General features: G+C 41.7%; 1 protein-coding gene across 1 annotated transcript; it reads left to right on the top strand.

The window, feature by feature from the left end:
• The first annotated feature begins 66,509 nt into the window (after nucleotides 1-66,509).
• Nucleotides 66,510-270,980, top strand: XYLT1 (xylosyltransferase 1). Its single transcript, XM_074885941.1, has 11 exons — nucleotides 66,510-66,740; nucleotides 167,466-167,997; nucleotides 201,950-202,122; nucleotides 202,771-202,973; nucleotides 228,246-228,326; nucleotides 240,725-240,941; nucleotides 243,643-243,819; nucleotides 245,807-246,069; nucleotides 249,536-249,731; nucleotides 255,705-256,038; nucleotides 264,432-270,980. The coding sequence occupies exons 1-11, from the start codon at nucleotides 66,510-66,512 to the stop codon at nucleotides 264,752-264,754; spliced, it is 2,730 nt and encodes a 909-aa protein (XP_074742042.1). The 3' UTR covers nucleotides 264,755-270,980.
• Nucleotides 270,981-288,358: the final 17,378 nt, after the last annotated feature.

Below are 288,358 nucleotides of genomic sequence, written 5' to 3'. Positions count from 1 at the left end.
GTGTCCATGAGTCAGTTAGCTTATTCCTTTGTAATGGAATAGATGTCGAATCAAAACATATTTAATGATAATAGAAATAGTAGTACAGCTGTATCGTAGCCATGGTTTATAATTGAAGGTTAAGATATGCTCCCTACTCATCCTTCCTTCCCACAGCACACAATTTTGAAAGGCAAACTTGAAGGGGAGAGCACTCTATTAGCACTCTACAGCACTCTAACGGCTATGAAATGCCTGCCACTGAGAGGGCTGGTGCATCCCAGGGCACATTCAGAGGAGGAGGAGGCAAAGGAGGGCACAAGGTTAGTGGGACTTGTTGGATTGAGGATGGTTGTGTTGCTTTGCCTTGTTCCTCTGGACAAAGCAGTTTCATTCCCAAATTCAAAGATTGGGAGATCTTTGTGTTTATCATTACCTTTATCAGTTTATCAGACAGATGACTTTTTTTTCACAAAGAGTTTTCTGTGAAAAAAACCTGCATGAAGAGGAAAAAAATACAGTCTCTCTCTTCCCCTTTTCACTTCTTTTTTCTCTTAACTTGTCCTCAAATGAAGAAAACTGACAATTCTCATGGGGGGAGAGAAGAAAAGTAAGGGCCCAGATTTACAAAGCGGTGGGAAGTTTATCAGGGAGCCTGGAGTTGAGGAAAGGTTATTTAATTCTAATGCAAGAAATGCCAAGGAATTCAGTGAAGTGGTACATGGTTGGGAATATTTGCTCTATAGATATGCAACTTGTGGAAGACCAGCGTAGATCTGGCAGTGGAAATCACTGGCACAGTTGAGGCTGGCAAGAAAAAGTAGAAGCAGCAGCGACTAAGCAGTGAGCTGCTGAGCTGTGGAGTTCATTTTCTGCAGCAGTGTGAGCTGCAAGAGGCATACCACTGTGATCCATGGTGGAAACGCTGGTTTTCAAAAGTGCTCAGCATCAGGCTGCAACAATCATTAATTACAGTGACTGCACAAGTTAATAATACTAATAATTATATTAATAATGTTACTAACTGCTTGTACTACAGTAGTATTCAGAGATAATTTTCCTGGATGGAGTGTAAGTCATTAGGAGAGACTTAGCTGAGGCTGTGGGTGCTGTGCTGGTAGCAGATAGCTTGTCTTTCTGAATGCCTGCTCACGTGCGATATCAACTGCATGTCATGGCTGGTGCGGAGTGTTGGGGAGGACGTGGCAGAGCTGTTATATTGAGAGATGACAGTTGCTGTATCACTCTTCATTATACCTTCCAAATAATTGGAAGATGAAACACGTTCCCTCTTGGTCCATCTCTTTCCTGAAAAGATCTCATTGAAATCTGAAACCCCTGGGCAACACAAATCACTCACTTGTTACATCCAGCAATTCTCTCAAGCAGTGAATTTTAAATAAATTAGAAACAAGATCTTTCTGTATTGGATTAAATTAGGTTTTATCTGAAAGCACTGATCTAAGCTCATAGCCTCACCCCTCCCCAGGTGTACCCGCCGGAGGCAGCATAGCCCTGTGCGTCTCTGATCACCACAGCCTTCATGTGTCTCCTCATGGGTGTGCCTGGGCTGGGTGTCAGCCCTGCTGTGGGTGATGTTTGCTCCTATGCTGGAGAACACAAAATGAGAGGGCACATTTCACGCCGTGGCCAGCAGCAGGTGAGGTGGTGTGCCTCACCCTCTGACTGTCTGCTGCGGGGTCTGCCTTTGGGCCCTGAAGGCAGCCGTACTTCACCAACAGAGCCTAACCCATACTGTCTAGTCACCTTGAGAATGAACTCAGTGTTTGCCAGAGTATGAAGCTAATTTGTTTTTGCGCCATGCAGTCATTTCATGAGAGTGACAGCAGCCATCCTAAGCGATGAATCTTTGTGCCAGAGGCTGAGAGAGTGAGACTCCCTAGCTAGAAGCAACAGCAGACTTGTGTGGCTTCAAACAGGAGTAATTGGGGGTCACACAAGCTGATGGTGTCCTGCTTCTTGTGCAGCTGCGTCGCTGCCCTTGTCAGTCCTTCCACTAGCAGCAGTGCTGATATTGCAGCTGGGGGGTTTCCTGACGCTGCGCTTTGTCATGAGTCATCTCTGAAACCCAGGCCAGGATAAAATTTGTAGATGGCTTTTGCCCACAGTAGTCACTGCGAGGTGAAGGGTGGTAACCTACTGCAGTGGGCTACCACGCACCCCATGTCTGTGTTGCTGGAGGATTGTGCCAATAGCATTGTTCTAATGAGGGCTTAAGCTCATAGAGAAGTTGAACAAGACAACCTAGCTTTGCTCAGTGAAAGAAATGAACTTAGCATGTTATTTTGTGATAATGATGCTGAATTCTGATATGAACAGACTGTGCCTTGCATTTTGCATCTTTCGCTCAACTTTGCTGTCTAGGTTTGCTCAGGGAAAGAAATGAACTTAGCACTTTAATTTGTGATAATGATGTTCAATTCTGATATGAACAGACTGTGCCTTGCATTTTACATCTTTCACTCAACTTTGCTGTAAAAGCTGCTATAAAAATGAATTAAAATACTTGCTTCACTTGGGTTAGCTCAGTGTAACTCTTCCTCTGGGTCATTTACTAATTCCAGGTGAATTGTGAATCCAAATGCAAGTAAAGTGTAGGCATTGAAGCAGATGTCAGGGACCCTTAGAGGGTTCAGGACACAGACCTGCACAAACCCAGCATGCCAAGTTGCTATGAGCAGTGGTCTGCCTCAGCACATAACTGTTAACCCAGCCTTTTGGCAAAACCAGCCTTTGCAGCGTGCAGACATGAGAGCCTCTCTGTGCAATAGCTAACAGCCGTGTCCACTCCCAAACTACTGTTTCTCCATAGATCTGACTTTCCAGCATCACGCTATTTAGCTAGTAACTACACAAATGTCATAGACCCCTTTGAAGCACAGTTCTTGGCTCTAAATCATTCCCAAAGCCGGTCAAAACCACCTTGTTCCCAAGCTGCTACCTGCAGTGGCTGCTAGAGACCCTTTATCAGATTTAGTTGGAGTTTTCTCTTATTGCTTACATTACTGAGCACTCTGCATTACGATAACCCAGCACAGGCCACCTGCTGCTGGATGTTACTAGGAATCAGCCTTGATTGCTTGAGGATCCATGTCCCTAACAACCCTATCTGCTCAGAGTAGTGCCCATAAGGCTGTCCAGGATCCTCCACTGCACCCTGCTGCTCTTCCAGTCTCACTCTCTGCCTTTTGCATTACTGTTCACGTGGTGTTTACCCCCTACTCCATCATGGTCCACAGATGATTCACTGTCCTGTTGCTTGGTTTTTAAGTACATTTTCTGCCTTCCTATCTAAATTATTACCTGTCTGGAAGCCACAGGTTTTTTTTACCTCAGCTTGTGCCCTCTTTCACACCCAGTCCCACCTTGACTCCAGAGACCCACAGCTTCAGCTAGGAGAGCAAGTCCTTCATCCCTGTGCACAAGATGACTGCTGTAGCATATAGTACTTTCTTTGGATAGGAAGGAGCTATCTCAGGTATGACCTGGTTTTCTTAAGCAACAACCAGTTTTATTCTGTTTGCTCCCAAGTCTGATGTATAGAATTCTTTAGAAGTTTAGCTGTGGGGTAACCATTTGATTCCTGCCAAAAACAGAAAGGAGAAACTGGTTGCAGTCACTCTTTGCGCTTGATCTTGGCAATCTCAACTGAGGTTAATTTGTCAGCAATACAATTAGGGGAAATGCAGTGCACCTGATCTGCATGAATGGAGCAAGAGAAAATACACAGCATTCTGTTTTAAATTAATATTGATCCCCCTAATAGGAATCAGAGGACCAAAATAAATTACATAAATGGAGTTAATCAAGACGAAAAATTTCCAAAGAGTAACCTTGTGTTAATGGAGCTGATTTTGTTGATGTCAAATAAAGACACAGAGAAGGATAACACACCATTTGTTGGGAAAGACACTGCTGCCTCCTGCTCTGACTGCCCAGGAGTGCTGGGGTAGGAAATGATTTCTGAGGACCTAATATATGACTTTAAGAAAACTCATTTTTTTCCTGTTTCACCTGGTTCTCTGTGAAAATACCCAAAAGCCTGAGGCTGCCAACGTGTTTGCTGTGTCTGATTGATAGCCCACCTTCCCTTTGTTTGGGGAGTCTCCCCAGCTTGGAGGTGGAGGTAACCTTTGCTGGCAGGGAGCTGTGGTATTGCTGCGGGTAGTGCCTGTGAGCTCTGTGCTCCCACAGAAGGGCAGAGCAGCAACGTGTGTGGCAGACAAACAGGTAAGGTTGAACAGGAGCTGGGGGCAAGGGGATCCATTTGAGCTTCTTGGCAACTGACAGAAAGCACATAATTTTTAAAATGGTTCTACTCCTACAGTCAGTCCTTGCTGCATGTGACGTCGCTAAACAGACGTTGTTTAATCTGAAACTCCAGCTGCTGAGCACTGAACTTCCCTGGGGAGGAGGAAGGAAGGAAATGACTGCAGGAGGAGCGCATTCTGGGCACACTGGCCTGGTGGCTGGTGCAGGGTCTTCTCCCAGGGACCTCAGAGTATACGTTTTGCAGCATTGTGTTCTGTAGGTAGCAGAGAACAGCCATGGCACTCACAGGACTTGTGCAGTACAGCTTGTGAGCATCTTTGCTTTCTGAGCAGCCTTTTATGGAAACAGAGCACTGCCACCACTGTCCTGGAAGGCAGGGCAGAGGAGACAGAGCTGGGTATTTCTCTGTTTGCCAGGTGGTATCTGCTGTGCGTTGGAAGGAGAAGCTCAGGGGATTTCCTTTGATCAGGAATTGATATGCAGAGTGGAAGTGGGACTCAGGCAAACCTTGTCTGCTGTGGGAAAATCTGTCGTGGTAGAAACATTCAATCCTACCCATGCTCACTTCTGAGTCCTAACAAAGCCAGGCACCAGAAGTACTTCAGATACTGTATCTCATGGCGTTCAGAGTAGGTCCTCTAAGCCTGTGTTTCAAAATGACGATGGTGGCTAATGGGCTGCTTATTTCAAACTGCTTGAAACATGTCTGGAGACTGCCTGTTGCTGCTCCAGCTCAGCAGATCGAGAATTTATTTCCAATCCTTGCATAGCTCTGTTGTCTGAAGCTCAGATGTTCACCTGAGTATATTCAGAGAGATCTAGCATATGTCACTGAGGTTTCCCCCAGTGAAAATCAGGAATATGGCATCTCCAGTTTCACCAGTTTGGTCCATGCCCTCCCTTACTGAAGCATTATGTCACTTTCTCCCACCACTTCTACCCCTGACAGCAACCATGGTGGAAAAATTGCAGAAAGAGAGTGTGGTGAAAAAAAAGACTTTAAACAAAGTTTGACATTCACTGAAGCTGCTTCTGGATATTTTGAAACAGTTCAAAGAATTTGGACGTGTCATTTTCATTCTTTCTAGTTCAGTTCAATTTTTATTATATAGACTTTATTTAAATGTCTCAGGTGGCATCAAACATTGCTAATACTTGATGTGGAGCTGTACTGGATTGTTGTTTGTTAAATGTATTAGACTGTTGCTTGTTCTTCAAATCTAACAGTTTTTCATGACTTTTTCTGACATTATAACTTTATATTGCATATTTAATACATTTCAGTTTTGTCTTCTGCAGCAGTTGCCAAAATCTTCAGACAAAACTTTCAAAAATACAGAAAGTGTAAATCTTAATTAAAAAGTTATAAGAAGATTATTCCAGGTATTTTGCCATGGTAGTCATTTCTGTGTGTTTGGGAGAGAGCTTGTGTGCTGTTGTGCTCTACGACACTGCACACAAATTCAAGGGACATAAAAGAAAGCCTGAGATAGTGAGTCTATAAAATAATATGGCTTCATAATAACTGAGAAGCTACATTATCCTGAATACTCAGAAACAAATATTTCCTATCCATTAACTGTATTGTTACGAGCAGAACATTTGCTATCAAAAAGGAACAAAAACAGTCAATATGGACATTTTAAAAATATTAGCTGGAGGAAAGCCAGAAAGTGAAGAGCAAAGCCTGCACATATGCAGCGTGCAGATGTTCTCCACTGCGTTATGTGGCCAACAGAAGTGTGCAAAGACAGTTCTGTTTATTGTCGTATCAAGTCAGTAATTTGCATTTAACATTCACAAGATCTTCTATCATCCCTCTATTCCTTCATTCATTTTCATAGAAAATCCTTCCAACATTAAAATAATTTCCTCCAGCTTTGAAGTAATATATGCCCAAAGTCATCTTCTGACTACTTGAGATAAATTCAAAATGCCACCATGTAATAAAGAAATAAAGTTTTCAGCAGAAGAAAGTTACTTTGCCTACCTTGAGGGTGCTCTTTGCCTATGTGTGCTAGAAAAACATCTCTCAATCAGTTCTCTTTCATTGCAACGGCCCTGGCTCTGCTGTCCCTCTGTCTTCTTTTGGTACATGGATAATTGATCTCTGGGGAACTGCAGTAGTGTAGTCGCCCCCAGTTACTGAGCTCACTGGAGGGGTAAATACATAGTATTTAATGGTTTGTGCTTTACAGAGGAGAGGAGGAGAAGGAGGACAGTCAGATTTGATAAGCAAATGATGTCTTATGAATTTTAAGTTCTGCGAAATCATTTGGGCTGTCACTAGGGCTCAGACACTTGAGAAACTCCTGTGGTGAAAGCGGAGGAATGGAGATCTGATAATTCCCCTTCCCAGTAAATCAAAACCTACCAGCTGGAAAAAGACAACCAGGGTAACCTTTTAGAACTTAAAGACAAGAAAGGAGAAGTGTCTTGGGTATTTCTTGGCTTTGCAATTACAGAAAAAATCTTTCTGTTCCAGCACTTAGGCTGTCGTCCCTCCAGATGAGACCATCACATTAATCCAGGTTCAGGAGATCCCGTTGCATGAGAGGAAGGAGTGTAGAAATTGCAAAGTGAAAGGGAATAGGAACACGTTAGGCTTTGATTTAACACCAGTGGACCTCACTCTTCACTGCTGCAGCTTGTGCTGTCTTTTTTCCCAGTATAAAGAAAGGGCAAAATACATTTCTCCTTTGACATGCAACCTCTTCTGATGCAGCAGCAGAAGGTACAGGTGAGTGAGAATCAGGGTCATCAGAAAAACACACAAAAATCAGGAAAACACACTTGAAATTCTGGCTGTGTCTTATATCCCTCTTGTACCAGACCAGCAAAAAAATCCTCCATTATCATAACACCATGAAGTCTGGAGCCTCTGTTCTTTAGCTGGGACCTGTGACAGAGCTTTGCCTCCAGTCCTGCAGGCACCAGGTAGCTGCAACAGGACTGGGACCCCAATTCCCTGAACTCTGGGGCCCGTTTACTGTCAGACCAGTCTCTTCTCATCGGTTCTTGATTGATAGAAGACAGCAGAATAGCTTGGCTGGAAGGATGATGTATGAACGTGGGGAGTATTGACACACTGCATGAAAAAATAATGTTTCCTAAACTGGTAAATTGACTTAAATTAAAGCCATGCCTGTAGAACCCCCAGAATATGAAATATTGTAATTAATTGCAATTAATTATTAATGGTAGGCAGTTAATTAATTGAGTGCCATTTGTACTGAAGCACAGAATGATGATTTACAATAGCGGAGGCTTGTTAGTTTGGCCATCTGCTTTTTAGCTGACTGTGTTACCATCACAAGGTGTCTGGCACACGACAGGCAGGATTGGTGCATGTCGGGTACCTGGCAGAGGGTGTGGGGGAGACCTCTGACGGAGAAAATTACCTTCAGCCCACCTCCACCTTCCTCTTCATGTGGAAAAAACAAATTAACCCAAATCCAATATGGCAAGTATTTGAAATGCTAATGCCTAATCATTTGGAATTATGAAGGAGGAAGGAATCATAGAAGCAGAAATTTCTTCAAGCCTGACATGTTCATGGGTATGGACTTGGCTGGTCTAAATTGTCACACTAAATATCTCATAGAAAACTTGACTACAGAAAGGCAAGAAAAAATTCATACTCAAAGGATTTTAAAACCTTTCCCTAACCCATAAGTAGGAAAGAACAGTACCCAGTGACCTGAGTGCTCACAGCTGAAATGTCCTTAATTGCATTCATACTCCTCTCTCTTTTTGGTATAATTTCTTTGAGCAGAGAATTTTTGCTGAAGTGAAGATTAGGCTGCTTTTAATTTTATCCCTTTATTGTGCATTCAGACAGCTGCTTGCGTTTTGTTTACATGAGCATGTCCAGGGGATGCTGCACTGCTGATGCTAATTGACACCCCAAATGCCACTTTCTTCCTGGTTCTTGTCACTCATTGTGTGATGCTGCTAATTGGAAAACCAGAATTCAGGGGAGAATCTCCTGCCTGAATTTTGAGCTGTAGCAAAGATGTAGCCTGCAATCTGAGGCAGAATTTTTCAGGTATCTGAATTTTGCTTGATTGAGTGTGTGGGACCAGCCTGAGCCTCCTTAGGCACTCACAGCTCTGGCTAAAGGAAACACCGGTCTGCACTCTCTTACTTGTAAGTGTGTATTTGTTGACCATTGTGTATTTGCTGGGATACTGTGACTGCAGGGCCAAATCAGAGGCAAAAGGTGTAAGCAGGAAAGTGGGAGGTTAGCACAAAGCCACAGGAAGATTTTGCAGAAAGCAAGTGTGAATGTGGGACCAAGGGAAGGAGGTGTGAAGGAGACTGGGATGCCGTGGTGGGAGGCAGGAATACAGGGATGGAGGAGCTGGAAGGAACTGGAGAGTGGCCGATGTTGGGAAACAGTGATGGGGCATCCAGTTGTGGGCTGAGAACTTTGCAAAGGTATGAACAGGCCTGAGGGATATTGAGGGGAATGGAGAAACTGTAAAGCGTGAGAAGCAATAATTCCTATGAAAATCTTTATAGAAATATTTGAACGTCTTATGTATGAATCTTTGTGAAAGTCTGTATCAGCTATAAATATAACATATTCATCCTGGGGCCAATAATAATGTTTTATGGAAAATAAGCTAGCACTTCTTTTATTTCTTCTTCATGCTTCTGCAGGGCAAGTATTCTTTGGTAAATTTTCCTAACAGTTCTTAGAGCTGAAATACAATTGCCCAGTAATTTGTATTAAAGCTATTGCTAAAATTCAGAATCAATTAATGAGAATGGTGTTAAGTCACTGAACTTTAGAAAAGTAAAAAGGGAACACAGAAAGAAATCTGCCTTGCTGTGGTTTTCACTGAGTTTGTGTCTTTTACATCATGATGCTGAAAGGCCAAAGCAGCACTGGGGAAATACACTGTTGAAAGAAGAAGTCGTTCTTCCCTCCTTAATTAAAGAAAATGAATGATTTAAACTCACAGTTGATGGTTAGAGAACCAAAGCCAGACTCATGAACTTTTCAAACATACTTAAGTTCCCCAAAGTCTGCATCAGGGAACTGGCAAGGGCTTTATCTGTGATTGCTCAGTTGAGTTACTTGGTCTGTTTTTCTCTCCTCTTTCGTGTCTGACTCTGGCGAATAACCTCCAGCAGAAGGACCTACTTTTGCTGTCTTGTGGGCAGGGTCCTATACTCAGCAACAATTTCAGTGCCACATCCAGCCCATGTAGTCTGTGCTGGGGCTGAGGTGGCACTGGGGCAGGTACACCACTGCCTTGTTGGCAGAGTCAGCGTGACCCTCCAGACATCTGTCCCTGGGTAGAAAAAAACCTCATGGCTACAGTGTAAGAGTAGTTGCGGCATTTTTCTCCCTACCTCCGCACAGAGAGGGTGGAAGACTTTTGCAGCTATTAGTCTTGCTTTCAGCCAGCCTGCTTCACAGCTCTCTTGCCCAGCTGTTTACAAGGAGAGCACCATTAAACTATCATCTGTGGACAGTCATTCACACCGACTGCTAGAGGTGAATTAGGCATTCTGCCTGGGGTTTATTTCTGTACTGATAATAGGGATTGAGATGTTTGGGGTTTTTTCTCAATGAGCATTAGTTGTGGTTTTGTTCATACCTACTGCTACCCTTTACTGATAACATTTACATACCAAATTTCTTGGGGCATGCTTTGCTGGCAGTATCCTCTCTTAGATGGCCAGCTCTTGTGCAGTTAGGGAAACCAGGCTGGACTTGGAACTGACTGCAGATCTTGGCTGCCCGAATTCTCACTCAGAAGTAACCTTGGTGTAAGACTCTCATAGTCTGCTGCTGCCTACCATTGGCTTACCTGAAAAAACAATAGTAAAAAAAAAATAAATCCATTTTTGTGTGTGACCCATTCATTATGGTTTGCAGCAAACATAGGATGGAGGTGATCAGAGGCTCCATGGTTGTGTTTTAAAGTTAGATGCACTGATGGAGGAGTGCACTATAACTACCTATTAACATGGAGAACCAAGAGCAACCTTGCGTAGGTACAGCAGGGCTTACAGACGACGCTTTGGATCAGGGTGGGCCTGTTCAGCCAAGAGCTCCCCATCTCCGTCCCCCATGTCCCATGGCTGCTGTGCCACCGCCCCCTCAGTGGGGTGTGAGAGCAAAGCTGCTGTGCTGGTGGAAAGAGTTGGGCAGGTGGAAGAGAAAAGGTGTGGAGAGATGGGCACCTCCCTTGCTCACATCCAGCCATAGTTTCAGGAGAGTGAGCAAACACTATGACAGCCCTTGTGACAGCAGGGGAAACCCTTCGTGGTCTTCTGACCCCCAAGTTCCGTGTTAAGGGGTACTAGAGACATTTCAGGTCTTTCTAATGGGACTATAACAAGGCTTTGGAAAACTAGGTAAAAGTGTTCCCTTATATATTTTTTATTTTAGATTTATTTAACATATGTCTATATATAAAAAACCTAAACGTGTGTATGTCAACTGTGAAGAAATCAATCCTGAAGTTCACAGTCAACTATTCCTTGGTGCACACACAAGGCTCGCAGCAAGGTATATAAGTGAAATCAAACTAAAAGGCAGGAGCAAATATATGGACTTCTAAACTTGTCATTGTTTTCGATATTCATTACAAGTAACAGAAAGAGGGATGCTGTAAATCAGGATTTGGCTTTTCTCCCTTCCCTGTATCATAAAACATAATGAGTCTCCATGGGCATGAAGCAAGGCCCCATCTCCTTCCTTGAGATTGAGTGGTGCTATAAAATGCAGCAGTAGAAAGGTGGCTCTGTCAGGTTTACTGGGCAAGACCTTGGTGGAATTTTTTAGGGCATAGCTGCGGAAGCAGACATGAGGGCAAGCTCAGCCCAGGCTAAATGTGAATCTGTGGGGCAGGGGAGCCAGGCTGGGCTGTGGGCACCTGCTGCTCTGCGCCAGGCAGGTTCGGCAGAGGCAGTTTCAGCAGTGCCAGGTTCCCTGCGTGAAGGCATGCCATCGCTTTCCAGAGTAGGGAAACTAAAAGGAGATCTAATTGCCGCCTTCTCAAGAGCATTGTGAGAATAAATATGTGTTGGTCTGAAAGTAATGTAAAGAAACACTATCAGTGGTTTGATCAAAAATCAGTTAGATAAGACTCACGTGATTTACTGTGCTTAAAATTACTAAGAATTGACAAGCTGGCTTTGTCTTCCAGTTAAAATTTACATCTGCTGTAAAAACAAACAAAATAAAAATGTCCCAAACCCAATGAACTCTCTTGTTCTTCTGAGCCATCCTTTAGCTCATATGAGTTCTCCTTTAAAAAAAAAAAATCTTTTGTCAAGTCCCCTGACACACAACGGAGCTGGATTCAGCAGGTTCAGATTTATTGACTTGAATTCACTGTGCCAGCTTTTGCTAGAGAGCAATGCGGCCTGATAAGTTGTATGTTATTGAGTGAAGTTCTTGTGCAAATGCAGTTTAGAAGACCTTTAAATAAACAATAAAAATATTCTATTTCATACATGCATATATATTTAGATAATATGCAGCTAAGTTAACAAATGCATTTTTTGCCTTAAATACCGAGTTTGATGAAAACAGTATTTTGTGCCAAGCTGGTTATAATGATCATGTAATTCAGAAAATATGAGAGATATTAAAACTCTGTGACATCTCCTTCCCATGCTAAAGACTGTAAGACGGATTGATGGGACCAATAAATCCATTCCCACAGGGAAGACTGTAGAAAAACCGGGAAGCAGTACGAAATATAGCCCACCTGGTAGTTTTATGGCCCTATCTGAATGCTGTAATCATTTTAAAGAGATGCTGATTAGTATCAGCAACAGGAGTTGAATTGGCAGCATCAGTAGCATCAATTTCAACAACAGCACTGGAGGTCCTTAAGTTCCCATTTTGTGACTCGGATGCAAATGATTCATCCAGTCAGCAGATGCTGTTCAATCTGTACTAAATATATATAACTAACAGATGAAGGAATGCAGAATTTGCACTTAAAGAAATAATTGACTGCCTTAACTGTCACCAAAATTCAATGATTTGAAAGGACATTTTAGAGCACAGACAGAAAGTAGACAGAAAGTAGACAGTAAAGATACAGGCCCAGCTCTTTGGTGAAGTGAACATGGCCGTGCCAGTTTATCCTAACTGGGAGTCTGGCATGGAGATGGTTCTTTCACTTTTGTCATGAGTTTCTGCAGGTTTCCGCAGCCAAACCTCTTTCTGCTAAAACCCAGTCAAGCAGCAGCAGTTGGCTCCAGTCAGATCATCAGGATTCATCTGGCTGAACCTGAAGGAGGAAAAGCAAAGCATTGTAATTCAGAAAAGCAAAAACACCTTTCCACAGCCAAAGATGGTTTTAGGTTTGGAAGCTGCATAAATGCATTTCATGAACCTGAAAACCAGCATGACTGCATGATGCCATCAGCAAGAAGCATCAATGATTATGCTTTGCAAGCTATTTGTGTCTTTCCATTCAGATCCTGTCATTGGGGTTTATGTGTTTTCAGTGTCTTCCTGGATGTGGTATCTGAGGCATACAAATACATGCGTACATACATTTCTTATGAAGGGAGGAATTGTCCACAAGCTTGCTGCGAAAGGTCTGTGAGTGGTACTTGACGTTCAGCTGCAGATGAAAATCACATCCTCTTAATTCAGTTTGCTTTGGAAAAATTATTTTTAAATTTTGGATATAATAAAAAATACCTTAGTATAAACCTGACACGTTCTCCAGACATTTCAGGTCTGGGAGGAAGGGCTTTCTCCAGCAGACTGCTCCCATCTGGTGTTGTCCCTTGTGCTGCACAGAAACACTTGGCTGTCTCGCAAGCAAACTCACTGCTGCCCCACTAGTCAGGAACACAGACAATACCTCACCGTGCCCACTCTGCCAGGGATGACAAGCCGAAGTGAGGCGTCTTGGAGCTGCTCCTGCTTAAGGGGAGGAAGAGATTATGGAAGTATGTGTCTCTGGTATGCTCCTGCTTCTGTGAAAAATTCTGGTCTGTGGATTGGAGAAGGAATTGGGCACAAAGCAGCCCTAATTTCACCCTCTCTGATCTTAGATAGGTAGCTGAGATGCAAGGTTTGGTGTCAAGTGTCCCCATACTCAGTCATGCAGGCAGTGATGCTGATCTCCATGCGATGTGCCAGTGCTTGTTCAAGGCACAGCTTCTCTGGAGTCCTGTCTTGTTTGCACTTTATTCATTTTTGCCTCTTTTGCACAAATGGACAAAAATTCTTTGAAGAGCTGCTCGTGGAAACTTGCATGTGTGCCCTTATTTTTGTCTGGAGCTGCTGTTTTAAGGGGAAGCTTAATAGTTTTTTATAAGTATTCTCAGTGAAAGGTGGCTGTTACACCATTTCTCTAACAGCCACCAGTGACAGCTGTTTGTGGTACAACTGTAACATGTTGCTACTGACCTGGTAGGGTTTTATTCTAAAGAAAAAAAGAATTGGAAGTACACAAGCAGTAGATAGCGGTGTCTTGTTTATCCCAAATACCATATAGACTCTGAAACGGGCCATTGGTGTTTCACCTTCCTGCTGATAAAGGGCCAGGAGACATGCTGCATTGAGACTGTTTGTTTCCAGCACACTTACATTCAAGCATTTTTAATGTGTCAGTTCTATAATATATCAAAAGTAAGTTGAGTTTGTAAGAGTTGTGTAGGGCCATCTCTGAATACCAGATTTGGAGTTCATAGGGCTCAGCAGGATTTGCAACAACCCGCATCTGGGACAGGCAGAGAACCTGCGGCCCTTGGACTAAACCGGTCACATTTCCACCTGCAGGAGGTGAAGCAAGAGAACTGCCAGTGTGCACATAGTCCTAGCACAGTGAACCCCACTTATCTGTAGGGTGTGAAACATATTTTTCTCCTCACAACCTTTTGGGGCTTCAGCTACGTTGTATCTTAAATACAACTTTTGCTGTACCTATTAGCCTGGCACTTCCTTTCTTGTACTCTTTTCCATGGAACCAGTTTATACAGAATTCAATGACAAATTGGACTTCAGCAAAGCCTTGAGCATGCTGGCCATTGATCTTGTGGCAGAATATATTGGCTCTGTTATTCATGGTGACTCAGTTCCTATCACCATTTCTTTTTTTCATTTCTTTGTCATTAATAAAAGGAGAGTGGGAAATACCTACTGTTCTCATCTTTTCTATTCCCTGATTTTTCTGCTAATTTCCTGATATTTTAATTTATTTCTTTCTCATTTTGGTTCATTTTCCTTTAAAGCTTTGTAATTAATGGACTGTTCTAATTTCCTTTGAGACAACATTCTTAATTGCTGTAATTCTCACTTATGTCTTTTAGGCATCCCTGCTGGCATTGATTCATTTCAATTTGCATTCCTGAATGCTCCAACTATAAATACTCAGTCAATACATGTAGCAAGCTAGTCTCTTGTCCTTTTGAATGCTATACAGGTTTTTGTTTGCTTTTTTTTTAGCAAAACTAAATGGTGACTTACGGTTGTAGCATCATCTTAAAAGCTGGCATATGTATGCCTTTATCTTGTTCAGTAGGTTGTGATTTGGGTTGGTTGTAAAGTGACAGGGAGTTTTGTGTGAGGTATTCCACTGTGCGTGCCTGCCATTTTTTAATTATTTTGAGAATAATAACCTTGAGGTTCTTTTTAAACCAAATTGTCCAAACAAATGAGTTTTCCAGGGATAGAAATTACAAGTTTTGAATAGGACTTGCAGATCTGGAAAAAAATAATATGTGCTGGTGACACGAAATTTCTTTTGCAAAGAAAAGGTGTGAATGAGATCATATGAAGCTGAAGGTCTCCAGCTTGGGTGCTTAATGAAGGCAGCAGGATCAGCATGGCAAATTCCATTATGTAGAAATGTTTTTCTGCCTCTTTTGTCCTGGTGCTAGCAATGACCCATGCCCCAGGGATCGGCCTCTCACAGTGTGACAGGAGAGAGCAAGTCGAGGGTCTTCTGCCACTGGCCTCTTGACCTCATCTTATGTTAGCTTTCATAGAATCTTAGAATCTCAGGTTGGAAGGGACCTGAAGGATCACCTGGTCCAACCTTTCTGGCAAGAGCATGGTCTCAACAAGATGGCTCAGCACCTTGTCCAGCTGAATCTTAACAGTTGGGGAATCTTAACGTTGGGGAATTCACCACTTCCCTGGGGAGATTATTCCAGTGGCTGGTTGTTCCCATTGTGAAAAATTTTCTTCTTCTGTCCAACTGGAATCTCCCCAGGAGTAACACTACCTTTCATCTTTTCCATGTGACTCCTTGTAAAAAGAGAGTCTCCATCTTCTTTGTAGTCACCCATTAAATACTGGAACATGGTGACAAGGTCTCCCCTAAGCCTTCTCTTCTCAAGGCTGAACAGACCCAGTTCTCTCAGCCTTTCCTCACATGGCAGGCTTCCCAGTCCCTTGATCATCTTTGTGGCCCTCCTCTGGACCCTCTCCAGCCTGGCCACAGCTTTTTTGCATAGCGGTGACCAAAACTGAACATGGTGTTCCAGGTGTGGCCTGACAAGTGCTGAGCAGAGTGGGATAATGACTTCTTTATCTCTGCTGGTGATGCCCTTGTTGATGCAACCCAGTATCCTGTTGGCTTTCTTTGCTGCTGCATCACTCTGGTCACTCCTATCGAGCTCCTTGTCCACCAGGACCCCCAGGTCCCTTTCCACAGATCCCAGCCTGTGCTGCACTCCCAGATGATGTTTTCCCAGGTGCAAGACTTTACACTTGTCCTTGTTGACCTTCATAAGGTTCTTATTAGCCCCCTCTTCCAGCCCAGCCAGGTCTTCCTGCAGGGTGGCTCTCCCTTCTGAAGTGTCCACTTCCCCACTCAGTTTGGTATCATCAGCAAACTTCATCAGGGTACACCTGATCCCATCACCCAGATCACTTACGAAGATACTAAACAGCATTGGGCTTTGGACTGAACAGCTTTGAGTAGAGGTTTTTCCGCTGTCAACTCATTTCCTTCAGGCCACCAGAAAAGCCACAAGGGAAATAAGTATTAGTCACAGCTGTAAATAAAATGAGACAAAGTGAAGCAGCTCTGTGTTCTTTTACCAAACCCTGGGTCACTTGGTCCTCATGGTTTTTTGTTCAACCTTTCGCTCTGGTACAATTACTTCTTGCAGGCACAGAACTTTAAAATGAAATGAAAATTACTTGGTTATGCTTTAGAATAAGTGCATTCAGATTGCTCCAAATGCAATAAAAATATCCCCTACAGAGCAGTCCTATTTATAGATCAAAGAAATACAACAAATAATCCACTATTTTTTGTTAGTATCCATACAAATGCATTCCCATGGAAGGAAACATGAAATGTGGTTCTGTGATCAGCACTTGAAGCAGTTGCATTTTCTGTATTGATGACAGAGTTGAAACAGGGAAAGATTGCTGCGTTGCAGTAAGATGGAAAAGGATTGACCAATTGTCTTCTCACCAATTAAGATGATTAATCCATGAATTAGGACAGGAATTAAAAGAAGCCTAGTGCATTAAAATGATATTTATACCGGTGATTTAAATGGCTTTCACAGATTACCTCCATTCGAATTTGTGTTCACTGCACATCATTTACAAATAACAAGTGGTGGGCGGCACACAGAACAGACAGGAGGCAGAAAGCAGATAGATCCATGCTAACAAGTACAGTCACAGGGCAGCCACTGGCAAGCCTTCACTGCACTCTTTCCTACTTCTACATGTGCTTATTTGGAATTGTTTCATCGTTTCTGAGTATTCTGATTATTTTTTTTAATGGAAAGCATTTGTGAACTATCATCATGTTCGATGAAGATTCCCATTTTCCCCTGCCGCATTTTTTGTTGTTGTAAATTTTCCATTCATTGACAAAAATTGATTCTGATTACCTTCTTCCTTATGAAATATATATAAAGAGGTTTCATTGTAACCAACTTAAATGCCAATTGGAATGAAATGTGACATCGGCTGGCAGGAAAGCTCACCGGCCAGGCAGCGTTAGAGTCTAGATAAGGCGGTAATGTGCTCTGAGAACAAGCTGTACTGCCCTTACACCTTTTGTTCCCACCTTTGCTCTTATGTGATGTGCTTTTACACTGCCCTGGGTGCTTGGCCGTGAGCACACTCACTGCCAGCCCAGGGCAGACAGGTCTTGCGACTCTCCCCAAGAAAGCAGAAGCAGGGAAGCAGTGGGGCAAGCTACAGGTCCCATTTCCACCTCTTGCATAGTATGTCTTCTCCAAGGTGAGATCAGTTGATGCCAGCCAGCAGTCTTTGAAATCCTACTGAACACATGGTGCCTTCCAGGAGGAGTTTGCTGACGGTGGGGTCTCTCTGAGAAATCAGTTTGGTTACTCAGAGCTGCAGGTCTGGGTGCTCTAAATGGCACCACGGGGCTCGGGGGGTGTTTGAGGCTTTCCCTGTCCTTTTGCAGTAGGCTGTGGGGCCTGATCGCCTGCCTAGGTCCATACCACAGGTCTGTGAGGGACTGAAATCACCAGTGCTGGCCCCTTTGTGGCCCTACTGCCACAGCTGGCTCCAGCGTGGTGCCCACCTCTTTGGTCCCAGCAATGCTGAGGGGCTCAGGGGTGCTGCCTGCTGGAACAAGTGCTAATTGCCAAGTCCTGAGGGCAGCTTAATTAGACAGGTTTTCTATCTTACTTCTTATCTCAGTAATTTGTGCTGGGTGAGCATGAGGAGAGCAAAGGAGAAACCTGTCATGTGCTTTTACACTCATTCACTTTCACACTTTCTTCATTCTTATTAGCTTGGCAGGTTGTCAGTGGGATGGAGAAAAGCACCTAATAAGAGTTCTGGAAAATAGAATACAAGCATCACTGAGAAGTGCACAGGCTGTGAAAGAGGAGATTCAGGGAAGAGATGAAAGCAGTTGTATGAAAGGGTAAAAGTAACTTAATTATTACTTGGCAAAAAGTATATACAGCCAGCCACAGTGTTCAGCAAAATCTCTGTTCATTTTCAGTCCAGATGCAGTACTCTGGTGACTGCCCTAGAAAATTCTTGATGGTCATAAGAGGTTGTGATCAGGGGCACAATGTCCTGCTGGAGGCCAGGCATGAGTTGTGTACCCTTGGTGTCGATACTGGGACCAAGGAGGTTTAACATCTCTGTTCACAGTCATCACTGACAGTGTTGTTCTGGGGTAACTCAGAAGCACAGCCCATGAAAACTAAAGTAACTGTAGTTACAGGGGTGGCTGAAGCAATGTAAGGCCTGAGAAAAAAGATGCATGAGAGAGAGGAAAGGCTGGGCTGAGAGACTTCATTGACTAGATCCCATGTCGTGGTGGGCTGCAGAGCTCTGCAGATCCGATCCTGCCCCAGCAGTTTCACACCAGCTCCAGCCTCAGTTCACTTCTCAGTGGATCCTGCTTAACCCAGGTCTCACTTTGCTTGATGATGCATGCTGCTCCCAGGGTGGAGGGAGTGATCCCAAGCCAGAGGAGTAGACAGTTTTGCAGCAGATGTATGGTCACTCCATGGTGACAGACAGGGAACATTCCCACTCGAGTTTTTGGGGGAACTGCCTTTCAGACCTGCTCTTCACCAGCTGTAACTAATTTTTTTTGCAGCTGTCTTGAGTTCAAGGGTACGTGATACGCCAGTGGTGGCCAGCCAGAAGGCTATTTAGTATTTCACTGACCTGCAGGTGTAATTGATGTATTCACTGGGTCATCTATTTGACCATTGATGTATTCAATATTTGTAGCATCTTTCCAAAGCGGGATATTGCTGTACAGCGAGTTTTGTGCCCCCAGTTCACTTACCTGCACCCCTCCAAGCCAATATTCCCACCAAGCTGCACATGCTGTGATGTGCTGAGAGTGGACAGACCAGGCTTTCTCTGCAGATTTGTTTTGGTTTATGTTAATTATAAATTGGCTCATTCTCCTTGTGACTTGGTTTAAAAGAGAAATAGATGACTTAAAATGAGAGTGAATTAAAATTCAAGATGTGTTAGGAGCTTGAACAAGCTGGGCTGGATTCCAGCGTGCTTCACGAAGAGACAAAGACAGGAGGGGAGGCAGCAGAAGTGGTGCGAGGGGACAAGCAAAGGTAAAGTGGTAGTTGGCAAGGGGCAGGGGAGCAGTGATTTCCCCCTTGCTGATGGGGAAGGTGATAGGAAAGAGGTGCTGCTGTGCCTGAGCTGACCTGTATTTTAAATTGCTTTTAAGTTAATCAATCTAGGAGGGAAATGCTTGAAAAACAATGCCCTTTTTTACTCCTTCCTCCTACAACCAATGCTACTTTTGTCTTTGGATTTTTCAGTTCCCATGGTCTGCCAGCAGGCAGGGGCACAGGAAGCTGGGAGGGAGCATGACCAGGAGAGCTGACCCGAGCTAGCCAAAGGGCTATTCCATACCATAGGGCATCATGCTCAGTACAGAAACTGGGGGAGTTGGCTGGGAGAGGCATCAGTCAGTGGGTAGCGAGCAATTGCATTGTGCATCACTTGACTTTCTTGGGTTTTATTTCTCTCTCTCTTTTTTTTTTTTTATTATACTCCTTTTCATTACAATTATTATTTCATTACTGTTATTAATATATTTTATTTATTAAACCGTTCTTATCTCAACCCACAAGTTTTACTTTTTTCTTCCCAATTCTCCTCCCCATCCCACTGGGAGAGGGGAGGAGTGAGAGAGCAGCTGTGTGGTGCTTAGTTGCTGACTGGGGTTAAACCACAAGAATTGGTATTTTCTTACAAAGAAAATGATGAATGGGTCTTAAGTTAACACTGCTTTTCTTGTAAATGAACTTAAAATAAGTCCATTTAATGATAAAAAAATTGCAATACAGCTGAAGGGAGGGCTAAGTAATTTATTGATTTTTTTTTCCAAATGAATATGTAAAAGAAATTTGAGCAATATAATTTTCAGCTGGCTTCATAAAAATAAATAAGCATTTTCTGCAAAGCACAATTAAAGTAGGAAGGGATGTACATAAGATGACCAACTCATTGTGCTATGGCTGGGATTCCATTTTTGCAAAAGAATAGCATACTTAAGCAAATCAAATTATTAATGAATGCTTTTATCCTCTGAAATATCAAAGGAGATGTGAAAGATTTTTTGTTATTATACAAAATTTTCAGTCAGGAAAGCGTATGCAAAAGGTAGCCAACCTGCGCTGTAAAAATTGCTCCTCCAGCACTTTTTCTTGTCTATAAAGTCACAGAATTAATTGTATTCCTCTCTGCTCTTTTCGTGAAGTTAATGCATGCACATATGACTAAGCTTGCCACCTGTACGCTTACCAGCCTGGAGCCCTGTGAATGTGCATGTTGTTGTTTAGATGGCCACACTGAACAGACCAGAAGCTAGTCTCACCCAAATGTTAAGGGTGGTTTGGTTATTGTCCTAAAGGGGCACAAAGCATTAAACCAAATGGCTGAATATCGGTGGCTGCATCCTGTGCTGTGAACTTGGACTGCATCTCTAGCAAGAGTAACCCAACTTTTCTTCCTTCCCTGAATTTAGCATCTGCCTCATAAATTCTCCTTCCTGGAACTGCCTGACATAGGAGCACACTTATTTAAGGTCAGAGCTAGCTTTTTGATAGCTTCCATAATGGTGACTGCCATTCTTAAGAATATATACTGGAAGAAATATAAATCGACTGGCCTTTGCTGCCTGCCGTTGTTTATCAAAGTTCTCAGCTGTTAAAAATGAATATCATCATGCTCTTCCATTTGCTGCTAACGCCACTGAAGCCAGGTGCTGTGGGGCTGACGACTGGAGTGGCTAATGCGTCTGTTTTAACACCCTGGCTGCTGCCGGGGTGTTACTAAAGCCATTTGTTTGGGAAGGGAGCTGTTGTGACTTGCGTCTCAACAAGCACTAACTTTCCTAAGAAAGTGCAGGAAATCTGTGTTTAAATTACATAACAGTTTGCACCAGTGTAACACCATGGAGGTTTACTGTGCTCTAGAATCCTGCTCCTTCCCCAGCCTCTGCTTCTGCCTGGGTAGTCTCTGCACATTAAGATGCACACATGGGAGAAGTTAAGTAGGGCTTTCAAGATTGCACTTCCCCAAATAAACATGGAAGCCAGAACAAATAGCTTCAGAACCTTTTGAGAGCAGCCAAGTGTCTGAGAGAGTGATGTAATGTGTAAGAAACAATAGAAGTTCACCATGGAAAAAATAAGCTGATGTGCTGGCAAGGAGATTTGTCTGTTCCTGTGCTAAAGCACATCATAGATTCATAAAGGTTGACTTCAGTATTTGTGTGATTTACAGAATTCAACTCTCTGTGGGGATATGCCTGCCTTGGCCTTTATGAGTGGCAGCAAAGGCAGTGGCTGAGACTTGCTCAGGTTACCTGTGTGGCTTTCTCCATTGGCACAGTAGATCTCTTTGGACATGCTGCTGCTTCAGCACTTTTGTTTTGGTCCTTTGTGTCCAGGCTCTTCTCCTGAAAGAAGACAAAGGTTATAGTAAAGAATGCTGATGCTACAGAATAAGTGTTTTCCTGGGCTGTACAAAGTTACTTCTCTTTGGAAGACTTAGTTCTGCTGGCATAACAAAGTTGTGGTATCTGTGCCTGTCCCTGTTGTTCCAGCCAAGTGTAAAGAGCCAAACCTGAGATGTGCTGTTGATCCTTAAAGGCTGCTAAAAATGCTTACGTGACTCATGGAATCTTGGTTCAGTTGTTCAAAGAAGAAAGAATTGTTATAGCAAAGGTTGAGGTGTGCAGTTGTGTCTTAAATGTAGATGCAGTATTGTAGTTAGACATAGCCTATATCATTTAAGATTTACACATTATATGTAGAGAGGCTCAGTAACTCATCTCAAACTCTCTTTTTCACCCAAGGAAGAGTGTAAGTAAGTGTGGAAACATCTTTGGGGAAAGAGCAAAAAATCTGCACCTCTGATCCAAAATTCAAAGTGAATTGAAACTAAAACATCTGGGGCATTTTGGAAAGGTTATTTAACTCTTGTAAAAATGTAAATATGTACCTAGACTCCTGATTTTCAGGTTTGAAGTTATCTTACCTGTAGCTCTTGACAGCAATCTGCTATAAGTTATTGGCTGGATCACTTTGGTCTTATTGCATTCATTCATCCCTGCCTACATGACACCACTTTCAGATTTGTTAAAGCCCCTGTGACTGGACCACTGGTTGCACATGTAGGTTTTTTTCAAAGTTTTTAGAAGAGCTCCCATGCAGTGAGCTCAGGTTGTAAAATTCACGGTGCCTGAAAGGTGAACTGAGAAGAATGCAAATGTAAGGAACACTTTACTACTTTCTGCTGGTTGCTTTTTATGGTATGCACCTTATATTCAGATCCTTAGTATAGAAAATCATATGAGGATAAAACTGTGTCTTTTTTATCGCAGCTATTTAGCGTAACAAGGCCCTTACTTTCTTAAAAGCTTCTGAGTGCAACCTGACATAAATAAGTTACACCAATAGTATTCCTGTGTGTCCACTTAGAGATATTACATCATCCTGCATTTCACTTGTGAATTTTCCCCCAGTTGAACATAGCGTTTGGCTCGGTGGTGAGCGCTGGAGACGATGCTGTATGCAAACTTCTCGGCTCCACTCCTATGGCAGAGGGTGGCTTCAATATAGATTTTCGTTCCAAAAATGGTAAGTGTTGTAACGGCACCCTTGCTTTTTATTAACACAACCTTATCTAAGCTTGAGTGAAAGCTTTTGTGAGCTGTTGGTGAATGCTTCTGTGGCGTAGGTGTTTTGCTAATGACCTCTAATGAGTGGCAGCAGTTAACGTGGAGCAAGCTGAGCAGCTAACGGACTCGCACCCGTGTGCGAGGGTGATGCTGCACGCTGTGCACAAACAGACCAAGCGAGGATGGCGTTTGTCATGAGAAGTGAATAACCGTGAAGTGTACAAAGTTGAAAGCCTGCTGGCTCCTGTCCCAGCTCTTGGATGGAAAGAAGAAATTGGAGGAGGGAAGAGGCTGCGGCTAGCAAAGGCATTTCTGTGCAGCACGGTAGGGTGTGAATCAGAAATAGCGAGGATGGCTCTCAGCAAGCTGTTCTGTAGCTGTTTTACTTTCTACATCAAAGCTCCCTTGTCTAGCACCAGAGCAACTTTCCCTGAGTGGCACCACATTACAGCTTACAGACACCAGCAGCTTCAGCTGTTCCTTCATGGGATCAGATTTCTGACCTACCACTGTCATCTACCATCTCTCCTAGCTGGTGACATCTTGTGCCCTTCTTGACTTCTCCATCCCATCATCAAGGAAAATGCATGATGAACGTGTTTGTGGCCTGGCAGAGGCTGTGCTGTTTCTCGCCATGCAGTGGCCGTGCAGAGCCGTGGGTTTGGGTTGCAGTGCGCCTGCTTGCTCAGTGCTGTGTGAGGGTACTGACCCCCCACCTTATGTGCCCCTGGCTGTGGGTCTGACAGGACTGCTGGCCTGCCATGGCATGCTTTGGATGAAATCTTTGAAAATGAGAGGCTGTTGGACTGAAATATCCTTTTCATCCCCCACATCTTCATTGCTGCACTCCTTCCTTTGCTTACATTCAAGAAGTCCTGAGATGCAGCTGAAAATCTTGACTGAAGTCTATTTGCCTGTGACCTCGGCTGTTTGCTGGGGTGAGGATGTGCGCAGTGCAGCTTCCCGAGCTCCATGCCTCTTGGAGGCTGAGCTCTGCAGCTGCCAGAGCCTTCAGTGGGAATGAGGAGGGGCTTTGCTCTTTACTGGGGTACATGGCAGTTGCAGGAATCAATTCCTAATGTGGAAGGAAGTGGTTTGTTTCCTGAAATGAAGAATACGGCGAAGTCTCAGATACCAAGGTCAGACCTCTGCAATGACAAGAGGAGCTGTCTGTCAAACTCCTAGCATCAATACAATGTCCTCTTGTAGAGACTCACAGATGTGTGTAAACTCTGCACATTACAAACCACTGAGGAACTATTCTTTCCTAATTCATTGAAAATGAGGAAAGATTTCAGCCCTTGCCTCCATTGCACTGTTTTATTCATGCAACGCACATTGCATTTAAATCACATGCAAAACACTTAAATCCAAGTAAGAGAGGGAGGAAGAAAGAAAAATCATGGTAAAGGCTGAAACAGATTTTGCTGTATCGTGTCCCTCATTACCCAGTCACCGAGGGGTGCTATTTGACAGCTTTTTCCTGCACCCATTTGTGCCAAGATACTTGAGGAAATATGCCTTATTCTGTCCTCGCCTGTGAATTTCTTTGCCTTTATGGTTTCTCATTATCACCTTAATGTTTTCTTACTGTAGTTTTTAGAGCGTGAATAAAACCAGTGGCAGGACACATGGCGCTTAGAAAATGATATCTTGTGTGTCTGGAGTTCCAGCTTATGGCTTTTTGTTGTTGCTTCTACAGTCTAACGCATGGCTAGAGGAAGCATTTTAATCTGGTTCAGATGTTGTCTGCAATAAGGGGGAGGAGAGAAACCTTCAAACAAGCACGGAGGCTAGCAAACGAGAGATGGCTGAGTGCTGCAACACATCGTTATTCAGGGCGTGCCTTCTGAAATGCACTGGCTGGTCAGCAGCTTTCATGTGTGCCAGATCTGAGGCTATGAATCACTTGATATTGGACCAGCACTGAATTACTTAACCCAGGCATTGGGCCTGATTCTGGGCTTCTTGAGCAGAACTTGTCATGATGCAGAGTTGGCATGGGCGGCAGATCAGACTGCGGTGTTGGGCCTCTCTCTACAGCATGTTACCACTGTTGGGAGATTTAAGTGTTTGTGGTTTTTTTAATTAAATGCTTATTTAATTTATTGGCAATCACATTTAGTTTTCTTTTAGCCCTGGCAGTGTGATGCTGCAGGGCACTCTGGTGGGGTGAGGGTTTGCAGGGTGACTGGTTAAAGGACTGACCGTCAGAAGCCAGGCTTTGCAGGGAGACCTGTAGGGCAGCAAGGAAGCTAGGTGCTGCAGAAAACTTTAAACCTCTTTTTTTTTAGAACCAAACTGTCCATGAAACTTCACACTTGTCGTTATCCCTGCTAAGTGCCACTGCTTCTAGCAGTGTGTAGATGTCACTAGAACAGAATTCAGACAGATTTTTCTACCTGTGGTATTTTGCAGCTGATTGTCAAGGAAACATAACTCCCACTCTGTTCAGGAAGTATATTTTATAATCTTAACAAAGGTAAAGCAGTGTTTTTGTTACATAGCAGATGGAGAGACCCCAAACCTTTTGAATGTTTGTGAAACTTTCCAACCACTTATACATTTTCTTTGAGAAACTAAAGCTTATTTCTGGAGTTATCCTCCATACTTTGATGTCTTTATAAATGCTGCAAAAACGTCTCCCTGTCTGCTGTGGCTCTACATTTATAGCATGCTTACAGCAAAATCCTATTTCTGTTTGTAGTTGTAAAAACTCCCAAGCTGATCCTTAAATAGATCTGATTGCTCTGTAGTCCTTACTGCCTCAATTTGTCTTAAAAATATTGGTCTATCCTTTCTAGTCATTAAACATATGCCCCTTCTGTCTGCCACCAAGGATTTCTGTGGTGTGAGTACTCTGTGGAGATTATTTCATATTTTCCACGTGGGGATTAGAACAGGCTTAATGGAGTGTAAATCTTTATATGATTTGAATAAACAGGTTTCTGCCTTTTTTCTGATAGTTAATATTGTTCATTAATTTTGAGCAGGTCTGGCAGACCTGCCATTGAGATCAATGAGACCTGAGGTCAAGAATTGCTGGAAGTGAAGGGATGGAGACAAGCTGCAGTTACAGCAGGTTTTCCAGATCTGACTGGGAATGCTGAAGGGCAGCGCTGTCCTCTTATGTAAGGAAGGCTCTGTGTGTGGAGCTGGTCCACCTCTCCCAGCTCTTGTTTTCATTACCTTATGTATTATTTACCACTAGCTTGAAATACCATAGGAAATGAGTGTCTCATTTTGTTAAATGTTTTAAATTCTGAACGTAAGCAAAGAAGTCAAACATGCAGGGAAAAAACAAATTAAAAAAAAAAAAAGAGCAGGGTTTTGAAAAAAGCCATTTGTGGCTTCTTATCTGCCCAGTTTAAGGACAGCCTGCCATGTGCAAGCTCTGGCCCAGGAGTGGACTGTGCAGGAGCCCTGAGCGGTTCCTCTGTAGCTGGTCTACCAGCCCTCTCCACTGCGTCCACGCCAGTCCTGGGAGTAGTGCTGCTGGACCAGAGCCTTTCTGAGGTGACCCAGCTTCACCAGCCAGGGTCCTCACCAGCCCCTGGCTCAGGAGAGCAGCTTGTGGGTGGCCAGCTCTTCCACGGCTGATATTTGCACTTGTTCAGCGGTAAACAGCCATCATTTAAATGGAACCGTAAGGTAATTTTTGTAATTGATTTTGAGGATAGAAAGATGCTTTTGTTGTGTTCTGCTTGCTGCTCTTACAGTTTCTCCTGACATCATCCATGGTGCTGTCTTGGCATCCAAGATTGGCTTTCCCTGCTGGAAGGATTAATGTCACATCTGTGTCAGTCCTGTAGGCACACACCGTTACTGTAATCACTCTGGTGCTATTATAAGCTAAATGTAGCATATTTTCTCCTTCTTTGGTGTTGCAAATTGACATTAATAGGCATGGTTTGGAAAATGTTATTTATACTAAAGAAATTATTAGAACTATTCTGCTACTTAAAGCTTTCTTGGTTATTTTCCTTGTGCTCTTTATACTTAGCTCTTTAATCCACATTTAGGGCTGGGTGGTTGGGAAAAGGGTCTGTGGCAGAGTGAACTGAGATCTTTGGGATTAGTGGGGAGCTTTGTGTCAGTAAGTTATTGAAAATATGCCTTAAAACAGAACAAGTTTAGGGGAAGGAGGACATCTGTCAATGATTTGAAGAAATTTGAATGAGTGGAAGATGCTGGTGAGAAATTAGGTGCTGTTGCTGAAAAAAATGACAAATAACCAGATGTTGAGATCTGTTTTTATAAAGTATTGGGTTGTCCATCTCAAAAAGAAGAGGCATAGATTTGAGGCAGGCTTTACAGATTTTGCAAGGGAAAGCGTTTTTTTAAAGAGCTGTCATTGTAGAGCACGTGGCTTTTTCAGAGATGTCCTCGTGACAAGAGCTCTCCTTCCTGAGCAAGCCTCGTGCAGTGGCAGCCATTGAGAGTACGCGTCGTCTTTTACATGTCTGTTTATGTTACAACTTCCCACTGGTTTTTAATAGAAATACTGTGTGGAATAAAACTCATTAGTTTCTTCTTTTTCAGCTTTTTAATCAGAAATTCTGGGAACAATGCTTCTGTTCCATCCTTGCAGGGTCTCTAGTTGAGGTCTGTAGAGACATCCTAGGGATGTCTACAAGGTTCCAGGCATGTTCCAATACAAGCACTCTCAGATTACCTACCCTTGTTCACACTGGCCAGCTGCCTTGTTTATAACCTTCACCTCTCCCTGCTAAAGAAACAGCTGAAAATATCTCTTTTGATTTCAGAGCAACTTGCGCTTATGTTTTGTCCCTCTGAGATATTTAAAGCTCAAGCGCTGTGCAGTGTTTTAACATAATTGTTGTGTACAGTTCTCCCTGTGTACTTGCTCACCTCAGCAAACAAAGAATCACACATCATTGATGTTTAGAGTCTGCAAAATTTAGTCCCTAAGGTTGTTTATACACTATGCTTGTTTTATTTTTCTTTCCCAGTGCTCATATCTGTCAGATGACAGCTGGGAAATTCAAGATACTAGTGTCTGTATGAAATGAGAAACCATTTTCTGTTGGTTTAATAGACAAGGCAGCAGTTCTAGGAGGGAGGCACCACAGTTTTTTTCTTCCCCAATTTAAGGCCTGAAAATAACCACCTCTGGGTATTTCTTGCTCTGCTGTGAAGTGAGTTTCCTGTGCAGACAGCAGCAGGATCAAGCCTGGGAGCCCAGGCTGGAGCAAGAACAGTCCCCAGGTTTTATGTGACGAGCAGGGTAGTTGTGACACTGTCAGCTGAATGTTGGCTCTGGATCTTGCTCTGAAGCAATGATCACGTGGAAGATACTTCGCGTTCATGTAGGTGATAATTATACATGTGAAGGTTAATACTGTTTTCTAGCAGTCAAGTCAGGTATGAAGCACTCGGATGTGCTTCCATGCTGTGGATGTTTGGGGTCTTTAATGCTACAGTTGCAGGGATTGGGTTGTTCTTTATGTCTAGAGAAGTTGTGTTACATGGTGTCACATCATATTCTTCAGGTAAACACATACCACGTACAGATACAAAGTGTACTCTAATTTTTGGGGGGGTTTGCATCATATCCATGAACAAATGGAGAGGCAGGAAGGCCCATGAAGTGGTCTACAGACTGGGAATCTGGTAGTGCTCTTCTAAAATGCGAGGCTGACCCCTTGCTGAGGAAAGCCACCCGGTGTGGCCAGAGCTGTCCCTGAGCATGAGGTGTCCCCTTGCCAGCCTGCTCTTGCCTCTTGCTTTGTGATCTTGGGCAAGACACAGAGATGTGGCACTGAAATGGCCCCATTTGTAGAGGAAAGATAACAATGCTCGTCTTCCAAACAGAGATTTTGCTAGGATTAGACAGTTAATGTTTCTGTGGGTCTTTAAAATGTAAAGTGTTACATAAACGATGAGCGTCCCTGTTAAACGCCAGGGACATCTGTGTTGTTGTATAAATAGCAAACAATAATAAAAATATTAAATTGGGTAGACTTCTTAAATACTTATTTCTCCAAGCTGCCAGTAACATCTTTTTTAAATCATTCACAAGCAAATTAGCATGCAAATGCTTCTGCCTCCATTAACAGATGATTTTGCCAGTTTTTAGTTTAAAAGATGAACAATGCAAGATGAGAAGTTAGAGCCTGTTATTCTCTGGGTGACAATGGAAATCAGCTGTCAAGAAGAATTCAAGAGATTTCTGCTTCTAGTTAAAAAAACCCACAATTGCTTAAAGGAAGTCTAAAGGGGAAATACCATCTAAGATCTGGTGACCTCAAAGGAGCAAATAACTAAATACAGAAGCATTTTAAAAACTCACCTACACCCATCAGGGGAAGGCAGCGTATCTTTGCACATGATCTGCCTTTTGAATTTTGCAAGGTCTATGACTTGTTTGGTCTCACCCAAGCACACAAATCAGTGAAACCCAGCAGTGGGACATGACTGGCAGCCCAGTTTTCAGGTAGGCTGTGGGATTTTGAACAAATCCTAAATGAGTTCAGAGTTAGTCTGAAGCAATGTGGGTGAAGCAGATGGGTTTTGCTCCATATGAGAGAAAGGAGAATCAGATCTGTTGCCTGGAATCCGAGTGTATTAATGGATCTCTCTGCTATTTTGCATGCCTCTTCCTGCTTATCTCCAGTTTTCACTCTCTTCCTCAGTGTTGTTTCTGGCTTTCAGATTATATAAACATCCTTCGTCCCTTTAAGGTATAGTCTCATGTTACACCTAAACCTATTTAGTGGCAGCTGCTGTCAGAAGCTCTCCGAGCTCCACTCTTGGCTTTGCATTCCTGCTGTTCCTTTTGCGTTGGACCTTGCAGAGGTGGTTGGCCAAATATGATGCAAAACTAACTCACTAAAAAAACCCCACAAAACCCCAAACCCTACCTTTTCCCTTTTACCAGCCCAGTCATCAAATTTAACACAAGCAAGGGGACAGGAACCTGGAGCAGGGACAGACTGCTGGAAGGAATGCAAACTGCTGATTTTGACAGAAACCTACAGTTGCACCAGATTAAATGTAATGTGAAATTCCTGTGGTAGCACTCCCTGAGTGGGAAAGGTGTGATATGAGCATGTGTTCAGGCAGATAAACTTGCTATTAAGGGAATGTGCTGCTCACACACACTGTAGGTCTCGGGAGACTCATATATGCATATGGACTCACCTTCTCACAGGGTGAGCATACTCTGGAGCTGCTCTCCAGAGTGACACATAATCTCAGGGACTGGGGGCAGCCTTGCCATGGCAATACAAGTATTGATGGTGGCAGCCCTCTCCTGCCTGGGAGTCTGTTAGGAGGACCAGCCTGCTGCCTGTGCCGAATCTGGCTGCTTTAACATCAGTGCCACTCCTGGACGTCACCCTCAGGCATAGCAGGGTTGACATGCCCCTGGTTTGCTGCTGTCAGATGTGTTACAGCAAAGCCAGGGAGCAGTCAGTTCAGACATCAAGATTGACATCGAGATTCACATGCAGACAGAGTTCAGATTAAGTGTGTGATCTACCCGGAGTCATAAATGTTAGTGCAAACAGATGTCTATGATAATTAATTAAATACTGCTGATGAATTTGTAATAACTGAGACAGACACAAAGTGCCTTTATTCAACGTGCAAAACAGCACCTCTAGCAGCTGAGGGAGGGTTGTTGCATTACTGTTCGGCTGTGCCCATCGCAGTTCAAAAGCTGCTGGTGTTATGTACGGGAGCAGAAAGTCTCCCTGCACCCAGGGAATACAGGATAGTTCAGTACATGGTTTTATCTTCAGTCATTTTAACAGCAGCACATGTGTTAACAGGAAAGAAAGATCATCAGCTGAAGATGCTGTTGAACCAGTGTTAGTGTTAACCCTGTATATGGTGTAACACAAACAGCCTATAGCATTTCTTTTTCTCTATATGTAGTACACAAAGACAGGAGCTACCTGCAGGAATGTATCTCTGTATAAACAAGGCACCTTAACTTGGAAGCCAACAGGAGGAGTCAGTAAACACAGGTCCTTTGTCTATCTTGTGGGTCTGCCCAACACTGCTGAGCCAAGGACGGGGCAGAGTATTATTTTTATCTAAGGGCCCCGGGGTCTGTCCTGGTGCCAAGCAGCAGGAAGGGAAAGCAGAGCCATATTAAATCCTGGATACGGTACAGGTTGGTCTGGATGGCTCGATACCAGACACAGGCACACAGCCTGGTAACATGCGGCAAGTTCTCAAGTGTGTGGTGGCTGCTGGAGGAGAGGACCTAGGTTAACGAGGGATGCACTGGTGAAGCATGATTCAGCTTGGCCCACAACCTGCTCAGAGCAACAGCATGAGTCACAGTTCTTCCATAGAATTGCCAAGAGCCCCAGAAAATGGAGATGTTTATTGCCAAGCAGTGGGCCCAAGGACCTCCAGTGTTCATTGCGTTCAGAGCATCACATCACTGAATCATTTTTGACATTGTAGCCAGCAAAGACTAACAAGACCAAGGCCTGAAGGCACTTTTCACTGCAGCAAATAGCACCAGCTGGCACTGCAGGAGATGTTATACTCCCCATGGAATTATTTCTGAGCTCTGTAAACCTTATGTGTTCCTGTGACTTGATGCTCAGGCAGCAAAAATTGGCAAAGGCCCTCCACCTCCATGGGGGCGATGCTCTGGAACTGGAACAGGATGGGATTACAGGAGGAAGACTGGATAAACTTGGAAGCAAGAAGGAAAGAAGACAGCAGGAAGAGTTGTATATCAATCTAGGATATATATATAAGTGTACATTACAGCTGAAACCAAAACAGCTGCCCTAACAAATCCTTGCCTCCTCTGGTAAAAAAAAAAAAAAAAAAAGGAGAGGGAGAATATGTGGGGCCAGACAGGCAATGGCTGCTATGTTTCTAATCACTCTTGCATATTTCTGATAAAGGTACTATAAGTCTAAAAGATGAACCATCCTGTGTTAGCAAGCAGATAAACAGAGGATGATTAGAGAAGTCCAGACCTGCCAAGTCCTGTGTGTTCAGCACAAGATATGCACGTCTGGCCACTGTCTCCGTGTCTGCCTCTGCAGCACAGCTTGCTTATTTCCCAAACAGCTCCAAAGGGTTCCTGGACCTCAGGTACCAGATGTAGATGGGATGGCTGCTCAGAGATGTCAACTTATTTTGCAGAATGAATGACAAGAGCAGCAGTCTCCAGGAAAGGTGCACATTCCCCTCTATCTGTCCTGGGAGTGAAGGAACTTTAGCTCCATGCAGTGGCACCTTGAGTAAAGGTTCAGCTGCTGATTTATGCACCTCTGCCAGCTTTCCTCAAGGGGCTGCAGCACATAGCAAGGCACATGGTTTCAGCGTACGGGCACACAATCAAGTGATAGTTCCTCTTGTTTAAGCCAAGCTTCAGTAACTCAGGGGAGGTGTGCTCACAGCTGGTGCTAAGTGCAAATCCCAGCATGCCAGAGCATGGCCGTTGCTGCAGAGGAGCTGCAGTAACATGTTACAGTGGTACTTTCATTACTGGTTTTGTTTTGTTCATTTGCTTTAACTACGATACAGAGGAGATTGGTTTATTTATAGATGGCAAAACTGAGAGAGGCTCAGAATAAGCCCCACAGTCTGGGAGTCCCATCCCTCCACATCTGATACACACCTTTGGCTGAGAGAAGTTGTTGTGCTGCTCTGAGATGTCAGGACAAGGGGTACAGCACACATGCTCCATGTTGGCTGCGGCCAGTACGGCTCCCTCAGACAGCGCTTGCTCACATGAACTTGAGGCTCTGGGTTTCCAAACAAGTAGCTCATCCTAAACTGAAGTAAAGGTGCCTCAATCCCTGCATGCAGCTTCAAGGCACTCCATGGTGGGTGACACAAGCAGCCAGACAGCAGCTCTCTGCTTTCTGCTGAGGCTGGGACATTCACAAGGGGACACTCTAACGGTAAATTGTTCAACACAACAGCACCTTGGCTTTCAGGAGGGAAAAGGGAAATCCTTTGTTCCCTGTATTATCAAAATAAGGGGAAGCAGCATACTTGAGAGTTGTAGGTAGCTTGTGGTCTTTCTGAAAGGTAGGCTGTGAGTGGGTGTATATATGTACCTCTACCAGAATATAAATGTATCCTTCATCAGGAACACAGTCCCTACCTCCTCACAATTGAAAGAGATCACATAAGATGTTTTCATTTGCAACATCTTAAAAATCTGTTCTGCCTTAACCATCAGTCTTTAAAAAAAAAAAAAATCTGTGGATGTGAGTTGTTAGTTTTGTTAATGTTGGGAATTGAGCTCTTGTGTAATATGATTCATGAAGTTTTCTAAGGTGTAAAAATGCTACCGCTCATCTAGTAATTACAGCTTGACTGATGGAAGAAGAGATGTGTAACTTTGTCTCGCAGCAAAATAAGACCCCATTTTTGTTTGGGACTCTGTACCGTGTGGTTTTTGTAAGTGGCATGAGAGGAAGGGATCGGTTAATCTTTTCCAGTTGAAACCTCTTTGATGCCTGCAAACTGAATGGAGTTTGATGTATTTTTAATTAATAGCTCCACACAGAGACAGTTTGGAATGGTCAGTGGGTGAGGAGGGATACTACTTCTGAGCTTAGCATAAATCATTGTTTGCCTTTTTTTCCTGCCAGACTTAACTATTTTCTGCATGGTTTTCATGTCATTTCCTCCACCAGGATGAAATAAAATAATTGCATGAATGATAAAGAAATCCCTGGTCAGTTCTGTTCTGAGAGACCAGCGTTGGAAGCTTTAGAGTGAGATAAGTGAAAAGACGACGTAACTTTTCAATACCTATTTCAAAGACTTTTTTTCCCTGCTTAATCTTCAAAGACTTTTATTTTGTCACAGCTGACAGTTTTGATCACTGATGTATCCACAATGCTCTCTGTACAGATTGTGGGCATTCAGAGACGATGGGGGATGGTGTCTACCCTTACTGACTTGGAGGCACTGGTCTCCTGCAAGGAAAACCGTAGTCTCCAGTATTTGCGATATCCTCTTATGCACAGGTAAAATCAACAGGAGCTTGTCATTCAGTGTAAGCCTGACAGCAATCAAAAAAAAAATTCCAAACAAATAACCCCCCTCCAAACCCTCAGGAGGCATTAGATTGAAAGCAAATGGTTTGGAGATTAATTTCTTAGAAATTTCTAAATGCAGAAAAAGCTTCGTGCCTTTGAGTACTAATTAGATGCAAAGCTTGTGATTTATGTGTGTATTTGTGCCAGGAAGTGATTGCTGGAGTGATGTGCCTTGATGCTGTGTGCCCAGTGGACTGGCGCTGCCCTCACAAGATGGATTTTGGGTCTGATGTTGCCTCATCTCTCTTGGGCAAATGCTGCAGACTCTGACTGCAGGCCACTGGTAGCTTTACCATACCATCCTGCTCTGTCTGGTGTTTTAGGAACTCCTATTTACACCTGAGAGCAAGGAATTTCAGTGCTTCCTTGGACTATATCTAAAACAGTTTCCCCATCCCATGAAATCGGGCACTGGGGGATTTCTCAGTGCTCAAACCCCGCACGCCCCCAGGCCCCCTGTGCGGCCAGGCGGCTGCGGGAACGCACATGCTGCTGCAGGATGCCCTGGGCATCACGGGAGCACCATGATGGACAAAATAACTGCTCTCTCACAGCAAGCAGAGGTCGATCGTGCTCTGTCATAAGTGAGCTCAGATTCAATCTCTGTCTTTGAAAGTGAGCAAAGCCTACTCAGCCTTTCTTACAGCTATTCATCAAAACTTCAAAGAGGTAACATTTTTCCTGCAAGGTAGGGGCACAGCCTGGCATCCCTTTTTACTTAAAGCAGTAAATCTTCATTTTCTTAGAGCTCTAGGAGCAATTTCATATCTCCATATATCCCTGTTTATAAAGACGTTACTTATGCAGACATCTCTTCTGCAAAATCTTTTCTGCCTCAAAGGATTCAGTAGCTTTCAAGCACTATATTGCCCTTTTAATGCACATCTTGTTTCCAGCCCAGCACCCTGCCTAGCCACAGGACTCTGCCTTCTGCTGTGGCTTCAGCCTTCTACTGACAGCAGGTAATTTGCAGCTTGTTCCCTTCCATGCAAAAGCAAAGCTGATCATCAGCTTCTTCTAACCCATTGCCTCTTACTTCAGATAAAAGGCTGTCCTTCTTCACTAGGCAGCATGGAAACGTGAAAGGCAGCGTATCACACGGCCAGACTTGTCGCGTTAGAGGAGAGTCTGATCCTCTCCTTTGGGACCTGTCATTCTGTGTTGCAGACCAGCCCGAGCAGCTACAGGGCTCTCTCATTAGCATTCGCTGTATTTAATGCGGAATTGTAAAACACTGAACTCAGATGAAAACAGTCTGACTTAAGTTATGTGGTCAACTGCAAGCTATCAGAGCAAGACGTGCTCTTCCTGTGATAGTGGAGCAGCATCAGGCCACATCTGAATGCTTGTGGCAATCCCATCTGGGTTTTATTCAGAAATAATTTAGTAATACTCGTGGGACTGAAGAAATTAATATCCACTTACCCACTGGCGTTTGATGGGGGTATTTTCAGGGTGCGCTCTGAAGAGGTTGTTGAAAGACACAGTGGGACAAAGGAGAGAGCTTGGGGTGCTGAGTGCTCCTGGGGGCTGAGTGCCCTCAGCCCAGCAGCTCTGCCGGGCATTTGCTGACCTGGTTTGATTCCACATTTACCTTGCACTAGTCCGAGTTCAGTGACTTCCCCAGTAGGCTTCCAAAATTACAAATATAAGAAAGAGGAAAATTTGACCCTAGCCATGATGACAGTAGAAATACCAGCACTTGCTGCTTACTGGGGGAGGGGAAGAAAGAAGGGTAAAAAAAGAGCAAAGACTGAGCAGACGTGCTGTCTCTAGACTACCTCTAATAGCGCCAGTGCTGGCAAAGCAAGGCATGAAGAGGTAATAGTGATTAGACCTCTACGAGCCAAAGCCCTGGTGGCTGTAGCCCTCGCCATGACAGGCGAGCACCATCTGCTGCGCTGGACTTCACTTAGCTAATCTCTCCCCACTTGGTACTTTCTTAATTCTAGTCCAGGCACTGCATTTGTCCAGTTCATAGTCAGTCTTACACCATGTTTGCCACCATACTGTCATTCCAGTCTTCACAACTGAGAAGCTGGAAAGGAAGCAGACGAGAGCCGTCAGCCCCGTCCCTAGCTCAGTGCAGGCCTCAGGCAGGTGCTGCACAGGGAGGAGCTTTGCTTTCCCCGTTCCATTATTGTTTTGGTACCTCCAGCTGTGTGCGCCCTCCTAGCACGGGCTAATTCTTGGACACATTAAATGCCACCATACTGCAAACACACTGACTGGTTCCGCAGGGCTCAGCTACATCAGTGAATGGCACAACTTGTAATTCATTGTGTCAATAAGTGGGTGTGTTAATCCAGGGGAAAATCTGTGCAATTGGCTGATCTTGATTCCAATTAATTTCCCATTAACAGATTTCCTAAATCATTAACAGAATGCCTAGTTACAGATGATGCCAATAACTCTTTGGCACATACGGCCTTCCTGCCATCATGGGAGGGAGTGGGCTGGCTCAGTCTGAAGGAAGAACTTTGAGGATCCTGGTGCCTTTCTTAAAATAAGGACTTTTTTACCTGAGTGTTTTTATAGAGGAGACTGCTTGCTGGAAGACCTGTGTCTTGGTTAAGATTGATCTCTTTGTAAAGGGAAATTAGGTTTTGTGTGATAAGAAGCAAAGTTTACAGTAGCATGTGTATTGTGAAGTTTGATAATTTTGATTTCTATCTGAAATTATTGTGGCTCTACATAAATCTGAAGAATATCGTGTTCCATTTGTATCCCTTGCTTTTTTTCCTAAATGATGAGGGCTTTTCACAGCATAAATACTGGAAAAAAATAATCATATGAGTGAAGCATATCTATCCTTTTCTACCCATCCCAAAAAACTCTCAGGGCTATGGAAAAGCACTTTGGAGCTGCTAATAATTGGGGGTATTGATTGGGTAGCAGGGAGTCAAGATTCTGGCTTATGATTCAGAAAACTTGCTACAGGATCAGACCTCTAAAACATGCGAAGGGAGAAAGTTTCAGCATACCTAGGTATTTTAAAAGTTTCGTAAGTGCTTCAGGTTCCTGCTGTTTTGCACCACTCCACTATTGAAGAGTTGCCTTAAATTCAACCTACCAACTGGGCTCCTTCAGTGGAGAGGAAGTTTTGGGAGCTGAGACTTCCTGGGTAGGAACTGTGGATTTAGACCATGAGCAGGATGACATAGCAAAGAAAGTTAATTTTCATGGAATCTTTTTATAGTTCTGGATATTTTTAAAAAATCCCTTCTTCAGTGTATTAGATTTCAGTTGGTAGAAACAAGGCCTCTGTTTTTTCATGGGTGAGTTCCTGGTGCCTCTAAAGTCAGTGGGAGTTCTGCTGTGGGCTACAGCTGCTGACCCATGGTTTTATCCTTCAGCTTCACGGTCTGCAGTGAGTGCCCAGGGTTCACTTCTGTTCCTGGACAGACTGATTTGGGCTGCTTGTGGCTTCTAGCTGTGCCATAGACTGTCGAGTGAGGACTCTCTTAGTGAAAAAAGAAAACCCTTAGGACTAACCCTAGTGGAGTTAAGAATGGTATATTCAGTTGCGGGTGCTTTATTCAGAGCATCCATCTCAAAGGAGCTTGATGTCATTCCTGTCATTGAAGGTTGGTTCTGGCAAGAGTTACTACACCTCTATTTTCTGCAGGTTTGTTGTCTCTTTCAACTTGGAAATCATGCTTGAGGTCTCTTGGTTTCTGGGTATGTGGCAGCCCCTGCTGTGCTGTAGAGTGACTGGGTATACAGAGAACGTCACAAGTCTCAACATGCAATAACTTAAACAGTCCTATGACTTTATTATAAATGGCAGACTCTAAACGTGAATCTCTTTCAGCATAGCTCAGACTCAAATGCTTACACATGCAGTTTAGGACCCTTGCAGTGTATGCAGCTTTACAAACGAACACCATGTTAACCACCAGCCCTGGGAGCAGCCACTGAAGTAGGACCTAATGGATCAGTTACACAACCCTGGAATTTAAAACAGCAGCACGAGGAATTAAAAAAAACAGAGCAAATAGTCTGACTGGGGGGAAGGAAAATAATTTTATTTTATAATTAAGCTACAGAGCAGGATGACAGACTTCATAAACTGAGTCCTGTTTCCCTAGACAAGCCAATTAATGTACATGGTTGGAATGATACATGTTTTAACAAGCAGCATGAAAAATAGTGTGTTTCAAGTTAGCAAAGTCACACTCAAAGCCTTTAACATGCACAGTCAGCTAGATACAAAACGCCAACAAATCTATCTTAACAAGCTTTTAAAATGTGTTTGGAGTAATGAGGAGAAAATATAGGAAGACTTATAAACACACATGAAAGTAATTTCAGCAGTTATAGATTGCATAGCACAGTGGAAGCATTTTAGTTACTGAGCAGCAGTAAAATGTGTTGACTGTTTAATTTGTACACAGTTTTATTTTATAGCATTTTAAAAGTTGCCTTTTGGCAGAGAGAATACATAAGGACATAGACTTATTGTAAGGCAGATGACTGACAAGAGAGCTCAAGTTATCTTCAAGGTTAGAACTATTGTGGGAGAATAATCCTCCTGAGGATCTGGGATGTATGTGGTTGTGTCTGTAATCAATTCCAGTTACAGATCCCACCAGCAAAGGCATACTTGGATTCTTGCAGTTCATTAACAGCCGTGTTGCACATACTTTGCCAGGGCCTGATCCCAGTGTCGTGCTGGACAGCCTGCTCTTCATTCAATGGACTTCACATGGGTCCTTTAATGAGAAATTGTCTTTTTACAAATGTGCTGTAATAGAACAGGTTCCTTGTTGCTGTAAGTGAAATGACTGTGACTTCCTGAATATTCTAACAACCACACAGGAGTCCCAGAGTCCTTGTGAGGTCTAGAAACTTCATTACAGATTATTTTACCATTGGTATCTTCAGGCATAGCTCAGTTTAAAAATAATGCACTTTGAATAGTATATAATAGTTCTTCACCTTGGCCAAGGAGTTTGGGTTCCACCCTTCCATCTGAGAGGCAAGTGCTTTTGAGTTGTAAAAGCAGTAACTAGCAAGACAGTAACAAAATTGTATAGAACTACTTGATTGTGTATGAAGTCCGTGCAGCAGGGTGCGCAGTAGTTATGTCTACTGTGTACTGGAAAAGGGAAAGATTATGGTGATGCTTAACTAGTTTTAAGCCTCAAGAGAGGAGGCATCGGTCAGTAATAACTAAATGGCAATATAAATGGGTGAGAGCAGAACTTGCACTTTAATAGCTGAGCATGGTGCTCTCTCTGCATGCTGCAAGGCTTATTTATGATGAATTTTCTCCTCCCCTACCCTGGCAGTGCCTGAGAACATCTGATCTGAAGGTGGATGAAAGGGGCAGCCTGACTCAGGCCGAGGGCAGAGCTGAGCTCCTCCGAATCCACAGCCCTGGGAGCGCTTTGCTGTGCGAGTGCTGCAGCCGCTGTTTCTGTAAGGAACGGTTGGCCGGTTGGACTTGGTATCAGCTGAGACAGAGCCATCAGTGTTTCAACTTGGAAAGTGTTGTATCAGGGGTCAAAAATCTCATACTCTCATTTGTTGTGTTAAGCGGTTGTTTCCTGACTGCTTGAAGCTAAATGCACACGATCAGCAGCGTTGATACACAGTATTGATTTTTATGCTGTTCTTGGATGGGGTTCACATGTGGCTCCCAGATACTGTAGGCACAAGCCAAGGAGTCCTGGGCGAGCTCTGTACTATCAAACCCATGAAAGACTCTATTCAGTTGTGTCGTTACTGCTGAGCTAATGGCTGGGGAAAAGCTCTGCTGTACTGAAGATTAATAAGAGCTCTCAAAATAGCAGCCCAAAATTTACCTCTCTTTGTGGTTTTGTGCAATATCCTATGAATCAGTGGTGGTTAAGGCTGTTTCCTTCTATTTTTTTTCCCCCCCCTCTCTGAGATGAAAGGTCGGGGCCCCACCCTCCTTAAGTAATAAAGTTTCACCAGCAGTTCCTCTCTGCATGTGGATGGACCAACTGCCTTCCTTGAGCAGCCAGACAGCTTCCAGCCATCTCTAGGCCAAGTTACACTGTAGCATCTGCTTGTCATTATATAAAAGCAAATAGGCCTGTTTTTCCATCTCTCTTACATATGTTAATATAGCATGGCTGAACTCAAAAGGTGGAGAAAAGCTCTTTGCAGAAGTGTGAGACCAGAAACCCTCCACTTCCTGTTGCATGCAGTCTGCTGCAGTGGTGGGCAGGCATCCGTGCTCCTGTTCCTCCCAGGGGTTAACCTGCTGCTGCAGCTGTGAGACTGCCTTGGACCCCACAGAAAGCACTATTGTTGTTGATGCTGAGAATCACTGTTTGGACAGAGCAGAAAGCAGCCTTTCGTGAAAATTAGTGAGGAGGAGTGCTGTTTCCATGTGGTTGCTCGCCCCCATCACCTGGTATCTGGGGGTGTGGTGCTGGGAACCACCTGTAGAACAGCTTGGAGAGGCTTCCTAGGAGCACAGGTACTTTCCTTGTCAATGCTATGCCTTGTTAGTTTGGTATTTCTTTTACATATCAGTTAGGCAGCAGAGAAAGCAAAACTACTACAGCCTCCATCTGTTCTCCTTTAAGCTCTAATCCCATAAAACAGCTCTGCATGTGTTTAATGCTCAGCGTGGTCTGGTCATCTTGCTGAAGTTAAAGATCTGGATGTTCAGCCATGTGCAGGGCTTGTATGGGAATACCAGCATGAAGAGAGTGGTGCAGCCACAACTTCCACCTTTAAAGCCAGATTCAGTAAATATCCTTGCTGTGCTTTGGTCTGTTCCTCTTCCCAGCACTTAACATCTATTGGCATCTCTTGCTTACATTCCTTTTTGAGCCACACTGCACCAAGCGTGTGCCTTTTGTTAGGTAAAGGGAAGGTAACACGGAGGTGAGCTCGACTTCCAGGATACATAGAAACCTTAAATGTAACTTGACATCCCTTGATGACAGTCCCTTAAATGTAACCTGAAAAAAGGAAAACAGATCAGTATTTCAGTTTTTGGTAGCTTAATTTCTCTTACTTTTTATGTGCTTAATTTCTCTCTACATTTGGAATTCCTCATGCAAATTACCACTCTTTTTAACTCTGCTTAACTAATTGGTACTTGTATATGCAAGATCAGTGATCAACTATATTTATATTATTGACCCCTGTTTGCCTCTCAGTGCTATCTATCTTTCCCAGGTGAATGCGATTAGAGTGTGATTAATTATCAAATAGCTATGTTCCTTTTATTCCAAACACTGTAACTATTACACACTGAGATCAGCACAAAATCCTGAATACATAATTCATTGTTTTGTGCTTTCCCCATAGAATCCATGGGAGATTTGCTAGAAAACAGACACAAGTAGTTGATACATAATGTATTTAAAGACCTATGAAAGTTTCATCCTTGAGGGCCCACTGGGAATAGAATGGTTTGAATTTAACTTTTAATTGTATAGCTGAGGAATGAAATACAGATAAAGGGATGGTTACTGTAACTGGCACCAGACCAAAATAAATGTCAGACCCAGCTGTCCATAGCCTTGAATACATGAATAACTTTATGCTCTTGGATTGTTTAATTGGATTCTGTGGGACTCTGAATTTGAGTAAACTTATTCATACGCGGGTATTTTTCAGGATCAGGCTATGGCAAGTACTTTCATTGTTGAACAGGAGAAAAAAATCACAGTGACTGTAGAAGAGGCCACACGTTTGACTCTGGGGCCGTCAGGTCTGCTCTCGCCCAGTGAGTGTTCTCGTCCATCCTGCGCTGGTGCGCGGGAATCCCATGTACCGGGGCAGCAGCTGACTCTGCAGGTGCTGAGTGCTGTGGCCACAGCACCTATTGAAATGGCAATGTTAGAAGAAGAAATGATTTCTGACCTTTTCAAGGCCAAATCTAAATGTAAACTGGCTTCTTCAGTTGAAGCAAAACCAGCGATGGGATAGGGAGAGTCTGTACAGGATGAAGATACTCACCTCACTGGCCGTGCAAGCCACCACAGGCCAGGCACTGCATCAGCTTTACATCCCTTGTCCAGTCCAAACCTGGACACTCACCCTGGTGCAGGGTGCCCTGTTCCTCGCCTGCGGCTGAGCACCGAGCCTCAGCCCCACAGGGACAGGCTGTGGCCACTTCAGCTGGTCAGAGCAGGAGCCAGGCCCTTCCTGTGCTTGCTCCAAGCCTTCGGCTTTCCCACCTCCCAGTTAGGGGTGTGATGTACTCGGGGGTGCAGGGGGATGGATATTAAGTGTGAATATGGCCCTTTTACTTCGGGTAAAAAACTTTTTGACATATTGGGATTAAAAATTAGATGCATGCTGCAACAGTTGCAGGTTTCACTTTCCTCTTTAAAAAAGCAAAGAGAAGCAGACAAAGAGAAAAGCACAGTTAGCGAGCGAGATTGGCAGGAGTGAGGAGAGGTTGGGTGGGATGCGCTCCCAGAGCAGACTCCCGCTTCACTTAGGCCCTTATAGCCGTGCAACTAGATAATCAGTTCCCTTGGGGGGTTTCTCCACCTTTCCCATTTACAAAGGACCACTGGAGCACACTGGACAGGAACGCAAAACATCTTGATTTTTTTTGTCTGGGGTAATTTGGATAAATTGGATGCACAGGGGTAAAGCAAGCTTTTCTGTTAGTAAAACAGGGACAGTCACATAAATGTTCTTTCTATAAAGTGCTTTGAGATTATTTTTTGTTTATTACTGTGACAGTCTGGGATCTGAGTGCACAAAAATATGAAGTCTTGTACAGTGTTTCCCTAAATTTAAATTACTGTTCTGAAATGTGGGTTTAAATTACAAAAGAGGGAAAAAGTGTCTGTTTATGAGATTTGGCCTGTTCTCTCCCCACCCCGCCCCAAATCAGTTCACTAAATCCTAAACTCAGTGACTCAGGCCAGGCTGCAGTGAACAACAGCAGGCGCTTTCTGCAGGTTTAACTGTGCGGGTCTGGATTGGATTTTCCCCTCGGTTCTCCTTTTCGCTTCCTTTGCTCTTTCGGCTTTGGGAGCAAAACGGGCACGGACCGGCGGGCGGCGCCTCTTGCTGGCTGCAGCGCCGGCGGCGGGTGCGTTCCCTGGCCGGCGGCCGGCCCGCAGCGGCCCCTTACCAGCCCCAGCGGCTCCCGCTGGCCGGCCGGTCGGACGGACAGACGGATGGACCGACCCACCCCAGTCTCTGGGGGGGGGGGGCTCTGCGCCGCCCCCGAAGCCGGTGCTGCGGCGCCACCTGGCGGCGCGCGGGGCCGAGGCCGCCCCCCCGCCCCCCTCCTTCCCTCCCCTCCTCCTCCCGGCGGGATTTCCTGACCTCGGGCGCTTCCCTCGCGTTTCCAGACCGTCCCGCTTCCCCGGGCTGCCTGGGAGCTGGGTAAATCCGCGGCGGTAGCGTTACCGGTTCCCGAGGGTTTCCCCACCCCGCGTTCGCTGGCCGTGCCGTAGGGCTCCATCGGGTCATGCCCTCGTGATGTTCCTAACAGCCAGGAATCGGTGTTCGAGGGAAAAGTGTCTCGTTAACTGTTCTAATAGTTTTCCAAGAGATTTTCCAAGAGTGGTGCTTTGCTAATGCTGAGCTCAGCTTTCCATGGCAGGTTTTACTGGTTTGGGATGGAAAATAGCTGTTAAAAATGAGAAGGTGGAGAGGGAGGAAAAAGTAAAGAAAAGACCCCAAACTCTGGGGATGACTGTTTGGAATACAATTAGCTGAACTCCTGGCTGCAAAGCCCTGAAGTACTAAGGGCTGCTGGAGACTTGGAATGGTATTGCAAGAAGTTTGAAAAATATATCCATATTGCCCCTGAGTTTTAATTGGCGGGGAAGAATAAGCCAAATTTTATTGGTAGAAACGCATCAGAGAGTTCTGCATTTAATTCTCCTCTCTTGTTATGGTACTTTTATATCTGCTTTCTAGCACAAACGTTTATTTGAAGATGCACTGGACAGTTCTAAAATATCTCCACGAATCTGTGATGGATGCCTGATGCAAATTAGGCCAGAGGATTTCAAGGTTTCATTAAGTTACTGCTCTTCTTGCCAGTTTATACAACTGAGAAACTGTGAACCATACAGGCCAGCTTTCTGATCTCCATGAACATATCCTGGGGCAGAGAGGGTGGTTCCAGGCTATCAACTGTGCGTGTGGCCTTAATGATTCTAACTTCAGTTTTCTCTTTGTCAGAATCTGAATCAAGTAGAGCAATGAACCAGTCTGTCTTTAATTCCTCCTTCTGATTATCAAAAATATCAGTGCATGAAGGTGAAGTTTCTTCCCCTAAATCAAGAAGATTTGCTATCTGGCTGTCCTGTAAAAATAACTCCAGAACAATATCTGGAGATATCAGACCTTTCCTCTTTCAGCTGTGTCACTTTGAAATTGCTCATTTGCTAAATTAAGGTTGTTCAAGTCTTAGCTTGACCCAAGGCTCTGGATTACGTAGGGTTGCTTCTACTGATTTTCAGTGGGATTTACATGAAAAAAGATGATGTTCACCACCCTCACCTACTTTCATTTCTGCTTCTCATTCAGAGCTTTTCTTGGCCTTTTACAGTTCTAAGAATTGCTTTTTCTCTTCACTGAGGGAAGGCTGTTGTCTTTGACAACTGCCAAGGTATACATAGTCTGTCACAACAGCAAGTCACAACTACTAAAATTCTGGCTGCATCTCTCAATAGGTTAGGTAGTTAGCAGAATCATTAACAGAGCCATTCCTTATAAATTATGATTAATTGAGCATGAATTATGAATTGTAGTTCACATTTGGTGCTCAGCATGCTGCTTAGGAACACTTGTCACATGTGGTCCTCTTCCATTTTGCAGAAAGAATTAAAGGATGTTATAGAGAAGGAAGTATTTTGATGATACTGTGGCATAAATTGGAACAGCTCCAGTGTTCAGTGATTTTAGTCTGGATTTCATCCAGCATTACTCAAGGGATAATTTTACCCAATTTTTATTGCATCTCTTCCTTCAGTTTGGGGTTTTTTTTGTCATTCTTGTTGGTTTGTGGGTTGTTTGTTGTCCCTTTGCTCCCACTTCATGTGAGTTCCTGGTACTCAGGTTTATGACTTCACCTTTGTTCCTAGTCCGTATGTTGTAGGGCAGGCCAACGATATTCTGTTTTTGGGGGAGAAATAAGATTGTAGGCTTTTCATCTACTTTTTTTTGAACCAGACAGAAAACGAGAGCTTTAAAATCAATGTTATTTCACTGTATCATTAACATAATGATAGTGGGGATGAAAGAACTGTAGTGAGCACAGAAGAAAAATTAAAAACATAGTACACTGCATTAGATGTAAATCAGGACAGGCATTTATTCCACAGTTGTTTTTAAAAAAAATTCTTAGTAGGCAAACATAACTACATACTGGGACTGAAGATGTTGTTGTTTTGCTAACATAAGATTTTTCAGTTGAGTTCTAAACAGAAGACACAAAAAAAGATGTGGTCATTTAACCAAACTCACCTCAGCTTCTGAATCTTCTTATCTGTCTCCCACCCTGCCTGTGCCTCTTGCATCTCTTTCCAGGATACCTCTGTTCTCTCTGCCCCAGCTGTGACCTTCTGCAAAATCCTGGTGGCAGAAACTAGATTGGTTGTGCTGGAGACAAAAGCTGATTTAAGTCCAGTGACCTTTAACGGCCACATTCTGGGTAGGACTTTTAGACCAACACAAATGCTTTAACTGTGACATAACAGTATCAGTTTATTCCAGCCTGAAGAGCTGGTCCAAACCCTTTTTTCAGTTGCACAGGTTTACACTTCATCACACATTACAAATCACTTAAATCTTCTTTGGGGTTTGTACTTTCTTCATTTTTGTTATTATTAAAATAATCATCAACACTTATAGGTCCACAGTGGTATGAAGTGGGGGAAGGAAAGTTCTTCAAGTCACTGATTTCTTTTAGAAATAATGCTGCCCTACACTTATTTGTACAGATAGATGCATTGTCCTAATTAAAACTGCTATAACTGCATGTGCAAATGTAAATGAACATTTGCTTACATCCTGGAGGTGCTGACACACAGGTCTTGAAACTTCTTTGTGACACTCACGGCTCTCCCATGGGATGTTCCCCCCTAGGATGATCATGACTCGGGTAGTCAATTGCAAAGCACAAATTCTGGCAGTGAATCGAGTTGCAATAATCCATTTGTTAAGTATTTGTGATGAGCAAATTCAGAAGAAAATGTAGTTTGCTTGTAGAAAACTCCTGATCAGAGGAAGTGATTGTGTTCTGGAATTGGGGATTTGCTGAAAATGGCTCACCCAGTTTTAGAAACCTTACTTTCACAGACTCTGAAACTGTTGATTTTTAGGAAGATTTTGTGAAATAAGATGTTACTCCTCATACTGAGTAAAGCTGTGCTAACTTCCTGGTTTCAGGAGGATGACTCATATCTGTGTAACCTAGCAGAATTTTACACTAAATTCTAGAAAACTGGATTGCATTTCTTTTAACTTATTTATTTTTTAGTATATCATATTTCCGATGCATCTGATTTGTACTACCTTCTTTTTTTTTGGTTGAAGAATTACTTGGTGTACGAACCAGTACTTTCAGTGATGCAAGAATACAGAGGAAATACTAAAAATGCAATCAAATAAGATCCACTGTGTCCTTGTTTAAAAAAAGTTACGGGTAATTGATCCCATATTTGTCCCTGGGCTGTCGGATTGAGTCTCTGGGTTGGGTCAGTACAGGTCTGTGACGCTGAAGGCTCTGATGGCAGTGGCATGGCTGACAGTTCTCTAATTAGCCCATGGGAATTACAGGTGACATGACTGTTATAATGAATATTTTGAGCTGTAACTACGTTTGTGAGCACTCTGACATTTTTGGCACCTTTATGCCCTGTCAGTATCTACTTTTGACAGCTATTCCTCTAGATAATCTTTCTGGCACAAAAAGGGAGGGAAGGTCTTGCATTGGAAATGGCTGTGGAGAATGCTGGAAAACAACTGGGATAGATGGAGAAAAAACCCTGGAGACTGTCTTTTTTTTTTTTTTTTTTTTTTTTTCTGGCAGTCTAAGTGAGCTAGATAGCCACATCCTACTGACATTAGCTTTCCTTTGAGATTGCTGTGAATAAGTCACTGCACTGGTGTGACAGGGTGGTTTGTGGGACCAAAACTAGTATCTTCATACCATACCCTGTGTACTGCGTAGACAGACACATCATCGAGATACATCAAGTATGATGGCTGCTTTTACCTTCTTCACGGTATCCTTGGATTCACCTAAATTAAATTCCACCAGAGGAGGTAAAAATTAAATATTACTTTCTGCTTAATACATACTTTTTGATTGAGAATATTGCTAAAGTTTACATAAAAGTTTCCTACAGTAATCTAAATAAACAATTTCAAGGATAAGAGCTTAGTTTATTCACAATGTGGACTTCTGCGTTGATGCTTCATTTCCTCTAGACAATGTAACGTGTTGCTGAGTGCTCTTTGCCCCCCCACGCCCCACCATCCCCTGCCCCCGGTTAGCTCACTAAATTGCCCCCAGTTCCTGTAGATAGGACTGTAACCAGAATACAAGGTCTCATCGCAATGTACCAGCCTCAATAGATTGATTCCCATTTCAAACACATTGATTTTTGCGGTGCTTGCTACAGTAACAGCATTCTGCTCTCTGTGTTTTGTACCCTTGACTGATCAATGTTAGTCTTCAGATGGAAGCCTGGATGTATCTCTGGTATGAACTTCAGCTTTATGTTCATTTAGAGCTTACAAGCCTGAGGAATTTCAGCCTGAAATATGACAGTGACTTATTAGCAGTTCAGAAAGGAGATTTGTCATGAAAATATGTAGGAAGCTGAGCAATCGCTGGATCAGGTGGATCTGTTGTGTCTCCAGCCACATCATCTTGTATATGCTCCTCCACAGTTATGCTGACTTTGGCAGCGAGAATTGGTATAAATGAGTGCCATCTCCTGAGCTGACATCACACCTAGCACAGCAAAAAAAAGAGAAGTTTTAACTGACTCTACGCATGTACTGAATTAAAGCTTCTTCTAGTGCTTTCTGTTAGTCTTTTGGTCTGCAAATATTTTGCCTGGAAAAGTATCCCATTCTTCCTCTGTGTGTAACAGGCTAAATTTATTTAGAGGCAAATATGTGTCAGAAGAAATCAGAACATAAACTAGAAAATGTAGAATCATAGTAAAATCTGAATGAAATTATCCTGTCAGTCAACAATATGGCATGAAACTTCTTATTCAAGGAAGACAGAAGGAAGGGTCATCTGGATGTTACCCACAGATCCTCCTAGAGGCATGTCTCAACAGGACTAGAAAACTCATGTTGTTTGTTATCTAAGGGTCAGGAGTACTATAGCAGGGGAAACAGGACATCTTACATCAAATCTAAATGTTTTAGAGGTAGTTATGGTTATTGTATACAGAGTATAAATATACATTAATAGAATTCTTGAAAGGGTGGAACTGGATTTCTCTGGAAGTTCTCAGTTAATGTTCTCATTCCTACAAACTGGCAACCCTTACCTATTGGTACTTAGTGCCACACTCTTAACTTGTCCTACCTCATCATCATTTTATTAATATTTGTTTCTGTAACACTAATTTTAATAGTTGTAACTTCAAGCATGTGAACTAATCTGAAATTATTTATAATTAAAGTAGAACATACTACTAAAAATGGTAATGTCTAGAACAACATTTTTCCTATGTTCATAAATTAAAAAAAAAAAATAATCACAGGGACCATTTTTTAGTCTTCTCTCAGCTTGCACAGACATGAATTAATTATGCCTTGGACTTTTAGGGATAAGTTTTTTTCCTAAACCTGCCTTGATTTTACCTTAAAACTACAGATGATGAAGGTGATTCCCTAAGAATCCTCAGTGAGAAGTTCTACAGGCTGTTTTGATCATTGCTGCCAACCTTTCCTTAAGATGCCCAGCTGCAGTGCCAGCCAGCCTATCTTGCTGACCTTGTCTGCTGTGCTAAACAAACTAGTCTCAATTTTTTGTCTGAATTGGGAACAGTGATCTTAATTCTCTTTATATTTGAATAAACATTTTCAACCTCTGAAAACTTTCAGCAGATAGGGTGTTCCTCCTACCACCACCCCCACCCCACCACCATCCCCCTTTTGTTATTCCTTTGGGTTTGTTTTTTTAACACCTTTTAATTTATTAACTTCACCCACTGTGGATTCTGGTGCTGGATATAGTATTCTGGCCATGGCTGAGACAGTGTAGTGTCTATATAACTTATTGTTCTTTAAATGCCTGAGGCACATCAAGGTCATATAAAACTGTATTTTGGCCAGGAGGAGGGAGGAAGGAGGAGGAAGATGACCCATGCCCACAAGACTTCTGCAGTTTCTGTGTCTACTGTATTTGTCTGAGCTTATATTGTACCTTCCCTGCTGATACATTTTCTTGCAGAGGGAGGATAGACTACAGTACTTCATCTTCTCTGTGCTTGCGCTGGCTCTCGGGGGAAATTTGGTCTTTTTAGTATGCAGTTCAAACACTGTCTGAAAAGGCGTCATGGTTTGGATAATAATTTTTCAAACAAATTTAATACACTGATTTCCTTGGGATGAAGATCAAGTACTGTTCCATCCAAGATGCACCTAAAGGGCAACTTGCTTGAGTTAAGTTTACTGAAACAGAAGTGACAGAATATCAATTTGTTTTCTAACTTCATGTCATATTTGAGAATCAAATAAGCAATTACATGAGAGTAAATTGGATTTATTTCAATATCAGATTTGCAGTCCACTTGTTGTTTTATTTGATTGAGATAAAATAGCCCTTCATTTTACAGTAAACATGCTCAAATATTATATTTCTTCCTTGGCTTCTTCAGAGCTTGTAGTTTCTCAGCCTTAAGTTGAAAACATTACCGATACATAAGATGTAACTGACTGACTTTAACGCCAGAAGCCTTCCCTGTGTTAAGGTGGTGAAGGGATGAATAGTCCCAAATCTCTTTCTTTGTGATGAGGTGACTTGCAAACTGGTGCCAATGTATTCATGTCAACTTCTTCTGCCATTTGCATTTACCAAAACTGCAAATTTGCATATAAAAATAGGACTTCACACATAATGTATTTGCTTACTCCACAGGTTATATGACCCCAAAAGGGTACTATTTTATCTTTTGTTTTAGAAAATGTGGCATTTTCAGATTCTTCCCAGACTTCTCCAAATAATCCAAATTGTCCTACTAAAAGAAAGCAGATTTCAGCACTCTCCTCCTTTCTGTTGTTCATCAAAGAGCTTACAGTGTAATTTGATTTGTTACTAGATACAATTGACACAAATATTTCTGCTCCCTAACACTATGTAAGGAACCTAGACAGCTCAAAGGACTACTGAAAGGAAACGTAAGTGGTTCACCTCTAGGCCTCCTGCTCAAGATTAATGGTAACAGAATTGCTTCCTTCCCCTGCTTTTACCCACAATCCATTTTGCAAAATGTGTCACATCAGACTCTTTCAAGTCCATGTTTTCTGAATCTGAGTTAATTCCCACGGTGGGGAGGCGAAGACCATTTTGCTTTTGTTTCAGTTAATCTTTTACACAGAATTATTTTGGAACATACTCTATTACAAATTACTTCTGTATAAAAAAGCACATTCTTCATCTAGAATTGTAATGCCCCTCTAGGCCAAACAGAATCTTGCTGAAATATGTGAAGCTTTTTACCAGATCCCTGAGCCACTGTGAGTCACTCCATTCTATACAAATCAAACTCAGGCATTTATAATAAACGTTAAAGAAACTCCAAACATGACAATTGAGATTTTACCAGCCTGAAAATTATAGCCCAACCATGATAACTGAAGTTTTGACAGCAGTGAAACTGAAATTTGGCCACCAAAAGCTGTGTTTAGCTGTTTGTTCTAATGGTTGTGATCACCATGAATTCTGAAGGGAATTAGCAGTCTTGGTCCAGAAGTTGCAGTGCGTGCAATGTGCATGAAACAGCCGGTTATCTATGTGCAGAGTAACAATGGTCAGCCACAGGAATGATCTCGGTCAGTTAAAGGCTGAATTAGTCTCCTAAATGAACTACTCAAAGGAGTTGCCTACAAAGGCTGAAGCTCATTAGTACTGCAGTATCTCATACTGCCGTTGCCTGCTGCAGTGGTAAACGTAGCACTTGCTCATTGGGTGCTGCCAGCCTTTCAGAAACACTTCTGATAGATAAATAATACTCTTTGCAAGTGTTTCTTAAGCCATGATTTGGACCTTCTTATGGCAATTGTTTCTTTAGATCCCTTCAGTAAAATCATACAATTTATTAATACACATGGCTGTGAAAATATTTTTCTAGCATTCTACAATTTGCAGACGGGAAATATTGAGTTAATCTGTGTTTCCATGTGGAATTGGCAGCGCTCCTCTCCTTCTCGTTCACCTCTAGCATATTCTGTGGAATCATAAAATATTGGGTGGGAAGGGATCCTGAAAGTTCATTACCCTCAGGGAAAATCAGAAACACCTAAGCCATTCCTGACAGCTTATTTGTCTAACCTGGTTTTGGGGAGACTGCACAACCTCCCCAGGTGATCTCACCAGTGCTTAGAAACTTTTCTTAATGTCTTCCTGAACCCTTCTTTGTTGCAGTTTTCTTCATTTGGACTCAGAGAACAATTGATTGCCTTTTTCTTTGCAACAGTCTTATGTATATTTGAAGGCCAATATTTTGTCCAAGATGTATAATACATATTTTCATTTATCTTTTCTTTTTGCATTGCAGGGCATGCAGTCAGATAGGCTGTATCATAGAATTTACCACCTCTGGTGTTACTCCATGCTGTGTTAAGGACTTGGGTAAAGAGTTTGCCCATTGGCTTTTAGCAAGAGGTGGTATGTACATCAGCTCAGGAACAGGACAAGGATAAAGTTCTTATTGTTTTACCCTCTTGGGTGCCTCGTTGCTTCAGTTGGGAAGTAATTCGATTTGGTTTATATGCACATTACTTCCCAAATGTAGGGACTGAATTGTTACAGCTTCTCTGTTGGTGGCAGCAGAAAGGATTAAAACCCGATCTTTTGCCCAGATCTGGTGACAGTGGGGAAGAGAGAGAAGTGGAGATTAATTGGACTTCAGAGACAGCTCTTTGGTTTGCTGGCCCAGGCAATACTCTGTTCAGAGAGTGGAGGAACTATACACAGTGAACAAGAGACTTGTCTTGAGACTTACCTTAATTATTACTTTTCTTGCTGGTATCTAGTATTATTTAGCAAATTAAAGTTTTCTTCCCCACCCCCCCTTTTCTGAAGAAGTTACGAGTATGTCTCATAGGTCAGAGTCATTGGTAGGGTCTACAGCTGCCAAAGGGCTTGGCTTCATCACTGTCTACAGATCTTTTTGGTAGCTGGAGCAGCTCACCTAAGCATATTGTTTCATAATCTGTGTGTGTCTTTATTGCCTTGTGTTGCCTTAGTCCTACCACCTTTTTTTTTTTTTGAGTCCTCACATTTCTTATCTCTTCAGCAATATCTCAAAATTCAATCAGCTGAACTGTTCATCTATAAAAAAGAAGAAAAGCTGTTTTGAGATTTTCAAAGCTATTTTGTCAACTTGAAATGTTTTCAGTATGTATTTATATGTACTAAGTGCAAATATATTACGTGATTCTCTTTTCTAATGATTTATGGCCCTTTTGGGATTTCACATGTCAGTTTAAATTTGCACCACTGCTGAAGTTATCTGTGACTAAGCTATAATTCTGACATGCAGTTACAGTGGTGTAAACAATATCTTGCCTTACTGGTAAAGAAAGCCAACCTCAGAGGCTCCTCGAAAAGACTAACACCATAGTAGATGGGTGTATTTCTTGAGACTCTAAAGAATACAGGGCTTTTTCCTCCAAAGGTTTTTGACAATTTCCACGATATTTGTGCTTTTGTTGTTGGGTCGCGATTATTCTGCTTGGTTGATGATGATATTTCATGGATTAATCCAAAAGAGGAACCAGATGTCAATGTGAGATAAACAGCGGCAGAGCTGGAAGGGTTCCTCCTTGTTCAGGGTACCAGTTTTCATTTCTCTATAGTAAGACTAAGTGCTTTTTTTAGCCCTTTTGCACAGTTATTTAGAAACCCGGGGAGGAGCTGCTCTTTTCACTTCTTTCCACTTCCTTCCCAATCCAGCTGTGTCAGAGGACAAGGTCACCATTCAAATGCTCTTTACTACTGCTCTGAAGGAGAGCAGTTTGTGAGAGTGCTAATAGGCTTCTGACAGAGCCAACTGGGCAAGTTTAAACGGTTTTTAAATGGATAGTCTGAGCTATCTCAGACAAATTTGCTTGAAGCACTGTAGGAGTGTTCCTGTAAATGTATTCAGGAGAGTTGTCTCCACCAGGGAGTGGTGACAAGTGGCTGGCATTGATGATCTCTCCCACTAAGACAGCTGGATGGGGAGAGGATGTGTGTCTCCAGCCGGTCCCCAGGCCAGCAGTAAGTGCCACTGGCTGTACCTTTAGAGAGGACTTTTCTGTGTATGAAAGTTTTATCAGTCATACGCTCTCTATCCATGCTGACTTTCTCAGTTTAGTGTTAGCTTTTCCCTAAATACCTTAAACAGAAGACCCTGTTATCCCCACAGGAATTACAGCCTTATAAATAGTAATGGGAATTTACACCTAAGTTTAGTCCAGCATAACTCTTCCTTGCATCTTGAAACTTACTGTGCATCAGATGAATTACATTAACTTATCCTATGTGTGCTCTTAGCCTATGATAAACTTGGGGATTTTGTATCAGTCAGGCAGTAATAAAAACTAAATATACCAGATTATTTAAGGCAGTGTAACTGTTTCCAAATGAATCCCTATCTATTGTTTGTAGGGGGATGACTTTGCTGTTTGAACAAACACATTGAATTTGAAAATTGGAAGTGGGAGAGAAAGATGGGAAGAAGCACTTAAAACTGTTTGATATATACTATGCACAGCAAAAATGGATTAAGGACCTGTCCTGAGTTGAGTTGATGGTAGTGACTGTGATTCATACCAGATTTAAAATCTGTATTATGTCTAGTTTCATCATGTTTAATTTTTAGTGAAATATTTTGTTTGTAATGACACACATGCCAAATAAATAAATCATAATCCAAGCTAGTGATGACAAAGGAAACATAAAAGAAAAATGACAGATTTGATTGGAAATGCAATATTATGAATTTCACCTATACTGGATCTGCAACTATCCACTGCATTTTGCACTTGTATCTTTGGAACAGTTCCTCTGCATTTCAGAGCTGATATGGTAGAAGGATTCATTTTGTCATCACCAAATCAGGTAGCACTTGAGGCTGCTTAAGCAGTGCAGTGACTACAGTCGATTGGGTGGCATAACCTTTCTGAAGGTTATTCTGACACCTAGAACACTTGGTCCTGTACCACATGAAACTGAGAAAATGCCTGTGGTCATTCAGCAGGTTATTCTGCCATTTAAAATGCCAGAATTACTCTATCTGGCTAACAAGTGCCTATGTTTCCATTTCATATACCATGTTAGCATTGCTTATGGAGCGAAGTTTACATCATCGTCTTCAAAGAGACTTCAGTTGATCACATGCATTCAACATCCACTGAAATTCAGTGGCATTTGGATTCACTTGTGCACCTTTAAATACTTTGACCTTAATTAGCGATAACCTTTATACTACTATTTAATGAACCAGTGATTCTCCATCTAATCTCTTACTGTGTGTGTGAAACAAATGGAACTAATATCGATAGACCTCTTAATCCATTAATCTAGCTAGCTTTTGTGTTATGAATATGAGTCTGACTTTCAAGCAGCTCCTTCTTTATGTTTTGCTTAGGGTTCTAGTATTTGTGCTTAACATCTCTAATGGATTAATGAGTAAAACCAAGCCTTTTGTGATATACCTCTGGATCTATGTCTGTTACAATTTTTCCTTGAGGCAAAGACAGTTCATAAGGTTTCAGAGGCACAGAGAGTAATGAAATTATTTACTGTGTACTCAGATAGAATCTGCATTTCTTTGGAAGAAAGCTTGGCTTTTCTCCACAGTATTAGCAAATTTGCTAGTTTAGAGTGGGGGGAGGCAAGGAAGGTCCTAGCAAGTCATGGAGAACATAAGAAAAATAAGTTGGACATGAGACCCAGAATACTGAAAGCTCAGAGCTTGGCACAGTACTGGGCCAAGACACTCTGAATAGGGAGCAGTCTTTTGCAAAGGAAGGGTTAGAAATTTTATGCCAATATGAAGTTAAGAGCTGATGCCCCTGGAGTCAGACATTGATTGCAGTATCTCACTCCCATTGGTGTAAGTTGGGAGCAAGCACAGTGAAGTCCAAAGATACACGCTGCTATAAGAGCAGAATCAGGCATCATTTCTACATGCTGTGGGATTTATTTGCTGTTCAGGATTTACAGTCATCTCTGACAATTGCTTCTTGCAGCCACAAAACCAAGTACATCCTACACTGAAGCACAGCAATAACAAGATTTGAATGTCATTAGGGGCTGCTCCTACACATCTTGTATTAAAGCAGCTAAGTGTTTAACCCATGAATAGAGCTCCTATTATCTCTGCTTTTGAAACCTCAGTATAGATCACTTAACCACTCTGCAAGAAATCCCATGAGAGACCAACAACAGCAGGGAACAAAGTCAGGCAAAAAGGATTGTATCTGCTAGAGGTTTTTAAGTACATTTCTCATATGAGTGCAGAGTCAACTTGACTGTTACTCCTAATATAGATTAACCTAAGACAGATTTCTGCAGAGCATGAGGCTATAAGAGAATTTGGCCAGATAGGTTTTCACTGAAAAGCTCTGCCAATTATGTGCAGCACAAAGGAGAGACTAATGCACAAAATGCATAATACGCCTCCTCCTTCACAACATGGGGCTTAAAAATAAATGTTACAGATCCTATTTGCATTTTCCATCTGTGATCAGGTAAATCCAAGTCTGAGATAAGAATCTGTGTCAGCGTAGTTCATCTAGCAAAATGAGCTACCAAATTTATGGGTTCCATTTCCAGGCAAGAATGTGGCCATTTGAGAAGTTTCAGTGTTGTATAGGGTCAGCTACAGTCTCATCAACAGTTGTGTAAATCTGGAGGGCTGGGGTTGAAGAGGCAATAGAAATGTGAGCTTGATGAGACTGATGAGAAACCTAGAGCCTCTCTGCTAGCTAACAAGGAAATCACCTTATTCACTTAAATATATTTTATGAATAGTAACTGATCATTAACAAATCTACAGTACTCTGTTTGTTTACTTATGTTTTAATGCTTAAAACAGATATCAGATTGACAGTACATCAAACAAATCTTTGTTTAGTCACTGAAAATTTATGTACTAATGACGGTGAAAAAGTCTGGTTTTTCCTCTGCCCTTAACTCAGTGATTTAGGTCTGACTTGAAGAGGCTCCTTCCAAAGGGAGATGGGGTCAGACTCCAGCTTCATCTTTGGCATTCCTTCTGAGATTGCAAACAGATAATTGTGATGATGGGAGTTGTGTGCAAAGTGAGGTGAAGAGATTAAGGCTGTGAAATGCAATCAACCTATGCTACCAGCCAGCTGCATTCTACTCTTCTTATAAGTGTATTTGCAACAATGTTTTAGCGATAAGTTTTACAAATTAAATGTAGGGCTATGTATTAAAACAGGCTTGCACATGCATGCATCAAATCTGCATTAAGAGATTTAATAAATTATTATTGTGCTTCCTGGAGCAGCAGCAGTGCTGGAGAACAGATTTGGGATCGTGACTATGCTGTGGACCTGCCTGCATAGCAAATCGGAACACTTCCAGAGTAGTCTCTGCATCATCTGATTATGGACTAGACTAGCTCTCAGTCTGGATGTCACTGTGGGACTTGGATACAAATACACCTCTCTTATGAAATGTGGAGATGTTCGCTGTTAGCCAAATGAATTACAGAAGTTCATTTCCTAAGCAAAAGCTTAGCAGGCCACTGCTAAGCAAGGAGAAACAGGGATGCTGACTCCCCCTCCCTATTCTGCTCCTCTGAGGTTTTCTTTCGTAGGTCTGCAATGGAGGAGAAATTAATCGCTCTTCAGATGAATCGGATAAGCTTTTGTTGAGCTGGGCAGTTTGTTTCTTACTTCAGCCACAGGCAAAGCTCATCCAGAGATGACAATGTGTTGCATATGAATTTTAAGGAAAAAAACCTCACGCCTACTAGTGAACAGCAACCTGAAAAACGTTTCTGAATACGCAGGTGGGAGAAGAATAACTTTAAAACTCCATACAATTAAGAGCCTAAGAAATCATTGTTGATCAGTGGTTACATTCAATTTCAAGCCAAGCTTAGTTTCTGAGTATTTTTAAACTGATTTGCATACCATCATTTCATAAGGCCTCAACTCAGCAAAGCTCATAAACACATGATTTGAAGCCCTTGCATACGCCACCAAATTGAATAGGATCATACATGTCATTAAGTGCTTTTCTGGGTTGAGACCTAATTCTTTGAATTTACAGGATTTCCAGGTGCTTATTTAGGTCATAACAAATCTGAAATATTTTATTTTAATAGTTCTTCAGTAAAAGAAAAACCTAATGCAAAACTTTGCTTTCACTAATCATCGAGAAAGGTGTGTCCCACTATTACATGAAATTGTAACTACATATTAAAAGCCATTCTAGGACAAAAGAGAGTCATATATTGTAATAGTCACTTTGCTGAGAAGGTAGATTGTATTGAATTGGATCATTTATGTGTTGTCAAAATTTACTACATGGTTCAGAATTGATCAGAATTAAAATTCACCATAACTTAACATTTTGTTTGATCTTAAAGGCGGCTTGCACATTATATACAAATAACTTGCTATATGAACTTCCTGAATAATTTATTTTATACTGTAATTTAGCGTCAAAGACTTAGAGACAACAGGAGTATGTGTGAATTGTTTTATGAGCACAGTGTAATCACTGTAGGGTCTACTTACTTATTTTCCCTTTCACTGAATAATATTTAGTTTCTCTTCCAAATCTTCTCTGCCTTTACAAGAGAGGTAACACTTATTAATGTCACTCCTGGGGCAAACTATTGTAATTTAAGTTCCAACCCCTAACCTGCATTCTGTGAATTAAGGTGTTTTATCTATTCAAAAATGCCTATACATGTACATGCCTGAATTTTGCTCATATAAATATTTAGATAGTCGAGTACTTCTGTAATATAGTATGTGCATTATGCACCTATGGTGGGTTATGGGGAAGTGCGTTATTTGAGTTCTTACATGAAAAGTGGATGTCTCCTACACATCACATCGCTGCCAGAACAGCTGTCCTTTGTGGCAAACACCTCTTGGCCTTTCGGAGCAGAATGTTCTCCAGGCAAACAAGTTGTCAGGCATGTGCTGTACCCGCAACTTAATAATAAAATGGGTGGAAGGAACCAGTAATTTCATCACTGAGTTGTCATGGCAAGAACCTGTACTATCTAAAAGGTAGAACTGCAGTCATGTATGTATCTTCATCTTAGGAGGCAGAACTGAAGGAAGTAGAAGGAGCAGGACCTCGTATATGATCTCCCTTAGTGAGACCATAGAGAGCAAGGAAGCCACTACCTCCAGTGGCGCTTGCTGAAGAGTCAGCACTACAGCGCTCTTACGTGAGATAAATACCAGTTTTCAAAACTGATGGAGCCACGATGATGGGCACAAAACCACACCTTTTCTTTAAAGGTGGTTACAGTAGTACGTGCTGTACTGTGGTGTAACCTGGCCATCTCCATACTGCATACAGCCTGCAGCTGCAGGTGTGCAAACCAGGGAACAAAACCCTGATTACGTGTGTGCGCATGGTCACTGTGGAGCAGCCAGTGCTTAGGCACAGTCAGTAGCATGGCTCTGGAAATCGCAGCCAGCTGGTATGTTTTGTAGACACTGCTGATGTGGACAGATTGGTTTACCAGCTCTTTTTCCTCCCAGTCCTTAAGTTCATCAAACCAGAAATCATTGTAAGTTCAAAACCATACAGATATAGATCATTTCGAGATACTTCTGCTGTCTGCTACTGCAAAATTGCTGTTAGCTTGCTCATGAGGATGTTCCTCTGGCTCCTCAGTCTCCACAGGACTCCAAGAACCTGCCTTCTTGTCTTCCAAAGATGGAAACTTGTTCCCTAGAGGTGTATGTATGTTTGCTAAATTCTCCATGAATCTTGCATCTTTTGGTCCTATTTATGGAGGTTTTTTTCGTTGTGATGGAAGATCTGGGGCATAGATAAAAGTCAGTGCTTGAACCATTAAAAATGAGAGTAATTCTCAAAGATTGTAAGGGAGGTATCACCTTTACCAAAACCTTCCCTGATTCAATAACAAGTATTTACAAGGTGTTACCAGTTTTACAAATCCAGAAGCTATTAAAATGAGAAATCATATAGTGTGCAATGCAGTCATTTACCATACATGGACTAATACCTTACTCCTCCAAAAACTGTTTCTTTTAAGGCACATCAAATGTCTTGTCTGAATACTTCCTTTTCTTGTAGTATCCAAATTACAGCCAAGCAGGTTTTTGCACCCGCTTTTCTTAATGCCTATCTAAATACAGCAAGATTAATGATAGTTATCAAGCTTGTTTGCTTAAATTTGTATAATTGTCTTCAGTTTATCCCTGATAAGCCTGTGTTGTTGACAGACCAATTTCAGAGGTAAGCTGAAACTTCTTTGATAACTCACTGCTAGGAATGGCAGCAGGAAATGCAGGCTACCTCTTCTGTTCCTCTCTCCCAGGGGGAAACAGCATGTTTATGCTTCACCCCCAGCCCCAGGCAACTTGGTCCAAGGGTTTGGAGAATTTGTGCAGAAGTTCAGCAAAATTTCACTGTCACACATGGGCGTATAGTACCAGCTTCAACTAGCCCACTGTTTTCTGTGGGACTACCCAGGGTGGTCAAGGGACACGAGTGCATCAGTGGCAGGCTGTTGAAGCTGCCAATGCTGGGTTTGACACAATATCATAAACAGTGTTACCTGACATAAAAAGTTGTATTAAATCAGTTCCCACAAAATGGCCCTGTATGAAGAACAGCCACACTATTTCGTTAGATATTTTTTATAGCAAGCTTTCATACAGATGAACTTGTATCTTATCAGAAGCTTAAGAATAAAACTTTGTCTTTAAAATACTGTATTTTTCAGTGTTAGGCAAAATGAAAGGGTACTGAAATCTTTAGAAAGCTTGTTTCCTTTCTGATTATTGTTTCTGCAGCAATAGTGATGTCTCAATAAAAGTTTAGACACATGGGAAATGCTGCAGGTGACTAGTGGAAGAAATCTCTACATATACTTTGCACTGGTATGCATTCTAATAAATGTAGTCTGAAAAATTCTGTTAGTGTTTTGAAAAACTGGCTAATCATGCAAACACAGTCTATAGTGTCAGGCTTTGTTGAAAAGTCTCTTTTTTTTCTTCTCCCCTTTGATATTCCTTTTTTGTGTACTACCTGTCTTTTTCCATTAAGTGGGAAGACAAAAAAAAAAAAAAAAAGCAAAACCCAGAATGAAAGCCCAAGCCAAAGAAACCAGTTCCTTCTGCATCTACACAAAATGCTATTTGCAACAATCAGTGGCTGGTTCTAACTTAGATAATCCAAAGTAGGTCACCTTCATGAGTCTTCCAGACTTTCCAACTTAGTAACTCCGAAGGATAATACTACAATTTTTAGTTAATGAGAGAACATCAAAAAAAAAAGAACTGCAGGAAGCTGTGAACTGCAGTATCTCCTTACTGAAGACAGAATGCCACATGGCAAGAACAGATGGGTAATCCTTCCGTGATTATCCTCGACCACTGGCTGAAAGAAAAGCTGTCGCAACACTGAGGGCTGTATATAAAGTACATATACGTGACATCTCCCCTCATTGGTAGTAAAAGGTTATATATACTAAGGGATTACAAAGAAAAAGGGATGCTTTAATGTGATGGCGAAGGGAATAATTCTTCCATTTTCCTTCACTTTCTGAAGTGAAGCATATGCCAAGGTCCTGAAGTAAATTTATCTCTCAGAAGGAAGAAGTAATATGTATTCCCCATATGTATTACTTATATAAATTGGACATAGAAAAGTACCTGTTTTTATTGTCTTTGACAATACTGACCCAGAAGTGAAAAGTAAAGATTACTTCTGCTGCTAATTTAGAGATACTGTCACCAGAATGAAATGTTGGTGTTAAAAATTTGGGTTTGCATATACACTGACACGAGAGTTTGTATTTGCAAATTATTAAGTGGCAAAATGGACCAAGAGTGGATTAAGACTGGCTTGCTGGAATCTCAACTTTTACAAAACCACCAGAACTAAAGGTATTTCTTGCACACAGTGGTCACATCTCCATCGGCTTTAGTTCTGCCAGTGCACACTAAGAGAGAACCTGGCTTTTATAACTCACTGGGAGAGAAGCTAGATGTAAAATGAGTGCATAGCAAGGAATCTTGGGCTTTGTTTGTTTATGAAAAGAAGAGGTGGAATAGTGAATATTCGTGGTACAGTATACCTGAGTGGAGAATAATGTACATGTAAACCATAAAATGACTGAATTCAAGAACACAGAATAAGTTAACAATGGTGCTGCGGTTCCAAAAAAATCAAGATACATTTTCCCCTACCTTTAACGTATAGCAATACACCTGTGTTTAAAAACAAACAAAAAAAAAAAGAGTTGGGAACCTGTTGCAGAGCAGACACTGAACTGTAATCTGAGATGGCGAAATTCTCAAAGAGTAATTCTCTACCCTGTTTTGCTCTTTCAGATTTGATGCATAGACGAGTAAGACTGCCAGCCTCCCAGGAAAAAGGTGTATGTCCTCCATATGCACAATGCTCCACTAAAATGATTAGGGATGGTATGTTGTTCCGGCTAGTGATAGAAGGAAAAGAAAAAAAAATGAATTTGCCACTTCAGGCGAGAAGCCCAAACCTCAGGAAGATACCTCTGCCGCTGCTGCAGGTGACTTATAAAACACTGTTCATGCTTGTGGCCTATTTTCAATCTTTTCTATTCCTAAGGTGCATTCCTTAGGTGCTATGATTTTTTTAAATCATATGAATATACACAAATTTGCTAACTGTTCTGGATTCTTCACAGATTTTCTTTTAAGATTGAGTATATTAGAGATACCTATCCTTTGACAAATCAGTTCATTCCCAGATAGGGCTTTTTCCCCTTCACCCTGATAACATGTATCTGAAATCTAAATTTTGATGTGATAGGGACACGACTGTTTTTAAGAAAAATGCAAATTTTCACTCTGAAATAACTTAGTCTTTCACTGATTACAGAATGTGCTTCTAAACCGCCTATGAGTCAGCCTGTGAGTTGGAGTTCAGATAAGCCTGTAGTGTTTGTTCACCAGATGGACTGTAAGCTCTTCAAAGTAGAGGAAAGGATATTGCTTATTAACATTGCTCTCAACTTCACTTACTTCTTTGTACAAAGTCTGGTTACTTGATTCAATTTTAGACTATATCTACACTGGAAGGAGGAGGAAATGTATTTTTGTAACAGGATAGGTAAATCTAGCAAAGTAGATCAGAGTAAAAATTTTACTGGAACAGAGTATGGTTCCTTTTGTACATCATTCTAAGTAGCCAGGATTGATACCCACCTGCTCTGAAACACACCCAGACTGAATTTGCATACCTATGCAGAGGTAAAAAATATTTAAGCCAATTATCTGTTAGGATTTTAGAGCAAATTAGCCAAGTCATATTAGTTATCCTTGCTTAAAACACCATCTCTTTGACAATTAAGTGCAACGATGGTAATACTTACCTATTAAGAATCAAATCTGCTTTTTCTCTTATATACTTTGTGCTAGATACTAATAGGCTCACGTCACATGAGCAACATCAGGAATTTTCAGAGTGGTAACTCTCTCAAATGTCCTCTGTGTAACCAGATTAAATATTTTCTGATGCAAAACAGCTCACTTGAGCTGCCATTATTCATGAACATGATAATAAGAAAAGTCCATTTTATGGTTTTAACTTTTACGTAATTTCTGATTTTGGTTTGTTCTTAGGATTTGTACAGTTCAGTTTTTGTGATTTTTTTTTTTAATTTCAAATTCTCAAGAAGCTGAGCCTTGCCCTTTTTACTTTCAGTTTGAATCAGCACAAGAAAAAATAATTAGTTAAATTATTCTCCTTCTTATTTCTATTCGGATCTTTTCTCTAGCAACAGAAGAAGGATGTTTTGAGCAGTTAGCGGTCATTGGTCATGGCACAGTTTTAAAAATTAATGACATACCTACTGCACTTGCCTTTCCAGATTTTACATAATCTCTATAAATACAAGGAAAGGAGGATGTTGTCAGAGAGGAAGCCTGCTCCTCTCTCCGCTCCGCTTTTTCGCTCAGTGAAGACGTGTCTCATGCTGAGGCTCCCACCCATACACAGGGCTGACTTGACACGGAAAGCTCGGATCTTTATGGCCTATAAATGATTGTGGTTTGGATACAGATCTTCTCACCAGACGTGCTTTCAGTAGGACACACGTGAGACTGAGCATGCACTGCTGTTGCTCACTGCCTTATCAGTCACAGTAATTATATACAGAGATTAGAAAGATCCACAGATATTTTCCAGTATAAAAATTGCCCCTGAAAATCTGGAGGAAATTTTCCAATAGATCATAAAAATTTTAAGGAACATGGATCACAATTTGGTCATAATTACTGCTGTGCTCCTTTTATAGAGAGCAGTGTTGACCTGTGCTAAAACATTGCCTGGCATGAATGTTGCTTTTAGGGCTTTTAGCCATTTCAGGGCACCTGTTTGAATGTGTCTCCCACTTCACAGTGAGGTACGCAGGATCAGAATCAGGTCCTGAGTTCTGTGGCCCTTCAGAGCTCTTGGTGATTTGGCCTGTTGAAAGTCTGTTTTTTCTGGCTCCTTGAGCACCCCCTGCCCTCTAAAAGCCCAAGGGAAAGCTGCATGGGGCAACCACATGCTAAGACCACAACTTCCTTTTGAAGAGGAAGGCACTTAATCCCAAGTGGAAGACACTTTTATCTAGTATTTGTCAGCAGATTTTCTTGAGTGTATTTATAATGCTCAATTATTTGATGATTTGGAATAAAAATTATCCATCGACTTCCTGAGCTGTGCAGACTCCATCAGAATATTCAAGAACACTTTGAATCTTTTTTGGGTTTTTGTTCAAACAGCTCACTTCACTGTACTGTGTGACCAGCAAATACCATGGCTGTGCAACTGGTGTGGAAGCCTGGCACTGTCAAAATTTGTTGTCAGGGTCTCTCTGCCTATAAAGAGCAGTTTGCCATCACCACAGAGGGCAAAAATGGACACTGTCCCATTGATGAACTGAAAGTCAGCCAGACAATGCTCAGCCTTCACACAGGAAGAAGCCTTTCTGTGCTGACTTTCCTGGAAGTTACTAATGATGCATTTTGACCTCTCTGTTTAATGACACCTTGAAGTCAGTGATACTCTGACTGCGACCCAGTTTGAAACTGCATGTGTGTATTTGGGCCTGATTCAGATCTCACTACTCTATACATGAGGAGTAACTGCACTGAGTTGATGGTTTTACACCAGGACAGAGTTGCTGTGAAATGAGTATTCAACAGCATCAGAGGACAGTACAGGACCAAAGAGCCCAGGAACCGCCATGTAAGGACCACCACCTTATTTTTTTTCTTGAGGCTCCACTTTCCTACTGGAGACTCAAAATTCATGTGTTAGGAACAACAGATTATTTATTTCTAAACATGATTCTTCCATCAGATCATGAGATTATTATTAAAAATTAATTGTAATATTAGAAAGCCTGTTTATCCAATCATGCACACCTCTGTAAGGCTAAATACTTTCACAGTGCTTCTTACCACTAACCTGTCATGTACTTCATCTGCTTCAGTAACACTGCAACAAAAGATACATCCTGTGATGTATCTTTTTTTTCATAGCCTCACTGGATCATGAGGAATATTCCCTTTATAAAGGATGCTTCTGAATCTTACTACTTGTTTCATTGTTCTTCAGATCAGAAACTAAAGTACTTCCAATACAAGCAAAATCCTGCCGGTCTGTGAAAATCCTACTTGGCTATCATTTAGAAAAAGCAACTATCCTTATCAGAAGATATTATTTTTCACCTTTGAATTTGGTTTGTAAAGTGGAATTAGGCTTACAAAAAGAGGCACTGTGCAGGCAGATTAAAAAAACCCGCCCTACTTCACTACTATCATCAGATAATGAGATCTTTCAGATTAGAAAACCAATACACGTATGGGAGAAAAAGGTAACTGAAGTCATCCATTACGTACACTTTTTGAGACACTGGGCATTTAATTACAGTCATCTTGCACCTATGCCTGGTACTTGCAAACCCCTCAGGGCTGTGGAGGTGTTGCACCTTGCTCTCATTCTTAGTCTGCTGAGGCCAAATGCTGCCAGCGAATCTTTTGCTTCAGAAAAATAGTCTCAGTCCTGGGGGATTTGGACCATTTTTACTTGTGAAACGGTTTGCACGCATTTACGCCAGTGTCGTACATGGGGACCGCTGTTTGCCAGATGGGGGGGAAAACGACAGTGTCTTTAAAGGCATCACCTACGCTGCGGTCAAACTGCTTGCCGTTGGCAGGGCCGACACAGACTGAAGGCCCCACAGAATGAACGTCCCACTCAGGTCTACTTCGAGCAGTTGGAGTAACAGCCTTTCAAAAGTAAAGACTGGTCAATAGCTACATGGCAGGGAAATTAACGAGTATAGGTGGCGTTATTGATAAACTGTGGAAGTTTGACAATTTATCGACAAAATTGTTTTTCATTAAGGAGCACAGGGCACAGTGCCTTTTTGCTGCGGCCATTTTTAATGCGACCAGCTATGACGAGAAAGCCCCCTCTGGAATGGCTGGAGGTCATTTCGGCGCGAATTGGTTCCAAGTCGGTTAAAAGAATTAAATTAATAATAACAGTAATAGAAAAAGGGCCGAGTACCGGCCTTCACAGGGGAACCATCTGCCAGTCGGGAGCGGGGCAAGGCGGGAACCGGGCGTGGGGCGGCAGGCGCGAGGCGGCACCCTCGTGCCACCTCGCGCCCGCCGCCTCACGCCCCGTTCCCGCCCGCCGGCGCGCGGCAGCTTTCCCTCAGAAGATGGCAGTCGCCGCCCGCCCCGGCGCCGGCCGCCCCCTCCCCTCTCCCGCCAGCCGTGAGGCGCGGAGCCGCCCCGCCCCGGCCCCTTTCCCTCACGCAGGGCCGGGTCTCGCCCGCCGGCGGCAGCAGCAGCAGCAGCCCCCGCCGCCGCTCCTCCTCCTCCGTCTCCAGCCCACCCTCCTCCTCCTCCTTCCTCTTCCTCCGCCAACCCCACCCCTCGCCCCGGGCTGGCCCGGCCGCGGGCTGCCGCGCCGCCAGGGCTCCCCGCCGGCTTCCCCCATCCCCACGCGCCGCGCACACCTCCTCCTCCTCCTTCTTTTCCTCCGCCCGCCCTCCCTCCTTCCCCACCTCCGCCCTCCTCCTGCTGACGTCTGGCTCTGCCCGGCTGAAAACTCCGTGCCGCGGCGGATGCGGCGGCTCTCGGGAGCGCGGCAGCAGCGAAGATGGTGGCCGCTCCGTGCGCCCGGCGGCTGGCGCGGCGCTCCCGCTCGGCGCTGGTGGCGGCGCTCACCGTGCTGCTCCTGCAGACCCTCCTCGTCTGGAATTTCACCTCCCTCGACGCCGGCGAGGAGCAGCGCGGCGGCGCCGCCGGCCGCGAGAAGCGAGACCGCGGCGGAGACCAGCGGGCGCACCCGCAGCGCCGCGGACCCGCCGCCCCGCACGGCAAGGCGATGGTAGGCGCGGGCGGGGGGAGGCGGCTGCGCCCCTGTCTGAGGCGTTTCTCCGCACTTCTGCGGAGGGGGCTGCCCGGGAGGCGCGGGGAAGTTGGGGCGAGCGAGGCGCGGTCGCCCGGGGCTCGCGTCCCCCCGCCCCGCGTGGGCGCCTCCCGCCGCCGCGCAGGTGCCGCGGTGCGGGGCCGGTCCCGCCGCCTGGGCTCCCACCCGCGGCGGGGGTCCCGGCGGCCGGCGCCCCCGGCACGGCCAACGGCGGAGGGGCTGCGGCTGCAACGGCAGAACATGCATCGGTAGGATCCGATCCTCTCCCCTCCGCTGCCCGGTGCCCCTTCGGCGCTGCCTGCCTCCGCGGCGGGCGTCTCGGCATCCCCGAACTTCGCTGGAGAGCCGCCTGCCCGATGCCTTCCTAAGGGTTTATTTTACTGCTACTTTATTTTTTTCCACCTGGAAGCCGTACAGGCGCTATTCTTTATTGCACAGCTCTATCAGGCCCAGTAGGTGACAGGCAGTGAAATCTAATGCAATCATTTTATTAACCGCTAAGAACTCGAGGATACTGAAACTGCTCTCTCGCCCTATCTCTTAGCATTTTCTTTTGCAAACTCCCCAGTTTTCATTTAAATGACTCAGGCCTGGAACCACAGGGGGGTTGCAAAGCTGACCCTATTGCCAGTCGCATTTCTGAATTTTCTAATAGGCACGTGAAAAAGAAAATTAACAGCGTTCTTGGTCAGTTAGTGCAGACCTCAGAAATATGCATCAGTGTGTACCACTGGCATGTAGTATTCTTCAGCTCAAGAGAAGCTTCCTTTGGTTTTCATTTAATTCTTTCAGAAGTAGGTTTATGTTAAATAAGTGTTGCCGCTTTACGCATGCATATTTTTGTCTGTTTCTGTATTTCTGTTTACATCTTGAGACAGAAGGTAAGAGCTTGGGGCTCAGAGATGACTTAGCCTCATAAATGACCATGTTTCGGTCACCGAAAGGCTGCAGTGAACCGTGCCCCAAGCACATGAGTGCTCTGTCACTAACATTTGGGACAACTGTTGTGAAAGGTAGTGTGTACCGATCCAGTATGTGCAGATCCTGTTGTGCTTTCTAGATGTGAAAATTAAAATTCTTACTTACTGAGTTCAATTTTTGTCTCTACATGTAATCTTATCTTGATACTTGCTGTGTTCATAAATGTAACTGTGCAGGCTCCGCTATTTTTCCTCCAGCACTCTGCCCACTGCCTCTTTTCCTCTCTGTCTAGTCTTTTACTCTTTTGTCTTTCATTCTTCTCCAGCTTTTTTCCTTCTTGAGCTCTCCCGTGTGAGTTATCAAAGGCTGGCAGGTGCTGGTACCCAGGCAGGCAGGGAACCAAGAGAGGTCAAGGTGCACCTGGGGCTCCCACCCTGCTCCCCAGCTCGCTGGGCTTTCTAGGAAATAATCCTCTTCTGTGGGCTCCGGGGCAGTGCCAGAACGAGTACTGTTAGCAGTTGTCCTACAAACGTCCTGGTGCAGCGTCCAGTTTGTGTCCGGTTTGCATTGGAACAAATACCGAGTTCAGGGCCAAAAGCTAATTGTTTCTGTGCTGGTGACATGCAGACGTAGAATATGATTATTTTGATGCTGGCAGTTAGGAATCATGCCTTTTGCATCCAGATTTGATCAGAGACCTAAAGATGGAGTACTGGGGTTCTGAATAGAAAACATGTTTTAAAACACATGCTGAGTGTACCTGTTTTCCCCTCGTTATCTAAATGAGTAGTATGGATCACACTGGGCTGTCCCACAATGTCTGACATGGGTATTAAAAAAACCCCAGCAACGCTCAAGACAAGTGGCACCATGTTCGACAGAGTGCTTTGTCAAGAGGTGATTTGGCAGTACTTCTTCAAGATGGCTTTGTGGTACTTGTGGCTTTGCTTAACCTACACACTGGGAAGTGGCCGCCATCCTTAAAATTACTTTGTCAGAATACAAAACCCCACACTTAAACATCCGTCGATTACGTGTGCTTGGTGGAAAAGTGATAGGTAAATTGGATTTGTGCAAATTTCTGCCTTAACAGCCTGGTAGCTTGCTTAAATTGGTAGGTGAAGTTCCCAGGCACTCCTGACATACAAATGTTGGTTTATCTAACCCGACCTATGTTGTCTGTCTCTGAGGCAGGTCCAGTTTTGATTTTGGAATTGGTGGTTCATGAAGAAAATCTGTTTAGTGGAATTAGACAATACAGAATCGATATGAAAGAAGATTTTTTTTTTTTCCCTGTTGCTTTGTTTCCACATTACAATGCAATTTATGTAGTGCCCAAGCAAAGTTATTATCCTTCTCTATCGAAGTTTCCCATAGTTCGTGTATGTCAAATTGTTCTGTGGCAGTTGGAGAAGCTGGCTGGTGTGAATACAGTAGTTCCATTATATCCAAACGTTTTTGGGTTAAGCGCATCTGAGAGACCCTCCAAGGATTTTTCAAAGGTTTGTCAGTCTTGCATTTTAACCAAAAAAGAATATTAATTTTAATGCGCCTTTGGTCCATTAATGGAGCAGTGTGTTTAATATATCTTTGAGGAGTATTTTCTTGAAAGGTTGCTAAATGTTTGTGGTGTAGTACTTGATTGCTTTTTTGACTTTGAAGAGTCTTTAACACATGATGCCCTGACAATTGCCTTTATAAAAGCCTTTATACTAAATAGTTACACAAACCAGATTTTAGACACTTTGCAGAAGATAGTGCTTCTCAAATCTATCTCTGAAAGTTGCTGTATGAGGTTACAGTGGTTTTGTTTATCTTGTTTTTTCTTTGTCTCTGACCTATGTACAAGACTGATATGGTGGTACATATTTTACCTTACCAAGCTGGACATAAGTTGTGTGAGGATTTGTTAATTTGTGTCTGCGGGAAAAGAAGCATAATCCTTTGAACCAGGTGTTTAAGAGGTATTTAGATTTTTATTAAATGCTGTCAGATGCGTGTAATAAGCAATTTCATTTGGAAAATGAAATAACATCGTAGCATAGTAAAAAATGTTGCCACTGTACCTGTGCATAATTGAATATGAATTGCCAGCTTGGCAGGAAGAAACAATTTTGAATTGAGCTATTTTGCAACTGAACACATTTACTGTGCTAGATCCCCTGGCCAGCTACATCTGGAGCTTTCATTACTCATAAGCACTTTCCTGCAGTTGTTCCATATTTAATTAAATCAGCTTATAGATATCTTTAAAGAAGTATGAATTCTATTGGTAGCAGTGATTTCAGTGGGTACTTGCAACCATGTATGATTTTTGCAGCTGTTCAGCACCCTTTGCACAAGCTTTATTCATTCAGCAAAACTCAAGCATCGAAAGCACGGAAGAATTGAGCTGCCTTCTGAGAACAGGTTGATTTTTCTGTAAGGGTCTTTAGCTTTGAAAAGTAAGCAACAGCTTTTTGTGAAAATACCATGAGGATGCTGCTTAGTTTCAGGCTTTTTTAATGCAGCCTGCTTGTGATGATGGAAGGGGCTTGTTGGTGGAATGTTGTGTTGGGAGCCCAAAGGGAAGAAGAAGGAATGCAAATCCCTGCTTCAGGGCTGCTGGTGATGAGAGGGATGTGACAGCAGAGCATCTGCTGTGGTGTTAGCTCACGCCCAGTGTTGCACTGAGAGGCAGTTGTTCATCGCAGGGATGTGCTCGCATTACCCAGCTGTGGCCTCTGCCTTGGAATTAGGCGTTGAAGGCAGTGTCTGTGGGCATGTAATGCTCTTCCGTGCCTCGTGACACCATTGGATTTTTGTTACTGCCTGTTTTACCATAAAGCTAAAATTCCAGTGCATTGTTGCAGTGTCAGTTGAGTGAAATGTAGCTCTTGCCTGCTGGTGTGGGATCAAAGCATTTCTTTAGTCTGAAATTTTGTATATTCATTTTAAAGAAATGGCATGTTTCTTTCAGCACGAAGCTGTCAGAGGAACCAAACATAACTATTGATAGCTCAAAATGTTCAGAGCTGTAAAATGAAAAGAAGGTGTCATGTGTTTGGGGACAGTGAGGATTATCTGTTTTAACTCCAAGCAAAAGTTAAGCTAAGGAGGACAGTCCTGGGGATCACTAGTGCTTCTCCTCCTCACTGTCATTTCTGTAGTGGGAAATGTGGTGTTTCTTCTCCTGGGAATATGGAGAATGAGGCTGTGTCCACTGCACCTACATGGGTTGGTCAGCTGCATGTGCTCAAGCAGGTTATATTTCTTCTTGCTTGTTTCTTCTTGTCCTTTCTTTTTGTCCTTGTTCCTTCCTTGTCACTTCCTGGTGGTGCATGCTGAGCTCTGCCAGGTTAAAGATGCAGGAAGCCAAAAGTTGTTATACTGTGTGCCTAAACTCTGTAATACCTGTTGGTTACTGAAACTGGGAAAGGCAACCAGCTGCTACTCTACTCAACGGTAACGGTTATAAAAACTGAACGCAAAGTAGCAGCAATTCCGTAATGCTGGAGAAAACTAGAGGAGTCATACAGGAAGGAAAACGCAGGAAACTTTACTCCACTTTCTCCAAAGTCCATCCATCAAATATTTCCCCCACCTTTTCCAAATGCTTCCCCAAAATAAGAATGGTGCAGAGTTGACCTAGTGTTATCAAGCAGAAGCTTGGTGTTTTTTCAGGTTTGGAAACGAGTTTTCTTTTGAGGAGTCTTTGCCCCTGTAATGTTTAGATTCTGCAGGTGAATTCGCAGCACTGTTTTGCCAGACACAGACACACAGCTGGAGCTACCCTCTGCTGAGCATCAGGGCGTTATCTGTGTGGGAGGTACTTAACAAGTGAGTTTCTGCACGGTGCCCAGGTTTCAGTACAGCACCTGCATTAAAGCGTAGCTTTGCACTGGGGTGGTGGCAAGGTGGGCGTCGAAGGGGAGAGCTTCTGCTTTGGGCAAGGAACTGCGCTACCGCTGGAAGCTCGCTGTAGTTGCTGGGAATTCACTCTACAAAGTTGCATTTAAGCGTAAAATATTCTGTTAAACTCCAGAAAACAAAAGATTTAAAGAAAAAAAAAGAATTATTTCACCCCTAATTTATCCTTTTTGCTTAAATCAGTGAATGTATAGGTTCTATATATGATGATAGAGCCAGATGGTACCTGTTTAAGCATCTTCCCCTTTAAGTAGTTTGTTGATGTAGACATGTGGCCTCAGTAATTTCATCTCTGAATGCAAGAAATGAAGGAAAAAAAGGTTTTCAGAAAAATTTCCAGACCTGAAAGGTGGGAGGGAGCTTAATGTGAACTAATGGTTTACATGTTAAACTTCCGTCCAGTGTGAATCATGCTCTGGAAATTGAGTCCTTAATCGTTTTAGTATACCTGCTGATCTCAGTGAAGCAGCTTAGTTAAGGTACCTTAGGTTGTGAGTAAAATTAATGGCATCGAGCTATTATGTGGCCAAAAATGATATATTTCTTAGAGAATGGGTCCATAGTACTGACTTGACCATTAAGTACAGTTTTGCTTGTTAATGGGAGCTTAATCACGCTGCAGTACAGCTTTAATAACAATTGAAAAGGAGAATGGAGACAACTAATCATTTTGTAATGGGAAAGGGGGGAGAAAATACATCTGCCGCTAGAAACTGCATAACGATTTTTACGAAGTCTTAGCACTTAACAAGGCACATGTTAATAAAACAAACAAATCTTTTCAGTAACAGAGAACTAATGTATGCATTATTTAAGAAGAGTATTAGAACCAGATTAGATTGATGGACTCCTGCAGCAGTTACCTCGTTAAACATCTTCTCCGTGGGGATGTGGGAAGGTATTATATGAAATGGATCTGTGTTAATTGGTTATGCCATCGGAAGTCTTTTTCAGGCCACTGGTGTGTTTTTGTTGTGCTGTTTTTTTATTCTTTAATGTATGATGGGATTTTGCAGATGTTCCCTTTGAAATAGAAGCATTTTCATTTTTTAGCAAGAGAAGACCAGCTGTTGTACAGGAGACATACAAATCCAATTTACTTCTTGTCAGCTATTGCAAAATGGGTACTTTTTGGTCTAAAAGGCCCTCATTACCTGCCACATGTTTCAGCTGTATTGAGAAATGTTTTTCAAAATATTTTTTCCCTTCAGCATTGAAAGTCCATGATATGTGATACAGCATCTTATTAGTGCTTGACGAAGGGACAGGAGTACAATGACAGCATGAAGTGAACTTGATTTGTAGGAACAGTCAAATTATATAACCTCAAGGGTTAATTTTAATCAAGTACTTCCTGATTTTAACAGTGTTAAAATTAGGTCTGTCGCTTCACTGGAGCTTTTACAGTGACTCTAAATGGGATGCAATGTCCTGTATTTTTAGTTCTAATTTAGGCCAGTGAGGTGTCTGATTTGGACAGGTGCAGGAGCATCCCTACACAGATACTTTTATGGTGCATGAGTCCTGGAGTGTGTAACTGCTTGTATTAGTGCATTTTATGAGGAGTAGCACGTTCAAGTATTCCAGTCTGATTTTTAGACTTGGGAACCTTGATGTCTCTTCATTTTTTTTAAGTAGTGGTAGACCTTTGATGCTGTGCCACAGAGTACGTGCTGAACAGGAGAGTGCTCTGTGGGAGCAGGGAAAGTCGGAGTCCTGGTTGCTTTCTCCCATCAGTAATCTCTTGATATCTGAAGCAAAGCGTTTAGAGCCACATAGCTAAAAGCAACATGTAGTTTGGGGGGGTTTCAGTTATTGGCTGTCCACAGTAGTCCTCTTTGGTTTGATAATTGTGTTTTGGTTTTTTTTCCTCCAGAGGACCTGAGCCCTGGCAGGTTCCAACTTTATTTGTCCCTTTCAGGTTTGGTGCTGGTGATTAGGGCTGTCCCCTTTTGAGCACTTAAGCCTGGGCTGAATCTCTCTAACACTGGGGTGCTAAATTCAGGCAGTCTAAGGCCTTCTAATGAATGGAGAGAGCTAAGTGCCTCCAGAAGGCAATTCAGCTCACTTGAGGTCTGAATCTCTGCAAAAGCCTCTTCCTCTGTGCTGAAGAGGGAGAGGGGCCGTGGCAGTGCTGCTCAGATACCTGCCTTGCCATTGTAGGAATCCATTCCTTCACATGCCAGGTCTGGCGTTTCTCTTCCCCAGTCTGCAAAGAGTGCTTCATTGGCTTCCCATCTTTCATGGAAGTGGTGTGGCTTTGAAGGAATCAGTCCTTGTGAAATACTTCGAGATCTTCAGCAAAGACTGGGACCAGCTTGTCAGCTGCCATGCATTGGCATAGCTCCATTAAAGTCAGTACAGACCAGCTGAGGATTCTGGACCCACAAATGTAATTATTGTTATAATAATAGCGTCAAACAAGTAATCATTATTTTTACTCTCTCTTTTCATTTCAAAATGAGAAAATGATTTCCTCTTGGATCAGTGAAAGTAATTTACATTATGCACAATAATGGTCTACATGGAAATATAATTATTATTCATTTGTACGGCACCATCTGGGCACTAGAAGCTTTACAGACACATGTGAGGAAAGGTCCCTGCCTTGAAGAGCTTACAGGCTGAATAGCAAGTATAGCTGTGAGCGCTTACCAAGAGTCACGAGTGTAACTTTTGCAGTACTACCATCAGGGACTTGTTCAGCACAGGACTTCCACAAACTCTTCTTTAGTGATTTCCACTCCCTGATCAGAATTTTTCTGATTGGCACTATACAGCCTAAGGGTAGGATGAGTCAAAGGACTGATTAGCGTAGATGGATCAAGAAAGAAATCAGCAAGAGGCTAATATTATAAATTGACTGCCCAGCTGTTTTCAGGCAGGTAAAGGAGATTTCCAGCCTTCACTTGGAAGCAGAAAATGGTCTCGATGCCTTGTGGACCTGTGCCTCCTATAGAATTACTCCCCAGCTTTACATCAGATACAGGACTGAATGCTTTACTGAGTTTGAGTATGAGCTAGAAGTGAAGAGACCAGGCTTTCTAATTGTGTGCATATAAAAATTGAGCAACATGTAACGCCTGAACTTACATATCGTGTAACCTTGCCGAGTTCATCCTTTTATGTGAAGTACCAAAAGGGCCAGTGCAGGACACTTAAATCCTGTGACTTATTTTTAGAGATGATTAGAGGATTTCTCCAAGGGATGAACTAATTATAGCATGTCTATAATTGTCTTCTTTTTCTATGTGGTAATGAAATTAAATTTCACAATAAGTGAATATCAGTTTAGTAAAGTTAGCTAAAAAAGATTTCACACTAGTGTGAGGTCAGATCTTGAATGCTTCCCACATATATTTTGTTTTCAAGCTACTGCTCTATTGCTGTTCTGTTATATTATTAGAGAGTAAGTGCGACGCTTATTTAAGACAATTCTACAAAGCTGAATGACACTGCAGACTTTAGTTTAACTTGGATTTGGTTGAATGAGTCATGGACACTCATTTTTACTTCATGCTGCAGCCTTTGCTTGCCCTTCAGATGTACTTTTTGGTTCAGTTATGTTGGTGGAGTCTGAGTATTTTTCTTAGAGTTGGTGCTATTCACTGACTTTTCTTAATGGTGAGTTTTGGATTTCATGCTCTCTGAATTTGAGATGTCTTTCACTTTGTTCTTGAAACTCAGCCTGTTTGTAGTTAGCTTTGTTCTTTATAATTGCACTCTTTAATTCAGGAGGACACATGGTTCAGTTAAAACATCTTCTTTAAAAGAAAAAGTGATGGGGGTTGTGGCTGTATTGACCTGAAGTGAAGCATGTTCCCTGAAACTATATCAAGCCTGTGGACCCATACTTGGGAGATGAACAGACAAACCTGAAAAATGACATTTTCATGACAAATTTTTGGTTCTTCAGAAACGTACAACTACATGTCATAGAAGCAAGTAGAGTCCTTGTGTCACGTGTTCTAGCTGTAAACTTAGCAGGATAACAACTAGCTGCCCTTGATGAAGAGCCCCACAGCTGCCAGGGTCATTAGTTATCTTTTTAACTGAGGAACTTTTTCCTCAATCTGGCAGGTACCTGGAGCTGTAATGCTAAGTTGCCATCTGCTAATTATGAAAATCTAAACTGGACTTCTGTGTAGAAATGGAGTGTTACCGGAGATCTGTATTGGGGTCATCTTGAACAAGCACGTGAAGAAAAAATAATCTGTTATCAAACTAATACTACCTGGTAGAAAAAATTACTCTCCCAAAAAATAGCAACTTGTTCCCTGCAGAGGTCCACATTTGGGTAGCTGGAGATAAATCTAGGCACCTAATTATATTGTCTTAGATGCCTACAGGCTCGCTTATGCACTTCAAACTTTATATGGATGCCTGACACAGATGTTTAAATACGCAAATATGGATTCAGGTGGTTACCTTAAGGCGTTGAAGTTCAGCAACTTGGCCTACAGCATGTAAAACTCAAGCAAACAATCAGAAGAGGAGTAAATGTAGTAAACAAAGCTGTTAGTGTGTATACACCAGGAGAATAATAATACTTTGCACAGCTACTGTGCCTCAAATTGCTTAGGTTTTGGCATTCACTTGAATTGAGTTTAGTCACTCAGTTGCATAAATAGAAACTTGGAGGTGCTGTCTGCTAGCAGCGTACATGGAGCGGTACCTCAGCAATGAACTAGCTTTTTGGCAGTCTTACAAGAAAAGATGTGCAAGTCTTCAGCGCAATATTTTGATAAGTCATTGGTTCTTATTAAAATAATAATTATGGTGATAATTATAACTGTAGTTGGCTCTGACTGAGCTGTTAACTGAGTAGGGGGTGGCGGGGGGAGGATTATGAATCTGAATCCTGCTCTTTTAGCTCTGTGCACACAGATGAGGACATTTGTGTCTGTGTTTCTGGCACATCATGTGCCAGTACATGGCAGTGCTGGTGTGCTGTGTGGCGCCCCATGGGAGTGAGGTGGAGATTCCCGCACAGTCTGCCTTACAGGCTGGTCATCATCCCTGTGCTCGTTTCTAATAACAGAGATATGATCAAAAAGGTGATAGTATTTTACAGCAGTGCAGTGATAAAATGGGGCAATAAGCTCATGGTTGTCTGTAGTTAGCACTGTGACGTTTGCTGTGTCCACGACTTCATAGCAAGATTATGTCCTCTTGTTCCCAAAAGCCCAGGTCAGGCCCTGATAATATTGAAACCAAAGGATGGTTTCCATTAACGGGTAGCACTCTAGCTATGATGCTTTCCTGAGCCTTTCTAATCTAATTCAGTATTAAACATTTACACTAGCCAGGCTGCCACTGCATGACCTCCTGTGCTAAGTGACTGCAAGTGATTAATGACTATTTATTAGAAAAAGATGCTCTCAAACCTGCTCATTTTCCAGACAGCGTAAACAGTGATTGCTCCTCCTCACCCCCAAGCCCCACTTATAGAATACGGGATTTTTCTGTTTGGTTTCTTTTGAAGTTGATTTTTCTCACCCCTGGATACCTAAGAAAAGCAAACAGCACTGTGTGAAGCTGAATTGGGCATCTAGAATGTGAGTTTTGGAATGCTTGCTCCCCTTGCTTAGGCTTCAGCAAAAATGCCTTGTGAAATGGGCAGAAGGAGTGTTCAGGTTTTAAATTGCAGGACAAGTTTCTGTATGGGGAAGAACAGAAAGTTAGAGGTTGGCTGTAAAGCTCTGTGGGACCTCCAGGAGCACAACCAGTTTTAAAATTGGATAAATCTAAATGCATGTATCACGATTTCAGAGTACAGGAATTTTCCAGAACTGAATCACATAACGAGTGCTCATTTTGCGAGGTAGTTGACGCAGAGAAAGAACAAGGTTTATTGGGCATTTTGGGTAGGTTCACGTAGCCCAGGGCTTTGGTTCTGCAGTTGTTGTGGGATCCATGGGTTTATGCACATATTCCACACAGTAGAATTTAACCCAAAGGTATTTTATGTGAAAGTTAGGTTATAGGGTTTGTTTGCCTTTATACAGGCAAATATATAAGTAAAAAGTGCTTTACTAGAGTTCAGACAAGCTTGATACAGTTACTTAAGGCTGCTTGGTTTTTGTCCATTTTAGTACCATCGCCAGTCTGTCGGACTGAAGAGAGATCTCATGTTGTCAGAATGTTACCAACAAGGTATTTCATTCTGTAATTTAAGTCCTTCAGGGGATTTTCACTTTCTAGTTGCACTGATGTAAATTTGTGGTAATTCTGATATCAAGGACTCATGAATGAATGTAATTGCAGAGGAAAATAAGGATCTCACAGGTCAAATGGTTCTTCAAGGACTCTGTATTTGGACAAAGTGGACATACCAACAACTGATGGAGCATTTTGTTGCTTTTAGAGTGTCATTGTAGTTTTGTAATGAGTGTTCAACAGTCATGTACTATGCCCTAGATGCTTTCTGTTTGTGGAGTGTGTGGAAGGCATAAGTGAAAGGAAGCCCTTGAATTTCATACTGACCTGGATTCAACTTCTGGGTTGTGTTTCCAGTTTAGTTACCAGACCTAGCCAGGCTTTGATCTAAAGTCTGCGACCTAAACAAACTTCTTCAGCGCCTTGAAGCCATTTGTAGTCAGTGAGCAAGGTGCTATTTGTTTTGCTTGATAATAGATGTTTGTATTTTGTTGTTAGCTTTAATATAGTCTTCTGTATTAACTTCTTCCTCCTTCTTGAGCAATTCACTCCTGTTTCTGGAGGTTTTCCCAGTGGTTGCAGAGGCTGGTTCAAGCTCTAGTTTGAAATTGTTGGGAGTTATGGCATTGACTTCAGCAGTAGCTCAGCTTGGGACTGTTGGTAACACAGCTGCTTAGGAGGGCGATTGGTGTAATCGGAAGGGAAAGTACTTCAGGTCTCTATTAGACACTTGGTAAATAGTAACTGTTACAGAACGTTGTTTCTCTTTGAATAAATTGGTGTGGTTTTGTTTTCCTCGCTTGCTGTCATTGGTAAGCAGTTTTCTGCCTAACTTGTAGTTGTCCAGTTTGAAAGACTGTTTCCTGTTTGCTTAAAATAAACGCTTCTGCAGCATTTGCCTGTTTTACGCTGTCTGCAGACAGCAAAATGTATCCTCAAATGTTGCTATGGTTAGGATGGTAGTTTCTTAGTGACATAGAGATGCTATAGGAGTTTGAATCATCTCTTTAGTAGAGAGTTGGTGGTTTGGTGGTTTTTAGGTTTCCCTGTTTACTAGGGTAAAATGTATTCAGGGCTTGATTTTGCAATTCTTGCGAACAGAGGCATGCATACATACCTGTATTCCATAGTGGTCAAGTATTTGTGACTCTCAGTGCCAATAAAGAAAAGCAAGAATTGTCTATTTGGGTGATTTGGCCAGGATTTTCCAGACTGACTGTTGCTTTGAGATATTTTGCTTTGCAGTATCTAGTTTAAATGAGCCTAGGGCTTGGCAAGTCAACACTTTGTCAAGTTTGTGGTCTTTTAGTAGCCAGTCACTTTTGAAAATCTTCACATTTAGTGTTAGTTCAGACTGATCATTATCCTCTGTAAGCATGATGTGTGAGAGTTTGTTGTACAGGACTAATTTTGAGACACCTTTGCCAACTACATTTCACCTTTTTCAGGTACTCACATGTTTGCTATAGAATGAAGACATAGGTGTGCAAGAGCTCACGTAATACAGTGCACTGAAAATAACCTGTAGTTCTTCAGAGCCACTGAGTGGCTTCAGTAGGAGCTGGAGTGCAGACTGGGATGTAAAATGAGGCAAGAATAGTCTTACGAATATGATTGTGTTAGGGTTTTTTATGTAGCTTTTGTATATTCATTTAAGTTAATAAACTGAAAAGGGTCTTAAAGATTGTTCTGTTGTCCTAAACTGTTCCATGATGATAACAAAAAGAAAAAAGTATTTGATTGCAACACTTCAAGTGGATTTTATAAATACTGGTTTTGTAAAACCTAAAACTGATATAAGTCTGATACGATTATTTCTGTTAAGTGGTAACTTAAAAGAATGTTATATATTATTTTGATTTTAACTTTTCATTCCTGTTCTGTGTTCTGAATGGAGATTACCCACGACAGGAGAGATTGAGGGGGCTGGACAGGTACAACTTGAGTTCCTGCATGTTTCTGTTGGCAGTGGTGGAATTATTTATCAATCACTGTCCGTTTTTAGGAGTGCTGAAACTTATAATTTGGGATTTAATTTTTTTTTTTTTCTAAAGCCATTAGTATTCTGCTGGCCTTATTGGGTCTCTTTCTAAGTTGTGCAATGTTAATGATTTCATCCCATGCTGAATTACTAAAGATGCTCATGCAGGAGGACCGCATTCTGAGTTTTGCATAATGCTTGATGCATGGAAATATTATGTTAGTGGAAGGTGTGTTAAATCCATCTGCATTTTATTATGCTTTACCTCTGTCAGCTTTTTAAGGAGTCATATGCTTCAGTAAGTATTTACTGGTGGACTTCTTTGGACTAGCTTTGAAAGGAACGGGTGGGGTTTCTGAGTGGGTTTAAAATGCCTGCTTTGTATTCAAGTGGATTACCTGTGTTAGAACTTAATTTAAATGTATTGATCCCTGCTTAACAAGATATCCAAATTACTGGGTACATGGTGGTCTGCCTGGGGATCAGCCAGCGTTAGGTTAAACCGCAAACGTTTATGTTGAAGGACTGTGTTGTATTCAGATCAGCTTGTACAGAGTGTCAGCTTTAACGGTTGTTTAATGGTGTTTTTAATGGTTGGACTTGATAATCTTAAGGGTCTTTTCCAACCTAAATAATTCTACAAGTCTAACTTTGATGAAAAATAAAACAAAACCTCAGGATCTAGAAGAAAGGTGCTGTGTCTAAAGCTGTGTGGCAGCAACTGGGTGTAGATTCAACTCCTAGCTTTACAGGATACTGCTTGTGTGGCCTTCTCATGGAGGAGGAAAATACAGGGCTGGCTGTCTCTGCTTCCCATTAGTCAAACAGAAGGACTAAGTCACTGGATAGTGGGCCTGGTTTGTGTGTACCGCTTCCTGGCAGACTACAAGCACACGTATTGAAGCTGCACTGAGAGGTGACATTTGCCAAACATCCTTGTCTGAATTTTTTTTTTGGGAAGGCAACTACCCTGGATAGACCGGTCAACCAAAGGAATTTGAGGGTTTAAGGGGTATTCATAACCTGACAAGTGACTCACTTGGGAATACAGAAGGGAAAGGTGTATTTGAAGAAAAGCGTAAGATGTTTTTTTGCCACAGTATCTGTTGGGGATTACTCTAAGGAGACCATGTAGATGTACTTTGCTGTGACAAATTCCTATTCCAATACCAGCAAAAAGTGGCTGTTTTATACAGCTTCTGTGTGTTAGGCGTGTGCCTGCTGTAACCCCATGCAGTCTCCCAGAAGCAGACAAGTTCTTCCCCTTGTTTCTGTTTCAGAGTCTTGAATTTGTTTGAGCCAAAAATAAAGATGACTGTTGACGAAACAGTTGCCAGCCCCTTAGCGCACCCAGGTGCATTGTTCTGGCATCTTTCCTGCCACAAGAGAAGAGACCCTCCTGCTCTGGTTTGGTGGGATGGATGGTCCAGGTCTGGACAGTGATGGTAGCCACTTGCCAGTTAGATTTTGTTACTAGTGCTATGGGCTGAGGTTGTGCCCAGCTCGCGTCACATCAGCTGTTTCTGTTTCAGAGCAGTTTGCAGGAGGGAACCCATTTTATTTGCTTTCTGCTACGTCTGTAATCAGGATAATTTTTCCATGAGCTGCACACATCTGTGGCTTAAAACCTGTGCTCAGCCTGGAGGTAGTCACTGGAAGGTGACATTTCCCACAGCCTGGCATTCAGTTGCCAGTAGCGGAAGCTTGTACTGCTTCACTCTTGTGCATTTTATTTTTAAGGTTTCAACACTGATGTTTATGAAGTCCTTTTGTTTGCACATACAAACATAAATATGAGTATCTTCTGAACATACTTGATGTATTGCAAGCCTAATATTGTAGGATTATGAATCTCCTTAAGTAGTCCTTTTGTGTGTGTATGAAGGGGAAAAAACCCCACAGACCCAAAAACCTTTGGCCATTCCAGCTGCTGAGTCATGAGCACGAAGTCTTTGAGAAGAAGCTTTTCTGTTATCCCTACTGCTCTAAAGCTAGCTGAATAAACAAATGAACACAGATGTTTCCTCGCTGGTAATATAGTTCATAAGACTACACCACTAAAGGCATTACTCAGCTGCAACTCAGACTTCTGTGTGCACAAATCTGTTGACCAAACAAATCAGTCGTACTGAAGAAAACTTCCTGCAAAGTTGAACAGGCTTGCTGAGTTATAGTTTTTGTCTTAGCAGTTTATTAACCACTTAATGAATTACCCAGATGTGTTTAAATTAGCCAAAACACTGTTTTCTTACCACAGGGAAATGCTCTGAGGACACTGTGATGCGCTGCTGAGGTTGTGCCCCGTTCCTGGAGGAATGGGCTGAACTGTGTGAACAGGCATTTGCCTGCAGTTCTGGGGAGCAGCTATTTGGCTCATCCTCAAGTGAAAACAAAATCAAAATCAGTGCTGTACAGAAACCGTTTACAGGTGTTTTAATTCCAGCTAACCTCTGGTTATGCCAATTTTAACAATTTTGTAAGAAAATTTCTTCACACAATGAAAAAGGAACACCTATGAATTGGTTGCAGTCTGTATTTAGTAATAAAGCAAGCCTGTGCTGCTACACTGATCAACCTGCCTCCCTGCCTATTCTTTTTCCAATTATTTTCCTTGTTTAGGCAGTTTTTTGTGAGATTAAGATCTTCAGGTTTATAGAACAGTTTGATGTAGGTGGGACGGGAAAGCCAGAAACAATGCCCAATGCTTCGGTGAACTTGAGCCACAGCAGTGGATGTGCCCTGGGAGCAGAGGGTGCTTCCAAGATGCCCTGATCTTAGATAGATGAGGTCATGGTTTGTATAGTAGAGCAGGTGTATGTTAAGGCTTTAAGGCAAACATGAAAAATCTGACCACTTACACCCTGCTTGTCACTATAGGATCTGCTACTGTGTTTAAAAAATAAATATTAAAAAGAAAGACTACTTTCTCGGCATGTGTGTGCAAGGACTTATGTTTTAATAATTATTTCAGACTGTATTTCAGGGATTTTAGTGGTATCGGTTGCTATTGTAAGGAAGATAACTTTAGTCACCTAGCTCATGAATTGTTAGAAACAACCCGTGTGGGATGATATTATCTCACAGCTGCTGATTTCTGTTACTACTCCATTAACTCCTGACTCTTCTTGGTAACTCTGTTGTTGCTCTTATCCCCAACTCCCTTTTCATTGAAAACTTACTCCTTTAATCCCACATGAGGCTGAGTTTGCTGTTGCTGCTGTTGCTGTTAGCCCAAGGCAGTGACACATGGAAGCATTCAGCTGCGTGTTCAATTGCTGCACTGTGGCACGGCTGCTTCCTAGGGCCCACATATGGGACCAATTGTACGAGGCTGGCCAGCACTTTGCTGGAGTTGTATCAGAAATGCTGGAGGCTTGAACTTCAACCACTCATCCCACACAACACGTCTGATTCACCTGCGGGACAGCTCATCACTGGCGCAGAGATGAACTTTCTGTTTGGATTCTCCCTCAGTGCACCATGGAAACTTGGTTTCATGTTCATGTCTGTGGTCCCTCTCTGCTGGCACCTTTTTTCTTTCTAAAGATCAGATTTTCCTGCTCACCCTTTCATTTTTTATTCTCACTGATGTGCATCTCTACTTCTGTTCCTCCCTCCCTTTTCTGAACAAAGAACATTTCTTGTTTCTAAGCATTTGAGTAACACAGTTTTGTTCCCTTTTTTGCAGAGATAGACCAACTTTGATCAGTAGAGAAAGCAAATGGTTGTAGAAATTCACAATGTGCACTTCTAGCATACTCTATATAGAGTGCCTTTGTAGCTGGTACTTAGCATATTGCCTCCAGAAAGCACGTTTCTGGCATGTAGCTTTTTATTTGTGCAGCCACAGACCTTGGCAAATGCTTCACATTTGATAGGAACCCACAGTCCTTTTAGATATTGAATAGTATAAATAAGGATTTATCAACATGGGAAAGTGATGGCAAAATAAGTGAAGGTGTGAGTTTAAACCTTGGTAGGTTACATGATACTACGTCCCCATGTGGGCATTTTGATTCCATATGTAGGGCGCTGTTCTGTGCGTTTGCTTGATCCCCTCCCACAGCTGGTGAAGCTCAGCTCAAAGGTGCTTTTACCGTGGTTGAAAGCCACCACATAGGAAGCAGGTGAGGATTAGTTACTCTGGGCTATTGACTCAAGTTCTGAGTGTATGGCTTGTTTCAAAACACTAATATTTTTGATCATTTATTCTTTATATAAATAAAGCGAAGAACAATTAAAAGGAGTGTTTTATCTCCAAACAAGTTGCTATTTTTAAGCATGTTCTTCAAGAGTAATTTTAAACTAGTATTTACAATAAGTTATGTTATCCTTGAGAGAAACTGCATGGTTTTTACTCTTAAAAAAAAAAAAAGTAATTTTTCTATCCATCTACTGTGTCACTGTAGTTTCCTCTTCGGCTGACAGCTGAAGGGGTCAGAGGTGATAGGAACCAACACAAACTAGTACTGGGAGACACTTCATGGTTTATGTTGCATTAGCATGGAGTTATTTTGCTAGCTACATCTGTAATGCAGCCTTTGCTTACTTTGGCTGATTTGTAATGTCTGACTCCTCATTTGCGTCCTGTTTTGCATTGATGGCATTTTTGTGCCATGGCTGACACTTCTGTGCAGAAAGTCAGTGCAAATCCTGTGCCAGACTTGTTCAAAGGTCCTTGTCAAACCAAGTCATGGGGTAAAAGCAGAGCAAATAGTGCAAAGGAATTTGTCATAGTTTTCCTCTTCAAGGTGAATTTTTATCCTCAAGTAGAAAGTACATTGGAAAATCTGCTCTGAAGTCACTGTAAGTAGAAGTAAAAATGTGAATAATGGGAGGGCACTCACATCTTTTATGGTCAGTTAGAAAAATTAGCTTTGATAATAATGGTGGCTGGAGGAGAATGTGTTGAAGTAGCTGTCACTGAAGTTTTGGGGTCCTTAGTAATGTGCTTTAGGATATAGCTGCTGAGTTCATATTCTTTTACTCAATCCAAAGGCCAGCTGAGAAGGGATGAGCATGCTTCTGAGGCTGTGAAAAGTCCAGAGTGAACTTTCTGAAGCAGCAGGATAAAACACACAATTTTTTTTTTTTCCCCTGGTTCCCTGGAAATTGCTTTTTTCACATGTGTATGTTCTTCATGATACCGGCTGCTTTGAGAAGCATCTTTCTGTGTTTCTTTTCAATACTAGTAATAGGAAAAGGCTGGTAGTTACTCATATGGACATTAAAAGAGCCAATAGAAACACATATTTCTTATATTTTGTAAATAGTGTTGTAAAATAAATTTTAGCTTTGGGTGGGTGTGCATCTTTGAGAAGAGCACTACGGTTTGTGCCCTACAAGGGTGGCATAATATAGTATGGTATAATGGGAAAGTTCCAAGTGGTATTTGAAATAGCATATATGTTATTAACAGTAAAAACAATTAGATGTGGAAGCAATTCCTTAGGAAGATGGTGAATTTTCTGATGTTGAAGTCTCTTAAATGAAGACTGGAGGCTCTAGCTAGCCTTAGCAGAACATGCCTGTGCATGTGGTGTGTTGGAAGGTCAGAGGGGAGACGGAGGCAGTGGAGTCCAGGCTTTAGATGAAATACAGTCCTTGGTTACATCTGTGTGTTGTCCACGTCACTCTGCAGGGCCTCTACCTGGTGCTAACTGTTGGCTAGGCTCAAGGGCACCATGCTACTGGAAGTTTCTACCTTTTCAAGATCACTTAGAGTTAAATTAAAATGAGAATTTCCACTGTCCTTTAATATGTAGTGTCCAGTGTGAATTCTTAACTCCTCTGAAGCTGATGGAAAAATTCCCAATTACTTTGGGGGAGTTAACATTTCACCTTAAGGGTTGTTTGCTCCCGCTTTTGTCCTTTGAGTTATAAACTCATGACACTGCTGTTAAAACCTGAAATATTTAGTAGTGATTGGCAGTGACTGACTGCAGTCAGAGTCACCTGGGGCATTTCACATATTTGACATTTGTTTTCTAAGCTCAGGTTGATGTTTCCTTTAACATTTCTTACTCAAAATCAAGTTCAGTTTTGATTCACACTGCCAAAGAGGCATTATGAATTCCACCCTTATCTAAAGAGTGTGCCATGAAGTGACATTTATACGATGGCAGATGCATGGACATCCTGAGCTAATGTTTAGGGTTTTTTGCCAATGCAAAGCATTTATGGATTTTTCTCCCTGCTTATGAAATGCACTTGCCCCAAATATGGCATAAGCAAATACATCTAGAATAAATGTTTTTCCCTATGCTCCATTTATCAACAAACCAGCCAACCTTACTTGAATATGCATGCGTACATATATGCTTATACATACTTACATATCTGTTCATAGGCACACATTGCCCATAGCCTGTTCAGAAGCCTGGGGGAGGAGATTTCTTGCAGTGTGAAAGTCAGAGATCAAAGGGTTAATGCTCTCCCTGAAAGGCAGTAGGGTGTCAGCCCATCCCAGTTATTTAAAAAGATGGATGCAGGACTTTTGTGCTGCATGAAGCAGCTTTAGACTCGCAGTGAATATTGTGTTTTGTTGCATAGAGGAAGACAAGGACACAGCATCTGTGGAGAGTGAGTCTTGAGGAAAAAGAACTTCAACAGATAACAATGTGACATTTGTATTCATACATGGTTTGGGTATTTGGAGAGTATAGGTGTTGTGCAGAGTTGTGCTGCTGTGACAAACTAGCTTTTTTGATTCTTAACAAAATTGTTGCTATTAGTCTTTTGCAGCACATCCAAAAGCTCTTGTCACATTTGATTTCAGGTTAAAGCTGTGCAAAGCTTTCAGGTTTTTTTAAAGGAACATACTTAAATTTTTCTACTCTTTGAGATGAGAAGTGGTGTCTGACTGCTACTTTTTTTCTTTCTTGTAACTTCTTGGTGATTGTAACAAAAACTGCCAACTAAATTTTGTTTGCAACATGACAAAGTACATCCTTGGCACAAATTCTATATAGCTGGAACAGAAAGCACAATAAATGAAAGATTTGGAACAGAATGTAGCCTGTCTTTATCTAAAACAAATGTTGATAATCTGGTGACCTTTTTAACAGCATAGAAGTGTGATATCTTGTTATTTGTTTGCAGTCTCCTTGGTTATTGAGGTTGTCAGTAGGATCCTATCCCATCTCCTGCCAATTTCTGTGTTTCCCCCCCCAGTGTTTATGTATGTGTCATCAGGAGTTTGGAGCATAAGCAGTTCAGTTTCTGCAAAGGAGAATGAAGTCTTGCTAATCTGCTAGAAGTTATCAACAAAATAGATGATAAAGAGGTGAAGAATTATGAGTCTGCAGTGTAGTAATGAGCAATTCCATTCTGGAGCCGTTGACAGGACACTGCTAGAGAAAGTTAAGTTGTCAGGAAGTGAGGAGCAGCATCCTGCCATGATTAGGTGTTGCCTGAAAGATTATAAATAAATATTAAAAGTAAATTATCCATTTTTGTTATTGCAAAACATATGTTGAGGGTTTTCTCTGAGGTCCAAAAACTTAGAATAAGTTTGGTAGCACTAGTGAGAGAGGGACTGAGCACACCTTGGTCCTTCTAACAACTACTCTATCCTCATGTGCATGAGCCCACTCCAGAGAAACAGTGTACCTTTAAGCATCCTACCATTAAAAATAGATACCCCACTGCTGCTTGTGGCTTGCTGGCCACCTGGGCAGCTGCACATCCAGCAACTTAGCCTGAATCAGTGGCTTCCTGCTGCTGGGAGACAAGCAGAGGTATGAGAGAGGGAGGGTGAGGGGAAATCCAGGGTGGAAAGGATGTCTGTTGTAGCGAGTCTGGTAGTTTTATTCATATATGCTCCTGAAAAACCTGTGGATATACTGACTTTTAATTATCTGTAGGGACTCAAGGGGAGGCTCTTGCTCCTCTCCCTCTTTCTCTGGGTCTTGGACCTTGGGTACCTGTCCCATGCCAGCCATGTTCCCCAGCCCACACCCAGAACCAGTGGCTTGCCAGCGTGCCACCCTCCTGATCCATTTGTTGAATGCAGTGGATTGTTAGGTATCTGCTTAAAATCCAAGTTTAAATCTAGGATTGTAGAAGGACAGGAGGAGAGGAAAACAGGTTTGACTTTCAGTTTATGCTTTGTGTTCTTGCACAGCAAAACCCCAGAATGCCAAACAGAAAAACAGTCTCATTCCTTGTTGGGGCTACTTCTGACCTCTGCTTCGAAGGTGTCTAAGTGGAGTTGTTCCTTTTTTCCTAAAGAGTGATTCTTCTAATACAGACCAGCAATTCTGTGCATCACCAAGCTGTATTAAAGGGCTCTTTGTCAAAGAAATAACTGATCTTCCTTTCTTGGCTTCTTTTCCCTGTACATATGAGTTTTGCTTCTCAGTACCAGACGGGGCATGTTGTCATGAAGAAGAGACTGAGTATCCTCTTTGTAAAGAGTGCTTGAAACATGTCATGGTTGAGGATACGTGGTATACTGCAGAATTTGGTAACCTCAGCTGAGGTAATGACTAGTCAGAAGTACCACCTCGCATGTAGGGATGCGATGCCAGTTAAAACCACACAGGAACTGATGCACAAAGTAACTCTTGTTTATTTTTCATGTGCGTCTATTTCCAGTTGCCTGTTGCATCTTTCTAGCTTGAAAAAATTGAAAGGGCATATATGATAGAAAGGGCCTCAGACACTTCTCCTAGAAAGTAAAATGTGCTTGCAGTTAGACAGGCATGTTATTTTATGCCCCAAATTAAGTCCTGTAGTAACCTTGGAGAAATACAAGATGACATAGAAAGTGAGGTGCTGACCTTGTTAATTTATCTTTGACATCTGGCAGTTTTTCAGAAGCTATCACTGTATGCATTATTTATTCACTATTTTAATAGTTCTTACTGTCTTCTATAGAGTTTTAAACCATATTTAAAATGTTGTATTTTAAGGTAAGATTATATATGGAATCAATCACTATTCATGATAAAGCAGCCAAAGATGGATAAATAATACTATGAGAAGTTTCTAGTTTTATATTATTATATGAAATTAATTCATAGCCTGAATTATTTTTTGATAACTAAAGCATTGGTAATTTACTAAACCCTGAATTTGTTGAGTTCTATCAATAATTTCAAATTAATGTTACAAGTTGCAGTTCAGGCTTTCTAGTGAAGTTGTCCAGTACCTCTGCAGTAACTTCACCTTGGTTAAATTAAATATAGAGTGATCTTTGCGCTTGATTCCTGTAGAGAAGTGAACTTTACACTTAAGCCTTTTGAGGAAGACTATGTACCGATGACTTCTATTCTGCACAGTGCAGGACTAGCTTCTCTCATTGTCCTGTTCACCTCCTGAGTTCAGAGGATATTACACTTTATTACTGGGAGTGGGAGAAAGGATCAGGCGATGCTGGGAAGACCTCTTGACTCTGCATGGGTAATACTGGATACAGGGGGACAGGAGTTTTAAGTTTTGCTCTTGCTGACCTTTTTCTGTGGCCTTCACTGGCCTCTGTGCCTCTGTTTCTTTCTGCATTTAGTCTTTTGTCTCTGTGGATCTTGCAAGTTTTCTTTGAAGCAGGAATGTTATTTTACTATATGTTCAGCACAGAGGCCCCACTCACAGTGGGGGTATTCAGGGGCTTTTGTGTTACATGTAATGATCGTCCTTATTGTGAAAAAGACAAAGTAAACAAACCAAGAGGGGAGAGTATATGTGTTTCTGATTTGAAGTCAGATTTGTACCTAAATATCTGTTCAACTTTAGGAAACTGAAGTGTGTTACAAAAGAAATGCTTAGCTGTAGCTTTCCTTATGTTTCAGTAATTTTTTCCCCTCTTCCTCCCTGCATCTAAGTTGTCCAGCAAAATGCCTCTTCCAAACCACTACTTCGCTATTGTAATATGTGTCGTCGGTCCTAGGATCAGAAGCAAACTGTTTTCTTCAAACTTTTGGGGGTTTTTTGTACCTCAACTGCAAGACTCTTTGAACTTTATTGTTGTCTCCTGAAGTTGTGCTTTGTGTGTTTTACCTTTCTTTTCTTCTATCAGATTATCTTCAGAGCTCTATGTCATCCTATTTGTATCCATCTTTATAGGAGTATTCTATGATAACACTGTTTACTAGGAATTTTGATTGATCTCGCACTTCTTGTCTCCCAGCAGATTGATTTACAGACACTGACTGGTGCATGTTGCCAGAAATGCAGAGTCATGTTAGAAACTGTGCAGCATTTTGTTGCCTAACTACCATAGTTATACCAATCCTTGAACTGCAGGGATGGTAAACCTTTTAAAAACTGAATTGTGTCTCATAGAGGCCTATTACTCTGTGAGAAAATAACTTCTTTGTAACATTTTCTGCTAAGATGTTCTTCCTTTAGCTTTCTGATTATTCATCAGTTTGTCAAACTCTTCCTATTGCCATTTATCCTTTTGTTTTAAATACTCATAAGTTTTGATGCATTTGCCAAATTTCCTAGTCTGGAAGAGAACAAGTTTGGGAGCTCTGAAACAGTTGCTACAATACCAACCCCTGAGAAATGCTGTGGCTTTGAATACTAATTCAAAGAAAAATTGGTTGGGAACATTATTTTTCTGTTAAATGCTGTTACATAAAATTCTCAGGGATCTCACATAAACGTTTAATTCCTACAAACAAAGCCCCGAGCAGATGTTTTATCTAACTTATTCGAAGTTAAAAAAAGAATTAGTGCTCTCTTTGGAGTGAACCTGCAGGAGTTTGGAAAGTCGTTCTGTTAATGTGATTGATTTTTACTTCAGGGATAAATCTTTCCTTCAACACCCAAGTGCAAAGGTTCACATGCCTGCATGGAATAGCTAAGCATGTGCATGATTTTGAAGTATTCAGGAGGCAAAGGAACAGAGTGTTTCCAAACAAAAATGCCTGTTCTGTTTCTCTGGAGAGCAAGAGGCCTAGTGCAGACTCTGTCAGGGAGAAACTTCTGGTAGGCTTTATTTCAAGATTATGTCAGATGAGTTTCCATGGACAGAAGTGCGCAACTCTTACTCCTCTGGGGACACCTGATGCGGTGGCTTGCTCTGCATTTGGCCAGGTTTTTGCAGGCGCTGCTTAGGATGTGATGCTTCAATCATCTTGTAAAATCACAATAATAAATATTGGCCCATTCACTGTGTCTCAGAAAAACCCCAGCACTGTCAAAATTGTATCGTTACAAAGCCCAGTGGTGTAGAAGAGCTGTGGAGAGCCCATCAGTATTCCACCCGCATGGGGCTGCCTTGGACAGACCATGCTAATGGGCTCTGAATGAGCCCAACTGCCAGCTGCTGTTGGATGGCACAGGGCTGCAAATGCCACTACTTGTGAGTTACAGCAGCGAGTGCCTAATATCACGCTCGATCGGGGTCAGGAGACAGCTTAACGTGACATCAATCAGCAGCAGCTATGTGGGGATGGCCGCTGAGGCAGGGTGGCATTCGCAGAGCACGTGCTGCAGGGAAAAAGGGGCGTCTCTGCTGTGCTTCTGTGGGAGCGAACAGAAGCTTTAGAAAATAAATAAATTTGCTTTTTTTCTGCCAAAATATTCTAGGCGTGGCTGACAGGGAAAAAATAAATTAACTGGGCTTTGATAATTACGTGGTTAGCCTCAGTCTCCATCTGTATCTTTGTATTTACAGAGCATCTTAGAAGTTTTGCTAGTCTCATCCGAGGTAAACACGTCATGCATCCTGCACACCTGCAGGTTTTATTTATACACTCCTGCACGTGTACTCTGAATATTGCACAGAGTTTCTCTGTTAGAGTAATTAGTTATGGGCTATCATTGTGTCGGTATTGATTTCTCAGTTGCAGCAGCCTTGTATGTAAGGTGATGGTGCGAAGCCCCAAACTGGGATGTAGTACTCTTGCTCCTTGCTGTGTTGGTTGGAAATACTTCCAACACGGCTTACCTGCTTAAGATCTCTATTTCACAGCCTTCCATGCTGCTACTTAGGTAACAATAAGATGAGCTCTTAAATGTGAGTGGATGACAAAGCAGGAGTTTTATTGGGTGTAGGGGAGCTGTTCTGCTCTGGAACATTGCTGTTTCACCTGCCTGTTGAGAAAAGGATGGTTTTCACATACAGTTTTTCACTGCAAATCTAATTCATGCATGGCTGAAATTGTGCAAAGGGATTGTAAATGTTGTGCAGAGGATTCCCCGAAGAAGTTTATGACAAACAAAGCAGAGCAATATAGGTTATTGGATGTTCATGTTCATTATGTGTTTGTAGGTGTCTTTTTTTAAAAGGGAAATGTAGAGATGTCATACAACTGCAGATTTTGAAATTCTAATCCTTTGGATAAGGTAGCAGGGGTATCTTTAATGAAAACTACATTGGAAACAGCTAGGACTACATGTTTCCTAGTGCTTGAAATGATTGATGGAAGGAGACGAGCTGAAAAGCAAACAGCAGAGGATTATGTTTCAGGGCAGAGCTTAAGCTTTTGGGAAGAGGAAGATTTTATTTTTGCTGAAGTGCTTGTCATGGAGATGATGTTAGTGTTCAGTACTTTGCTACACTCTGCCAGCCCCTGCAAAACAGGTAGATGCTCAAGATGAGCTCACATCTGTACTTCCTCAAAATCTTTCTCAGCTTCCCACTGTTAAACTTCCTATGGCTTTCTTATAACTCTACTCCTTTCTCTATTTTCCTAATTGCTGCCTGGATGTTATTACTGTTTCTCATCCGCTAATCGCTCTTTTTTTTTTTTCTTTTTTTCTTTCCCCTCCCCTGTAAATCCTAGCAGCAAGTGTGCTGTACGCTCGCTGCTGTAGCGCTTCCTGTTTAGGGTTTGTGCAAGGAGCCTCTGCCCAACTTCTGCTGGGTGCTCATAGCAACCCGCCACCGAGGCACAGCCATGGCTGAGCCAGTTCCTGTTTTCTCTTAGTGCTGCATGGTGGCCACAAAATGGCACGGCTGTGGAGCCACTGAGCGCTGGCACGTTTGTTCTTTGGTTGCTGGGGGGAAGCTTGGACCAGCAGCAGCACACAAAGTTAGGACTGTTAAGAGATAACATGTCAGGCAAGTTACTGTCATGGGCCCCTGGTAAGGTGACTCTCAAAAGCATTGCTTCTGCCTTCTGGAGGGACAAAGTTTTCTACGGGGAAGTTTCCTAATGGTTGTTGGCAAATAGAGTGAATTCTTGAAACCAGTAATTCTTGCATAAAGTAACTTCCTGTATTTTCAAAGGTAATAAAATCAGCCTTAATCTATGTCTCAGATCGTGTCTTCTGTAAGGAATCTCACAGATAGACTAGATAGTCAGTGTAGAAGATTTGGCTATTTATTTATTTATAACAGAACAGTTGACATTGGAAAATGCTTTCACTGGGCATAACACATGTTTGAATACTCAATGTACGATTTTAAATAACTGGAGACCAGAAGAGGCACTACTGCATTGCAACCCCCCTAGCCTTGTTGTTGGCTATCATTCTACCCCAGTAGTTACAAATACAGTCTGAATATACAGTATCTAGTAATAACTGTGTGTGAATAATGTGTACATTAGATTGACAGAGTAGAATTTTTTTATGTCCTTAACGTGAAAAACATAGAAAACATTTAAGAAATTTTATCTAGCATTTTCATAGAATTAAATTTAAAATTTTCAACTTCTGTTTCATATTAGGAATGAAAGTTAACGTCAAAGCATCAGACTTGGTTTGTGCTAGAAGATCTATTTTCTGTCCATGTTTGCAAACAATAGTTGAGCAGATACATACTTCAGCTCTAACAGTAGCATCTGGAGTTTTGTTTTATTATTTCACTGTGTGAAAAGGCATAAGACAATGTCTGTGTTTTTACCAAATGGAAAGAATTTCATCAGGAAACGTCTCCACTCCAAATATGTTCAGGTTTTCTTTACTGCAATCAATACGGTTATTCATGGATTTCTGCTCCCAGCTCACTCGTGGCTATATTTAACACATGTCATTGTACTAGGCTACATCGTTTTAAGAACGCTTTTTATTGTTGTACAGATGTGTGTTGCAATGAGGCCAGTGTTGTATACAGCCAGCGCACCGTATAAATCTGTCTCGTACTCCTGTAAACATGAGCAGGGTTGCTGTGTGTCTTGGGTTTTGCTGATGGTTGATGTCTGTTTTAAATTCCTGTAGTGGCTGAAGCCAGCTCAGCAGATCATCCTTCGTGTACATTCAGCAACCTCACAGCTTTGCATAAATAATTGCTTAGATGATCTGCATAGTTTGTGTAGTGCTGAAAATAATTTGCATTTGCAGATGATGAGGCCTACGGCATTATATATCCACTTGTGACGATGTCCTCTGTTGACAGAACAGATTTATTTTTTTTTCAGTCAGGAATTTTGAGTCTTCTGCAATTAAACGACTACTTAATTTTCAGTGACTCTTTTAAAGGTCAGTGGTTACACAGGCATAATTAGGACCATCTCTGCTTTTGACAGGAATGAAACAACATTACATATGATAAAGAAATAGTATTTTTTTTCTTTCTCTCTTGTCTGTTGCCTCCAGATGTTTTTCTGTTGAAATGTGATGCTAGGCAGTAAAGTCATGTGATTTAAAGTGAAGACTACTCCTGAGATGGGTTTCAGGATTTTTGGGGTATGTATGTGGAACCCAGTTCTTAGGGGTGCCAACTACCCATGGTTTTCAGGAACTTCAGTAAAGACTGAAGATCTCTGGCACGATCCAGAGGTCATTCGGTGCTTTTTAGTTAGATCCCAGTTTGATATTTGTTAACACCTGTAATTTTGAAGTCTATGACACTTAGGCATGCAGATACCATTAGTTTTGAGTGAAGCTGACTTCTTCTGAAAATCTCAGCTGTGTGTCCTTCAGTGCTAACACTGGGGTCACTAGTTGCTTCTCACTTACGCCATGTTGGGATCCCCTAGTTTCTTGCATGCGTTTTTGCCTGTAGCAGCCTGCCATCGTTATCTGCAAGAAAGCTTATTGTTTCATTCTAGAAAAATGACATTTAAATGAAAAAAAAAAAATGTTGTATTGCATGTTTACTCAGAAAATGCCGTCGTGCATGGGATCTGGGGCCAATACCTAATTTACTTGGTTTAGGTTTGGAATGGGTGTAAGCACTCTAGTGCCCTGTGCTGTGTGCTTCCTGTGGCAAGGCGGGGGTATGAACATCAGCCAGCCACCCTGTGGCTGTTGCGAAGTGCTCAGGGGGCGTGCATTAAGAAACGTCATGAGAAGCTGCAAGTGTGTTTGTGGTTTTTCAGACAGATGTTTGAGACACAGATAGTTACCTCTGGAGTGAATATCAATTACAGAAAGCTGGGGCTGGTAGACATTTGACTGGTAGTAGTGGTATAACTTGGTTGGTTTCCACAACGCTGTTTTTATAGAATGCAGCTTACTAAGGTAGGGAGCATGGGCTGGCTAAAAATCAACTTTGATTAATACAGTGAAATTTGCACCCTTCTATAGGTAGGAATTAAGTTAATTTTTTATTACTAACTTTTATCCCACTACAGTTACGATGTGCTAGGCCAATGAGGAGTTATGTTTATATTCATTTCAGGTGTCATTCCTTTAGAGTAAGGCCATATTACGTGATTTTGAAAAAGATGATAAATGGAGAGATTATCACAAAAGTAATTTTCGTCATTTCAGTTGCTCTGTTGCAGACTACAGATTGCAATTTGAGAAGAAAACAGGGTTGCAACCTTTTTTGAAATGCTGTCACACCTGGTTTTGTGGTAAGCCTTTGAACTTTAAAAGGAAGAGAGCCCTCAGGTGAAGGAGGTACCTCTTTGTCCCATGATATTTTGCTGAGGTTGGGCTATGGTATTAAATGTGAAATATCTCAATTTTTTGCCGTCAAAGTGTTTTAGATCGGATTAGGTTGGAGTAATCCACTTCATAAACATGCTGGAAGTCTGGTAAAATGACAGATCATGATTTGATTTTTTTTTTTTTTTTAAATTTCATTTTTCCTTCCTTTCCTTTCAAGAGAATGTATAATGCCAGCAGTAGCAGCAGCAAATACTTCAGAGATTGTAAGAGCAGTAAGACTTTGCTGCATTGCATTCAAAGTTTGCAGTAAACACTGTGGCAGAATTAAGACTCCCGCTTTTCTTTGACCTCAGTACAAGTGTAATGCCTTGTAAATGTGCATGAGTGTGTTGCCACATCTGATGAGGAAACTACTGCGGAAAGGTACGCCTGAGGCCTCGCAAAGGACTGCTGGCAGATGTAGGATAAGAAATCAAGACCTCTTGACTACCTGAATCTGCTTTCTGGATTCATGCTTTCTTTTCGTCAAAGACAACATATATCTCTCCACACCATCCACAGATAATATTGCCCTTAGTCACTGCAGGAAGACTCAGCAGTTTTGAAAAATTCCCAGTTATTCACCAAGGGAATGGGAAATGTGTTGGAGCTGCTGTCAGGCTGTTAAAATTGTGATGCAAGGGTGTGGCCAAGTGTTGGAACACTGTCAGCAACTGATTTTGTGTGTGTGCATGCATCATTCCTCTTAACCAAAACTGAGTCGTCTTTCACTTTTGGGGTTGCCATGCCTTGTGTCCCCGTCTGGCTGTGATCAGTCATGCCCTAGCCCATTGTTTGAGCTCTCCCACAGGAGCGTCTGCTGAATACAGCTGGAGAGAGGAATAAACCTGTTCTATAGGAGCAACTCAGTTCCTTCTGTTTTTAACTTGATCACCTAAACACTGTTGTCCTAACCCTCCCCCTCTTTTTTTTTAAATAAGCAGACTAAGTCTGAAAGTGGAAGTACAACTTTAATGTCTGAAGTGATACAGTTATTGCAATAAGGATTTCTCATTTTACTCAAATCACAACTGGCCATGGTTTGCATAGTGGGCATAAATTAAGCTCTGAGGACAGTGCTTGTTACTTCCCCAACGTAAAAGGGTACGTCAGGCAGAAATATTTACATACACCCTGCAAAAATCCCAAACAAGTCCGCTCCTGCTAAGCACTCTGTGTAGGTTGGCTTAAGTTATTAATAAAATTGCTTATCCTTGTCATTTACAAGGCAGGTGATTGGTATAATTTTGTGAGCTACACAATTGAAATTGTTCTTGGCCACACTTTTTAACAGCAGTATATAAAAGTTTTTAAGGAGCATCTGTATGACCTTTAGCTGGTTTCATGGTTAAAATGGCTGTGGTGTGCTGGTTCATTGGTGACAGGTGGTACCGCTGGCTACCAGCTGTTGGGAGGATAGGAATAAGAACATGTTAATTGATAGCCTATCAGTAATCAATTTAGTCTTGTTAGTTTTGTACAAAGCAGACTACAGAGTTTTTGTGTTACACATTAAAGTGTACGAGGGCTTTGATTCTTTTTAGCTGGAAATCCTTTTTACGAGTTTTTACTTTCAGAACGCTCCATAGTGGCATGCCTCAGACTTCCGTTTTTTCTGATATTCACACCTGACAGCTAAAAAGACTTCTAAATTATGTTGCATGCCTAATATCACTGTTTTCTCTTCTGCATCTGATTAAATGTTTTAAGCACGAGACCAAGCAGGATGGGGTAACTCTTGGTCTGCTGACTAGATTGAGTTTGCCCTTGGTCCCTTTGGGCGCTGAGCAGCGGAGCAGTGCGAAGTGCCTTTTCTTCGCCCCACTGCACCGTGTGCCCCCTGCGTCGGTGCAGATCGCTTCCACTCATGTCCATCTCCCTGCACTGCTCAGAAGCAGCTGACAATGTTTCTAGTTGCCTTCTGCTGCTCTTTGCAACTTGTACTTGTAAAACTTGTCTTGAGCTTTGAGCTGCTGTGAGGTTGGTTGTTTGGTTTGGTTTTTTTCAAGACAGTCCTGTTTCTGGGCTCATCTGCAATCATAAGGTGGAAGTACATTTTTACTTTGTGACTGCATGTAAGAATATAAAATCAAATGTCAGGATATGTGGCTGCAAGAAGCCAACAGTGAGAATGAGGCAGGTTCCTGTGCCATGGGGAGTGAGGCAGCAAAAAAATCGTGCGTTGCCCACCTGAACTCTTTTTTTTTTTTTTCCAGAAAATACTTTTTTCCTCAATAATCTCAAGAGTGGTGGCCTCTAGCGAGCATAGTGTTATTCAGATGATGGAGCTTTGTTCACTTTGCAGTATGAGATTTATGGTTGCTTTACCTAGAAATTAAATAGTACTACCACTGAACTTTCTGCAAACAGAATGTTTAATACAGGAGGTCTTGAAACTTGCTTGTAAAAGTTTACATTTATATACTTTGAACATAGCTTGGTATTTAGGCAAGATACTTTGAGATATAACCATGCTATTTGCTGGCAATTGAGAAGGTCAGTTATATAAATAATTAGCAGAATAAAAAAGGCAAACCAACAAAACAAGTTTGTCAAATGTATTTGCTAATATCAAACCATTATGTAGATGAAATTGTTGCAGTGTCTGATGTCAGCTCAGAAATATTTAAATATAACTTTGTGCAAAATATTAGGTCTGGTATATGTTGAATATGTGTCTGTTTCATATTGTGAACTTGAACAGACTTGGCTGTTTGTGTCTGTGTGTCCATTAGGAAGTACTTGGAAAATACCATGCAGCGTCTTATGGTTACACTAAAACCATTCGTGGCCTCCTGAAAATTTAAAAGCAAATACCTCAGTTGTTTCATGAAAGTATAGCCAAAAGGTAAAAGTTTTGGCTAGTGTTCTGCAAGAATTGTAGACAGACTGGCGTGTAAACATAGTGAGACAGTGTGGTCCATCTTCAGCTGGTATCTCAGGTGTAGCTCTGTCTTAGCTGCATTTTGAGCAGCTGATGACTGGATCTCTGTATGACTGCTAATTTCAAGAGTCAGTTCCAGCTTCCTTTGCCCAACAGGCGTTACTGCATGGGGTTCAGTGAAGTAATTTTTTGTCCAAGAAAAAGAAAAGCGAAGCCTTATAACTTTCATAACTGCCTTCTTTAAAACCTTGTAATCATTATTCATTTAATTTGGCCAGCACACTTTTTAATAATCCCAAGTGTTAACATGTCACTCTGGGCTCTCGCAGGTGAGTGCAGTTTGACAAGGAGCCCTCTCTCTCTGCCCCTGCTTCCCTGGGACGCTGCCTGAGCGCGGTCTGTGCGTTGGCAGGCACGCTCAATGGCCTTCTTTCACCAAAGTGTAAAACTTGGCTGTAAGGCGGGTTTGGAAAGACACACTGCCTTGCTGTTGCACAAAGAAAATTGTTGCTCCTCAGGGAAATAACAAAGTTAGAGCTCTGGTGCCAAATGTTATAGGATGCCGGCACAGCAAGTGTTTGCATTCTGAGAGATCTCTGCCTTGCCATTAACAAGGACTGATTGTGCAGGAGGAAAGCATTTGCTTTGCCTTCAAGACCTGTGCAGCAGTGAGCAGAATTACCATTAGAGTTTATTCATTGCCTGATACTTTTTTTTTTCTTAAGACACCATCAGCTGGCATACTTGGCTTTAAATTGGAAGGACTTAGTTTGTAATAGATTGCTGTAAAGTGATACAATAATCTCCCTGTTCAGTAAAAGTCCAATTTATATGCATTGTTTTCATCCCAGGGTATACATGTGAAAGGAAAGAGCATCCTAATTTCTCCTACATCCCATGCAGTAAGAAAGTGGATTCTGGAGAAATTAATGCTAAAAGCAAAGTTATTGGGTAGTTAATGGTATTAAAGTGTTAAGCATTTTACAAAATACCTTTTTTTTTGGCCCCTGAGTAGGTGATCAACTCATGTTATTGCTTGTAGAGCTTTCTGTTAAAATTGCATTTTTAATTTTTCATCTGAAATCAAGCTCACGTCTTTCTTACTGCCTTAGCAGAGTTTTTGAAGGCACAAAAGACCTGTTCTGGTGGATTCAGAGAAAGGTTTTCAAAGCTGTTGTTATGCAGAATAGGAAGGAAAATAATCCAGTCCATCAGAAGTTTTGTGAGACTACTGGTTAGAAAAGCATCACAGTGTATCTCCAGGTAGAAAGGGTGTGGACACCTTGAATGCTCAGTTACTACAGAGTAATGCTCTGACATGGAGACTTCCATACCTGTGGATATAGATGGAGCAAAGGATTGGAACTTCCTGATGATAAAGCGGCATTTTGGAGTAGTGCTGCAGCACATCAGCGTTTGAATGTATGCATTCAATTGTTCAGGAAGAATAATGCTTCTTCTGCAGTGCCTTTCTTCCCCAACTCTTGCTGAAGCACATTTCAGTGAAGTACTCATCAATTAGATGTTTCAAACCTTACTTTATGGTATTTTTTTCTCCTCATCAGTTATGTTTTCTCATCCTGCCCAGTTATGTGCAGATCTGTGGTGTAACTGGCAAGTAAAACTTTGAAGTTCTATAATAACTTATAATATCAGCTCAGATAGGAACCTGTGATCAAATTACTAACAGGTGTTAGTTGCTAGAATTGTACCCAGCATTAATAGAGATCATTAATTTAGCAGATTTTGCAACTACAATGTCTGTTTTAGAAAAAGTATAGAAATTGGAGAATAGAGGTACTTTACATTTTCTAGCAGCACCTGAGAGAACCACACATTAAATTCAGATATAAAATGGAGCAACTTTATTGTCTGAGTAGAATTTCATGTGCTCATACTAGCTTTGACCAAACTGTTGTACAATAAATCAATGTTACAAACTATAGCCCAGAGTTTATAGACTGTAGCGTCCAGCACTCCACTCACTCAAATGTTTTTTGTTGTGTTTAATGACTCAGTTTGTCTTTTCTATAGATCATGTTTTGCATTAGTAGATTTAGCATATATGTATCCCAGCCTGCAAACAAAAAGGACTATACTTCTATATCCTAGCAGAGAATTTTCCAGGATCATGTGGGAGTGTTTTCCATTGCTTTTTTTTTTTTTGACTCTCATGACATGAATTCACACTTTTTTGCCCCTATTTTCAAGGTACAACAGTTTATATGTACTTTGCTTTGAAATCTCCCGCTTTTGCAAACAATCTGCCTGCTATGGGGGAATAAACCCCAAGAAAAGGCCTTATCTACTTGTAAACCACTGCACCATCTATTTTTTTATGGATTGGTAGTAACTCAGTGACTTTTCAGATATACACACACCCTTTCCATCTCCCATCATTAAATCCAAGTCTGGATCTTTCATTACTTCCAGAAAACTGCAGCCAGGATTAATATGAGCCAGACCACCCTGGTCTCTGCTTCTGTCCTCCTGAGGTCTGTCTGCAGGTTTTAGCTCTTAATTACAGTACTTGGAGTCACCTCACTTTAACACTGTAACTCATTCTTTTTCGGTTTTTACATTACTTTTCCTCAGCTAGCAATCAAAAACTCAGGCTCATTTCCTTGCTTCCTTTTTCGGAAATGAGTTGTCTTTTTTAGTTGAACTTGAGGATAAGGCCCATGCATTACTATTTAAAGATCCTGCTTACCACATGTTAAGGAAGGTCTTGGAATTTTTTTAACCTTCAGTCCATTAAAACAGCTCTAAAGGGATGTGCATTAATTACATTTCTGCTTAACTTAGTACAATGATACTTCTTGCTTACTGAGAAAACCCTGACTTCAGACAACATGATCTCCATTTCAGGTGTCCAGGACAGGTTTTCTCCTGGTCATTAAGGAATGAATTAATTCAGAGTATGTGTTTGTTTGCTTTCAAATACATCTGTTTAAAAAAGCCAATGACTGCTAGTCTGGTGATCCTTTCTTTACACCTCCACACCCCACCCCACCCCCCAAAAAAACCCCCCAAACCAGTCAGATCTGGTGACTTACTCTTTTTTTTGTCCAAATTAAAAACATATGAAAGTCAGCCAGTCAAATTCTTGGCTGATCTGACATGAGCAGTGTTAGCTCATATTAAAGTGGACTTATATTTTATTTCCCCTGAAATTTTCAGGTTCTGTAAATCAATCAAAATAGTAAGAATACGTTAAATTGTTTACTTAAAAAAAAAAGTGTATTAGTAGTTTCTTCAAAACAAAAAAGCCATAGCCTTAGAAAGAGCTGAACACCCTTCGATTTGATTGACAGATTTTGCTGTGGAAATTATGTATTTCAAGTCATTCAGTAGAAAAAACTTTCTAATCTCTGTAAAAATATAATTACACTAGGTGTGAGATAATGTTGAAAACCAGCATTATTTTTCAAATGTAGGAATCTTACCATTTATAGTTTGAGAGGTGTTTGATATACATTGCCTTTACTTAAAGGAACTGTTGCTCATGGAAGCTACCAACAGAATGAGTTGAGGAATGTTTCCTTTTAAATAAAACTGAATTTCATATCTGCAGCCTGGCGGTCACCTGTCAGTTGCAGAATAGTTAGAATGAGAAACACCTTCCTTTGATTTTTTTTTTTAGTTTTTTTTCTGAAACACTTGCTTCTCGGATAATATTGCCATTAGCAATGTAATGTTCAGTAAATTATTTGCCTCTGACAGAGCAACACTTTATGCTTTAGATCAGTGATGGTATTTTCAAGAATAGAGATGTATGTGTAGCAATTTTTGGTTTGTTTTGGGTTTTTTGCTAGGCCTGGATAACCAGTCTGCACTCATCTCCGAAAGTGCTGAGTTTGTTCCAGCAAGTAGGAAACTTCCTTATGCTTGGGTGAGAACCTGTGTGCAGCATCCCATTAGTTTACTCTTTCCATGTTGGTTTACTTTGTATCATGTCAGAAACTGAAGTACATACTCCTCAGTTTTATTTAAAAAAAAAAAAAAAAAAAAGGGGGGGGGGGGGAAGCAATAACTTTCCCCTGATCCAGGCTGCCAGGAGGATGTCAGGCTTGTGTTCAGACTCCTCCCAATTAGCTCCAGTTGTGTTTTAATGGCAATTCATGGTTCCCAGGACAGTAAAATAAAAAACTTGCATTTTTCTCTGTGAGTGTCCCACAACAGTTACGTGCAGTGCTTGGACAGTGAAAATTTAGCATGATAGCTGAGGATAAATTGTCGTGCATGTAGGTATAGAGCAGCCCAGAGAAAGGACTCATTGTAATCATAACTCACCTAGTCCTTTTAATCCTTACTTTCTGGTAGCTCCAGGCTTTTCAAAAACAAAAGTCAAACTATAGGAATAACCCCAAAGCCACTGAAATTCAGCCCAGAAAAGGGAGAAATGCTAGACACGCAACATGAAGCCCACAGGGAAATTTGCACTTGCTTGCTTGTTCTGTGGAAGCGGCTCCAATACACATACGTGTCAGTAGAAATCTTCTTTGATAGCCTTACATGATCGTTTCCTGCTTCCAGGAAATAAAATAGAAGAGTTTGCTTTTTTCTTTGTGTTTTTCCAGAGGGATGGCAGTCCAGGTAGCATGGTCAGTTATTTCTTTTCACCTGTTATGTGTCAAAGAGGAGCATGCTTGTGTATCGACCTCTTCTCCGGTTAAAAATAACGCTCGGTATGGAGTTTGTGGAATAGCAGTCTATGAAATTCTGTCCTCTGGGAGTTTGGGATGAACTGGCTTTATCCATCCTGCCTTTAGTTCTAGTCTAAGTTTTTCTGTTGGCTAAGCTGGGGACTCAGGATGTTGGGAAACAATCTTGAAATTTATGTAAGTCGTTCTTGCTGTACTGTCATATTTTTCATTTCCACCATAGTAATTCCATGTCCCAGATGTCAGCACTGACTTGCTGATAGAAAGTGTACAGGGCCTATTTTTGTGGCCAAAAGGCATGCTGAGTGCCAGAGAAGTGAGGGCTCTGTGCCTTAATGTTCAGTGATACCATCTCAGTGGATTTCTTGGCTATGGAGTTCCTCTCTGAAACAATGATGTGCTGTCTGAACCCCTTCTGCCTGTATGCTGCTATGAATGCCATGTGTTTTCTTCCACAAATAGAAAGGAAGTTGTAGTTTCACAGGGACCTACTTACTTGCCTTGCGTTTTATAAGGAAGAAGATGGAATTTCTTGGGGTTTTTTTTCCTTTACTAGATCAGCAGTTGTAAAAAGGATATGGCTGCAGTGATTAAGGTGAATTAGCCAAAATGTTTATCAAGCTACTAAAGTCATGAAATCATACAATTGGTAGTGAAATGTGTAACAGCAAGTCTATATCTCAATACTATACAGATTTTTTCATTCAGAAAAGTAAAATAGAGTCAAATTCTTGAACGTAGGTGTAACTACAGCAAAAACCTTGGGTGACCAGTGTATTTCTAAATATATGTATTTGCACAAGCAAATTTTCAAAACTGAGAAATGCTGTGGGTAGTGCAATACTGCTGTTCACTTCCAGAGGTGATTATGGAAACTGTCAGCCTGCAGGCTACACAGTTACAATTGTATGTGCAAACCGGCGCTGTCCAGGCTCGGTAACTTAATACTAGAGTGCTCAGCCCAAGTCAGACTTACAAAGGAGCTTTTTCCTATGGGATGTTCAGCTTATGCTGTGTTTGTGTTATTCCACATGTATCGGACATGACTCTGTTACATGGAGGTAATGCCTCTGTGTCAAAATATGTTGATATCCTCATGGCATGTCTTCTGCTCTCAGCATAACCTGAGAATATTGTAGCTCTGATCTGCTTAAGCAGCTATTATTTTTATTTAGATGTGCTATTACGGGAGCCTTCAGCCTCCCCTAAATACAATATTATGGAAGAAAACATTTCAGCACTGGATCCTGGATGCAACAATAACATACTTGTTTATATGGTTTTTCAGGCTGCATTCAGAGATGCTAAAAGTGTAGACAGATTTCAAATGATGATTTAATTGTTTACAAGTGAGTGTTTTCTGCAGCATACAAAAGAGAGGAACTAATCCCAAAAGGCTTTTTGATATAACTTGAACAGATGATTTCCTGACATTGTTATATATCCTGGTTTAAGGCGATGAATAATTAGCTATTTAAGTTTAAAAAAAAAAATACCTTGAGAACTAGATGTCAGCTGAAAAGCTGTCAGTAAATTTGGAACAGCTTTGCATGTCAAGTTGATTATAGCAATGAATAAAAAGAATTACAGCAAAATGAACCATGCAGTGTGCAGTTTTTAACTTCAGTCTCCCCGTAGTTTCTCCCATCTCATTCTCCAGATTCCTAGGGTGCTTGTGATATTATCAAGCTGTGGAGTTCCCTTTCACAAAATCCTTTACTGTGGGCAACTCTTTCTTGCTATTTACTCCACTTCATCAGTGTGCAGTCACTTGAAACTTTATATTCAAGGATTTCCCCCCTCCAGACCCGAGTGCCATTAATAGCATCTTTTGTCTGACTTCCTGAAATATGGAAAGCCAAAGCCCGGAACCAGGCAGCTCAGCTGAGGGCAGCGGGTTCTCCTCTCCTGCACATCCAGCAAGCTGCCAATGTTTATCCTCTAGTAACAGAGGTTATTTTATGTTTTCCAGAGTGGATTGGATGGGCATAGTCTCTGTGCAGTTAGTAACAGAGCAGTTGCTAGGTCTGAGCTGAACAGTTTGCAGGCTTAGTGGGATGGTACGAAGTGAATTGCAATAAAGAGTTTTGGAGCCTTTTTAACAAGAGCATTAAGTTGGTTTTGAAGGTCTGAACCCTGCCTGTGGCTGTGCATAAAAGGGCACTATGGACATACAAGCTAATCAGGGTCTTAAAAATCTGGTTCATTTAAGCAGGTGGGACTGAATTAATGTTCTTTGAATTATTCAGCTTGAAAATAAAATCACGCATCTGTATTAAAGTTAGGAATTTAGAAGAGCTGAATCTCCTGACACCTACATGTGTGGAAGCAGTACTGTCTGCCACGCAGTGAGTGGAGATGCTTTGGCAGGAATTGTGAGACTCTATTCATGTTCTCATATGAGCAGTCATCACCGTGGCATCTGAAAGCCAGCGCAAAATGGAGCTGCTGTAGGGCCATCTCATGTCTAGATGACAATTGCTGTTTGTCAGCACAGAATACCTGTTCTGATATGCTGAAGTGGCAGACTTCGCTTTTCTCCCATCATCATGACTGTTGTGAGCCAAAGCAGCGCTGGAAACCTGTTCCAGAAGAGCGAGGAGGTGCTCCTGGCAGAGGCAGCTGTGCTGTCTCTGAAGAGGTGGCTTGCAGAAAATAGATTGCAGATGGTCTGACAGCAGTGATGCACAGAAGAAAGGGGAGGAAAAAAAGGAAAAGAAGGAAAACCTGGAAATTAAGGATGGCAATGAGAGGATCCTAACTGACTGCTGCTTCTGCACTGGGTATTACTGCAACCCTTTCTTTTGCCTGTTCCTGTTTCTTGCCATACCATTTAAATGTGTGGTGTGGAGCAAGGCTTGTTCAAGAATACTTTAAAATAATTCAAATTGGGTATTAATAAACGGTGTCTCCCATTTTAGTACAACCATGTTGACTTCAGCTGGTCAGTTGATCACGTAGGCACGTTTCACACATGTTGAAAATAAATTATTATTTTGAGCTGCAGTAATTTTTCCACTGATGCGGCATAAATACAGTAGCAGTGTATACCAGTATAGTGATACCAGTGTGGTGTATGCTAGTATAGTGATACAAAACCAAACTCCTACAACGTGTTACTAAGTACTTGGCTGTTTGAGGGTCTTAATGGCATCACATGAATGGATTGGTAGCTAAATGGAGGATTGACTAAGCTAATCTCTGTGAGAATCCTCTTTAATGAGTTAATGAGGTGTTCTTATGGGCTCCCTGCACATGCAGATGCTAATGAGAGTTTTTCCAACTTACCAAGTGATGAAACTTGGATCTGCATCCAGACTGATAATAAAAATGATGAATAGGTTCTGTTATTTGGGAAAAATATGTTTTAGTTCTGGAATGAAAACTGCAGAAGGGAGCCAAAACTGTGGTTCTACCTGCATATTCTTTATCTTTTCATGTAGCATATTGGTTAAACTCAAAGCCTAGTGCTAAACCCTCAGTACCTCCAAAGCTGAAAATCAGCAGCTCTACATAAAAAAATTATCTATTTCATCCTTTAAAGATCAGCATGACCACATTCTGTGTTCAAAAATTTCTCAGGAAGACCCAGTTTTTGTTTTAGTTGTGTTTTGGGGTTTTTTGTTTGTTTTTGTGGTGTGGTTTTCTTTATTCTTTTTTCTCTCTTTTCTTAGAGATTGGAATGTAGTAAGTTTATGCGGAGGAAGTGTCTGGCCCTAAATTGATTTATCAAGGATGTTATTCCATAAAAACACAAGCTGCTTTTTTTTTTTTTCTTTTTTTAAGCTATACCAGGGAAATGGGGAAAACAAATCTTGGTGAGATTTAGAGCATTGTGTTATTTGTAGTGGTGGGATTGTTTGTTTTCTGACTGTGTCTGAAGGGGAGGTCTTGCCCTTCCTCCTGTCAGTAGATGCCTGCATACCTGACATCTGCCAAGGACTGAATTTCTGCAGTGCATCTCATTTGACTCTAAGGAAACAGAGAAAGTTATGTTTATTTGCAGAGTGACCAGTGGTGGGGGAGGAGATGTTGTACAGTGCGTGGGTCTGTGTGAGCAGGGCGAGGGGGATGGATGACGGGTGGCTGTGGCTGAGGTGTGTCTGATCTGCCTGCCCAGGATCTGGGAGCAGTATCCTCATGCTGGACATGTCCTCTTCACTTTATGACAGGCCTCTGTCCATCAGACACAATCTGCCTTTAATGCAATCTTCAGATTTTGTTAGCGTGCTTTTTATCATTGTTCCATGTCATTAATGAGTTTGTTCAGTATGACCTCCTCGCAGCTCAGTATAGTGCCATTTATCATTATCATTTGTTTACAGTCCTGCAGCCAGTTATCAATTCCAGCGCTGTGCACTGGTCCTTCCCAAGTCCTTTTGAATTAATTTTTCAATTAAGATTTCATGCGACACAGTATCAGATGCTGTCCTAAAATCCAAAAAATAGGACCTCTGCTATGTTCCTTTAATCCACTCTGTCTGTAACTCCATCAAGGAATAAATAAAGCAATTAAATTTGTCTGGCAGGCTTTATTCTGTATAAAGCTATACAAGCTGCTTCTTATTCTGTTACCCTCAAGATTTTTAGCTTGATTTTCTTAACGAAGCTGACTTCCACTTGTCTTTTTTCTTTTGTTTTCCTTTCCCTTTCCCTCCTAAAAGACCTAGGGCTGTGTTCCCAGCCACTTGCTGTCCTCAGTTTATTCTTTTGAAAGATCCTGTGCATGAGAATAGTAGGGTGGAAATGCTCGGGGCATGACCCAGTCTCTATGCCAGACTGCACCCCACTCTGGAGGGGCCCCAGTGATTGCAGAAGGGTGCAAGACGATGAAGAACTGAACATAGTGCTCACAGTGTTAAATGACTCCACAGTGTGGCTGTCACCGAATAGCCATGCTTTACTCTGCTTTGAAACCAGGGATTGCGTGGATGTCATCTTCTCTGTGCAGTGCAAAATCTGGTGAAAATGTGCTTGCTTTCTGTTGTTGTTATTGGAGTTATGCAGACACCACTTAAGCTGGCCTATCACCGTATCTCTTTCTTTTCCAAGTGCTTTGATAGAGATTTCCAGCTCGATTACCTGTAGTAGCCGTAAGTGAAACATGCAGCTCTTCTGCCGACTGGCTGACTTCCGCTCACACCGTAGCAGTGCCTGGACTCAGCTTTGAAGCTTGTGCCTGAAGTCTGTCCTTCTTGGCTGTTCATTTAAGTTTTGAACATGTTCCTTAGTGCAGACTTTCATTTTCTTCTGGTAACTTATTTGTCTGGAAACTTTAAATGAGCCTGCTCTTTGAATTTGGTCATGGCCTTCCTGCTGATTTTCTACACCGTGTCCTGTTTCAGATAATATTCAAGCAGAGCCATTTGGGATGGTTCTGGTAAGAGATGAGGACTGAAGTGGGTGTCAGCTGGGATAGTTCTTCTTTCCTTTAAATGCTATGCTTGTACACTGAACTGAATTAGTGACTCCCTCTGTTGTGGTTTAACCCTCACCAGCAAGTAAGCGCCATACAGCTGCTCGCTCACTCCTCCCCCTTCCCAGTGGAATGGGAAGGAGAATTGGCAAGAAAAAAGTAAAACTTGTGGGTTGAGATAAGAACAGTTTACTAACTAAAATAAAATTTAATAATAACAATAATGAAATAATAATGGTAGTGAAAAGGAATATAATAAAAAGAGAGACATGAAACTCAAGACAAGTGATGCATGATGCAATTGCTCACCACCCGCTGACCGACGCCCCAGCAGCGATCCGCCTCCCAACCAGTTTCTGTACTGAGCACGACGCCCTATGGTATGGAATAGCCCTTTGGCTAGTTCGGGTCAGCTCTCCTGGCCATGCTCCCTCCCAGCTTCTTGTGTTCCTGCCTGCTGGCAGAGCATGGGAACTGAAAAATCCTTGATTTAGGATAAACATTACTTGGCATCAACTAAAACATCAGTGTGTTATCAACATTATTCTCACACTAAATCCAAAACACAGCACTGTACCAGCTACTAGGAAGGAAATTAACTCTATCCCAGCTGAAACCAAGATACCCTCCATGTGCTTTTTTTTATGTAGCTTTTTATAACACTTGGTTACCCTATAGACTCCTCTAGCTCTATTAAAGTTATGAAAATGTTGCATAATGACATGTATCTTTTTTTCTTTTGGCTTTCCATCACTAGGACTACAACTGACCCACATCCTTGTGACTGTATATAATTATACTCAAAATCATCCCCAGCTGTACCTCATGGGGTACCCTCTTGGAGGCTTCCATGGCAGCATCTGCAGGAGAAGTGGGCATGAAACTGCATTTCACAGCAGTTGAGGAGCTGTGAGGCTTTCAGAGATGAGCTGGAGTAAGGGGGGGAAACATCTTTCTCAGTATCATCTGGTACACTTTCCCATCTCTAAACAACCTGGTTATATTGATCTGTTAGATTAGTATTCCTTGTCTTTTTACACATTTGCATTTCATGCTGAAATTTTTTTGCTGCCTGAAGCAAACTGTCCAGTTTGTTAGGACAACTGAACAACACTGCTCCTGCCAGCTCTTAATAAATTATTAAAGAAAGCAGAACAGTTGACCCTTGCTCTGAATTGGTCAGATGTATCATTCTTAAGCATGGATTCAAAAAGGTGGTGTCAGAGCAGCTGTACTGTATTAAAGTGTCAAGGCTGAAAGATAAGCCTGCCTGCAGTTAATAAGTTAAAACATTAACTGTCTTTCAGCTTGTACCTGTGAGACAGCATGTCTGGCCTGGGTAGCTAACATATTCAAAATGTCAAAGCAGTACTTGGGCAGCAGCATCTCTGTGGGCAGACGTATTTTACAGACATTTGGGAAAGCTTCCTGCTGCTGTATGCATAGTGCTGCAGCTGGCCCTGCCTGAGTTCAGGGGTCTGTACTGAGCTGGTAGCAGCAGATATTTTTCAGGTGGTAAAAGACACCAAAGATAGGGATAGTACTAGCTTAATTTGTAACTGGAATTTTAGGATTTAATAGCATATTCAGTCTGTGGCTTAAGTGTTCGGTAAGATGGTATGGATTTATTTTGGGTAATGGTTTTTAGAGAGGTATTTGAGATTTCTGGGCTATTTCTGGGCACTAACTATTATTGCAAGCAAAGGAATAGTAAGTCTTACTGTGGTTCAGGTTCTGTAAATGACTGTAGTCTTCTGTAAAGCTTCTGTAGTCTTCTGTAAAGGACAAGAAAAACAGTTTTGTCTTTGTGGAAAAGCAGGGAACTAGTAGTTCTTAGATGGAGCTGCCCTTCAACTGCTGGATAACCATGTTCATTTGGCAGAAGGCGTGTATGCCATGCTCAAGTCTTGGGCAGACCCTCAGGTTTTTGGCTTTGAAGGAGCTACACTGATTTACTTCACTAGCCAAAGACTAGAGCATTTTTTACCAAAGCCATTGGCTATTAAAGAGACTGCAGTTGATTCTGATGGTGAAATAGAGTCCATGTTCAGAGGCATTGGGCACATCAGTTTTTTGACCAGAATGTTATGTTCTAGCAGTTGGTATGCATCTCAGCAGAGGAGGGGCTAATCTGCCAAATTGTATCAAGCCACTTAAGAACTAAGTAGCTGTGAACTGAGATCTCTGTTATGTCTCCAGTCCTGCTGACTTCTTTCAAGTTAGGAAAACATGAAAGTACTGCCCTTTCCTACAGCTGACTTGTGACTGGGTAGAAACTACCTGGCAGTTCGAGCCTCACAGGTTTAATATCCAAATGCTTTCTAATGCCCTTTCTTTCACGTGGAAGAGCTGTCCCAGTGTGGCATGGGGTGGTAAGACTTTGCCACACTCAAGTATGTGTTGATGAAGTTATTTGCTATTGCACTATTTTTATTCTTGTTAACTTGGGTTATTTTAACCCCTCTGTAATCCAGACAGAACCTCTAATGGACTGGGGAGGAAAACTGTAGGTATTTGGGGTCTCTGATTTTGCTATTTTGTCTTGAATTTTTGTATTGCAAATGGCATCTCTGTAGAGTTCGTGTTCTCTGTGTTTTTGCTGCGTATGCTGCTTTCCCCTTTCAGTAGGTTTCTTTCTACGGTTTGTTTCTTCCCGCCTGTGCTTCAGCCTTGATCAATATTCTTGTCTTCTAGAGGATTACAAGGGGTTTCAGTGTATTTTTATTCTTGTTCTTGTTTCTTCATACTACTTTTTGACGTGGGACTGCCTCCTGGGTATGCTATAACTGAGGACTCGGAGAAGAGCTGAAAATATGCAGAGTAAGAATCTGTAGTGTATACTTAAGGGTGTTGACCAAGATAGTTCTTTTATGGAGCTGATCAGGAAATTCTGTCTTAAATTTTACTGCATGTCCTGGCTTAAGCTGCCCTCTCACTCTTCGCAGTTTCTCAGCAGACTAGGTGAGAAAATGATCTTGCTTAAATATATTTTCCCCCAATGGTTTGTTTTTAGCTAGCATCAGTTCTCCAGTTTGGCCACACAAACACTTCATTTGTCAAAATTAAGGGCTGGCAGAGGCCATGTGGGCTGATGTTGCTACTGAAGAACAGGTTCGTTAAGCTGTGTACTAGTGAGACTATTAGCACTGAGTGCACTAATTGCAACTCAGTGGTTTGGAGCAGCCTCTGCATGTTCTGGCATCCTGAGAGCTTCGGGAACTGCAGGACCGGACCACCCACACGTTTTGCTGGGGCTGCTCCACCTCCCTTACGGCCACATCTTGTCACTGGCACTAGTTGAGAGATGAGCCCCTGGAAGGTGACTGCATCTTCTTTTTGCTGGCTTTGCTGCGGGAGTTCTCCCTCTCCTGGGGCTTCTGTGCCTGGCACCGGACTTAGAGCAGGGCCTGAGACCTGATCTCGGGTCTGTCCCAGACATAGCTGGTGATGGGTGCAGGGCAGCTGAGGAGCAGCTGTCGTCCTGCCCTGACACTGCATCGCCAGCAATGGGGCTGTGCTGTTACTGAGTTACTGGGTGGCACAAGCCCCTGCTGCTGGAGGAAGGGAGCCAGCAAGCAGGGCCCAGCCTGGCCCTGCTGGTTGTCCCAGGCGTTGCTTCATGCTGACATCCTTCAGTGTTTCTGCTTCTCGGAAGCTGTTATTGCTTGCAGACTGCATCTCCTCTCTGCTCCCTCCTGTCTCTTCACGGGATATGATCAGGGTCTGCAGCTCTTCATCATATGAAAACTCGAGTATGTGGCTTGCAGAGCAGACGTGTTGGCTCCCCTTTTCTGCACTGTTAGTTCGTGTAACAGGAAGTTGTACACGCTTTGGACTCGGCTTCTGCCACTGTTTGCCCAGAGCCTGCTGCACTGGCTGAAACCCTGTCTTCACTAAATGTTTGTTTCCAGACCGTTGCAGCTGCAGTAAGTGGTGGAAAGATTGGTGTATTGATAACACAGTCATTTCTTCCTGAGAACCACTATTCATTCAAACAGTGTTACTGGGGAGAAAAAAAGGAGCAAATGTACTAATTTCCGGTCTTGGCATTTCAAGATCAGTCTTTCATTAAATAATTGTTCTTGATGGTAGTAGGAAACATTCTCTATAGTCTTTTTCCTTTCTCCTAGCTGCCTTTTGGGGGAGGAAAAAAGAAGTCAAATAATAGCTTTTGCACCTGTGTACTAGAGCCTCCTGGATATGTGTTAAGATGTCCAGCAGAAATAATAAAATTATGATTTATGTGGCCTTTTATGACAAGCTGAGATTTTTATGGAATTGGTGTATTTGCTTGAAAGGATCCTTTGCCAGAGCAATTACACAAAGGCTGTGGGTACATTAGTACTAGTGAGTCCTTCCCATCTTTTCCTCTTTATGCAAACACTCTCATAGAGTGTGTGAAGTGCAGTGATGCTAAGACAAAAAAAAACAAGCTAGTGCTGTGCAGACCACCCTGGTAGTGCTCACCCTTCTTAGCCTTCCCCTCCAGTCAGTGCTCACGGACATTAGTGCAGCTTGTGAAGGTGGGCAGCATTATAAAAAGGAGATCTGCAAGAGCGTTTTTGGGTTTTATTTTCATGATATCTAAGTGACATCCTGTTGTAAAGCCCTGCCCCTTAGAAAGTGCCTAAGCACGTTAGAGATGTTGCTGCTGTGACCCCTCTGCCTTGCAGCAGGAGGACATGGGCTGGGTGACTTTAGGATTGCCTGTACTCCTGCCTGGCAGCTCCTGTCCAGGCTAGTGGTACTGGCGCTGCCGGAGATTCTCTCTTCCCTAGATAAGTCAGTGTGTGTGTGAGCTAGCTGGTGGTGTAGAGGCAGCTGTTAATTTGACCTCTATCTAAAGGGTTACAATTAAGGTTACTGAACACTTCCTATAATAAGATGCTGGGTTTTGTTGCAGGCATGTGCTGCACTCCCTCGGTCTGCAGGGAAGCTCCCAGGGTGCTGCTCCGGGGCGCCTGGAGGTTACCTGACTTGTGTTCCCCTTGCTAGTGGAGAGATGGGCAGAAACATGGGGAAATGGCCATCCAGGAGGACCCTTCCAATCCTATTTGTTTGCTTTGGTTTGTTTTTTTGTTTCTGTGAATATGCAGAGGTTTTGAGCCAAATTTGAGCGTAGGATAAAAACCACAGGCTGTCAGGCTAACAAATCCCTGGGTCATGAAATGAGTCAGCAGAAGACACAGAGCCACAGTGCCCTGGGATAGCTGTAGCCCTCAACTGCAATTTGTAAAAACAGCACTGCCCACACAGGGAGCTGCTGTTATGTGGTCCTGCCTTGCAGGCAGCAGAGCTGTTGGAGAGAACGTGTGAAATGTCACTTTTAGGTGAATGTTTTGTGTCTTTGTCTGAAACTGTGGTTTCATGAGAAGAAGTATTTGGTGGTGATGCTGGCATTTGTTACTGCTACTTGCATCCTTACCCTGTCTCCGGCTGCTGATTCTTCCTTCGTGTCCTTGCCCTCCTGGCTTTGCTGGCCACACCTCTGCTGTGCCAGCACAGCTCTCCTTGCCTTGTGTCATGAGCTGGATGAAGGAACGGATTCAGCTGTAAAGTGATACAGAACAAATAAACAAAATTTCAAAAGAACCTTTCAAGCTGGTTTGGTTCCCCTGTGTAAGTCAGGGCCTGGCTGTACAAAACACGGGTGCAAAAACTGCTGCGGTGCAAGTGCTGTAGTTCTGGGGCGAGGGCATCTGCAACTGGCAGTGCTGCTGGGGAGCCACTGCTCCATGCCAAGCCACGGTCAGGACACTGCTGCCTCCAGGGGTGGAGAGAAGCGACTAGTGAAAATCACCCCATCAAGTGAAAAGAAAGCTTTTCAAGTGCCTGCCATGGTCATCAAAGCTGAACAGACTGTGGGGGAACCAAAACCACACAGTTGAGAAGTGATGGAAGGGGCTGCGAGTGGAAGACACGTCTGCAGGATCGGGTCCAGTGCAGCCAGCGGCACTTTGCTAAGTCTAAGCACTGGGCTTTCCTGCAGTCAGTCTCGGACCATCACCAAAAATATGTGTGATTGAGGCGTAGATTGAGTTAACATATTCAAACCTGATGTCTCTTGAAACAGTGCTAGAAAAACATTTTTTGTGGCATGGGAGAGACGTGTCTTGTGGTCAGGTTCCTAGCAGTGACTTAGGGATTTCTCTCATATTTCCTACGTGACTTTGGACTAGTTGGTTTATTTGTCTGTACCTCAGTTCTCTGAGTATTTCCATCCTTTAGTTTTGTTTTGGAAAGGTTTCAACCTCTGTGAAAACAGCTATCTCTTTCCTGTATGTGTGCAAGACATTAGCCCTTTATGGAAAGTATGGTAACCAAACTCTAGACCAGAGTTGATGTACTCTGTGTCACTTTTCAATAGTAAACAGAGACTTACTCTGATCAATCTTTAAATGGCATAAATGTATCGTGCCTTTTATACAGCAATGTCACACTGTTTACACTCCAATTCCACTAAAGATTTCATTTGATCACAAGCACTGGAGATTAATGATTCATAGGACTTGAAAAATGGCAGTCTGAAATTTCAGATGGGATGATTGCTGATGTCCCCAGGGTGATTACAGCTCTTGTGGTACTGTGGCAGGCTGCTGAAACCTGGTAGAGTTTAAGTGGAACATACACAGACGAAGCAAAACTTTGCTCAGAATGGTGCTGGTTGTTCTGCTGGTTGTTCCTAAGTGTTGCTTGCATAGACATAGATGAGTGATAACTTTGCTCTCTGACTCAGACCTTTCATTAGCAGCTAATAATCAATGAGAGCAGGCAGGTTGGACAAAGCAGAGAGGTTTAAAAAAAAAAACCAACCAAACAAAAACACTTTTTAAAAAAAGGAGTGCATACCCTCATTCCTCACACGTGGGCTGTTCCTGTGCATGTCACCATACATAACCGTTTATCAGGCCACGCACAGGAGCTGGAGAAGAGCCATGAGATTTACCCAGGTGTGACATTTATTTGGCACTAGTGATAGGTGGATAACTTAAAGGACATGCCTCTTCTTGCAGTAAGAGTGAAAGCCTTTCGTTTAAGTTGCTGACATTGAGCTCGAATTTTAAAACTTTTTTGCAGTTGAAAACTGAATTTGACTATGTTTATGTTCTCCCTCCTTCTCCACCCTCCTCAGCTTCCTTACTGCCTTGCTTAAATTGGGATGTGTTCTCTGAGTGCTGTGATGAGTGCGGTACCCGTAACTGCGTGAGTGAAACAGAAAAGTAGAGTGGGCAGTTGGGCACTGAGTGAAAGAAGTAGCCTCTGTGCGAGGCAGAGGTGGCATCCAGAAACAAACCGGCAAAGTCTCTTCATCTTTGTTTCACAGTCAGTGGATGCTGAGAGGCAGCGATGTTACACTGTATGAACTGCTGTTGGGAGAAAGGGGAAAAAAAAAAACCTAAACCCGCACCATCTCTAGCAATTGTGCTCGTCCAAAGTGTGAGATGGGAAGGAGAAATTTATTATTTTGTTCTTACTTTTGCCCATAAAAGCCAAGCTTCGTTTTTTTCCAGATAATTCAAAGTGAACGCCATGATGTGTTTCTAATGACAGGGGGAAACAGGTCCCCCTGCAGTGCTACAGTACAGGTTAATACAAGTAACCATAGCCAAAATGAGGAGGAGGAAAATAAACAGGAAAAACTGTATCATCACAGTTTAATTGGCCCATGCTGATGCACCATGTTCCACATGATGAAACAATGCTATTCAAAACCTGTTTTTTATTTACAATTTTATTTAGTCAAGAAAGCTTTTGAAATTAATAATTTTCAAAGGAAATCTCTTCAGAAAGCATTGGACTTAATCTGTCTGTCTTTTAAATAGTCTGAAGCCTTATCTATTACAGGAATCCCCTGATCTTTCCAGGATGTTTTATACATACAGTAGCTGCTTCCTCTTATAGAAGTAATGTCTTTTGGAAGTGAACAGTACATGCTGAAAAAGCTTTTGTCTGCAATCAGATTGGCAGTGACTGAGAAAATCCAGATGATCTCCCAAAGGGGAGTCTGTGCAGCTGGGCAGTTCTTTGTTACAGTAGTATTTTGCTCTTTCTATTTGAACACATTTTGTATTCTGTCTGCCACACACACCTGCCAGTATTGTGATCTTCCTGCTATGATATAAATGCAAGTGGAACATTGTAGGACAATGTTGTGACCAAACTAGCATTGCTTAGAGTCCAGCTGCAAAATGGATGAGTTATAGACTTAGCAGGGATAAAGAGAAGAACTGTGACTGCTGACATCATTAGTCTTTAGAAATGTAAAGCCATCCAAGAACAAGATTCCTCTTGCATCTTCTCTCGCCTTAAGATAATTTTTTTTCCCCTAGCTTAGCTGATGACATGATAATTTTGATTTCACTGAGGTTTCTCAGTCTCCTTCCAGTCTTGATATCATTTGGCCAGTTGTCAGGTAGTATCTACTACATGTGTATAATAATGGTACTCTGGTGTTAGAACTCGTCGATGACAAGTTATATCGAAGTTAGCAGTGTGACAGTGGCGATCATGAACTTTTTCAGCTGGGCACAAGTGTGCTGCCTGGCCCATGACTTACTGAGGGGAAGAAGGATGTATCAAGGGTTTCAAGACCAATTTCCTCCTAGTCTTTTTTTTCCTGGGTTGATAGCTTGTTTCTTCATTAGTGTATTTACAGTGAATGTTAAACCAAAAGCTGCTTTATAGGCATAATTAAAAGTAAAAGGAATATATAGTTGCTTGGAGGAAAGCCAGGTTTTTTTACATTCCATTCTGTGGTTTAGCCACAGTGAGAATCACAGCGACCTGAGTATCTGGGGATATCAAAACTCAAAATTAGTCTCAGGAGCCTGAAGCCTGATAAACTGACAGACAAGAATTTACTCTACAAAACTAAAAGCTGTCTAATTTCGACAGATGTGATGGATTAAAGAGAAAGCATCATTGACCTGGTTCTACTCTGTTAGGCTTTCCAATTAAACAGGATGTTGTAGAAAGCAAGACCTTGCAGAGTAATACCTGGACCAGCAGGACTGAGGTTTTAAATGTTCGTTATACTTTAAAAGATGTTCCTTTAAAGATTTTGCTTGAGCGCTAATCCCAGAACACTAATGATGGAGTCTCCTGTAGGGATGTTATCTCTTTCTAACCTCTTAATTAACTGGCTAAATAGACAATTTTGGTGCTTTTGTGTTTAGAAGCTCTTTAATGAGGTTTGAATCCTCTGGCCAAGCCAAGCTAAGATTTTGACACCAAGAAGGATGCCAGACTGCAGAAAACACATGGTGTGCTTGCACATATAATATGAAGAGCTGGAGAGAGACATTGATCAGGACGAAATTTTAGTGGAAAATAAACCAACCACAATGTAACTGCAGTTGTTGGGAGGAAGAGTTTTTCTGAGGATCTGGCCAACCCTATCATCATCAAGTCCTGATCAACTTTCTAAAAAGGCTTTAACGCCATGAAATTACAGGAGCACTGGTCAATTGTAATCTAAGAAAGAAATGTAACAAAGGATTAAATCAAAGATGCAAGGGCCTGCATGTGATCTTGAGATGTTCTGTAGCTAATCTGTCTCTGATATACTCTGGTTACTGCAACTTCCTTCACTCATCCAAATATTGTAGAGATCCTGTAATTTTTGTGCAATGGTAGGGTGTCTGGAAAAGGAGGATCTCTTTGAAAAAAAAAAAAATTAAAAATCCTCTGTCATCCTTGTTTGAGCAGGTGTGTTTGTTCCTAACATCGCTATTTTGGACCAATAACGGCTCAAAACACCTTCTTTTCTACTATTCCAGAGTAATGGCTGTTTCTGTCTGCTCTTTTTGTAGATTGAACTTCCTAGTCCCTACACCAGCTTGGAGACTCAGGTTAGTACCACCCCCTCCCCTCCTTATTTCTTACAAGGGATTCTCTGAAAGAGAGAGCTGATCTGCTGTTGCCCAGCATATTTATGATATTTAACTCTGTCGTTGGCCATGGAGAAGGTGCAACTGTAACAGCAGTAGCGGTAGCTCCCAGCATGACTGACTGGGCAAGAAGAGAGCCAGACTCTTTATGGGAAACAGTGGGTGCAGATGGTAAGGCAGGGACCTGGCGTACAGTTGGACAACAGCAGAAGTGACTTGCATGAGTTAGATGAGAGGATACAGTCCTCAAGGCAGTACAAGCATCCATTCATGGGATTTTTATTTCTTTTTGTATACTCAGCTTCCTAGCTTTTGTTATAATCCCCGCTGCTAGTGTGTTACTCTAAAATACTGTTGCGCTGCAGGTTTCCTCTTTAGACATTACAATGAACGGTAATGAATCTGAGGAGATGCCTGGCACCAGAAGGTCAAAGTGACAGAAAGGATTTTACAAAGTCACTGATGCTTTGATTTGTGTTTTCTAACAAGGCAGCATCATTGATTTTCATTCTTGCTGATCTTTGGGAGCCAGCAAAGGCAATGGTACTTGCATACTGAAGATGAGTGTTTATTCGGAACACACATTTCCAGTGTTCTTTAGTGATTGCATAAGTATTTCTACCTTTGTTTTCTGCTGTCCTTTCTCTGGGGAAAGCTTTTGACTGTTTTGTTATTTGTTTCAACAAGCCTACTACATCTATTTTTATGGACCTCACTTTGGAGCCAAGCCTTTGGGAGTCAAAACTGGCAAGGAAGAATCACACAAAGATTGTTATACACAGTGGCACTATAAAGTGGTGTCAAAACACAGAGTACATAATAAAGTATTAATCCATGCATGATGTAGACCTGGAAGTACACAGTAATAATGAAGACTTATTACTGACTTGAAATAGTGTGAGTACATCAGTTTGTGTCAGTGAAGGTACCAGGGGAGAATGCATATCAGTATGAGCAAGAGAATTTCACACTTGGAGGAGAAGGAAGTGAAAGGAGATCACTGGCAGGGTACAGCTGCCAGCTGCAGAAGATTACTGGCTGAGGTGGTGCCTTCAGCCCCAGCACACCACTTCTTGTCCTGCCCTGCCAGTCTGCATCTTCCCTGACCTGCATGTCATTTGCTCTTCCGGGCTGTTACCTCCTTGCTAGGACTGTCAGCAGGAGTGCCAGGTGCCTCCAAAAGTTGCTGTGGTTTCAAGGGGCCTTAATATTTTTGGGGTCAGGGAGGGCATAAATGCATTGTTTAATGAATAATTTAAGGCAGAAATTAAGTGTATGCTTTTGTGTGTTTATTTTTCTTTCAGTGTTACTGAAAGCCAGATTCACTTCTGAATCCATTTTCTGTAGAAAGCTGCTTACTTCTGACCTTGAGATAGCTGAGTAGAGCCAAGAACAACTTACTGTGGGCAACACATGTCCCAGAGTGTTCTGGGCTGCTCAAATGCAGGAGCTGAGGCCAGGCAGGTATTCTGGGGTGGGGAGAGAAGGGACTGTCTCTCTCTGACAGGTGGAAGCAAATCTGGGTATCACAGCTGAAGGTCTGGTCACAACTTTGGTTTCCAGGGGTATATTTCTCTTTAGGTGAAGTGGTCAAAAACATTCAAATTAGCAGTGGAAGTTGCTGTTTTATATCCAGACTAAGTAGTTAGCAGTTCAGGACTGACCATGGTCTTGGTGGCAAGTGTCTCTGTTTCCTTTGCTGTGAAAAAGTGCTGTGAGAAAAGTAACATCAGCAACTTTAATGTTTTGCCGACTCAGAGGATGTTAACTAATATGGTTAGTAAAGAATGTCCCAGTTTGCAGAAGTTTCCCTGCATGCTTTATTCTCTTCCTTTTTCTTTGGGGACAGATGGGAGCGGAGAGCAGTGCTGCATTCATCTGAGACATGTTGAGTAGACTGGTGAGTGGCTTCTCTGCTTTGGTGGTTTCCTGCACAGTGTTGGGATGAATCAGCTCATTTGAGAGTTTCTCTCCACTGCCCTCTGGTTTCCTGTCTCGGCTCTGGTTTGGTTGGTATTTTGAATGTTGACATTTCAAACCCATGCTGTGCGTTGAAAGGGGACCATATTCTGGAGGCCTTCTCATGAATTTTTCGTATCATTTCCCTTCCTTTCCCTAGTCTTCCAATCACCTGTACAACTGTTGAGTTTTACAGCTATGGCTGCAGGTGATCTTCTAAAGAGAGAATGGGTGCTCTTCCAACCAGCTCAGCTTCAGCAGATCTCTTTGAATTCCCCTATAAAGATATATTTTGAGTTGTGTGTAAGTGAACAGAGGGAAAGCATTTACTTGAGAGCTAAGCAAGTGGTTTTGGCTGACATTTTTCCAAGGAAAAGAGAGTTTCTGCAAACAAAATAATTTTTGCATAATTCTCTTGCATATCAAAATATTTTGTTCAAATTGGACCTGCCAAATCACACTACTCATGTTAATCAAATAGCAGTATATTGGGGATTGTTCTCTGATTCCTTTACACCTACCTGTGCTGGGACAGCATGTCAAAAGATGATTTAGCCAGGCAGTTCCTGTTCTGCCTGTTCTTTTTCTGTAAGTGAGATTATATAGCTCACAGACAACTGTTCTTTAGCTTTTCTCATGTTAAATGGTGTGTAACAACCGTGAATTGTGTAATGTGTAAATGTGGTGCAGCAGATTAACAACTCCTTAATCATCTGTGTTCAAGGGAGTAGGATGTGGCAAATTTATTTTCACTGTGTTGCAAAATGATACTCATCTAGGGTGAAACCCAGAAACTCGGTCTTTAATGTATTGGAAAAAATATTTTGCAAACAAACCTCCCATTTCCTATCTCTAAATCTCACTGTGCACTAGTGCCAAAACCAGATACCCCTGAGCATCCTTGAGGTGTTTGTAAGGTCATGTTGCCAGGATTCTTTTGGAGGGTTCAGGCGTGTTTGCACTATCACGCAAAGAGAAGCTGAGCCTAATTTGGAGAGAATGAAGAAAATGAAGAGAGAACGAAAGCTGTTTTCAGCAACTGAGATGGTTGTACATTACATCTGAAACAGCTTTGACTCTGTTTGTGACTATTTTTCTTGTGATTTTGGAAGTTATCTCCATTGATGAGATTGTGGCTGTTTACATTTCACACCTCCCATCCTTCATTTCACAGATATAACAGGAGCCAAATGTAATGACTTTAGCAGCGGATAGCCCAGAGATAAATTTTGGCCCAGTTTTCATTCCCTTGAAGCAATGGAGTTTGTTATTGTCTTCGAGTTAGAGAGATCATTATTGGTCTCCTTCCAAAGCTATACCTTTGTGACTGTTAAAAGTTGTGTGCTCAGATGCTGGGGAGCCTCTAAGGCTTACTGATACGGGACCACAGAGTACTGCAGCTGGCAGAGGGAATGGGGCTCTGTGTACAGGTAACAGCACTGAGTAATCGGTGCAGTAATTGCAGTCCTTACCTTCACCTTCCCCTGCGGGAGGTAAACCCTGCCACGTGTTTTCCTTTTGCTGGTGCTATCCCCAACATGAGCGCACTGCGGTCATTGCCCCCTCTGAGGGGTGCCAAGCTAAGCCTTTGGTAGGCAGATGTGCACCCTTGTGTCCGTGTGGCAAGTGGTTGTTTTTCCACTGCTTGGAGGTCAGCAGCATCTCTTCTAAGCTTATGGCAATAATAAACTAAAAATTATGATTGTTCCAGAATATAGAGTACCAATTTTTCCTTTGTTGTTAGAAGTCAAAATATGAACTGATTTTTGCTGCGCAGTTTCCTGAAGATCCTCTCACCAGTGTAGCTTCTTGTGTGAGAGTAGCTGGTGGCTTGCAGCCTCTCTTTAAGTGAAGGGTGCAGTTTCCAGGTGCTATTGAAGTGTGAAACTTGGAGATTGCTGAAATAGCATGCACACTCAGAATCCAAACATGAGAACTGCGTGTAATGCATATGCCACACCAGGAGGATTTCAGCTGGAAAGTTACCTTAGCCAAGGGGGCATGCCAGTCCGGAGAGGATTATGTTGGCAAAGAGCCAGGGTGAAAGATGCTTTGAAGGCCTCTTCCCATGGAGTGCAAGTGCTCTCCCATGTTGGTGAAGTAAATGTTGATGCTTGAGTACGGGCAGCAGTGTGTTTCTCATAATACAGCAAAACCAGACTGCTTTTTCATACCCTTCTGTAATTAGGGTGTACCCTGCCTGCAGCATAGCAGCTCAGTACCTCTTACCTGTGTCAGCCTCTTGATTCTGAGAACAGCTCAGATGCTGATTGCTCCCAGACAAAATTTGTATTTTGACAGTAATGCCTTTAAAGAGACCAGGGGAGAAGACTGCTTGTTATTGTCCTTCTCTACCATTTAATTTATTTTTGTTTAAAAGCTAGCAATTTTTAGAATGAAAATGTCCTACCCTGGAGAGTGTGTGTAAGGAACAAAGATTTTCATATTAAAAGGTATTTATTATCCTGTAATTCCTTTCTCTAAAATTGATTTCTGGCTTAATTCAATAAAGGCCTCAGAACTGAAGGTTAGCGGTGTGCCACTCTGTTGTGGGTGTTGCACTTCACAATTAAGTGGCCGTCTTGGTGCGTTTCTTGTGAGCACCTGGCAAGATGCCCTTGTCATTGGGTACAAGTGAAATAACTTCATTGCCTATAGGACTCTCTAAATAATCGTGTGATCGGTTGTTTGACATCTAATTATTTCTTCTGTTCAGCCCAGAAATTTAAAACAGTAACCCTCAGCTGTGGGTGCCAAGAGGGACTCAGGTCTGTGATCTGCCCTGGCAGCCTGCAGGCAGGAGAGAGGCCATCCGGAGGCACACTGCTGCCTGGAAAGCGTATGCACCTTTTACCTGGTTCTTGTCTGGGAACGATGGGGTGCTGTCAGCCCTGCTTGGATCCAGAGTGCAGGTATGGCAGCAGCAGCAGCTGCAGCCGTACAAGTTGCATAATCATGCATCTTAGAACAGAGATGATTGCCTTTGCAGATAAGTGAGTGTTTTGCCCTTTGTGCATGGACTTGGTCAGCACCTGCTTCGCTGGGGGCTGCACAGCTGATTTCACCCCAGTATCACATAATCAGCATTTCCCAGTAAGAGTAGGTAAGAATTGCAAACTTAGAGGTACTATATCGGCTACTAAAAGCAAGAATAGAAACACTCCCTGCGTTGTTAGAGTATCATACGGAAAAGAATTACTGAATAATGGAGAGAGTTCATTAAAAGAATATGACTAAAGATAATACTCTGGATTTTTTGTATCTCTGGTTTTGGGTGTGTTTGGGACTACTTCCTGAGGCTTATGGTTACCTTGTAGGTTAGAAACTTGGGGATCTTTTCAGTTTTAGTCAATATTTATGAAAAAAAACATGAATCCATGAATCTTTGAGCCTGTAGAAAAATAACATCTTGCAGTTTTTGTGACAAGATGATAGTGATCGGTAACACCATGAACATGGAGTATTTCATAAAATCATGTTGTGAAAATAAAGTAAACTTCCAGGGTACTTGCTTTTCAAAATGCAGATAAATATTTTTCTTCCAACTCATTAGTTTGGGGGGCAAGGAGGGGCGTGCACCATTTCATAAGGTGCCGAAGTGATTAAAGAGCTGAAATGCCTATGGGTATATGGCCACTGGGGAAAATTCCGCAATTTCTTGTGGTGACTGTGCTTACTTTAATTGAGGATTTTGCATTCTGCTGTCAAAGTGAAGAGGAAACAGCATTTTTTTCCTTCTCACTGAGGAACATGAAAATACAAGTAGAATTCATGAGCTTACCTCTGAAATCTTCGTAATGCAGTCCTCGTAGAAACATCCAGTGCAATCAAATTGCTGAACTGTTATTGTCTAATAATCAGATACGCTGATTTTGGCAAGGATAAGCCCAAAAACACAGCAGCTAGGAAAGTCTCCATTGTTAAATCACACAAGAAAGAGAACTCAAGTCTTTTTAGGAGAATGAGCCTTTCAAATGTATCTGCTGAGTGGGTCCTTTTTGGATATAGGTGAGAAACACTCTGGAGCATTAACTGGATATTATTTACATTCAAGATGTCTTAGTACAGTCTCCTGCAGCATTTTGGGAAGTTTTAACTTTTGTTACACACACAGTCATTGTATGTCATTCAGCCGTGTACGTAGAGAAAGAAAGAAAGGAGGAGCATATGACTTTGAACTCGCATCTCTTGTTTTCTGCATTATTTCTAGGAACAAACTGAGAAGTTTGGCATTGAAGGGCAGTGGAGTCCTTTGCAGCAGTCTGTTGCATGAAGAGGGGTATGCATCACATGTCTCTTAGATTCCTTCCTACCAATGCCGTGCAAATGCTGTGAAACTTGAGTTTTATATGAAACTCCTTTAAAAAAAAAAGAAAAAAGCAAAAAGCCTTATATATAAAGCTTCCTAAATTAGGGAAAAATAAAAGCACCTAGCCATCAGCTCACAGTGACCTGGGTGCTATGTAATAATGTAATTCCTTTCTCTTATTCTTTGGAGGACCTTTGATTTTTTTTTTTTTTTTTTTTTTTTCTTCCTGTGTGTTTTCAGTCTGCTTGGGGCTTGTAAAAGCTGTCCCATGGACAGCACTAAGAATTAAATCTCCTCTTCGAGAGGTGCAGTCTGGGTCTGGGAATTCTGCCCAGCATATGTGGAAGGGAACTCCTGTGATGGACAGGATGGTATTTTTGGCTCTTCTCTGAACTCTGCACCCAGAGCTCACTAAGCATCCTTGCTCTCATTTAATTGAGCCTAAACCACAGCTCATATTCTCTGGGTGTCAGCTGTAGGTTGGTTTTGGTTTTGTTCCCAGAAGTATTCCTGACCTGTCCAGTGGGTTGTCTGTCCCTTTTAGTACTCATTTGAGAAAATATTCTTGTCCTTTCTAGAAACAGGGAAGTTTGTAGTTGTCCATAAGTTCATTCATGTGTGATGCAGCTTCAGGAACAGGAGTTGCTATTATGCAGTTATCTTTAATTATGAATATTTTTAGTAGTACACCTACCAAAGCCTTATGCTCCCAAGCTAAGATCTTAAAAAGTTATGAGAATTGTGATATATCCCAGCAGAATTTGATTTGCCAGTACCCTTTTAATTTGCACAGCATTCAAAATGCTTACCAGCAATAGCTGGGTTTTGTGAAGTGTTTAGCCTCTGATGGAAAGAGAATTGTAAAATTTAGTTCTCTGTTTGCCTGTTTTTATTGTATAGGGCAAATTGGCAGAAGGGAAGATAGATAAATTATGTTAATTATAATCAATTATCATCAACACCAAGCAGTTCATTATGACCCTGTCCCTGCTGTACAGTAAAGCTATTGTATGCTGTCATGTTCTGCACTTCAAATGATATCGCAGAACAGGAAAATTCTTGATTTTTCCAGAATAACAGTAACTGAGCTAAAGGATAAAATATTAATATTTAATAGCATGAAGCCTGGCTGATTGCTTAAATAAAGCTCTAATGCAGAACTGTTCTGATAGCAAATAGAGAGTTGTGTCAGCAAACCAAAATATTCTGAGACTAATTGAATCCTTGGATGTCTGTTGCCATTCTTTAAGTGAAATACATCTAGAAGTTGTTCCAATAAATATATCTAGAAATAAATAAGTACTTCATATTTCACAGATTGCAAATACAATATGTATTTGTGGCAGTTGTGGTATTGCAGTGAGGGGCTGTTAAGAGTTTTGCAGCTGTTTCCTTTCTCCTGTGCATCTCTTGCTGTCAGAGCAGCAAGACAGGAAGAATTCACACGTTATTTTCCAGTTAAATGTTAGGTAGCTCCCCATTCAAAACCTCCTAAGCTCACATTTGAGAGCATGCTTAATTGAAGTCACCCACTTAAGTACAGCTGACTTCAGGGAGGCTTTTCCTTGAAGTCCCACTCTGTGTATCACGCCTTCATTTCTTACCTCAAACCAAATTTCCTTTGCAGTAGTTTAAAATATGTTTTTATCTCTGGAGCCCTTTTACATACAGTGGACTGGATCATCTGGTGAATAATTCACTGTGCCTCTCCTGACTGAAGTGGAGCAGTGTTGTTTTATCCTGGCTGAGGAGGTGACTTACTGTATTAACATCAGTGAGTAAAATGCAGGTTAACTTGCCAGCCTGGTGGGTTGCCAGCAGGACTGGTGCATAGTTGTGAAGGGTTGTGCAGCAGGTAGAACGAAAAGCTACGTGCAGGTGACCGGTGTCTGATGTTACTACTTGTGTGGTGTTCTCTGTGCAGCATTTCTTGGGAGACATCTGGGATGCATTTTGCTTTGGGATTGGTTTGAAATGATACTGAAATGTGGAATCTGTTCCTGGTTTATTAAATTTTCTGTAACAGCTACCAGTAAATGCAACTGAAAAGGCTTTTGTGATTGCAGCTCTGTGTGTTGTCGTTGTTGTCCCCCCTGCCCCACCTAGTTCTCTCTTCCTCTGGTTATGCTGGGATTAGACCTTAATGGCATAAATAGCTCTTGGGTAGCAAAGTGGTTTAAAGTGGTAATTACATTTTTTGGGGCAGTGAAGCATAGCACAGAAAATAAAAATGCACAAATAATTTCTTAAAAACAATCAGATAATAATTGGATAAATATAGACATTGACAGCTGTGTTTTGCATGCAGCATCTTCCAGATCTAGTTACAATAATTTTGTAGCCAGGGCAACTTAGAAGTGGCTACATCTACTTTCATGAATTACACTGAGAATTTTTTCTGGTTTTGTAGTTACCTAGTCCTTCAAGTACTAGAGACCACAGTACAAGGAGAACCTACTTCTAAAGCTGCTGTTCTCTATGTACAGAAGTAGGACAAATTATATGGAAGGTTCCTTTGCTTGTATGCCTGGGCTGCTGCACAGATTGCACACGCACTTTTTCACATTAACCTTCCTTCTCCTACAACTGCCTTGTTTTACAGACTTGTTGACGTAGCTTTGCAGTCCCTGTAGTTTTGCCTCGTTGTCACAGTTCACTGGTATCGCTAGAAGAGGAATTAACTGGACTGTAGCCTGGCAGTAAAAGCCTATTAGTAGCTGGTAAATCCGAGGGAGATATGGAGGTAACATCTGTATTACGTAGTCCTGTGTTCTGTGTTCTGATTGGGAAAATGACTGCAACCAGGTGGATTGCAGTGCTGAAGCCAAAGCAAGATCTAAAAGAAAAAGATGCGTATGTTTTATTGTCTTGACTTACAGCAATGTTTATTGCCACAGTTGATGATGATGCTGAGGCAGTGAGCTAGTGAGTGACAGACAGTTGGTTGTCACTCCCAAGGGTGCTAGCTGGACATTGTGGAAGTGATGGAATTTGTCTGAAAACACCTTCCATGGGAAATCAGGAAGGAAGCTAATACTTGATTACTTGAAATGTTCCCTATATTTGCTCTTCAGGAAAAAGAAACCAAAATTGTGACTTGCTCGTCTGGACCCTTGTTAATACTGGCAGGAACTGTGTGGTTCAATGTCATTTCCGTGACTGAAAATCTTGTGCTGGCCCAGGCCAAACAGGGCATTTTGGCCATGGAAATGGCATGTCCCATACGCACCGGTGGCTTTCTCTCCCCTTCAGCACTTTTTTGTCGCATCCCAGTCATGACGACAGGGGTGGGTCTGGCTGTGAACCATTGCATCCAGTCCCATAGGCAGCCCTGCGCTCCTCTATCAGTTATGTGTCGACTGCATCCAGCCACAGCAACTCTTATGTGTTAGATAAGGTTATATGAAGGGTCTGAGCATTTGGAAGCTGTGTCCAGTAATCAGCAGAGCATCTGAATTTAAGGCCTGCCTTTGAAAGCTAAAGCCAGACCCTGTATTACTGCCTAAGCTCCGTGTATTGTCTGCGTGTAGAGAGCTGACAGCCTCAGAACAGGATTAGCAAAATCTGTCATGCAGTGAAAATGCGGAGGATGTGAGATTTCTGAATCTTGCAGCCCTCCGGCAGAGCCGTAATGTGCCCTCTCTGACTGTTTGGCATTTGCAGTCCATCACCCTAAAGCGTTGCTTATGTGTGTTCTCAGAGCATAACAAACCCAAAGACCTGCTAAGGCTTGCTTCTTTCTGTGAAAGGTGTGGGATTTTTCCCCAAGGGGAGCACTTGCCCCAGAGGTGGGAGCCCCAGAGGGACCCTCTCCTTGGGCTGGGAGGGCGCAACCCCTCTGTGCTGGCGTCCTGGGGTGCCTTGGCCACGCTGCGCAAGTGGGGTGGTGGGACTTCAGAGAGTGCAAGCTGTGCTGTCCCTCATGGGAAGGGTCAGTTCCCTGTTCCTTGTTGCAGGACTGTTTCTCTGTTTTATATGTACTGCTAAACTGGAGAAAAAATCTGCAGTTTTAAGATTCCAGTCAAGATGAAAATAGTGGTTGGGGAGCCTGTGGTGCTGGCTTCTGTTAGGTAGCAAGTGCCAGGTGCTGACATTTGTAATGGGTTAATAATTTGTATGTATTACAGCAAAGCCAAGCTTGAAGAGGAACTTCCAAGAAGGGTTGTGCTACAAGCAGGTTTGATACAAGCAGAGCACCTGGCTCTGTTTGGAGAGTCAGCTTTAAAACAATTGTAGACCTGAAATAGTTTTCTTCTTGCTGTTTGTGTAATGTAAATTTTTTATACATATTATTCCATGACTTCACAGGAACCAGAAATAATTTTTATTTCTATTTTTCTGTGCCCTGTGTCTTTTGGCATTTAATTGTGCTTTATCCTATGTAGTAAATGTTATCTAATGTTTGTAATTGCTTGTAATATGACTGTCTTTCAATGTTTGAGTTTACATACAGCAAACAAAATAATTTTAATAAATACTGATAATAAAATTGTGATATTAGAAGAGCAAGCACATAGTGTCTATAAAATGACACTAAGTTTGTTATTTGCAAATTATCTAGATACTAATTTGGTTGTGGCCTTCAGCAGCATTTGGTTTCTTTGTAGGTAGGAAATACGCAGCGTTTGATTGCTGCTTTCAGAGCACCTTTCTGGCAGCTCAGCTTTGAACTCTTGTTGGCACTTCTATCAAGATGCTTGATAGCTGGACAGAGTATTTTACAAAGGTCAAAAAGTTAGTCTTGACTAATAGTTAAAAAAAAGTCAAAAAAGCAAAAGAATTTAAATAACAAATCAATGAAGCTTTATCAGTAGGTGCCAGATCAGACTCATGATAACCTTTTTCAAGGCCTGCTGCCTATTCCTTTGCCTGTGAAAACAGAAAAGTTGCAAAACGGAGGTTGTTGCCTTCTTATTTTAGATACCAAACTGATGACTGACATGCTTTTCTCATTCATTGTTTTTTCTCCAGTCCAATAGCTTTGTATTCTTTATAGCCCAGCCTTGCAAAACTGACATAGAAATAAAACAGTTGATGTTGATTATCTTATTTTTAAATTCTGATGTGGAGCCTAACTTAAAACACACCCAGGTCTCTGCTCCAGACTTCCTGTGTCACCCTGTGCAGGAGTCCCTTTCTGACTCTCCTGGCTATATGACAGTTTGGTAGCTTGCACCAGAAAGTGCTGGTGATGTGCAGGTGCTGTTTCTGTCATTGATTTGGTTGTTTGTGTGGAAGTAGCATGCGTATAACTTGGCCATTCATAAGGAAGTGATTTAGTTCAGCATGGTGGGGTTTATTTAAAAGGTATCTGGTAGATTGCAGGTTGTGCTGTGCAGGCAGAGCTGCCCCGATTGCAGCTGGGGAGGTTCACTGGGCAGAGCTCCTCCAGGCTTCCTGTGGGAGGGCTGCGAATCCCAGCATGGCTCCAGCTCACCTGAGGCAAACCAATGGGTTTGGAAAGTCCAAAAGCTTCAGAGAAACTAAAACTCAAATGAAACTCTTGTTCAGGATCATACTCTGCAGTAGTGACCATGAGAAAGATGTGTAGATGCCTGTGTATTTGACTAAGCGGCTGGCCTCTGCTTCCATAGAAAGCAGAGGTTTCTGGTGTGTAGCTGTTTCTTGTGACACCAGAAGGTGGAAGTCCGGGACATGTCCATTGCCTGTAGGTCCCCTCAAGTGACTGCAAAATGCTGAGTAACTTCTGTGAAGTTAGTGGAGCCTGTGCAGTGCCTGTAAATCCAGGAGTGTGCAGACCTCATTCATGTTACACATGCTTATAGGTAGTGTCTGGCTACGTACTATATATAAAAAAATCTTTTAAATATAAATTTCCCTGTTTTATCTTGTACTTACATTGATATTTTTGTTAAATCCTAGTTCCAGCTTAGAAGCAACAGTTTTTTCCTGTACATTGTACACCACAATACACACACTGGTTTGGAAGCTGTTCCTTTAACATGCAGTGAAAGAAGTTAGTAAAGACCTGTTTTGTTTTATTTTTATACAGAGTGCCAGTGTCATGATTGATCCACAGATCTCTGCTTTTGACCATTACCTGAAAATTCACTCCGAAGGCCATACTGTTAAAATATGAGAGCGTAATTTCAAATTACATTTACTCCAGAGTGAATTGGGAGGCTTTGGCATAGTGCCTAGTTTACACTAAGCCTGCCAGCAGAGGAAGTTAATCAAGAATTGTTGGTCCAAGGTGAATTCTTGCTCTGTTTTAGCTTGAATGACTTTCCACGGTAGACAGTCCTACATCTTGAGCTAATCTGTTCAACTCCAGGATTAGGTTGTGTATTTTCAAAAGCACAATTTCCTTGAAAACGCTCCTGAAGCAGCTAGCTGAGGCTGTCTGCTCCCTCATTCCCAGCTGTGTTGCTGGGTGCAACCACAAACTCTAACACCAAATGTTGGCATCATTCAGAAAACCTCATCCATTTGCTGTGCTGAATTCATTCCACGTGAGGGAGCGTGAGCCTGAGGCTCCCCAGTGGGAGAGTGGGCATTGCAGAGTTGGTCAAGGACCCTGGGTGAACTGGCTGGCAATTTTAATTTTTTATTTGGATCATCAAATCCCCTACCTCCCCACCCAAGATTTCAGCCAGTCATGAAAATACAGTGTTAGCAGGTTGTGGAAGGTCATCCTGGGAAATTCAAGTTGTAGAGGGTCAACAGGGCTTGCAACTTGGCCAGGGGTGAGGTTTGCTGTCTGACAGAGATGCCCTTTTCCCAAAAGAATGTTTATTATTTCTTTAAGGGTCTGTGTCCCTCTTCAGACCTTCCTGCCCTCCCTTGTCACCTCCTGATGTAATTGTTGTGGCTGACAACATACACTTTTTCTTCTAGGTTTCATATTCTTAATTAGGTTTTAACTTTTAGTTTGATGTTTTCTATTATCTGAATGTTTTTCAAACTGAGTTTTCTTTCTTTTGCTTAATGTCTGTATTCCCTCTGTGGCAGTTTATTTTGTTCCCTATAGGTAAATGTGCTGGCTGCAGTAGAACGCTTTCTTGATGTCCTTATTTCCATTTTTGTCTGTCTTTGTGATATTGTATGTATCTGAATAACTAAGTGTTGTGGTGTCTGAAACAATATGGTGGAGGCCAAATTCCATCAGTGCTAGTTGTTTGAAAAATGCAGTATTCTTCTATTCAGATTCAAAATTATAGGACTTAGGCTGAAATTAGACTTGTAGCTTGTCTTTTTAGTTATGAAACTGTTGTTTTCACTAGGTATTTGGAAATCTTGAACAACTATATGTTTCTCCAAGGGAAAATAATTTACAAAGCTGGGTAATAGCCCTTACCCAGTAAAACACAAGACAACTTGGAAGTTTGGCAGTTGCATCATTGTAAATGCTCGCATGTTTTGAATTGATGTTTAAGTGTTTCCCTGAGTCTGGCCCTTGATGCAAAAACATTTGCTTATAATTTCAGTGAATTGACTTTTGCTGTCTTAATAGACTTTTTAATTATTTATTGTCAGTAATGCTGAAAGGGAGTGAATTTCAAAGATGCATGCACTTTAAGTCAACACATGTGAACAACTGCATTTAAAATGCCTGCTTCAGCATTCAGTAGGGAAGAAGGATCCATTAGGCCGGTCACAATCACAGGAGTGCAAATGCTGTGCAAAGATATACAGTGAAATTCCTAAAAATGCTGAAGGGTGTTTGCCAGAGTGCTTAAAGGTATCTTGTTGCCTTCAAATGAGAGACCTGTAGAGCTGAGTAGGAAAAACTTTTCTTAGCAGATGCAAGTTCTAAAGATTTGAAGTGGTTTTTCACTTCAGAACAAAACCAGTTCTTTTGATATTTTCATAAAAGGTGAGCAGAAGATACTGCTTAAACGCAGTGCTGTGTTATGCATGCATGTACCAGAGAAGTCCTAGAGGTTCAAGTGTTCTCCCTGCTGACTCGCTGCGAAGCAGGAGGCTGTGTGAATAATGGCAGTCACCATGTAATACAAATTTCAGAGAGGTGTTTTTCTTTACCAGCCTTTGGAGCATAGTGAAAATGCATCCTACTGACGGAGAGAAGTAGTATGTGTGCTGCAAACTTCTGATCTTAAGCACCCATATGCACCCCAGAAATTCTTTGGGAAAAGAGGAAATGTTAGAGCAGGAATTTTATTTTCTCAGTCTCCTAGTTTTCATGGTTTTGCCGTAAACGTCAGCCATGCAATAGCAAAGACTGAATGTCTGCCCAAAAGACCAGTCTGCCTCAGTCTGAGAAATATCAAAAGCGTGTATTTCACTGAGGGTCAGAGCTCTGGCTCGGAGCATGGGCAGTAGAACTGAAGTGGTAGGTGGTACCTCTGTAAATGCAAGTGCCAGGTAGTGTGACCAATAGCCAGAGGCAAAGTCTTACATTACAGGTTTAATTAAAGAGTCTCAGGGAATATGCATCATCTGAACATTATAGTGCTCAGCAGGAACTTTGAGTCAAAGCCAAAGGATAATAAGAATTAAACCACATTTTAACCATGTACATTACAAGGATTTATGTTCTTTGCTGGAACTGAATAATACATTACTGTCGTGCCGTAACTGGTGTTATATATGACCTTATAAAATGTTGTGATCCTTTCAAGCATTTATTATTAAGTAAAAATCGAAGTATTTTTTTCAGCTATCCCACTTTCATAGTTTTTCCAAGTTTAAAATTGGTTTTGGAACATAGCCTGGAAAGAACAATTACACTAGCATCATTATTTTAAGGAAAATTTGCATAGCTTCTACACAGGTATATAAAGACGTAATGGTACTAGATGTAGAAGGATAGCTGTGAAATGCTTTGCTTTTCTTTGCCAAAATCTCATTTAAGCATGAGATATCATCTCAGGGATTGAGAACAAACTTGTAATTTCAGAGCAAAATATGAAAGCTGCTTCTTTAGTTTAAACTTCTGTTATGTGTAACCAGAGACTAACAAAAGTAGTAGGAAACAACAAATAGCTTAAAAAAAAGAGAATATTTTGTGTCCGTGTAATAAAGCATAGGTACATCTAAGCAAGAAAGTCGACAAAGAGGAATCATCACAGTCATTATCAATCACCATCTGATCAGGTGGAGGAGAAACAGTGTGACAAAGCACTTGCAGTATCCTTTTCATGATCACACCATGAGTCACTAGCCAGGTCACTAAGTTTATTTATTAGGCTTTTTGGTTCTCTTCTGTTACTGTTACTTGACAGGCGTTTCTCCTTGCAGCCCTTCGTAAGGGCAGTCTGCTTCTTTTACTGACTGCTGCTGTTGATTTCTAGGCAGTACAGGGTGCTAAAATAAGTTTGAAGTTTGTCTTAGGTAAATGAGGTTAAAGAAATGGAGCTCAATGCAAAGAATGATTCTAGCTCTGTCAATGAAGAGAATATAAGGTGACAGTTTGGGATGACTGGGTGAAATAGATGGTGAACCCTCAGTTGAGTCTCTGAGGTCTCTAGTGTTTAGGGTCTGAAAATCCTCTATGAGCTTTGAAAATTTCACCAAATTCATATACTAAGCTGAGGTAGGGCTGTGATTGTTTGTGTGCATACCTGTCTACCTCTGTAAAAAGAATTGATGCTTGGATAATGGAGAGCTGTACTGGCAGACGATACAGCTGCACTGTCCTGGGCTTGTCCCCTGGGGGCAGAGGGTGCAGGAGGGTTCTCAGCAGATGCTCCCCACCTGTCACTGTGGTGGTATTTTCATAACAAAAGCCAACACAATGTTTGTAACACTTAGGTGCTGAGGCTGGTTGTTTCTTGAGCACCTGAGTGTTTCCTCCAAGGTATGACTGCTAACTGAGCTTTTTCCACAATGAGCTTTATTATAATTTTACTTTTCTTCTAATTAACTTTGAGCCAGCCTTCCAAACTGTTGGCTAAAGCAGGACTGCTGTGTGATCTGTAAGACCATATGTAGGTAGAAGGCATGTGTATTTCCCCTTTCTTTGGTCTCTCTCATTTTTCCTAGCAGATTTTCTGCTCTGTGGCCCAAACTTTCAAATGTTTCCCAAAAACTTGGAAAGACCTTGTCTTAGAAAACTCCCCCTTTGTTATATGCCTGCCTCTGGATCATCTGGCAACAGCACCCTGTCCCTTCAGCACTTTTCTTTAACGTTAAATATTGCTGGTGCTGAGTGCAGTCTCCCTGCTTTTTATTATTATTTGTTGTTGTTTATTAAATATATTTACTTCATATATAATGCTAAAAATAGTTTTGCTTTCAGAAGGAATGTGGTGCTCTTTCTGGTTTACAGTCTTGGTGTAGCTGTGTTGTACCAATATCAACTTGGTATGAGGTATGTCCAATTAGTGAGATAAGTGAAAATGAGTTAATAGTGATGTTTCTCCACAAAGCTACATAAATACAAAATTTCTTGGCTTTAGTTTCAAAATTTTTACAGGATCCCCTTGTTATTGAACAAAGCATTAAGTACTTGTCCAGAGAGCACAGTAACAGCCTTCAGACAGATTTCTAAACACCAAAACAAGCCTAAGGCCAGTAATTTGGTATTTCTGCATCACCCTTCATGTCTTATGCTTTGGGTCTTTTGTTTTCTTACTGTTCTTGTGTGACTCAAAGTATATAGGCAAATGCTAGCCAAGAATAAACATTATTATTTTTATTATCATCATCATTATAAAGTAAAGTTGTGTAAGTCTGAGTAACTGTACTTTTACCGTAGGTGATGCAGTGGTCTGAGCATGAGAAAGGGATGCACTGATTGCTCTTCTGTAACTGGTGATTACCAGATAATCTTGGACAAGCCTTGATTCTACTTACATTTTTGCTCTAACTGGGCAGCTGGAAATTTGTCTTGAACTTCTGGCTGTCATCAAATAGCTGCTATTTGTGCCAACTCTTCAGCCCTCCAGACTTGCTGAAGGGGGTTTGAGCCCCATTTTACTCTTTAATAATGACCTGAGGTGTCATTGGTACGATTTTGCGTTTTCCACAAGGGACTTTCAAACTTTTATTCAGGTGTTTAAATCTGATCTCAGTTGCTTCTACTGTTTACGTGACATCTTGAACAACCATGCCTTAGGAAGGGACTTTAATGATTTGAGTGGCTCATCAGACCCTCCAGTAACTAGTGTCCCACGCTCTACGCAAAAGATAGTAAGCTGTGAAGGAACTGCAGTGAAGACTGTATATCCAGCTTAGACTAAATAATTTGCTGTGCACTGTTTCTCTGTTTATGATTCAGTTTTAAAGGCCCTTTTAAGTGAAATTGGATACACTACAAAGTGTTGGTTTCATGTGTTTTATTTGCAGTTTAATCAGCGTGATCCAGCTGCCAGTGCAGGGGAAACCGGAGCTCGATTTTTAATTATCCCTGCTTTGCCTGAGTTAGGAATTCCCAATAGTGCTGTCTGAGAAAAGATGCCAAAAACCGCATTGTTCTTTAATTAGCTGTTGTAATTGTTTCAGTCTAATCTCCATGATTAGCAGCAGCATTAAATACAGCAGTAAGAATAGGCCTGCCCTCTTTGTGCTGCCCTAGTAAACACAATATTCTTACTTCTGGTAAGGGACATAATATAAAATCAATTAGAAGCCAACTAGTGTTGATTGGAAAATGATAAAGAGCAGCTACCATGAAGTGCAGATTGCTTTGTAAAGTTGGTTTATAACCATACTTTTGGGATGGTTTTATTGCCCAGTTTTGGGGGAAAATGCCAGAATAACAACCTCTGTTTCAGAGAAGCCTTTGGGGATCTTGCAGAGGCTGCATCCTGCATGATGTCCTAGTACAAGCTTCAAAATAATCTTTGCTGTCAGTAAGGTTAGTGCCAGTCCAGTTTTTAGGAGAGGGTCATTCTTACCACCATGCAAAGCAGGTGGAGTGTCAAATATGAACAATTGCACAATATTCCCCAAAGAGATTTTTTTTTTCTTGCGAGTTTATCTGAGTTTTATTCTGAGGCTCAAAGATGCTCTGCAGTGTTACGTTTGTAGTGGGGGATTCAGCTTTGCAAGGACCATTTCTGCACAAGCGTATGTGTGAGATCCATTTCAGAACGGATTACAATATTTAGACATGCAAAGATACAGGAAAACTACTTCATGAGATAGAAGTACGACTCCTGTGCCTGCTTTTATGGTGTTGAGGTACCTGCTGAGGCACCAGTTATTATCTTTAAGTCCCTAAATACTTTTGTAAATTTGTCTTTACATATCATTGCATGTGGGAAAAGTAGGAATACTCTTGGAAAATGCAGACTAAGGTAGGTCATGCAGTTTAAAGTGAGAATTTGTGAGTGTAAAATGAGCACTTCTAGAGAAACGTAATTGCTGTAGTAATGGTTGTAGTCACAGACTGTGGAAATGTGAGTATTTTGGCTGGTGCTATGTTTTTGTAAAGTAATTGATACAACTTCTTTTGTGTCTTGAGGACATCTGTCAGAGCCACTATGCTCAAGTGTCAGCAGCAAAATTGGCAGCATAAGGTCAGGTTTTGTATGTCAAGAGTGCAGGTGTGGCACAGACCTGGGAAATGCTTCATCTGGGCATACACCCAAGAAAGTTCAGGGGCTTGAAGAGTTTCTTCTTGCTTAAGCCATATGAAATAAGGAGATGTTACCCTCATTAGGAGATTAGATAAATCAGGTTTTGTTGCACCTAAAAAACAGATTTCTTGAGTCAAAACCCAGCGCTTTGGACAAAAAAAAAAAAAAACAAAACAATCCAACTAAACTTGCAGAAAAGCAACTGTAATGATGAGTAATATAATGTAAATATAACTGTAATAATGGAAGTCCAGAAGAGAGCTTACATCTGTATCAGATTACTCTCTGTATATCAAGATTACTATAGTTTACAAATATAAAAACGATCATTTTCTTGTGAATGAAATTGAAAGAAATTGCGCATTTTTTTTGTTCAGTATCTTTATCTGAAGTGTTCTCCCTAATTTTTAGAAGGGGTCAGATCAGAGGATTTCAGAATAGAGGAATTCTGAGATGTCAGCAAATGTGTGACCTGCTGCAGTGGTTGGGTTTCTGGATGTGATTTCTGCCAGTATTTAGGAGCCAGTGACTGATGGGCATTGTGGAGTCAGGATGTCCTCCTACCAGTGCTGTAATCACAGTAAATGGAATCAACTTAGTTTATTTTACTGCTTCTGACACAGTATGTTCATACCGTTTTGAATTCCCATAAGAGAAAATACAGAGTTAGCAGACTATATACTAAATATATGAAGTTCTCTTCACAAAAGCTGAGTGGAGCTGTGTTAATTATTATGTTGCCTTCCTCCTCTGCCAAAAATTGCTGATTTTGCTGTAAGTTGAAATGGTTGTAGCATTTCCTTAGCTTTGTATTTCAGGAAATATCTTGAAAACAACAAAAAAAATTGGGGCAGTTAGTAAGCTCAATACTGCTTACACCACTGGGATGAGCTGAAAATGGGCAGAGAATTTGAAGGTACAGGAAACACAGCAGCATCAAATTTTTACATTAGTCCTTTCACGTCAGAGGTAAACCAAAACATTCTTGATGGAAGTACTGTTATTCCTTCTGAAGAGGAATGATTTTTAACTATCATGGCTTTCAGTTCGGCATATTTTACAGAATTTCTTTCATTAATAAACCCTGAAATTTCTGATCGGAATGAATAGAAAGCAGCAGAGTACTGCCGTGCAGTTAAGGGATCATTAGCTTTTATAAATACTTAACGTATCAGACACAGATACATTATATGGTAAACATAAATGCTCTTACTGTTATAAATGTACATTGATTTTGTACATTCATGTTCTGCAGAGCACTGCTAGAAACTGAAGCCAAAGTTGCCCAAAAGAAATGAAGCGGAAGAGGCCAGCAGGCAGTTTTGTTGCTGGCAGGAATGGCCTGTGCTCGAGGGAATTGCACAGATTTGGGGCAAGGAGAGGCAAATGTTGCCACACATCCCTTCTGCCAGTAAGTGCTCTCTGGCATTTGTCAGACCTCCCCAAGAGACACCTTGGAAACACCTTGGAGGGGTGGACTGATACTACCTTATGGATTTTTAACATGTATATGCGAAGTTAAGTAATTCTAATCTCTCTCAGACTCACCAGCAATGCATCTAAACAGCAGGTTTGTAAAACCTGCCTTATGTTTGGTGTAAACACCTGCAATGTCACTACACTTGCATAATCCTGTCTTGTGGCCATTATTAAAGAAAATGTGTTTCTGAACGTGAATTTAAATAACTAATTACCATGCAAGCACTAATTGCATAAATGCTGCAGAGGTCCTCCTGCTGCTTTCAGCAGTGGCCGATTTGCTCTTGGGCCGAGGGGTACCATCCTCGCAGAGGCTCCACCAGCCTTGGCAGCTGCGTGAGGAAATTCTCATTGCCTGATCTTGCATCTAGAAACAAGCAATATGCAGTAATTGGCTGCCTAAACTTTTTGCAGCTGTTATTTTAAGATTTTTAGTTAGCAACAAAGAACATGAAACTTTCTGTTCTTTGCTTCTTGGGTTGCAGTGCAGTTATGCCGCTGATGTGCTCATTATGATTTGTCTCCAGTAATCCTTAGGGACTCCAGAGAGTTGCTTCCATTAGACTATTAACTTCAGGCTGTACTGACTATATCAACCAGCAGAATTTCTCTTTAGAGATAAAACTGCATTAGAATCAGAGTACATTTATTTTGAATCTCTCACATGCACATCATGCTGTGGGACTTTCTGTGGAGCTGGTTAAAAAGGTAATACTCTGTTTTCCGTTTAAACAGGCATCAATTTGCTTGTTGTTTAGTTGTGGGCTGCCAGGAGCTGAGGGTGTGGAAGAGATGATTTCATCAGCCCCAGAGCCAGGTCCTTTCCCAGCCAGGGTGCACCCTGACCCTTCCAGTACAGAGAGCTCCTGCAGCTGTGAAATACGCAAGAGTCTTCCCAAATAAATATAATTTGGCCTTAAATTCTACAACTGTCTGTGGGGTTCTTGCGGGTAAAGTGCCCAGTAGTGCTTTGTTTCATGAAGTACCCCAAAAAGTTTGGTGTATGACTGAGAAAAGCCACCGCCTTCGAGAGCAAGCATGTAATCTAAAGTGACTGAGGTCCCCGAGGCTCCCAAGTAGTGCCATTGCCACGTGAGGTGGTGTGAGAGCCTGGCAGGTCACTCAGCAGGACCAGGAAAATTTTGACTTTCTTCTTTCTGTCACCATCACTGCCTGTGAAACAATTGAATGAAATAAATGGAAATCAGTTGACTTCATCTGAGCATTTTTCTGCTTTAAACATAATTCTTTACTGAGCAGTTGAGCTTCTCTGATTTACCAGCTGAAGATCTGCCCTGACAGGGGAGACTTTGTCGGGTTTTTTTCCTTTTTTTTTTTTTTCTTTTGTACTTCTTTTTTTTTTTTTAAACATAACTGCTGAATGTTGTGTGACTTTCTGAATTATTGCAGGAGCAATCAAGGGATGTCAAAGGCTTCTATGGGAAGCAGCGAACAAGCTTCTTTTCTGAGAATTACATTGAGAATTACCCTGAAAGGGTTCATGGCAAGATTGTTTTCCTGCGGTTACAGGGGATGGTAACAAAACCAGTGATACTGAGATCTGCACTGGCTCCTTGGGCTGGCCTGGCCTTCTTGGACCCGTTCCCCTCTCAACAACACGCCATCTGTGTGGAGGTGCTGGGTGGGCGGCGAAGCCGGGCGCTTCCTGCGGCCTCAGCCAGGCTCTGCCCTCCAGGAGCCACGGCTGGGCACTGAAAGCACCTCTGTGCTCCCACACAGGCTCTTTTTGTCTAGAGACCGTCCCGAGACATCCAGGGCTTGCTCAGGGACCACTTTGCAAGGCTACACGGGGAGGATAACGATTGCACCATGTAGCTACTGCCACAGGGCTGCAGCTGCAGACAGGGTGCTCTTTCAGCAGTTGTGTGACAGTCACGTTATTCTTTTAGAAATCTCCAAGGTAGATCTGTGGAGGAATTCCTTTTCTGTACTCAAAAAAGATTAGCAGTGAACATCATTTTTTAGTTGAGTTGAGAAGTATACTGTACCAAAGAAAACCTTTTCGGCCTCTGGTTTGCCACTAGTACAAAGAGATGTTTCTTTTAACTCTGAAAATATTTGCATTATTCTGTTCCGTGTTTGTACTTCAGCCACTTAATGACATACCAGATCTTAAAATCATAAAATCCTGGTTGTTTTCTTCCCTTCTTTGCTGTCACATCATGGTGGTTACAGTTTTGCCTCTGTCTCAGGTGACAGTTTCAGGTCTGTCTCTGTTCAAAATACCAACTACAAAAGAGTATTTTGGAACAAATGAGAAAGAAGGGGTGAGGTAAAATTGGCAGACTGCTTTACCGGAGGATACAACGAGTTCATATTTTATAGCCTGCATAGCCTCAGTATGAAAGTTAAGATCTTTAACTAGGGGTATAAACCTGTCATTACTCAGCATATTATCCTTTGGATGTATCACTTCATAATGTCTTTTCTGGCCTTCTAGTAAGGGTGAAAGGCAAATACAGAAAATCTCAGATCTTTAGAAAAATAATGTGTGCTTCATTTTCCTGGTTGTCTCTGTTTTGCATACAGTAAGGCTGGAAGAAAAGATGATTTTTTTTTTTTTAAGTTAGAATTTTATTGATGCCTTCCTGCTAATCATAATGGGTTTTAAAAAAAATATTAAATCTATTTCTCATTTATCTTATTGTTTGAAAAAGCCATTAAATTAGATACTAAGAAATCATGTAAGAGTTTAGTCTTTATAGCTGGTGTATAAGCTATAGATTTGCTCAGGAGCTAGAACATGGGCAGGGCGCATGGAAATGTGGGGGTGCTGAGCCACTGGGTTGTGTCTAGCTCCTGGGCTCCTCCTGGTACCACAAGATCTGGCGTTCTGGCTTTGCTCTGTAGAGGCTGTTAGGAGTAACAGTAGCACATGAGTATAATTTTGCTTAGTCAAACATACTAACCAGGAGAAATAGCACATGAGCAACTCTTTGTCCTCCAGGTTTTCCCACATCCCTCCTACTTAAGGGATAATTTGTAGTGCTGTGATAGATCTATCTCCTCCCCAGTTTTGCAGGTAACTTCATAGCCTTGACCATCATACTCTGTGTATATATCAATGTAAGTAAATAAAGTAGAGAGGGTTTAGGAGGTACATATCTCATAGACTAACTGCTTAAAACTTCAGTATGTATTGGGACCTACTTGGGTCCCTGATTTGATTAATTTTTTTTTATATTAGGAAACTTCATGTGGAAAAAGTCCTTGTCCAGAGTTAAAAAGCATTCTTGTAATAGCCGATTTGTTAAAAACCCAGGACCTGCAAAACAAAAACCTGTCATTCGTTAGCTCTAAGTGAGCCCTTACGCTCCTTCAAATGGCAACAGGAATTCAGAGCCAGGCATACATACCATTTTGCAGCTTATCTCAGTTATTTCTCAATTGGTGTTATTCTTCTTGCATAGCATACTATACGTTTTAAATTATTCACATTCCCAGCATTTCCAAAAGAAAATCTAAATGATGAAAAAGAATTTCTTGACTGATTCAATCTCACTGTGTATTCCATGCAGTTAGGTTCTCCAGAATGACAAACTGCTGCATTTTCCTATGCTGGTCCATGACAGGAGTTTCAATGGCTTGTAAGGCCAGGTCTTTCGATATGAGGCTCTAAAAGCCTATGGAAATTTCTGTGGGGAATGTAAAATCAACTACAAAGAGATACTTCTTCAAAAAAGAAGGTTTCTAGAGTTGGTGTCCACTTCTCGGCGCTGATCTGGCATGTCCTCAGAGGCCTCTATTCAGAGCTGTCCTGCATGGGAGGGACATACGCCATGTGGGAGGCGTTTCCTGCCCCAAAGAGCTTGTAAGACAATGGTTATGGTTGGAGGTAGGAATGGAGAAGTTAATGTGTTCCTGTCCATATGGTTTTTGTAATAGCTACCAGGACGTTATCAGGTGAAGATAATCATATTAATGAAGTGTGTAAATCATTCCTGGAAAATACCTCATTTTGATACATTTCCTAGATAACCCATCTTAACCATGTGGGGATAATAACGTGAGTTCCGTGTGCTGTACGTGTAAGAACTATGGCATTGTATGTTTTTTGTTGTACTCCGGAAAGGTACAACCACCGAAATGTGCAGGCAGCTTGGCTGGGAGGCACGTGGGTGGGCTCCTGCCAGGGCTGAGGAGGTGCCCAGCAGGTTGCAGTAGCCACCAGTGCTTGCTGGTTAGATAAATCGCAAAAGGCAGTGAGGAAGCTTGGTGTGTGGGTTGCTTGAGCTAATGAAGGATGACTGTGAAGGAAAGAGCAGTGGAGAATGACGATCGGCAGCAATTACCAGGTTTAGCTCCAGTATGCAGAGAGCATGCAGGCTATGTCAGTGGCTGGACTGCCCGGTTGCCATAACACATATATGTTACATGATATCGACAGACACCACCTCTTGACAGTTGCCAAGCCGAACAGTGGGTGTTTATCACATCTGTTGTCTGCATAACTTTTCTTCATGTGCTGTGACAGTTGCAGCTTTCTTATCTCCAGTAGTCTTTGGGACCAACAAATGTTGCCAGCTAGATAACTAAACAGTCTTCAGTATAGTGTGACAGTTATCATTTATTTGATGTCAGTTAGCTGCAGTCAATTCAAACTCATCTGAAATTGTTGTCTTGAGGCCCTGACATACAGGAAAATGTGTGATCTCCCTGCTTTCCTTTTCTTTCCTCTTATGTTTCTACCTTCTGTCACTTCTTTATGTGAATGTGTGATTTTTTCCATTTCTTCACATGGCATTAAGCAACAGTACAGACCGCAGTAATTCAGTGATGGTCATGAGCTATTGAAAAGCTGCATGGTCCTGATTTGTATGTCATTGAGTAACCAGTGTGGTTCACTTGACAAATCATTCCTTGCTGCAGATGAACAATCAGGATAGCAGGGACTGCTAGCCTCTGCTCAGTAGTTTCTAAATTAATGGTGTCATCTGAGTACAGCAGTTGTATCTCTTATTATAGCAACATACATTTGCTTTACTGGTGGCTAACATCAGCTGTGGACCATATGGGTAGCTTCTAAGCTCTTTTGGATTTGCTAAAGTATTGCTTAATGATCGTGTACTCAAATGTCTGGCATCACAATGCCTATTATTTGACCTATAAAATCAGTGAAACACAAACTGTCAGCTGCCAGAACTTTGTCAGAAAGACTTCATGACTTATCTAAATTTAACATTGGCGCACATTTTCATTTCTCTTTATATGGACTTCACGAGTTGGTTGTGAAGCGTCCCTTATGTAGAATGAACTATAAGACCAAATGAGATTTTGTTTAGATTTTCTAGAAGGGGAATGTTGATTATAGGAGTCCTGTTTTGATACTTATATAGGATGTTGTAACTGGGAAGTCTTTTGCCCACAGCTTTCCAAACCAGTTCAGGAAGATATTTTGTTGGGTTTTTTTTTGTGGAAATTATTTATTGCTTGTGCTAATATTGAAATGTCCGATATTTCAGTGGAGATGTGTGTTGTGGAGTGTTTGGGATCAAAGATGCTGTATAAGACACTTCATTTTAGTGAAGGCTGGCCACAAACTGCAGCAAGAGCTCAGAGATAAATCATCCTTGTTTTCTCCTTTTGAATTTGCTGAATCTGCAAATTGAATTTGCTGCCTCCTGTTTTGCTTTAGATGAACTGTAGTTTTCCCGTGGAAAATGCCTTCTGTTTCTCTTACAGGTCTGGGCAACTCTCTCACCTGTCTCTTATCACTGATTTTTGAATTCTCACAATACAGTAGGTCAGCCCTATTTAGTTAGATACATAGTACTTGGTGATTGTTTGACTTACAAATTGCTGTACTACCATATTCGTATGCCTTAGGCCTCATTCTGTATTGACTTGTGTCTGTGTCCAGCCCAGTTTGCTGCTGCTGCCTGAAGGAAACGCCTTCTGGCTGCAAGTGAGCTGCTGGAAAACCAGTGTGAACTGGTAAGCCTCCCAGAGCTGCTGCTAGTCTGTGCCAGCTCTCATCTAGCTCTAAGGTATTTGTTTTATTTGCTATTTTATGTGCATACCAGTTTTAGTGGGATGAGTGTCAGCTGCGTGATAATTACAGCTATCCTCACTTCAAAATTTAAAAAATGACACCAAAAAGCCCTAGGCTTCCTTGGGAGCCCAGGCTTCGTCAGCAGCCATGAGTCACCATGAATTGCGTGAATGTATGAGCTGAAGCAAACGTGATGATCTTTCCTTTGTTCCCTAACCTTTTCTGAATAGCAGAAGGAATTGCCTCTCTGTGCCTTAGCACCTAAAATTTCATTGGGGTATGAAAAGCTTCCAATCACAAACCTTGTAATTCTTGGACATCGTGCTCACATACTGGGAAAGTGCCACATCAGCAGCTTTATCTGTTGCCATTGCAAAACAGAGAATAATATTTTTTTTTTTAACATTTTAACTACTTGTTTGAATAGCCAGCTTCCTTTAACAGGATCAGCAAAGAGGATGCCTGTCAAAAAAGGTTCTTTCCTTCCACCCACTCCTTTGCTTGTTTTGTTGTAAACCGGATTCTTCATAAAAGAGATTGCAGATTTATGAGTTTGCAGTGAAGACAAACAGGCTTTTCCCAAGCTTTGTTTAAAAAGCGATTTGATACATAAGTCTGATATTTGACCAAAAAAAAAAAAAAATCAGGAAATGTGTAATATGTAAATTATATTTAAAATGTATATAATAAGTATGCATAATAATGACATCTGTTGTTTTTACTTTGGTCTTCAGCATATGTAGCGTGTTTCAGTTTTGCAAGTATTTCCATTTTGTGTGCATCTTCATAAGGACTGTAATGGTACTTGAAAAGTAGGAGGAAGATCTCCAGTGTCAATAGGAGCCTGTTTGAGGGAGTGGTAATTCAAGAGTCTGGGACCATGGTGTTGGAGATGGCGAACTAAAGGAAGGCAGAAAGTTGTCAAAACACTGTGTGTTCTTCCATGTCCAGTCTCCTGGCTGAAGGTGATTACCAGCAGGACAGGCAGAGACTTGCAGGGAGTCAAAAATTTTATTGAAATGTCTGGGAAAGGAACAAGGAATCCATTTTTATTTGTTTTCTGTGATAACACAAACCAGATTTTGGAGGGATGGAAAGTTTTTGGATTGGAGTAGCTTTATACTGACTTTAATTTGCTTGGTTAACTCTTCATTTTACACACACAAAAATATTGCTGTTAAATAATATATACAATCTACATACATTTTTGAATGCCTCTTTCTTGTCTTTCCAAGACCGCCATCGTATATATAGGAGGGAGATTGATTAATACAACTTTATTAAAGATGACCTACATAAACATTGAGATAGTGTTACTGTGAAAGGAGCATAACCTCAAAGCATTTTCCCTGTAATAGGAGAAAATACATGTTCCTTTAAACATTGCAAACTGCCATATCCTTCCGCTGTGGGGGTAACAAACACCAGCTAGATCTGGCAAAACTTTTGTTGCTGTAGTTAGCTGGCTTTGCAGTGCCACGGTATACATGACGTACTGATTAACTTTGGTTTAGGACACTGTTAGCTTTTCCAGTGACTTCCATTTGATTTAGCCCCTGCTACCTTCACACCAAGTCATGGCTGCAATGGTTGCAGCTGCAATACCACTTACATCTGCTCTTCACATCAACTGGGCAGAGTTTGTGTCCTGTGGACTGGCCCAGCCTGCAAATTCATTTCATGTGGCCCGTAGCCTGGTGGATGGAGGGTGTGTTGTTCCAGTGGGTGTCCCTGAGGTGCACTGCAACATGTGGCCCATGCATTTGGGAAGCTCTAGGAGGCCTCAGCAAGGCCAGGACTCCCATCCTCATTTCAGATTTGCATGGTGTAGTCTTGAAGCTTGCTCCAGCACTTTGACAACAATGGAAATACAACCATGTCTTGGGGAGTTAACTGCTAGAAATGTCAAATCTGTGTTTTCATTTATACTCAAATCACTTGCAGTTTGACCAATAAGCCTTTAGAGCTAAACTACTAAACTCATTGTGAAAATGTTATTTTTATCTAGAACTTTGGAAAGAATTGTGAGAGAAGAAGGCAGCAAAGTGTTGATGCCAATTTGTTGGGTCACTCTGAGAAAGAAAAGATTTTTGACCTCAAGGGTTATTAGGAAGAAACTTGGAAGTTTTGGTTGATGACTTTCATTGCTGTCAAAGAACTGAAAAATACTGGTGGCTTTTTTGATCCCAGTATGCCTCTGGGTGGTTTTGTTCAGCCAGTCTTGCAGGGCAAGGGTATTAAATCATGATGAGCTCCTGAGCCATGCTGACACAGAGACCTTCATGTTGATGCAACTCTCCGGTCCAGCAGTGCAAGAGGCAGCCTCATGTAGGTGGATATAGTGTAAGGACGGATGGGGTGGGGAACCAGTGCAATTGTCCTTTGTTTTGGTGTTCAGGTCCTTACCTGAAGCTGTGTTACAGCTTCAGGGCTGAAAAGTGTTTGGAGATTTCATCTACTTTCACCATCAAGCCAGCAGATGAGGAAGCCTGACTCATCTTGACAGCACTTCACAGAATCCAGCCGCTGTCCTGACTGCAAATGGAACCTGACCCATGGCTGTTTCTGTGTTCCCTTATCTATTTAGAAAAGAGTCTTTTGTTCCTTGTCTGACAGGTCTGCAGCTCTGCAAAGGTTGGAACCTGAGCAAGGGCAGCAATCAGACGAAAGGTGAACTGGTGAACTATTGAACACCAAAGCAGAAGCTGAGAGATATGACAAGATTCAAAGAGAAACACAAAGGGCATTTTATCAGCTGTTGATGGCATCTGACAGGAAGGATGCCCAACAGCAAGGTTCAAGATTGGATCAGAAATTATAGTCTGAAGGAGACTGAGGGCTAAATAAGTGTTAAACAGACTTAATCCAGAGTTCAGTTCTTTAAACTGTCCATGTTTTCTAGAGAATAATCTCAATGTTTATGGAACTCCTTATTCTTTCTTATTATGTCACGTAAGTTCTGATGAATGTATATACTTTTTGTTACATATACATTTACACATTATATTTTAGAAAGCTGTTTGCTTTATATTTTCCTTCTTTCTCTTCCTTCTTGTCTGATTTTGTAAAATACTCAGGATCTCAGAGGTCTGGGCCCTTCATTTAACATTTCTGAAAGCTGACTGTCTACCTTCACATCCCTGTGTGCTGATGTCAGAGTCTGCACTTGCTTGACAGAAGTTATTTTTGAAGATTTTTTTTCTTCTTCTGTAACTCCCTTTTCTGAGTCATGCATTACTCTTGCTTTTATACATTTTGCCATTAAATCTGCTTGACCATTTCTGTATTATCAAGAATCTTCAGCCTCTGGCAGTTGTACTGATCTTCAGTCAGCTTTTCTTAAATAAAAAAAAAAATCTGCCAGACACTTGAGATCGTGCCACTATCTGCATGAGAGGTAGGTTGAATAGCTTATTGTTGGCTTACTTGTCGACCCAGAATTGAACTCTGAACAAAGGGACATTACACCTTGTTTTCAGAATTCCTGGGAAAATTTAGCTCTTGAAAAAAGTGCTCCTAGACAAAGTGTGGCACAGGATTTTCTAAATCTGGAAAATTGTTTTAGCCTTGTTATTTCAGTGTTCCTTTTGCTTCATATTCTTTGTAATGAAAAGTGATGGTTGTTTTACATACTGGAAAATCTTGCATGATTGGTCTCAGTTCAATATCTGCAGGAGGAAATTAAGATTACACTACCCACACACTAATGATGAAGTTCCCATGGCTTTTTAATGACATTTTACTTTAAATACAAAGACACTGTGTTGGTGAACAAGATCACTACAGTAAATGCTAATGATCATGATCAGACCATATTTGTATTAATATGATCTGTAATTAAAAACTACTGCTTTGTAATATCAATTAAAATATTCCATGAGTAATTAAATACTGCTTTTTAAAGACTTTTTTTGCAGTTAATGAATGACTGACAGACAAGAGGATTGGTGTTAAATAATATCCTACGAATACTTGTCAATTAATTTTTTCATGTCCAGTAGTTGCCTTGCAGTTGACATGTTTGGCTTTGCCCTTTCCCTGCTTGTTGAGCTGTGTATCTGCATTTTTACTCCTATATGCAACAGATATGCCATTTCCTTGCTCAGACACAATTTTTATCTGACTTCATGCATGGTTTTTGTCTGGTATTAGATATTCTTCATTTCACCATTCTCTCCTGTTCTGCCTCCCCAGATGCCTAGAAGAGCAGTGGAAGTAAATATACTTTCCTGCTTTTGTTATGACTACTTTGTTTCAACTACTGCCCTGTTAGTACAGCCTGGTTCATGCAGTGATGGGCCTATGAGAGATCTCTGCTCTTGTGGTGGATCCCATGTTCTTGGGAACTGTTCCAGCTTAGGTGCCTCCTTCAGTGAACTGAATCCTATAAAACTTCATTGAGATACTAAATGGAGAGGTAGTGAGATGAATCACAGCATGGATATATTTTCTACTGTTTTATTGGCTTCTTTGAATTCCACCATTTTGCCCAGTCCCCACTGTATGCACTGTGTTCTCCACATAGCTTGCACAAATGTAACTATAGAGAAACAGGTGCACATTTTGTGGTAGAAGTATTTTTGCATAATAAAAGCAGTGGTGTAAAGGAACAAGGGAAGGAAAAAGCTCGCTCTTTTGCAACTTTCTCATGCAATGTCATCTTGTTTTGTTAGTGATTCCTTGCTTAAGAATTTGGTGATTTTGGACATACTTGGAGGCACTTTCCATTTGGTAGATGTGTTCAGCGCTTCAGAAATTTCTATGCCAGCCAGTTCACCAAACTTTAAATATCTGGAAATATGTTGTAAAAAAGTATTGGTTCCTTACAGGAGACTGCATTAAAATACGGACATTACATAAAATAATCAGCATTGCAAGCAGTCCAATTGCTCAGTACAGTTAAAAACATGTAATTAATTCATTACTTTCTGCCTATGCATTTTTTTGGTGATAAGGAATATTCTAGCTTTAAAACCCAATTGTTTTACCACAGCAGTTGCTGTTTATGATTTTAAAACCAGTCCATGGCTGGCACCTTTGAAGGGACCAAGGGCTGAATGATATTGCTGGATCACCTGTAGAAATGTGGTTTGTCCAGGTGAGAGACAGGCAGCTGATGTTGTGTATCAGGCTGTATCTGCTGCTCGGGCACTGTGCATGTACGCTCTTGATGCTCACCATTGGAGCTTTGATGGCTGTGGATTGTAGCTCACAATCTAGATTTGCTCTAAGTTCAGTCACTGAGCCACCGATGAAGACTCTGTATTTTCTGAGCAGGACTGTGCTCTGACATGCTGGATCTGCATGGGGATGATGTCAGCAGTGGGACTTGCCAGCAGTGAAAGGTTGACTTTCTCTTTTCTATTGACTTCTGGATGGGGACTGCCAGAATTTCACCTTGATCTGTAAAACCAGCACTGAAGTAATACACTTACACATGGGAACAGTTTTGTTGACTGTACAGAACAGAGGAATTTGTATTTATAGCTGTTGTGTAAAGTGATTGTCATTCCCTCTTTGCTTGGAAAATTGATGGCAAATAAAATGAATAGGGGGGGTTTTCAACCATTGCTCCTGTCTTGCTGCAATATTCTGTGTCAACAGGGACTTTTGGCTAACTAGGACACATTTATTCACAGACAGGGAAGGAAAATATAATTCAAGTGATTCTTATTTTAATCACTTCTATAAAATCATCATAAACCACTTGTTTACTGGAAGCATCCCAGCTCATGCATTGGGTCAAAGAGTTAAGGATGATAGTAATCTTGTTGCTTTTTCCAAGGCATTCATTATCTTAGAGATTTCAACACAAAGAGAAAATGTTGCCTAATAGATTCCTGTGTCTGCTCTTCTTGAATTTCGTTGAGCAAATCTAGGAGCCAATAATAGCCCATGTACATTTTAACAGTCAGTCAAAGTCTCTACTTTCAGAGGAATGTAAAATTTATCTGGGCATAAACTGAGAATCTGGGCCAGCGAGAGAGGCTAATGTTGTTTCTTCTTGATAAAGGCTTTTGCTGTTATAAAGGACAATACATGAATTTAAGTAAAGACGACAGCTCATTTTCGGCTTTCACCGCATGCAAAATGCATCTTTTCACATGAGTATTTACAGCAGGCTTCTGCTTGCATCAGATTTCTTCAAATCTGCTTGGCTAACATAATTTGATGCTAATAAAGAGTAATAAAGGGCACCAATTTCAGATCTGCTGGCAATAATCAGTGGTCCTGCCTTTAGAAGTGATAGGAACCTAGAGCTTGTTTTCCCAGAGGAGCCTCCTGTATCGCAAGGGCTGATCTCTGATACCGCCACGCTCTGAATTGCAATGTGGTACCTGCTGGGAAAGCTCATCTCCGGCTATTTGTTTCTTTTGTGGCAGAGGTTTTTTTTTCCTCCTTCCTGTTTGCTGTTAAGCTCATTGCGGGGCTGCATTGGTATTCCAGCCAGCACACTCTTGAGTAAACATTTCTGTGCCATCCTTCTTGTGCATCGGGGCTTGCCCGGCATGGGGGCGGTGGGGAGGGAAGCGGGGGAGCTGGTAAAACCCTGTGTTTCGGCCTCTTTCCCATGCTTTTTCTCCTTAAACTTCACGGAGTTCAAAAACGGAATTATGTGCAACCTGTCGCCACAAGGGGCTTTTCCAGGAAAGTGTTGAGGTGTCTGTGGGTTTTACAGGCTGCTTCCATGGGAAGCGATCTGCTGCCTAGCAGCTGTGCACAAGGACCCGAAGTCTGGAAATGCTGAATTTTCTTTCATAGCAGCATTATGTCACTGAGAGGGCAGTAGGTAATCAGAGAAAATAAGGTAATAGTCTTTTTTCTTGGATATATGGAAAGCACCAACCAAACAGCCAAAGCCTACAAACTGGCAGTACTTTATCTACACCCATCACAAAAGGTACACAGCGTGTGTATGTCTCTCATTGGTATTGCTTCATGTAGGGCTGTTGATACATCTGTCCTTACAAACCATGGATTACAAACTGTTAGCTCCAAATCTGTAATACCGATAGTTCCCTTAGGCTGATTTCTGGCAGTGCCCTCACCTTTGCAGTTTATGCATACTAGATAAGATTTTAGAGAGAGATTTTCATCACTTCAAACCCTTGAAAATACTACTTTGCTGAAGCATTATTATTATTTTGGTAAATATATAGCATTATACTTGCCAGGTGTCACTTTGATATTTGGATTGGTTGGCATAGTGAAAATACTAACGGGAAATACATGTTTTGGCAGATATACATAGCATGATGTATGCCCCATCATAGTACTGTCTCTGCAAATGGAACTGTGTTACAGCAATCAGGAAATTCTCAGAACAAAGTTTCTTTCCAAAAGGTGTATTACAGTAGTATGTACACCAGGGTTGCTCTAGATTATTAAACGGGCTTGTAAAAGAGAACTCTCCCATATGTAAACGACTAAAGCCTGTCCTGCGCACCAAGCTTGAAATATAAAAACAGAGGGGAAGCTGTGATTGCATTTCCCATTGGCCCCATGAGAGAGAGCACTGCTGAATGTGTGGAGTCTCTAACAGCTTGTCACTGTAAACAGAGTACTGACTGAAAGGTGTCTTTGCCTTTCACCACATCACAGTGCTTGTTGGGAGTTGACAAGTGCTGCAAAATCAAGAAAAAAATCCAGATGTCCAAAGAGCAACTGGTTAGAAAGCCAAAGGTAGTAACTTCATCCTGCAAGTTCTGCTACCCATTTAATATCGGTTAAGTGGAAATAATGCCACTGGTGTGTGTTGATAGCATCATATTCCCACACTCAGCTTGTTTTGGACCAGTGCTGATGCTGTAGAAGATGATTTATCAAAATTTCAGATAAATTTGATAAAATTCACACAATATCTATTTGTAGACCCAAATTTAAAGTTTTCAGTCTCAATGTACATTATTTTGTTGCTTTAGAATAGGGTGATATGAGGAAGAGCCAAATAAGAATTTCTTGACAGACAAGACCTGCTTTTCATTACTGTTTCTGTGCATGGCAGTAAATTTATTTGTTTGTTTGTTTACAAAGGAAATTCAGACTACTGTAGAAGAAGCTGATCCATTGAACCTTTAGGTATGCAAGTTAGAGGTTACTCAGATTCATGCTGCTGAAGCTAACGTGTGATTTTTCACATATTGCTGATGGGTGAGGTCTGAGAGAACATGTTATATGGAGCTGCTAACACATGCCCGCACTCCTCTGCCAATGATTAAGCAAGCAAATGACTTTGTAATACAGCCCAAACCTGCTATTTTGATCAAATATTTTATTAGCACTTACTTAAGGTTTCCTCAGTGGCAGGTAGATCCCTGGGAGAATGAGACAGGATATCTGGGAAAAGTGCTGAGGGATGCAAGTTGTTCACAGCCTGTATGGGGCAGGGTTTCATGGTGGACATCCAAACCATAACTTTAGTTCATTGAATATTTAGGCATGGTAGATGCCACAAGTGGAGAGTTAGAATGGCAGATATATGTAAGTACATACTGATATAACTGAGTGAGCATGTGTTTATAGTACTAGAAATGGGGAAAAAAAATCATTTAAGCCTCAGTCAAGAATACATCTCTACAGTAATGCCATGGACTCTGTTGGTCTTATGTGGAAGACAATTTTGACCCTGTAAGACAGACCAGGGTTATAGGATGGAGGACTGAGTATAAACTCTAAAACTTGCCTGAGAGTTAGGTAAGCCTTTAAAAGAGGGACTGGAGAGTGTTCAGAGCCAGGGCCTGAAGGAAGGTATTGCTTATGCTGGTGTGTTCTGCCATTTGTACAGCATTGTATACCTGAGCCTGGCCCTGCAACGACATTGGGCTCACCATCAGTAAAGTGTGAGTAGCCATGTTGCAAAAGAAGACATTGCAAATTTGTTCCATGCAAGAAATTACTGAATTATGTGTCCACCAAGAATATAAAAGTAAAATAGGACTTGAATTTCCCTATGCTTTCAGAAGAAGCTGGTATACTTCCTAAGGTCCCTGGAATAAAGTTTATTTTAGATCACACAAAAAAGTGCTGATTGCAAATAAACCTTTGGCATAGTTGCAAGGCCAGTGCTTGCCCTTAGATAGAAATATTTTTGTGATGCACTAACATAATGATGTTAGTTAAAACAATGGGGAGTATATTGTGATCTGAGTTTTCTGCATGACATAGTCTATGAATAGTGACTAGGTAAATTAACATTATGCTGTGCTGTTGATCTAGTTCTGTCAGTTGAGGATGTGTATATGCTGGGATTTGATCATTGTGTGTGGAGTGATTCCTTGTTTCTGCAATAACTGTAAGTGAGGAGTTAGGGAAAGATGACCATTGTTAAATGCAGTGTAATTACAAATCACTGTTTTGACAGAACTGTGCTTACAGCGTGAGTGGAAGACTCTTATGTGGCTAAAGAAAGTAGGGCACTATGCAATCTGGTGTTTGGCTCAAATGTAGTCAGCGTGTTTAGTGCGGTACAGAAGAAGGTTTTTGTCTGCAAAATGAATATCCATTCAAGTAAGGGTGGAGGGCAGTTTCCTGGAAAACTTTTTGAAGGCTTCTACTAACACACATATTTTCCACTATCTTTACTGGAGCCAATAAAATTACAAGTTTTTGAACTTAAGGTGCATCTTTTTTTGGTGTTGGAAACCTGTATTCTGCTACATCTGCTACAGCCCCAAATCTCTGTTCAATGTTTCATCATGCTGTTAAAACTGCTCATTTGTATAGCTCTTAATGAACGTGGTAACAAGAACAGTGAATGCAGTACCACATAAGCAACCCTTGTTGAGGCCAGGTCCCAGGCTGTTTTTGGGAAGACTTAACTGCTGACAGGGGAGCTAAGGAGGCAGGTGGCAGAGACCATAATAACATCCTCTGGCCTCTTCAATTTTCACTTTATTAATGTAACTTACTGATATTGCAGAAGAACCTTTTGTGAAGATACAAACCATTATCTAAAAGCCTCTTTTCCCAAGTAATTTTGTGGTGGGTGTGGAAGTCTGCCCCGTGACCAAGAGGACAGGACATCTTCCAGGATTAACATCCCCATTTTTAAAATCATCTCCTAGCACTGGCTGGCACACTTCCATGAACCTGTAGGAATCATGCCAGTTTATATGGGCAGAAAATTTGGATATTGGATGCAAACCATATGTGGTTTTGATGGGAGAGAGAATTTCCCAGTTGCACAGTGCAGGGCTGCTGTGAGAAATGCGCCTGCCTACACCTGGTCACTGCCTTACCAGCACAGCAGGGACAGCCCATACAGAGCTGCACAGAAGGCTGCGGAGCGGCTCTGGAACAACTCGTGAGGACAGTGACCTTGAGACAGTCCTTGGAGAAAGAAGAATAAGAGAGACAGTCTTTCTACCCTGCCATCTCTCTCTGTTCAGGGGAATGGGCAGGGGAGAGAAGAGTTGGTTAGAAGTAACCTCGTCTCCATGGGTAGAAAGGAAATGGTAGAAGCAGAGGTTGTCTTTCACCAGCAAGAAGCTTCACTGGGTCTGTACTACAAGCAAGCATTGCAAATGTCCACCTATCCCTCCCAGTCCTTGGCTCCAGAAGCAGTGCTCTGCACTTGCATGAAAGGGTCTGTTTGGCTTGTTTCGATTAGTAGATACAGGATAATATATTTGGGCCCCATGATACCAGACTTTGTGTTGCTCTATCTAGCACTGGGTAACTGTTGCCTGTCTGCAGTCCTTGTGCAGTAAGCACTCATACTGAAGTGTTCATATTTCAGTCTCACCCAAAACTAGGGGAAACAGAGGCCTTTCGTTCCTGCATGCTTGGTTCAAAGACTTCTTGTGGTGCTGGGCAGGTGAAAAAAGATGTGAATTAATCTATTTCTTTTAGTGCTGCTCATATTAATAGGCTTTGCTCCTCATGCTTGTCGTATTGTAATTCTGATTTAACAACATTTATCAGTAGAAGATCACTGCAGGGTCTTTAATGATTAGAGTTGTTCAAGCTGATAGTCTGAGACTATTAAATAAGCTCCAATTACTTCCCATTTATTTGTGTTGTTTTTTCCCTCCAAGTAACAAAATGTAATCTTGAAGTTCATTATTATTCTTTGCATTGTATTCATCTAAACAGATTTTCTACCTAATTAAGGCTGAATATGTTTGTGCTAAACTGACCGTATTTTACAAGGATGTTTTCATTTGTATGTGAGGGTATCTTTGGTTTCTACCATCCATATTTTAATTATGTTTAATTTCTATAGCTGCCAGAGATCCTATTGCCTGTCTCGGTAATTCACCGTGGGCTGCTTGAGATTGTTTAGATTGGAGTTGGAATAGGCCTCCAGATGAATTTAGCTGGAATCTAGTTAATAACAAGTCACCAGGAAGCAATTTCAAGTGTATACTACTGTTTTTAAAGATATAAAGTGTATATTGGCTGAATTTTGGATGAAAGAAATAGAGATAAAAGCAGAGGAATTCAGTTCAGATTAGCTGTGCTATTTTTTATGGGGTGGGTCACTGAGAGGGGGAGGTAGGAGAAAAAATTGATGAACAGGTTGGCTGGTAATGGGTATTCAGTGTGGTTATTGTGTCCATATTATGAACATTCAAGTGATTGAGCTTTACTCCTATCCTTATTTTGTGTTATTTATTTATATACAGTTTCTCTGGAGCACCTTTGTGAAATAATGAAGCAGCACAATTTGGTGATAAATAAAAACACAGAACATCACATTTTCATTTCAGTATTAGAATAATCATCAGGAAAAACAACTATGTAGATATACCACTCGTGACGTTACCTGCTGAATTCCTGTCCCATGCCCCAGAAGATGTCTCTGTGTGAGCCCAGGGCCCAGCCCTGTGCAGACACGGGTGCTGTGCTGTGCTGTGCCGTGCCACCCCCCGGGTGAAGCCTTCTCAGGAAGGAGTGAGAATAGCACAAATAGCCCTATGCCTGTTAAAAAGTTGTGGGACATTAGTATCTGCTGCTACTCCACAAAACTGCATGCCTTTCCAAATGCTGTTTGAGGGTCCTGTTCAAGGACCACAAAACAGTAGACATTAATATAAAAAGTCACTTAAATTACCTTTCCCTTGAGAAAGGGCTGACTTCTTTGTAAGCTCCTTCATGTCTGAACTCTTCATTGCAAGGATTATAAAATCCATCTTCTCTTGGGAAGAAGCTGTAGGAAAATAAAACCTCCAGGGTTTTCCTGAGCTTCCTCAGAAGCTGCGTTTTGCACTGTCAGGCCAGTCCTCCTTCATCTCTTTCCTAGTTTTGTGGTGAATTCTGTTTAAAGATGTGGTTAAGCTGAAATGAATCCAGAAGGCTTAATAATGCTGGTAAATGTTCCAGGACAGTTGCTCAAAGTGAACAGTCTTTTGAGGGTTTGTTTGCCTGGGAATGGAGCAATGTGTTGTGTCATGCAAGGGTAGGTTCCCTTGCCTGCATCGAGGCAGAGCTAACTGCACTGCAAAGCAGAGCCGGAAACTATTAAAATATGTATGTGTGTGTTTGCATATGTATGTATATGCGCATTTGTATTTATATGCAGGCAAAAGAGCCTGCCTGAACTCAGCGTTGATGTTACTGTTGGTGAGTTTGATTGGGAGGGACCTTTGCCAAGAGAAGGGCTGCATGCATTAGTCTTGAGTCTGATAATGAGATCAGGCATCATTTGAAAGGGAACAATATGCGTAAAGCGGGGGCAGTTAGTGGTTATAAATCAAATTCTGTTACAGAGTGAATAAATTTGACTAGTCTGTGGTGTCTTCCAGTCCTCCCGTGTAAGTACAAATTTTCCCAAGAAGTTTAAATTGGCAGAAAACAAAGTTGTCAATTTTTGAAATACTATGGATATGTGCTTTCACAGCTCCCTCTAGCAGTATTCTGAACTTTTTAATAACCAGATGAACATTGGAAATTACAATATTAATACAATATGGCTGTTCTTACAGTTACTGTGCTAAGCTGGAGCAAATGTGAAAATCTGTTTGGACTCTTGAGGGGTGCAATATTGTTTTACTCCCTAATCTAAATCACTCTGAAAAGTAAGTCACATGTTAGCAAGAAACAGAAAAACTGTTCTGAGGAAAGCAGCCAGAGTTTTGAAGCTGTTTTTATTCTATTTAAAACCAGAACAGCTTTCCTTAATGTACAGATGTTATGTATGCAAAAAGGAAAAAAAAGCAACTCCATTAATGATATTTTTACAATGTTGTTTCTGGTGTTTTGGAACGTACTGCTGAAGTTGATGTTAAAAAAAACCCAAAATAATTGGTAACATTTTTGGAAAGGAAGGAAAAAATAATTTTTCAAAGAACCACTTACCATTGCAGATGTTGCAGTGCAGGGTCCCCCTGTGCACTTTGTGGTGGTCCGTCTGTTACTCTGCAGCCTTGAAATGCAAGTATAAAAATATGGGCAGTGCCTGTAAGTATTTGTTAGCGCTGAATCCTGAAGGACTCATGCTTTTTCAAGTATCAGAATCCCCCTTTTAACCCAAATTATTGCTTTTTCTCATAATCCTTTTACATAACAGAAAGGACAGTGTTTGAAACAATTACATCTTTTGTCTTTACCAGCTAGCAAGGTCAAAGTCAGTAAATTTGTTTTCACCTTTTGTATCTCATTTTTTTAATGTCAGGCATAAAGTAACTTAATATTTTCTCACAAAATGTTTCTCACAAGTCTTTAGCCATGACAACTGAAGTACAATGTACTTACTACAGCGAAATGGAAAAACATATGGAAAAATGTGACTACATTAACATCTGCTGTCGTTTCTCCATCTGCTCTCTTTGGCCATGCTTTTGTCCAAACCTGCCAAAAGTAATAGTTTTCCAAGGGTCTTGTGGCGCATCAACCACGTCTTTGACTAAAGTTCACAATTTCTTGTTCGTTTTGATGGCGCGGCAGGATGTCTGTGTCCCTGCGGCTGCACGACTATTTCAAGCAGAAATAGTTTGAAACATCTGGAGGTGGTAGGACAAGCAACAATAGGGTGAGTGCTGTATCTGCAGTTGATTTTGTAATGGCAGGGTCCTACCCTCACTAGGAAAACACCTTCCTTGACACATTGGCCTTCTGACCCATTGAAATGAGTGTCTAAAGGATGTTGAAATCCCTGCCGTTGAGCACAGGATATGATACCTGCCGTGATGCTCAGCCTCCGGACTGCGGTGGGCTGCAGCCCACAGGTGAGGTGCCCGAAGCTCCTGCAGAGCCATCAGCATGTCAGCGCGACACGCTTGATCATCCTGGGGAATGGGCTCACTTGGTCTGACAGTGGGAAAGGAGAGACCCTTTCTTCTGCTTCGCTCAGCAATTTGTTGCTATGACTTTTTTTTTTTTAATTATTAGTTATTATTCTGATGGTGACCATCCTTCTGTATGCATCTAGCAGAATAATGAACTTTTGGACAATTCCAGGCAAATGACTGTAGTTTTGTTTTACAGTGATGAAGAAAGATGGTTTTTCTTGGATTCAGAAAAGGAGAGTGGAGTGAAGCTGCTTCCCATGATGGCCTTGGGAATCAGCTGTGGGGCTGAAGTTGCCGTGCTTCTTGGTTTGGCAGCCTGCAGCTGCCTGTGGGACGGGTGGTCTGAAGAAGTTTCTTTGGCTGTGTGCCAAGGGAGACAGCTGTTTCAAAAGAGGGGATGAAATCAGATTTTTGAGCCCACCGGAGCATGAGGAGTATTTATAATTTCTGCTCTTGTTCTGAAGACCATAGTGTAATGTTTGTAGTTCTGCTGGGGGGAAAGGTTTTGGTTTCAACTAAGAAACAGCCCTCAAATACACAAAGGTTAGAGCAGAAAAAAAAGGATTTAATTCAGGAGCAGCCCTTGCTTGTAGAGAGGCTGTCCTCTGACTCCTCTGGCAATTGGAAGTTATAATTATTGAATAATTAACAAGCATTACAAAATAATATGTCACAGAGCTGTAAGTAATATTGAACAGAAACTTGTTTTAATTATCTTCTCATAGTGCTGTTTAAATTCTTCTTGGTCACAGGACAGGTAAAATAGATGGTCCTGTAAAAACTGACCAGGTGTCTTCAAGGCTTTGATATATGATGCAGATTTTGAAGCTCTTCATCACCTCCCTGAGCTGTGAGCTGGCTCGGAGCCTGGAGCGGCACAGCTCACCCAGCAAAGTGACAAGTGTCTGCACCACCTCTGGGCGCTTGTTGTGTCTGAGATGTGCCTGATCCTGCGTGACTGCCCAGTGATTGCATATGTTCACTTGTGATCAATAATTGTTATGTGTTTTATTATGTGACAGGAGAAAAAAAAATGTTTCTTTATAGTACAGAATTTTGGCACTCAAGGCCAGCATGTCCAGTATTTTGTATTTAGAGGGAGGTCTGTGTGTTTTCTTGTTGCTCAGTGTGTGCATATGCATATTTCTGGTTTGTTTTGCTGTGTCTTTAAGGTACCAGGCTTTGCCAGGGGAAGAACATGAGAATATGTTCTCAGTATGCAAAGACAGCAAATCCCTCCATGCTGGGGAGAAAATCAGTTGTGTCAGATAAACTGAAACTGAGCATTTGCCATTCAGGGCTTGATCGCACATGGTCCATCCATCTGTGTAATATTTATAGGACTTCCTTGATACAAAAATCCTACAACGAGTAACTTTGCCTGAGAAAGGAGCATTTTCTTATTGTCGGGCGGAAATGCTCTGCTCGATGTAGTGAACACCTTTCGCAGATAAGTGCGAGCTCTTACAGTGTGCCTTTTTGGCCTAACCAGGGTGTTCTTGAACTTCCCTCCCCCAGGAGCAGTCCAGCCTAGCGGATCTCCGCAGGCGTGCGGCGGGTGGTGCTGGAGCGGCTCCTCCCCGGGGCTTTGCTGTCCCGCCGGATCCCTCAGCCAGGCAAAGCCTGCATGTCCTTGCTGGCTGCAGAGCGGGTGCACATCAGGCCTCTGACGTTTGTGTCTCTGCTGATTTACATGCACATTAGGTTATCTCTTTGAAAGCAGGTTTGAAATTGGTCTGGTGTTGGCTTTTTGCATATTGCAAAAATTAGCAGTCATACCACCTAATCCTAGCTGTTGGCAGAGGCATCCCTTCCAGGGGTGGTCTGCAACTATGCGAGTTGGTCCCTGATGGCTTTGTAGTGTATTCTAGTCTTACAGTGTGTTACTCCACAGACAATGTGCTGATTTATTGGAGTTTTCCTGTCATCAATATTGCAGCCACAGTCTTTCACCTCCTGCCTTTAGAATTTAGGATAGAGAACTGTACCTGAATGATTACATGAGAATTAGTGACCTAGGTTTTCTATACTGGGCAACCCAAATGCAGATTTATGCTTGAACATACTTAGAGGCAAATATACATAACAGTTACAAGTGAAAAATGTGTGGAGAGAGGCAGTCTGCAGGTATGCAAACTACCTGGGACCTGGCTGAGCAGGTGTGTGTTTTACTTGCAAAGCCTTTGAGAGTCTTAACAGGCTGTCATTAAAATCCATTTGTCATTACAGATGGCCATAAAGTTCTTCCAAATTCTCTGTATTTGTACTAGGTACAGTGAAGGCAGCTGCTGCTGGGTCTGTAGTAGGTGACAGCATCAATTTGTTCCATGGTCTTCTCAGTAGATCACAAAGGCTCTACCTCAGTCTCCTCAGGAACCTGGGCTTTCTCTCCAGAGATAGATGGGACTTCAAATTCAATCAAGCTGATAGTACCTGAGCTCCAGACCCTCAATCAACATAGATATAGTGGCTAATATACTAAAGAGCATGCATTCTGTGTGACAGATTTTAATAAAACACATCAAAGGTGGAGTTTGAAGAATTAAAACCTGTGCATTCAACAAGGAGCAGAATATGGAGCAGAATTCAAACTCTCGTTACATGTAATGGCTCTGAGCTTAAAATGTTATTTTCTGCATTCATGTTACATTATTATTATTTTTAGCATCAATGGCAATCAGTGTGTAATTGACAATGATCTCATGCACGCTCCTGGGTACAGACTGTTCTTTCCCAGTTTGGGAGTATTTGCTTGTTATTGCTGAATTGCAGAGCGCACACACAGAAGAGGCCCCAGAGTCATTAAAACTGTTCTTGCCAGGGCTCTTACTATTGAGTACTTGGCAGTTAACCTCTCCATGTATCTTCTGAGAACCAGATAAACTTAGGACTGAAAATTTCTGTTTCTGGAAATCTTTCTTTTAGGCCTGTGTTCTGTTATAGATATCCACAGTGTCACAATTGAGCTTTGAAATCCAGTGCTACAAAGTGATGAAAAGCCTCCAAAGGTTTCTTTATACAGGCTGTAAACAGAGCCGGCTTTTAAAATGTAGGAATAAATACTTTGACCTGATCCTGCACTTCTCTGTGAGAGTGGAATGGCTTTCATTGGTGTCAGGAGCAGGAGTGGGTCATTACTGAGCTACAGACATGACCTCCCATGGGAAGTGTGCACCATTTTTGCTGTTAGACCCAAAGGGCCATGTCACTGGGGCTGCTGTAGAAGCACATGTAGGATCACACAGAAAGAGTGTTTTGCCAGGAGTGTAGTGGAAGCACAGTTGAAGTACTTGCTCTTGGACAGCATGTATTATGTTTGAGACCTGTAATACTGGGTAGTTTTTATAGGGTAGCCTCCCAAATGAGCTGACTTCGGCTAGAGCCTCTTCTGATCTGTCTCTGTTCTAAAGAGAATTACTCTATTGCAAAGACCAAAATGGTGCTTTCTGTAATAACTTTTTTATGTGTTCTGTGGATGAGATTAAGTCAATACAACAACAAAAAATAGCAGTGTTGGGTGTTGGTTTGAAAATACTGCTTTCATCTTTGACTGTGGATACATACAGGCTATATTAAGCTCTGTGCTTCTAATTTGGTCCTGTTATTTTTTCAGTGTATTTAATGTGACTTGCAAGCACAAAGAGAGATAAGAAGGTGTTACTAACAAATAGCTAGACAAAAGTTGAAAAAGGTGATGTATGAAACAGTGAACCTGCTGATACACATCCCATGGTACTGTCAGAACCAGGAACGCCTGGTTTCAAGATCATCTTTCTCTGGGATGACTTTGTCCTGACTTGAATGTCTTAGACATCCGTGGCAAATGGAAATCTGCAATTAATCCACCACTGTAAAAATTAAATATTGCAGAGCAAGTAAAACCCATCCTGATGTAGCCAGCTGAAAACCACATGTGCTGCTTTTGTTTGTACCCCTGAACTTCACAAATGAACACAGTTTACTGTCAGCAGCTGCTGCTAAGTTCGGAGTGCTGAGCTTCATTTCCCCTGCACTGCAAACGTGTACGTTCTGCTGTCATGATGGATCCTATCTTGAAATCATTACACCGTAAAAATCATGCTCAGCTTTGTTGAAAGTTGTTGTGAGAGAGAAATGCAGATTAGAGGTGGACGGAGATTTCTGGTTTTGTGGCATTCAGTGCATCAACAGGTGTGGGATTGTGTGAAGTTGGAATTTGACTGTCCAACTGTGGTATTTGTTACGCGTCTTTATTTTTCAATGTATATCTATAGCTCTTGGTACAGTTGTTCTACAGACTGTGCTTTATTTTTAGTCCTTGCTCCTCCCAAAGAGATGTCTCTGCAGACGCAGCGTGACCTCGGTGACAGGGAGATTTTGTGGTGTTTGCTGTCCCTGTGGGCAGGGAAGAGTTACAGCCAAGCTTACTTTTCTGTCTGACTTTGAAGCATTTAAATGTCATTTGTCTTTTCAAATTCCAGCATGTAAAATTGAAAAAGCATTTCCCAGAGGAGCAAAAGCACTTGAAGGAGGAAACCAGTTTGAAGAGCTGAACCTTACACCAGTAAATCTGCTGTTTGCTTTGCTTTTTTCTCCTGAAGTTTCATCACAGATTTCTGCTGCTCTCTGCAAGCATACTACATCGGCCGGGTGGGAACAGTCTGCTTAAACACCCAGAGCTGCAGCCTCCACCGGTCCCGGGGGAGCTGCGCAGCTTGACCAGGCCGTGCAGGGGTGGTAATACTGAGCGCGAAGATCCTGACTGAAACATCACAGTTTGAAACACAAATGGGCCCAAAACTCATCCTTTGAGGTTTTTCCAAGCTAGAGAGGTTTGGATGGGGCAGGAGGGCAGAGCATGCGGCAGGGCTGGGCACTCCTCAGGACATGAGAGGATGTGTGCCTGTTGCTCTGCTTCAGGCTAATGTCTCATTTGTGGCTAGTAAGAATTACCACAAAAAACCAACAACGGTGAACATCTCTCTTCCTTTCCCCTTTATCAACATGCCATTTGCTGTACAGATTAGGATTTTTTTTTTTTTTTAAATTTAAAGAGAAAAATCATTCAGCAACAGTCAGACTGTGAGAGGGAATTTTGCCAAGATAGATGAAATATCCTATTGCAGCATCACCTTTAGAGATCTTGGAAAGAGTTTAATGGTGGAGACAGATTTTTATTTTTTTTTTCCCCATCATTGCAGCTAGTTATTTTGGCCCTAAGTTGCAGCATGGTGGAATGCTCTGGTTACAGATAAAAAGTTAAAGCACTTTTTATCTGTAAAACTGTATTAATGATGAAAACTAATGATAGGAATGCTTTGTATTACTGTGGAGTGGTGTCCCTGTAGCGCTCTGCACACTGCTGCTGTTGAAATGCAACAAATAAAATTCTCATTTGCTCTTTCATAGTTTCCTTCATATTTCACTACTTAACCTGTTGACATTTAAGGAGTACTTACAAAGAATAGCTCGGGCTGCGTTTGGGATATAAAATTTATATTAATGTAATCAGTAGCATCTTGGATGCCTCTTGTGTTTAAGTTTCATATAACTGGGGGACAAAAATGTTGAAAGAGACAAGGGAAAACCCTGGGTGACCTGCTGTGTTTATGGATTGCATAATCCACAAGAGATTTACCTCAGCCCTTTTTTGTCTTATTTAGTTATTCTCATTTATCCATCCAGGTACCTGCAACTCTGCATAGCTCTGTGTGTTCCTACCTATATTGGAGGTCTGGTAGAATGTCCTGCTGTCGATCGCGGTGGTTTTGTTCTGATTCTTTGTGGTCAGTGTAATTTAAATTAGGCATATAGCTGTGTATACATATATATGCAGCCATATTTATGTGTGTATATATATATACACACAAGAGTGCAGGGAATCTTGCATTTAATTATTTGATGAGGAAAAAAGGTGAATTCCAGCACCAGCTTAGAGGAAATGTGACAGCACAACAGTTAAAGTTTCTGAGTTATTTCACGTATACAAATCCAAGATCCAAGTGTGTTAAAATAAAGCAAGTCAAAATATACAAGTGTCATAACTAAGATGAGGTTTTGGAGTTGGCTGAACAACAAAGGGAACGTGACAACATCTGAAGTCTCAGAGCAGGAACACCTCAGTGGATATGTTTTGGGTATGATGTTAATAAGCTTTACATTTGTCTTGCTTTATTTGGAGTTTGCTGCTGTGTTTGGAGGGGACTTTTTCTTTGAAGATACATTGGACATATAGGCTAAGTGAAGGGAGCTGGGCTCTGAAAATAATTGTGAGGGTTTTTTTTAGTTTGGTTATTCATGGGAGTGGGGGCTGTCTTGAAACAATTTTTTGATCTTTTTCTCTTTGGTGTCCAAAGAAAAGCAATGAAGATGGTGAAGGGTCTAGAGAACAAGTCTTATGAAGAGCAGCTGAGGCAACTGGGGTTGTTTAGCCTGGAGAAAAGGAGGCTCAGGGGAGACCTTCTCATGCTCTTACAACTACTTGAAAGGCCGTTGTAGCAAGGGTGTCAGTCTCTTTGCCAAAGTAACAACTGATAGAACAAGAGGAAATGACCCCAAGTTGCACCGGAGGAGGTTTAGATTGGATATTAGGAAAAATGTCTTCACCGAAAGGGTTGTCAAGCATTGGAACAGGCTGCCCAGGGAAGTGGTGGAGTGCCATCCCTGGAGGTATTTAAAAGATGTGTAGATGTGTAGATGTATAGATGTGGTGCTTAGGGACATGGTTTAGTGGCGGACTTGGCAGCGCTAGGATAATGGTTGGACTCGATGATCTTAAAAGTCTTTTTCAACCTAAATGATTCTATGATTCTCTAAAAAATGCTATTGAGAAAGACATAAAAAATAATTTGCTTTTATGTGTGCCCTTAAAAATTAGAAAGATTTTTTTTTAAAAAGATATGTTCTCTCCAAACTGGAAATACTTTGTATGAAAAATGTTTGGGTTTTGGTTTCTGTGTTTGTTGTTTCTTTGGTTTTGGGGTTTTTTTAAATCTCTGCATTCCTCTGTGTCTGATAGCTAAATCTGCTTGTGAGCTGGAGCTATTAATGAAGAGAGAATCACTTCAGTCACTCACAGATCCACATCTTCTAATGAATAAACTATTCAAACATTTCTCATTGCTGAGCTGCAGAGGTCAAAGTGATACTGACTCTCTGCATGGCCTTGGATAAGTCATTATCTCCCTCTCTTTCCTCTACAGAACCTGACTGTTAAATAGTTCCTGGCAGAAGAGGTGTGAGAAACAATTAGCTAATGCTGGTAAAATGTTTTGAATACAAAATGTGGTTCATAGGTGTTAAGAGAAGCTCCCATCAGTCATCGTTAGTGGATGCTGTCATTTACCAGCCTCTGATTTTTGTTTCTCTAGTGGAAAGAAAACAGGATAGACTCAAAAATTCTATCAATATTTATACTCCTCTCTTCAGATGTTTTAATAACAACTCCCCATTGATTTCATCTGCTGTTGATCACTTTAGTAAATGGAGATAATTCCTGTTCCACGGGTCTAAAAATTATGTCCCCCGCTAGCCTTGAGGGCTAGTTTCTGTCATCTGATAGCTGCCTCTAGCTATCAGACAGGTTCCCCTCTGATAGTAATATACACATATAAGTGCCTCTCAGTTTTGTTCTAGTCTGTCACATCTTCTCTAGAGCAGATTGCCGTGGTTTTTGTTGTTTCTAGGATCCCTGGGATAGTCTTCCTTTTTCACTGGTGTTGTCAGCTTGCTCTGCTGTTGATGAGCTAGGATGAGTTCCCATGGAATAGGTGGAGGCGGGGGTGAAATCTTGAAACAAAGCATTATTCTGTATCAGACAAATATTTTACATGGTCTATTCCTTTATATGATATATTTTAAATATTGCGATGTTATGGTCTGTGTATTTATCAAAGTGCACCCAGTGTGGAGAAGAGGAACATGGTGGTTAAGAGCTGACATCTGAGCCTGGCTCTGACCCTCCTGGGGAGCCTGAGTGTCTGCAGCTGCTCACCCTCTCACACAGGCCTTGTTGCTGCCGCAGCTTCCCACCTGCAGCAGGGCTGCAATGCACCCTGTGGGAAACACTTTTCCAAAGTTTTATTATGTAGAAACTCAAAAAAACAAAATTAGGAAGAGTTTGGAATGTAGCAAAATTACTTCACTGAAAGTAATACTTTTACTGAAAGAAAAACTTTATAGCTGGGGCTATAAAGTCATGCGATACTTTCTGCAGAGAAATGGGACAGTTCCTGGGATACCAAACTGCAGTCATTAACATAAGGAATGAACGAAAGCAATGAAGGACCTGCTCTCACTCCACTGAAACCTGTGTTGGTTTTGCCATTGATTTTTAATGATGTCAGGGTGAAGTTTCTGGTTAACAATTGCTCACAAACCTGTGTAAAACCTCCCTGCTCCATCTGAGATGGGGGCTGGACTCTGGCTTGGTGATTAAGGGGGTGCAGGGGGTGGTTGTTCTGCGCAGACTTGGGCAGCTCAGAGGTCTCCTTCAGCTCTGGGGATTTTTTGCTGTGTGTTGGATTGTAATTGATTTATGTTTTCATATGTAATGCATGGGTTGTGATTATTTTTAGTAAGATGAGTATAATTTTTCTCCCCATTTATAGGATGGCTATTTTTCCCACCGACCGAAAGAGAAAATGCGAACAGACAGCAATAATGAAAATTCAGTCCCCAAGGACTTTGAAAATATTGATAACAGTAACTTTGCTCCCAGAACTCAGAGGCAAAAACACCAGTCTGAGCTGGTGAAAAAACCCCTTAGCAAGCAAAAGGAGCACTTGAGAAAGAAACTGGAAGAGGAGAAGATGAAGGAGAACTTGCTGCTGGGGAAGAACTCCAATGAGGTGGTGCAATTCAGTGATCACCCTGGAAAAAACAGCAGCAGCAGCAGCAACAACGATTTGAAGGAGATTCACAGGTCTCCCAGACAGCATCATTTAAAAAAAACTGGAAACAGCTCCCCTGAACTGAGATACGACCAACCACCAAAGTGTGAGGTAACGGGCAAAGAGGCAATCTCAGCCATGTCCCGGGCTAAATCTAAGCAGTGTCGGCAGGAGATCGCAGATGTGTATTGTCAGCACAAGCATGGAAAGTTGATGCCGGAGAAGGTGACGCGTTTCTGTACGCTGGAGGGTAAGTTGGTAGATGGTGAAGGAGAAGTAACATGGTATCTCGGGGGAAGGATTCTAAATAATTGAAATGGCCTTCTGATGACAAATTGCCTTTATTGCAGGAATGTAATGAGGGAGAGTTTGAGGATGTTATGCAGGTGTCACAGAATCCTTGGTAGATTCCTATAGAATTTCTTTTCATGTCCACCAGATTCTTTTATTACACTATGTGGTCTAGGTATTCAGCTGCTACTCCTCTTTCTTTTAGTTCTACAGACACAGAGAAGCGTAGTCAAAGTCTTTTTATTCTATACAGGAGTCGTCTGCTTTTTGGAGATCAGGAAACAGCCATGGTAAATTTTGGTGCCTTATGCTAACTAATAAATGAGTGGCATTGCATGTATGGCCATATGGCCATTTTCTGGCACAGTGGAGTCTCAGCTAATAACCAGGACTGCTAAGCATTTTGATAATTCAGATAATTATCAGAAGTAAAATTTAAAAAAAAATTCAAAAAGCATGGGAAAAAAATCTGGTTTTGTGGCTTTCTATTTTTAATGTTCTTCAGCAGCAAAAGTAATTTCCAAAATCACTATTGTAGAGTCAGTTACCTCTGCTAGACTAAGCCAAACTTTGATTTGTTGGTTTCTCCATGCAGTCAGATACATGAGGTATCTCTCAGCTTGCAGTCGGTTTGCATGTGTGAGCTGACCTTTTCGCACTTCTCAAGAAGAGTGCTTCATGTGCCACCATTCATTTAGCTGTCAGCTTTCCATACAGTAAAATGCTTTTTAAATTTTTTTTTTAATACAAGAGCACTGATTAGTTGATCAAAGTAGTTATTGATCAAGGAACAGCATTATCCACAGTAGCACTTGTTTATACAGCAGTCCAAAGTCCCCATCCTGTAATTGTCACTTGAGCCCATGCATGTAAGGATATGCCAATGTCTTTGTCCAAGCTGAAAGTGCAGAGGGACTTTCACAAACAAGAGAATAGGCCTTGCCTTGAGATGGTACAGTAAACATGGTGAGCCATGGGGGTTAGGGGTTGTTTAGTTTCTTTCATTAGGAATATTTAGTTACACCCTCTAACCCCAAATTGCAAAGCAGTGGTGGCAATAAACAGGTTGGTGGTTTCAGTGGTGGGAGGGAGGAGGATCCATGTTGCTATTGCCTAAATTAGGAGGCTAAACTCCCAGTGCAGACAGTGGAAAAAAAGGAGGTGCCCCAGAGGATGTTTCCAAACAAGAGCATCTCTCTGTAATAGGAAGCTTAGGCTTTTAATTTAGATGATGCATATTACTAGGATGAATGGTGTGAGCACCCCATTTCCCACCTCAGTGCATCTGTGACTGTTTTGTTTTGGTTTTTACCATGTCTCTTCTGGTGTTTTTTCTCCCTTTCTTATCATGGTAATATTCAAAATTGTTAAGTTGGGTGGGCAAACACTGAAGATAAAGAATTAATGAAGCAAGCAGAAAACTTGGTGTTCAGTGGGAAGCAGGGAGAGGGACATCAAAGGCATCACAAGTTGAAGGGAAGACAAAAGAGCAGTAAAGAGATAAGAATTGAGCAAAACCAGATATCAGTGACAGGCTGAGTGTCAGTGAGTACCCCCTGGGTGCCCCTGAGATCCCACTGGGGTATCACTGGTGGAATCCACTGTGATAAGCATGTCCTTGGTATCCTCCCCTCCTCTTCTCCTATGACAGGAGAGTCAGCTCTGTGAGACTCTGTGAGAAGGCTGGTGGAAGTCAGCACCTTGCAGACAATGTCCTACACTTTTTGGAATCAAGAACATATCTTAGTAATGTCATCAATACCTTGTGTAAGGTAAATGCATTGCATATACAAATACGTAAGCGATATCCTGAAGAGAGCTGGAAGATGTATTGTGATTAGTGTGGTGCACACTGCAGCTGAGTGCAGTTTTGCACACACCTGTGATTCCATCCCCTGCCTGGTAATCTGTCTCCCAGGAAGGCAAGGTGACTTTCCAGAAGTTCTGAACAACTACCATTCTTAAAACCAGGCTTCTCAAGAAATATTTATTGCTTCTTTTTTAAATACAGAATTTACCTCATATGCTCTGCAATCAGGATAATAGTGTGGTCTTAGAACCAAGAACAGTGCCATCTTGTACACTTAAAGCCTTTTCAGCACACACATGCATTGCACATTGATATAAATGCTTCCTTTGTAATAAGACACGGTAAAAGGTCCAGGAAAACTGGGAGCTACAAACATGACTGGAGGAATGGAGTTGTCCAAATATGGTTTTATTGTAAAATATACATGAATTTAGTAACGACTCATGAGGAATGGGATATATTCCACACACACAAAAAAAAAAGTATAAAAAGACTGTGGCTACAGTTTTTAGGTTTGCAGTGCTAGAGCTTCATTTAGATTTTTATTTTAGGCAGCAATGCTTGTTTAAAAAGAATAATTGGGGGATGTCTTAACTTAACCAGATGGATCCTTGTGGAAAATGTTGACTTTTCTTTGCCTCAAGGTTATTTCCTCCTGGCCATGCTGACAGCTGAAGTTAACCACTTCAACAGTCAGATTTTCTGCTAAGAAAATCTGGATATCCTGTGTTATATACAGGGTTGCTCTAGAAGCAGATCTGGGAGCTTTGCTGTGGGGAAGTGATAAAGCAGCAGCTTGAATGGGACACGAGTTGCTTATGCAGGAGGTGCCAGTGCACAGGCAGATTGGGACATCAGGCCTATGGAGGAGATCCAGCCTTTGAAGTCACTTCTCAAATGTCTCAATATAAGGCTATCAACACAGACATGTAGGTACCCCAACACTGAAGGTGCCCAGTGCCTACCAGAAGGCCTTATATATATAAAACTTGGTAGGTCCGTTAAATTTTACAGCCCTCTTAAAGATACATTGCCTGAGTTTGTGTGTTGTGGTCTCAGATCTCTCCTCCCCACGCAGATCATAAATACTGCTGCTGTTCACTCACAGACTGTCTCCATCCCTCATCAAAGGTATCTTCATCGACTCCAGAGATCCTTTAAAGGAGTTGAACTTGGTTAGGAGATGTTTGTCAGGCACTGGCCGTCAGTTTTTGGGGATATGAGACACCCCATCATTAGGATCACTAGTAGGGAGAGGTCTGGGTCGAGGTCTTGCAACTTTATGCATCAAAAAAGCTATATGCTGTTTGTCAGCAAAAGTCAGACATCTGGGGACTGAGTCTCTGTATTCAGCATGTGAGTGCTATTCCCTTCAGTTTGGTTTGAAAAAAGGTTTCCTGTCTGTTTTCAGCAGAGCTGTGAAGTATAAATATTTATGCATTGGAGCAGCACAGTCGTCCATTATCCCAACATATAAATGTCTTCCTCGTGCTATGGTTTCCATTGAGATGTCATCCAGCATTTAATCCCCTTGGTTCCTGTCTCAGCTGATCAAAACCATGAAGTTGCTAAGTGTAGCTATCAATCATGGACATGACTCTGTCCAGCTGGATTGTCATAAATGTTAAGTGATACATTCACTTGAGTGGTTATCAATGGGAACAGGGTCTTAAAAGCGGTTTCTTTTTTCTTTTAAGTATTTTATTGTTTCCAAAGGCAACAGGCAAAGGAAGTTGAATGTAACTATCTTCAGTGTATAAAGGAAAGCATTGTTAAAACCAGGAGCATCATGTTCGCTACCTGTTTGACATGCAGGTGTTATTTCCATGAGAACAAGAGGTCACAGGCTGCAGATCCTCTAAGGACTTTGCAGTGAGACAACACTGCTGAAGCAGTAAAATGGGACATGGCAACTTTACCAGTTACCTGTCTTGCAGAGCACGTGAGCTGGTCCTGCAAACAGGGCACAAATGCTACAGAGCAGGGGATTGGTGTCAAAGGCTTTCAGTGCAGCCTTGCCCAAATTCATGGCTGAGATCAAGGCAACAGGCAGCTTGCAAGTTACCCTTCACTCGGAAGGGAATGTTTGGAGTTTGCAGAAGCGTGTTTTGAGGGGAAATGCAGTCAGTGAAGGTGAGAGGGGAAAAGTAAGTTCGGCACAGGGTTAGGTGAAGAAAGGGCAAATCCAGTCCAGTGCAGGCTGGGGAGAGGGTACAGGGAGACATCCTTTTGGGGAGTTCATTTCTTCTCAGGAGATGTGATATGGAGATCAGCAACCTGTCAACAATGTGGCAGATTGTTTCCTTGCTGGGGCCATCTCCAGCCTGGTCCTATACAGGCCAGACTAGAGACACTGATTGCCCTGGTGTGTGAGACTTACTTCTGCTCACCAAAGCTGTGGGTGGACTTGGACCAGCTGCCTCCCTTCGTTGTCTGTCATACATGGCCCTCCTCTTGTGCAGAGGTACTGTGAAGAAGCACAAGATTCAGTGCAAGTTCTTGACTCTGAAATAAGCTTCATTCTGTACCTAGGCAAACTCCTCTTTGACAAAGCACAAGTGACCTGATCTGTGGCATGTTCTCCCTTAGCAGAATCCCATATTAGCTTGGGCAAGAGTACAGTTTAGAATGGCCGCTGTGACCTTGACTGCTGAGATTGCTGCCCACATTATTGGGCAGCAATGCAATTACAGTTACACAACTCCACATTCCAATATGCATATTGAAGTTATGACTTCTACTTGTAGTCTTCCTTCTGTGATGAAAAAAGTGCAGCTGCTGACCCACTGGCTGGATTCAGTCCCCGAATTCTCTGGTTTTCACTCCCATGTGGATCATGGTAGCTTGTAGCTCTGAATCCTTTGCCTTACAAATTTGCTGGGTATGCAGCATGGTTCCTCCCTAGTCATTGGCACCAGGTCCATGAGTCATCAAAGGCACAGTGCCAAGTGGTATCAGCATCAATCTTCCTCTGGGCCAGCTTCTCTAGGCTGCCATATCCCCAGGGGAGACTCTGGCCTAATGCTTATCATTCATTACCCAACTGGATTTATGCTTGTCCCAGATCTATGGCCCTAGATAGACCAGAAGTATGCAACAGGTTTTTTTGAAGGGTGTTTTCTAAGATGTACTTCTGCCAAAAGAAAAGTCCCTAAGAAAGCAGAGAGCCTCAAGTGAGCCTGATTTGTTTCCCTTTGGCTCTTCTGTTGTCTTTTCTTAGTTTATAAATCAAACAGGTTTTCTGCTACCTTCATCCCTGTGAGGTAAACCCAACCCATAAATAAAGTAGAAAAATAATCAAGCCACCCTTATTCCACATCATTCATCAGCACTGAAAGAGTTCTTTGCAGATTAGACTGCTTTCTCCCTGGTTGCTTATTGATAATGCTGCTCTGGCACATTGAAGCAAGAGTTTTCAGTTTCTTATAGGCTGCTGAGAAGAAAATGTTCCATTTCATTTTAGAAAACACAGCCTTTTTTTGGTTTTCAAACTGAGAGAAAAGGGCTCTGGAGCCCTGTTTACTGAATAATACACACAGGTAATAGCAATCTGCCTGTCTATGATGTTTTTACCTGACTACTTCAAAGCACTTAACAGAAAGAGATATGATTTGGAGGAAGGGAGAGGATAAGCCACTAAGATGCCAAATACTTTTGGGGTGGAGCATAGCAGTTCTTCAAGGCATGGAAACAAGAGCATCCTCTACATAATTTTAAAAGAATGGGAGCTGTAACTAAGCAAACACAGAATTGCATCCGCTCAATATGCACGTGCATGCGCACAGTGACATAAACGTACAGCTTTGTTTAGCTTTCGCATTTTTGGCAATGCAGTTTTGGACTCAGTGGGTTTGATCTAAAGATTATTGAACCCCAAATTTGTCTTTTTCTCCTGGTTTCAGGATTCCCAGTAGCATTGGAGGCTGCTGCTTTTCTGTACGTTTGATCTGTTAGTGTGACAAAATTACTGTGGTGAGCTATACACAGTTTAAGGAGCATGTAAGAGCCACTGCACGTGCAGCCCAGACAGCATTTTAATTTGCTGCACCACAGATGACTCCGGTTGCAATAAATTTACTGTGAGTAGACTAATTGCAAAATAACCCTAATTGAGTAGTTATCAGTGAACAACATCCTGTGGAACAAAACTGCTTACAATTAATAGCATTTAAGCCATACGCTGGTATTCTGCAGAACACTAAGATGTAATTACACCGTGTACAGAGATTGTATTCTGTTCTAGAAACCATGTTTCCAGTACTTCTTTCATTATAAAGGACAGTTTCAAGATTCAGTACTTGCATTTTAGGCGAAATGAGTTTATGAAATAAGTGGTGTGTCTATTCTGTCTCCTTACATGTGTAAAACAGAACCAACTCTAATAAAATCAGTGAAGCTGTGGCACTGTAAGGAGAAAAATGAGATCTCAGGAAGAGTGCTTGTTGCTAGTGATACTCAGATTAACTTTTATTATGGCCACATATGCAAATTTGGATAGTTAAAATTAGGATGTAAGTAATGAAAAGCTATTTTATTGTTTTGGCTGAAGATGGACTTTACCTCATTCTATGGATGAGGACTGGAGTATATAGTTTATGTGATAAAAATGCATGTAAATGCTAGGACCCAGAGTGCACGTAAGCCTCTGTCACCAGCCTGGATGTGCAGGCAGGTGTCCCACTGTGGGGCTGCCTGTGTTGCTGTTGGGTGACCAGTGGACTCTGGTCATTTGGAGGGAGTGATAAGGCAGCCCTGATGTAAGAGCTACCAAAATGCTTCCCCTTACTCACAGCTGAGCAGTTCCCTGGGCAGAGGCCAAATGAAAGTGTCTTTGCAGAAGGAAGATCTGTGTACACCTTGTAAGGGAGCTGGAATTGCTAGAAATGTCCTTGTGGCATCCCAAAACAGGGTGACATTGTTTTGCCACCTCCCTGCATCTCTGGGGACAGCTGCAGTGTAGAGGACAGGAGATTGGTGTTTCTCAGGGATGGGTGAGCTTGTGGCATTGCAGAGCTGTGGGATTCATCTCCCAAAAAGGAAGGCCATTATGAATGAGCACAGGCTGGCTCTGTCAGCGCTGTATCGGATAGTTTCAGCTTTGGTTTTAGAAGAAATTCAGTGAGGGGAAAACTGTGTTAGGTGTCTGTGCCGATTAATCCTTTAATTTAAATACAGACAGTTCCTGTCTAGATCATCTGCAAGAAGTGGGAGAATGAAATCAGACGGATGTTCCTCTGTTTTTTCCATGTGATGCTACTGTCTGGTCACGTTTTTCCACGTTAGGCCTGTCTGGTCACCTGTGGATCTGGCGGCTGCAGAGTTGGTCCCTGACAGGCCAGGGCAGCAGACTTGCAGAAAAACATCTTGACAAATGGCATCTTAAGGAAATGCCAAGAGCAATGCATGACACAAGGAATGGAGGGGCAGAAGGGCTGGAAAATTTATGGTCAGCAGCCCTAGTTCTCACTAAGCCTCTGTTTTGGAAAATGGTATCATTTTATGGAACGTTAAAGGGGGAGCGTGGGCAAGCATAGGAGAGAGTGATGGCTAAGTACATCCTCGCTGCAAACCTCTTGGGAAGAGAGCATGAGGGTAGCAGAAGCTCAGTGAATATTTTGATAAAGATTACTGTGTATGTACAGAGATGAAAGAAAAGTACTTAAGTGATCACTAAATGCTTCCCAGTGATCCTGAAACGTGTGGCCGGAGTGTTGGGGGGTGAGTCAAATACAACTGTGGCTAGAGAAAATTACTGGTACAATGGTACGAGCTCAGGAGGGAACGGAACAAGGGGAAAAAACCCAAAACAAAACCACCAAATCCAGCCTCTCCCTGTAGTAGGAAAACTTGAGCCATACTGGCAGTCGTGGTTTTTTTTAATGTAAAATAGGTGTTGGACCTGGACTGGACTCCTTACAGTGATTTTTAGTAGACAGACCTTTAAGAGGAAACATGGCATCTGAGTCTCTTTATTTTTATTCTCTTTATTCAATGCTATTGAATGCATCGCAGCTGTGCAATGTAAATGCACAGTAGTGCTGAACTGAGCTTGAGTTAAGGTTGCACAAGCAGCCTCAAAGTTATATTCTTTCCTAATCTGACTTTTGGTTTACTTTTTTTACTTTTTTGGTTTACACTTAAAATGTCACCAAAGGCATGAGGAGGTTGCTGGGGCTGACTTGCTCAGAAATTCAGTTCTGCCTTTTTAACCATTGCATTTCTCTAAGTACCGTTACTTAGCAAAGTAATACTCTGTTTTCACAGGAATCTAGAGCTGATGAACTGTTATTTTGAGAATGGGGAAATGTCATGTCCCAGAAATCCCACGCTAGCTGTGACTCGAGGCTGCCACAGTTTGGTTTAAGTCAGTGGCACTGCCTGTATTACTTTTAAAATAATTGGGGGAAAAGTCTTGACATTTAATTTCCTCCTCCTGAGCTGGGGAAGAGAATTTTCCTCTTTTGTGGCTTCTTAAAAGAGATTCCTTAACTATTTACAGGATTTGTTACAGGATTAAGTATATAGTTAAAGGGAATGCACCCCTTTTCAGGCAGGTTTCTGAAAGGGTATATTTATTTGATGTGTTTCAGGAGTCGCTGGGCTTTATGAGACCAGTGGCTATTTTGTAATGTCTTTCCTTGGAAATGAGGAAGAGTTGTTTAAGGGATCTACTCTGAATTAAAATGCCAACAATCTAGGCATGAAGAATATCTTACAGGACATTAATGCCATTTTAAGGCTCCAAACTGTAATTTAGTTGTTTCTGTTGCAGATATTTCTTATGCAAAAGGTAGTTTTAAAACATCAGTCTTTTTTTCTCCCTAGGTAATCATGACTTCTATAGAAAAAGTGAATGACAAGAATCTGTAGCTGAGCAACCTTGGAAAAGATTTTGCAGTTGCTCAGTGTATACTTAGTCTTCCAAATAAATGCTCGTCTTTGATATTTGAGAGCATGTTAGAAGTGAATAGCCCTGATTCCATGCTCACTATTTTAATATCCATGATATATCACTGATTTATCATCTAGTTGTGTCAAAGAAGTTATTTCTGATTGGCACCTTTGTAAGGAAGAACAGACTGCTCCCAACTCCAGTATCTACTGCTGTCACCATCAGGCTTAGTTGAATTCACGCACATTAAACTCTGAAGTATTCAATTTACAGTTTTACTATAAAATAAGATATTTGGATGCAAAGGCCTGGCCCTACTGAAAGGTCCATGGCAAAAATCCATCATTTTCCTTCTCTAGTTTTCTCATCAGCCTCCAGGGAGGCCAAAGAATTTTTCAGTCCTTTCTCCTAGAGCTTGCTGAAGCTGAATCATCACTACCATCTCTTCTGTTCGGTGATTACCCGTCTGTCTTCTTCCAGTGGATGTCACTGTAAGAATGGTGGGAGATTTAAGCCAAAACCCAGAATTATACTGCTGGAAAATCATTATCTGTTAATTCAGACTCTGCCGTTTATTGAAAATAATTTGAATAGCAATTGTATGTGCCTTCAAATTGTGAAATTTGTAGGATTTGTTCTGCAGGACTGAATCGCTTGTTGCCTTTTAAACCAGAATTTCTCCGTATTGCTGTTCTCGTGATAAAACACAGTCTTCTACAGGCAGCACTGCCAGGAGAGCATTGGCTGAATGCCAGTGACTGCATACCCCTGCCTCACCACCTTCTCTTATGCTGCTACAAATTTTCTGGGTGTTAAAAGTTTTGAAGAAAGGCCCTTCTACCTCCTAACAATGTGCTTTGTCTAGACTGAGGTGAGTGGGTGCATGGGTACATTTAGGTTGTTGGTGGGTGGTACCTATTACACTCATGAGTAAACATATAATGGCTTGGTTCAGACTTGGGTTCAAGTTTCCTGTTCATCATTACTGCATGTACACGCTGGCTGTGTTTTGGAGGGACCATGTTGTTCTCCACAGGCAGTGAAATTCAGCAAGAACTTCAACTTCACACATTTTTATTAGCAGCAGTATGGATACTGCCTTTGATTTATGCCAGGAGTTTAGAGGAAAAAAAAGCCTGTGTCTTGATGAATCAAAAGCTTTTATTTAGATGCTGCTCTCCTTACCTTGCATTATTCCTTGAGGAATCACTGCCATGGCAAATGAAGATCCTTGTAGGAGGACACCCTTCTGACCTCTGTCATACTGGTGGTTTGTGGGCCAGCTTTGTGAGTTTGAACATGTAATCTTTATGATACCATAAAGAGATCACATCATCTTTGTGTGGATCAGCTTGTAGAAGCTCGTCTACACAGCTCATGTCACACTTTATTGCTAGTTCCTCCAGCTTGCATTTGCTTACTTCAATGACCAGTTGTCCTTGAGGCATGATAGTCTGCAACAGTTGTGGTCTTGTCAGAGAGCACCCCAAAAAAAATGCTGTCAAAAAGATCTTTTTCTACAAATCTTGTTGGAAACCTCACTACTCAACTGAAGTTCAAGGCAGTCCTCCATGTAACTAGAATGTAGTTGCTTGTATCATTCTCTTTGTTGCAAGGTGATTGCTTCTCTTTTGTGGAGACCTTCTTGCCCAAACTAATGGTGAAGTGTTTTGTTGAAGTCTTGATTCATTTGTATAACTCATTAAAAGTTGTAAGAGAAGTACTTCACTGGTGAGAATGCACCTTTGTGACCAGCTGTAAATAGCAGCTTAAGTAGTCTGGCTGCTTACTCACCTGTGTTTTTAATTGAAAATGAAGGTTTCCATCCAGCCAATGGATATTACTGTGCAGTGGAGTATTTTAAACTGTGCTACTTTTAGACTGAAAGCTTCTGTGTATGCCGTGTGTTACTGTGCTACGTAATATTGTTGAATGACAGTAGCATGACTAAACAGAAGCATACATTTTCATGTTCTCCATCTATTTGTGGGCTGTGATTCATTCTGGGTGATTTGCTGAATAATAGGCAGGAAAAGGGAATTTTAAAAGAGTAATTTACTGCAATATATGTTTTACTCATTTGTACTTTCTCTTTTACATGGGACCTAGGTGTAGATGCTCCAGAAGAGTTTCACTCACATATCTGTAAGTCTCTGAACAGGTTTGAGGATCTATGCCAAAGTCATTCCCTCTGTCTGAGAAAGAGTCCCATTCTTTGGTTGCCTATTCAAAAGCATTGTAAGGAATATACTCTTAGAGAAGGGAAAGCAGGACAGGAGGACCCAGCCTGGCTCAGTTGCCCACCTCACCAGCAGAAACAAATGGCTAATGAAAGGTGTGGCAAAGATTAATTGTGAATAAGGTTTCTACATAACACACACTGGATTTTCTAAGCCATAGCAGAGGGAGGCTATGTGGAACTGATGTGTTTTTGTAAATAGTTTCAGCATTTTCTGCCAGGAGGTGAACACAAACCCAAGCTTCCCTTGAAGTATTGAAAGTAAAGTGGGCTAGAGGTTTAACTGGTGTATATTGCACTAGCTTTGAAGACCTCACTTAAATGATGTTTTATTTCAGTTACTTTGTTTAGTAACCTTTATTGGTGCACCTTAGAATATTTCTATGCACATCTATCTCCATAATTTTAAGATCACTGAGGAAAAACAAAGACAATTTTGTTCCTACAGGAGCAAGCAAAGATCAAGAAAGGAAAAGAGGTATTCAGAGCTGGGGATTACCAGTCTTACCAGTCAAGCGGAGTGTGTGGTCCAAAGCAAAGCATGTCCATGCAGTATTTTGGGAATAAGACCGGTTTTATGGCAGTTCTCATTCTGAAATGTTTTACCAACAGATCCCTGAAAATCAAATGGGAAAATCACTTCTGTCAGGGTCCTGAGGAATACTGTGAGAAGGCTTCAGATATCTCTGACATTCTTCACCTAGTCAGCAAAAAGGAAATCTGTTCAAAATGGTCCACTTCTGGATCTTCTTAATGAAAAATCCCATTAGATTCAGCTCCATCGTTTACAATAAAATGGCTGCAGTTAACACGCAAGTTCATACATTTTCTCTTGATCATGTATGGCCATTTGTAGGCATAATTTGCCAAACATGCAGACAAGATCATCTTTGTGTTTTTCTTGATGTTTGCTTTCTATTGCTGCAGACTGCAAACATTTAGGAAAGACGAGTGATATTAGAGAGCCCCAGTGCAAGCTTGAAATGGCTCAGAGAGTTCTACTGGAATCCATCCAAGCAGAAGTCTCATTTAGAAAGAGGAAAAAAGAAAAGATTTCCTTGTTGTCCCGCTGATGAAAGATATTTTTTCAAAGTCTATTTATTGTATTACCACCTGGGAATGTGATTACATAGAGAAGTCATCAGAGAGCTCCCAACCTAAAGAGTGACAGCAAGGATATACTCCATTATGCCCTGTCATAAACCAACCATATAAGCACTAACTAGAAAATAAGCTCTAGAATAGTAGTGTGGATTGGGTTTCATTCCTTGATGTGTCACAGGCTTGATGGGACACCTCAGACGACTCATGCCATGTACTACAGACCACAGATAACAGGTACTTAACTCCATTGCAAATATATGCAAAGGAAAAATGGTGTGTGGTGGTATTGTTGTTAGTTTGCCATTTAAGTGGATTTTAAATCCTGTTTATCAAGAGACTTGGAAATAATTTTTTTACAAAATAACAACAACTTTTACTGAGTCACCTAAAGGAGTTTGCTGGACATAAGTATCTTTAAGGATGAAAATGGTAACTTGAGTTTCTCTGAAGTCACTTAATTTAAGTGCTAAAATCTATAGTTCTATCCCTGAAAAACTCTAGTGTTTTGCTGGGGGATGAGGGCAGGCAAGAGAGCGGTCCAGCTGTAGGTCCAGTCTGATTTACTGTACCTTCAACAAATTTATTGACACATCCCTGGCAGTGGTTCTCCAGCTTTGCACCACGGTGATGCACAAATATGAAATCAGAGGAAGTTTTCTGTGATGTTTCCCCTGCATTTTTAGCTGTTTGGCTCAGCAGCTTCAACCTGGTGCAGGAACCTGTGTGTGATGGCTGCTGGTTGATGACTACTCTAAGAGGTGTCAGTTGTGCGGTGTATCAATTGATTGCTTCTGCATTAGAGGCCTGGGAAAAGCATGATAGTAACTTTCTTGGTTGGGTAGCTATTAGCATGTCTAATACTTTTGCACCAAAACAAATCTGTTCTTTTGTTTCAGGGTGGCTAGGATGGAAACTGTGGTTTTAATTATCATATATTTCAAAGACTGCCTGGTGCTGTACTAGTTTCCACAGTAAATTTCCTAAGGTAAAGTGACAAAACAGTAATTTTTCATTATGAATCAGCTATCCATGAAAGATTGGATTTAGGTCAGAATTTATTACCCTACGGAACTGAAGCCAATATTTAGCATAATGTCAGCTATCTTGATATTAGAGAATTTTAATGGCTATGCAATTTTATTCAATGATGAAGTTATTTCAATTGTGTAGTATATGTCTAGGCAATTTGATGTACAGAGCCTTGAGATGAAAATTGGATAAACATGGAAAATGGTGATTGATTGGTGGAAGTTTGCAATAATGTCTGCCTTGATATACCTTTTATTGTTAAATTATTTATCTAATGCAATCTCCTACACTTTTAGGAGTCTTTAAGTTGGCATAAAGTCGATGTTTAAATCTTCACAGTCAGAAAGGCTTCATAACTCAAACTGATAAATATCTTCTAACATATCAGGAGGAATAATGATCCATCTCAATATCTGAAAGTAGGAAAGATATTATTCTTTCTATTTGCTATGAATCCCTGTAGAAGGACTGAGCCATAAACCGGAAGAATTAAGATTAGGAGAGAGAAAGAAATATTAGGAAGTATAGTAATAGTTTGTCTGGGGAATTAAGAGTGAATTCTGTTTGCTTTGAAAGATGAGTAAAAATTTTTCAGCAGGACTGAGCAGAATAGAGTGAGTTGACATTCACATGCTGGCTGTCCTCAGAGGGCACACACAAAGCCTTCCAGAGGTCTGTGGGGTGGCTTATTCCTGGAGGCAAAGAGAATACAAGGGCCACAATTACTTTGTCTGCCAAGGCATATCGAGCATCTACTCCAGATGACTAAGCCTACCTTTTACTGATTTGTGCTCACGGTATAGGTTCAGTGGAATAGAAACATGTGGCCTTGTAATAGCTGGAAACAAAACCACAGGATGACGTTTGGATTTGTCCCTCAGAGCTACTGGATAAGACTGATCCCATGCAAATGGCCATCGAAACAGCCCACGTACTGTGAAGCCTTGGTGCACTTATGCTCTGCCCTGCATGTCCTCGCGTATGTTCTCTTGCCTAGAGTTTGCCTAAGTACAGATTAATAATTTTGTATTTCATTGTTCAGAAGACAGTATAGATAATTTGTTTTCTTTCTCATCTACCAAGTGTTATATGGCAAGGGCCTGGATTATTTATCGAGAAGGCAAGTAATAGGATCAGTAATCACAGCTGAAGCTGCCCTTTTGCTATCTGTGTATCAGCTTAAACACAACAAAGAAATATTAAGCACAGTCAATAGGCAAAAAAATTAAAATCGTCATTCAGATGGTAACTAAACCTAGTAAGAAGTGAATGGGAAGTGCAGGTTCCTTTCTGCCTTAAAGGCGGCGATATTGCTGAACACTAATGCTAGAATTTTCTTTGAATAAGAGGAGGCTTTTTATTTTTTGAAGTGGAGATGGAAAAAATTATCTTATGGATAAACAGAATCTGCAAATGAGTTTTCATCTTCAAGCATTACAAATTTATTTCCACCTATATCTAAAACTATCCACCTGCAATAGCACAAAGCTGCCCTAAATAAAGCTTCAAAACTTCCTGAGTTTGTCCAGAATTCAAGCAGAACATGAAAACCTTGCATCATCCCTGAATAATACATTTCAAAGCTGAGGAAACATATTTCATCATTTGCATAAATCTTGAGTAGAAATAATTGTGATTTGACAATTTTCTTTTCATTAGTTTAGTTGAGAACCGAAAACAATAATTGTTAGCTGGCGTAAATTGGTGTAGCTTCATTTGGATAAAGCAGTGAACTTAACCAACCCTGCAGCTTTTCTAAAATGCCATCATCTTCCTTTCAAACAGTATTTGCCTATGCTGAGGCAAAACGTAGAAAATCCTTTATTTCTTCAGATTAATTGGATTAAACTAAACTGGAAATTGCGTAATACTACACTTTATGTAGTTGCATTTAGCATCCCTAAAACTTCAAGCTTCAAAGAGCAGTTTCCCCAGCAGTTCAGGCTCCCTACCTGGGCTTGTTTATTGCTTTGAACATGCAGACATACTTTTATGATTCATAATCATCCATAAAGAAATTCAACTGTTATTTAAAATGTTCTGCTGGGAAGGCTCAGTAGTTATTAATTAATAATGCATCAGTAAAGCAACAAAAAGGCAGGTGAAGATGCAGTTAGAAGTATTGGCTGGGTCTCTGCTGCCTTCAAATTGTGTTTATGTCTTGTTTCTCCAGGGTTAGCTCGTCAGTGTACATTGACTGTGGGTTCTCTTCTTCGTACTCCAGGCACTGTCTTTAGACAACACTGACCGATGCATGAATATGTCCATAATTATAAGTAAATCAAAATGTGTGTTAACACGCTGGTGTGGATTAGGAGGTATAAACTGACTTAACATCATTTCAGCCCCAGAAACTTGTCAGGGACTCATGAGAAGAGAACACGGAAACACTCAGTAATATCTTTGAAATGTAGAACATTTAAGGCTAAGTATAAAAAGGAAGAAAACCCCCCAATCTGCTTTGAACTGCTGTTATATATTGCTAAAGAGAATTAGCAGTTGAATTGTGTACTTTAACAAATGAGGTTTATAGACAGCAGTGCCATCACTTTATTACAGTGCTGGTGAAGATCAACATGGTGAAAGTCAGTGCAAACCTGGTGTAAGTGAGGTTAGAGTTAGACCAGCTGAATGCTGCTGCTTTTGAAGAGAAAGGGTGAACTATTTGGAGATTTCCTATACCCACTGCTGGCTCAGAGTTGAGCTCTATTTAGCAATATTGTGTTCGCATTTTACTTTCATGCTGATTACCACATTTGCAATGCATCCTATTTTTGTGTGGTAGTTGGTAATCTGGAAAATTTACTTAGTGTGCAAGATTTAATATTAGTTCCTGCTGTCATGCTGACAATGAATTAGCTTTTTGGACTCTATCATATGTTCTCAGCAGGCACATATGTAATTAAAATGGGCACACGTTGGGTTTCATATTAACACTCATCACCTTTTGGCAAAAGGTCTCTGTTCTTTTGGGATTATACACTAGGGTAATGTAATTATAGTGTCAGGTGTAATTGTTATTTTTAAATACCTCTTCATTTAACATAATATTAACCCTTTCCCATACTAGTTGACTTTCGGTTTTGGAGAGTGATTTTTTTCTAACAGAAGGGTTGCCAGCAAACAGGCATTCTATTTCAGATGTTGTCTTCAACTTTATGAAAGTTGTCCTGTTGAACGGTAAGCATTTGGTGTCATAAGAAATTGAATTAGTTTCCAAAGAGAGTCATTCCAGAAATTAAAAGTGGTTTTACATTAAGTAAAAGATGGTACTTAGTGTGACAGTAAGGTCAGGGTGGTAAGCAAACTGCTTTTTCTTTTTATTTTATCTATTCTAAAATAATATTCTGAAGTATTTTAAAAGATTTTATTCTGAGGAAATTTCTTGAAGTAGTGCCTTTGAGGTATGTTTTCGCTCAGTTTGGTGGTAATGTTAAAAACTTCTTTCAGTTGATGATAAACAGTACCATTAAATTGAATGTAAACATAAAAAGGGAAGGGATTGTTTAACATGAATAAGCTAGAATAGTTAAATAGTAACTTGCTTTTGATAGGGAATATAATGCTTTCTTCTTAACCTTAAGAATTAGATACACTGTTTCAAATAAACAGTTATTTTGTGCAGTCCCAGAGTAGGCAGCCCAATCTGCACACTGCAGTTTGTTTTATAGACAAGCTGGATGTTCTGAAGTAAATGCATGTTGGCATCTGGACAACACTCCTAGTCATATGGTTTAGTTATAGGTAGTCCTGCAAGGAGCAGGGGGTTGAACTTGATGATTCTTATGGGTCCCTTCCAACTCAAGGTATTCTACGATTCTATAATGTGAAAAAAAGACTTTTTTCTGACCCTAGAAATAAGTATTCACACTGATTAGATATGAAGACAAGTCAACTGTATGTTTTAAAGCAAGGTTAGAGCAAAACCAGCTGAGTTGTAAAAGGAGGCATGGGCAGAATCCGCTAAGGAATCATGACTTTGCCTGGGGAAAAAATAAGTTATATATTGAAAACTCTTCTAAGCATCCTCAAAAGACTACTTTGGCCTGTATTTCCGATGGTGTTAATCAGATCTATAGTTTTCCTGCGCTTCAAGTGAGTGCGGCAGGATCCAAGTGCTCAGATCGATAGCAGTTTTCCGGGGAGAGGTGTCACTGAGGCACAAGGAGAAGGATCCTCAAAAATGACTCAGTTTTAGTGGGGCCTGAGTGGTGGGTTCTGCCCTGTCAGTCTCACAGAAGAAAGGGAGGGACGGAGTGGTGTGTGTGTGGATAAACAGTTTGCCTTCCAGCAATACTGTCTTGGGAACTAATTTGAAGAGATTTTTCATCATTCTTTTAATGTCAGAATGAAGATACTGGAAAATAAATTATATTTGAAGGAAATTGCAGCGCAGTTGTATTTGATTCTTCTAGCTAGAATGGGGGATTTTTCAGGAAGCTCAAAGTTAATCTGCATTTATATAGATCAAGAATTGTTCAGAGCTGGAACATGAGCAAACTGAGCAGAATTTGGTTCAGACATGCTAATTCTCTTTTGATACTAATTTTACACTGTTGATTCTCCATTGATTTCATATGGGTGACTCCTGCTGCATAGCAGGAGGTGGACTAAAATGAATTCAGCAGATGAAGTGTAAAGAGTTATGTTGTTACTACTCATTAACTAACTCCTCGCCTTAAAAAGTAATATCTATCCTTAGCTACAATTAAAAATAATCTTTGGGGGTTTTAGCTTTTGAGCTGTGAGGATAAGTTCCTGATAGTCCACAGCCACACAGAATTGTTTGCAGCTGCAGTGGTAATTGGAGACCTTGCTATAACTGTGAACCTCAGTGATTCCTGACCTTCTGGTGCTGTGATTTTGTACCTTTCTATACTTGAGGTGCTAGCATTAAGATCCTTAGTGATCCCACCCCTGCAGACAGTGAAGTATGTAACTGTTTTTGCAACAAACCTGTTGGGGCTTTTTCCCTGTCTCTCTTGCCCACTCCACCTCCTCATCCTCCTCTTCCTTAGGATGCTCAAAGCATTAATTATGAGAAGGACTGGCTTAACCTACCCTATGTGCTGATTTAGTTGCTGTTACACAGGTGCTTGGTGTCTGAGGGCTGCAGAGCACTTGCTCTTCAGTCCGGGAGTCTGCAGTTAATGGTAAGTAACCAACTGACAGCCAGGGAGTCTTATGGTTGTTATTGCTATGCTCTGCTAATATTTTTTATTTTCCTTGGTCTTTTTTTTAAATAAACATGTCATTTTACAATCTGCGAGATGTTTCTTGTGTTTCACACTTTTTCATCTCCTAAATTAGTTTTGCTTAGCAGTTTTGCTGCCAGTTGATGATTTTTATGTCCTACTGTACCATAAATGCCAAATTGTGAATGAATTTGTTTAGTTTGGTGTTCCATCTTTTTAGAGGAGGAGGAACTGAATTACATCTGAATGCAAGCTTTTATTTTTTTTTTTCTTTTTTTTTTTTAAGCCTCCCCTTGTGATAGCGGTGGTCAAATAGTTTGTGTATGACTGAGCAGGTGGCAGGAAAAAGAAACAATTATATTGGAAGCCAATGCTACCAATTATATTTAGAGCTTCAAAGGATTTTTTAGCACTCGCTTTACCTAATTAAAATGCATAACTACTTGGACATGTGCCCTGTCTCACAGTACGCTGCACCATTAAAATATTCCTAGAGGTCCATGCTAATACATCATGCTCACTTCTGCCAAACTCCTCAAATTCCGTGGTGTGGGATAAGCTGTGCACAAGCAGATCCTTCCTGAAGCCAAGGTCCTGCTCAAACGGCAGGATGGCAGCGTTGGAAGGGCAGGATCAGTCCTAACTGCAGTAAATGGCAGGTGCCAAATTTAGGCCCTCTGACTGCAACCATGAAGTGGAGAGTTGCAGAATGGGAAGACAGACTCTGAGGAGCAGAGCTAAAATAATTTTAGAAATAATATCCGTTATTATTTTTTGTCTGTAAAACATCAACATTAATTTTTTTATTTTAAACATTGCACAGATACTCATCTTTTGTGGTATAGAGCAGACTCTTCTACAAGTTACTATTTAAGCAGCTCCTTGACATCCAAGGGCATTATAGCCTTGTTAAAATCTGAAATTTATAACTCTGGTTTATAAATTATGGTATTATTGCAAGAATGTATTTCACTTACAAATTCTCCCCAGATGCTTTTAACAGCAGCCAGTAACTTTAGTCAATAAAATGACATTTTCTGCACATTGGGCATTTTTAACAACAAAACTGAAATGTCTAGTGAAATACAGAAAAATCACTTTATTTTGCTTTTGTTGAACATTTTCCGTTTCCAGCAATTCGATTTTCTTTTGTTTTCCTCTAGTGGTATGTTAATGAGATCTTTTTATACCATGATGGAGTAACAGAGTGAAAGTACTTTATTTTAGCAACAAGGCTATGCCATTTCTTTCTATTCTGTCCCCATAAACCTAAGTGTGAATATACATCCTCGTGAAAATCAATCCAAATAATTTTCGTGAGAACATTTAAAAAATCGGGCTCAGATAATGAGTAATAATTTGTTCCTTGCTTGCAAAAACATTGTATTAGGAATTGTTTTCCCTATTGGTTCGAAGGGATGAATGTTAAAAGGCCAGCATCCATCCCACCTCATAAGGCTGTAGTCCACTTACTTTTATTAGTGATTCTAAGTAACTGATACTCAGGTGTGAAATCAGGACTTAAAATTATGTGTTCAGCTTCTCATGGGTATTTAATTATATATGTTTATGAATGAAAGAGATCTTAATATCTAAAAATCTCTCTTCTGTGTGGTGAGCTTGCTTTTGAAATTGTTGGGAATTCTCACCCTGACTAATGTATTAGGGCACACGTGTTTGCTGCTAATGCAGCTTGCAGGACTGGAGTCAGCCTGGTCAAGGGCAGGGTTTGGGTTTAGTTCAGTGGAGGGTGGAGAGTGAGCTGGGAAGCAGAGAAGGCATTTAGCATCTGTCTTGTAAGTAGATGTTTCACTCACACAGAACCGATCACAATGAAGCATGGAATTCAAGATATGATTTTCAAGGCACCTTAATTGGATTAGAGGGATTGTATTAAAGATATGTTGGCTATGAAATGTTTAGAGGATTAATGCCTGATGATTTTTCTTCTTAAACCATCTTTACTAATCCCTCTTGATCAGAAGCAGCTTCTGGAAAGTATTCCAGCCAGGAAGGAGAGCCTAGCCCTACCTTTCCTGTCTCCTGGAAGAGAGAAGTAGGTTGTAATACGCAGTGCCCAGACCAAAATTCTCCATTTTAATTAGATCCAGAGTACTTATTGTCACTAGTGCTTGTTTTTTCTAAAAACGTGCATGCTTAGCTCCTGAACATTTTCCAAGTTTATGAACAATTTTGCAATATAAGGGTGGCCTGTGCAAGAATTAACATCCATCTATTTCTCCTGTCTTTTGACCTGTCCATATATGTTAAAATCTAGCTAAAGTAATGCGGTGTTATTTATTATTCATATATTACTGTAACTTAGCATACCATATAAGTAATCTTTTGAAGTCTGTCAAAGGAACCAATGCTAATTGCTTACAGTAGAATCTATATTCTGTTGGAAATGTCACAATATAATTATGTTGTATTCCTCTGTCTGACAAGTAAGATACTAAGAGAAGATTGGTCCTCTTTTTCTTCTGTGTTGGGTAAAATTATTCATGCTCATCCTTTAAGTAGTATACATGGTAGCAAGCTTTCTTGAAGTACAAGAACTGCTCAGTGATAAAATAATTCATATGTTACTATTCTGATGGACAAATGAGAAGTACCTTATATAGGGAATGTGAGGTAGACAAGGTAAGGTTATGTACTACTTTAGAAATTTAAATTACACAGAATTAGCTCATTTAATGCACATAATACCGACAAAAGTAAAATGATCATATAGATTAATGCCAATATTAAGGGAAAGCACAGATTTTTGAAAAGTATTTAGTGTTCTAATTCCTGTCTAATGGTTCTTACTTCTGCTCATCAGAAGGACTTTGTCAGCTGAGGAGCCTTTAAGCAGTGGGTGACAGGCTGGGGAACTTTAAGCAGGGAGGCTGGAAATGTCCTGGTCTTGCTGGGAGTACCAGCTGAGCTGAGCCTCGTGGTCTTGCAGAACTGGAGCTGAATCTGCTAACACTGGAGCTACGGTCCCTGTATTGTGCTGGTTTTGGTGACCAGAAGTAACAAGAAATCACAGGTGCTACAGGGGAAAGCCTGCAGAAATGGAATGTCCACACTTTTGCAGCTCTTTCTTGGGAGGAGATTTACTTTGGGTCATTTGGGAAAACCAACGCTTACCAGCATCTTTTGACATAAGGGATATTTGACAATAATTATGTGTCAGCACACATGCTGAAAAACATATACTCTGAATGTGGAAACTGCATTTGTTTCCATGAGAAGCTTTTTTTTTTTTAGGTGTGGCATTTTAGTTTAAATATTTAAATTCTAATTATTTCTTAATTTAAACCTACCACTGTATACAGTGGGTGTACACACACACAAGGCATAGATGTATTTATGGTACATACACATACATGAATCTGATGTCTTACGCATCTTTTATTGCCACAGTGTGAGATTCTTAAAAGCACTCAGCTATGTCCCAGCCCTGTAGCTTTTGAAATCCGTAAAGCTCAACTCAAAAGGATGTGGAGGAAGCAAAGCCTGACAACTTTGGAGTGAGTCTGCCTAGACATGTGCTATTTATCTTTTCTCTCCCTTTTGACTCTGTTGTGAAATTCCAATTAATTCCACTTGCAGTGCAACTAGTGTCAGCTAAAACATAAGACTAAACTTTTACATTTTACAACACATGGACATGAGGCACAGGTATGCAGGTTTATTTTCACTTTTACTAGCGTCAGTCTTTATTCTCAGTACCTAACTAGACCTTTTCAAACTAGCTATGTAAAATACCTGTGAAAGTCTTGACTTTTTTGGTCTGTTTCCTACATTATGTTCATAATTATCTTGGGCACAGAATAAAGGCAGACTCCGTCCTTCCAATTCTGCATTCAAAAAATAGGAGACAGATGTAGTGGGAATCTCAAAGGAAGGATTTTGAGTTAGCAGACCAGATCCTCGTATGGTATAAATTAACTTGGTCCTGGCCTTACACCAACTGATTATAATGATTAACTTCATTTCTTAAGAATATCTGGGGAAAAGATACTTTACATAGGACTTGAAAGATGACAGTACAGTAAAACAGAATGCCAAGAGATTGATCAGGCAGGTAACAAACATGCTTTTATCTACCTATTCATTTCTTAGTCTCAGCAGTACATGAATATCTCCTGGGAGGTTATGTGAAGTAGAGACTTATTTTAACTATGTAATTGCTTTTGGTTTTACTCCTTATTGATTATTCGTGCTGTGAGCATGACAGGAAGACATGGAGTAAAGGTTATGGATGTGCCAGGCTCCAAACACACTGCAAAACACAGAAACAGGCACTGGAGTCAGCAAAGGCTGTTTCAAATGCTAATTTGTGGCATGAGCCTTGATAGAGCTCTATTGCTTGAGATTTGTTATGTTGATATTGTTACTTTCTTGTTTAATATATGCCTTGGTTGCTCTGTATTAATTGGTTGGCTTTCAAGTTTCTGTTCCTTGAAGGATTAAACTTGCTGATGATTTGAGGCATAAGAGAAAGTCTGAACTGAAATAAGTTCTATCTTTTCGTCTTGTCCTGCACAAGAAATCTAAAGGCTTCTCCAGCAGGGACGGGAACAAAGTGCTTCAGTGTAGAGAAGAGCTGACTCTGAAGCCCATTTTTGGTTTTGGCATGAATGGCGGTAAGCCTGTCATTGGTGTCCAAGTTGGGATGTAATCCATCTGCAGCAAGAGGGCTGGCATCCTCTGGTGTGTAATTCAGGCCACCTGAATTGTTAGTCGATTGTCTAATTTAGGTGCCCTTAAGGCAAACTGCAGGAGCTGGAAGCACCTCTGGGCTGCCATCACCCATGTCCCCAGGCATCAGCTATACTATACCAGGAGACTGATGTACATATGGTCCACGACTATTGCTTGAGAGAAACCTGAGTCTGTCAGCAGAAAGGAGCCTTGTAAAGGAGCCTTGTTGCCACTCTGGCCAATTCTGCCTCTATTGGCATCACTTGAATAGCCTCTGGAGGGTCCTTCTGTCTCCACAGACTGTTTGGAGAGGCTGATGTGGTGTGAATCTCACCACTGTCACTGAGCAGAGGGGCAGGGGACTGCAGGCAGCTTGACTGTCAGCAGCCCTGGCAGGGGCTCTCCAGGAAGGATGTGCTGGTGACCGGTGGCCCATGGCATGCACCAGCTAAACAGGCTGCTCAGAGGAACTGGGTACCTCCCAACGCTGTGGTGCTGGTTTTGTAGAAGCCAGAGTGCTGCTGGCATGGCTGTAGCTGTGTCCAGAAAATGCAAACAGTGGATGAGGTTTTATAAATGCTTCAGTTTAGATTTGTGTCATCAATTTTCTTGGGAGTGGTGGGATGACTTATCTCGTCTGACAAATTCCTGTTCTCATCAGTTTTGGACTGTTGAAAGGAGCATCCTTAGCAACAGGCAGTGGTGGGTAAGATATCTAAACACTTGCCTCATCTCAACCCTTTCACCACTTTTTTTTCTTTCTGTAACCCCTCCCCTCCTAATGAGCACAAGGTTTCCCTGACAATAGTCACTCTGCTGGGTGGGAGTCAGCTCTTGGGCCACCAGACCTGAATGAAGTGTCTCACCCTGCAGTGGGCTCCTTGGGAGAGGAGGGTGTCTCCACACATTAAGAAAACCTTCACACCTTATCTGTTAACCATAAAAGACAGGAGTGCTTTTTTCTTTTCTTTTGAGTGTATTGTGACAGAACCGGCACATTCAGGAATTACACTCCTGACACTCCTGGTTTCGGTGATTAGCTGGTTGTCTCTGCAAGTTTTCTCTCAGAGCTGGGGGTCCTACTCTGAATGGGCTGCTGGTTAGTCCTGAGAGCCGTGCTGGAAAAATCTCTCTTTTATTAGAGCATTTTCTTAGGGATGTGATGGTACAGATATGTCTAAATAGTGGTCTTTCTCTTTTTTTGTGGTTTTCAAGAGTGTTACCTCCCAAATGTTAAGTCAAACTAACGTATAAGGTGCAAGAGGAGTGAATAGTCTTTGCAAGGAGTATTTGTGTCTGTTGTTGAATCTGCTTTATATTACCTCTCTAAAGTCCAGCAAGGTCACTGAACATGGTAAAAATAACCTAATGTTCACTTAGAGGCATTTTGTATTCACCCTGATAACACTGATCATGATGAGCTAATTGGCTGTTAATTGATATGATAAATATTATTATTAGGAAATTCATTCTAATTCAGCATTAATTAACTTACTGTTGCGTTTGAGTGTTATTTATTTATTCATGAGAGTCAGTGGGAAAAGGGAGAAAATGCTTGGCTAAAACACTCCAGCAAAACTACAAATAATTGAGATTTGTCTCCCAGGAATGCTACCATTTTCATAATTAGAACAGTCAGAAAACCAAGCTTGCTACTGAGATTATTTGCCTGCCTAGATAAGTATCACAATAAATTAAGTTTAGTGTGTGTTGCAAGTGCAGTATAGCGGTATCTGATAATTAGTCGGTCATTTGCAAATCATAAAAATGGTTTCAGTAACTACTCAGGACTTACTGCAAGATAGAACAAAGTTTTTGTCTGAAATATGGCAGGCTGCTTCAAACCAAATGCTCCCTGGTTTTGTTTGAAATTTAGTGGATATAAATGTGCTGTTGCAGCACACACACATGCATGCATACACGTAACATGAAGTTCTGTACTGAGATTGATTTTGAACAGTCCTGTGTTATCCCAACTGCTTTCACGGATTTTGTGACTCAAAAGATTTCTGTCTTTGTTTTCAGGGTTCTTATATTTCTTCATTTACAATGAATCCTTCAAATCATGTGAAAAACGTCCACAAAGTTTTCTGGTGCAGGGCGTCTTTCTGGATTTGCTTAACAGATGGTAGCTACCCAGATGGGTACTTGAGTGAGTCTTGCAAGTGGTGCATACAGCACCAGTATTAAGTAGCTGTAACAGAAGGATGACAAAGCCAGGACAGAAATGTTTTCTTTCAAATTCCAAAACAGACTTTTTTTTTTTTTGCCTTGGTAGAAACAATTCATCTTCTTATGATCCAGCTGTGAATATGAAACAGTTCTACACGTGTCTTCTATCTTTCTACCTTCCTTCTTTCATGCGCTTTATTTTTCTCCTCATAGACAAGGTAGAAGTCTCTCCAGCACAGGGGTTGCAGCAGAACTCAACCTAAATCGTTAATGACAGTGAGTTTCCCTTTTTGTATGAAATTCTGCAGGGATGCAGAGCTGCTTATCAGTTCACAAACTCACTGTAAAGAAACTTCCAGTGATCTCCTGAAGGGAATTGTCCAGCTCTAAGGCAGTGGCTCTTCACCTCTGACTGCCCTAAGTTTATACTGTCACCCTGTGAAATGATTAAAGCAGACTCAAAATGTCCACATCAGCAGCCCCTTTGTTCCAAGCCAGGGCTTCTGCTCAACATGGGAAAGAACATTACTGAAATCTGCCTCTTTAATGTTAAATGGACTAGTCACTGAGTGCTTGTAAATTATGTCTTGCTGCTTCCCGCCTACCTTGCATTGATTTTTGCTTATGGGTTACTTGATCATATGAACTTACAGAGGATCATAAATTGCTTCTGTAATTCATGGTAGAGTTTGAGAATGAAAAATACTAGGGTGGGGGTGTTGAGATAAAACATTACTGCAAAAAAGTTGAATATCCACTTTTCAATAGCAGCATGATTTCTGAAATTTTATCCAAAGTGCTCAATGCTAACTCACAGCTAGAAAGTATGGGAAACAGCAATTTTAAGGAAATCTACAGAACACAACTAGCATCCTTTCATTCTGTAAACCATAAGCATCCCTCTCAAATCACTGTGCCCTGGGGATCTGATCATCTGATTTCACCTCTCCTACTTTGCTGAGCAAGTTAAAACCCACTAAAAAAGCACACGTATGAGCAGTCATGTTAATTATCTTCATCAGGAACTTGGTTTGCTTTGCTAGACGTGAAACCCAGCCCCTCTTTGACCTGGGTGCTGGATGTGCTCTGTTCAGCTGGCACACAGAGGTGCTGATTCCCTGAAATGCTGAGCACGATCAGCTCATGCTGCTGCTTAGAGGCACAGGCAAGCAAGCCTGGCAGTGAGCAGGACGTGTCTGTGATACACAGAGCTCTGTGTGGCCAGTTGGTTGTCAGTATACATATTCACCAAAATTGCACATGCTGCTCAGCCCACTTTTTGGTGAATGCCCTTATTTACCAGAGGGGTTTTCTACACTGTGAACAGACCAGTGGGCATTTTACATATAAATAGTAATAACAATTAAGAAAAAAAAATTGTGCTCACCTGAAATCTTTTGTTTCACTAAAGATGTCTGCAAGGGCCACCATGGAAATGAATTGTTTCCTAGACTGAAGGTGAAAATAGTCACCCCAAAGTTGGGATTAATTTTGCTAAAGATAGTTTTCTAGGTTCTGACATAGGAAAAATTGCTTTTTCATCTAAGTATGATTAACAGATGCTGTGCTTCAGGAGTTACCTTGCCTGTGCAAGGTTTCTTCACTGGAGGCTACTGTGGGAAGACAGAATATCCCCTCTAGAGCCTGATGTCAAATGAGACACTTGCTGTAATGGATCATTGGGCCTTAACTCCAGCAAGAGTTCTGGATAACTCCAGATAAATGTTGCTATTATCAAGCCCTCGGACAAAGACTTCTCATCAGGTCCTGATGTCTCATGGTACATTGCTCAGTGAAATTTTTTGTTGTTTTTATATAACTCCAACTACTTCTATTACTAGGTCTGTTACAAAAATTGGGTTTTCTAGATGAAGGAACATATATATATATATTTTTTTTTAAGTCTTGTCACCATTTGAAGAAGGCAAAACTGGTTTTGCTCTAACCAAAATGGAAAACATTTTCAGACAAAAGCCAAGCCTGGAAATTTTCAACCTGCTGTGTTGTTATGAGTTGTGAGCAATTGAAGAGAAGGAATTTATAATGGAAATCTGAGTTCGGCAACTACCACTCAGCTGGCTGTTGCAGAAATGGTCCTGCTGAAGGGAATGGGGCTGCTTCTGTGAGTTTAAGTAGGGACTGCAGAGCTCTGCCTCTTTGGAGTGATTATGGCTAGTACTCCTGCTATAATGACAAGGGCTTGTGATTGCATTTATGGATGTAATAGCAGTAAATAGTGTGCTGAACTACACAGCAATAACTCTTCTAATGTCCTCTATTCATTGATTCATGCTATCAAGGCAGAGTACACGCGCGCAGCTGTGTTCAGATGAAGTCAGCAGCATCCAGGTATCTCTGCGCAGAGGTATTCTGTTGAACAGCCAGGACAATACCAAGCTGAGAAGAGAAGTTGATGGTTCACAAAATTCATTAAAAGATTGCTTTGTGCTGCTAGAGAAGTCTGATGATCTCATTAATTAGCAATAGAAGTAAAAGATTAGCAAGTTGTCTCTGAGTTATATTGGTGGATGATTTGGCATAATATGACACCACAACAAATATTAAAATGATTGCACTACGTTTATTATTCTGGTGTTTAGTAATGCTGCAGTAGTTGAAGATTAAACTCTTAATTATGAGTATTGATTTCTCTGGGCTCTAGAAAGTGCAAGTTGAAATTGCACTAGAGCTGAGATTCTCCAGTTACCTGCAATAATAGGTACAGGTTTTCCTGCTAACACATGTTGATGTCAGTCCTGTCACGCTTTGAGCAGGAAGCCAGAAGGGCAACTTTCGCTTTTTTCAGTAAGTTTGTGAAAGGCATTTGGTCACAGAACAATATGCCATGTTTTGTTTTCAGTCTAGGATAGCAAAATAAATATGCTTTGATACAAGGGCTAGGAAATGTTTGTTATAAGCTGGGTGAGCACTGCCACTTCTGTTGAGGTTCCATGTGGCAGTTTCTCTGAAGCAAAGCACCATAAGAAGTCACTCCTCTTTCCACCATTTCCATTGCGTAATGAAACAACAGTCTTTGAGGCAGTTTTAAGACAAGTGCTCTCAGGCCAGAGGTACTGTTTCATCTGTGCCAGGTGGCCATAAAGAGGACACTCCATTCACTCTCCCCACTCACTCACACGTGCAAAGCTATTTCCGAGGCTAGAGCTGTGCTCCCAAGATGTAACTGTAACATAATATTCTTCACATTTTTGTTTTACCTTGTTTTAACATTGTGGCCTTTTTATTACTTTTTACAAAATTTTTATAAAGTTTTACTAATCTGTGTAAGTTATCCTAGAAGAAGGGAACTCCCTAAACATGTAGGAAAGTTCACTTGATGGGAAATGCCCACATTCAGAGAAGCTTTTTAGATGAGATGGGGTGCAGCTGCAGTCCCACTGAGACTGCCCCAAGTGACCAGTGCAGGAGGAGAAGATGGAAATTCTCCTGTGTTGGCTTGACTCATTTTTCTTGGAAAGGCAGATGATGGCATGTGGAGAGGTGACAAGTGTTAATGAAGGCTCAGCATAGGGGGTGCCACAGAGGAAGCTGCCCATGACTGCTCTGTGCCTGGTGGGCGAGAAGGAGAAAAGTGGACAGAGTTGAAAATATTGTCAAGGGCTGTTTGGGACCAGGGAGAGAAAGGTGATCTTGGCAACTACTTTTTGGTGGAGTGAAGTAACTGAGGGTGGAGGCCATTTGATTTAGCACCCCAAGTGAGCCTTAGTGCGTGTGGCAAATGGCAGTGTAGTGGTAGCACTGAGGTAGCTAATAATAGAAGTACTGTCTTAAAATCCTTTTAGATTTTTATCACTCCTGAATGGTACAATAAGTGAAATCATCTGATGCATCTTCTCTGTCTTCTGTCCTACACCCAGAAGGCTATGCGCTCCTATGTGAGAGGTAGGTCATTAATATGCAGGCATTAACCTGCTGTGCACAAGCTTTATAGAAATGCAGTGGCTAGAGCTATTCAGATCTTGACATGGTTCATACAGCTCTCAAGTCCTACGGTATTTTTTAGTAAGCAGGTACTCAATTGAATGTTTCCTGCCAATTTCATCTTATTTGCAAACCAGACTGGTTCTTTATCAGTTGGAGTAGGCTGCAAAATGGAGGGTACTAATCAGCCACGGGCTAAAACTAGGGAAGTAACAGTAATAGAGCAGAAGTAGCAGATATTCTGACAGATGGAAGAAATACAACATTCAATAAGTTTCAATAAGGCCAAATGCCGGGTGCTGCACTTGGGCCACAACAACCCCCAGCAGTGCTACAGGCTTGGGGAGGAGTGGCTGGAGAGCTGCCAGTCAGAGAGGGACCTGGGGGTGTTGATTGACAGCCGGCTGAACATGAGCCAGCAGTGTGCCCAGGTGGCCAAGAAGGCCAGTGGTATCCTGGCTTGCATCAGAAATAGCGTGGCCAGCAGGGACAGGGAAGGGATCTTACCCCTGTACTCGGCACTGGTGAGGCCGCACCTCGATTACTGTGTTCAGTTTTTGGGCCCCTCACTACAAAAAGGACATTGAATGACTCGAGCGTGTCCAGAGAAGGGCAATGAAGCTGGTGAAGGGTCTGGAGCACATGTCGAGGAGCAGGTGAGGGAACTGGGGTTGTTTAGTCTGGAGAAGTGGAGGCTGAGGGGAGACCTCATCGCCCTCTACAACTACCTGAAAGGAGGTTGCAGAGAGCTGGGGATGAGTCTCTTGAACCAAGTAACAAGCGATAGGACAAGAGGTAATGGTCTCAAGTTGCGCCAGGGAAGGTTTAGACTAGATATGAGGAAGCATTTCTTTACAGAACGGGTTGCTGGGTGTTGGAATGGGCTGCCCAGGGAGGTGGTGGAGTCCCCATCCCTGGAGGGGTTTAAGAGTATGGTCAACTTAGCGCTGAGGGATATGGTGTAGTTGAAAACTGTCAGTGTGAGGTTAATGGTTGGACTAGATGATCTTCAAGGTCTTTTCCAAACTGGATGATTCTGTGATTCTTGCCTTAGTGAAATTCAGGCAGCCAAGAATAGGATTAAAGAAGCCATAATAATATGCAGGTGAAAAATGAGACTATAAAAAAATAAACCTAAAAGAGAAGGAAGGAAGGAGCATGTGGCGAGTAGGACAATAGCAGAGAGGAAAATAAGTCACTGCAGGAATTTATTAGAGAAACCCAATGAAGTGAGGTGGCATTTCAGGTGAAAATTCGGGTGGATTTTGTTCTCAGTAATTGCTAGATAAATGATAGTGTGGGTATTGAAAGCAAGTTAGTTTAAATAAAAGACCCACAATATGGCTATTTTAAATTCCCCTCACCTTCTGCATACCGTTGCAGAAAGCCACTAATTTCAGAAGAGAGGTATCCAAAAATGTAATGAAAACCACTAAAAATATTTGAGTCCATTGATGGGACATCATCATCTTGATATCAAAGCAGTTTAAAAAGAAAAATGGGTGGTTTCAGTAATTGCCATTGCCCTTCATTCCCCTGTCAGTCCTTCTTCCAAACACATTTTCTTTCTTTTACAGTCCCTTTCTGTCCCTGATGCAGTGCAAAAGCCCTAAGCACATGCATTGGGAAGTTCATCAGCTATGCAGGAGAAACAGTAGAACTGAGCATAGGCAAATGGCCATAATAAACAAACTGAAAATGATAGAAGAAATGAGATTTAAGCAATCTTTTAATGCTGTTCATCCAAGTCTTATTGAATTAGTGGTAGAGGGTTTTTCGAAAAAATACCATTTAAGTTGTTGGTGTTCCCTTTAAAGTTGAGTGACTCATGGGGCTAGAAATTTCCTGATTGGTAGTCTGAATACAACTGGGGGCAATAAAGTTGCGTTAATTTATGAGCAGTACTACTGCGGATAGATGTTCCTTGAGGGGCTGCAGAGAGGTAAGGGTCTTTCACATGGGGCAGTGTGCCTCTAGGACTTTGTAGGCTCTTTAGTGCTCAGTATCTTATTCCTGGATAGTCACATGGCTGCCTTTTAGCCTCTTATATAGTCCAGCAAAGAGCCTTATTCCAGAGCCTGGGTACACCTCTTACACATTCAACTTTCCTGGACCTCCAGGATGGAAAGAACAGATTTTGACTTGAAGCAAGTGTGCTAGAAAAGCACTGCTGAGGAGGAGAAACTTGAAGGGAGGGTTATGGGAGATGTTCTAACCATCCCTTTTTTGGGATGTGCTGCTCCCATTGCAGCAGGATTTCTCTCTCATGGTTTTGTCTAAAAGGATTGTTTCAATTATTCAAGGGCATTTCAGTACAATTAAGGGGATCAAATTGTTCAGGTAACCTGAAACAGTGCTCTGCAAATGTTCAGTCAGTCTGTTTTTTCTCAGTTCATGCTACTCCCTTTAATAAGGAGAAGATGCAACAAAGAAGAATTATGCAAAGGCCTTTTTTCTATGTCCAACTTTTTTTTTGTAATTAATGCATTTAAAAATGGAAAGCTTTTGGTATTATTGACTTTTATCAACATATGTTTCCAGTTTCCAAAACCTGGGAAAAGTGTCCTTCGGTCTCACTTAATCTCTCTTCACACTTGGCAAATGTCTTCTTTCTTGTTCCTTTTATCAAATCAAACAGACAAGCATGTTTTTTGAATAACTGTAGGAGGTGTTTTGGAGGGCGTAGTAGCCTTCATGGCTGTATCACGCTGTCTGATAACTGTGCCCAGGTGCAGGCTCAGGTTCATCCTGCAGCCTAGCACAAGCCTATTGTGTCCCCACTGCCTGCGAAAGGAGTCTTGAGATGGTGGGTACATGGAGGTGGGAGGAGCATGGGGGCATCCCAGACGGCACTAGTGCAGAAACTGGGTATGACTTAGCCAGATACACTCCTTGGTGTTTTTAGGAAAAAAGAGAGGATCCATGACAAGTTGAAAAGAGGATGGCTGAGCTAGAGCTCCTCATAGTTTCATGCTTCTTTCAAACCTGAGGGTTTTGTTAGCTGTTAGAAGGTCCACCTCTTACACTCCTGAGTTAGCTGAGGGTTTCTTCCTGAGTCCCCTTCAAATTCAAGTCAGTTAAAAAATTCTATCTTGTAATAGTATTAATATCTACCCTGGACACCTGGAATCTGCTAAATGGCATCAATTTATCTCTGACTTACTTGGACACTTAATTGGCTCCCCAGGCTTTTGTTGGGAAGGTAGGAAAAAAACAGCTTTTTTGCTGGTGAGTTAAAAAATAAAGGTGATTAGTAGTTCATATAAAAGTGTAAACCCCAGTTCTGTTGTTTTTCTGGGAAGGCAGGGGAGACACCACCTTCAAACAAAGCAGGTTAAAGTCCTGTCCCACCTGTGGTTGCTAGCCTGGCCAGGGAGTTTTACTGAGCTGGTTGATTATTGAGAACATAGGTGTGCACTGAGTTTGAAGTATCCTATTTGGCTGAAGCACTGCATATGGCTGAAGGCAGGTGTGTTAATGTTCTCACACATGATTGCACCTGCTAATTTTAGTTGGTTCAGCTCATACATGGCCATTTCCAAACTGCTGCTTGTAGTGGGAAATGAATGTTTGAGTCCTGCCTGTGTTAACATGCATTTCCAAAAATTAAATATGGATTTCAATATAATCAGAAGTTCAGACTTTTCAAGATTGTCAAATGGCTTTACCTTTTAGAGGAAATAAATCAAAGTAACTGCTCAGATCTTAGGACTTTGAAAAATTTTACCTTTGAGGGAGGGGAGAGGCAGGAAGAGACTAAATAACTTTTCAGACAATGATATTGCCTTTCATTTAAAAAAGAAAAAAATTAAAATATGCAAGAGGAAAATTGGGGCAGGAGGGGTTTTGAGCTTTGAGACGCTTTCCTTCCTTGTTCTGCTTATATTCAGAATTTCAGGTTCTTCCTAAATCATTTTTGTTGAGAAAGGTCCTTACAAGGTCAGAGCACTCAAGAGGTTGTATAACTGAAGAATGGATGTCAGTCTTTGGATAAAATTGTATTTTTCTTACATTGTGTTCAGGTTTTTGAGTTGAAGAGCTGTTACACAAACCAAAACCAAAGCACTTTAAATTCCTGATTAAAAATGTCCCCCCAGCTCTTCAGTTAATCAGTATATCCTGTCTTAACCTTACGTTGTGGTGTTTGCTGTAGAAAATGGAGACCAGAAATTCCTCAGTTAAAATAAAAATGAACATAACTTTTAAATAGGATTGCAAAAGCCCTTCTCCTACATGAAGAAGTGAAGATATGCAGGTTGCCATTTAACTGTTCCGGGATACATCTGCTCTTACAAATAAATGCTATCAGTCAAGATAATCTTCAGCAGCTGTTAAATAACAGAGTTTCACCAGCTTCTCAGTAGAGCTGTGCTGATCCTGGGAAGGAGCTTCTTTTGATAAATGGACGGGTTTAATTTCGGGGGGAGCAGGGGTGAATTTGGCCTTGGCATTTTTGAATACTTTGAACAGTGCTTAGAAACTTTGAGGTGATTCCTTTGAAGATGCAAATGTGTGTACCCAAGTAGGGCTTGATCTGACTCATAAACATGTGGGTACTTATCTGTCTTGATGCAGCCTTGTCCAGGTTGAGGCACGCAGGCAGGGCTGTGTGGAGAAAGCTGGCATGGCTGCTGCCCAGGGGGTGATGACCCTGTACGGTGACAGAGGAGATGGGTATGATTGTCATGGCACGTGGGCTGGCACCCCTCGTGAGTTCTCACTTCTCCTTAGAAACTGCTTTTGAAGAAAGAGCTGAAGTGAAATGTGTACTGCTCTCTGCACCCCTGCCCTGTGGATACACTCAGAGATGTCCTGTGTTTTGTTTTTGAACAGGAAAAGCCAACAACAATGTACAGTGGGATGAGGACTCCGTAGAATACATGCCAGCCAACCCAGTCAGGATCGCATTTGTCTTGGTTGTTCATGGCAGAGCTTCTCGGCAACTCCAACGCATGTTTAAGGCTATTTACCATAAAGACCATTTTTATTACATTCATGTTGACAAGGTAATATATCACTGGTTATAAATTGCCTGTCTCGCCATCTGTCAGTCTAGCCATCTTTGTCATCTTCTTTATCTTCTCTTCACCTCTGCTGCATAGAGTGCATGTCACTTTTTGTCTCTTCATCTGTTACATGTTCGGAGCTTCTTTTGTTTTTCTTTTCTTTCTTGTTGTCTTCTCTGTGTAACAGCCTTCATTTCTCCTTATGTGTCTATATGAGTATCTATCCATGTCTGTCTGTTGTACATTTAGTTAACAGTAATTGGTAAGTTGATGCAGACTGACAGTGGTGGCCCACTGGATGGGGAGCTGACCCAAGGTGCCTTGGGCAAGTCACTTCACACTGTAAGAAAGGTAGTAACAGTCACCTCCTTTACAAAAGCCCTTTGGGATCTACTAATGACAAATGATAAATAAGAGCTAGTTACACTGATTAGTGATTACTGTAGTTGTAATAAAAAGAACTAAACAGGGGTCTCTGTACATTTCCAAATTAGCATTTAGCAAAAAAAGATTGTGGACCATAGTAAGTGAGGGCAAAGCAATGGCAACACTTAGTGAGTCAAGAAGTAGAGTTGGTGGTTAGTGAATACAGGGAGGGACAATTTTGGACAGAGTAACTTGAATGTATTACTTTTTTCTCCTGTAAAGAGATCCAATTATTTGCACCGTCAAGTGCTCCAGTTTGCCAACCAGTACCCAAATGTGAGAGTCACTTCTTGGAGAATGGCAACTATCTGGGGAGGAGCAAGTCTTCTGTCCACCTACCTGCAGACCATGAGGGACTTAATGGAGATGAATGACTGGCCATGGGATTTCTTCATTAACCTCAGTGCTGCTGACTACCCAATCAGGTACAATAAGTGTTTTAAGAATGTACATGTTTTGTTCCTAAAGTAAATATGTATTGAATGATATAAGGGATGACTTGTCCGTTCTGTGTGGCAAGAAGCAGAGGTCAGAGGGGCACTTTCTTCTGTCTTACAGCAGAAGATTCCTCTTGGTGAGGCTGGTGTCTGACAGCCACACTTCAGCCAAGGAGACGATCACCTTACTGTACCCCCGTGTGCCTGCTGCTTACCTAGGAGGAACTGTGGCTGTGAGCAGGCTAGCAGCACTAGTTCTTCACTTGTACTGGTGAAGCAGGGACTGCTCTGTTTAGTTGTTTTTCCAGCAAGGGGCACCTGCAAGAGAAGATGAGTAAAGTAGTAGGAAGTACTGGAGCTCAGCAATGGACCCCAGGCATGGAGAGATTCCTCCCTCCCAGGGCTCTGATAAACAGTTTGATTTGATGTCTCAGAAAATGTTGAAGATATGAATATAGATTCAGTTAAGGTAATGTTCTCCCCTCCCATTTTTTTAGTACTTTTTATGTGCAGGTTAATGATAGTAAAAGTGACAAAAAAGTTACTAGGAGTCAGTTACATCTTCAACACCAACCATTGCCTGAATATCTTTATTCACATGGCATCAGGCAAAGAACTTCACACACCATCACATGACAAGGCTTGTGACTTTAAGTGAAATTATACTCTGGCCCCACAGCTGCATTCCATAAAGTTTACTACATTGTGCAAAAGTAGATAGTCTGTAAAAAAACCAAAAATAGCAAACAAAAAACGCACAAAAACCAACACAAAAACCCCACACCCCAAAAATCAAAAAAGATCCAACCCCCCTGCCCAAAAAAAAGTGTCCTTAAACTGTTGGTTTGAGGCTGTATCATGAGATATCAAGAAGAAGAAAAGAGGAAATTCTCCTTGTGACTTCTCTTTCCCTGTATGTTGAAATGAATTGATGCAAGGGGAAGTAACTTTCTTGGGCGATTTTCTGATGAATGATGACATAACATGCTTTTAATACTCATAGAAAATAAATATATTAGATGCTTTCACTGCCTTTCACTGATGAGGTTTCCACAAGATCTCTCTCAAAGTATGGGTCCCTTCCTGAAGCTGCTACTCAGACAGAAATCCCCACTGAAGTGAAAAATGGAAAAAACCATGAACATATACCTTAGGAAGGATTTTGTGAGAACTGCCAAAAGTCTTTATTGCTAGTGCCCATTTCTAAGCACTGTCAGTGAAATGCAACACAGTTTGGGGACAAAAATTTTGAGAAGAGCACAAGAGTCACAGAAATTGCATTGATATTGGAACATGGGGATTTGAATTAAGAAATGATGGTATTTCATGTTGCATCTGATTTAAACACTTTTTGTGTCCAACAGGAAAAGACCTAACAGTTTTGACATATTATCTTGCTTGTAGGGGAGAATATGTAGTTCTCTGTGTATCTCTTGAGTTTTGTGAAAAGGTAGCTTGTTATTCCCTATTGTTCACTTTCCCGGTGAGGAATGCTGCACTGATGGTAGAAGGTAGACTAATGCAAGACCATAACGGAGGAGGTAGGTGATGGCACTTTGAATCAAGTAAGATAAATTTTGGGAGAATAATTGCTGAAGGTCTAGCATAATTATAGACTAGTTCCAGCAGATGTATCCTGTTACCCTTCTGTGGTGTTGAGTCCACCCTAAACATCATGTAATGCTGAGGCCGTGACCTGTGATGGTCTTGACTGCTCTTAGTTCCCTGTGGAACAGGTTAAACCACAAGGCCAAATGGGATCAGTCACTTACAGACATGGCCGTAAACAGTCACAGGATTTGTTGAGTAGACTGTAGTCAGTTCAGTGTTAATGGATTCTTTGTAATAATGCTGTGGTATCTTGCAGTCATTCAACTCTAAACAAGTGCCATTCAGCTGGAAGAATTCCAGGCGCTTGTTTCTTCATGGGGGAAATTCTTGAAGGTCACGCTTCTCCATTGCAGCCGCTCTCAGAGCTGCATGGTGGGCTCTCAGCAGCCAGGCAGGCACTTGAAGTGCTTGCTTCCCTTTCTGTCAAAGTATTCTGTTACCAGAACTGATGGAAATGTGCTTCCTCTCCACACCATGCACTTCAAGGAAAAGTAAAAAGCCTTTTTCATTGGTACAACTTTAATGACAGTGACTTATGGGTACTGTTAAATTTTTTTGAATATGGAATATTACAGCTATAAACCCTGGAAAATGTTATCTCATCAATATATATGGATCCATTTCATTTTCATAGTGGAGGTGCTATAAATTAATATTCTATATAATCTTTAGGAAGGCATTGCCTCTCTGCATACCCCATAGAGAGTTGATTGTTTTTCCAGGAAATAGTAAAAAGGGTGTTTGAGGGGTTTTTTTCTTCTTTCAGACCTCATGCCATGATTTGTCAGATAATGGGCTAGGGGCAGTTTACACTTCTCTCACTGGTTAGTCATATTGGAGTGGTTTTTGCTAGGTTTCCCTGCATAAGAACATATGAATTTTGTGGATTAATAGTTTTTATCCAGAGCTGCTTCACATTAAGCTTTCACTTCCCATCTGCCATTCCATCTGTAACACTGAAACCTTTACTGCTTCTCTTCTGATAATAAAAGCTAATCCAGCCTTATAAGTCAGAAAAACACATTCAGTATGTGGGGTTAATACTCTATGATGAAGCTTAAATCTGTCTAGGGAGCAATCTGATATGTTCACAGGCTACATTACAATTGCTAGGAGCCCTTCATCCTTCAGAAGAGACATCCAGAAGCAGATGTCAAGGATCATACTGTATAAAGACAGGGGAAGAAAAATATTAGAATCATTAATTTTGGGAGGGAGACAATTAAAAATGTGTAAAAAAAATATATGCAAGCCAGGAAAATTCAGATACCCTTATTTTTCTTCCTTATGCCTTCATGTGTAGTTTGTGGAGTCTGTAGGTCGAGCACCTAGCACAAAGGAGGTCCTAATCCATGTGCTTCTGGTTGTTACTGCAGTAGAAATTGCTGGCAAACAGAGTCTGGACATAAAGGTGCCTCCAACAAAAACACTGTGTTTCTCTTTAGTCATGAGGCAATATGCTATTTATTGGCCTAAGTGAAGTGATGTCGTGCATTATCCAAGCCTGACTCCATTCAGCTCTGTTAAACATTCTCAGCAGGAAAATGAGGGATGAAATGCTGAACGACAAACCTCTACAAGCAACTCTGAGGTGGGAGGTTGTGTGACTGCTCCTCCTTTTGCTTGGGGGTTGTGAATAAAAAAAGGGCACATACCTTCAGGGTTCTCAAGAAATCATCTCTCACAGTCAATTGCATTCATAAACAAAAGAAACCAGAACCTTCCTTTTCCTTAATTTTTTTAATTTCAATGGCATTTTTTAATGATTTAAAGTCTTTTGTTTTGAGAGCCTCTTTCAAAACTCTGTGGAAGGCTATTGATGTCTTTAACCTCTTACTTTACATGGGTATTTGTTTGCATTATTTATTGTCTCTGACAAACAGCATCAGGTAGTCAACCTTATGTTCAGGGACTGAAATTTCACTCCCAACAAGGTGAACTATGGTAGAGCATCTATTGATGCTGAATGTTTAATGTGCATTGCAGGAGTCCTTGGATAATGTGTCAGGTGAAGTGTTGCACCACTTAATTTAAGAAGTTTAATGAGATCATTTAACAGTGAATGTCATGTCAGTGCTTACCTGGCCACAAAGCTTGTATAAAGAATAAACGTAATGAAACATTTGAACTATTTATAATTTACAGTAAATCACTGAGTGCCAATCACCAAACGGATCACCAAATATAATTGCCAGCTAATGCTTGGTCTTTAATAAAGGTCAAGCAAAATTATTAGCAGAAGCTTGGGGAGTGCTTCAGAATAGTAAGAAAATCAAGTGGCTTATTGATGGAGCCAGGAATGCAGATATGACTACATTTTCAGTTATGAGCAATCAGGTATAACAAACAACCTTAAAAGAAACCCAGTGAAACTACTTGATAAACTACTTGTGTTTTGCTGTTTGGCACTATTTTAGGGTAGAGGTTGCATAGCTGTATTTTCCATAAAATCCTGTGTTGTGAAGACTCAGTCAAATGAGACACATTCAATAGAGGTTTTGATCTGGAACTTGAATGAAATGTGCATCATAATACAAATAGCACCTGGGGAAGGGAGGCTGCAGCCTTCAGGGAGTAAATGGGATGATCTGGCTGGGACTTGTCCTTTAAATAGGTGCCAATTTGGTGTCTTTTATGGAGATCATCTTTGTCAGTCAGAATCACACTCAGAAGTTAAGAAAAATGAGCTAGCAAAGAACTATTGACTGACCTGCTCTTGTTTCATTGTGTTGTGGTCTGATGGTCAAGGTAACATTGTTAAGGCTAAATAGCAATATTCATCTAAAGATTTAAATGCTTCTTTAGAAACTTGAGGGATGCCCCTTGAAGTAGGTAAACCTTTTTCTCAAGTCAGTGTTTCCCGCTCAATCAGCCAGCAGCAGACAGGCAGTCTGACTTTGTCCTGCGTTTCCTCCAGCAGACCCACACTCCTGACTCTTTAGGAGAGTTGTTAGCAAAGATAACCACCCAAAATCAACAGTTTTATTTGAACTCATGCCAAATCTGAATATGGTAGACAGCCTAGTAGTGATAAAGCTGTCCTTTCACTCATCTGTCATCTTCACAGCTTTCGTCTCTAATAACTTACGTGGCCAGGTCCTGCGCTGGGGCTATACTGGGGCTCTTGCCTTTGGATATCGAGAAAGGAAACTAAAGACAAAGTGACTGTGAGGAAAACTAATTATTTAAAATTCTTCTCCTCAGTGAGCAGCCAGATGAAGTATTGGTTGATATGAAACCAAAGTGATGACTTCTGAACGAGGTCCCTGGGCAGCAAAGTGTTTGCCAAGAGTGAAAAGATGGGAGTGGAGGGAATAGGTCTTCAGGTTTTAATTCTAGTGGCAGGTGGAAATAATTATAACCAACAGGTTTTAGAAAGAAATTCAACCTTTGGGAAAAATGCTTCAACACTTTCTCAAGTTATTTTTTCAGGTGCTAGAACTGGGAGAACAGCAATTTCCTTGTTTCAGCCACTGGCCCTGCAAACCATGGGTGACTACCACTCTACATAAACTACATCAGGATTGATCTTTGCTCTGTCAAATTTACTATGACCTGCCCAGATTTCACCTGGGCAGTTGACCAAATGACAGAGCCTTTGAAGCAGGTGACTGGGAGAAAAAAGTGAAAGAATACAGTTTGCATGGAGTGAGTAATTCAGGCTCAAGCTGTCCATCTGCTTTTGCAAAACTTCTCAGTTTTGCAATGTGCAGGCTTGAATTGCAATGTTGGAAATGCAGGAAAATCTCTTAGAACTGAAACAAAGAACTTAGCTTTCACATACAGTGGTCTAGCTTTGTGAGAAATGTCTGAGACCCAGTTGTGCCCTCTTGATGGTTATGAACTTAGAAATCCCAAAGCCAGCAGGACTGATGGAAGCTGTGTAATGGCAAATAGGATCACCCGAACCATTGGCTCAAAAGGCAGTTCTTCTCTACCTCTGACTTCGCATCAATTTACCTTGACTTAATTTAATAATTCTATGTCTCACTGAGATTCAAACATTAGAGCTGGCTCTTACAGATATTTCTTTCTTGGCAATACATAAGCTGGTGCTGAACACGAAAGCCTGTATAAAGGATACTGGCTTTCCAGGGCTGGATTTGACCTTACACACCATACAAAGCCACCTGCTGCAATGCTGCTCTGAAATGCAGGCCTTTCCACTAGAATAATGTACTGGGCACTAGCAAATAATAACAGCATTCTTTAAAGTGCCCTTTTGAATGTTATCCTGAACTGAAGCACTGGTAAATCATATCTATACATCTAGATGGGAGTGCAGCGCAGGTAGCTTTTGCAGTACATCATCTGTTAAGATGCCAGTGCCTGAGGTTTTTATCTCAATATTGTTGCTGACATTGTATGTGGTTTTGTTTGCTCAGAATATCTTTATCTGGCAAGCCAGACATCAATCCACTCTTAATGCTTCACAGGGAATCTTTTTTCCTGTCCAAAAAGGAACTTTATCAGTGTTTTTCTTGAATCTGCATTCTCTGAGAATTTCAGATGTGCTTCTTTCTTAAATCCCTCAAATAACCTTTTCTCCTCCTCTTTCCTCACTTGGCCAGCACATTTGCTTGATATATATATTTATTTTGAAGGTTATCTTTCTGGTTTGTTATCCCACTTCTCTGTTTTACTGTTAAATTATCAGTGGTTGGCAAAACAGTGGTTTTGTACATGGTCACAAATGGGTGGGGTGAAATGATGGAATTATTGTGGCTTAAAAATTTTATTTACATCTGGTGTTAACATAGTATTTTCTTTAACCTGGCAAATGTTAGTGATGGGAGACCCACCCTTTCTCTGTGCAGCCACAGCAGCTGAGGTTACTCTTTCTCCACCTCTCCTCCTGGGTTTAAGGCTATAAAACAGCTTTTGCTTTTGGAGAATTGTGACATCTGCAGCTCTTAGTAACTTTTTTGGATATTTAGTGCTTCTGAAATGTTCTCCATAGCAGCCTCAGTCTGGTAGCAGAAATAAATGCACCCCAGATTGGAGACTGGTTTGGCTATCCAGGCATCTCTACAGTGCATACAGATTAAAGATGCACCAATAAAGCACATTTTTAGAATAGTAGTATTACTCAAAGTACCCTTGTACTTGGCAGCACATTATCTTGTTGATTACAGTGCTAAACATTCAGCCCTTCATCTCCTCCTATGTGAACTGAAGCATCTGAGCCAGCGTCTGAGACCACTCAGAGGACCGCCTGGCAGATGAAAGCCCCAGATGCCAAGCTTTACAGTTTGATGGGCATTGCAGCATCTGGGCACTTGCTGGGCTGGCTGGCTGGTATCCTCTTCTGTCTTGGCTCTGGCGCTGCTCACAGGGAGGTTCTCCAGCGAAGAGCCAAAGGGTTTTCATCTGTTTGCCATTTGCTTTCTGGATGCAGTTTATTTTTTACTTATTTATGACTGAGAAAAAAAGTCTATCTCCTAAAAGAGAGTTAAATGCGACTCTTCACTGGACACCATTCAGCCTGATCTATAAACAATAACAGTATCTATAAACAATAACAATACAAATGTGATAATGTGCACCAATGGTTCCTAGGCAACACAGCTATATCTTTTGTCTTCAGGATTGCTGGAATAATATCTAGAATAGTATTTTTGTAAGGTTAACTGATGTGCTGGGGCTGAGGAAGGCACTGAGCAGTATGAGGGATCTTGCCAGCTCGGCTGTTTTTCCTTCACAGCTCCAGGGCTACTTATGAAACCTGTATTTCACTTACAACTTGTCTTTGTGGACATATAGTCTGAGGTAACCAAGTCAAAAGAAGGGTCCTTTGTGCAGAATCGCTCTTTTACTATAAATCCATGGTTAGCAGAATTCCCCACTAGCTGTCCCGTGCTGGCAAGCCCTTCCCATGGTACTCAGCTGCTCATTGAGTCCTGGGCAAGAAGCTCCACTGGGGTTTGAGAGTGTAGTGGGATGTTGGTCGTTAGAGAAATTCTAGGTATGACTTTCTCTCCTGTGTGTTCTCCTGCAGCTTTGCTTCAAGCTCCTTTTACTCTGTGGATTTAATTGTGAGGTGGATAACAGAAGCCACAGAGAAACAGGTCCTTGTGGTGTTTACCTGGGGTTTATGAGCAGAAACTCTTTAATCTCTCTTCAGCTGGGTTTTTGGATTTTTTTTTAGAAAGTTCAGTAAAATCATTATCAAATTCCAGGAGCTAAAACTGCTTGATAAAGGGAAGCATTCCTGTTATAGCACTGCATTTTAAACACGCTCTCCCTTTGTGGCCACACTGAATTCTCTCAGGAAATTAAAAATCTGTTGAAATTGCCATTAAGGCACTTTTTTGTTTAGATTTCAGGATGCCACTTACAATAAAACAACTGCAAAATAATATCTGGTGGCAGTTCAAAGTGAAGATGAAACAATAGCATGGGCTATTATACCTTTCCCAAGTCACTTTTAAATAGTTGCGAACCAAAGGGCGATTAAAGGGTGAGCAAAAATGTTGTTCTGATTCAGTTTTTTAGGGTGATATTGAAATAGAAAGGGAAGGAATAGATGAATAGATGAACTCTTTTCCTCCAAAATAGGGCTAAAAGTGTAAGAGTTGAGTGGTATTTGATATTAAAGATTTTTCAACCAATTTATACATAAATTCTGGTCTTGTCTCAATATTAAATTACGCACTGACATTTTTTATTCAGGATTACTGCATGTGAATGAGCTGAAGGGCTGATTTGAATGAAGCATTTTGCAACAGAATTAAAGCTGCTTTGGAACAACAGATACTTTTTAAAAAGTGCTTCTGTATAAATAGCATGCAGTAGTAATCCACTGTGGTTACAGAACAAGGGTGGCACAAGTGTACAGTCCCAGCTTCCTCTTCCTTTCCAGTGGAAACTTCTTTTTCCCCAGAATCACTGTGCAAGGTAAGAGCCAGCTGGCCACCAGCTGCCTCGCTCCCTGGGATTTTATGATGGGAAATACTGAATTAACTTGTACAGAGACATCCAGCGTTGCTCTGTCTGCCTGCTGCTGTCACTCAGTGAAGTCCCTAAGACCATGCCACATGCTGGTGCTCCAGTCCACAGGCTCCGGGACCTGTGGGATGGAGGAGGGTGCTTGCAGGACAGAGGTGGGAAGCACGAGGCTAAGATCTTCCAGCATGCTCCCTTATATGGGAGTAGCTTAAGAGAGTCCTTCGCCTTCATTCTCTTCTGCAGGGAACAAACCCCACTTCATCAGTCTGTAAACGCTGCAGAGAAGGCCTGGCTCAGCTCTCATGTCTCTTTAGACCAAAAGCAATACCTGTGTGCATGCTTAGTGCTGCAGAGTTTGGGTGGATCAGAAGAGAATAGGGCACTTCTGTGCATGCTTTGTCCCTTGGGATGTGTTGCAGAATGTGGATCTTTCTCCCTAGTTGGTGGTTTATGTGGTTTTTTAATAGTCCTGAGTAGTGCCAACTAGTCAAAACTTTCGATCTTGAGATATTGTGGAAGCTTTGACCCGGTGCTGCAGAAATTCAAGACCTATATTTTGCTGTGCAGTCCTGGGTAGAATTAGTGGCTAGGTGGCTTTTACAGTTGCACCTTATTAGAGTTGAACACTTAATTTCTGCTTATCCTGCACAGCACTATGAGTCGCAATGTATTTATATGATACTTCTGAATCTCCTTCTATATAAATAGTGGTGCTGAATACCGCTGACTATGTTTGTGACTGCACTTCTGTAGTTCCAGGCTGATCGAAGGGGATGATGCCATAAATGGTTCATTGTAGCACACATTCCACTCTGCCGCACACCATTTAATTATATCCATCATTCAGCGTTACTTGATGAACCAGCTGTAGCACAAGCATCCCTAACCTTTCATCAGGATAATTGCACTCTTTGCCACATTAGGAACTGGTTTGGGGCCAGGTCTTTTTCAAATACAGATTCCATCTCTGTTTTAAAGTTTGCTGCCCCAAAGTAATTTCTAGCAAGTAATCTTGCGACAATGCATTCTTGGGGCAGCTAAAGCCTAAAAGGTCTAGAAAACCAAATTGGTTATTTGTGTCACATTAATGGCTTTAAATTGGGACAGCCTTGGAGGATGTTTTAGCACTGATTCATCCCATTCTGAAGATGGGATGCACCATGCCAGTCAGGTGCAAGGTAGCTTCCAGATGGTTTCTGTGGCAAGGGCTCGCAGGAACTGTGGCTGTGCATGCTCTGTGAGGGTCGATGTCGTTGCTAAGCCTTCATATAGGTGGTAATGTGTAGGCACTGAAACTGTTCCCTCAGGGCTCAAGTCATGTTGCTGGTGGCAGTTACAGAACTATAGCTGAAGACTGAAACACCCTGATCTTTCTTCTGTATGTGTACCTGGTGCATATGGTGTGTCAAGATACCAGTGCTAGGTATCATCACAAAGTGCCTGGAGCACCGGCGGGTTTGTGAATCATTGCAACCCAGGAGGAGAGAGACAGCCAGGGCACCGCTTCAGGTCACCCTCCTGTCTGCTAGGCAGTAGGGCTTGGTAGGGTGAGGAGATCAGCTGGTGACAAACTGCCTAACTTAAATTCACATGCCTTTTTTTATAGTCTTTTTCTTACATTGAAGTGAACCACTAGTTTTCTTCTGATCTCGTGGTTAAATAAAACTGTATTGGTTGCAGCTCTGGTGAGCACAGCAGTGAGGGGGAACACCAGCCTCCCACCCTCCCAGCTGTCTTCTCATCAGCCCCACTTATATCAGTTAATGGATCTATATGTTCCCTTTGTAGTTTTCCTCCTCAGACCTCCTCTCTGCCACATGTTTGTGCCCCTCATCCCAGTGCTGCATTCTTCACTGACTTACTCCAAAACAGTCCTGACAAAGAGTAGGGCAGGTCATCACCTGGCACAAATTGTCAAAATAAGATTATTGCTCAACCCAAATAAAGGTAATAAAATATGACCTTCTGTTGTTAAAACCAATTAAGTTTCCTTCCATCAACTCTCAGTTCATTATCCCTTTCACCCCCCAGGCCCTGTTCTTCCATCTTTTCAGGCTTGGTACAGAATTAATGTTAAATCCCATTAGCCTGACCCCGTTTTCCCCATTTTGCCTTCTAGTCCTTTGAATTGATGTGCTCCGACAGGTTGATTCAGCAGCTCAGGGATCAAAGAGAGTGGCAGGCCCACGAGGAGCTTCAGGAAGGGTCTGGTTTACTGTAATTCACTTCACTTTTAAATGAGGTTTGTGAAAAGGCCTCAGCGGCAGGGTCTTGCCGGGAGGAGTAACGGCTCTCAGCTGCATTCCAGGCACAGAGAGCACCTCTGCTAGTGGGGTCCCACCACTGATTTCTTGGGATAACTCCAGTTAGGAGATTGAAGCTCACCACTGGACAAGTGCATATTCCCTCCTTTCCTTGGAAAGTGTGGGAGGGGAAAAAAAGAAGTTTCTTTACTCAGATAAATCTTTCCTGATGCATCAGAAGGACCATCTGCTCTCAAAGCAATGTGGGGCTGTTGGCTGCTTTTTGTCTAGGTTTATGCAGCAAATTAAACAGGGAGATGGCAAGACCCAATACCAGTATTGAGTGACTAAGCTGTATGTTGTGGCCTCTCAGAAAGGACTTCCCTGCTCCCTTTTCCAGCAGTGGGACAGTGGTTTCAAGCTTAGCATGAGAGCTTTCCATTTCCTTATTGACATGAAGTGTTGGTTAGCCACTGTGTTGTGTGGCAGCAGGGAACGTGCCTGGTGAGCTTTTCAGAAGACACTGGACCTTTGCATTTGTGAGCGTGCCTGCCATGCTGTCCCCTGAGCGGGGCTGGGAGGTGGCCCTGCAAAGACGGGCTGTGGTGGGGTGGCTTCAGTGGCAAGCTGAGTGTGTGGAGAGAAATGTTTTCACTTGAGTCCTGCAGTGAACTGCTCTTTGGTGTTTTGCCAGGCACGTGCTGATTTTGAAAGTGATGTGGGGAAGACATGATTGAATGGCTTGTATTTCCTGATATGACAAATGGGTGAGGGTGGGGCGGCAGGGTGACTCACAGCCCATGGGGAGCACACAGTCAGAGCGAGAGCAAGTTACGTTTCAGAAACTGAAAAATGACCGAAATTTAACATTTAAGCTGGAAAAGTGGCACCTTAACAACCGTATCCAGAAAAGCAAAGATTTCTCATGAGTTTTAAGTTGCAAGACTGTCGCAGCTGGTTGAGGATCACACAGCCCACAATGATGGACTTTAAATCTGAGGTGGGTCTGCTGGGTAGATCCATCCCTGGCACCCAGCCTGGCCTAGGCTGATACCTGTACACGTCACCCACATGTTATCCTTCTGCATGTGACAGTGAGGATCCTAGCCCTGAGGTGACATGTCTCCAGAGGGGAGTGCCGTGCACACGGCTGCAGTTCTTCACAGATGCTGGAGGATCTCCACTCCGGCAGGACAGCAGGATCGCACCCCCAGACTGACAGACTCTGCGATCTGCAGGCAAAGCTCTGCAATGATGAGCAGGGTGGAGAAGGCAGCAGTGTTAATTTTGCATGTGACTGAGTTTACTTCACATAAAACATTCTCAAGGTCTCTTTCTTCCCACTTTCTTGGAAGAAAGTGAGCATTTTTTATTATAATTACTCAACCTAATGAACAAATCATTTTTCTTATTTTGTACAAATAAAATTCAGATGGATGCGGGAATGTATAAATTAGATGAAATGAATGATTGCTTTAAATCTATGCTCATATTTAATTTTAATTTCCTCTCTTTTATACAAAACTCTTGGTAATTTAATTTTAGAGATGATGAAAAAATTTGCTGAACAGAAAATATGCCATGTGAAATATACATGCTATAAACAAAAAAAAAATCCCATTCAGCCCAATATCTAGATTTTTTTTCTTTTAACCAAAGTTTCACTAATTTGAGTAATGGACTTGATCATTTCTGCAGCTCACTCCACTTGCTTATTTAATCAGTGATTATTGTTTTCATCAAAATGGGATGTATCTTGTAGGCAGATGAGGTTCTACATGAATATGCAACAGCAGACAAACACTGAAAAAACGCAAAGCAGGGAGCATCATTCTGTACTAAATAAAATCCCAGTGCTTTGATAAACCTAAAAATCTATCATGTTTAGTTTCAGTAATTAAATATCCTTGGGTATTAGCAGCTGGTTAGGCAAGTATTTCACTACTTTTTTTTTTTTTTTTTTGTTTTTTAGATACTTTTCAGCAAATATGTTAAGTGGCCTCAGTCCTTTTTGTGAGGTAGGAGATAGGATAGTCATGTCTGTCTTAACCCTTTGTAGTCCTGCATCCTTACAAATGATATCCTAGCATCAACAGGAGAATGGCTTGTGTTTTGGTCCATCAAGAGTTCATGTGTTAACTTGTTAAATGTGGCAGTTTTCTGTGTTGATCTCTGCATTGATGAGGTCGATGAGTAATGGAAAGGCTTGTTATTGTAATAATAGGTAAAGGCAACTTTGTGAAAAGTAAGTTATCTTGACAAATACATTTCAGCAGCTGTTAGAAGTCATGTAGTAACTGGCAGCAATTACATTTTCTGCCACTGCTGCATTAGTGAATAGGCTGTATGGAAAAAAAACAGTTGCTCAGGAGCTTTTCCTATAGAGAATTACTTATTATGAAACACGTAAGCAAGGAAAAACAGAGGAGTTCTCAGAGTCATAGGAAGACAGTTCTAATTCTTGTCTGTTAACATGCTGTCCACACATGCTAACAACATACCTTCACAGCCTAATCAGTCTAGCTTCTAAACTGGGAAACACCATAAAGCTGTTGTGACAATTTCCCACAGCCCATTCCAAGAACACAGAGACAGATTTATGGTCTCGTGCACTGCACTGATTTTGGAGCATTACAGATATGAAAACAGAATGAAATGCAGTCTTTTGCATAGGGCTTTATCAACTGGAAGGAGGATAGGAAAAAAGTTTTTTTTTTCATTATTAAAGGAATTGCAAGTGGGAACATGTCTCACTATTGAGGATACTAAGAATATTAGTATTTTAAGGAACAAAATAATGGTTAATCTGTGTACTGTTTTCTTCCAACATGCACCTGGTAGAAGAATGAGCAGAAAGTGCATTTACCAATGTTTCTGTCATTCCACAAATTATTTTTTCTAGTGGGAGAAAACCCTTATTGTCATAAAAGTTGTTAAATAGGAATATGCTGAAAAGAGAGAAAATAACACCCAAGATGTTGGATTTTTTTCCTTTCAGGGTTAAAACTGGATAAATAACATCATTGAATTTAGATGTTCTGGGCATGAATCCTCTTTAAACATGCATCTCAATGCAAATAGCAATGTGGCTTAAAGCTGTGTAGCTAACCTATTCAGGTGTACTGCTGCTTCCTCCTCACTGTCTATCAAAATGATGATTTACGTCAATGGTCAACTTCCTTATAGATGGAAGTGTAAAATATGATAGACCTTTGACACTATAATATTAAAATAGCCTTTCCACACTGAATTTTCAGCACATAGTGTGTGTTCATTAGCTTCGCACTCTGCATTGATGTCATCCACCTAATCGGTGCAGTTTTATCATGAAAATCACAATTCTTGCCATTTATCCTAACCACAGCTACCTTGGAAAGTGGCTGACTAAAGTGTTAATGGCAGCTATTAGTTGGAAGGTCAGCTAAAGTGAGTAGGAACATTCACCTCCTTGTACTTTGTCTGAACCCATCTGGCTGCATGTGACAAGTTTCCCATGAAGTTCTTCACAGGATGTGCAAGCTCACCTGCCCCTGCTTGCATTGGTGCTTCTCCTCCCTTTGTATCATTAATTTGGGAAAAATTCAATTTGAACCAGAGCGATGACTGTTGTTGGCTTGTCTTTTGAAAGTCTGCCCTGTGGCATGGAGAGTAACTATGGACAAGTATTGATTATGCTGCACAGGGGAGAGCAGAGTTGAGCTGAGCTGTAGTGTTACCGCTGAGGATCCTGGCCTGGCTCTGGAGCGGCAGCTCTGCCCCTCCATGGGCCCCGCCTTGGATCAGAGTCAGACACCTTCCACTCTGCTGCAGGAGGATCTGCAGGAGGATCCTGTCTGCAGAGACAAGAGACCCAAACCACACGAATTGCTTATCCCTTACATGCCCCTTAACCACAGCAGGGGAGATAATATTTAACCATTGACTCTACCAGAGAACAAAAATTAAAACAGAAGGTTGTATGTTAGGCTATTTTTTTCAATTTGCAGATTTGTGTTGGTGGTATTAAAAGGCTGGAAACAAACTTTAAATATGTCAGAGCCAAGATAAACAGACTAAAATATGGCTAGACAAATTGCTTGTACACTAGGCAGACAGAGACTGAAGTGGGGAGCAGGCAGACATGGCAGCGCTCTCTCTTAAATAGCTTTCACAACTTTTTTTCTTTTTTTTTTAATGCCCATGAACAGAAACTTCTGCTTGTGAACATGAAATGTGCCAATGCCAAAAGGAAATCTGCTTAGTTAAGATTGATACCTTAGTTTAGGAAAGCCAACTCACGTTCGCAGCTGAGATAATGCTGAGTAAGCATCAAAACTTTGGGTTACTCACCCAAAAATGCTAAGCATTTTGGATCAGGCTATAATTTGAAGCATCTAAACCCCACATTGCTGTATTTTCTCTTCACCAATCTGCATTATTTTAATTTCCAAATATCAATAATGGGAATGCCAGCAAGGCTTGATAAACAGTTTTTGCTAGCACTGGTAAAATTGACTTTTCTTCCATACATATAGTTCAACTAAACTGACATCTCTTGTGAATGTAGTGGGAAAGGAATTTTGCTTTACTACAATATATACCTTTAACAAGTTTTCTAGCCCTTATCTAAGTTAGACACACATCTCTGCCTTTACTTAAAAGTATTTGTTGGAAATATGCAATTATAGGCCTTTTTAGCAAAGGCTATCTGTCAGGCACTCAAGCTCTGGGCTAGCAAGACCAAAAAAGAAGATACTAGTGGTGATGTGCTGATCACTCATAAACTTAAATAGAAAAATAAATAGAAAATTGTTTTAATGAATCAGGGTGAAACATTTTCTTCCTTTCTAGCAAAATGCCTCTGAGTTGAATGCACCACTGCCAGGTTATTTAAGGAATAATTTGTCCTGCATGTAGATGATTTTGTGTGATTATTTTCATGTATCCTAGGTTCTGTGCAGTTGCATGTTTAGAAGGAGTTTCAGAAGCTTTTGTTATTCAGGTGTTTTTACAGTGCATTCATTGTTGATAAGCATACATATAATCTAGGTTTAGCGATTACATAGAATTAGATTTATGAAAGGAAAACTAATGCATTTCATAATTTTACTGTAAAATATATAGGCTGCTTTAAAATCGGGAAAAAAAAGCTGCATATGATACAGTGTTACAGGATAGTGTTTTTCTTATTTCTTTACTTTTTATTGCAGCAGTAGGGATGCTCAGAAAATGTGATTGTCACAGAAAAATGAGTTCCTAAAATCAGTTCAGAGGTACTTCTGGACTGAGGGGAGTTTTTAAAAATGTTTTGTACATTTTGTTTGTTACATCACACAACTCACTGATGGTTTTATCTGTGGTAGAGATGGAGAAACTGAGGTACAACTGGATTGGCCTCCCTGGAAAAGTCTCCTTAAAAAGTGTACTTGTGCGCCTAAGAGATCTAAGATTAGTTAAAGGACAGCTCTCAGCTCTTAATCTCGTATGTAATCATTGCACATGCTGCTTCCTAGCACGTGGACATGTAGACCCTTACCCATAAAGTAATTTATGAGAATATAGTGTGAAAGTCACATAGTTTCAGAAGAGCTGCAAGTGTGCTACAGTTAAGCATATGCTGTTAAGTGCTTTACCAGATCAGAGACACAGTGATTGCGCTATAGTATGGTGTGTTTGATAAGATCCTGGATAATTGAAATGCCTGTGTTGAAATTGCACTATAAAATAATTGGAAATTGAGTAGATTACTTTATGCCTACAAATCGCTAAAGAAAGTCAAAAGCAACAAGTTAAAAAGTTTTAATGAGTGCATGTGGTGAGTATTTTATTATCATAAAAGCTGTAGGGCTTATTAGCTGATACAGGGCTGGAGTTTTTCATTAGCCAAAGGCTTTTCAGGGTTTCATGGGATATAGCTGGAAAACATTCCAAACAAATGAATATTCTATTTTAAAAGAATAATGAGACGTTGAGGGTTTTTATAAACTCCAAAGTTTGCTAAACCAATATCTCTAATTAGATGAAGAAACTCTCTATAGAGGCTTTGCATCAACGGCTGTGCACATAGCAAATGTTTTAAGCATTTACATATCAAATACTGCTGGCAGCGTTTTGGCAGCAGTCCAGAGCTGTAGATAGTTTTAATCACATTTGTTCATTAATCCTTGGTGGAATTCTCTTATATGGTCTCTTTAGGATTTTCATTTAAGCATGTGCTGCTGCTTGTCAGCAGTGGGCTTATTTATTTATTTTATGAATGCCATCTGAAGCCTTGAATTTATAGAAAATAGGTTGTGGAGTGGCTCGGGAAGCAGACGATGGAGTATATTCTTTTTCTCTCAGTAGATCTCCTTTGTACCCAAGCATTTATGTACTCTCACTTGGAAGAGGTTTATTCGGCAGTGTGACATTTAAAGAAGACTTTCACTCTTTTGTGACTATGTTAGTTCTTTTCTTTTCCATAGGAAACAGACAATGGTTGAATGGGAAGCAGTAATTGAAAGTACAGCAAAGATGATTGTATTGCTAATAAAATGTCTTGAGAGTCATACAACACTGGCAGAGCTGCACTGAGAGTAGCTGCATCCCGTGTGATGACTGATCAGTGCCCGGAGCATCAAAATGCGGAAAGCTAATGCTTTGAAATACACGGGTGTGACTTCCCAGCCCAGATGGCAGCACTGTTGCTGGAGCAGAACTCTATAATCTCTCAAGTACTCGAGCAAGCTGAGCTGCTAAGGCAATAGTTTTCCATTATCTTGGTCCTCTGTTAAACCTGACTTGAAAGACAAAACAAACCATTTAAGACAACACTGTTGTAAAAGCAGAGGGGTTAACAGTCACCTAGAGCCTTCCACATGCAGTTGGCCTCTGAAATTGTATCTGTCGTTCTCATTTTTATGGTAGTTTTACAAATGACTGCTGTTATGGGAATCAGCTTGTCTGAGAAATGCCTGCCATGCTAATATTTGTTCTGTGATAGATAGCAAGGGCTAAATATAGCCTTCCCCTTTCTTTGCATTTTTAGATGGCAGTCTTTTTTTCTTGCTACAGTCAGGGTCAGGCTTCTCTGAGCCTCCCCTTGCACTAAATTGCCTTCAAGGAGAGAGGAGGAGTTGGGAGCATCAGTGAGAGAGGGTCATGCTGCATATCCAGAGTCTGAAAGCTGAACCCTGCAATGCGAGGTTTTTTCCTGTATTGCGCTGCATTTGCGTGGTTGATCATCTTGCTATAAGCATTTCCTTCAAGATGAGGTCGTGTAGGGTTTTGCTTTATTCTGCTGAATCATTCCGCTGTTGTATCCTTTTGTCAGGCGACCCGTGCACACAGTGCACACATACCCACACGTGCGCTAGCTGTATGGTGGAAAGGCCAGTATGGATCAGGGTCCCTTACTGGAGGGGGAAGATCCCACCCAGCTTCACTGCCAAGTGCTGCCACGTCCCCGGCAGATGCGGAAGTGAAGCTTTCAGAGTGAACTGGACACTATACAGACGTAGGTGGGAATTTGCAGTAATTCTTCCCTGTCTCCTGCATTGCTCTTCTTCCTCTCTGCCTGGCAGTGATACCGGGCTGCTGGCGCCTGCAGAAGCTGGTGAGCGGGTCTAAACACCTGCACTCCTTGTGTAAGAGAGAGAGGGCAGCAGGGCAGGAAAGCCCCAGGCTAGGAATAGTCAAGGAACTCTCCTTCTGCCACAGGGGTCTTGGCAGTGATGGCATGTCCTAATGCTTTACAACAATGCGTTAAGTAAGATTAAATTAATCATTTATTGAAATCAATGAGCTTAATCATAATTATTAGAATTTATTGAAAAGAAGGTAGCAAAATCGAAGGCACTCAGCTCTTCTACTTCCAGACTCTTGTGTGCACATCTATCTAATCATGGAGTAATATCATGCTTAACTCTTGAGTAGATGAGTTTGCCCCATAATTCCAGTTTTCTTCTCTGAAGTCTTTTCCTTCTCTAGGGATCTTCTAGAAATAGTTTCTTGGCAAATAGCTGCCAGGGTTGCTGTACGTCTGGGCTCTGTAGGACTGTGCCTTTGCACAGTCACAGTGATCCTGGGAAAGGAAACTGGAGAGGAGTCAGATGGGTACAGGTGGAAATACCAAAGCTTTGGGCACTGAGAGAACTTGTAACAGTTTTGCCTTACCCCTTCTGACTGTATGTTTGCCTTCATCACCCTTACTTCAGAGGCCCTTCATTGCTGCTTCAAAACACGTTAGCCTCCTTGCCCTGTTCTCCCAAACACTTTCCCCTTTATGTTTGTTATTCTGGTTTTTTTTTTTTCCGTTCAGCTGCTTTTGTGATACTCGCCTACCTCTCCAGCACCCCACACCACAGCAGAACTACTGCTATGTTTGTTGACACCACTGTTCACCATGGCAAGGGCTAACCCCCCCTGCACTCACGTCCCTCTTTGTTGCAGCTATAGGGTCTTGTGCAGCGGCTAGCAGGCTTGCCTTTAGGGATTAATAATTTTACCCATTTTCAGTGTGCTATCTCCTCACAAGCAGGTATGTTCTGTTTGAATTGCATCGAAAGCAGGCATACAGCCCAGCGTGGAGGTGTGCATATCGGTGTCTGGTGAGACCTGCTGCCTGAATCCAGGAGCTGCCCTCAGACCTCAGGTGCTGGTGTCACACCACAGCATCGTCACGGTTACTGCAGTGCAGCTGTTTCAGTTCAGCACTTCAGTATTGTTCTTCTAGGAATACAGCCTTTGTCTGCAAAATATGGTAAATATATGAAAAAAATCCTGGAGCTGTGGCTGCAGAAGCATTGTCAGCAATGCTGATGGTGCCAGTGGGTGCTCAGTTGCAAGGACTCACAGATTCGCTGATTGTTGGTTGCTGCAGCTCACAACTATTATACACTTACCTAGCTGTGGTTGGGGTGGTTTGCTGGAAAAAAGTTGGGCAGCTTGTAGAAGCTGCAATCCTGCTGTTGCCTGTCATCTCAGTAATGTCCTGTGGTTAACATAGCAATGACTTACTGTGACCAGTACTGTGAACTGTCACAAACTCAGAACGCTTACATTTCTTTTGCTGGGAGTGTATCAGTAGGCAAGGTAACAAAAAGTTCATTTTGTCCCATGTATAGAGCAATTAAAAAGGTGTTAATATTTTTTCTTACCTGTCAGATTAGAAAGTGCATAAGAAAAAACCTCTTCCACACGTTAAGATTACAACAGTGACAAAAGTACTAAAGGCAAAAATCACATTCAAATCAGATCAGTGCTTGGGGAGAGAAACTGCTAAGAGGCCAAATCACTATTGCTTCCAGCAGGCTTTGCCCTTTTCTGCTGGAGAGTTGTGGAACCAGGACTGAGCAAGTCTGTTTTAAACAATTTTAAAGCCACATTTTAATTGTCTTGCTCTAGGTTTTCATATTCCAACATTGTCATTTACAAGTAACCACATTTGTGATTAAAGTGAGTTACAGCTGCCTGGAAGGGGTACCAGAATCCACTTCTCAGTGCTGACGCTTGCATGTAAGAGCAGGCATACAGGAAAAGAGAAGGGAAGAAAATAATGCCAGAAAATAATGATTAAAAATGGATTTTCGTCAGGGTTCAGCTTAGCAACTGTCCCTAGCCCATGCTTGTGCATGTAATTCAGGATAAGTTCATGACAGACTTTTAAGTTGGGGCAATGTTGCTTATTCCTGGTGAATGAAGAGCTGAGAATGACCTGGCAAGAGTTGGTGAAGTAAAAGCCATCCCTTCCCGGACACTGCTAACTGAAGAGATTGAAGTTGCCTATAGAAGTCTAAAGCCCAATGAGACCTCATCTTAGAGATTTCCATTTCACTAGATTTTGTCTCAAACCTTGAGCCAGTAACAAAAGAATTCTCCAGTACAAGAGCTGCTTTCTAAGCAGAAACACTGTATATGCATAACATCTAAAAACATTTATTTAGCCTTACCTTCCTGATCGATCAGAAGTTAAGTGACTAGGAGAGAGAAAGATGGTCTATACTTTGTATGCAGGTGCCCTGCAGCCCCTAGCACTTTATATGAAGTTTGAAACAAGATTGCCCTGTCTGGTCCTTGATAAAGGAAATAGTTTATAAACCTGGTCCGGGGATTTACCTGAAATGAGGACATTTTTTGAAGACCTCACTGGTGAGTTCACTTGAAGCAGATGGCAAGCTGAACCTTCCTGCCTGTGACCTCGCCCACTGAAGCAGAAAAGAAACCAAAAGAGATTTTTGGCAGGGCTGCCTGTGCGGCAGCATCATTGTGGGTGGGCTCTGGAGTTTGGCTTGGATTTCAGATAAGTTGGTGGCTTTTTGGGTTGCAGCCATCTGTGGTCCTCAGGAAATTTTTCTTACTGTCAGTGCTCGCTGTTTTAATCAACAGGGTTGATTGAAATCAACTGCAGCCTCTCTGTGCGCGGGCACTCCCCTAGTTCCCAGTCCAGGCCTGTGGGGGGGAAGCCCCCGGGCCTACGCTGGGACAGGCAGATCAACACCAGCGTGTCTGAAATACCTCTTTGGAGAGGGGCACTGGACTCTCACCACACAGGGGGCAGGACATGCAGTACCAAAATGGCAGAGTCCAGCACCAGAATCCAACAGAGCAGTTGCTCTTTACTTCATCTGATTCCTACACAGAATCAAACTATCTTGTTCCCATACCTGTGCGCTGCCAAAAGTTTCTGAACTTTTGATCTAACTTAGCCAAATTGTTATGCAATTGTCTAAGTTTTGACACATGAATAGTCCCATTGAAGTGACTGCTATTCCTTACATCCTTCAAGTTGCCCATGCATTAAAGTACCTTGCTGAATCAAGGACATTTATATTAGCATTCACTATCTTCCAAAAGTAACAAGCTCTTGTTTTCCTTTTCTCAGATTCTCCAAAGACTTTCTTAATCTATTTTCACAGCTGTAAACTAAGGCGATCTCTGCTCTTTGCTTGGATTAGTCATCAGGACTTGGAGGGTTTGCTTAAAACCAGCAATCCCAGCACTGCCTTTTGTTCTCTGCAGTGTTCAGCCATGATTGTGCACAGGGACACACTTGTACCACTTCCTGGGCAGACCTGCCAGTGCATTCAGACATTGCAAACACAAAGTCAGTGTTTCTCTTTCCAGTTCTGCATTTCAGCCCCCAGTGTATATGCTATATTCTGCAATTATTGCAATGCTCAGCACTGTAATAATAGCTAAGTGCTTGGTTAGCCTGCTCATGCCCTGGGACACCTCAGTCCCAGGCCAGGGGCTGCTCTGAGAAAACACTGGTGGCCTTGCTTTGCTTTGGCAGTATCTTCTGAGTTCCCTTATTGCTATAGGACCCATCTTTCTCTGCCTTAGACCTCTAACTCTAATCTTGACCCTAACCCAGGCTGAGCCCCAGCCCAGGGGCTCAGCCCCAGGATGAGCAGTGCCAAGGGTTGAGTCACCAGTAGCCCTGGAGCTGCTTTTGCAGCTGCCGGAGCCCTCCTGCCTGCCCAGCCGAGTGCTCCCATCCTCTGAGTCTGACCTGAGTTTAGCTGTGTGGCATCTCAGCAGGCAGGCACAGTGTGCTGCCCCTGTCCACCTTGCTCCAGGAGGGGAACTGCAGGACCTTATTGAAGTGACCTCAGTAAAGTTCTGGTGGAGATGGACCCTTCCGTTCCAGCTGGCAGACCTGCCCTTGCTTAAGCCCAAATATACATCAGTGAAGTCGAAACCACTTTGTTTCCCCATCAGTCGTCTTCACTTGACATTTTCTTACGGAAGCCCTCCCACATGCATGAGCTTTCTCCACACTTTGAGTTCACTGGAGGATTAGTTTCCCGTTTCTCTCTGCATGCTGCACACCTGAAAACTGCACATCTTCTCTCAGCCTCTCTACTCTCACATAGTCCTCCCTCCCTGCTAACTGCACAGGTAATCAGCTGACTAAACTTCCTCCCTGGTCCCTTGCCCTTCGAGTGAGTTTAATAACAAAAGCAAATAAAAGTGGGAGCGATGTGGATGCATCTGTCCGCTCCAGCCTCATGCATCAATAGTGGAAAGGCTTTTAACTTGATTTGTATTTGTGCTGTGTTACACACTAGGGAAACTGATAGGAATGTAATATTTATATTAGTGTGTTTTAATCAGTAGCATGAACTACTCTCCCTATCCCCGTGACTTTTTTATCTTCTTCTTAGGAAGGAAATACTAGAAATATGTTGCACTTGGTACTTTCTGTTATACCATGATGGTTAGTAAAAGATTTTGTGCCAGATTTATGCTCAGTGAATTATCTCTGAAATTTGTGGAGCTATATTAGAATTTAATTTGATAGTGTGGAGTTGATATTGCTCCCAGTGATGTCTTCAGCTGAAAATCTCAGCTTTCCATTGCCTTACTTAAAGAAAAAATAGGCCTATGTCTCTAGTGTTTCTCAGAAGGAGTGCCAGAGGCATCGTAAATAGCTGGTGCCAACAACACTGCCGTGGTGTAGAGGCTCTGCTGCCGCCATACATGAAGAAGCGCGGTAGCAATCTGTGCTAGAGGCATTTAGGAAATATACCCCTGATGGCAAAGTTTTCTGAAAGGTGAGGAGGATTTTAGCAACTGCATTAGTATCTATGGCATGTTCAGTACCTTTGATTTTCCTTTTAATATCATGTGGTGGAATAATTCAGAGATGATGTGCAGTATCCTCATGATATTGGGTCCAGAAGAAGCAGTTTGAATGAAAACTTAATAGAAATTGAGTGTGCTCCCATGCTGAGCACAGAATTGGTTGACCGCATAAATCTAAATGTCAAATAACTAGAAAGTTTTACCAAATGGAAATGTGATGTTTTATTTCCATGTTGTCAACACATGAAAAGAAGCATACTTAGTTGACACAGAGTAAAACTCTGTATAAGTTCTTTTTAAAAAAAAAAAGAAAAATTTAAAGTAGGACCAAGATGCCACCAGTGTTTTCAAGAAGTGGTAAAATGTCAATTATTAATTATTTTGAGAGCTAAACATCACATGGGCATTTATAACCATTATCTAAAAAGTGAGAAGCATTGAAAAGTTTGTATGGCAGCCCTGAGTCCAAATACACTTGGTAGAACACTGCTGAATAGGGAAACATAGTTGGTGAGCAATCTAGAAATGATGCTGGTTTATTGAGTGGTGTGGATTGTTACTTCGGTTGATTTGATTTTTATCCTGTAAGGAAATTAAAGCTCAAGCACTTCCAAACTTGGTTATATTTCTAAAGATCATCTTTGCATGCCAGCTTTTGCCTAGAAACTCACCCGAAGATGTCAGCCATTGAAACCATTTCATGTGGAAGCATTGCTAAGTAAATTCACTAAATGCCTATTCATCCCGGTAAGATGGAGAATCACTGGAGCAGCAAATGTGAAAATCTGCACAGCTTACTATGCAGAAAGCAGTTTTCTGAGGTTGCCAAATTGAGATGCAGAGTCTGACCCTGGGAGGTATTACAACTCACATGAGTGAGCATAGGAGGAGGGTCTCAGGCTCCTACAGCCTGTTCATTCAGGCTGATTGATAGGCAGATACTTCATTTGGTCCAGATAAAATCAATGAGATTATGAAGGTAGTTTACTAGGCTGATAACATTTCCAAGTTTTTTTCAGCCTGACCCCTGGAGTTAAATGCATTTTGTCCAGAACTCTGGTTTAACTTGGTTTTCTGTGGGTTATAATAATGAAGTGCTTTCAAGATACAGTACTACTGACAGCTGTTTTATCTTTAGTTTTTCTGCCATCAACTCCATTACAGACCATTGCTTAAATGGTGTTATATCTACAATGTTGTGGTTTTGAATGCAACTCAGGAGATGAAGATCTTTTTAATATGATTTATTCAGTTTTCCTAAATATGCTGACCTAGATAAATAGAGAACATTTTTGCTCCATTGTTAAAGAAATAACAGACCGCAAAAGCTGTCAAGCATAAATACATTCTTGGACATGTCAGCTGAAATTTTGAAAATACTGGTGTCAGATTGCCAGTCATACTAATTGGAATTAACCTTCTAAACTCCTTTGTTCCTGTTAATTATATTGGCATTTTGACATCCAAATTCTCTTGCTTTATGGGCCTCTTCTCTATTACAAGGATGAAAACAAATGAAATGCCAATAGATACTTAACCAAATTCCCTAGGAAAGATCTAGCAGAGCATGTAAAATGGGACTATCAGTGCAGTCATCTCACAGCTGGATTTTCATACTTTAAAAGTGCTGACCGGTATTACTTAAGGCATACTCTGTTACAATGCTTAAAACATCTGCCAAGAGTTGATAGGAAATTCGTTAAGATATAAAAAGCTGTGCTTCTTTCCAAGTACTCTTTCCTGAGTAGAGGGAGTCAGTGAAGTTTAGCAGCAGGATGGAAGTTTTATCAGCAACTGTCTCCTTCAAAGAGTCTGTGGATAGTCCCCAGATGAGAACAAAAAGTATATGAATTACTCTAGACATAGTAGTTTTCACAGTGTAATTGTGCATCTTTTGTTCTTTCTCTTGCAGGACAAATGACCAGCTAGTAGCATTCCTGTCCAGATACCGTGATATGAACTTCTTGAAATCACACGGGAGAGACAACGCAAGGTAAGCTGGCCCTTTCCTCAGCTTATTTTAACATGGCACTGAGAGTTTTTGCATAGTGATGGTTTTCCAGTGTTACCTGAGTGAAGAAATCCCTAGTCCAGGAAAGAGAAGCAAATGAGGAGGAAACCCTCTCCTGAGGACAGTTGTTTATTGGTCCAGAATGGCTCGTCCCCAGAGTTGGTTTGCAAAGATGCTGTTGTGGGGAGGGAGACATTAAGCAGACTGATGCTTGCTCCCTCCCTGGGGCTTGGCACAGATCGATGTTTCAGGAGCAAGCAGTAATTGCCCCACACAACAGCACTTCCCTGCCCCAGTTGGTCCCAGCCCCACTGATGACCAAGACCTGCACTAGCTGTGGTCTGCAGCAAAGCCCTGTGCAAGCAGAATATCTCTGCAAGGCGTGGGAGCCTGTACATGCTAGCAAGGGTGAGGATGGTGACTGGAGGGTTATCATGATCTGCTACAGTTTTGATGTCCTTGGATCAGTGTCCCTCTCCATCCACTCTGCGCAGGTCTCGGAGAGAAGAGAATGTGCTGTGCTTCCCACAATCCATCAGTAATACTTACAGCTTTGTGGTTTGAGGGAGCAGTAGTGACCAAACACCGTGTTTCCAAAGATTTAAACCACCTCTGGAGGTGGAAGATCTTTCCCATCTGATTACAGTGGTCCTCTTTTCCTCTTTATTGATAGTTTTGCTTTTCCTCTTTATTGATAATTTTATACTGTAACAGCAGTCTTGCAACAGTTCGAGCAACTCCATATGGTGAGTCGCAGTGGCTTTGCACCTAAAAATATTGTTTTATTCTGCTTGGGTCACCAGGTGATCTCTTTATTCTGTAAAACATCAAGCATACTGTAAGGCTGGGTTAAGATAGTGTGACACACCAAGTCACATGTTTAGCACAATGGGTGGGTAGAATAATGCACAGGTCTTTCTTACTCTCTTACTTCTTGGCTGCTCTTGCTCTTGTCACTAGATTTATCAATTCTGTCATGTTCCTGTTTAAATGAAGACCTCATGAGCATTCATCTTGTGCATTCAGAAATTCTATAGCATGTAGTAAAAAAAAATTACTGTGAGGAATAGTATTTAAATCTGAGTCAACAGTTTTCACAGGAGAGTCTCTGGTTTGGGAAATGCAGAGTGTCAGAGTGATTGGCAGGCTCAGCTCTAGCTGGCAATAGTGATCGACAGCAGAGTTAAAGTAGAAGAGGGAAGAGAAATGGCCAGGGAAAAGCAGTCAGTCTCTTATGCCTTTTTGCTCCTCTGGTGCACCTGATTCTTCTCAAATTCCCTGAGCTGGCTAAGGAAAAGTAACTAATGAATTATGACATGCCTGCATCAAGCTGGTTCGAACATGCCAACCTCAGCTTGGTTAGAACAATTTAGATCAATTAAACACACTAATCTGGTATTAATTTAATAATAAAATGAGCTAATGTGCCACTTGTCCTCCCCTCACAGGAATAACAACCCATTTATTAGTTCAGTGGTTCCTTTTGACTGTATAAACAACTAAATACCTTTTAGCCTATTATAACGTCACCATGTTTTATTTTTTCTCCTGGATTTCTACCATAAATTCTCTGTGCATCAGGGAACATAATGTGGGACACGAGTGCAGATTTGCCATGCCTGTCTGCTGTGGTTGTGCAGTCCCTGAGTTCTGTAAGCGCTCCCACTGCTGACCACTGGATAAATGGATCCTTTCACGTCGCCCCTTGGCAGCCCTCCAAAATTTCTATCAGGGAGATAGAGTGGCTCCCCTCTTCCTGCATAGCCCAGATAACTGTAGAGACAGGACTCAAGCCAGCAGCTGCGGAAGCCTCTGAGTAATATTGGCGTTCAGTAAAAATTCATTCCATTGGTGTCAAAAGCTGATTAAAATGCAGTTAGCCCTCTGTTTGTATTGTGGGTGAATTTCCAGCTCTGCATCTACCTGTTGAGAGAGAAATTGTATCTAATGTGAAGATCTCTAGCCTGATCTTTCAGTTTTAGTGTTTCAGTAACTCAGTCTTGTCTAAACCGGTAAATGTACTGTCTGCTCTGCCCATTTGACACACAATTTCCAACTGACTTTCATTTTATGCCCAAGATGTGTAATCTCTGGTCATGACGGTGAGGTTTACCCCTGCAGTTAGAATGATGAAATCCTCTGGGCTGAAATACCTTGTATAAGCACGGGAATGTGAGACGAGACTGAAGGCCCATCTAGGCTGTCACCCTGTCTCCTGCTGCCTACAGCTCATGTCCCCAGAGGAACAGAAGAGGCGGGTAGTAGTGCTTCCTTACAGTATTCTCCCAGCCTCTTATGACCTTTGCTTGGGAATTTCCATAGCCAGACTTGGTGACTTGCTCATTTAAGGGATGATTATTTTTTTCTATTAATTTTTCCAGTTACATTTTAAATTTTGCCGTTTGCTTTGCCTTGTCACAGCCCTGTGGAAAAGAAATATCCCGTGGGGAGGAATGGTATGGCCAAGAGCTTAGTAAGGTCTAGAAGAGAAGTAACAGCCTCGAGGTTTGGCAACAAAAATTTAAAAAAAAAAAAAAAAGCTTTTGGAAAGGATTTAGGACACAGGCCAGTCTCCAAGTTATTGGGTAATAGGAGAAAACTCCCTTGGGACATCCTATCTCAAAACAGACTGGAACAGGATTTTTTATTTAAAAAGGCTAATTGAAGCCATGATAAGGGAGAGGACACTGGACTAGACTGACTGCCACCCCATCTACAATAAAAATTTTGCTGTTCCAAGGTGTTTTTTCTTAAAACCTGTGCACTAATAATACAGGAGCTCAGCATTCAAATATCACTGAAAGCAATGTATAACCCTTGCTGCTACTTTTTATTTTAATTTGTGGATGAATAATGGCTCCTGAACAATAAGCTTTCATCTAAGTTAGCTTTGTAAACAACTGGAAACTGAATTTTAAGTCATCATAGTCTTTGGATCATTCAATGGAGAGAGAAAGATTGGAAGTGCCATCTTAAAACTGAAATGCTTATACAGCTCAATCATGATGTGCTTTGTATGCAAGCCATGTTCACAATCAGTACATGTTTTACTGCCAAATAAGGAGAGAAACCAGGCTTCCTTTTATAGAGTGAAGTTTTCTTTTAGTTATGCCAAAGTCATTAAAAAGTGCATCGCTCTGATTTTCCTTTAGTGGCTTCAGAAAAGGGAATGGACATGAAAATGGCTCCTTAACTCAGCTGGAGAAGCATTATTTCCTTAGAGAGGTGGATGTATGAAATGAAATTGCATACAGTGGCTGGAGTCATTACATAGTACTTAGTGGGCAACACTTACATTTTCTCCTCTTTTCAGTGTCTTAGACTATTAAAAGCAAAAGAATAACCCAGTAGTTGTATAAGCTATTACAGTTTGGAACACCCGGAAGATCTGTTTTTTTGGCAGGAGCAGCACCTGGCTGGTGTATTATAAAATATAAAGACAGTCAAATGTGACATCTTCAATGACAGGCAGGAAAAAAGGGGTTTTTTATAGAAACTTTGCCACAGTAGTCATTTGGGAAACAGTGTAAACATGCTGTGAAGGCTGGATGCTGTTACATCTTAGAGGAATCTGGAGCTCATAGGCAGAATACAAACAGCTAAAGAAAAGGCCATTAAAAGTCTGTTATGTGTCTTGTGCTGTTTTTACCTCCTCATTAATGCTCTTCTTTGCAGTTGTGTTGCCCCCTTTCTGGCTCCTGGGTTCCAGATACTTTTAGAGGTATTGCTGAACTGTACTGCTTTTAGTAAGGAGCATGACAAGCCCATCCCAGTTTTCCGAGGCTGGACAGACCTTAGCTCCTGAAGGGCTGAAACACGTTCCCAAAATCTCCACCTCTTTCAGCCCGGTTCTGCTGATGTGTATCTATTTCATCACCTTTTCAGACACGCCTTTTTTCCACTGTAGCACATGCTGTTCATTGGCGTTCTGTACACTGGGTTGATGGTGGTTTGGTGGTCAGTTAGAAAATGGATCTCACAGTAAATGCTATTATGTATTGCCATGATGAATTGCCCAGTAAGTACCCAAGTACTAGGAAAAAGAATTGATATATTATTCCTGCTGTTGGAATAGTAACCACATGGCTCCCAGTTACACTTACCTTGCTGCTCATGTGAAATATTTAGTGGTTCATTTGGCTCAAATTTCCCTCAGCCATACCTTTTTTGTTAATTTTTTTTTGAACACCAGTATTCTGAAGCACACAGACTAAGAATATAATATTTTTTGCTTGTAAGTAGTTCAGCCCAACGGTTGCATGTGAACTGTAGCAATTGAAATAGCAACGTGCATCTTCTATGCAAAGAGACTGCACTTAAAAATTTTAGACATTACAGCTAACTTTCAAATGTTCCTTATTGCTTTATGCTAAGCAACAGGGGAGTCATAAAGCCCTTACTGCTTTAGCTTGACAGTGCCTCCTTGTAGGGCTTTTATTTCTGCTTGGTTTTGGAAAACAATGCTAAGTTGTCAGTGCAAAGAAAAACAAAAATAGGTTGAAGACGATAGGAAGATGCAGGAAAAAAAGGCATCTGTCTTGACATGGGACAAAGCAGGATGTTTTTTGGTCTTGGTAGAGTAGAGAAGTAAGATCATCCACCAGATCAGGAAAGTGCAGTAAGTGAGAAGGTTTGAAGTAGCCATATTTTATGGGACAGGGTGGGAATTAGGAAGGAGGTGAGAATTGAGGTACCAGTAAAGTAATCAGAAATGTTACTGCTATCTAAGAACATTGAGCTGCACACTTCATTTTCAGTGGTATAAATAGTAATATTTGTGTCCTTTCATCTGAGGTCCTGAGACATTTTATAAAATAATTATGGCAGGGAACATCCCTTTAAGTTGGACAGATATTATTGGCCCTGTTTTACCCACAGGTCAATAGCCTGATTTGGTAGCTTTGGTACTGAAGTGACTCACACTTGCCCTCAATCACTTGGAAAGTTTGAATCCCCATTTCCTTTTCTTTCTTCAATCTAGTATGCAAATCCCAAGATGTTAAGCACAGTAGAAATACCCAGTGAGATGCTATGGTGGTGGGCACCCCGGTGTCCTCTCCACTGCAGGTCCCTTTGCGTTGCTTGTGGGTGCTGCAGCAGCTGTGATCTGCTGGCCATGCCGAAGCTGTAGTGTGTGCTGTAGCTGGCCCAGCAGCAGCAGCATGTAGATGAAATGGCTTCAAGCTCAGCCACTCGGGCCCAGCAGCGTTCCCAGGTTGGAGACTAGTTGGTTGTGTGGATGTTGGGAAGAAGAGAAGGTGAGGGAACAAGAAATCTTCTAGAGAAGACATTTACTGGAGACAAACAGATGGCAAAATGTCAGATTGCATACCATTGAGTCTGTCTGTGGTGAATTCATGCTACATCTCTGCACACCATCATTTGCAGTTTTCTCCCTGTTTTTCTTAATTATATAAAAAGAAACAAAATCACTTGAGTTGTGGCCTCCCTGATTGTGAGAGGAAGCTATTACATTTTTGTCCTTGTCAAAGCTGTTCCAGTGTTTCTTAAAAGATATCACAAGTGAAAAGTGATGGAAAGAAACCCACAGGAAAGTCTTTGAAAGTGCCTCTTGAGCCTTGTACTCACGAGGGACAGTATGGAGCTGTTGTCAAAACAAGGCAATTCCTAGTAGAGTCATTACTGCAAAAAACAGACTCTGCAAGTTTCCCACAATTAAAAACAATTTCAGAGGGGTTTTTTTTGGGACGGACACACACACACACACACACACCCCCCACACACACACCCCCACACACCCCCCCCACACACCCCCCACCCCCCTCCCTGACTTGCAACATTAAAATACTGAGAAGCATTAAGGCTTTTTAAGACTTCCTCTGAAAGAGAGATTTCCAGAAGATGGGAAGTAAGATTTTTCTAAACCAGTGGAAGTTAACACTTTGGAAAAGGTGCATGAGAAGAAAGAATCATGAGGAATTTCTCCTAAACATAATGCAAAGATGTGATGTGACTAAAGCATTAAATGGATATACTGAGAAAATTACACATAGAAGAGCAGAAACAAATTATGTAGCATATGAGGCACCTATTGTAAAGCTTGAAAAATCTAGTTATGTCCATATAGAGATGCAATAATGACTGGATAAAATGTGTGTATTCATCAGCTATCAACAGCATCTCATGTGGAATATTCTAAATGCCATGGACGTTTGGTTTCCATAAAGATGTCATTGATTGAGAAGGGCCACATTTAACATAATATTTTAAGGTAGACTTGTAACTTGAAAGAGCCAGTCTAAATACTGTACTGTTTTTGCTACACTGTAAATGATCTAAACCTTAAATTGTCCAACATTTGTGACAGCAGACCAGTTGTCTGCCCCAGATTTACTTGCATACTGAACATAAAACTGTTTAAACATGCATTGGAAATAACTGAAACAACTGTGGTAATGTGGACTGTCAGAAAATCCTTCCAGTAGAGCTGCTTGGTCTCATGATGACTTGCAGCCCAGCTCCTAGAGACCTACAGAAATCACGGGAACAAACGTCACTAACTGCATCTCTTAGTGCTGGCTTATTTTCTGTGGCCCTGTCACCTGTTTTCTGCTCTGCATTCAGTCCCTGTCCTCCGGCGGTTGGGGCCCGTGCTATCCTCGCCGAGGGGCAGCTGGTGATCCCGCAGTGCGGGGTTGGCCACCCCTCCGTTCACACGCCCGCCACACTCTGCTGCTCCGTGAGGTCTGGTGCTCTCCTCTGTTGTAGGGCATATAGAGATATGAATGACAAACACTAACCATATTTTAAAAGTAAGATTTCCCTGTGTTCCTTCTTAACTTCTGAGCATTTAGCACAGTGGGAAAAGCTACTAAACGCATTTCAATTTGTGCTTGCTTATTTATGGGTTTGGCTTTTGCATAGCAAATACAGTCAAGAGAGAAATTCTTTATGATATTCTTGATGATTGTGCACTGGCATTAAAGCATAGGGGATTGTTAGGATAGTATTGTGTTTATAATTCCCTTACTCTTCAGAGTAAGGGAATTAAAGATAAGAATAATTCTGCTTTTGACCTCATAACATTTGCATTCAGGATGCCGCAGTTTAAACACATTGGAAAGCAGGTTACAATTTTTACTTCACCCTCTCTTTTCTTCCATCGTTTTCATCTGCACTGAGAGTTTTTTCATAGCCTTTTGAAACAGCACGAATTGTGCATTCTGCACTTTCTGCATGCTGCCTGTCATACCAGAAGGAAATCTTCCTCATCTTGACAGACTAAGTAGGTGCTATTTCTTTTTGATATTGTTCCCCTTTTCAAGCTTCAACTCCATTTTGGGAGTGGGGGGTTAGCCCTGGAGGCTTTTGGCATGACAAAAAGAGGTCTTGGGAAACATACTACAAGATCATATCTTAGAAAAACAGATGTTTATCTGGCACAGTATGGGCATTATGCTTAAATAGCCAATTGTTAATTATTTCAGATTTTTAAAATACTATCTAACCCTTCATAGAATAGAGTTACTCATGGAAATGGGGTGAAGTCAGGGTTGTATTTCAATCAGCTGGTAATTCATCGCATGCTCAGTGGAGGCCAGGATTTCTGGCCTGCAGTGTGCAAGGAATGAAACTGCTCTGTGCAGGTTTGGGTTTTATGAACTTGCTTATTACAAAGAATTATTCAGTGACTGGTTTATGGAGATATATTGGAGCCTAGAGATTGCTCACAAATTACTTGTTGCAACTGTTACACTCAAGATTGTCAAATTACTGTTCTGTGCTTTCTACTTTGTCACCTGAACTGCACGTTACTGTTTTATGCTTCCTGAATGATTGACTCTTGTAAGTCTTTCCAAGGTGGCTGCACAAACACTGCTGGCAAGAGCCTCTCATGTTTCTCATCTGTAAAAATATTTACTTGGCTTTTCCCACCAAAATTGGCTGACTACTTCAAATTTTTGTCTAAAGAGAGTTAAGAGGTACAGATAGAGTCAAAGCAATGTGCAGAGCTTGTCCACATACGTTAAGGAGAACATGGACATAGTGCTAGTGGAGCTCCAAGCTCTGCAGATCCTTGCTTTGACATTGACTTTCGACTTGCGATGAATTGTTTTGCTGATATATTGTTAACTTTCATTCAGAGTTCTTGTTCTTGAATAGTGAGTAATGGTGATGAGGTCCTGGTTAACAGTGAAATGTCGATAGGAGGTTTTCTAGGCAAGAGGCCAGAAACAGGAAACATTTAGGAAGAAATCTTTTCACCTTAAAAAATATGTTATTTCCAGACAAAAACCTTTTAGTGACGAAGTTACTAAGTAACGTTTAGCAATCTGATAGCCTCTGATGCTTAAGAAAGTTTTATTCATTCATAGACTTCGGAAAACAGCGAATTCTCTGTCTTACATACTGCATACACATGAGCATTCAGGAGCAGGGGTTTGTTATATTTTTGCTTATATTAAGTGACTGTGCAACAATATTTATTAGTAGTTAAAACATATCATAAGAAGAGCTGAGCTATGTGTTTATATTCATGTTGTAGGAGTGTGTGCTAAACATCTTACAAATGCTTTATGTGTTATACAATCCTAGAGTCTCATCTGAAATGCATTTATAAATATTTAAATACACTACAAAGTAAGAGGAGTTCCCTAAGCTGGATTGCAATCATGATCTGTCTGGACAGTTAACTATCTATACTCAGTGTGACAGACCATGTGCTTCAGGCAGTAGGTTTTTTTAACAAAGTATAAAAATAACCATTCAGAACCATGTAAACCCCGAGGCTGCATCCACGCATCATCAGGGCGCAAAGGCACCTTTCACGTGTGTAGTTGCCTGATTGCTGAGCTCAGCTGGCAAGATGCATTCATATTATGCTATGCTTGCTGCTTCCTTGCAAATATAATCCAGGCTTCTCAAAATTGGAGGTTCTTTAGGAAGAGTTAAAATTGATTAAGGGTAAGCATACAATGTCTTGGGAGTTTTCTATGAAATAAGGTTAAATGGTATGCTTTTTCTTAATGCTAGTCTTAATTTTATTTTCTCCTCATTGACTCTCTTTTCTTATCATCGCTATTTTCCTCCTGTTGTTTGTCTTAGATCAAGAGAAAGGTCAAGTGTCTTCATCTGATGGCAACCTCCGTTGTGTTTGGCTAACCATACCTTGGTGCAATTGTATGTCATTGTCCTGGCAAGTACCTCTGCAGTTGTCAGAGGTGTGCCGGTCTTACCTGAAGTTCAGGGTGCCAGGAAGCACCTGAATTTTCCACATTGACTAAGATTAATGAAATGCTATTACTAATCCATTTTTTTCTACTTTAATTTGGGAGTTATCTGCTAGGTGTCTGTAAAACCCAAGAGACAAAGACTTAAGGAAAAAACCATCATTTTTTGCATTTCATTGCTCTCTCTGAAGCTTGGCATGCCTTCATATAATGTACTGTTTTGGTATTACATTGAGCATAACCAGAAACTAATGAAATACAACATTAGACTAGAAACAAATCAGCAGGGTCATGCTTTCATCCTCCATCATCTTACCTTTCTTTTCAGGGGTGGCTGCTGCAAGCATTGTTGAATGGCTAGTCAAGAATCGTCATGAACTGTTTGTAGTGTTTGAGGGTTTTTGCTTTCTTGAAAAGGCCTACCTGGCATACAAATAGCACCTTTCCCTTTCCCTCAGGCAATATCCAATATGCTTAAAGTAAGTTCTTGCCTCCCTGAGTGCCAAAATCACTATTGCTGGAGTAGCTAGGAGCATCAGTCATCCTAGAAGTCTGGAGGGGAAAAAAAAGCCTCATCCACCTTTTCCACTTGGTTGCAGTTCAGCTCTCTGTGTGTCAGCAGTACAGCCTAGGCTTGCTAGGGCAACCCACTGCCTCCTCAGGCAGGATCATTTAGCTTCTAGAAGATCTAAAATATACTTGGTCCCCTTGGCTCCCATGGAACATAAACGGAGAGCAAGCAGTTGCCCAATGGAGAGCTGTGTCTTCAAAATCCCTTGTATAATTTATTGCTTCATAGATAAAAGGAAATTATTTGCTATGCTAATGCGTTACTCTGTTTAAGTGTAATGACTGTGTGTGAAGCAGGCCCAGTAAGTGTGAGCCTTCTGAGAAATGCCTTCTTCCTATTTGGTTGTTACTGTATTTAAAACCTGGTATGGTGTTTCTAGGAAGGTTGCAAGAAGCATTAGCAAAAGAGTCATCTGTTGGTAGTCTCCAAAGGCATTGCTTCTCTTCAGTTGGGCTACACTGCCTTGCTAGAGGATGAATGCTTGGAAAGTACATTTTGTTTTCTTCTAATAACCTTGTTGTATAGCATTTTAGGACTGACATTTGTTGTGAAAATACTCGTGCTCCCAAGAATTGTCTTGTTTCACACCATATGCCGAGATTTTCTTGTCCAAGCCATTAGCTCAAAAAAGCCTTAGAACTGTATACATACACAAAAAAGGAGCCTGACAACTGTTCTGGAAAACGTAAAGCTGTGAGACTAGATTTGCTGGGACCTTCTCATCTTGAGTGTGGCCATACTCTTCTGTGGACAATTTCAGACAAATAAGGCTGAAATTGTATAACTGAGCTTTCTGGTATTAGTTAACTGTAAGTCCTATCATGTAACACAGGCTGAGGGAGTTTGTATGTAGAGGGGTTTTTGAAATGGTCAGGTGGTTTTATTGGTTTGAGGGTTTCTGTTGCAGTCAAAGAAACTTCTATTTGAAAATGAGAATAAAGGGTGGTAAATTGGTAGAGATAGCAGTTGAAAGAAATGATTTAATGGAAAAAAACTTCACATTCCTATTTAAATATGGTTGATAAAATTCTATTATTTTCTTAAAATAATTAACTCAAATGAGCATTTAGAGGGAAATAAATAAATGACCAAACTTTCAGGCACATTAATATTTGATTTGGAGATAACTGCATAAATATTGAATTTGAAGATTACATTCCAGAGCACTGCATTAAAATTGCAAGACTTTTCTATTATCCTTCATAATGGAACATGAAATTAGAAACTTGTTCATGGAAATAAAAATTTCTCCACTCTCATCTACACATTTTCTGCACTGTTGTGTTAACAGAGGAGCTCTTCTTCTCGTACTGTGAGAAGAGACATAGCTATCAGTAGGACATAGACCCTGAAGTAATTTATGGTCCTTTTGAAAATTAATATGCACCATTTCGTAATTGCATCTCAGTTCTTTGGTTGGTATAGAACAAAACTTTAACCAGGGAGTTAGCTTACGGGGTTCACACTCACATTTCCAGATGCAGAGAAAGCTTTGGTGTTGTTCCTTCTCTTTTACTTCTTTTCCCCTTCCTTTGGTTGCATGTGTTTGAAGACCACTGAAATGTCTTCTTGACTTCCTAATCCTAAAACATTTCTAAGAACCCTGGTGTAGCTCTGTGTTGTTCAGGAAGGAAACACAGGTCTTACAGTGCCCTCCTCACTGCAGGTGCTGCAGTTCTTGCATCCAGTGAGATCTGTGGTCTTGTGGATGTTAGTTACTGTAACAGTCTGGTTAGCTAGCATTTGTTATTGCTTAGGACATGTGGGATGTATTCAACACGGCAACTCACTGTTATTAACAGCGCTCAGCCCCCCTTGCGAAGGCGTGTGCTAATTCATGGCTGCCCTGCTTCCCTTTCTGGGAAATAATTCTGAAAATGGAATGACAAATAGAAACCTGGATCAAGACAGTCTCAAAACATGTGTAGGCATCCAGTCCAAAGTGTTTTCAAACATATATTGATTTTCCAACTCTTTTTTTCTCCTTATATATGCCTCAATTCATTTCCATAACTTTACAGTTCTGCAGTTGCTTCTCTTATGGTTCAGCAGTAACAAAACATTGTTCCCCATAGCCTTGAAAATGGAGCAAGCATACTCATTCTACAGCAAAGAGCAATGCAATTGTATTTCTTCCTAATTAACTATACCCCAGTAGAAAAATTCGTGGAATAATAATGTAGGAGAAAATTGGTCATTTTACCTTTGTATACGGTTCACTGTTTTTCAGAAACTGTGCATTTATTTAGATAGAAGCCTATCACACAGATTGTGTTTAGTTCCTGTTCGTGTTATGGTTCTTCTGCAGTGGTTTGTGAAGAGTTAATGAACATTACAGTTTTTCATGCCATACAGCTCTGTAACTTGCACAGTTCTGTCTTACAACAGCAGAAGGTGTAAATGATGTTTAAAAGCAATCTGTTGATCTTTGCCTCTATAACTGAATGTATAACTGATTAACCATTTATTAAACCTTTCTACTTATGAGTAGAACAGAAATATAAACAAGTGACCTTTTTATCCTTTTTTGTTTGAGAAAGTAGCTTCTTTATTTATAGAGCTAGTGATGATAACAAAATACAAATTAACTTTTAACAACTGCTTTTCTATTCCCTCAGATTTATCAGAAAACAAGGACTGGATCGGCTTTTCCTGGAATGCGATACCCACATGTGGCGCCTGGGGGACCGGAGGATCCCAGAAGGAATCGCAGTTGATGGAGGGTCGGACTGGTTTCTCCTGAACAGGAAGTTTGTGGAGTATGTCACTTTTTCTACTGATGATCTGGTAACAAAGATGAAGAGGTTTTACTCTTACACGTTGCTTCCTGCTGAGGTATGTGAATTCAAAGCAATCCCTCTCTGTGTTCAAAACTGCAATGTTTGTGCTTGTCCCAAAGATCACTGAAGTCAGAGGGGCTTTCGCCTGATTTCGGTGGGTTTTGGATCATCCCACAGTGGGTAATGAGAATTTTACTCCCATGGTGAGTAAGTCCTTTAGTGTTAGAACAACCTTTGCTGTTGTTTAGTTGCTTTGTTTGTTTGTGGGACTTTTTTTCAAGGAGTGGCTTTGTTTTATACTTTTAAGCCTATTAATCTATTACTGAACAACCAATAATCCAGCTGCCCTTTGCTTGCAAATTGTCCCTCCACAAAGCCTTTGAAGGCTATTAGAGATGGCGTATTGTCTTCATAAGTAGCTTTCCTCACTATTATCCAGCCCTTTTCTTTAAAAATAAAACCCCTACAAACAAAGGTTTATTGTTCCATTCAAAACTCAGCTAGAAGGCATAGTCACAAATCATTTAGATCACTCAGGAATCGCTCTGGCTACAAGTGATGCAGAAGGGGAGTGCACACCAGGACAAGTTTTCATCTAGCATGCGGCGGTGTCAGGAGACGTGCGTTACCTACAAACAGAGCACAGAGCCTGGCGGGTTGGCAGGCTGTGCTACACCTGCCTCAGCAGGTACATTGCTCCCCTGGCTTGTCAGGCTCCGCTCCCAGGGTATGTAGCATGCAGCCATTCCAAGGGAAGACCTGATGACTGTCTTTAAAACAATAATGTCCTTCCTCGCTAGTGGCTCCTGAACATTTTGAGGGATTGATGAGACCTATCTTGCAAATCTGGGTCTATTAGCTTGTGGTGGAGCCCAGTGACTGTCATCTTTTGATAGGGGTTTATTATTCCACACACATGTTGAATAATCTTGCTTTAATCCCATTTCTGTTAAAAATCACCTCTTCTCTCAACTCTGATAACCCTTTCATCCATTATCTAGGAGAAATTTCTGTATCATTATAAAAGGACACAGGGCAATGGGTAATTGGGTAGGGGTTTTTTTTTTTTTCATCTCGCTTGAATGAGAATGGATGCCTTTATGGGTTTAACCAAACAGTTCAAGCATAAAATCCATATTCACTGGGCTGTCATTTAACATTAAAAAGGGTATGGGGATTATTTGGGGGCCAGCCATGCTAATGTTATGCTGGTTATTTATAGGTCTTACTATAGCTGATTTTAAAGACAAGTCACTGCTCCAAAAATCATCTCTTACAGGGCTAAATTTGATCATATTCCATAGCTTCTTTCTACAAGGTTTTCCTTGCAAGATATGTAGCTGGTTTCTTAAAATCACCCTGCCTTCGCTGACCTGTTAACCTGCTATATCAGTCCCCATTACACACGATTTATGTAATAGCTGATATTATGATGATATAATTAGGATAGCCCAATAGGAATTCCTTGCTGCCTTGAGTCAGCAAATAAAGACTTACGATTTCAGACATAATTGAAGGAGGCAGAATGCCCTTCTGGTGCCTGGGGTGAACTGTGTATTTCAGAACAAGGCCATTCAACTAGCAATGCATTTTGGAGTGCCGGAGATAGAGACACCTACAGAAGAGCTGTCTGAGACTATTTTTTTCATAGTAACTGAGGTGATGGTGAAGGTTTGAGAATTGTCTTAGGAAACAACTTGAGGTATATGATTAACATATTGCTCAGGAAAATAGCCCTAAATCTGTTAGACCAGAGGGTAACTTACAGAAGAGAAATAATGGGAATTTCTTAGAATTGCTCATACAGATGAAATAAAAATAAAATAATTGCTGTCACTGGTGGCTTTCCTGGTGTCCTTTGGATTCCCAGTGCCCAAAGCTGGCGTCCTGGTTTCAGCTGGGATAGAGTTAATTTTCTTCCTAGTGCTGTGTTTTGGATTTAGTGTGAGAACAGTGTTGATAATACAGGGATGTTTTCATGACTGCTGAACAGCGCTTACACAGAGTCAAGGACTTTTCTGCTTCTCTCACCACCCTACTAGTGGGGAGGCTGGGGGTGCACCAGGAGCTGGGAGGGAGCATGGCCAGGAGAGCTGACCCGAACTAGCCAAAGGGCTATTCCATACCATAGGGCATCGTGCTCAGTACAGAAACTGGGGGAGTTGGCTGGGGGGCGGATCGCTGCTGGGGCATCGGTCAGTGGGCGGTCAGCAATTGCATCGTGCATTGCTTGTCTTTCTTGGGCTTTATTTCTCTCTTTCTTTTATTGTATTCCTTTTCATTACTATTATTAGATTTTATTATTGTTGTTATATTTTATCTTAGTCATTAACCGTTCTTATCTCCACCCATAAGTTTTACTTTTTTTTTTTTTTTTTTTGACTCTCCTCCCTGTCCCCCTGGGAGCAGGGAGAAGTGAGCGAGCAGCTGCGTGGTGCTTGGTGGCGGCCTGGGGTTAAACCATGACAGCTGGTCATTGCAGAAGTGCAGTTATTCTGCACCAGATTATTGTAGCAAGGCCTCAACTGTATGTTACTACAGTTTGGCTGGGCCTATAGCACGTTGTGATTTTTTTTATGCTCTGTGGAATGCATACATGTAAAGTGCTTTCCATATATGGCAGAACGATAGAGCTTGTTAATTCTGTCATTTCAAAAGAAGTCACCTGCGTTAGGGTCAGGCCCATGGGCTGAAGTGAAGGAGAAAATGGAGGTCTGAGGAGCTGAATGCACTGATCTGTTCTGTCTTTCTTGCAGTCCTTTTTTCACACTGTGCTGGAAAATAGCCCGTACTGTGACTCCATGGTGGACAACAACTTGCGCATCACGAACTGGAACCGTAAACTTGGTTGCAAGTGTCAGTACAAGCACATTGTTGACTGGTGTGGCTGTTCACCTAATGACTTCAAGCCAGCAGACTTCCACCGATTCCAGGTAACTGAAGCAGTCTCTTCTCTGATACCCGCAAAGAAGCTCGCCTTCCTCTGCTGGGGTGTGGAGAGCCAGCTGGCTGCATGGCTGCAGCAGGGAGTGGGAAGGGAAGCTTTTATCCCATCAAGCCAGGTGGAGAAAGAGGTGTGAGGAAGCTCTGCTCTTAATTTCAGGAGAATAAAAGATTGGTTCTCCTGTGTTTTGGCTCTTGAGACTTACTGCTGCGTGGTAAGGTCACAAAGCAGCTCTTTGGACCACTTGGCATTGGTGGATCTGCTGTACTAGAAAGGAAGGAAGCTTGACACATCTCTCACTGTACCAATATTACTTGGTAACTCTTGCGAATTAATTGCAAAGGGTTTTTTCCAAAGTTCCAGCTCAGGTGTTTTCATGATTTCATGAAGCTCCAGGTTTTCATTGTTAAGCAATGTTTTTCATCTTTGAAAAAAGCTTAGAAGTTGACTAGAGTGCCTGCTAGAGGCTTACATAGCACAAGGCAAATCAGTTTTTGTGATTATATTCATCAGCATGGTTATATTTATCTCATGGTTTTGGGGTCAGAATCATGAGATTTCAATCATCCAGGCTTGGCAGGAGTGCCTTAAAAAGTTTAATCGGCTCCTTTGTGTTACAGTTTCCTTAAAGCAGACATGAGAGCAAATGCTTGTGCTCAAGGGTGCACTCGGTCTCAAGACTGTATCTAGCCTGTGTATCTTCTATTAGGAATGAACAACTGCTTGTTTCAAGGTCACCAAATTTGCAATTCCATCCCTGCAGCTCCTCGGGGTTCCCTGCATAAAGCATGTTTGTTCAGGCTTTGTGTGGGATGGGGAATGTGTTACCCTACAGCACAAAAATGATGACTGCTCGAAACAGAGATCTTTTCTTTATTGTGATGTGCTGCCTACCAGGCGCAGTTGAAGTCAGTGACACAGGCACTCACAAAAAGAGCAAATGAGACATTATCTAAGAGAGGCTTTGCTCCCCCAAACACCAATCCCAGGAAAGTCTCCAGCACAGAATAAATGATAAGTTTTAAAAAACATATGCCCGTCTGCAGAGGCTGACCTGCTCCAGACTGGGAAAACAACCCACAACGACATTTCAGAAAACAATCAGGTAAACTAAGCTACAGGGGAATTATAATAGATGTAAAGGCAACTTCTGACACTTGCCTGATGAGAGAGCCCCTCAGATGAACACACGGCACCAGCCGGCTTGCTCACAGTTCCCACGGAGGCACAAAGCAAGCTGCAGAGGAGGAGATCAGAGAGCCCACAGCATGCGCCATCTCAGAGTATAACTGAACATTCTCAAAAGAATTTTTCAACCATCTGGGGCACTTTTGAACTCCTCAGCACCTCAGAACCCATGCTCAAATATGAGCAAGGCAAAACAAAGGCTTTTTAAAAGCTAATGGTAGTTGAGTAGCTTATAAACTGGTAATATACCCAAGATTGCGTCAAGTGCAGAGGAAAAAATCTGTACGGGACCAGTCCGAAGCTGAGAAACCTCTGCCACAGATGGCGCCTCTCCCAGAGTCCTCTTACTACCTTTGTAGCAGCAAATCCATAGCCACAGAATGCTGGTCTGCATCTTCTGAGCCCCTATGCCACAGGATGCTTTGCTCCCTGCCTGACCACTAATAACATGTGCCGGTGCTGTGCCGACTCCAGGCTAATGCGGTGGTTTAGAGAGCGTTCCCCACCCCTCCAGCACTTGGAGAGCTTTCCACAGGAAGGCAGCAGGGGGTCGCTGTTCGTAGGAAGGGATTGGCACGCCTGCGTTTTTGTTGAGTAAATATGTAGTTTTTATCTGAATCTTAATGACACTCTTTATGACAAGTGGTCACAAAGGTGACTTTTTAAGTCGCCTTTGCCCATGGAGAGAACCAGTTCATGACCTCAACTCCAACCCATTGCTTAGGACAAAGTGTCGTGGCTGAAAATGGGAACTCACTGCAGTGTCTTTTCCTTTCATATCACCACAGCAGACTGCCAGGCCAACTTTCTTTGCCCGCAAATTTGAAGCTGTAGTGAATCAAGAGATAATTGGCCAGTTGGACTACTACTTGTACGGCAACTACCCGTCTGGCACACCCGGCCTCCGGTCATACTGGGAGAACGTGTACGATGAGCCTGACGGAGTGCACACCCTCAGCGATGTCGCCCTCACCATGTACCATGCGTTTTCCCGCTTGGGCCTGCGGAGAGCCGAGACATCGTTCCATGCTGCTGGAGACAACAGCTGCCGGTTAGTCTGACTCTGTCTTTCTTTTTCTGGGAGTTTCAGGAGACACAGACTGGACTGCCGAGCGCCGGCGGAGGTTCATCTAGCCAGCTGTGCTGGCTGGAGCATACCATCACAAACAGGGCCAGGCAGCTGCAAGTGTACAGCGCTTATTTCCAGGAGTATTTATGCCCATAATAAAGCATTGGTTTTTCAGGGTTGACATTATGTGACCTGTTTGCTGTACTTTTAAGGAGCTCCTCTCCAGCCTGATGAAGACTGACAGGATCCAGTTGGGCAGCACTTACCCCCCACTGCTACGTTTTCTTGATTAATATACCTGCAGCTCCTAAACCCTGCATGTGACTGCAGCAGAAGTCATGTTCCCTTCTATTATGCTTAACAAAAACAGAGGACAGGATTTCAGAATTAATCTGAACACAGGCAGGTTAATGGTCCGACCTTGTTTGTTCCCCTGGGTGCATATATGCAGTACAGAGAACTACTTGCTCATGCTCGGTTTGCCTGCTTGGTACAGCAGTCTGTGCCAAAAGTTTTGCAACTGGTAGGATCCATTAGTATCAAATAAATAAAATGTATGTATGTATAAAGATATCTCTCTCTCTCAAGTAAAGGTCCTTATTGTTTAAAGGGAAACCCCACCTTATATTCTAGATTCCTTTTTCACCTATAAGTCTAGCAGAGAAGAATTCAGTCTAAAAGGGATTTGAAGGAAGAATTCCTGGAGTTAGACTTTCACAGAAAAGGCTCTCTTCATGGTAAACGTTTGCTGCCTGCAAACACATCTGAAACTGTTTACATTCAAAGCAGAGAGGGTTCATCCTTTACAGCCTTACTTTACAGTCTCTTAATTCCTTCTTCAGAATGTATTTTTTGGACTCTGCCTTTTTTTATCCTAATAGAAAACACATACAGCCTAAGTCAGCAAATACTGAAGACACTCCTTGTGCTTTGATGGATGGAGTTTGCCCCTCTTGTGTTCTCGAGAGGGAACCGAATGCACCTTGACCTTCCTACTTAGTCATGGAAGTGCTGAGCAATGTCCCATTTAGAAAGATGTGGCCGTAAGTGATCCAGATTCCTATTACAGCTTTGCCAGTAAAGGTTACCGGTGCAAAGCGATAAAAGATCAATAACAATTAGATAGAAATAATCACTAGTAGCATGCCTTCCTTATATGAAATAAAGGCAGACCTAGAGAAGTCCTAGGTCATTTGTCCTGCAGAGTGAAGCCAGCAGAGAGGACAGGAGCTATGTATAACCAGCACTGAAATAATTTGACAATTACTTTTGTGCTTATTCTTTTTGCCAGTGTTCTGATGATGATTTATATCAATAATCAGTTTCATTTCTGAGGAGCTTTTCATTGCCCAGGAACTCAAGGTGCTTTTCAAGCTTGCTCAGATTATAGATAGGGAAGCCATGTCATCCACCACTGATTGCAGCTGTCGCCAGGATAAAACATGGCTCCTTTACAGTAGGCTGGAGCCTCATGAAACAGCGCAGGGCGGAATTGCAAACAGTGATACGGAGTGGAGGCTTCATTTTCATACCTACCTGAGCCCCCTCAAAACACTGTGAGTCAACGTCCAATTTATATCACAGAAAGGTGGATAATCCTCAGGTTTATGACTCACATCTCTTCTCTCTTGATACTGTGTTCTCTTTCTAGGTATAGGCATATATATATTTCCTCTTTCCCTCTCATGATTTTGCATGTCTCTAATGTGGTAATGGTAGGGATATATTTGGGCAGAGCACCTTGACAGTATTCCCTTTGCTGTTAGGGCTAACAGTTAGCTGATATTGCAGTCGCCACCCCAGCTCATTTCACACTGCTGCAGGCACTGCAAGAAAAGCCTCTACCGCTTTGGATCACATTTGGAGTCAATCCCATGCTGCCACCCGCAGCGGCCCAGGAGACTTTTATAAGAGAAGCTGCCTTGCACGCTTTTCTAACAAGGGCTAGCTCACAGCCTCAGAAAGCCGTGCCCCCTGCAGACTGCTCTGGTACCAAATTAGATTGCATATCAGCATCTTCAGTGGAAGCAACATCAACGTGCGATTGAGATTTAGTTTATTTCTCTCCATCTCTAGGCATTTTTACTCACTGCTGCCAAGAGACAATTTACTCAGACTATTTCAAGGATATTGTAAATATTTGCTGCTGCACACATATAAAACAGGAGGCCTTAGTATTCGGAACAGAAGTCAGATTGTTGCTGGTATTGGCTGTGTAGCTTTGCTGTGTTTTTTCTCAGTCCATCAGTGCTGGCCCTGTTGTACCCCGCCTTGTTATGTTTATTTCTCAAGCTCTAGAGACTTCCTTCTGGGTGCTGCTGGTTTCATGTAACGGAAGGTCCCTCTTGCTTGACTCCTCTTGGTGCTTATGTCTTGAGATGTAATAACTAGCATGAGAAGTCGGACTTAGCTGACTTAGCTGGGAAGGTGTTATACTGGTTCGTTTTAAATGTGTTGCAAACACACTTCTTTCACAGTTAATGTCAGTGCTGTAAAGTAGCAAAATACTTGATTTCAGAGCTATGAATAACATGTTTTAAATTATTTATGCATCCATATGTACACAAACATCATTACAGATGTTTCTGAGACTATAGCAGACAATTGACCATAAATGCCAATTATTTGAAACCATGACTACAATGTCTTTAAATCCAAACTGTAACTGAAGGCTTCCAAATCTCCCAACGAGAGGTTTTTCCTGTTTTTTGACCTTTTTTCAGTTTATTTTTAATTATGAGTAAAAAATCCACGTCAGAAGCAACCTCAAGTCTTTAAGGAATGTAAAGTTTATTTCCTAGAATAAAGGAGACCTAAAATGGGGACCAGATCCTGGTGTTCTTCGCTGCAGTGCCACCCTACACTGCCCCTGGAGCATTGGTTGGGGATCAGATTTATATGCGGGGAATGGAGAGGGGCATCATCTCGCCCGTGCCCAGCCTTGCAGCACCCTCTGCTGTCCCCAGCCTGCTGCTGTCCCACAGCAAGCGAGGGAGGCCCTGCCATTGCCTGGCATCCGTAGGGACTGGCCCTGCTGAAGGGAAAAAAAAGCAGACCACCTGATTTGGAGCAATAGGCACATTTCTTGAACATCGCTTATCCTGTCAAACAGTGCTGCAGCCTAACAATGTATATCTCTGAGTGACACTTTTTACCCAGAACAGGTAGGAAGGGAGGGAAGTTTTCTCACACTCAGAGGTATCACCTGAAGAGCTTAGTGCTGTGAATATGTTCTAAATGAGCATATATTCTTAGTAACATTTTTTTATGTTTCAGGGTAATTGGAACAGCCTAAGAATATTTGATAATGAGTCATGAACACATTTGAAATCTCTTAATGTACAGTGGTGAATTTTCTAGTTGAAATGAATGCTTCTTAAGCTCCAAGTAAATGGAGATTTCATGTCTCTTGTGTAACTGATGAGCGTCCGCGTGTGCTGTTTTACAGATACTACCCCATGGGCCATCCAGTTTCCGTCCACCTTTACTTCCTTGCTGACCGTTTCCAAGGCTTCCTAATCAGACACCATGCAACCAATCTGGCTGTCAGTAAACTAGAAACTTTGGAAACATGGGTGATGCCCAAGAAAGTCTTTAAGATTGCAAGTCCACCAAGTGATTTTGGAAGGTTGCAGTTCTCAGAGGTAAGTGTTCATAGCCACCCATGCACAATGTCATGAGCCTCTGAAGAGATTGTATACTAATTCAGCAGCCTTTGGAAACTGTTTTTCCATGTAATTTTTAGGTGAGAGTGGCTCTCTAGTGTAATGCACATCCTCTTCATTGAAGGAGATACTGTTGTCAGTTCCAGTCTGTGGTCAACCCTCACTTCTTATGTTACTCTTAGTGTCCTCACTCCCTCTTGTTTTAAGAACAAACTGAAGGCATCTGCTGTTGTAAAAGGGGCTCAGTAATTTAAAAGTTCTGTGACTGTGATTGTTGTGAGTGCTGAGAGAGATACCTGGGAAAAAAGCCATGTTTCTGTAGCTCCAGATGCGAATGGGGATGTGGTAAGTGTTCCTCCCAAGAGTATGATGAAAAAAACCTCATAAAATTAGTGACAGTCAGGCACTGATACCACATGTGAGCAGAATATTGATGTTGTAACATGAAAGAAAATTATCACAGCAGTGGCTGAGTTTTCCCACAAATCCTGTTGCTTCTTCTAGGAATTTGTCTCAGAATCTGACATAAGAGTGTAAAAAATGTACCCTAAAATATATCAGGAAAGTTGACCACTAATAGAACCCGACAACTGTGTTCTGTTTTAAAGATATAACTGTCTGAGCAGTTAATTTCATGATTTTTCTTGTTAAGCCACAAATTTCAATTAAGGTATAAAATTGATTGAACAAATGTGTTCCAGTCATTATGGCTAAGTCCATAAATTACCATCTTCTTGGGCAATTAAGAAATGCCTAGGTAGGATTCAGTGTTTTGGTGTGCATGGCAAATCTATGACACTAATGTGCCATTAAAGAGATGGATGGAAAGTGTGTTTCATTTATCACTGTGTCTGATGGTAGGCTTGCCATTTCATGCAGTGATAAATGGTCATACAAGCTCTAATTCTTGTGATTTGTAGGAGTATTTCTGCTGTTTATTTGGTACTTTTAATCTCACTTTCATCCTGATGCCTGCTCTGGGTCCTTCTTTTGAAAACAACTGGGCTGGCAGCAGGAAGAGTTCTTTCTAATTGCATGAGGAAAAGAAATATATTGATCTCAGTATTCTAGAACTCAGACAAAAATATTCAGAAATACATCTGATTTCATCGCAGCTGTAGGGAGGGAACAAACCTGGAACCAGAATTTACTTGCTGGCCACTTGCCAGGTCCCCCCTGGTCCCAGTGTACTTTTTTTTTCCCCAAAACCAACCCTGCAGCGATGTCCTGCAGCAGCAGTGCTGCGTCAGCCTCCCCTGTTGGGGAAAGTGGTGGCATGTTGCTGGCCTCTTCACTGCACTGTGCCCACAGCTCTGTGGAGTGTGTCGCCCTGCAGGGAGGATCCCCGGATCCCACGGGACTAATGAGCTGCTCTTCACAGCCTCATAGACCACAGCTGGTCTGTAAGCAGTCCTGTAGGAACTGCTGCTGCAGTGAAGTCGTGTGAGTGCAAAGCATGGCAAGGATTTAATCACTGGTGAGCTTTTTTTCAGGCTAAGGAAACATTTCTTCTACCTGAAATGCACAGAAAGAGTTTTGGTGGCAGCTTACTTGTTTTCACTATTTCTTCTTGCATAAACTCTTTAATTGTCCTCTCTTTTCATAGACGATTCATATTTCAAAAGACCAGGAGATACAAAATAAATCATTTAATAATTTCTTAATTGTTTATTTTCCTTTCTGTCTTCCTTTGGCCTGCAGGCATCTCTGCCTGAGCCAAATTATTCTCTCAGTTACCCTGACATAAATCCAGCATTAACCTCTTCAGCTTCAGTGTGGCTGGAAAGCCTCTGATCTGCTACTGCTTATTAAAATGCCACTTCTTTGTCAAAGTCCAGCTAGTGTAAAACAAACTTAGCAGTTCAGTTAAGATGAGGGCATCAATGTTTACAGGTTAAGCACCAAAAAAGAAATTTAAGATTTGTGCTTATTGGGACATACAACTGCTGGTTCTTCAGTGACTTTCACCCCATGATCTGGCAGAAATTTAAAACTGCATGGGACCTTTTTAGCTGGGAACTTTCTTCCCTCTCCCAGCTCACACCAATGGGGCCAGCAGGAAGAGCACGAATATGCTTCATTGAATGTGCTCCGGTGTATTTGTGACCCTGATGCACAACTGAAATTGCAGCGGAGATGATAGGATCTCTCCACTCAGCCCTTCCTGCCCTCTGCTCCTTTGCTTCACAGACTTTGCTTCCTGAGTAGCAGATTTCACCATACTCCATGTAAAGACAAATGATAAAAAATCAGCCAGCAGGACTGCCTAAGGGCCAGTGGGGTTAATGATAGCATTTCAATAGCACACTGCTCCTGCACTCAGTCTTGGGCTGAGTAAAATAAAATAAACTTACAGGAAATCCAAGAGACACGATTTCCAAGCATTGAAACGGCCACACCTCCTAAAATTGACTTGTGCATAATGCACACAGTATGCATCCTACCAGCCTGGGTTCATGACAACTTTTACATGGAGGGCAGAAGACTGATTTGTATAGTACTAAAAGTCTCAGCTCACCATATATCAGTTGAACACTAAGTTCATTTCTGGTCTTGTTAAGACTTGTGATTCATCACAGAGAATAAAATAAACTAGGTGGCAGGCAATTAGTGTGCATTGTGTGAACCTAATGGTCCTGTTTGTGGTGAGCAATGAGACACAAACCCATAATCAAGGCATAATTTATCTTGGGAAAATTTTATCTTGGGACTGAACAGAGATAGAAACAGGAGTTTAAGCCAATGAGAGAGTTCCAGCTTTCCAAACATATCCTGTGCACAGTGCCTGCTCTTGAAGCCCAAAATCATGGTGATTAAAATAATGACGTGGAAAATGTCAGTTTCTGTGCTACATCCCTTTATAATTTATCAGGTATTCATTATTGCTTGATTCCATCCCATACTTTGTGTATTCCATTTGAAAGTGAAAGCCTACTTACAATGTTTTAAGGGGCTATGAAAAATATTATAGGACTGTAGTATCTCTTGGCCTGTAAAATCAGACATCTCAGTAACTGGGAACTCAGCTGTGTAGAGTTCAAGGGAAGACATATAAACCTCTAACTAGTGCTTTAAGTAAAATTCCTTTTAAAATACTGTTCTTCTAAAATCAGCTTGTACTGTAAGCTGTGCAGCATGGAAAAGTACGTCCCCCAGCTGGAAACTGGACATAAAGGGCAGATCCTGTAAAGAGGTGTGTGCAGCTCCCTGCCCTTCCCTTCCCTAAGGTGCCTGTGGTGCACAGCCCCAAGCACTGTCAGCACCTTGTCTTGGTCTCAGCCCTGGCTCTGGGGCATGCAGGGTCTTGCAGGGTGCCCAGGTGCCTTGCCTTTGTGTTGCCGAGGCCCTGCTCTGTAGCAGTGTTTTCTTGTTGGTTTTGTGATGTTGTCTTCATGGACCTGCACACCCTGACAGTGGTGTTGTGACAGGCTCTCATGGGAAGCCATTGCCACCAGCATGAGAATTGTCCCTTCCTCCCACTCTTCTCCTGCCCTTTGGCTGTAACTTTCGGTTTACATTAGGGAACCCAATAACATGCCTGTACAAAGCTTAACAACCAACCAACAGTTTTGTTACAATTTTTCCACAAAAGCAACCTTTGCTCTTCTACAGACCACTCTAAGAAACCTTTGCACATGTGAACACGTCTCGACGTTTTTTGTGCAACCTGGTGTTGAGCAGTATCACCTGGAGGTCAGAGCATGGGGATTGTAACCGATTTCTTTTCCAAGGGATGAGAGACTAAAGAGAGGAAAATAGTTGAATGTCAGGGATGAATGTTTAATTTTTGAGGATGAAGTTAGCTTTCTTCAAGGAGTTCTCAGATATATCAAATGTGGTGGGAAGAGCTTCCTTACAGGCTTTTCTCTGCCCGGGAGGGTATAGATTTGTTTCACATGTTGTGGCTTTATTATTTCCAGGTCCCTTGAGCTCCGGTAGGTGTGACAGGGCCGCACTCAGTGAAGGATGGCAGAGTAGATTATAAGATCTGGTTAGGAAATTTTCTTTCTCAGCTTATTTCCATACATATTCAGTTGGTCTTGTCAGGAGAGTATGCACTGACAGCTCCTCGAGGCAGTCGATGCTTGGGTCTGATATCTGGACTACGCTGTCTGGTTTGATTAGCTGGTGTGCTAGGTGAAACACCTCTCAAATACCAGCGATTCTGCTGTGTTGATTGCAGAGTAGTGGAAGGCTCATTTTGTCTCATATTCTGCAGTGTCATAGTCCGGTAGGAGGAATTCATATGATGATGGATTTAGGATGGTAGGTTTTTATTCTACTGGCCTTGTAGTTTTGCGCTTGCAGTCCTCCTGTAATTTGTATGCCAACCACAGTGATTTATTTAGAAGGGATTGGGGACTAGACAGTTGCCAGCACAGGTATCAGTGGTAGCAGGCATCAGGTAATTGTTATGTTTTATGGATTTGGGGGGATTTTGGCATTATATTGGAACCACTTATTCTCATGAAATAAGATGAAATCTAGGAAAAAAAAAATCTCTGAAGAAAATGAGCTACAATTATTTGCTATGCTTTCAGGAAAGCAGGTTCTGACCATGCCCGTGTGAGGTGAGGATTAGGGACAAGGACACCTCTGTGTCGGGGAAATCTTCAATATCCTCATATGCTGAAAGAGGGGATCCTGTCTGTGTGTGCACGGGCCTCTGGAGACCGCTTGAGAGAATCCCATGGTTTCTGTAGAGGGCACAAATCAACTCTTAGGTCATCTATGCTGTTTGTTTGGAGATTAAGGCCAAAGAAGACCTGAAGGACTATGAGGGGTTTCAGTACCAGGCTGGCCAAAACATCTGTATCTCCAAGGAATGACATCAGATATCTGCTTGCCAAAAGGAGCCAACAGTTTCTTCTGTTCTTCACTTCAGATAGGGTCCCTCAAATCTTTTTATGTTCGTATCAAATCACTTGATTTGAGATTATGGGAACAGGACCTCATGGGACAAGCAAGGTGGGCACTTCCTCCAAAATCAAATATACAGCCTTCAATACTGTGGTCCACCAGGCTGCCTTCTTGAGAATTGATGGAAGTGGTTCGTTAACGGTCAGCCTCATACACACTTGCTAGTTTTAGTGCTGGGATAGTAAAAAGACTTTCAGTTGGCCTAAGAAGGCCAGTTACTACATTTCATGCTATCTGTTTGGAGATGCTTATTTTCAATAGTGTACAAGTGTTAATGGCAACAGCTTGTAAGTTTGTATCATCCTGTGGGTTAAAATTCATATAAAGAGCATTGAAATATAACAGCTGCTAAGAAAAAGAAGGGTCCATTAAATATTTCCACTAGATTATGAATCAGCTGCTTTACTGTTAGTTAGTGAATAAATAAAAAACAATGTCGCTGTTACGACAGTAAGAAAAGAGTTTACCAAAAATAACTTCCCACATCAGGCAGGAAGGGAGTGCAAGGAGACAATATCTCATGGATAGATTGTAGTAAAAGACCTGATGTGACTTGTCCTAAAGTCAGCAAAAGCCTCTTCCTTGGTCTTAGGAGTAACTGGGTAGGTCTCTACTGTAGAGTTCATCTCATAAATGTATAAAACATTTTCATGACCCAGGAGATGATGGGTCATACATTTTTCTCTGCATAGCCTGTGTTCAGTCACTAGGCTTAGTCCTTTATTGAGTGTTTCCACGTGGAGGAAAAGAAGAGCTGCTATAGCCTGTTATGTCACTCTTAAGATAAAGAAAACCCTTATGTCAATCAAAAGTGGACAACTGGACCAAAAAACCAAGCCTTGCATTCAAGGTTGTTTCACAATTTGTGTACACGTTATGATCTTAGGTTGTGTTGCCATCAGCCTTTATATATATGCATAATTTATGTCATTAGAGAAATATGATTTGTGTGTCTTGAGAGCCCTTATTTGATGTAAGGGTCTTACATGCTTACGGAGATGATGTTAGCAGCAATCTGTTCTTCGATTTCAGATTGGCACTGAATGGGATGCCAAGGAAAGGCTCTTCCGGAATTTTGGAGGACTCCTTGGGCCAACAGATGAGCCAGTTGGCATGCAGAAATGGGGAAAAGGCCCCAACGTCACCGTTACTGTCATTTGGGTGGATCCGGTTAATGTAATTGCAGCAACATATGATATTCTTATTGAATCCAGTGCCGAATTTACTCACTACAAACCACCTTTGAATTTGCCCCTGCGACCTGGTGTCTGGACGATAAAAATTCTGCACCACTGGGTACAGGTAGCTGAAACCAAATTCCTTGTTACTCCTCTCACCTTCTCTAATCGGCAGCCTATCAAACAAGGTAAGTTTTATTATTTGGTACAGAAATAATACAGTTAGTGTGTCTGTATTCACTGTAAATGCTGCTGTTAAAAATGAAGTAACGCTGTATTGGAAAAGGAGAAAAGAAAGGAATTTTATAGGTACTAAATCAGAAGAAATTGTTGCACTAAGACAAGCGGAATTGTCTGTATCCAGTCTGTAAAACACAGCCACTTTGAACAAAGGCTATTTATATCTTTTAAATATGCACAGTTCAGAATCCAGAGAACTTCAGACTCTCAATAATCTAACAGCTATCGTAAAAGCCATCATTTAGAAATACAAAGTGGACCTTTCTCTGCTGCTTTGAATTCACATTTGCTCATAAAGAGTTACAGATGTTTAAACTGTTATCTTGACAAAGTCTGTGTGTTTAATGATAAAAGCATTAATACACAAAATGCTGAATTAGACAGACAAAATTACGCTAGGCCAGAGCTCATGTGACATATTACCAGGTCCAGGCATTTGCTCTTGCCTGATACCTGCCAAAACCTGCTCAGTACAGGCCAAGCAGTTGTTTTACAGAAGTATCTATGGATACAGTGATCCTGGTAAGTACGCTATCAGACCCATGCTGACATTTTTTAGAAAAACCATTTTCTTCCCTGCCGCAGCAGCCCTGAGCCATTCAAGCAGAGGTTGCTCTTGGGCCGCCGGTGTCTACAGGCGCCCAGCAGCAGTTTGCACTGGCACAGGCACTGTTCAAGTGCTCGGGTCTTCAGCCAGTGCCAAGGACACTGGGCTGGGAGAAGAGAGAACGTTTTGTAGCCGCACCTGTTTTCTTATTCAGTAAGATCAAAACAAGTCTGTTGCTATGAATATCTTTACCATTCTTCTTAACGTGTGCTCAAGTGCTTCCATCTGCCCAGTATTAATATTCATAACTTTAGACATCTTAAATTTGCTAGATACATGAATGATCCTATTAAGTTTTCAGGAGTTCTTCCTGACAAGACAGCAGATAAACTGAGTCAGGCATTTACCTTCCAGCATAACGTGCTGCTTCTGTAATGCAAACACCACCAGACAACTGCTGAGAGCTAATGCAGCCCTTACCTTGCTCAACAGGAGCTTGATTCTACACATTTTTCAGCAGAAGAGCTAACTTACTGATTTCTTCTTCTAACATTTGGTGGCATCATTTCTTAAGCAGAAACTAAACCACCAACAACCTGCTGCTGCTATTAGCTAATAGGCAGTGATAAATTGAAAAGAAACATCACGTATAGAAGGAATACATTTTTAAAGTTTGAGGCAACCTACTTCTAAATGCAGCTGTTACTGACTCATCTCCTGGAAATTAATGAATTCTATGTTCTCTGCTAATTTAACAGTTAAGGCATAAATTGGGTAGAAAATGTGGCATGTAGCCAGCAACCTTGCTACTTTTTCATATAACATGAGAGCCCTGTGGACAGTTAAGCATGTCTCAGACTTCAGCCATGAGCCCACACTTTATGGTATAAAGGCAAAAACTCCCTTTGGTCCAAACTCTGAATCTGGAATAATTGCACTGAAATTATGGAGTTGCTCCATATTGCCCATTGATACACTGGGAGAAGATCTGGCTCCTATTTTGTGTTAAAAAGCCCTGTTCATTCATATGGTAACTAGAATCTACTATAGGAATGAAATATAAAGCTTGGGAACAATATTATCTAGGAAGAAAGCCTCAGGAGTGATTTGCTACTGATGATGTGATGTATAATCTCCAGATGTCTGAGGCATGAAGGTAAAGAAGAAAATTAATTACAGGGACAGATAGTGACACTCCACTGTAGTTAGAATTGTATTTACAATGCAAATTCCTGTTGTTTGGGTTTTTTAAGGCTCTCTGCCTCAGTGACACTGTTGTGCTCTGTGGAGGCAATAGTCTTTTAGCTTTGATTTCCAGCTTTTGTCAGTTTGTCACCACTTTATTTTTTAAATATATTTTTCTCTGCCAAATAAAGGCATTGTGAGAGTATGACAGAAGAATTAGAACTTCTAAAAGAACACTTTCTGTTACTGTTGTAAACAATGTGAAAGCTGCCAAAATCTTCTAAAGTGAAGGAATAGTATTATTGTCTTGTCTTAACACTGAAAATAAAACATACATCAGACTTAGGCAGGAGTTGTCAGCAGAAGAGGGGAATATGTTTTATTAGGGATTTCGTTAAAATTTTGTTCTTCCAACCATCCTCACTCACCCCCACTCCCCTCACCCCTCCACCCCCCCCAAAACAAAGGAGGGGGGAGAAAAAAAACTGTAGCTGTTGTCAGAAAGATTACTCTGGAAAATAATTTGCTACTCCATCCAGAAGGTTTTTGAATGACTGATACATTTCATACCACTTTGCATGTCATTTGGTTGATAATGATTTGCCCCGCTCTGTCTCATATACTCCAGATGTAGAACCTGGAGTCCACGTAATTACATACATAAAAATCTGTCCATGGTCTCTTGTGTAATTTGTTTGTGTCATTCTAAAAAGCATTTGCACAAATCTGGCAGTAGCGCAGCAGCCACTAATATCTTGTATCTTGAGATCATGGACATGACAAGAGTCACTGTATTTCCTAAGTCATTACTTATCTACACATCACTTCAGCACAGAGCACAACAAGGAAAAGTTGCTTTTAGTTTCCCAGCATCATGAAGGGACCCGCTTGCTCCTCTTTTGAGAAATCAAAGCGAAACGTGTTCATTCATGTATCATGACTCTCAAAATTCCTGATTACAATTCAAAATAAAAAAATTAATCATGGGACAGCTAACAGCAAAGTTGTTTTGTTTAGCAGTTTATAAAAACAGCATATGCAGCTAGTTTATTCATTTTTCTATTCCCATTTATTTATTAATTTTGGCCTAAAGTCTGTGCATGCAAGTAAGACTATAAAGAGGAATCAAGAGCAGGTGTTTTCTTTGATGTTGTGTGCAATGTGCATAACTGACAGAATGTGAATTGTTTTAAAAACACAGATTCATTGACCTTTTCAAAACCTCAATCTATAAGAGATCAGATCTTACATGGAATTATGGGGTGTGCTGGGAGACTTGTTATATTTCCACTGTAAACGAGGATCCCAAAGCTATTTCAATGGAAAGTCTAGAATCTAATGTTACTTATTCTTTCTTGCTCCTCCTCCCCCTCCAGTCTTCCAAATCTGTGTCTTATTTTCTCGAGTTTGAGTTGTGTCACTGATTGGCTCTGCCTTCAGCAGATCCTCTGGCTTGAGAGTGCTTTCAAGTGTTTGCTTGGTTGGAGAAAAAAAAAAAAAAAAGAAAATAAAAGGAAAATTAAGTGAATTTGTGAGATAAATCGTTTGGAGAAATCAGGTTCACTTGCTCCACTGGTGTCTCCTTCCCCCTACATCCTGCACAGCCAGATTCTGTTTTACTCTTCTTCTAAATGGTGATTTTGAGTTTCTCACCATATGGCTGACTTTGTTAAAGCCAAGTACTCCGTGCTTATTGTAAGGACACAGGAGAGCTGCCAAGGACCAGCAGGATGCCCTAGGATTAAATTGTGCCAAGACAGAGAGGGAATGTAATGTGGAAGAGACAAAACAGGGAGAAGATCAGTAAGAAGATCACTAGCAGTGATAATAGACAGGAATGGGGGGTTCCTGCTGTCTGCTTTAGGCAGCCTGAATTTAAGCGCAGTTTGAAGACTCAAGGCCAGACGTCTAGGTCCCCTGCATATGGAGTGGAGAGGCAGAGCCAAACAACAGGTATAATTCAGAGTATTTAGCCAGCAGTTCACAGACTAATCCAAGCTACCAAGTAGATTTCAATTCCTAAGAAAACAGCTAATTCAGTAGAGGTTGGCTCTGCATCCCCATCATCCCGCTTTCCCACCCTTCTGTGCTCTGCAAAATCCGTGTGAAGCAGTCATGCCAAGTGTGATCACACACATTTTCCAGGGACACTGAGAGGGGCAGAGGAAAAGCCAAAGCAATTTCGTTTTTAAATTTGAGTTTATATTCATGGCAAAGTTTCCACAGCGATCTCCCAGCTGGAGTGACAATAATGAGTTGTCATGCGTTTAATGTATAGTACCTGTTTCATTAAAGCTAAGTAGGTTACTGTGAGCTGGTGGGCAGATTCACTTCTGGGACAGAAAAAGCCCCAAACCTCAAGCTGATACTAAACACTGGATTGAAAATAAATAAATAAAACTCTTCTTCCTTCAAACAAGGAGGGCAGTGAAGAAGAGCACCCTTTGCCTTAAGAGAGACCTTTCATGTTTGGCTTCTAGCTTGATCGCATGCCCCGGACATGGGGCTTCTGGTCTCTGCTGCCCCACAACGGGACAGAGAGCCTTAAACGCCAGCTCCTGGTCCCTGTGCCCTCTAACTGCAGCCACCCCTTTCAAAGGCTTGACAGCATTAACAGACATACTGTGATGCACGCATGCATCTCAAAGGCCTTTTAACCTAATCCATATTTATAGATCATCTTAATTAAGTATATACTGGGAAACCTTTGTTTTGCCGTTGGTTGTTTGCAGTGGCTCAATCAATTCTAATTGCATCTATACGGATTATAAAGTGGGTGGCAACTTGTGTCAGAACTGCTGTGATTTCTTTAAATTAACCAGAGGTAACATGACATGTTCTTGATAAACGCAGTAATAGCAGCAGGCAAGCACATGACTGCAGAAGAGTAGACATGCCCTGGAATCGTCATTCTGAGAAAAACCCTGAAGACAGGGATTTGCTTCGAAATTTAGTTCAGATCCAGTTGACAAGGAGTCGATTAGCTTCACAATGAGCAAATGCAGCACTGTCTTGTTTGCTGCAAGAGAAAACAAACAAAATGTCAATAAAAAATTACCTCTTAGCCAGAGGGTTTCAACACAATTCAAGTAAAGAAATAAAGCTGTACATTCTGTGTTGCTTTAAAAAAACCACAGGTCTAGCGCCTTAATGTGTACTAAGGTAACCACATTTTTCATTCCTTAGCCCACTCTCTGTCTAAACTCATTCGCTTTTTCTGCAAAATGAAGAACAAACCCACACAAAAATGCTGAAATCCCAGCCTATGCGGCTGGCCTATGCGGCTGACTATAGGCTGTATATTCAGTCCAAAGAAGTTATACCAAGAAAAGTCGTTTGAGAAATGAAGTGCCCTCCCAAAGTGAAGAGCAAACAAAAATGGGGGACAAAAATAACTCATTTTTTAAAAGCTATAATTTAGAGTCAATGAATGTATTTTGCATTGATACATGTCCTCCTGAAGTCAAAGGGCTATTTGGATGTGTTTGCTGGCAAAAAAAATCTGGCTTAATATCTGCATTCAGCTAATTTTGAATTGGGTGCTCTGACTGCAGATTAAATGTCTAAACACACATCTCATAGGGGCAAGCCTAACATTCTTCGATGTTTTTTCATGAGCAAGGACTGAAGTGTCAGTGCTTTAAAAGCATGCCCAGTAGCTCCAGCCTCCTTTATACAGTATTTCAGGGCTTAGGGATCCATCCCTCTCCTGTCCCAGCCCAGTAAGTTATCGAGTCATGATTATCTCTCATTTTTCCTTTAATGCAAAGAGGAATAACCCCCATCTGCCATAGTTTGGATGAGCAGCATCCTCCTTACTTTCTCCTGTGAACTTTTTAACAAAGACTTGGAGGCTTCAGGAGAGGGTTCTGGGTTGAATCCTCAGTGTTTCCTGTTGATTAGTATAAGTAGCTCTGCCCTCAAATTGCTGTTACCCAGCTTTCTCCTTATAGGATGTGCAGACACCTAACTTGGGGAGTTCATTCTGCTGTGGGACAACCCCCTGCCAGTACCATATCAGGGTTTCATCATGTATCTCACATCGAACAAGCACATCTTCATTGTGGGCAGCAGTTGCCTTTAACACACTGAAAAACAGCGTTTTGTTACTTTTAATATTGTCCTCAGCAGTCTTTTCTTTTCCTATCTGCTGCTATTTGTGTGTGGCTTTCAAAAAAGTTTATCTTCAGTCCCATTAAACACTATTTCTGTTGTACCTGCTGGCATGCCCTTGCAGCACAGCCAGTTCTGGAGCAGAGTGTGGCAGTCACTTAGTGGTGCCGAAGGAAACAGCAGTGTGTTGGTGTGAGAAGCGCAGTGTGTCTGACACAATTACAGCAATAGCAGAGTGGAGAGATTTAAATGTGTTGCTCAAGTTATCACCTTTATTTTAGCAAAAGCAGCCCACTGATCTTAAGCAACAAGGGTCACAGATTCAGAGAAAAAGATGAGCTCCTGCTGCATTGCCAAGCACTGGGTCCTACAGTTTCTGCAAGTTTCATTCCTTCCAGTCCTAATAATGAACCAAGTCCTGAAGCCTGGTACAAGTGTGAGGCTCAGCCAGAGAGAAGAGCAAGTTCCATTTCATCCTGTTATTTGTCTGAAAAAAGATCTCTCTTGTTCCACGTACTAAACACATGCACAACAGGCTTTGATTCAACAAGCTCTCTGAATTGCCTGTTTCAATCAGATGATCCTGCTAGTAATGCCAACTCTTATTTGTTTTGGGATCTTTACTTAGAATGTTCCTATTTAATTAATATGTTGACAAACAGTCGTCCATATTTAATTGCTTCCAAAGGAGGAAATTTAATCATGTGTACTTGTTCTGTTTCTTAAACTGCAGTGCTCTGGCAGAGCACACTTCTGACACATGTGCATGGAATAAAATTTTGACTAGAGGTTATTGTGGATATCTACCATTTAAAATAAAAAGAAGGGTTTAGATGAATGCAGGAACAGTTAACTGATGTATAAAGGTGATGGGGATGTGCTGAACTAATTTAATTGGGGATTCGAAGTAGTGGACTTGCACAGTATTTGACATTAAAGACTTTGCAAATGTAACAGCAAAGCTCCAATTAAATGTCCCTTTCCCCTCTAAATAAATGTACTGATTTATTGCCAGTGCCTGAGATATTGTCCTCCACATGGAAGAAGCGAGTCAGTGTCAGGCTGTGGTGCAAGCAGCAAGGACATGTGGAAGGAATTGTAGCCTTGAATATGTAATTCCTGGCTTCTAAATGCTCTCTGAGCATGGTGGCTTTCCTAGCCTGGAGCGCCCTGAATGGGCCCATTTTGTGTTCTAGACAGTGTGTATGTTGGCAGAGCTAAACATATCCTCTGTGCTGCCGGAGCGAGGATGCTGGGGAAGTCAGCTGAAAACAGAAAGAAATGGTTGAAAATTTATTCCCAAGAGGCACTCAGTGAACATTTTTAGAGGGTCCCATTCTTGTTTTATGAGCAGCAGCTTGGTGCACTTGCAGACCTTAAGAAGTCAGCCACCTTTAGACAAGGGCGGTCTGACCCACAGTGTCCAATTCAAGGTCTGTGAAGGCATTGTCACAGCCTGACAATGATTTTTACTGCAATATTACAGATCTGGGATAATGTACTTCATTTTGATGAGGTAGAAGAGTTACTGTAAGGAAAGCAACCACAATGCAAAGAAAAGTGTCATTAGGAAACAGTTGTGATACATTATTCAGCACAAGAGCTTGAAATATAATTGTCATGAGAGAATACTTTCACAGAGAGACTGGAGCACTTCCAGGAATGATGCTGGGGCTAAACATATTTCATTATGGGTCTGATCTGTCCAAGGCCATGGTGTTGTCCTTCCAGCGCCAAGAATGGCACCACACGGTTTTTGGAGGCAGATTGAGATAACAAATGTTGTGACTTTTCCACAGCAGGGCAAGGTTCACCAGTTTAGGAAAGAGTAGAGGCTGAGGTCTTGGCTCTTCCTCCTAGACAAATCAATGATAGCGCTTGAAGGTCTGATAAGGGTTGCCAGCCTTCTCACACCAAGTGTCCTTGAACTGTTTCCTAATTTCAGCCTTCCCTGGGTGTTCACAGGGGTAACTTCAGCTACATGGGGCTTATCTCCCAGGCTTCTTCTGAAGAGGCAAAATTAGCTTCTCCTAAATGCAAAATGGGGTTCTCCCAAGAAAGAGCTGCATGTTGATCAGACTCCAGGTACAGACAGGAGCTCATAGCTGGGATGCACTTGAGGCTGGGCCTGCCTTTCTGTTGTGCTGTGCAGAACAGCTCTGTGTTGTTCCTGGGTGTCCTACAGCTCTGGGGATGCCGGTTGTACGTGATGATAATAAGGACAATGCTGCTTTCAGCCTCAGTGCTTCGCCCTGCTAATGCAGCACTTGCAGGGTTAGTGTCACGGTGAGTGGAGCTTGTAGTGGTGAACACGAGGAGCTGAAGAGCTGAGCACAGCCAGTCATCCGCAGGATGCAGTGTGTCCTCACTGCTGGGGCAGTGGACTGTAGCACACCACTAACTTTTGCCTTTTTGTTTGCTGTACCCTTAGATCCTGAAGGTTTGTTTTGTGGTTTTTTAATCCACTAACTTTTGAGTTTATTTCTGCATTTCCAGAGGAAGCCATGAAGTATCACAGCGGGCCTCCAAAGAATGCGTACATGGAGCAGAGCTTCCAGGGCTTGAACCCCGTCCTGAATATCCCCATCAGTGCTGCCCGCGTGGACCAGGCCAAGAGGAATGCGGGGCTCGTGGGCACCCGGCTGGAAACCTGGGTGGACTCTCTGGTCGGCAGCATCTGGTCAGCCGTGGACATCTGCAGCACCGGCCCCACTGCCTGCCCAGTCATGCAGGGCTGCGCTCAGACAGCCTGGAGCTCCCTGAGCCCGGACCCCAAATCTGAGCTGGGCCCCATGAAACCTGACGGTCGCTTGAGGTAGCATCCGGTACGCTCTCCTCCGGCATAGGTTTTTAAAAGGGAATTTAACCTTGCTCGTATGTGAATCTCTCACCAGATTTCAGAAACCTAAGGGAACATTATACTTTTTTGTTACTTATTGCAATATAATTAATTTTTTAAAAACAAAAAAAAGTTCTGACAAGGCCTTTGGCACTGCCTTCTCCATCAGCTCTGTCAGGAGCTGCTTGGTCGTCCCACAGCCTCTCTGCTGTCCAGTGGGGCCCCGGCCACACCGCACGCTGCTGCACCCGCCGCCTCTGTGGGTTTCAAAACAGTAGCAGCGAGCCATGGAGAAGGCAGTGAAGGAGCAGCTGCTAAATGTGTTTTTTAAAAATAAATTTGTCTGTACCTCTGCTGTTTCATAGGCTTTCATTATTTTGCTACCATGAATAAATCACAGCAAAATTCCCTTCTACTTACGTTTCCTGGGGAGGTTGGTTACTGCAGGCTAGAGCCTGTATGGCCGCATTACCTCACAGAACATGAAATAATTATGGTACACCCTCACTCTTTTTTTTTTTTAATAACGTAATTCTGAACTCAGCTAATATCTGTTATCCTAGTTAGAGAAAACGAGCAAAAGCAAAACTTTCAGATTATTTTCAGAGATTTTTTTAGACTAATTTCATGATAAACTCTAAATGGAACCAGTGTTTTGCTATATTAGTCTTTTATGTCTCACGCAGTCAGGTTCAGGGTCTGGGTACTAAGAGTATTAATTTAAAGAACACAGAAGCATTTTGGATTTCAGCCCATTCAAATCTCCAGGTCTTCTTCTAAGCCCACCAGGACCTAAGCATTTTCGCAGACTTCCAGTACAGCAAGTGTGTATGTGTAGGTTGGGGGTGGGTTGTGATGTGTCTGCTCACACCCTTTGCCGATTTTGTTCATGAGCTGTGCGGAGTTCTTTCTCAGTGGATTTGCACAGAAGCAGTAAAATGGTAGAATTGGGACGTAAACCTGCAACAACACTTTTCCTCCCTACTTTGAGTAGTGGCTAGTGAGTCTTAACACTAATTCCCTCCATCTCAGATATGCCAGCTCTTCACAAAGAAGGGTCCTTCTAGGCTTGTGCAGGGCATCTGGAAGGCTGGGCAGGATATGAGTTCCTGACCAAAGCCACGAGCTGAACGTGAGAGGAGAGCAGTGCCACATTTCTCAGTGCTTTTACTTTATTCTGTCAACAAACTACCCTTGCCTGTCTTCAGAATTTCTAGCAGGCTGCATCCTGTTTTAAATAGGCATGTTTTGCATCATTTTAAGCTGCATTTTCTACAGCAGGAAAAAAAACTCATTTACATTCCAAGAACTTTTTAAAATGTAGGTTTTATATGCAAATTCATCTCCAACTAATGCTTTTTACGTTAGTATAAAACGTGCACTTTGTTGTTGTTGCTGTGGTAATCTCTTGTTAACAACATAACCCAAAAAGGCTATTAAAAGCTATTGGGTTAATTAGGAAAAAAATCCTGTTGATGTAGTAAAGTATCTGTTTACCCTTCTGTGTGTATGGCTAGCTTTCTGCTGATGAGAGTTAAGCGTCCACATCAGGAGGGAAATAGACCCTTAAATCATTCTATAATCACATCTCACAGAAAGGTTGAATTCCCTTTTAAACAACAGTTGCAAGATGACCGCTAACACACAGATCCCAGTGGCTTGTAGTACCTCTCTCCGTAGTATTTGGTTTAAAGCTACTTGCAGTTTGCTTTGGACTTGAAATTGCGGTGTCAGCTGTGCTGGCATTAAGGCAGAGCATTGAAATGTTTATCTGGCACAAAAATGGATGCATAGAAGGAACAATTTAGGTATTTATTATTTATGTTTTAGTCAATGACTAATTAGTAGGTGCTGCTTTTGCAGCTTGAAGATTATGTTATCTTACTAACTGAAGCTGCCTTTATTAAGAAAAGGCCTTCCTCCCCTCACACCTCCCCTTCTTTTTTTGTCTTGATTTTGACAGTCATGAGAGCCGTAGTTTTAGAAAAGCTTGTAGCAATGAGAGCTGGTTGAAATATTTCAGTCAAGATAATGTTCCAGCCTTTCAACCAGCTCTAGAGGCAAGCATGTTTAAAACCAGGGTTGCCAACAGGTTTATGTAATAGAAACACAGTGTTATTACTTATTCAGTAGGGGTTTTTTAACAGTGCTTGTTTTTAATCTCACATTCCTTCGTGAAGTTCAAATTTTCTGGGGACCTCCAATCCTTACTGTGAAATCCAGGGCTTTAGTCATACTGATGCAATGCAACTGCACAGTTCAAGCCTTGCTGATTAAATTAAGAATATCATATTTAGGGCACACAATAAAATTCATTAACAATCCTAGTCAGTGATTGTTCTCAATTAAGACTACCGGAGTAGTCGAAAATCTTCAGTCCGTCTTGCACATAAGCATATGTATAAGGGTGCGCCCACACACACGCATGCAGATAACTTGGTTTTTAAATTTGATACTTTTTTTATTCTTAAGCAGGAATGTTTTTAAGTGCTTTGTTGGTAAGTTTTCATTATTAACTAGAACAAGCAGAAGGTGGCAACAATCCTGTCTTTTGTGGTTAGAAGAAGATCTGCCACTTTCACAATTTAAAACATAAGGTGCAAATTATTTTGTTTTAGAACAAAAAAGGGAAAGAAGACAAATGGTTGCTGATATATCTATTTACATTATATGCTAGGTTTAAAAGATCTCAAAACAAAATTTATATTAGTTTATTTTCTGAAAGACAAAAAGCATCTACACAAAGAAGTTTTGCAGCAAGCTGGCAATCCCAGTGCTGCTCTTAAAACATATGAGATAAAACTGAAGAGGCTGATCCTGCAGTCCTTTCTCAGGCAAAACTTCCACGGAGTGCTACTGCTGAGTAAGGACTTCAGAGTCAAGTCCAGCATAATAAAAGGTGTGACAGTATGCTATCAGTAAATACTGTCTGTGTTTGAAGTCATCAAAGGACGAGCTGCCGTGTTTGGAACATCTGGGGGCAGTGTCAAGTTTTGGACCTAAACAACAACCTCTACTATAGCTCTTAAAATGCAGACACAGATGCATAAGCTATATATGGGACACTGTGTCTGAGTTACAAAGTCCTATAGTTATGAAGAAAAACCATGGTAAGCAAGACTCTTCGCATCAGGGATCAGAGCTTGCTCCAAGCTGATGCTGTGGTAGCGCTGCTAAGACCGACGTCCTGCTTAGTGGCTTTTCTGGTTCTGAAATGGCAGGCGCTTGGAGCCTGTGATGAATATTATGTATTGTTAGAAGAGAATAACTTCACAGATCTTACATTTGGTGAAAAGGAGAATTCAGAGCAGGGACCCACAGTTCGTACAAAACAAGCAAGTTGTGCATCTTCATTTGAATGTGCAAGTGTTGTTTTCCAATCACACTGGCTAGTCCTTGCTGAACAGGACTCCAGCTGAAAGCCAGTTTTGATGAAAATCCCTTTCTGTGGGAGAGGGGTGTATTTCCATATGCACACATTTGTTCTCTGTGTGTAATGCTTGGCTCATTTAAATACCCTGCCCATGCTGCACAATAGCCATGTAACACTTCTGTGATCAATCAGTATTACACAGAAAGGGAATGTGGCAAAATGCAGAACATCTACATACGTGATTTAATGAATTATGTCCAAAGTCAGCCTTAGCATTATGCAAACCTGTTTATATGGTAATAGGAAACCTTGAGGCTAATAGAAATAGCTCAAATGACAGTTTATTTTCAGATTTGTCCGATTCTTTCTGTGATGACATTTGGACATTGAGTAGTAATATTTGTATTTTAATTTTCTGATATTCAAGGGTTTTTTATAATTGAAATTACGTCTTCATTTTTTGTGCTCTCGGCAAGCAGAGAATTTTAACAGTTCCTTCATGATAGCAAGTGTTATACAAGAAAGTCCCTCTGTATCTCTGTTGTTAAGCCTTCGTTATTGCTAAGCCTAGAGATACAGGAGTGTGCATTCGTGTGTTACAAATTGACTTTCCTTGGCTTCAGTGCACAACGCATGTACAGTTGTTTAACGCCATATTAACAGTGATCCTGCAGCACCTTCAAAAGGACCAACTAATGTGTATTCACCTTCTGTCCATCTCCTGGAGCACTAATGGCAATACTAATGAAGTCTCCATCACTCTTAGCTACAATTATAGTGAACAGAGTAGTGAAGTCAGTGAATCGGAACTGGGATTTTCTAAACCTGACCAAAGAGAGAGATGAAGGGTAAAGAAGATGATGAAACTTTGCAAAAGTTTGACACAACTGTGCTGCAACAAAACTTTGAACAAACTGGGCGCCTTCTGCACAGCAAGGCTGAGAAACGCTGATGCTGTGAGATCTCAGCTTTGACTTCCCAGATTAAAAGAAAACAAGATCCAGATTTTTATTGTGGCCAGGCAACGAGGACCAACTTTCTGTTGATTTCTCTAGTTCTCTTTCATCACAGCTGTCAGAGAACTGCCAGCTTGCCGCCGGCTATCACACCCTCCTCGTTGTCTTCCCAGATCCCAAAGCTTCGGGAGTTGGCCACAGGAAACCTTGGCCAATTCCACCACTTTCCACTGAGCAGGAAGTTTTGTACTTGTGTGAGCCAAATCCCTTAGGCTTCTTCAAAAACCCTAGCTGCAAATAAGAAAAGTTTGCTTTTCAGAGCAGCCTTCAGTCAGCCCAGTACTAACACACATGAAGGAGTTGGTAAAAGTGGTAGCAGTTATCTTTTCCCAATTTTCAGGCATGGGTATTTAATATATGTAATAGTAGGTTTGGTTATTTCAGCAACAGACTAAGACCAACCTGGTAGGAAGTGGCTAGCAGTGTTTCCCACTGGCCTTTGCGCCAATCTGGTTGTGAAAAGGTAATGATCCATATGTGCTTTTATTTCAACCACTCAAGGCCCCCAGGATAGTCTTAAGAATTCATAAGACATTACATTAAACCCATATTAAATGGTAATTGAAAACATCATGTAAAAAAGTCTTTCCAGACCAAACCCTCGGGCTTCTGCTAAGACAGCTCCAGGGTTGATGCCCACAGAGAGGGTAGGAGGGCTGTAGCGTTGGAGGGGACAGGACACTGCCCTGTTAGGGGCGCAGCAGGAGTTACTGAGAGCAGGAGGACCTGCTGCAGAGCCCCTGCTGAGGGCAGTTGTTGCTGCAGCCAGGCACAGGGGAGCCAAATGTGAATTAGCGTTAAGGGCAGTGAGGAAGAATTTGTAGGGAAATACCTTTTTTCCTCTTGAAGAGTGAGCAAATGCTTTGATTTGTAACTCACTTTGAAGGTGTAGAGTAGAAGAGCCTTTGAAACGTTCACCACCACCATCACAGTAAGGGAAAGAAGAATCAGGCTGAGAGCATTTAAAATTGAGACAACAAGATCTTACAGCCCATGGTACCCAGGACCATGGTAGCATTAGGCTGTCTCCAGTGAAGTGTGGTGTTGGCAGCAATTAACTCTCATGATGTGATACTGCAGGTACTGCGTTGATTTTGCTCCTTTATACTAACAGTAGTGTGTAGATCACTCTCTGCTCTTTGCTTCTGCCTTGGTTACCTTCTTTTGCTCATGGGTGCTATCACAGCTGCTACCTCACTGTGTCTGCAAACACGTTTACCTGATAACAACAAAAAAAGGTACCAGAAATCTCCTTGAACTGAATGTACAATCTATGCAAATTCTCTTTCTACTTTGTTAAAACCTAGAAGTATTAATTGTAACCTTGCCAAATAAACAGCAAGATACTGTACAGGTGCCTCTGATAACAGAGTGACAATTCTAGGCGCGGTTCATTGCGCTGCATTTGTATATTGTAATGACTTGACTTGTCTTTGGTTCTGTTGTAATTAACACCCTTGACTGAGAAGATAGCAATCTCTTGCTAGGGGAGCACCTTCAGTTTGCTGGGAATATTCTGGAGGAGAATGTCTATGGCATTTCATTTTATTTTACTGCTTACATCCAAAAGAAGGCACAGACCTGCTGGCCAAAATTAGGATGTTGTTTTAGATTTTCCTTGGGTAAATCCTATCAGCTTTGGATCGCTCGGTGTCTGTTCCCATTGTGGCATCCAGTGTGTTGCCCCTTAAAGAAAGCCTTACTTTCATCCTTTCTAAATGTGGCCTTAAACTGTGTTAGGAAGTTTGGTGTTCTCTGTGTCTTGCTCACTTTTTCTGTTTGTTGTGGAATGAATAAAAGGCACCTTGAGATTTCTATTATAGCTCAGTTGTGTTGCTGTCAGCTTACACTTCACAAATACAATAGAAATTGCTTACAAATGCAGTCTTTAAGGGAAGAAAATGACCTTCCCTTTGGGCAAGAGGAAGGCTCAGACGTTCATATAAACCTTAGGAAATTATGAGCTCTGTCTTTTGCAACTCAATGTAGATAAGGAAGGTTGATTTAATTACCTACAAAGTACAAACTTAATAACTTTTAATTTACCTTCAGACTGTAACAGGACAGACTGCTCTCAGCTGCACAAGACAAATTCTGGACTAATTTCACTCATTTTGACATACTGTAGTAGCATTCCTTTCTGATTTGTACTGGTAGCTGGAAGAATATATATCCTCTTAATGGCATGGTCTTAAAATCTGAAGAATGTCACCATGTGGGGCCAGATTTTGAGTGATGGTTGGGAATCTGACAGTACACTTAGAAGACAGAGGAGTCTGGTTGTTTCATCTAAGTCATAAATGCATTTCCAAATATCTGGTGTTTGGAGCTTCATCCAAAGGTTGTCAAAGTCAGCAGAAACTAAGGACTTCAGCTAAGGCTTGTATCTGTTGGGTTTCTTTAATACTTTTCTCCATGAGAACTGTCGTGTTTCAGTAGCACCAATATTCCCGGCAGGCTGCAGTGCTTTTAGGAATGCCAAATCCTATCCTGTTTTGGTATTCATACGCGGATACAACCCAAAGGCAACTGAAAAGGGTTTACATAGAAAACAAGATTTGTGAAATAAAAAATAATTAATTCGAGCTAATGAAATGATTTTTCTGACTTTGTCATTTTGGTTTTGGTTTGGGTTGATTGGATTTTTGTATTGCCTAACATAGTCCATAATAAGTTATTCCTATTCTGTCATTTTCAAAGACTGGTGGTTAATATAGTTTTAAGAAATAACTATTTTGTTATAGATCATAATATGCATAAAATTGTACAGAAATATTTTGTAAGCTATTGAATAAGAAAAAAGAAAACCATGTATATACAGCAAAGTTTAAAAAAAATTGGAAATTCAAATGGAACACACTGAAAGATGTAGATATTTTGCTATTTATTTAAAGGAGTATTTTATGAGATATTGAAATGTCTTAAATTGACCGGTAATCAAAGTTCAAAGTCAGAATGCTTTTCTTGTAGTAGAATGTGATTTTCAGCAATTATTGCACTACCCGTTTTTGCACCCTTTTGTCTTTCATTTAGCAGGAAACAATGTGCCTTAGCTGTATTCTTTGTTAATGGGAATTTGGTTTTTCTGTCCGACAAAGCAGATTTTTTTGCAGAAAAAGAAATGGATGTATTAAATACTGTATTATACCAAAAACACTGCAGTTGTATATAAATGCTTTCTGTCATACTGTGTTTTCAGATGCAGAATTTTAAAATTAAAAAAAAAAAAAAAGGCTGTCTTTAAGAATAGATGTGCATCTTGTATTATTTTCAACCCCACTAATATATGTCTTTATTTAAAAGAACTTTGCTGCTTGGTGATGTTTAGGAGGAAAAATGGGACCAAGCACTACAGATCTGTGACCCCAGTGCTGACGCCAATACACTGCCCAGTCATTTCTCAGGCTCCATTTCCCAGCCATAGCAATTGTGGGGGAAGCGTTCACAGAGGCCTTTCAGAAATCAATTTTGGTTGGTCAAGACAATTGCTCACAGGCACACGGTGCTAATTGCAGCCTGACAAGGGGTGCTGCCGCCAGCAGCAGTGTTGGGAGATGGGTCAGACTCTGCAGGGCTCCCAGTGCTGCCTGCACCATGGCATCCAGAGACGTGTCCAAGCTTTTTAGGCCAAGTTCTCCTAGTTTTCACACTCAGATGACTGCTTTTGGGCCATATTCTCCCTGCTTTTTCCAAAGGTGTCAAGGAAAGGTAGGCAGAGGAGGCAGAAGGGATTAACGAGGAGCTTGACTTAGGTCTCTTTTCTGAAGGCCATTAACTATGAGGAGTGTTGGAGCAATTTCTTCCACCCATCCCCAAAGTGTACATCATCTCAAAAAGAAAGGACTTAGTCATGGGTTTAAGAATAAGCAGTTGGGTGCAGAAATTAGAATTAATGTCAGGGCTGGCTGGTTACAAGGACAGCAAGATATGGGTCCTTTGCCTTTACTGAAAGGATGAGCTCAGAAAGACACATTTCTTCCATAGTTCCCCCAGTGGGTTATGGACCCAAACCAGCCATTGCCTAATGTTCACCCAGTATGAGCACTTACATTTATTTTCTTACTCACAGGCTCCACTCTGAGCACTGATTTCTTAGAGCTGCTTCCATAGATGTGATGGGAAAAACAGTTAAATTCTCCTACAAGTGGGTGATTGGTATCTTTAGCACCATCCTCATGATGTATTGCAGACTTGTCTCCTAGTGCTGCTTTTTGATGTGGGATGCTTGAAAAAAAAACTCCTTGACGACCTTCCAAAAGTCTCTGACACCACCAGGAATCTGAGTGACTTCTTCATGCACCCCCAAGCAGTGCTGCAGGTTCTCTTGGCAGCCAGAGCTGCTTTTGATCTTGTGTTTTCTTTTCACCTGCTGTTCAGGAATTCCACTTTTCTGGCACTTAGATGCAATGAGGTCTGTTTAAACAGAGGAGGGAACGCAGTGCTAATATTTCAGTCCTGGCACAAAGATTTTCTGTGGAGGGGAAAAAGGGGAAAAAAAAAAAAACAAACCCACAACAAAACAACTGCTCTCAGTTTTGAAGCGTGGTTTTATTTATAGATGGTATAAGAAATATGCTCCTTTTTTGCCGGCTTATTCCTCATCCAGCTGCTAATACTCATAGCGTATTAAAAAAAGCTCAATCTTTGTTTTAATTATCTCCAAATGTGTCATTGGCCGCTACTTTAAAGAAGAGGGGAAAAAAAAATCATCAAGATCCCAGGTGTTCAAGTGTTCTGTTTTCTTTGTGGACTTCAGCTAAACTCTGCATGCTCTTTGAGGCTGCACACAAAAATCCCAATGCATCACAGAATGGTCTGACTGAGCAGTCTACAGAGTCATGCTGGCTTGAAAGACTATGTATCTCTGTCTACTTGAGATTAGCGTCATCAGATTTTTGCATCTGCCATGCCTAATCTGTCTTGATCGTAATTAATATTTATAGAGTGTAGAACACAGTTAATTCACGGTAATGACACGAAACTTACTGCAGAGCAGTTTGCCAATAGGAAGGCACAGTAAACCAAGTGCCACAGGAACGAGGTATTTAATTGCCTTGACAATAGGGATTTAGTTTCAGTGCCTGGATATTTGACATTTCTTCATTTGTTACTAAAGAATCTATAGCCTATTTTCTAAAATCAGAAAATGTTAGTAATCTGAGGCTTCATAAAGGCAAACAGCTGTAAATCTTTGCTGCCTATTAATGCTTAAAAAGTGAGAGATTCATGAGGTTCTACAGTAGTTAAAAAACAAACATGGATGGCAATTTTTCATTCTTTTATGAAAGATGATCTTGGCTATTCTGGTGCAAAATCAGCACTTCAGCATGGTTTATTCCTTCACCTGACTGCCCTTGGCTGGAAGCTCTCGCCTGCAGGGCTATGAAATAGGGCAAAGCTGAGACACCAACTGCTGATCCCACCCAGCTGAGGAAGGTCAGAACCTGGCGTTGGGGAACATCGGGGGGACCAGGTTCAGACTCCGAGTGGCCTGGCATCAATTGCCAAACCCTAGTTTGTTCTGGGCAGCTCTCAATCAAAGTGGTTTCATGCCAGGATCCTAATTTCATGGGCAAGGAGTTTCAGGTTAATTCAGGAGCCACTTTTAGGCTCTATTTGTATTTCCACTGCCTGTAAGTTATCCTAGAGCTGGTAGCACAGCTGTGATGCAGCAACCTCTTCCCAAGGTATTTTAGTATTGCACAATGTATAGCCTTCAAGTAGGAGCAGTATTTCACTTGTATAAATGAGTTAAAATAATTTACTCCTCTTAGTCTGCTTCTGTAATTGTTTTTTTTCCTTAACTAGGATTGCATAATAATAAAAGAGATTTGACTGGAAACATAAAGTACATTTTAATGCGATCTCATTTATAAAAGTCTATCACTGGATACATATGGCAAGGAAATGAAAGTATTCTTATAACAGATTAATAACCAAGATCAAATATTTCACTTTCTAATAGAGTCTGTCTATATGTGCTTTTAATTCCTTGCTAAATTTAAATTTAAAAGGGCTTTTTTTGTGCATTGAAAGCAAGCCACTGCCTGCCACGTCATCCCGATTTTCCATTACTGCTCACTGATGGTTTGCATTCATTAGCAGACAACGACTGCAGCCCTAGCCTTCAGAGGAAGAAATTACTTTTTGCCTCCAGGAAAAAAGAAGTGATGTGAGCTAATTTCCAGCAGCCTGGCCACAGTGGGACCTGCCAACCCAGGGGGCTCGGCCCCGTCCTGTGCCCATCATGGAGAGGGGATGCAGTCTGCCCATGCATTCGGAGGTGAGCCCAGGCACACTGCTGGCACTGCCGTCGTGCACACATGGAGGGGTGTGCTGCCACCCAACGCAACCTCCATGTCTCCTATCAAACACCTTTTTAAAATCTTGCTCCGAAATGCTCTTTCTTAAGACAGCTTTATAAAGAGTAACATATCAAAGCAAGGACAAGGGCCCCGCTCCCCAGGCAGGCGGCTGGTTTTGCAGGAGAGCGGCCCAGCCCTGTCCCCGTGCTGCTCCTAACTATGCCAGCCAGCCCCAGCCATGCAGAGGGCAGCATCCCTACCCCGAACAGGTGAAGGGCTTTGCCACACCTGTTTCCAGGCTGTGTTATCCAGTGCAGCTGCCATCAAAACATTTAAGTGATTTTATATACTGAACGAGGTAACGGGCTGGGGAAAGTGTAACAGGGACCCGTAGTATGGGGAGCAGTACTGCAGAGACCTTACACCTTCCAGACGATTAATGCAATGTCTGAATGTATTTAAAAGCATGCACTTTCTTTCCAAAATTCCATGTTTGGAAGCGTTTCACGCTGGTTTAGTCCTTCTTTCCATAAAGCCAACCAGTCCTTAACCCGGGGTCTGCCAGACCATCACCTTCCATTCCCCCAGTCTCTCTTTCAGGGTGCCAGCGCTCAGCTGCTTGCTGAGTGTGGGTTGCACCACAGTCCCTTTATTTTACATGGGTAGGTAAGTGCTGAATTAATTTGTTCATTCATTTAATTAACATAAATTAAACTGGTATCAATGTAAGAATGCATTGAGAATTAGCACAAACTTTATTCTTTTTTAGTAGGCCTTAGCATATGTGTGAATCAGTACCAAAGTGAATGTAATGCTGTGTATCAATTCAGTGAAATAACACTGATTTGTACCACCTGCCTCTTGATCCAGCCTCAAAATCAGAAATTCTCCCCCCCCCCCCCCCATTTGACTGGCCTTGAAGATGTTATAAAACAAACTAAGAAATATCAATGGGAGACTAACACAGCAGCGACACTCCAGGTTTATTTTTAGCCCAGCTTCCGCCTGGTGCCTCTCAGCTCGTGCCCAATATGCATCACATCGAACTGAAGGAATTTGGAAGTGGCACTGCCATAAATGAACCCAGAATCCCCCAACACCCACTTTCTTGTCCTTACTAACAATAGATCAAGAGACTGCCTGTGCCAGGAAAGGGACAGTGTGACACACTCTCTTGAACTCACAGAGATTTTGGTGGGGGGAAACCCTTAAACTGTCTGTATTTGAAGTGCTGCCTGCCTCACCCTGCTCCCTGGGCACAGAAAATAAGCGATGGTCAGTTGAACAAACTTAACAACATGTTTACCCTTAAAACAGGGGCAGCTGCAGAGCTGAGCTGGTCCTGCTGCCAGGAGCTTTGCAGCCCGCTGGCCCTTCCCAAATTACCTCTCTGCTGCCACGACACTTGGCTGCTTCCTGTCTCTGGGATCATTAATTATGAAAAAATAGGACAAGATGAGAAATAGTGAGGCAGGGATTTGATTCTGTATCCACACTTCAATTTTGGTACATGAGCATCTCTCAGCACATATGTGAAATGCATTTTAGAAACTCAACATTAATGATTTTCATTTTCCAGCTCTGGAGCAAGGCTGGTGCTGCCAGTGGGAACTGGTGGTGTTTCCTTCCTGGGTGCCAAGCGAGTCCTGGTGCCCAGAGAGCCCAGGCAATGCCACGTGTGAGGCAATGCCCCCAGCTGAAAGTCTGAATTAGGCATGGTAAATAAATAACTTCAAAACAAGAGCTGGCTAAGAACACGTTACAACAATATTTTTAAGTCTTAAGAATTTCCTTTTCTCTGCTCCAATCTGAATTAAAAGTGTCATTGACCCCAAATACTGTTGCTCTCACACAAGGAGGCTGCTTTTCTTTCTGTACTTGCCTAATGTTTTGGCTCGTTTGCTGGCCACCCTCAACTTCCTTTTCTCACTCTAATTCTTTTAGGATTTTTGACAGATTGAGCTGAATTGACAACAAAAAATACTATCTATTTAAATTGTATTGTAATAACCCCTAATTTGTTGTGAAAAGCTGAGCCTGGCCCTTGTTCATGTCCATATTATATTGCAGTATAGTTTGTGTCTTCTGACACGTTCATCCACATTTTCGATGTGCCATGGTCCAGATATCCTGTTCTGAACTAAGGTGAGTTTAATGTCCAGTATAAGGTGATACAGACCTTTCGGTAAGTGGTTTTTGTCTTATCTCACCTTCCTCCAAATTGAATAATAAATTAGGCAACATCTTACTAGAAAGAGGAATGTCAAAGCCCTCATTAGTGGCTCGGCACTGAAGTGCAAGGTGGCACACACTACAGCTGCAGGCAAGGGCGCTTGGGCTCAGAGCCGCTGTTGGCCCAGAAAGCACAGTCCTGACACCAGCGAGAGGATATCGTGCACACCTTTGCACTGGTGTCTCTGAAACAGTGACAGTCCTTTGGGTGACCTTTGTGTCACATGAGAAAAACCACCAGCAAATCTCTTTCTGCTGTCTGAACAGGACTGACTGGTGGGAGACTTGTTTCACATGGGCTCTCCATTGCAAGGCAGCCTCCCAAACTTTCCTCTTACAGAAGGGCTCAAACATCCACTGTCTGACCCACGGAGCAGCGAAAACGGCACCATGAAGGCTACCATCTCCCGGTCTCATACACCCCGCCATCACCATCTCCCCTTCTCTAGAGCGACATAAAGAATTGCAACGAAATAGGTGGAAGTGGTGTGCTCATTCCCTGGCCTTTTTCCCCTAATCAGAGGGGAAAAATCTCTACTCTCTGAGAGAGTACTCTGCTGAGTGAAGTCAGCCTCTTGGATTCATACCTTGCCTTTTATAAAGCACCAATGGTCAGAAAAAATTGAAATGTTACATGTTGCATCTTACTGTTTCTTGGGAGGTAACAAAATGGTCTTTACTATGAAAGCCATTTTCATTATCTGCGCTTTCATCCAATATTAATGGCCCACCCTAGATAATTATAAATTTGGCTGGATTATAAGCACCAAACTTGCAGATGTTTGTGCATATGCAGAGCTTTACTGATGTCAGTCAGTGGTGTAATCTTGTGTAGTAAGAAGACCTCCCACCTGGGGTTTAAGAAACAGGCGTTCAGCACCGGGTGCTGAAACACATGGTTAATCACTTATAGAGGTGTGTGCTTTTTTCAGAGTCTCTGAAGAGTCTCTGTTTAATTTTGATCTAAATTTTAAGCTACAGATCAGTGGATAAAGATGAAGGGTTCTGCTGTCCCAGGCCAACTGTAGGTCATGTCTACAGTTTCCTGCTGCTGTTCTATTCCTAATGATTTTCAGTGTTGCATTTATATGCCAACAAATGTGCAGTTTAAAAACATTTTGCAAATGCAAGCCCGTGTAGTATTTCCCTCATGTACTCCATGTACAGTACTGCATCTTCACTGCTGTCCCTGGAGGAATCTGCATTCATTTAGCTGGGCATAAATGAAACGTAGAAAACTAACATTACTTATGAAGAAGCTGTGTGGGTTTAGGCAATGCTGTTTCTGCAGGTTTGTCCCATCCTGTCTTCTGTTTTTGCACTTTGAGCCTCATTCTTCTACTAACACACCAGGAGCTTTATCAAGACCTTTAATATGAGGACTCATGGGTGTAAACCCCACAGATGCCCACACTAGCCCTCCTCACTGTCAGTTGCTGGTTGACCTACAGCTTGCAACATGCAGGGAGTCCACCCATTCTCATTTGCTCAGTGCTACAACAGCCCTTCTACTTCTCCTGGTTGCAGCTTGTTACACAAATATCGAATATCCAGTTAGGCTGCCCAGCACATGGAGTGATTTGGTGTTTTTCTCATACTGGAGACACAACGGCTATTGTCAGCAGGGTGCAGCGAGCACCCTCCTGTGGCTCCTTTCTTTGGCTCTTTGCACCAGAGTCTCCCCCACCCCACCCCCGAGATACATACATTGTATCAGGTCTGACAGGAAAGTCTGGCATAAAAATCACATCTAATGAGAAATAAATGACTGGTTTTCCAAGCAATTCTTATATTCAACAGATCAACTCCTCAGGAGATTGACATCATGCTACCCCAGGTCCTATTTTGAGGTTTTGGCCCTAAAAATGTTTGCATGAAAACACCGTTGGTTCCCAGCCTGATTGTTGGTTGCAGTCACTAAATGACAAGGGAGGAAAACCTATTCCTCTGCAGTAGGTTCCTACCGGGTAGCGAGATGGGCAAGAGAGAGATGTTTGTGTCCGGTACGAGCTTGAGAAGTGAGGTGTTAGTACTGCAGTGCCCCGAGAGAAGAAAGGGTAGCTCATTTCTGCTCACACACTGTCCACAACTCATGCAGCGAGAGCAACTCATGTCCCACGTGCAGAGGGGTACATCAGGGGTGGTAGCAAACATCTCCCAGCAGGAGGGTGCTGTACCTCCAGGGCTTTACGTGGCAAAGCAGAGACCTGGGAGCTTCCCCAAACTTTGTGACAGATGAAGAAATAATTTCAAGATCACTCATTTTCCAGTCTCATTCCCCGCCTGCTGCATCATTCCCTGCCTGTTTGCATAAGGCACAAGTACTACTTTTAAAAGGCAATTTGGTTTTATTAGTGACAAGGAGATAAACAAACACCCTGAACTCTTTGGTTCCCTGTGGAAATAGCTTTGATTCAAAATCTTTCCATTTATGGGCATAGTCAAAATAAAGTTCCCCAAAGAAGAATGACATTTTCTACATTTTTTTCCCCCAGTAGCCTCAGGGTTGGGTGCCTGCTGGGGTGGGGGAATAGAGGAGATGGAGAATAGATGCTCCCCTTGGCGCCCTGCTCCATGCACACCCCAGGACTCCTTTAGATAGCATAAATCTGTCTTTCCCATTATAACACACCACACCTGTACAGTCTCAGGGACTGAGAAACAGGCCCTAAAATCAGCAGTGTCACTAAAGCTCCAGGAAAAGCTTTTGGGGGCTGCACAGGGCAGGAAAAAAGGATTTTTCTTCCATGAGCTGGTGATAGTGGATGTTTTAGTCCCCTAGACCAAATCTCACTAGAGAATTTCTGCTTCCACATCTAACTCTGCTGGTCTCCCTTATCCTCAGTACATTCTTTGTAGGCAGATATGTTTGTAGCAAAACAGCACTGGACCCATATACCTTATATTTTTCTTATTACAAAAATATTTTTGTGTGGAGGGTGGAGCAAAAAATGAGTCCAATTTATACTAATTCTTTCAATTTTGAATAAAAGGGATGGAAGAAATACATAAAGAAATACTAACAATTAACATTCCTCAGTGAATCACAAGCCCTTCCCATCCAGAGGAACAGGACTTAGCTTAGCACCGTTTTCTAAGGAGTTAACCAACTTTTAAAGGCTCACTGTTTGAAAACAGTCCAAAAAACCCAACAACTTCCGTTGCTTGGTTTTCTCAAGTACTACTTAACTGCAGCTCTTCAGTGACCAGACCTGCCTTTCACATACATTGTGGGATGCCACAAAAAGCTGTGCCTTTTCCAAGATGTAGTTTTGGGGGAAAATAAGACTTTCTTCCTGTAAACTATTATCATGAAGCAAATGCATCTGCTTATCCCATGGCAAGGACTGACTTCTCTCCAGGCTCACTCACAGTTGCTCTGAGACTTGCCTTTGCTAAGCGTTGAGCTTGAGCCAAGTGCGCAGCTCAGCGATGGATGGAGGGCCTGTCACCAGCCCCCCGGACCAGGAATCTGGGGAAATGTTCGTGTGTTTATGCAGTACTTGTGATTAGTGCTGTTCAACTCCAGCACGTCTCTGCTTTTCAGTCTTGAGAACACTATGGGAACATTTTCTTTCTTCAGATAAAATGGGCAATATTTCAGCTTTTAACCTTGCTGCCGGGTTTTACGGTAAATTCCTTTGGAACCTAGTTTAATGCCTGTTTTAAAGAAGGATTAAAAGACCAAAAAAACCTCCCAACCCAAACACCATTTTAATTACAATCTGACAAAAAAACCCCAAACCTGTTTGACCCCAAATGGGAACTGCTGGCTGTTTATTTTCCCATTTTTTCTTTCAGCTTCAGATTAACTCACAGAAATATCTTATGTTTCTCCATTTAACCATTAAAAGAATGAAAGATCAGTCTGATTTAGATCCCATCAGGATCTAGATGTAAATATAGATGGAAATATATCCTTCAACGCACATAACGTAACACTGAATTTCTCATGGTGTGTTTCACTGCCGATCACAGAAGGCAGCATCCTGCCTTTGTTTTTTGGCCACACTACATGAGTTCAGAGGGGAAGAAGCCTCAGAGGAGTCTGAGACACTCACTGCCATGGCTTTCTCTGTATTTCTGTAGACGAAACGTACAACTATAATCTTTTGCTAATTTTTTTTTCCCCCTCAGATCGTTCACATAAGAGACAACAGAGATGAATTTGGCCCTCATTTATTTCTGAGTACTGCAGCTGCAGGCAGGTTTACTCGGTACCAAACCTGTTTGCTTGGGAGGTTCCCAAAGCGAAGAAGCAGCCTGGACATTTGATCAACAATGCACCGTTCATCGCTTGTCCTAAATAATCCCTATTTACAACCAAAAAGCTGACCCCCACTTCCTTAAACAACACCAGCCCTAATGCTTTAAGGCTTTTATTTTCTTTTGGAAAGAAAGAGGGGGAAAACTGTGACCAGAAGCTCAACTTCTCAGCCATAAGAGTCCTTCCTCAACTCCAGTGGGCTTAGGATCAAGCCTCGTATATCTCAGCAATTTATATCCTGATTTGCTGATGCTATACAGTTCTTTCCCCCTCATGATGGGGAAAGTATATATCCTTTACAATGCAATAATGACTCTGTCTGATAAAGCAATAAATAATGGGAGATTTAACAATATGTGGTCTTTCTGTGTGCCCTGCAGGTTTAGACTTTGATGCGAATATTTATACACTTGATTTATTGCCTTGATTTTCTGCCATTTTGAGGAACTCCCATCACAGGAAGATGAATTTTCTTTACCTAATGTTCTGTGTATCTCCTGTCCTAGTGGCAAGTGGAGTCACTTGCCGGGATACAGCACAAAGCAGCAATGCAATATGAACACAACTTAATAACCATAATCATATAGAAACCCCACAAACAGCTAAATACCAAGAGAGGGTAAGATAGAACAAGGAATCAAAGCAGAGAAAAAAAAAGTAAATTATGTCCTTTTTCAAAAATTGAAGGTTTAATTAGCAGTTCTTAGCAGTGTATGGATTAGCAGTTGGTATTGATTTTCAAGACAGGGAAAAGTTCCCAAAGTAAGGGAGAGCAGAAGGGGGAGCAGCATTTCCATTTCCATTGCGCAGGCAGTGACTGCTATTGCCATGTGTGCTGCAGCCACGCTGAGAACACGTCCAAACCAGATGCCAGGGCTGACCCAAATGCTCTGTGAGTACCAGCGAGGGAGGCAACTATTAATGATCCCGATCAATACAAAGTCAACCAATATGGAATTCACAGCAGTTGCAATGTACCAGGTAGGCATAACCTAAATGCACCAACCGTTAATGTATAATGTACTTTACATCTGTACAGGAGGAGATGGACTTTGCTGTAAGGTCTTGATAAGCTAACTAAGCACAACAAACCTTAAAGGATGGCAGGAAAGAAGAAAAGGGCAGAAGTCACATGCTAAACATACACAAATGCAAGGCAGAGCTAGGAACAGGACCTGGGATTCCAGTGGCAACCGCATGGTGCAGCTTCTGCAGCCCCATGAGCTTCTCCCAGCAAAAGCAGCAAACCTTGGCAGGCTCCATCCCAGCGCTGAGTGCAGATGGGAGCACAAAGCCTCGGGCAAGCCCCTGTATGCTGCTCTGCTGCCGTGTCTGCAGGACTTACTGACCCCAAGAGCAACAGCCTCTCTTCCACACCTGAATCCCCCTGTCAAGATGTTCACTCCATATATTTACATATAGATGCATTCCTTTGTCCCCAGACTCCAAATACATACATGTATACATACATACTTTATTCTACACTATGTGTATAGCACAGAATATATATATATACACACATGTATATAGAGAGAGTGGAATAAAGCCCTAGGCCAAAACAGGGAGCAAAGCATCTTGCTATACATCTGCCTTGAAGGAATGGGACTCCTAAAAGGCATGTGAGAGGTTTATTACCCTATGCAAGAGCAAATCTGAATGCTTGCAGGCGATCTTATTGAAAGCAGACACTCAAGATTCACAAAAAAACAAATATTAAACTGCTCTATGTGGTGCACAGACATAAACAGGCTTGTAAATAAATCCACCCCAACCTCTGGGAATGCGATAACATCCCAAACTCAACACAGATGAAACAAAGTTTCCAGCAGAAGGGCAACCTAAAGCAACTCTGACTCTGGGGAAATAAATTGACTCTTTCCATTGGCTTTTGAGAGGAAATCATCTTGCCCTTCTTGAGCGCAGGGCTGCACCAACAGCCACATCCGTGCTGGGTTTTAGCAAACCCATGCATGAAGCACTGGGCTTTGCAGGTACACACAGATGACTAACATCCATCAGGCACTTGTGTATGCAAATAGCAGCTTTCCTGCTGAGCTACGTGCCCAATTAGTACATATAATTGCAAATAGATATTATCTAGGTTTCTGATGTCTTTGACCAGCTAAATGCCTTTGTACAAACTTGCATAACTGAATAGGTGAGTAGCTCCAACGAGGCCCAGATCTATGTGTTTAATGGCTTCAGGATTTGTGGAGCTTAATGCAAGCAACCCAGGGAAGATAAGTGTTTAACTTCAGCATGAGCTATAGGGGTGTTACTGTGCAGAACCACACAAGACACGCACTTCCTTTATGATGGAGAAGACCTAAAAAGACAGATGTAATGAAGAAAGAAGGCAATGTAACATTTCTATCAGAGACCCCTGCAAAGCTAAGCTAGTCCTTACAGCCCTGTGAAAACCCTGCCAGCTCCAGAATATTATGCAAAGAGCACTGCCACTGTATTTTCCTGTATTTAACGTTAGCTACGCATTTTTCACACAGTTCTGCTGAAGTCCTGCAATATGAGCAACTGGTGCCTGTTGTACTGACCTGTGTGCTGAGATTTTGCGTCCTTTGGAATAACTGAGCTGTGTTAATGTCAGCAAGGAATTTCAGAGAAGTGGTTTTCTAGCATGGTTCTGTTACAGTAGATCTTCAATAGCTGCACGTGTGTCCCTTCCTGCAAATGAAAGCCATGGATGGCAGTGGGATGCCTCTGATTCGCAACACAGCCCGACACCAATGGGAAGCACATTCAGAGCAAACACAGCCCATGACGTATAAATACCCCTGCCATACAGATACACGGAAAGACCATCCATCCCCAGGGAAAGCGCTGCTGCTTTTGGTTTATTCCCCCTGAATTTCATGTCTCGAGCAGCCTGCGCCAACATACTTTAAACTTTAATCTTTACCGTGGCTGCAAAGAAAGCTGTATATTTTCAGTACCACCCCCGCGCCCCCCAAAAAGCAGCATGATAGTTGTATTCATAGCATAACAGAAAAGCACGTTGGAGTGCAGACGTGAAGCTATGCTCAATGAGCAAGACCAGAGGACCGACAAAATTTAGCCTTTCCTTTGGCTGCCTGCATTCTGGTGAGATACAGACAACTCTGAACTGATATATTTGACAAAACCCAGAAAGCAGCACAGCAGGTCAGGACATGACTTTGGGGCATGAAGATGAAAACATGTCATGTACCTTCTCCCTCCTAAAACCATGGGGTAATGACCAAATATGGCTGAGTACAGGAATGCCCTTTGCCTGACCTTCAAGAGACGCATTTGTGCTCTCCTATCCTGATGGTGGGTGTTTGATTTTTACCCCCAACACACCTGTAGAAATCAAGCACCTGCAGTTACCAGGGAATTTCATATGATTGCCACTGGTAACAAATTTCTGTGCAATATGCTGTGGAAAAGGTGCACAGATGCCCACAAAGTATGTTTTATCTCTCTGCCCTGTGGATAGCTTCTTTTGTTAATAATTTTCTTGAGATAACTGGGACATCAAATTATTTTGAAGTTGTTCTCAAAGGTCTACAGATACTCCATTTTTTTTGCTGACAGCTTTAATTATTCAGTGCTGCTGTAGCACCAGATGAAATATAATCACAGGAAAGGGCTCCTAACACCACAAATAATAGCCAATTGTGAGGATGGCATGTTAAAATCAGCAGTGAAAAACAGCTTATACTCTCTGACCTCTACCCAGTCAAATCCTACTGTTGCTATAGTTGCTATTCCAGGAAGTATTATTTCTCTTAGCTGAGAGTCACTTGTGAGAGAAAAGAAAAACATTGCCTTTCCTTGAATCTTTTCTGTAGTCTCAAGTCATTATATCTTATCAGTGGACTGATTACTCATTTACTCAAAGAAATTACTCAAAACTATTAAAAAAGGTAATTTTCTGTTGTACCACACTTGACATACATTTCCCATTTATTCCCATGGAGACGCAGTGACTCTTTAACATCTTGAAAATTCTTATGAAATAGAAATAAACTGGAGTGTGATGTGGGCAATGGACATTCCTCGGAAGAACTGAACCACCACAGCACATGTTCTTGGTGGGCAGTCCCACAGCTGCAAATATCAAGCCCACAGTGCAGGAAAAGAAGTTTATCACTCTCTGGTAATAGGATGCATTAATGTAGCAAAAATTGCTGTAGCTCTCTAGCAGAGGCGGCTGGTTATTCCTGGGGTAGCATCCTCGCATTTTGTCCTCTGCTTATCTCCCAGGAGGCTTGAAAGTAGGACCAGATACACTTTTTGATTCCAACAGTAATAGGGAAGGGGTGACTCAACAGCATAGTGGTTTCTTTTCATTCCCCTACACTGAGAAAAGGAAAAGGGGGGCGATTTAAGAGGTTGGGTCTTTGCCCAGAGGAAGCCCTCCAAGAGCTGCAGTTCTTCACTCTGCATAAGACACGTCCTCACAAGGGATCCCCTCATCTGTGGAGAAAGGCAGTTTCTGGTGGGGGGTGGTCACTGCCAGCCCTCCACACTGCTCGCACTGACTGTGCTGTGCCTATCCCAAACCTCAGCTGCTGTCGGAGGGGATTCTCACTGGTGGACAAAGTGGCATCAGAGCAGGCTGCGACTGCAACTTTTCTTCAGTCATGAAGTTTTAATGACGTAGGATATGACAAGCTTCAAAATGGCTGCCAGATTTTTATCTGCTCTTTGAATAGTGCTATTCAAAGGCACAAAGAGCATGAGAGGTGTGCCTGAGATCTGTGCCGCTGAAAAACCTGTCCCTTAAAAGCATACCTCAATGGTTACGGCTCTCCAGCACACATCAGGGCCTTTCAGTCTAGGTTGGAGGGACAGTTGACAAGAAGCACCCCGGAGTGTATGGTCTCATATGCAAAACCACCTGGATGGCAATGAAAATCTAATTGAAGCCTCATCTGAGGCACAGGTCCTTATGCCTCACACTAGGGAGTATTTTTTCCCCTGAGTAGCACTGTAAAAGACATGAATTACAGCAGCACAATAGAGTGCTTGAGCAGTTTGGCAAAACCTTGCCCTGGTTTTTCTGACTCCTCTGCCCCCTTGCTGGTGTTCCTCTGCAGAGCAGACCTGAAGAAGCTCCCTCAAACAGCCCTGCAGCCACCTTCTCCAGAGTGAGTATTGCTCCACTAGCTCAGCAGTCACCATGGAGACACCTGAAAGAGTAGATCAGCTATGACGTTTTGCAACATCTCAGGGCCTCCAGTATCTTGTCCCCCACCTCCCCATCTCCCTCAGAAAGTACAAACTGCATCTGCAGTTATTTCAGCCACCAAACATAAACCTGACATTTCTTTTTTATGACTTATGGGAACTTAAGAAAATAAAACTTTTACCTTTCCTACATTTCAGAGAAAGCTTTTCGAGCCATCTGAGCTTTTCTGACAGGTTTATGAGATTTTCCTTGGTTTCCTGAAAATATGCTGCAAGGCAGAAAATCTAGCCTGGAGCCTTTGGGCGCAAGCGCCCACGGGGACAAAGTCCCTCTGAAACGACTCCAAAGTTCAAAAGCAACATATGTTGAGGAAGTACATCAAAGCTCAAATGTGAGTGGAAAAATGTTGCTAAGTGTTCCTAAAAGCTTGCTGAAATTGGGTACGACAGAACCAGTGGCAGGACCTTTGTCTACAGCCAAGGGGATATAATGAGTAAGGTCAAGAAGCACCGAGCTGGCTGAATGGAAAAGGGCATCATCTTGACTGACAGTGATGCAGGGCCTTATGGCATCTGAGACACTCCCTGGGTTGTTCATAAATATTTTTAAAGTGATTTTCAGTATGGGAGCAGCTAGAGAGCCAGGCTGGAAAATAATTAAATCTAAGGAAAAATGGAAAGAAGAATGTGACAAGGAGGAGGACCTTGCCAACCCCCTTGGTTGAAATGTGCAGTCGGGTTCCTGTCTGGCAAAACTCAAAAATACTGGCTGGCAAATTCACTTAGTTAAGAAGAGAAGGAAGAGTAAGAGTAAGTAATTAAGGTTCACATTATCCTTTGAGCCTGGCATCTGCTTAAATTAGCTCATTTGATCTCTACTTTCTCCTTTAATCTGAGTAGTTTTGAAAGAGTTATTACAGGATACAGGTCTCTGTTCTGGTTTATCTTTTTTGCCCTACTATTTATCCAATTAATTTATTTGCTGTGCATTTTAAATTTCTTTGTCTGCTTTTACCAATTTCCCCTCCATGCACCGTCTGGTCTTTCTGCCTGTGCTCTCAGCTTCCTTCCCACACAATGCATTCAGGTCTGGGCTTGTTTTGAATTTATTTATTTTTAAAGTAAAGTTGTTTCTAAGGCTTTTCTTAGGATTGAAATGGTTATATCATGGCCAGAGGACAAAATCAGCCAAAATGCCCTATATAGCAAGGTGTTAGCT

This window comes from Strix uralensis, chromosome 16, assembly GCF_047716275.1.
Source record: "Strix uralensis isolate ZFMK-TIS-50842 chromosome 16, bStrUra1, whole genome shotgun sequence".
NCBI lineage: Eukaryota > Metazoa > Chordata > Aves > Strigiformes > Strigidae > Strix > Strix uralensis.
This window is presented reverse-complemented; position numbering and strand designations above follow the sequence as displayed.

Bases quoted from the DNA above. Each gene is read 5' to 3' on its own strand.
- XYLT1 (XM_074885941.1), top strand. From the start codon at position 66,510: ATGGTGGCCGCTCCGTGCGCCCGGCGGCTGGCGCGGCGCTCCCGCTCG. The intron at 228,327-240,724 runs GTAAGCTGGCCC...CTATTCCCTCAG, and splicing joins CACGGGAGAGACAACGCAAG to ATTTATCAGAAAACAAGGAC. The intron at 240,942-243,642 runs GTATGTGAATTC...TCTTTCTTGCAG, and splicing joins ACACGTTGCTTCCTGCTGAG to TCCTTTTTTCACACTGTGCT.